General features: G+C 42.5%; 5 protein-coding genes across 10 annotated transcripts in view; 2 read left to right on the forward strand and 3 right to left on the reverse strand.

Annotated features, from left to right (window-relative positions):
- Window positions 1–3,116: 3,116 nt before the first annotated feature.
- Window positions 3,117–31,777, forward strand: ZC3H8 (zinc finger CCCH-type containing 8). 4 transcript variants are annotated; one of them, XM_041757277.1, is made up of 9 exons: window positions 3,117–3,273; window positions 7,754–7,850; window positions 12,396–12,630; window positions 13,652–13,785; window positions 15,398–15,520; window positions 16,531–16,642; window positions 17,857–17,966; window positions 18,907–18,956; window positions 31,212–31,777. In XM_041757277.1, the coding sequence occupies exons 1-8, from the start codon at window positions 3,125–3,127 to the stop codon at window positions 18,934–18,936; spliced, it is 990 nt and encodes a 329-aa protein (XP_041613211.1). In that variant the 5' UTR covers window positions 3,117–3,124; the 3' UTR covers window positions 18,937–18,956; window positions 31,212–31,777. The 4 variants fall into 4 exon arrangements, with proteins under 4 accessions (XP_041613211.1, XP_041613207.1, XP_041613210.1 ...); XM_041757273.1 differs by lacking the exon at window positions 31,212–31,777 and adding an exon at window positions 27,103–28,390; XM_041757276.1 differs by lacking the exon at window positions 31,212–31,777 and adding an exon at window positions 21,093–21,853.
- Window positions 31,778–45,390: 13,613 nt separating this feature from the next.
- Window positions 45,391–98,089, reverse strand: FBLN7 (fibulin 7). The gene is made up of 8 exons (XM_041754008.1): window positions 97,975–98,089; window positions 76,176–76,335; window positions 71,329–71,499; window positions 60,419–60,544; window positions 50,171–50,305; window positions 49,124–49,261; window positions 47,940–48,078; window positions 45,391–46,475 (listed from the first exon to the last, which is right to left on the reverse strand). The coding sequence occupies exons 1-8, from the start codon at window positions 98,050–98,052 to the stop codon at window positions 46,103–46,105; spliced, it is 1,320 nt and encodes a 439-aa protein (XP_041609942.1). The 5' UTR covers window positions 98,053–98,089; the 3' UTR covers window positions 45,391–46,102.
- A 10,715-nt stretch (window positions 98,090–108,804) lies between these two features.
- On the reverse strand, window positions 108,805–166,445 carry TMEM87B (transmembrane protein 87B). 2 transcript variants are annotated; one of them, XM_041755391.1, is made up of 19 exons: window positions 166,038–166,445; window positions 162,110–162,170; window positions 156,378–156,469; window positions 154,227–154,364; window positions 153,088–153,141; window positions 151,391–151,481; window positions 149,879–149,940; window positions 149,448–149,631; window positions 144,942–145,041; window positions 140,807–140,900; window positions 135,449–135,520; window positions 133,674–133,782; window positions 133,531–133,589; window positions 130,791–130,894; window positions 129,403–129,476; window positions 123,569–123,642; window positions 115,915–115,967; window positions 113,483–113,513; window positions 108,805–112,349 (listed from the first exon to the last, which is right to left on the reverse strand). In XM_041755391.1, the coding sequence occupies exons 1-19, from the start codon at window positions 166,194–166,196 to the stop codon at window positions 112,290–112,292; spliced, it is 1,671 nt and encodes a 556-aa protein (XP_041611325.1). In that variant the 5' UTR covers window positions 166,197–166,445; the 3' UTR covers window positions 108,805–112,289. The 2 variants fall into 2 exon arrangements, with proteins under 2 accessions (XP_041611325.1, XP_041611324.1); XM_041755390.1 differs by lacking the exon at window positions 135,449–135,520 and adding an exon at window positions 139,170–139,241 and having other exon boundaries at window positions 166,038–166,444.
- LOC121491039 (cytochrome c oxidase subunit 6B1-like) lies at window positions 131,262–132,949 on the forward strand. The gene has a single exon (XM_041755393.1). The coding sequence runs from the start codon at window positions 132,556–132,558 to the stop codon at window positions 132,814–132,816; it is 261 nt and encodes an 86-aa protein (XP_041611327.1). The 5' UTR covers window positions 131,262–132,555; the 3' UTR covers window positions 132,817–132,949.
- A 15,728-nt stretch (window positions 166,446–182,173) lies between the features above and the next one.
- Window positions 182,174–288,358, reverse strand: part of MERTK (MER proto-oncogene, tyrosine kinase) — a 113,195-nt gene continuing 7,010 nt past the window's right edge. For both annotated transcript variants that reach the window (XM_041754787.1, XM_041754788.1), the window contains exons 2-19: window positions 265,905–266,316; window positions 254,604–254,704; window positions 252,472–252,645; window positions 234,567–234,653; window positions 230,956–231,071; window positions 225,419–225,602; window positions 220,920–221,071; window positions 213,162–213,315; window positions 210,806–210,959; window positions 208,256–208,341; window positions 206,455–206,550; window positions 205,697–205,777; window positions 202,339–202,431; window positions 200,867–200,985; window positions 193,039–193,148; window positions 190,982–191,141; window positions 190,188–190,324; window positions 182,174–184,678 (exon numbers count right to left, since the gene is read on the reverse strand). In XM_041754787.1, coding sequence (XP_041610721.1) covers window positions 184,165–184,678; window positions 190,188–190,324; window positions 190,982–191,141; window positions 193,039–193,148; window positions 200,867–200,985; window positions 202,339–202,431; window positions 205,697–205,777; window positions 206,455–206,550; window positions 208,256–208,341; window positions 210,806–210,959; window positions 213,162–213,315; window positions 220,920–221,071; window positions 225,419–225,602; window positions 230,956–231,071; window positions 234,567–234,653; window positions 252,472–252,645; window positions 254,604–254,704; window positions 265,905–266,316 — 2,930 coding nt within the window. In that variant the 3' untranslated portion in view covers window positions 182,174–184,164. The remainder of the gene's footprint in view (window positions 184,679–190,187; window positions 190,325–190,981; window positions 191,142–193,038; window positions 193,149–200,866; window positions 200,986–202,338; window positions 202,432–205,696; window positions 205,778–206,454; window positions 206,551–208,255; window positions 208,342–210,805; window positions 210,960–213,161; window positions 213,316–220,919; window positions 221,072–225,418; window positions 225,603–230,955; window positions 231,072–234,566; window positions 234,654–252,471; window positions 252,646–254,603; window positions 254,705–265,904; window positions 266,317–288,358) is intronic.

Below are 288,358 nucleotides of genomic sequence, written 5' to 3' on the forward strand. Positions count from 1 at the left end.
AAACCTTGCCTGTGTTTTTAAATTTGGGGTCCAGCCTCATTTCTACCATTGCTGGGCCCAAAGACCCAAGTCCAGTTACATAAACATTTACCTTCTTATATTTTTGTGGATCAGGAATCCAGGAGCTACTTAGCTGGGTAGTTCTGTCCCAGAGTTAGGTGCTGGCAGACCAGCTTCCAAGGTGGCTCACTCACATGGCTGGCTTTTCACAGGCTGCAGGAGTGCTTTCTGACATGGTGACGGACTTTCCTTCGGGTTGACAATTGAAGAGAGGAAGGCAGAAACTGCAGTGGTTTTTACCACCTAGCCTCAGAAGTTGGGCAACATCTAACACCTAACACTGTATAGGCTAGAAGTCACTAGATCTAGTCCACATTTAAGGAAAAGGGAATAGGCTCCAGCTTTTGAAGGGAAAAGTGTTAAGGAATTTGTGAACACATTTTATTTATTTTTTTTAAATTTTTATTTATTTATGATAGTCACAGAGCGAGAGAGAGAGAGGCAGAGACACAGGCGGAGGGAGAAGCAGGCTCCATGCACCCGGAGCCTGATGTGGGATTCGATCCCGGGTCTCCAGGATCGCGCCCTGGGCCAAAGGCAGGCGCCAAACCGCTGCGCCACCCAGGGATCCCCCACATTTTATTTTTTAAAAAGATTATTTATTTATTTATTCATGAGAGACACAGAAAAAGAGGCAGAGACATAGGCAGAGGGAGAGCAGGCTCCCCATGGGGAGCCCTATATGGGACTCAATCCCAGGACCCTAGGATCACACCCTGAGCTGAAGGCAGATGCTCAACCACTGAATGACCCATGCATTCCTATATGAACACATTTTATTTATTTATTAATTTTAAGGATTTATTTATTTATTATAGACATAGAGAGAGAGACACACACACACACAGGAGGAGGGAGAAGCAGGCCCATGCTGGGAGCCTGACGTGGGACTCGATCCTGGGACTCCAGGATCACACCCTGGGCCAAAGGCAGACGCTAAACTGCTGAGGAGCCACCGAGGGATCCCTTATGAACACATTTTAAAAGTACCACACAATCTATTGATTTTTTTAAATTTCAGTAACATATTTTTAACTTCTAAAAGTAGCATATTTTTAACTTGGGGGGTACCTGGGTGGCTCAAGTGGTTAAGTGTCTGCCTTTGGCTCAGTTTGTGATCCTGGGGTCCTGGGATCGAGTCTCCTGTCAGGCTTTCCACAGGGAGCCTGCTTCTCCCTCTGCCTATGTCTCTGCCTCTCTCTCTGTGTCTCTCATGAATAAATAAATAAATATCAATCAATAAAAGCTCTACTTAGTTCTTTTTCAGCTCCTTAATGGCACTTTTTATAGTTTCCTTTTTATCAGGTTTTGCTATATAATAAACTTTAAAAACCTGGTGGCTTAAAACAACTACTTATTTAGCTTACAATGCTGGTCAGCAGTTTGGACTGGGATCATCTGGGAGATTCTTCAGTTGTCCACTGGGTTCCACTGTGTGTCTGTGGCCAGCTGTGTGTTGGCTTGGCTGCTTTTGCTTTTAGGGCCTTGCTGGCTGTTAACAGGATGTTGTTACTCTCTGCCATTTGTCTTATCCTCCACATGTCTCTCTCTTCTCTTCAGCAAGGTGGCCTGAGCTTGTTGTTCTGGAGAAGGCAGGAGTTCAAGACAAAGCAGACACACACATGGCCTCTTAGAGCCTTGGGTTGGCATTGGCAGGTCTTTTCTGCTGCATTCTATTAGCAAAAAGTAAGTTACAAATTCAACTTAAAGAGGAGATGAAATAAAAAGGAGTTGCACTTGACGGGAGCTGCAAAGTCATATTGCAAAGAATGTGGAAATGTAGGAAAATGTAGAGAATTGGGCCCATTTTAAAAATCAATCTGTAGGGGGCACGTGGGTGGTTCAGTGTCTGAGTGTCTGTGGCTCAGGTTGTGATTCCAGGGTTCTAGGATCCAGTCCTGTATCAGACTTCCCGCAAGAAGCCTGTTTCTCCCTCTATGTCTCTTCTTCTGTTTCTCATGAATAAATACAATCTTAAAAAAAAAAATCAATCTGTAAAAGCACTCCTATCGGTCTTAAGAGTTAACTTGCTTCAAGCTTATGTACTCCTTGCTTGCTGACCTAAGTCCCTTGGTCTATAGCAGAAACAGCCTACTTTCCTTGGGATTTGCTGGTGGTTCTCAAACACCATCTTCCCTGTCCAGCCAAAGCTGGAGGGTTTTAAAGAAGGCATGGGAAAAAGGGAGGGGGGCTACGTGCAGAAGCAGGTGTTCAGATGCTTACTTATATATTGAAAAGACACTGAATAGACTTACAGGCATTAGTGGTAGCTATTTTCAAAGGTAGTTAGGCCTTATCTTCTGGGAAAGTTTGGTGTTTCATGCCTCAAGGCCAGTGGTCTCCTGTAAATTTACCACATACTTAGCTTTTTTATAGTTTTTATCTGAAAAGGCTAGTAGCCGATGCCTTTGCAGGTCAGTTTTTCTTGCTTATGTTTGCTGCTTTTTTACATATTTTAATTTCTTTTCATGGGCTGGACATTTTATATGAAAATGTTATGTATGGTAATAATCTGAGTTGTATGACCTAGTATTTTCCTCCAAATGGGATAATACCTTAATCCCCAATTTTCCTCTCAGTTTTTAGTAACGATTTTTAATACAAAAAGGGACTGCCTATAATATAAACAAGAAAAAGTAAACTTCCCTTCAGTTGTCTGGGAAGTGGACCCTGATTCGTGCCGGGAATCAAGCAGTCCCTCCCCAATAGGAGCCAGTCAGGTCACTGGCCTAGCCTACTGTTTGAGGCTTCCTTTTCATTATTCCTGCAATTTCCAGTGTCCCATAGGCATTATAGTAAGGAAAACTCAACAACTCCGTTTCCCAAATATGTGCTCTATTTTCCTGCCTTGATACAATTCTCTCCCCTAATGAAAGTGAAAGAAGGAGAATCCCAAGGTCGCCGGTTAAAAACTCTAATAGATTGGATTATAGATCAAGAAGCGAACCAGGGAAAAAAAAAAAAAAAAAAAAAGCAATCAGACCGGCGCCTGCGCAGAGCCGCCGAGGAGCAAGAGGGCGTGCGCGGGGGCGGGGCGGCGCATGCGCGCCGCGACCTGTGGCCCATGCGCAGTGCCGGGTCCAACCTCCTCTCACGCGTTGGTTGTTACTCCAGCTGCCGGGCCCTCGCGAGGGTGATGGATTTTGAGAATCTTTTCTCCAAACCCCCCAACCCGGCTCTGGGTAAAAAACCGACCGCGGACTTTGATGAAAGGTGATTCCCTGTCTTTTCACGCTTTGATCTCAGGGGCCCCTCCGGGGTCTGCCTTTTGGTTCGCGAGGACCACGCCGCGGGGTCGCGGGAGGGCGAGCGCGTGGGGTCCGCCTGGCCGGCGAGGGGGGTCAGACGTGGAGAGGTCTCTTTGGGGCCGCAGGGATGGAAGCCGGAGATGGGGCTCTCCGTTCGTCAGCCGCCACGGCCAGAGGTACCAGGACCCTGCTGGAGGGGAGCAGCGGGGTCCCGGCGGCAATGCGGTGGGGCCGAGGGGGGCCCAGGATGTTCCCTTTTCTCTGCGCTTCTGACCGCGGTTAGAAACCTCCGTGTGTTCCCACTGTACTCGTCCCTCCACCAGACCGTCAGCTCCTAGCGCACAGGTTGCTCACTGACACATGCTAAACGCTTTTTTTTTTCTTTTCTTTTTTTCTTTTTGTGGAAAAAAATCGAAACCCTAAGTTCATGAAGCAACGAGGGTAAATAGTGAATGGTTTACCTTTAGTTCGTTGATTTGTATCAAAAAACCCGAAAGACCATAATAAAGCAGCAAACGCCATTGGGATGTAACATTTCCTATAGGTTGAGAAAGGAACTGACAGCACTGGCTAAATGGTGCTAGTTTATTGATGTGCTTAGAGACGTGTATAGTGCAGTGTGTTTACACCCAGATATTCATTTACTTTTTTTTTTCTGTTTGAAGTGCTAAAAACCAACTTCTAAACCTGTTTTTTCCCCCTAGTTTCCCTGAGCTGAAACCAAGACACACAGACAGCCTTTTCTTCCCTTTATTTCTCTCATTCTCAGCATATCCATCCCTTATTCTGGTTGATTTTTACCTCGCGATAGCACTCAAATATGTTCACTTCTCTCTGTCACAAATACTTTAAGTAAAATCACTATCTTAATTCAGGCTACTGTCAAGAGTTTTACTAAGGGCTTTACGTGAAATATGTCATTTATTCTTAACCTTGAAAATAAGATCTTGTCCTTGTTTTTGCAGATGAGAAAATTGAGGCACAGAGAGGATAGATTGCACAGTGTAAGTGGCAGAACTAGGATTAAGTTATCCATGTTTGTGTTTCTAAGCCAAAACAACTAAAATAAAATACGATCTGTAAATATTGAAAAGAGACAAACTACCTGCTACCTGCAGATTATATGATCACCTACAAAGGAAGTCAAGTGGAATCAGTTAAACTATTAAAATACATAAGAGAATTCAGCAAGGTGAATCATCACAAAAAAAGACAATAACTGTGTAAGGAAACAATAGCAGCTATCAATTTGGAAATGTGTTGGACCAAAGACTATTCACAAAAACTTTACTGAACTACATGAAAGACACTTCTGGATTTTTGCCAAAATGTTAGGTAAAGAATAGTATTGAAGTATGGAAAGCATCTGTGAACCATTCTTGTTCATATCCTTTGTCCGTTTTCCTCTTCATTAGTCTTTCTCTTTAAAATTTTAGGATCTCTAGTCTGCAGATATTTTGCATCCGATTTATTTGTCTTTTGACTCTGCTTATGGCATTATTTTCATTGCATAAAGGGTTTTTTTTTGTTTGTTTTAAATAAGGTCACATGAATAAATCTTTTATGGTTTTTGGATTTTTTTCCTAATAATTTTATGATGGGATTACTCATTTCTTGGGCACCTGCCATTTTCCTAGACCATGGGGCTATAGCAATAAATAAATAAAAGAGATAAACATCTCCCTGAGATTTATATTCTTCTGCTACAGACAATGCATAAATAGTATTTTAAGTGATGATAAATGCCATGGAGAAAAATGAAAGCTGGGTAGGGGGATAGGAAAGGTAGATATTTTATAGAAGGTAGTTAAAGAAAGCCTCAGTATATCACTAAGTAATATTTGAGTAGGGTGGTGAGGAAGGTTGATTTATAGCAGAATATAAAGGTTTTGAGGAGGAGTGAGCATGGTGTGATTAGGTGATGGGAGCAAAGTGGCTAGAATGACAGCTGGAGTGGACTTAGTGTGGCGGGACTTGAAGAGAAATAGGACTAGAGAAGTACCTGGGGATAAGGTCAGGGAGGCAGATCATGTAGGGGCTTGTAAGGTGTCATAAGAAGGACTTTGGCTTTCACCCTGAATAAGACAAAAGGCTATTTATTGGGAGGATTTCAACAGTGACATTTTAGCAGGGTCATTCTGATTGTGTTGAGAGTGGAATATAACAGGGCAAGGGTAGCTTGGATCATGGTATTAGTAGCAAGAAGCGACCAAATACGGATGTATTTTGAAGATAAACTTTATTTTCTCACAGATTGGTTGGGGAATATTAAAAGAAGAGTCTAAGTTGACTTCGAGGTTTTGGGTGATTAGAAAGGTGTCATTAGAAGGGTGAAGTTGCTGTTTAAAATAACAGGAGGATTAGGTCAAGAGTTCAGTTTGGGCTCTATTAAAAATATGTCAAGTCGCTATTCAGGTGGATATATTGGCTAGGAAGTTGGTCCTGCCTGCCTGAGCTCAAATCTCAGCTCTACTAGTTAACTAGGTGTGTGGCAAGTTTTATAAAGCTTTGTGTAATTCCGTTTTCTCATCTGTAAAATGGGCTTCTAAGCCCTAGTATATATGTTATAGGGCTGTTGCAATGTGGATAATATGCATAGAATCGCTTCTGGAACAGGGGAAGCATAATGCAAGTGTCAGCCGCTGCTGTTACTGCTCTTACAGTCATTATCGTCATGATTGCTTTGCCTCAGGAGATGTTGCTTCCTACTCTGTTAGATGATTTATTACTGCTAACTGGAGCAAAGAAGGTTTGCAACATTTGGTTTATTGGCTCTTGCAGTGATGGCTTCCATAGAGGCTCACAACTTGGTGCTTTATCTGATAGACGAAACTCAGGCTCTGTCTAGGGACAAATCAATGTTGAACTGGATGAAGCTGTGAAGCCTGAGCTCCTCCTGTAACTGCAAGAAAGCTCAAAGCCAACTATTCACATTCTTGTTCTGGTAGTGCATTCCATATGTAGGACGTTTTTTGAGAAAGTACACATTGCCTTCTTGACTTTATCTGGCATGTAACTCCTATCTTAAGCTTTTATTCAGTAGTCACTGCTTGCCCAGATACAAATGCTTTCAGCCCTCTGTATTTATGGTGTAAGCCATTATTTAGACTTACATATAAATTTCAGTGGCATCTTTGTTCACCAGTTTCTTTTTTTTTTTTTTTTTGTTCACCAGTTTCTTATATTTCCCGTATTCATCTTTCTTGGGTTCATTTTTCGTTTTGGTAGAGTATCCTCAAATCATTGTCTCAGACAATGTCTCTCTGCATGTTCAACTTCTCAATCCTTGCAAGTCTAGAAACACCTTTCTTTTTCATCTTCCTGCTTGAATATAAGTTAGGTCCTCTCCTGACCTTGAAAGGCACCTTGCATTCTACCTGAAATACTATTCTTCCCGTACGTTCCTTTGTTTGCTAACTTCTCTGTCTCTCTCTTTTTTTAAAGATTTTATTTATTTACTTGATAGAGTCAGAGTGTGCATGGGGGAAAGAGGGACAAGCAGACTCCCTGCTGAGCAGGGAGCCTGACACAGACTCCATCCCGGGACCCTGGGATTATGACTTGAGCTGAAGGCAGGTGCTTAATTGACTGAGCTACCCAGGTGCCTCACTAACTTTTTTTTAAAGTTTGTTTGTTTGTTTGAAGTAATCTCTGCACTCATTGTGGGGCTTGAACTCACAACCTGAGGATCAGGAGTGCACGCCCTATCTACTGAGCCAGCCAGGTGTCCCTATTTGCTAACCCTTACATATATTTTAAGCTTAGAAGACTTTGGCCCCCAAATCTAGGTTAAGAGTTCCCCATATATATGTACTATGGTATTCATACTATATTAAAATTTCTTTTTTTTTTTTAAAGATTTATTTCTTTATTCATGAGAGACACAGGCAGAAGGAGAAGCAGTCTCCTTGCAGGAAGCCCAATGTGGGACTCGATCCCGAATCCTGGGATCACACCTTAAGCTGAAGGCAGACGCTCAACCGCTGAGCCACCCAAGCATCCCTATATTAAAATTTCTGTATTTTTTTCCCTCCCAAGTACATAGGAAGTTCTCAGAAGGCAGGAACAAGGTCTTTTTCATCGTTGTATTCCAGGATTTAAAGCCTACAGCCTTGTATATGGTGGACACTCAATATTTGTTGAATGAATGGAACGATGAATGAATGGGTGGTTTATACAGCTCCTGATACTAGAACGTGAAGATTATGTAAACTAAAATTTCAGCTTTATGGTTTGCTTACAAACACAAGTTGACATGTACAGCCTATTATAAATTTGTACAATATTCCTTGGAGTATTTGGAGTAGAATTTGAATTTGGGACTTCTTTGAGGGCAAGTAGAAGATAAGCCAAAGCTGTGAATTTTAATGCTTTAATTTTAAAATGGTATGAACTATTTTCAGGTTGAAAAAACCATCTTGTGTCATTTGATGTTTTTGCTGCAGAATCGATGATGGAATAGATGATACAGAAGTTGAAGAAACACAAGAAGAGAAAATAAAATGGGAAGTAAAACTGGAATGTGAACGAATACCCAAAAAAGTAAGATTAAGTTGGCATATTGAAAAAACAGGAGTGAGTGTGAGAAATTTATCAGGGGTCCTATTTGTCCCCGTTTAGTCAGCATTGGAGACCTAGTTGCCTATATCAAGGAAACCTGAAAAGACTTGAGAAAATTTATCATTCAGAAGCTTCGGTCATTTAACATGAACTGTTTTAGTGTATTGCTTTTATTTTGGTTTTCCTTTTTTGTTTGTTTGTTTGCTTTTTTAAGATTTTATTTATTCATGAGAGACGAGCCCAGGCTCTACTCGCAAGTGCATAAAACATCAGTGTGTAGTATCATAGCTGATTAAAAAGAGAACACCTAGGTAGAGTCAAGAAACAGCATTACCCTCTGATGCCTCTTTTCTCAGTCATATTCCTTTGTTTCCTACTAGAGATAACTAGAGTTCTAACTTGCATGCTAATCACTTCCTTGCTCTTCTTTAGAGTTTTAGTTTTACTACTAATGCTGTCATCCTTAAAAATACAGATTTTCCTTGCCTGTTTTTACACTTTATAGGAAGAGAATAAATAGTATTGTATGTATTCTTTCTGTTATCTTTTCTCAACATTATAAGATTCATAGTTGTAGCATATACTTTTTTTATTTTCTGAGCTGCAACATATGCCAATATTGAATATACTAGATTTCATTGTTGGTAGACATTTGGTCTGATTTCCATTTTTGGAGGTTATGGGTAGTGCTACTGCATTCTTTCACATGTATCCTGTTGCACAGGTGCTCGTATTTACCTAGGACTAAAACTGCTGGGTCTTACAGTATAAGCATCTTTACCTTTACCTTAATGCCAAACTCTACTCCAAAGTAGTTCTACCAGTTTTTATTCCCAGGGGTAGCGTATGAGAGACTGTATTTCTGTGGCTTCACATTTGATATTGTCATCATCATGTTTTTTGCCATCTGGTGAAGTAGCTCATTGTAACTAAGCTTGCATTTTCTTGATTACTATTGGGATGGAGCCTCTTTTCATATGTTTGTCTCATTTGGGTTTTTTGTTGTTGTTGTTGCCCGTTCAAGTCTTTCTGTCTTCTTCTTATAATTATTAGTTTCTCTGTGATTGTTTTTTTCTTGATTTACAGTTCTTTATTTTGGATTGTAAGGGTTTTTTTTCCCCTTCATTGTGGATTATGTATTGCAAATACCTGCTTATTTTGTAGCTTTACATGATGGTATTTTTTAATTAAAAGTTCATAATTTTAGTGTATTCAAATTTATTAACCTTCTTTGTAGTTAGTGTTTTCTGTGTTTTACTTAAATATCCTGAGATAATAAAAATATTTTACTGTAGTCTCTTCTAAAAGATTGTTTTGTTTTTCACATTTAAATTTATAGTCATCCATATTTATTTTTGTATCTGTATACTGTGAGGTAGGGGTGACAAATTCTGTTTTACTTTTTTTTCCTGTTGTCATTCTCAGTTGTTCTGGCACCATTCATTGAGGAAAAAGAATCATTTTCCCCCCGCTGGTCTGTTGTAAAAAAATCAAATGTTCATGTTTGATGGGTTTGTTTCTGGGCTCTGTTTCTTCCTCTGGTTTATCTGTCTAGCCCTCCCCCAAGATCTCACCATGTTAATTATTGCAGCTTTATAATGAGTTTGGATGAGGGATCTCTTCTGGACAGCAGGGTAGAACTTCTATTGTAAGTTGAGCAGATAGAGTGTATTTCTGATGGGGCTTGCTCCCAAATGCCAGGATGTAGAGGACTTCACACTGTCGTCTTAGTACCCACATAAGAAGACTGAGCTTTTATCAGACATTTTATTCAATTTCTTTATTCTCTTTTTTGCCTGTTTGAAAGTATTCTAGTGAAGGACAGGGCAGAGAGAATTTGTTACAATAGCTCTATCTGTTTTTATGTAGAATTTTTTTTTTTTTAAATTTTATTCATTTATTCATGAGAGACACAGAAAGAGAGGCAGAGACACAGGCAGAGGGAGAAGCAGGCTCCATGCTGGGAGCCCAATGTGGGACTCGATCCCCGGACACCAGTACCACTCCCTGAGCCAAAGGCAGGTACTAAACGCTGAGCCACCCAGGGATTCCCTGTTTTTATGTAGAATTTTAATTCATCCTCATTTATAGTCCCATTCTCACACTCCAGCCGAAGCCCAGCCTCCCAGTTATAACTTTCTGTTTTTCAAAAATTTGCCAAGAATTTGTTAAACTTTTCTCAATTACTGATGAATGCACTTCATGTCCTCCCTACCCCCATTAATATTAGGGAGCTATTTTTACATTTTTGTATTTTTATTTGGTATCTCAGGAAGCCATACTACCTCAATAAATCATCCTGAATTAAAAATCATTTGCTTAGAAAAACCCTTTATTTAGACTTCTTCATTAAAGAGAAAAAGTTATAGTATATTTGTATACTTTGTAAGTTATATAGAGAACAACAAATATCAAAGCAATGAGTTTATAGCTAGTTGCATGAAGAAAAGTATTAAAGCAGTCATTTGTATTTTGTGTATTTCATTGCCCTCTGAAAAGTCATATCAATTAGTAATATTCATCTCTAAGTATAATAAAACAACATAGTTAATGATTATTCTGGTTTTGTTCATGTTGCCATGTCATTTCATCTCTTTATTATAAATAAATCAGACATGTTATCACCTGTTAAAGGGGGTCTGCTTTGGTACATAATTTTATGTGTAAGTGAGCACTAATCACTCATTTGGATCATTGTGTTATTTTGATTCAGATATACTGAATAGAATCTCATCTCTGTGTATTTGACTAAGCCATACTCTATGGGAGCTGTTGAGTAATTGAATGACTCTCCCTGTGCTCACTAAATAAAATTAAAGACCCAAACCATGGTAAACATAATAATTATCACAGGAGTTAGCCAGCTTTTTCATAAAGGACCAGATAGTGCATCTTACCGTCTTTGTGAGCCATACTGTCCCTGTCACAAATAAACAGGTGAAGATAACACAGAAGTGAATGAATGGGTATGACTGTGTTCCAGCAAAACTTTGTTTAACGAAAACAGGAGGCCAGGCTGACAGCTGCCAACCCCTGACCAGAAGTTATGTTTACAAGTTTGTTCTACGGTATTAGTTTTAAAAGGTACTCTTTCTTGAAAACTTGGAGACAGGGAACTTGATGGCGTGATATTGTTGGATTGGTTAATAGTCTTGTCAAGTGTAATGAAGATGAGGTAGGTGTACATTGGAGCCACCATCAGGTTAGGAAATTTTCTCCCTTTGATTCTTCACTCAGGGAGCAAATTCATTTTATAGGCCTTAGATCATTCCTCTGGTGGTATGACTCCTAGATTTGTGTTAACCATCAAAAGTAAGCCATGAAGTTGGACCACCTAGTATATTTTATAATAGAGGTTTTCTGGTTTATTTGGTTTGAGTCTGCTGCCTTCATCAGTTGTGTGAAAGTAGATTAGAGTCCAGGTCCCAAAGCATGCTCTGGGGCAGGATGATTGGCCAATTTAACGGTACATATGTCATCTCTTCCTAATATCAAAATAGGAGCCCTCTGGCACTTGGACTTTTTTTTTTAATAAATCTTTTAATTAAAATGTATCCCAGATACAAACTGTAATTAGTTACACAACTTGATGTACTTGTGTCACCAAGTGTAGACACCTATATCAGTACTTGAAAATTCTTGTACACAAAGTATTTTAAGTTGTCTGCTGTGTGTGCACCTGGTTGAGTGTCTGCCTTTGGCTCAGGTCGTGATCCCAGTGTCCTAGGATCAAGTACTTATAGGCTTCCCACAGGGAGCCTGCTTCTCCCTCTGCCTGTGTCTCTGCCTCTCTCTCTCTCTGTCTCTCATGAATAAATAAATAAAATCTTAAAAAAAAAAAAAAAAGTTGTCTGCTGTGATCATCTCAGGCTGACTCAGGGTCAACTGCCATACCTGGGTTCCTATTCCAGTGGGTGCCTATGTTTGATTACAACAACAGAGTTAGAAAACTTTCTGAAAGTAAACTTGCTTACAGAGAACTGGGCACTTCTTTGTTCCTTGTCATCAGTGTGCTGCCACCAATGCCGTGTGTTACAGGAAAAAGAATAGGCTTTGCTAGTTGTGATATATCTTAGTATAGCAGATTTTTCACTTGGGCCATTACTGTTTATTTGTTCTTTTATGAAATGACGAGTTATTGAATTAAACCATTTAAAAGCATAGTTGATGGAAAGGGAGAGATAAAATGTAAATTATAATACTGTAGTTCAATCAAATTATATCAAATAATTAAGATTTGGGGTTTACTCTTTTGATTCAGTAAAGTACATCTAGTGTACAAATTGAGAATCTTCCATCAAATTTTCTTCAAGGATGGATTTGTTGTGTTGGGTTTTGTTGTGTTTGTTTTAAATTCTGGAAAATTTTAAATATTTAAGAGTGGAAAGAATAGTATACAAATCTCTATATACCCATCACCCAACCTCAGCAATGATCAGTTCTTAGCCCGTCTTTATTTCTTCTTTTTAGCCAGATTGTTTTGTATCATGCCAGCTGTTTAAAATTGAAAATTTAATTTTTAATTAGTTTAGGCACTTTGGGAACTCTACAACATCACCAAAGAATTTGCAATATAGAAAATCAAGAAGTAAGGACTACGATGTGTATAGTGATAATGATATCTGCAGTCAGGAATCAGAAGATAATTTTGCTAAAGAGCTTCAGCAGTATATACAAGCTAAAGAGATGGCAAATGCTGCTCAATCCTTACCATGTTCTGAAGAATCAAGGAAGAAAGAAGGAGTGAAGGATACCCAGAAAGGTAAGGGTGAAACTATTTTGTCATTTAAAGTCTTTCTAGAGGGATCCCTGGGTGGCGCAGCGGTTTGGCGCCTGCCTTTGGCCCAGGGCGCGATCCTGGAGACCCGGGATCGAATCCCACGTCGGGCTCCCGGTGCATGGAGCCTGCTTCTCCCTCTGCCTATGTCTCTGCCTCTCTCTCTCTCTCTGTGACTATCATAAAAAAAAAAAAAAAAAAAAAAAAAAAATTAAAAAAAAAAAAAAGTCTTTCTAGAGAACCAATCACAGTTGTCCATATTTGGACTCGGATTTGAGGAGTGGAGGGGATTTTCTCCTGCATTTTATCTCATAGTAAGATCATGCTTTCCATGGATCTCTACATCAGATGCGAGTTTGCACAGATGCGAGTTTGCATGACCTGAAACTCCCTACCCCTCTCCTGGCCATTCAGTATACAAATGCTTAGTTTGTAGGAAGAGAGTATAGGGCAGTTATCAAAGGCTTTGAAAGGGAGAGTGGTAAATTCTTGGCCTCTGCATATATGAAGGACAAGATATACCTGTTTGGGGCACGCCTCAGTGACTTAGTGGTTGAACGTTTGCCTTTGGCTCAGAACGTGATCCTGGTCCCTGGTTTGACTCCCACATCGGGCTCCCTGCATGGAGCCTGCTTCTCCCTCTGCCTGTGTCTCTGCCTCTCTCTCTCTCTCTCTCTCTCTCTCTCTCTCATGAATAAATAAATCTGTATTAAAAAAAAAAAAAAAACTTGCACAAGAGAGGAAGAAAAAGGGAGAGAATCCTAAGCAGACTCTGCACCAAGCACAGAGCCTGACATGGGGCTTGTTCCCACAACCCTGAAATCATGACCTGAGCTGAAACCAAGAGTCAGACACCTAAGCCATTGAGTCACCCAGGCACCCCTGTAGAGGATATTTCTTAAGAATAAACTGCTATTGTGCTTTTATGTTCTCATAAACTGAAATTAAAGTATTAACACTTAGTGTTTACGATTTAAACACATCAAATTAACTTTCTTGTTTTTAGCTGTTAAACAAAAAAACAAAAACCTTAAAGCTGTTCAGAAAAATGGTAAACAGAAGAAAATGAAGCGAAAATGGGCTGGTGCTGGACAGAAAGGATCAAACATCTCACTGCGGAGCAGTGGCTCACTGGAAAAGGTACAAGAGTATAGACATGCAGAAAGACACCTACATGCTGCAGAATTTTTATCTTACACTTCAGGGACAAGCCATAAGACAAGGGTTCTCTGATGGTGAAAAATGTCCTCACTGTCTGTGGGTTCTCCGTGTCATCCCTTGTCACTGTTGCAGCTGCCTTCCTCTCGCTTGTTAGGTGCCAGCACCATTGTGAAGCCTTAGTGTTGTGCTTGTTTACCTGAATACATGCACACAAATCCCTTGATTTTGGAGTGTTGTACTGTCAGTGACTGGAAAAACATGGGAAGCAAGGAGAAGATAAAGTATCCAAGAGAACACTTCAAAAGTCACAGAGTCTTAACAGAGTTTCTAGTATTGCAGTCTCTGTGGAAATGAAACATGAATATTCCTGAGCTTTAGCCTTCCAAAACACCCCCAACCCTCCTGGTATTTTGATTTTGCTCTGTAGAAGGACCTCTTCTTTGGTCTGCAGATATATTCAGGATGGGACAATAAGTGACTACTGTGAACTCTGCCTTTCTCAGGGCTTCGAAACTAACCTTTTTTGTTATGCTTTGTCTAGAAGACAAGAGTTAGGGGTGGTAAAATATTAGAAAGTTCAAATATTAATAGACTGAAACATATTTATATAAAATCTTGCCTTGCTTCTGTATTTTACAAATGAGGAATTTGAAGCCCTGGGGGTTCAGACAACTGCTCAGAGTCACACAGGGCCAGGCCACAGCTGGAGCTTGCTTTCCCGACCCTGTCTGCAATCCTTTCATTTGGTTTACATTAACTCAAGTAATTTTTCAGCTGACAGCCCTTCTACATGAGGAACGAACTGTAAACATGTATGTTGGAGTTTAATAACATAGTTAAATAAAACCAAAGATTTACTCTGACACGTATTTATTAGACACGTAACTTTGATGGTGTTAAGTGGAAATTTGACATTATTACAGAGCAGATCACAAAAATGTAGTTAAGTCCCTTCTTTGCACACTGAATTTCTAAAACTGTATTCAGAAATTTGGTATGCGAAAGCTATAAATTGTACCACAAGTTAACAAGCTAAAAATGGTTTATGTTTCTGAAGAGCTAAAATGTATTATGCAATTCCCCTTTGGTTTTTTATATAAAAGTTGCCTTCTGTTTTTATATCTCTTTTGCCATCGTTGAGGTTATATTTGTTGTTACATTTTTTAATGTGAGCTGGTTATTATTCTCTGCTCTCACTCAGTGAGCATCTCCTTGAAATGAAAGATCACATTGCTTTTGGTTCACTTTATTGGTTTTAGTTTTGTCTCCATTGTTCTGAAGAGGCTTATTCCTAGACTGGTTTTTATCACAAGTAGTAGCACTTTCATTAAAAAATATTTTTTTATCCGATCTTTAAAAATAAGGGCAAAGTATAATAAAATATTCAAATTGCACAAACACAAATATTCAATGCTGGAATGCTATTGTAATTGGCAGAATATTTATTTTTCAGTTGATGTGCAAAAGTTCAAATCCTACAAATGAAGGCCAATTAAAAAGTTATAAAGGTAGTTAAAATAATTTTGTGCAATGGAATAAAATGTTTAAATTTCTATTTCTCACAATTAGTTCTTTGTTTTTGTTTTCAAAGGATGATAAACCTAAAGAGAAGCAGCAGCATGTGAGAATGAGTCAGGGATTCATCAACCAACATACGGTGGAACGCAAGGGGAAACAAATTTGTAAATATTTTCTTGAGCGGAAATGTATTAAGGTATAAAAATCTACGTAAGCAAAAGTATAATAAAATGTAAGGTATAGCAAAAATGTACTAAAGCTAACTTTTGTTTCCCTTAGATAGTCTAAAAGCATACCTATATATTTTTGTAATTGTTTCCTTTTGGGAAAGATTAAACTAGAAAACTGTATTGAAATATTCTTTTAGGTTTACTTTTTTTTTCTGATGGTTTATTCATGAAAGACACAGAAAGAGAAAGGCAGAGACATAGGCAGAGGGAGAAGCAGGCTCCAGGGAGGGAGCTCGATGTGGGACTCAATCCTGAGACCGCAGATCACACCCTGAGCCAGGGGCAGGTGCTCAACCGCTGAGCCACCGAGGTATCCCTTCTTTTATGTTTAAGAAGAGTTTTTTAAAAAATATTTTGTGTTAAAAATGTTTAGGACTTAACAGGATTTTAAGCAGTTAGGTGTGGTGTGGTTATAAGAGAGTTCTTTAAGAATTAGACTGTTGGGGATGCCTGGATAGCTCAGCAGTTAAGCGCCTGCCTTCAGCCCAGGGCGTGATCCTGGAGTCCTGGGATCGAATTCCACATTGGGCTCTCTGCATAGAGCCTACTTCTCCCTCTGTCTATGTCTCTGCCTCTCTCTCTCTCTGTGTCTTTCATGAATAAATAAAATCCCTTTAAAAAAATTAGACTATAGTTAAAAAAAAAAGTTTTATACTTTAATTTAATGCTTCTAAGACTTTCTGGGATCATTTGCTTATCTTAAGCTCAGTAGGAATTGAATGACTTGGGACGCCTGGGTAGCTCAGCAGTTGAGCGTCTGCCCTCGGCTCAGGGCATGGTTCTGGAGTCCCAGGATCGAGTCCCACATTGGGCTCCCTGCATGGAGCCTGCTTCTCTCTCTGCCTGTGTCTCTGCCTCTATGTCTCTATGTGTCTCTTTTGAATAAATAAATAAAATCTTAAAAAAAAAGAAAAAGGAATTGAATGACTTAATTGTGAGAAATAATGGCTTTTTGTTGGTCCTTCTTTTGGCCCAGGGAGACCAGTGTAAATTTGACCATGATGCAGAGATAGAGAAGAAAAAGGAGATGTGTAAATTTTATGTACAAGGATATTGTACCAGAGGTGAAAACTGTCTGTATTTGCATAATATCCTTTATCACAAGTTATAATAACTTTACTTTTTCTGAATATTTACATGAGCATTTTAAATATGTATAATTTTGAATGAAACTTGTGTTTTAGCTATGGTAAAATCATGTTATTCAAGCCCAACCCAGTATCAAAGTGGTTAAATTGTATAGATATTTTTTCCCCAAGAAAGAAAAGAGATTCTTTAGTAATTCTCTCAAATGAAGATCCTTCACCTAGTTAGTACAGCAGCAGGTTCATAAGACCTATTCAACCCCCAGAAAGACTGTCAGAATTTCTGCTGTGACATTAACTAAGTGTGTTTATATTCATATAAGCTGCTTTGTTGTTTCAGGTTTTTTTTTTTTTTTTTTTTAATGCTTTTACTTTTAAGTAATCTCTATACCCAACGTGGGACTTGAATTTTACAACCCAGAGATCAGGAGTTGCATGCTCTGCCAATTGAGCCAGCCAGGTGCCCTCATATAAGCTACTTTGTTTTTTGTTTTTTGTTTTTTGTTTTTTTAAAAAAAGGAATTGCATAGTTTGGGAGTACTTGTTTTCTCTATATTCTGTACTGAATGGAGGTTAACTGTCCCTTAATTTGGTAAATAACCCTAACTCTTTAGTACAAATGGTGCAGACATGTTGTAAAAACGTGGAACATAAACATTTTAGGGTAATAGCACCTTTGGGTATTACCAAAGTTGTTTTCCTTCAGTCATTCAATAGAAGGAATCTCAAATTCTAACTTGAGAGTTTTTTCCTAGAAAACAATATTGAAGTTGTTTAAATTGATCCTATTTTAAACAAGCCTAATATCTGAAGGATATAGATTTATAATATTTATCATTGTTACTGACTTTAATTCCCCCACCCCAAAAGAGTGGTTTAAAAATAATCTCATTTCTTTTTTTTTCAATAATCTAATTTCTTAAAGTATTTGAAGTACACATCCTTTTTTTATATCAATGAAACATACCTATGGTTTATTATAAAAATAGATATGAAGAAAATATCCTGTGATAGCCATTAAACTTGATTTATATAATTATCCTAAAATTAGATGTTTCATGTAATTCAATTAAGAATGTATTGTCTCATATTTTAAGAGAGATTTAGTGTTTCTTCTACTAGGAAAGGCCTTTATATAGTGAAAATAAAATCAGGAAATTAATAACAAATTATTTTAGTTGGATTAAAGTTGTTCTCCTCCTTAACACTTGGATTACATGAATATCCTTGCAAGTTTTACCATACAGGAACAAAATGTTATCAGGGTGAATATTGCAAGTTTTCCCATTCTCCACTGACTCCTGAAACACAGGAATTGTTGGCTAAAGTAAGTATAATTTTAACTTTTGTTTTTCTTTTTTAAAGAATATGTTTGAACTAAGGGTGAGAATTTGGAAACACACTGTTTTTTAAGGTTACTATATGGGACATATTAGGACTGACAATCTTAGAATTTATTTCCATTTAGAAAATTATTATTCACGTGTGTGTATTTTTTTGTTAAAGGAAAATTCATACTACTGTTGGTGAGAACATGCCAGTTTATACTTCTTACTTATATAAGTATATGTATATGTTGTATATTGTCACACTGTTTTGTACTTATTATAGAAGTATAAACTGGCATGTTCTCAAAACCTTCAATATATTTCAACTTTAGTAGCTTTGCTAACCAAAGGAAAACAAAGTAAGTAGGAAAACTTGTACTCCTGTTATACTCTTAGAAGGAATGCTAAGAATCATTGGGTCGTAAATATTTTAGAGTTACATCAAAACATAAGTAGTTATTTCACGAGTTTTCTTCAAATATGCTTTTAGTCAATAAGGAAAGATAAATTAAAAAATAATAGTCATTTACATACTCTCATTTCCTGTATGTTAGTTGGAATTAGTGTCTTCAAAATTAAATTGCAATATAAGTGAAAAGAAAAGATTATCTTAGAACCAAGCCATACCGTCCTGTGGCAGAGGGTTCTCTTGAGTGTATGTAAATATTAGAAAGTCAAAGATGCTTATTTTTGGATATTTTTAGGTTATAAAAATGAAGGCTTACCCTGGAACTAAAATCATACCAAATATTTTGGTACTAATATGAAATATATATGGAAAAAAGATAGATGTAAAAGTTATCTTTCAGGCTTACAGTAAATATTAGATGATTACTAGGATAAATAGTATTGGAATCACTAGACAATTACAAGAGCATTATGATGTAGCTGAATTAGACATTGATGCATAAAAATGATTGTGATTTTTTTTCATATTAGGTTTTGGATACTGAAAAGAAATCATCATGAAAATAAAAGGCATAAAAAAGGTAAAATTAGCATTTAGCGTGTTTCTTTTTTTCTCTCTGAAGCATCTCTAGAAATTGGCTTGGAAGCATAGGACTTTTCCATTTTCTAAAATAGAATCTTTTTCTTTCTCTTCTCTCACTAAAAAATTACAAAATTTTTGATACATATACATAGATATATATGTCCACCTTCTTGGACCTGCTTCTCTCTTTTGGTTTGTTACTATCTTTTGTATTTGATGTACTAACTAGTCTAGTTTTGCTTGTGTTTGGATTTTATTTTTTTTTTTAATTTTTTAATTTATTTATGATAGTCACACAGAGAGAGAGAGAGAGAGAGAGGCAGAGACATAGGCAGAGGGAGAAGCAGGCTCCATGCACCGGGAGCCCGACGTGGGATTCGATCCTGGGTCTCCAGGATCGTGCCCTGGGCCAAAGGCAGGCACCAAACCGCTGCGCCACCCAGGGATCCCCCGTGTTTGGATTTTATAAATATTCTGTGTATTTATTGGTGACTTGCTATTTTCACTCAACATTACATTTCTTTTTTGATGAGGTGGAGAAAGAGTCTGAGTGAGCAAGCAGGGGAAAGGGGTTGGGGGAGAGGGAAAAGAGCATCTCAAGCAGTCTCCATACCCAGTGTACAGCCCAGTGCAGGGCTTGATCTCACAATCTAGACACCTTTGTCAGAAATCAGTTGTCTATAAATATAAGAATTTCTAGACTTTCAGTTGTGTTCTGTTGCTTTCTATGTTTATCCTTGTATTTTATATGTTATGCTCTATATGTTGCTTGTTCAATGTGTTTATCTGTATATGTTGTCACACTGTCTTGTGATTACTATGGCTTTATACCAAGTTTTTTTTTTTTACTTTTATTTATTTTTAAAGAATTTATTTATTCACGAGAGACACAGAGAAAGGGAGAGGCAGAAACACAGGCAGAGGGAGAAGCAGGCTCCATGCAGCCCGACACGGAACCTGATCCCAGGACCCCAGGATCACACCCTAGGCTGAAGGCAGCGCTAAACCGCTAAGCCACCTGGGCTGCCCTGTGCTGGGATTTTGACAGAGATTTGCGTTGATATGTGGAGAATTGCCATGTTCTATGTTCTGTGAATATGGAATGTATCTCAATTTATTTAGATCTTTAGTTTCTCTCAGTTTTGTAGTTTTCAGTGTACAAGTATGTTGTTTACACTTCTTGTGTTAAGTTTACTTACACATATTTTTTCCTCTTTGATGCTCTTGATGAATGGAATGGTTTTTATTTTTTAATTAAAAAAATTTTTTTAAAGATTTTATTTATTTATTTGAGAGAGAGAGTGAGAGAGAGCAGGAGCTGGAGGCGGGGAGAGGGAGTAGCAGGCTCCCTGCTGAGCAGGGAGCCAGATGTGGGGCTCGATCCCAGGACCCTGGGATCATGACCTGAGCCAAAGGCAGCCGCTTAGCTGACTGGGCCACCAGGCGCCCTGAACGGAATGCTTTTGAAACTTCATTTTTGGATCATATATTCAGGTATAGAGAAATAGAACTGATTTTTGCGTTTTGATCTTGTTTCCTGAGACTTTGCTGTACTCATTTATTAGCTCTGTAGGTGTGTATGTATGTTCCTTAGGAATTTCTATATATTCTCTGAGAATAAAGATGGTTTTACTTCTTCCTTTCTAAACTGGATGCCTTTCTTTCTTTTGATTGAGTGATTTCACTGGCCAAAACCTCTTGTGCAATGTTACATAGAAGAAACAGCACACATCATTGACATTTCCTGGTATTGGGCAAAAACCATTCAGCCCTTCACCATTGTGTATGATTTTAGTTGTAGGTTTTTCAGAGATGCTCTTCATTGGTTTGAGGAAGTTCCCTTCTATTTTATTGAGAGCTTTTATTGTGGATGGGTGTTGGATTTTGTCAAATGTGTTTTCCTTATTTACTAAGATGCTCATATCATTTTCCCCCTTTATCCTATTAACATGATATAGTACATTATTATGACATATTCAGATGTTAAACCAGTCTTGCATTCTTGAGATAAATCCCACTTGGTTATGGCGAATAACCTGTTTTGAATATTTTTGGATTTGGTTTGCTAATATTTTATTAAGGATTTTTATTCTATTCCTATATAGCTTTCTTCTCTTATGATGTCTCTTTCTAGCTTTGCTGTGAGGGTACTGGCTTCTTCAAGTGAATTGAGAGATGTTCCTTCTTCCTTTATTTTCTGGAAGAGTTTTTGAAGGATTGGTATTATTTCTTCTTTAAATATGTGGTAGAATTTACCAGTGAAGACACCTGAGTCTGAGTTTTTAACAGAAGATTTTACATATTGATTCAGTTTCTTTCCTTTTAATGGGTTTATTCAGGGTTTGTTTGTTTTTTTTTTCCTTGAATCAGTTTTGGTAAGTTGTATTTTCCTGTTAATTTTGCTATTTCATCTAAGTTGTCTACTTTGGTGGCATAAATTTATCCATAATATTGTTTTATAATCCTTTTGAGTTCTATATCAAAAACATTTCTGTATCAAGAAGAGATTTCTGTGTCAACAATTTTGAGTTCTGTATCATAGTGATGTGTCCCCCTTTTGTTCCTCATTTTGGTACTTTTAAGTCTACTTTTTTTCTCTTGATCAGTGTAACTAAATGTCTGTTTTGTTGATCTTTCAAAGAACCAACTTGATTTCATTGATTGTTCTCTATTTTTTTATTGATATCTAATCAATTTTTAAAATTTCCTTCCTAAAAAAAATAAAAATAAAAAAAAAATAAAATTTCCTTCCTTTTGCTTACTCTGTGTTTAGTTTGTTCCTGTGTAGATTTTAGAGTCAGTTTCCCGAACCCCTCTCCCCCCCAGCAAAGCAAAACAAAAACAAATGCTTTGGGGTTTTTCTTGTTTTGTTTTGTTTTTAAAGATTTTATTTATTTATTCATGAGAGAGGCAGAGACACAGGCAGAGGGAGAAGCAGGCTCCATGCAGGGAGCCTAATGTGGGACTCGATCCTGGGACTCCAGGATCACGCCCTGAGCCGAAGGCAGGTGCCAAACCACTGAGCCACCCAGGGATCCCCATTTTGGGCTTTTTTTGATAGTATTTCTTTAGCTGTGTACATCAGTTTGGAAACAATTGAGAGCTTTTTGAAAGTGAGTTTTTCAGTCCATGAATATGTTGTCTATAGTCTTCAAATGTTTTTTTGATAAAGTTATCATTTGCCCCAGTGGGCCTACACATTTTTGTTAGATTTTTTTTTTTCTCAAATACTTAATAATTTTGGATGTTATTCTTACTCCTATTTTCAAAGTTGATTTTTCTGAATTGAATTAGCAACTTTGCTAATTTCTCTGTTAAATTAATGAGTAAATGTTTCTGGATTTTTCTGTAGACATATCTGCATATAGTGATTTTTATTCTTTTTGCAGTTCTTATTTATTCTTATTTTTATTGTTGACTAGGCCTTATAGTACAAGATTTAAAAAATATCAATTATATTGAAGTATACATTATATATAATGTACCCATTTTAAGCATACAGTTCAGTTCAGTTAAATATATTCACTTGTTTTGCATCCAATCTTCAGAACTTTTTCATCTTGCAAAACTGAAACTGTGAACCCATTATACAGTAACTACCCATTTCTTCCCTCCCCCAAGCCCTTGACAACCACCATTCTCCTTTATGTCTCTATGATTTGGATAATTCCAGGTACTTCGTGTAAGTGGAATCCTGGAGTACTTGTTTTTTTGTGACTGGCTTATTTCACTTAACATAATATCCTCAAGGTTCATTTACGTGGCATGTATCAGAATTTCCATCCTTTTTCAGGCTGAGTAATTCTCCATTATATGTAGCTACCACATTTTGCTTACTCATTCATCTGTTGATGGTTACTTGGGTTGCTTCCATGTTTTAACTACTGTGAATAATGCTATTATGAACATAATGTACATATATCTTTTTGAAAGCTCCTTTCATTTTTGGGTATATATGCAGAAGTGAAATTGTTCGGCCAAGTGATAATTCTGTTCTTAATTTTTTAAGGAACCACCATATTGTTTCCATAGTCGCTGTACCATTTTGCATTTCCACCAGAAATGCACAGAATTCCAATTTCTCCACATTCTCACCAAACTTGTTACTTTCTTTTTTTTTTTTTTTACAATTTTTTATTTATTTATGATAGGCACACAGTGAGAGAGAGAGGCAGAGACACAGGCAGAGGGAGAAGCAGGCTCCATGCACTGGGAGCCCGACGTGGGATTCGATCCCGGGTCTCCAGGATCGCGCCCTGGGCCAAAGGCAGGCGCCAAACCGCTGTGCCACCCAGGGATCCCTCTTTTTCTTTTTTTATTTGATAGTAGCCATTCTAATGGGTATGAGGTGGTAGCCATTTCATCATAGTTATAATTTGTGTTTTCCTAATAATTAGTGTTGTTGCACATTTTTCAAGTGCTTATTGGCCATTTGTGTATCATCTTTAGAGAAATTCAAAGGCTATTCAAGTCCTTTGCACTATTTTGAATAGGGTTTTGTTGTTGTTTTAGGGTGTTCTCTGTATATTCTGGATTTTATTCGCTTATATAGGACTTGCAAGTATTTTCTCCCATTCTATAGGTTGCCTTTTCATTCTGTTGACAGTGTCCTTTGATGCACAAGATTTTAAAATTTGCATGAAGTCCAGATTGTCTTTTTTTTTTTTTCCTTGTGCTGCCTATGCCTTAGGTCTCATATTTAAGAAGCCATTGCAGAACCCAGTGTTGTGAAACTTGTATCCCGTCTTTTCTTCTAATAGTTTTATAGTTCTAACTCTTTTTTTTTTAATGGTTTTATTTTTTTTTTTAATTTTTATTTATTTATGATAGTCATAGAGAGAGAGAGAGAGGCAGAGACACAGGCAGAGGGAGAAGCAGGCTCCATGCACCGGGAGCCCGACGTGGGATTCGATCCCGGGTCTCCAGGATCGCGCCCTGGGCCAAAGGCAGGCGCCAAACCGCTGCGCCACCCAGGGATCCCTATAGTTCTCTTAATTTAAGTTTCTGATGCATTTTGAGTTAATTTTTGTATGAGGTGTTTGGGAAAGATTCCATCTTCATTCTTTTGCATTTGGATATCCAGTTTTGCCAGCCCCCTTTTTTCTTTTTTAAAGATTTATTTATTTATTTATTCAGAGAGAGAGAGAGAGAGGCAGAGACACAGGCAGAGGAAGAAGCAGGCTCCATGCAGGAAGCCCGATGTGGGACTCGATCCCGGGTCTCCAGGATCACACCCCGGCTGCAGGCGGCACTAAACTGCTGTGCCACCGGGGCTGCCCTGCCAGCCCCATTTTTGAAAGGACTGTCATTTCCCCATTGAATGGTTTTGGCATCCTTGTGAAAAATTATTGACTATGTATGGAAAGGTTTATTTCTGAGCTCTGTTTCATTGGTCTTATATGTTGTCTTTATACCAGTACCATACCATTTAATTATTGTAGGTTTGTAATCAGTTTTGAAGTTCAGAAGTATAAGCCTCAACTTTGTTCTTTTTCAAAATTATTTGGCTCTTTGGGGCCTATTGAAATTCCATGTGAATTTTCAGATGGATTTTTGTTTCTGTAAAGAAGGTCATTGTGACTTTGATAGTGAATGCATTGAAGCTGTAGATCACTTTGGGCACTATTGATGACTTAACTATATTAAGTCTTTCCAATTCATGAACATACGATGTCTTTCTATTTATTTATGTCTTTATGTTCTTTCAGAAATGCTTTGTAGTTTTTATTGTACAAGTCTTTCACCATCTTGGTTAAGTTGACTCCTAAGAATTTTATTCTTTTCGAGGTATAGTAATGAATTATTTTATTAACTTCCTTTTCAGATTGTTTATTATTATTATTATTATATAGAAATGCAACTGATTCTTGTGTGTTGACTTTATATCCTTCTATTCTGTTGAATTCATTTATTCTAACTATTTTTGTGGAAGCTTTAAGATTTTCTATTTACAGGTCATAGATTTTACATATAGATTATAGATACATAGATGAATGGTTTTTTAAAATTTAAATTCAATTAATTAACATATAGTGTATTATTAGTTTCAGAAGTAGAGTTCTGTGTAGATGAATGTTTTCTTTACATGATAAAATATATTATACTTTAATAAGAAAGTGAGCATCATACTTAATTGGGAAACAGTGGGGGCATTTCCGCTAGAGGAGTTTGTCTAGTGGGACTGTCCGGTTTCTGAAAGTTAAATAGAATTCACCTCTGAAAACATCTGTATCTGGTGCCAGTTTCATTTAAGAATGTTCTTGGGTAACCCGGATGGCTCAGCGGTGTAGCGCCGCCTTCAGTCCAGGGCATGATCCTGGAGACCCAGGATCGAGTCCCACATCGGGTTCCCTGCATGGAGCCTGCTTTTCCCTCTGCCTGTGTCTCTACCTCTCTCTCTCTGTGTGTGTGTGTCTCTCATGAATAAATAAAATCTTAAAGAAAAAAAGAATATTCTTGATGAAAGTTAAAATTATTAATGTTGTTAAACCTCAATTCTTGAGTAAATGTCATGTCAATATTACCTATAGCAAAATGGGAACATGTATAAAGTATTCTCAAGGAAAAACATTTGTGTACTATTATCTTAATTACAAGCTGAATTAGCTGCATTTTTTCATGAGTACTCGAACAACTGAGGGCTCAGCAAAGTTTTTTTCAGATGTGGATGTTTGGCAGGTATTTTTTCACAGATGAATGAAGTGATCCCATTACTTCAAGGAAAATAATTGAAAATATTTGTTATCAATGATAAAATTCTGGCTTTTGAGTAAAAAATTACAATTTTGGAACATTTGATCTGCTTCTGTATGCTTGAAAGCTCTCCTATACTTTTTGGTAAGATTGGTTGGTAATATTAAAGACTGGTGATATTTTAAGATGTGTTTTAAATAATGTACAATTCAAACATTTGAGAGGTGTGCATAAATTAATAAGCTAATATTTTCCAAATAAGTAAGGCATGATGTTACAAAGTTATGCATGAGTTAAACATCCATCCAACCTATAATATAGATTAATGGGTTTTAATATAACAGTACAAAAAGTTCCTTCTTGTTGTTTCAGATTTTATATTGCAACTGGAAATTTAATTGCATTTGCTTTTAGTATTTATTTGCCCACCATTTCATTTTTTTAGTTTGTCTAAGTTTTAACCTTTCTTATGTGTAGTATATAGTTGGGATTTGTTCTATGAGCCAAACATAAAATCCTTTCCTACTTTTGATAGTGAATTAAGCCCATTCACATTTATTGAAATGACTGAATGTTTAGGTTAGCTTCTGTCATTTTATATTATAGTTACCACATTAATTATGTTACAAATATATGTTTTCCCTCTATGATGCATTTTTTTGTTCTTTTATAAATTTTGCTTTCTTCCTCTTTTTATTCTTTCTGTTCTTTTAACACTTTTTTAAAAAAGATTTTATTTATTCATGAGAGAGAGAGAGAGAGAGAGAGGCAGAGACATAGAGAGAGAAGCAGGCTCCATGCAGGGAGCCCGACATGGGATTTGATCCCAGGACCCCTCTATCACGACCTGAGCCAAAGGCACATGCTCAACCACTGAGCTACCCAGGCGTCCCTCCTTTTCCACTTTTATCCAATAACTCTTATTAAATTTCCATTAAAATTTCTCCTATCCTGTCTTAGAGTCTACATTTTTGACATGATCTCTTTTTTGTATCATTTTTGAGATCAGCCAGCTCTTGTTTCATTACTTGTATTCTTTTGTTCAGCTTTTTTTTTTTTTTTAAGATTTTATTTATTCAGAGAGAGAGAGAGAGGAGAGAGAGAGGCAGAGACACCGGCAGAGGGAGAAGCAGGCTCCATGCAGGGAGCCTGACGTGGGACTTGATGCCGGGTCTCCAGGATCATGCCCTGGGCTGAAGGCGGCACTAAACCGCTGAGCCCCACCCCCCACCCTCCCCCCTTGTCTGCCCTTTGGTTCAGTTTTTGTCTTAGGTTTTGAATTTCAAAATCAGGTGGTTTTTTCATATTCCTAAACAGAGATATTTAATTCAGTTTGGATTTCTGTGTTACAGTTCTCTGCTGGTGCATGGTTTTTTTTGAGGGAAGGGAGTAGGGGTGGCTAAGTTGGTAATGTTCACTAGCTGATGTGTTTTTGTTGTTTTTTTCTGTAGTTTTATATAGATGAAGAGTACTTATGACTACGCCTGTTCAAGACTTGGAGTGGTTTACAAGCATCCTCATTTAAAGCGCCCTCTTGTGTCGTTATCATGTTGTGCATCTTCTTTAATGGATGATGCGGATGGGACAGAATCTAGTGTAGAAGTGAGGGGATTAGTCCTCACCAAGTTGTTTCAGCCAGTGGAACAGGAGAGGAGCATACATGGCAGAGATGCTGGCTGGTAGGCAGATGTTGTGGTAGTAAATTGTAAAAGTCTTTTCTGATTGAGTTTTGCCAATAAAATAGGAAGCAAGATTAGGCTGAGTGAGGATGAAGAGATCTAGGAGATCGAAGAGAGAAAACTGTTAGGTTTCTCTAAGAAGACATTGGGATAATAGGTAGATGACTATATGGTTAGATCTTTTCATGTCATTAAATACATTTGCAACATATTTTTAATGGTTGCCCACAGTTTTGTTTTATGGCTTAAATTATGGATTTATGATATTTTTTTCGAAAACCACTTTCTTGTTGCTTCCAATTTCTTACTATTGTAAATAAAATGGAACAGTGTCTCTTGCTATACCATTCCTACACTTGGAGTTCTTAACTTTTTTGTTGTCAAGATATGGAAATGGTTATCTTTCTCATTGGTTCATAAACTAGTGAGATTGTACACTTGTGTAAAGTGTAAATTTTAGAAGTGTGATGATATCTTTAATAGTCAAAGGCAAAATTCTCCAACCATGAGGTTCTAATGAGGTTCTAAATATGTACTTTTATATAGTGGTACTAATTATTATTAGAATAATACTGTGAGACTGAAACTGTCATTATCATATTGTTGTATTGCTGGGAAAAATAATAGCATCACTAACTTGCTGTATACACAGAGTATATACCAAAGGTAGTGAATTCTTAGCCAAGTCCGTTTGAAAATATGAATCAGTTATTTTGCTTGTAACCTAGTCCTGCCAAAGCAAGAAAGGGAATTGCATGTACTTCAAGCAAAGGTTTATCAGACAAGACCTAGGAAAGGAAGAAATCAGGATAGACTCCTGATGCCCTTAGCATCTCTTCATGCCCCATTGCTGTCTCCTAGGTTGATTGGTTCACTTCCTGGTGGTGGCTAGGGTGGAGGGCAAGACAGTGCACTAAAAGCTGCTATTGGTGGAAGACACAGAGGAGAGGTTGAGTTGATACTTCAGAAGGATCCGTTAAAAAAGTCTTTAATAATTTTTTTTAAAATTTTTATTTATGATAGTCACAGAGAGAGAAAGAGAGAGAGGCAGAGACATAGGCAGAGGGAGAAGCAGGCTTCATGCACCGGAAGCCCGATGTGGGATTCGATCCCGGGTCTCCAGGATTGCGCCCTGAGCCAAAGGCAGGCGCCAAACCGCTGCGCCACCCAGGGATCCCAGGTCTTTAATAATTTAATGAAATTGTGCAAAGGAGTAATTATATTACCTGTAGAATTGATACTTTGTATCTTTTAAACATCACATAGAACTCAAAGGATTTCCAGATCCTGTCATACATAGCTCACCATTCTATTTTTATTTTTTTTTATTATTAATTAATTTATTTATGATAGAGAGAGAGAGAGGCAGAGACACAGGCAGAGGGAGAAGCAGGCTCCATGCACTGGGAGCCCGATGTGGGACTTGATCCCGGGTCTCCAGGATCGCGCCCTGGGCCAAAGGCAGGCGCCAAACCGCTGCGCCACCCAGGGATCCCCATAGTTCACCATTCTAGAAGGTCAGTTTTATAGCAAACCTGTATGTAAGCTAACATCAGTCAGCAATAAGCAACACTTGTGCACACTTACCATCTGTGGGCACAATGCTTTTTTAATACTGTTTAACTTTCTTGTATAAGCCATATTACTCTGTGAGGTGGATAATGGGATCAATGGTATAGAAAAGGGAATAAATAAGAACATTTATCTTCTATTTTTTCTGTTTCCATGAACCTTAAAAAGTCTTATATTTAATCTTCTATGACAGTCTACAGTTTATTTCCTTATAATGTTATCTCACATATACTTTAATACTGATGAGGTATAAATTTTTACCCATAAAGTTCATGTATAAGAAAAAAATAAGTTTATATTCTAAGTGGCAGGACTCATCATCTCACTTGTAAACTTAGAAGACCAATCAGAGGTTTGAGGGGCTGAGAAGTCAGAGAAGTTAAAAAAAAAACCTCTTCCTTTACAACTTCTATTTTAAAGAGGCAAACATATTTGTGTTCGTGAACTCTCTTAACTTCTGTTAAATCAAGTTGAGGAGAGACCCCTTCACACCTAAAGCTGCCATTAGGCTGTGGATGTCTTCTATCTGGGTGGTTATTGCACCCTCTTTCACACTTTCTGACCTTTCTGCTCTCTAGCTCACTCTCTTTTCCTCAGTTAGAGCCCATTTCCTAGTGTCCTGCTTCAGCCATGTCCCCACCCCGAGCAGTACTCAAATCAAGACCCATTTGTCCACCAGGTCTTCAGTGCCCTATGGTATGGCCATCTCAGCTATACCCATTTAGTTCCTGCTGTCATGTGCTCTTCGCTTCTCTTCTGGTTTCCTCCTGTGAGGTAAATATCCCTGACCCTTGATGCGGCTCAGGCAGGTACCTGGGTACTAAAACCATAATTGGTCAGAAAAAATTCTGGACCAGAACTATAAGACCGTTGTGATAGGAAAGTCTGTACGTGGATTTCTGCATCATTTAGCCAGCACAGTGATCTTGGCTATGTTAAATTTAGCTCTGCTTTTTTTTAGAGCCAAAACAAAAATGACAAACTGGCTATCTAACCTCTCTGCTTTTTTTTAGAGCCAAAACAAAAATGACAAACTGGCTATCTAACCTCTCATTATCAGAACGGAGGTGGGATGTAAAACCTCACCTCTCCTAATAATTCATGCAAACAGTTCTTACGTGGGTCTACTTCATGAGTAGAATGAACATAGTTGTAATTTCTAAGATTCTGTGTGACAGGTTTCCTATAACTTTTTTTGTGGTCAGTTACTAAAAGCCACAAGACAACAAAACTCATTTTTTTTTTTCAGTTGGTAAGATAATAGAAGTCGAGTGTACAGTCTTTTAGTGTTTCACCTTGATCTGGTTGTAGAACTTAAGGAATTCAGCCCCAGAGATGTTAAATGACTTGTCCTTTGTCTTAATAGGCTTCTTGACTACCAGCACAAGTGTGTCAATTCACTGACTGGTTTTGATAACCATCATGCAGTGATGCATGTCTGTTTGATAAGCATAACCATTGGAGGGTTACTTTCAAAGATTTCTTCTGAGCTATTGCTTGTTGAGGTCAAAATACTATGATATGATGATCTGGCCTGAGGAATATGGGGTTCATACTGCCAATTAGAAGCACAAATGCCACATTTGGGATTTAGTGAGATCAGAATATCTCAGGTTAAACACCTGCTGAATGCTAGGATCATACATAGGAAATCCTTTTCAATACCTGTTACAGTCCTGTAATAGGGAGTATTATAGCAATAGTGATTGCTATTGCTATTTACAGATAAGAAAACCATGTTTGTAAGAAGACGTTACCTGCCCTGAGTCTCCATAGCTTATATACTTAGTTGCATACCATTACACGTTTTCTCCCTTTCTTAACAGAATTTCAGTTTTGCTTATGTGTCCTTCTTTCCTCCATAATACCATCTGTGCTTTGTAGATGGTGGGCTCTGGCTTCAACCCTTAGGGTTGTATCAACAAGGATCTAAAGTTGTGGTTCTCAACCTTGGCTTCACATTTTAATCTTTCTAAAGAGAAACTTAAACAGTGATGCCTGGAGCCTACTCCCAGAAACCCTTGATTTTTTTTTGGCAGAGGGCAGAGTACAGGGAAGCCTGGGGTGTGGACATGAGATTTTTGGTAGATCCCAGGTGATTCTAAAGCATAGCCAAGGTTGAAAACCACTGGTCTCAACAACTAGGAAGTGCCATTCTTGCCAATAGCTGGTTTGGGCTTGAACTATAAATACATGTCCTCTGGTACACTTCTGGGAGAGTTAACATCTCTTAAGATACACAGGAGGTTAGACATTGCCATGTCTAAATATGACACCAAGAACTGAGGTTGCTGTCTTATGACCTCAAGGGGAACTAGCTAACCAGCCAAAGTGACAGAGAAGTTGGGAAGAAGCTGGGTCCTTGATGACAACTGAGCCATGGACTTCACCAGCCTTGCAAGATATCAACCTACAGATTTTGTTATACCACATGAATAACCTATTTTCTTTACTCTTTAAACCATTTTGATTTGAGTTCCCTGTTACCTACAGCCAAAGGCAAGCTAGTAAATGTGAGCCAAGAATCAAACCTCCATTTGTCTGCAAAAGTTCACATTTCTCTCCTGACCACCTTCTTCACCGAAGACTGTTTTCGATCTCTGCTCCTGTGGACAATACAGAGTAAGAAACAGGTGTGAGAGAGGAGGAAACGTGACAGTGGGCAGGGCTGTGTTCCCTCCCAGCATGGAACAGAAACTGGGAAGGAATAAATATATTTAAAGGAGGAAATGTACATGTTAGGTCAGGAGGGATAAGATGCCCAACTCACCTCAAAGTGGCGTCGATTCCTGTGAAATTTGTAACACTTTTCACATTATTTAAAAATAATATAAAATAGGGATCCCTGGGTGGCGCAGCGGTTTGGCGCCTGTCTTTGGCCCAGGGCGCGATCCTGGAGACCCGGGATCGAATCCCACATCGGGCTCCCGGTGCATGGAGCCTGCTTCTCCCTCTGCCTGTGTCTCTGCCCCTCTCTCTCTCTCTCTGTGACTATCATAAATTAAAAAAAATATATATATATATATATAAAATAGTAGACGTATTTTTCGTTGCTATGTGTCATTCTGGGATATGTCTTTATTTTCATAGTTAACATCTATGCATTTGGAATTTTACAGTTAATGGAATATCACATTTTACTCAGCAGGTTATTTTTTCTTACTGGTACATAATAAAGGGTAGATCTTGCCAAGAAGTTAGTGACATTTAGATTTGAATGTAATTTTGTAATTGAACTTATATATGTATATAGTCAAAAATTTAATATAAAATAAACTTCTGAAATTTATTTTGGATTAATAAATTATGAAAACATAAAAAGGTTTCTTAAATGAAGCAGAGTGGCTGGCTCTCTGTCTCCCAACTTCCCCTGCTCTCTTTGTGGTTGGCAGAACTCTAAGATGGCTCCCGAGATACTTTGCCCCTGGTGTACACGACCTGTTTAACCACTTCCTCCATAGGTATTACTCTATGATGGATTTCACTCCCATGATTATTTTACATTATGTGTCAGAGATGAAGTGGTTTTACTTCTGATGTAATTGAGGTCTTAAATCAGTCGGTTTGGAGTTTAATCAAAGGGGAGATGATCTCAAGTGGGCCTAAGCTATAATTGTATGAACCCTTAAAAGAGACTTGCTCCAGAGTTTAGAATGAAGCTTCTCCCACTGGCCTTGAAGAAATAAGTTGCCATGTTGTGACAGGGCCTTGTGTCTAGAGCCGAGGACAACCCTCAAATAATGTGGAAGAAGTGCCAATCACCTGAATGAACTAAGGACCGGTGTTCGGGCTCATTTTGTATATTCCCACCCCAGGCCTCTGAGGAGCTCAGATTCCTTCTAACTGGGAATATTAATTATAATCCAAGATGTAGGTGCTGGGTATGCTTAGTGCTATTGAGTCTGGTCAGATGAAGACAGGCCCTGAGAATATAGTGTAAACTGTCACACACTTCAAAAAGTGACAGCCTGGGGGGAATGGGGCTTCTGAGGAGCTCCGAATCTGTCCTACCCTCTCTGGTGATCACTAGGGTTAGGGTTCTGGTTTTCACAGTTACTGTAGTTGTGGGGCTGTTAATCTTCAAGGCTTCTGTGGAGCTGGGGAGAGAATGAGCTTAGGGCAAGTCATTGCCACAAGGCATTTTACCAAGATTCAGCTGTTTTTCTTGAGTACATTCTCTGTTGTAAGCCTTTAATTTCCAGAATTCTGAAAAAAATTGGTTTTGACTTTTTGCCATTTCTCTTGTGCCTTATATGGAATGGTGGATTTTTAGAGATCCTTAGTTTGCCATTCTGGAAGTAGAAACCCTGGTTCACTTTTAAGTATTGTTTGACATCATAATACCTTTTCTCCCCCCTCTTATCTGCGCTTTAGAAATATTTGTGACTGGTATGAAGACTGAACGTGTGCCAGTTTCTACTCTTTTTATTTCAGAATTCCCCCTTTTCCTGCCTTGCCATCCAGGGACTCATCTTTCTGGCAGGATACTCCTTGTTCCTGAGTTTTTAGGACCTTCACTCATGTTCCAAATTTTTAACTACCTTTTTTAGGAGTTCCGCAGAAGTGGTCTTATTTACCATTCACATAAGTAAGTCTTAGATAAATATAAATTTTATATCCTAGCTGAGTCCTATGCAAAAATACTTCAAATTTATTTGCCTCCATGTGTTGTTTGGCAGGTATATTTGTTACATAATAATATAAACTAGACTTTAATCTTGGACTTCCTGAACAAATTTGTGATTCAGCCCCATATCTGCTGACACACCAGCTCTTTTCAGCTTTCTGTATGCTGGCAGATTGCAAGCCAATTTAAACTTCCATGTGTAGCTGAACTCTGTTAGGTGAACCCGGAATCAACAGAAATGCTCCTTATTTCAGCCAAATGCACATAAAACAGTCATTTCAGTCCATGAAGAAGGAAAACCTGGTCCCAGTGAATTCCTGATTGTCTCAGAGCCTGAATGCCTGTCCTTGTGCTGCTGTGAAGGGTTCTATGTTCTCCCCAAGCTGGGGAGATGATGTGCGCAGCCACTCCGGAAACAGAAACCCGCCTGGCCTCCCCTGGCCCCTGCCACTCTGGCCTGCCAGCAGTTCTGCAGGGCTGTGTTCTTTGGGATGCACCTCCAACTAAATCTGTACGGGGTGGGGGTGGGGGTGACATGAAGAATGACTCTGACTTTTTAAATGGGGTTTGTAATCCCCCTTGCCCCATCTAGGGGCCAAAAGGCAAGACAGAGAAGAGGGTGCCCTATACCAAAAGGAGAGACACTGTTTGTGCCCATGGCCTCTGTTTTGTTAAATCTCAGAATACCATAGCTGTGACTAGGCCATGGTATGGGAGCTGCATGAAGGATTGTGAAACAGGCTCCTGGGCCCACCCTCCAATCAGCAAGGCTTCTTGTTCAGCCCCCAGGTCAAATCCCTGTATTGGAAAATAGGGGTGCTGGACGTCAGGCATGCCTGCAGGTGTTATTCCTCTTGTTGGCCTGCTCTCCCCTGAGGCCTGGCCCACATCTCTGTCATCAGGGCCCAGCTTTAAGGTATACCAGGCATGGCGCCCTTCATCCTCCACCCTTTCTGGGCTCAGCAGCCCTGGCACTCCTTGTCCTCAGTTGTCCTCCCTGATATTCTGGAAGCAACACAAGAGCATTCAATGTCTCTGTCTTATTCACGGCTGGATTCCCTGCAAGGATCAGGTGCATAGAAGACCCTCATTCAGTATTCATTAAATCATTATCAAAATTTATTTTTTTTAAGATTTTATTTAGTCATGAGAGACAGAGAGAGAGAGGCAGAGACACAGGCAGAGGGAGAAGCAGGTTCCATGCAGAGAGCCTAACGTGGGACTCCATCCAGGGTCTCCAGGATCACACCCTGGGCTGAAGGCGGCGCTAAACCACTGGGCCACCAGGGCTGCCCCTTATTTTTTATTTTTATTGAATTTTGTAAAGATTACTGAGTAATAGTACAAAGCTCCCAAAGAGGGAGGGGTCCCGAGCCCCCCCCCCAATTTTTTTTTTTTAAGACAGCACATGAGCAGGGGCTAAAGTGTCCTGAGCATGTGTAAGGTACGCTATGTTCAGTAGGTTAGATGTATTAGATGCACTTTTGACTCATGATATTTTCAACTTAGAATGGGCTTAGCCATCATAATTCACGGAAGGTCTGTATGTGACATTCACATAACATGTGACAGGCCTTTGAGGCTTTGCAATTTACCTAAATGCTACCCAGTCCCCTTTCTCATTTGCAGACTCAGGACTCTTAACCAGTGTTGTCCCCAATTATATGGTACACACTCATGGTTGAGCTCTGCACACCAGTGGATCCAGGGACTGTGGGTGGAGTCTGCTGGTTGCCCACATTGGAAATTGATGCTCATTGGTCTAAGACCACCTGGGACCCACTTGGAGTCAACTAGGACAGGTTTATTATTTACTGTAGTGAGAGAAAGCTTGCATTTCAGGGGGCTGGGGGCCCTCTCAATAGGAGAGAGTTAAAGGAAAAATGATTTGAGTTCTTGAGGCTAGAGTAAGTCATGGGATAGTCTTGGCAGGGATGGGTCAGATTTTGTCAACTAGAGAGCTGCTGGCAGAGTCACTGGTCTTGTCTGTGAGTGAGCAGGTGTTAGGAGTTTATACTTGGATGCTTTGTGACATGCATGCTATGAAGGGGTGCAGTTTATGGCTTGTGTAAGTCCTAGAGCACTGCATTTTATCAAGTTGTGGTTCTGTTTCAATTCCCTGGTTGGGAATTCCCTGGTTGCCACAGCCTGGCTGGCAGCAGAGCAGTTTTTCACCTTTTTTTTTTTTTTTTTTTAAGATTTTATTCATGAGAGACACACAGAGAGAGGCAGGGACATAGGGAGAGGGAGAAGCAGGCTCCCTGTTGGGAAACCTGTTGGGAAACCTGATGCACGATTCAATCCCAGCTCCCCAGGATCACGACCTGAGCCAACGGCAAATGCTCAACCACTGAACCACCCAGCCTTCCAGTTTTTCACTTTTTATCAAGGGGAGAGTGTGGCAAAAGAGAGCCATGAGAGGGAATGCTAGGCAGTCTTGCCGATCTGACCACTGCATCCCCTGCCAACAGTAAGAGGGGGAGCTGTGTGCAGTGGTGCCGGCGGAGACTGCCAGGGAGATGTCTCAGGTTTGGGAAGGCTCTGCCTGGCCTTGGAGGAGTTTCTGTGGAATTCCCATCTGTGTATGTTTCGCCTCACTTTTGATCTAGATTACAAATTGTATCTTCTGTTTGTATAAGAGGAAGAGTGGGGCGCCTGGGTGGCTTAGTTGGTTAAACATCTGACTGGATTTCGGCTCAGGTCATGATCTCAGGGTCCTGGGATTGAGCCCCATGTCAGGGTCCGAGTTCAATAACACAGGAGGACACATTGTTAGACTGAACATAACTTTTCACAGTTATGTTCACATAACACAGGAGGACACATTGTTAGACTGAACATAACTTTTCACAGTTATGTTCACATAACACAGGAGGACACATTGTTAGACTGAACATAACTTTTCACAGTTATGTTCACATAACACAGGAGGACACATTGTTAGACTGAACATAACTTTTCACAGTTATGTTCACATAACACAGGAGGACACATTGTTAGACTGAACATAACTTTTCACAGTTATGTTCACATAACACAGGAGGACACATTGTTAGACTGAACATAACTTTTCACAGTTATGTTCACATAACACAGGAGGACACATTGTTAGACTGAACATAACTTTTCACAGTTATGTTCACATAACACAGGAGGACACATTGTTAGACTGAACATAACTTTTCACAGTTATGTTCACATAACACAGGAGGACACATTGTTAGACTGAACATAACTTTTCACAGTTATGTTCCTGGACTCAATGACTCCCTTTATGAAATATGCTGATTGAGCCCTTTGTTTCAGCTGGTACTATGGAAAGAAATAGAATTCTATCATTACTAGTTATAACATTAGCCAATTTCTCTTTCAAAAAAAGAAAAGAAGGACACCATGTTTGAAAATCAGCCTCTGAAATGTCCCCAATGTGACTTTGTACTCATTGCAAATGGCCTTCTTTTTTTTTTTTTAAGGTATTTTTATTTATTTATTTATGATAGTCTCAGAGAGAGAGAGAGAGAGAGAGAAAGGCAGAGACACAGGCAGAGGGAGAAGCAGGCTCCATGCACCGGAAGCCCGACGTGGGATTCGATCCCGGGTCTCCAGAATCATGCCCTGGACCAAAGGCAGGCGCTAAACCGCTGCGCCACCCAGGGAACCCCTGCAAATGGCCTTCTTCTGGGACTCTAAATTTAGTTATGTTCACATAACACAGGAGGACACATTGTTAGACTGAACATAACTTTTCACAGTTATGTTCACATAACACAGGAGGACACATTGTTAGACTGAACATAACTTTTCACAGTTATGTTCACATAACACAGGAGGACACATTGTTAGACTGAACATAACTTTTCACAGTTATGTTCACATAACACAGGAGGACACATTGTTAGACTGAACATAACTTTTCACAGTTATGTTCACATAACACAGGAGGACACATTGTTAGACTGAACATAACTTTTCACAGTTATGTTCACATAACACAGGAGGACACATTGTTAGACTGAACATAACTTTTCACAGTTATGTTCACATAACACAGGAGGACACATTGTTAGACTGAACATAACTTTTCACAGTTATGTTCACATAACACAGGAGGACACATTGTTAGACTGAACATAACTTTTCACAGTTATGTTCACATAACACAGGAGGACACATTGTTAGACTGAACATAACTTTTCACACTGAGGGTTCTAAGGCAGGATCTTGCCCTGCCTCTTCCTAGCTTCTGGTGATAACTGGCAATCCTTGGCACTTCTTAGCTATGACAGCGTAAATCCAATCTCTGCATCTGTCTTCTCTTCTAAGGATACCAGTCATTGGGCTATGGTCCACCCTCATTTTCATTTAATTGCTTATATCTGTGAAAACCCTATTTCCAAGCAAGGTCACATTCACAAGTACGAGGTGTTAGACTGAACATAATTTTTCACAGTTATGTTCACATAACACAGGAGGACACATTGTTAGACTGAACATAACTTTTCACAGTTATGTTCACATAACACAGGAGGACACAGTTCAACCAACAACACAAAGCCTGTTCTCCAAGGTAGGAGTTTGGGGGCAGGGCTGGGGTTTGGCCTCTACAACCTCCCAATACTCTTCTGTGGTGCTGGGAAGCCTACCTCAACCTTTGAGACATACCATTCTAGCCCAGTTTTGCAATTTAAGATATAAGTCATGTGCATGTCTGTTTGTTGTAAAGCAGGTAGAAGGAGTCACATTTACTCCATTCTGAGTCCACAGCATAATCTCATCATCCAGTGATGGAGGGATTCTCTCTCATTTATTTTTTCCCTTTCTGCCCTGAAGCAGTAAGGATAGTTATGTTGGGGTGACAATCCTAAAAATCTCCATGGCTTAAAACCACAAGGATGACATTATGCTCATGCTGTTCATGCTGTAGGCCAGCAGTTCATTGCATCAGGCACCTGAGCTGAAAGGGCAGTCTCCATGTGAGTGGGGCCAGTCGCCATGCTGGAGGCTAGAGAACTCAGGGGTTCCATTGGCCCAGCTCAGTCTTTGGCCCTAAAGAGACGTGCACCCCCTCTTAGCCAGGACAGGTCCCACCCCCAGCCATAGGGGAAGGCCTACCACGACTCCAGAGACAGGAGAATAGGAAAGGTCTCCCCGAATTCACCAGTGCCTGCCATTAAGAATTTCCATCTATAAGAGGCCCTCACCCCTGTTTCCTTCCTGTTCCTCTTTCTAATATTCCCTTCCCAATCGACTGTCCCAGCCCTCCTCTTTCCAAACTGAATTAAAGCCAGGTTGTTTATAGCAGCCATGGGTGGCCCCCCTTAATGTATTCACATCAGTCCTCATGATGAAAGGCTTTTCAGTCATCAGTTGATGAACAAGTATTGAGCACCTTCTGTTAGCAGGCAGAGGCTGGGGCTGCGGTAGCAGGCATGCAGAAAAGTTGCCTGCTCTCATGGAGCCAGGAGTCAAGCCAGTTAGATCCAGGCTGTATTGGGCTTCAAACACCAAGAACTCCATCTCCAGCCCACTTACACCACAACCACGTTATCTCATATAACAGGAAGTCCACAGGTGGGAAAGCTTCGGACATCTTTAACTGGGTTCCCTTGGCTCTGCTTTCAGCCAGGAATCTTTTTCCTTAAACTCTCTTCTCTCATTGAGAGAAGCTTCCCACTTAAAATGTGATGACATTTCCTTCCATCCAGTGGAAAAGAAAGAGACCTTTCCAACCACATTTTAAGAAAGCCCCATTCCCTTCACTCTGCCTGGGACACTCCGTGGGACACAGCACTCACCTGGGCAATGCCCTGCATGGCTGGCTCCAGTCTGGGTATCAGATACTCATCTGTCAAGGGTGATGCACTGTGTTGCCTTGGAGCCTAGAGGGGAGTGGGGTGTGGTGGTCCCCTTCCCCTAAGACACAGGCTGGAATAAGTGGTGTATTTGTTGGCTAGGTCTGCCATAACAGTACCGAAGGCCAGGCGATATGACAACATGATTTTCTCACAGTTCTGGAGGCTAGAAGTCTGAGATCAAGGTGTCAGCAAGGTTGGTTTCTTCCGAAGCCTTGCTCCTTGACATGTGGATGTCTATCTTCTCTTCCCTCTATCCTCATATGGTCTTCCCTCTGTGTGTATCTCTTTCCTTATTTCTTTTTATAAAGACACCAGTCATACTGGGTCAGTGACCACCCTCATCACCTCATTTTAACTGAATCATCTCTTTAAAGACCCTGTCTCAAAATACAGTCCCATTTGGAAGTACTAGGGTTTAGGATTTCAACATAGTATTTTGGGGTGTGGGCAACAGAATTTAGCCCACATCAACGAGAGAAGGTGGCCTGAACAAAACAGGCTTCTTTCAGAAGGTAGAAAAGGAAAATGGATCTTGAATGGGCAACCAAAAGGGTCTGTGCTATGGGGAGAGACAGAAAAAAAGCCAGGTAACAAAAACAATTATTTCAGATAGTGAAAAATGCTTTTAAATAAGAAAAAGCAGCAGAGGAAAGCAATCCAGAGGGACTACAGAGGGTGAGCAGCATTAGCAAGGGCAGCTGGAACGGCCCCTCAAGAGGAAGGGATGTCTGAGCTACACCCAGTGAGGGCTAAGCGAGGAGCACTGCAGGGAGGAAGCAGCAAAGCCAAAAGGCCCTGAGGCAGGAATGAGCTTGGCAGAGTCAAAGGGCAGAAAGGAGGCAGTGCATTTGGGAACTTCATGAGCAGTGGTCCCAGAGGTCAGCAGGGGCCAGACCATTCAGGACTCTCGGGATTTGGGGTTACATTCTAGGATCCAGCTGCCTTTGGGGAGATACCACAATTATAATTGAACATGGAATGTGTTGAATTCCCACATGGCCAGGTAATCTCAGCGATACATCTGTAACCTAAAATCAGCACTGGAGTGAGAAAGGGTTGTCCGCCCCCCCCCCCCGCCCCCCTCCCCCTCCCCACACACACAGAGGGCAGTGTTCTTATCTCCAGCATCCAAGCTGCAACCCAGTCCGCCACCCTCTACTGTCCTGGCCAAAGGCGGGAATGAAGGAACCTGTAACATCTATCAACCCGTGGGAGGACTTGGCGAGGGGTGAGAAACAAACTTCCTCTGATGGCATTTGGTGGCTTGAGTAGGGAGGACAGATACATCCAAGAAGCAGAGAAACAGTCCCAGTCTTCAAGTTTCCCAGCCCAGGTCAGACATGTGAGTGAGTCAGTGACCCTCAGGTAACTGCAGCCCCGGCCCTGGGGTCCTCCTAGCTGAGGGAGGTGCCAACAGTGTGGAGGCAAATACAAACTCTGCTCTGTCTGAATTCCTGACCCACAGAATCCAAGAGTATAATACTATAATGGGATATGCTATACAGCAGTAATGACCAAAATACAAAATTAGGCTCCCCTTGCAAGTCCCCATGGTCTTGCTTCCTCTTTCCATGTCAACATCATTGTTCTCTGTGTATATGGATGGCTTTCCTTCGTGCCCATAAGCCAATGTGGTCATTCTAGGCCTTGCTTTACATCACTCCTTCATTCAAACACTAGAGATTTTGGGTCATATTTCCAAACACTGAGAGGTCAGATCTCCCTGTCACCACACACGATTACAGTGTTTGCAACATCTAGGCTTCCTAGATGATCTGTCTGCGTGGATTAGTGCGTGCATTTACTATACGCTGACACCCTCTTGTGCTGCTTTCATTTTCATAGCACTCATCCCTCTTTGAAATTATGTACTTTTCTTGATCTCATGTGTATTATCATCTCACTTGCTGAAACATAAGCTCCATGAGGTCAGGATCTCTGTCAATCTTGTCAACTGCTGTATCCTAGGCAACTAAAATAGTGCCTGCAACAGAGTAGACATTCAGGAATATTTATGGACCTTATAAATACCTGTAGATTTTCATATGTACAAGGTAAAAGTCATGACAGTCCATCTTCCCATCCCTGCAGTGTGGGTGTGGAAAAAGCTGAGGCAGTGGCTGGTGGCAGGTAACCCATTCAAGTCTGCTTCTTCACGTCTGTCCTTGGGACACATGCTCAGATTTCCAGTAAACCCATCAAGTTTACTATGTCTCTGCAGTCATATTTGTTCTAGGCTCATTTCCCCCTTTTTTTTGGCGGGGGGGTGGTGGCTACTGTTGGGGGTGCTACGTCTTAAAAGCCTGACTTTTAAAAGTTATCCAAAAACTTAGCTAACTTTCCATCTGTCATGAGTCTGCAATCCAGTTGGCTGGTCTCTTATCTTTCTGGTGACTGTTGACTGCTAGAAGTCTTGGACAGGCAGGTGGAGTAGTTGTAGAATAGCCCTACATTCAGTCTTCTATGTCCTTCCAAAGGAGGGTCTGGTATGTGTGCAGTAATGAGAATTAGGGACACCACTGGGGCCTTCTTTGACTCAGGAATAGGAACTCCCATACACTGTTGCAGACAGGAAGTGTAATTCTTATAGAGGAAAAATTGACCTCAGGTAAAAAGGCAAAAATACAAGAAGACAAATGCATATTGCTGCAATACGTTTAATAGCAAAGGATTGGAAACAACCCAAATGTCAATCAAGGGTGACTGGTTGAATAAACAATGGTATGTATGACCTCATAATGGAGCATTTAATAGGAGAACATTCTATCTTGTTCTATGGAATGATATTCAGTATATTGTTATGGGGAAAAGAAAGCAAGACCAAGGAAAGTGTGAAATACTGTGCTATCATTTATCATTTGTCTATATAGATATATATATTTTTTTAATAGAAGAATAAATCGAAAAAATATTATCTAAGGCAGAAGGAGGGGGAGGGGACTGGGTCACAATACAGATTTCTCTGAAAGTAGCTCATTTTGTGGATTTGACTTTGGAGCCATGTAAATAGTTTACATAATTATAAAAAAATTAAAAAAAAAAGCAATCTAAAATTTTAAGCAAAATAAAGTAACCATACCTGATTTAAGTTTGAAACATAACCACTATTCTAAGTTATTTTAAAATAGTAATTTGATGGGACATCCCTAATGGCAAAACCCTAAGGACAAAAAGAATTGCAAAAGAAAATTTTAACTGTTTTTAGTAACTATTTTTATGGCAGTTTGGGCATTGTTATTCTGAGGATTTAAAACAATATGCAGTTATTTTGGTGATTTTGAGAAAGAGGTTTTCAGAATGAGTAAAAGAAGAGCAGATGTAAAATCAGTAAGGTTACATTAAAAACCCTATACTCCTGAACTGAATTGGAAGTATCATTATAAACTCATAGTACATATTTCCTAGATCTGTCCACTAACACCAAGAAACAGTGACCAAACCACTACAGTGAGCACTCCTCACACCTAGACTTTGGTCTCTAATTATTATTGCCTACTAAGAGGAACCAGAGGCCCCTGGGAACCACTGGATGACTTCAGAGCGAGGGCATAAAATACAAAGATGAACCTGAAACATTTTGCCATACAAGATAACTACAAAACCATCAAAGACCACTAGGGTCATATCAAAAGGAATCAGCCAACTTAACACAGTTCCCAAGAGCCAAAAATAAGATAATTTCAGTAACAGTAAAGATTACAACTGCAATGGATTGAAACACACATGAAATATGTTTAAACCATAAGTTCATAATATACTCAAAGCAGAAAACAACTCTCACTGGAGAGCTTGGAAAGATGCCAGAAAATCACCATGGAAACTAAGGAAGGGGAAAAAAATCAAGAATTTATGCTGCCTTCCTATACAAACCAAACTTCAGACTAACCAAACAAAGAATTGATAAAAGAAGTTTCTCTTTATAAAGTATGCCAGCTAACAAGAAACAACAGCACAAGAATACTGTGCTGTGCATTAAATGGGAAGAATACTGTTTGCAACCCCTAAAGAAGTAGCGGGTCTATGCAGTAATCATGAATGGCTGCTACCATCAGAAAATTGAGGCAACTAGAGATTGTATGGCTCCCACCAGAAGTACCTGTCACCCCCAATAAAGTAGTCTTGCACAAATAAACACAACTGGACTCTGACTAAATCTCTCAATACAACTATATATATATATATATAAGAAACAGGACAGAGGAACCTGTTAAAAGACACTACAGAGATGCACTCGGGAAGACCCACACTGAGAAATTCTACAGGTCACACGATCCAATACCATCTTCTATCAAGTCTCCATGTTATTCCAGTATGTGCTAAAGGGTGAGAGCCATTGCTGCATTTAAAGGAGACTTGAGATGCATGTCCACAAATTACAGAGCATGGACCTAACTCAAACAAACAAAAACTCATGAGCCTCTCAGAAATTTGACAAATGTCTGAATATTTGAAGGTATTAAGGAATTGCTGATTTTTAAGCGTGATTGGTATTGAGGTTATGCTTTTTCAGAAGTCCCTGTGGTTTAGAGATAGATATATGCTGAAATACTTACCAATGAAATGATACGATGTCCAGGATCTGCTTCAAAAACATCGTGGTAGGGGAAAGTTGGCTGTATGTTAATTGTTGAATTAACAATTGTTAATTGTTGAAGCTGGTGGTTTCCACATGGTGTTCATCATACTATTCTACTTCTGTACGTGTTTGCAACTATGCATGGTAACAGTTTTACAATGCCAAAGATAGGAAGCTGTCTTACCTAGAGAGAGGTACAACTCCTAGCTTCTCTGGTAACTCCTCACTACTCTGGCCTAGTGCATACTACAGCTAGGAAAGGATAAGGGAGAAGTTGGTTTTCCAGAGGAAAGTGAGTAGTGGAAAGAGTGCAGAGACAAGGTATTGCCCAGGGAGGAAGAGCCCAGGCATCATCCACAAAATGGGGTCCCAAGCCATCAGGCATTCATATGTTGGTACAGTGGGGACAGGGCTGGGGTTGGGAATCCATAATTGGGAAGCAGCTTTGATGACAGCAGTCATGGTGATGTAAACCACTGTTTTAGACTGGGCCTACATGGCATCCAAGTCATCATCATACATCAGTCTAGGCAGGGCACGTGCTCTGTAGCTCCCAAATCACTCCTCACCTGCTGGGAGGTGAGAGGCTTGTCCCTCAAAACCAGTCCTGCTCTCGGAGGGAGGAATGCACTTCTGTGACACTGTACTTTCAGGATCATGGCCATGCCCTTGGACTGCCCTCCTTGGCATTCTGCACAGGGGACTGGATGGCATGCAAGGATCTAACCCCAGTCATAGCACCATTTGAAAACACAAGGCTGTGGCTAATATTGTGACTACAGTCTTGTGACAGTCCACAAAAGCAGATTTGCAGGCCCTCGTTCTGTTAGAGAGACTGCAGCCGGGCCCACGAGAGAAGAAACATGTCAAAAGCAACTCTTGACCGGGTCTCACTCTTTGACACAATAAGACAAGGTTAGGTTTTTCCTAGAAACCATCTTGGTATATGGCTTAATCACTAACTGGGCAACACACTTCCTCTGGCCCCATCTCACCAAGGCAAATACAATGAATTTTTAATTAAAATATCTGATGAAGTCTCGCCTAGATTAACATGTATTTGGCTCCTCCCAGTTCAGCTGGCTTTTTGGTTTTAACTTGAATGGTCTCCTCCACCCCACCCTATGTCCAAGCCAGTGCTTGTTTTCTTCAGTCACCTGGAGGGCACTGCCCCTTGGCTCCTACACCTGAAGTAGGAGGCCCTGGAATCAATGTAAATTCAAGCATTTTTGTAAGCTCGCCACACCCAGATGTTGCCTTCTCCCATTTGGCCAAGCCAAGTTTCTGTTGGTGGTGTAATCTCAAGGTTACCTCCATGTTTTCTTTCTTCTGCATTTATCCCAGTGGCTCCAGCCTAGATAGAAAGAGAGCCAGGTATCCCCTCCTAGAAGGAACTGGGCTAACTCCCATTCAGGGACAGGCCAGGTGGGCACGGAGGAGCAACTGACTTTATTTATTCAGTTGTAATACCAGGTTATGTTCTGAAATATGATTTCTCAAAAGGGAATTCATTCAGGCAGCACTTATGCTTTAATGTCGGTTCCTTGGTCTAGAAGAATCTATGTGCGGGTTCTAGGCCTTGCCATGGCTTTCTGTGAAAAGGATGGCAGGCATGTCACAGAGGGAATGCAAATGAGAACAGCATGCCAGGCTGTGGCAGGAGACCCACTCCCTATGCCCCATGTTGCAGGGGCATGATCCGGCCCTCAGCAGGCTAGAGCAGCTTCATAACGAGGCTTGACTAGTGATACAGAGGACTGACAGTCATTTCAGACACACACCGTAAGCATTTCCCTCCCCAGCTGGTTCAAACACACACTGCCATTTACCTAGCATTTTGAAAAACTGCCCATTTCCCTGTCGAAAAGACTTGAGAAGGTTCGTGCATAATCTACAGGAAGAGCTTAAAGCAGAAAAAAACCAAAACAAACCGTGATGGCAGCAGTTTGGGTCCTGTAGCTGCCATGTGTGCCACTCCGTGGAAGAGTGTCAGCACTGCCCTAGGAACCTGGGGGCACAGACGGGTGGGCAGGGACAAGGCAGGGTGGGGAGAGAGAGCTGTCGCTGGCAGGGCCCTCAGCTGAATCTTTGAGGAAGAGAAATGAGCCCAGATCTCTGCACTGCCGTGACCCCCCAGCTGCCCTAGAAGTCATAAGGGGACACAAAGATGGTGACCTTGGACACATGGTTGGCTTGGAAGGTGCGGTCCAGGTATTCCGACATGTCGACATCCACCTCTAGCGTCTGAGGCCCCTCCAGGGTCTGGACGAGGATCAGCTCCCCCGTCTGCCGGTCCGAGCGCTGCATCACGAAGTGTCCCCGGCTGTTCCCACCCACGATCCCAAACCGCAGGCTGTTGGGTCCAGGTCGGCCGGGGGCAGAGGCTGTAGCCATGCGGAAGAGCGTGATGGGTGTCTTCAGGTTGGAGGGCAGAGAAAGGTAATGGAAGGAGATGGTCTTGGGCAAGTGCCGGCAAGGTCTGCTGTCCATGGGGCAGGGGTTTCGCTCACACTGGCTGGAACAGAGAGGCCAAAAGTAGGGAGTCAGTCTTGGGGAGACTCAGGAGAGGTTGCTCTGCCCTGGCTTGTCTGCCCCATTGCCTTCTTGCAGAGGCCACTAGAGTGACCTTCTCCATCACCAGCCCCTCACCACAGGCACTCAAAGCTACTGGCCAGTGAGTGGGGCGGGCGGCAGGTGTGGCCAGGGAAGAAGTGCTCCCCCGACCCATTTGCATCTGTATGCATGTCCTCGTATATTTATTTATATATGCTGTTACTGTAGTTTTTACAGATACAGCCACGAAGATTAAGTAGTGATGCTGGTATTCAAACCAGGCACCCCTTCTATACATGCCAAGACCTCTCTCAGCAATGCTGGGACCCCAGCAGGTAGCCGGCAAAACTCTGGAATGTGGTGCTCTACAGGAGGTGAACTTTGCAAGCACCCAGTATTTATTCTTAAAGAGGAAACCTCGTCTTAACCATTTGGAATCAGGATCTTGTGGAAGTGCTTCTGATATTTTTCTACTTTATCCAACACACAGATATGATTTAGCATATTTAGTGACTCATATTATCACAGTTATGTAGGTCAAATATTGCACCTGGCTGATAATCGGGGTTGTCCCCATAGGCTATGACATACAGTCCCTTCACTGAGTGACTTCTGAGGAAGATCCTGCTGCCTCTGGTCTCAGTAAATAACTGCCACTGTTCAGTGCCACTGACCTTCTTGATGCTTCTATGCTGCCAGAAAGCAGCATAGATACTTCTTTCTAGCCCAGAAAGCAATTCAAATATCTGAACTTGTGAAGTTAATTCATTCTAAAGACAATGCTAAGGCTCTTGTGATCTCTTTCAGAAGAAAATAGAGGTATTTTGTGATAGTTGTTGTTATTCTCCTGAAAGGCCTGTCTCCCACCTTTTGAAAAAAAAAAAAAAAACACAAACCATTGGGTGCTTAGATTACTGGAACTCAAACCTCCTAAACCAGTGGAAAAGTAGATCAATAGAACACAAAGTGCACAGGACATGCAGTGTGACTGGAAATGCCCAGTTATTAGCCAAGTGAACATGAGGAAACAATCCTCTCCCAAATCGGTGTAATATCTACCTACCCTCCTGGTAACATCACCACAGCAGTCTTCTCTCCAGTGGCCACCCCCATGCCCAACAGTACTGCACCAAGGTGGCTATAATCCATCATCCTCCATGTCCATAGGGAACACTTGGAACATTACTCCTATGAGGGCAAACTGGGTTATTGCTGCACACAGCAGCATTGCATTAAATGCAACCACCAAAGGGAAATGGAAGTTCAGAGAAGCCGGACTTCCAGCTCCCTGCCTTCCATCTTTCCTTGGATATAACTGTATCTTCTCCTAAGAACCTCTGAATCTGGCCCAGCCAGGGGGGCCAACCATAGAGGCCTGGGTGAGGGACAAATGTGCCCAGTCGTGGGTGGCCCTAGCTATACTCACAATGGAGAAGTCTTCACGTAGCTCACATTGCCACTGCCCTCAGGGCATTCCGGGCTAACGCACTGGAAGCTTCCACCGGTGTTGATGCACATGGTCCCCCGGGGACACATGAGCTGTGGGCTCACACATTCATCAACATCTGAAATAAGGGAACCCAGTAAGGGTGAAGATCCCCTAAGGTCCCTTCCATCACATGACCACATGAAAAACCCAACAGGCACTGGAGTGTGGTGAGCTTTCCAAATACCCAATACTTATTTTTCAAACAGGAAACCCTGTCATCTTTAACTATTTGAAATCCAGACCTTGTGGAAGTGCTGCAGAACCGTGCAGGGGAGCCCCCCTCCCCGAGATCTTGTCTTTCCTCAGGGTAGACAGGTTACAGAGGTGCTAATAACACAGGAGTGTTACAGGTCACAATGCTTCACTCAGACCTGCCTCCTCCTCAGCCTAAATGCCCTAGAGTCTCCCCTCAATGGCTGTTATTAGGCCCCTTAAGAGTCAAATCTTGTGGAAAGGCTTTCTCCTCAGCCTCACCCCACCCCAAATGCAGATGTCTCCACTCTCCTTTGTAGGAGTTCTCTGCTGCTGCCTTCCCCTCAGCTGGAACCCAATCTGCACAAGCCTACCTGGACCTTCTTGAGCATTTGTGGGATGAATGGATAGAGGGAGGGATGGATGGAGATGGATGGAGGGATGGATGGAGAGATGGATGAATGGAAGGAGGAAGGGATGGAAGGATGGATGAAGGGATGAATGGATAGAAGGAGAGATGGATGGTTGGAGAGATGGAAGGGGGGATGGATGGAGGGAGGGAGGGATGAAGGAGAGATGGATGGAGGGTGGATGATTGGGGGATGGATGGAGGAATGGAAGAATGGATGGAGGAAAGGATGGATGAATGGATGGAGAGAGGGAGGGACGGAAGGAGGGATGGATGGAGGTGTGGATGAATGGGGGATGGATGGAAGGGTCTTCTCCAGTCCCAGGTTACCCACTTCTAGGATCCTTGCAGCAGAACCCCACTAGGACATCACTGGGAAGCCCCTCTCCTCTCACATTCCACATGGACGAGCCCTTGCCTTCTCTGTTCCTTCTTTCCCAGTGTTGGAGCCACTGTCTGGGACCAGCCAGGCTCTCCCTCGAGCCCTGCAGCCACCTGCCTCTACAGCAGCATCACTCACCCTCACAACTCTTCCCATCAGCCAGCATCCGGTACCCGCTGGGGCAGGCACAGCGATAGGAACCTGGGGTGTTCACACAGGTGTGCATGCAGAGCCGGGGGCGTCCCTCCTGCCCGTAGAGCTCACATTCATTCACATCTGGAGACAGAAGTGCCCGGTATGACCAGAAGCCACGAGGTGGACATCCAGTAACCATGACCCAGGATGGCTGTGCCTCAATTCTTCGAGGCGATGGCCACTGTGGCTTAGTGGCTGGGCCCAGTGCCCTGTCCCCAGCAGAGCACCCAGAAGAATGGCAAGCATACGCCTCTTTCTTCCCCAGCCAGGGGCCGAGAGGGCTGAAGGGAGGGGTGACAGGGACCTAGTAGTAGACCCCAGATGGGTTGCTCCGTGTAAGGCTGAAGACTAACGGGGGACCCTGCAGAGGTTGGCCGATCAGGTGGGCAGCCCAGAGTACCAGCCTGGGTCCCAGCCCCACTTGAAACTGGCCTCATCAACGAGGGTCTCGTTTCTGCTGCTGTAAAACGAGGCGGTTCGCACCCAACTGGCCAGTTCTCTGGGTTGGGCCCGTTTGGTGTGAGTTTTTCTCAGAGGCACTTTGGTATCAAGAGAGGTTGGCTGGAGTTGGCTGGAGTTGGCTGGAGTTGGCTGGAGTTGGCTGGGGCCACAAAGCGAAGTAGAGAGGGGGCCGGGGCGGAGTCCTCCTGCCGGGCACAGCGCAGGGGCCTTCCTGCCGCACCAGGACTCCAGCTCTCTGCGCCCACCCGCGGGATTGCGGCCGGGATGCGGCAGGGGGGCGCGAGGCCCTTCGACACGGGTGCGCGCCGTCTGGAGGGCCCCGCGGGCTCCTGACACGGGGCGCAGCCTGCGCTCCCCCGCGTTCTCCAGCCTGGACTTACCGCCTGTGGCGTAGAGCTGCCTAGACGGCGAGCTGGGCGGGGCTTTCGGAGACTCGCCCCCGCCCACCCCCGTGCGGGTGCCTCCCGGGCCCCGCCCCCGCCCCGGGCCCCGCCCCCGCCCCGCCCCGCCCCCAGAGCTCCCGCCTACCCTGGCAGACGCCGTCGCCCGCGGCGCCGCTCAGCTGGAATCCCGCCTCGCAGCTGCAGTGCTGCGCCCTCTCCACCTGCGCGCAGCGCGGCGCGCGGCTGAACGAGGGGTCGCCGGGCACGCCGTCGGGGGCCGCTGCGGGGAGAGGACACCCTCAGTGCACCTGCCGGGCTGGGGCCGGAGGAGAACCGAGACGGGGGCGCGGCCCCCCTCAGAGCTTACTCTGGAGTAGGGAAAGGAAAGACAAGTGAGCGACCGGACACCCGCAGGCGCCCAGGGCCACCCCGAGGAGCGGGCGCACGGGAGGGCGGGAGAAGCACCTGGCAGGAGCCCGCAGCCCGGCCGCGGCGCACAGAAGGACCCCAGTGCTCTGAAATCCACGCTTTCCCTTCCAAAGGCTGAACAAACGCCAAAATGCTAACAGTGATCCCCGGAGTTTAAAACCATGGAATGTAAAACACAACTTTTCTTTGGAGGGGGTGGGGTAGGGTGTCTTTTTTTGTTATTTTTATACTTTACTAAAATAGCTAAGCTTTTTGTTTTTAAACTAAGAACATCAATTTTCTTTTAAAAAGATTTTATTTTCCTAAAGATTTTATTTACGAACAGGGGAGGAGCAGAGGGAGAGGGAGAAGCAGACTCCCCACTGAGCAGGGCACCCCATGAGGCTCCAGGGGAGGACCCCAAGATCATGACCTGAGCTGAAGGCAGATATTTAGTGAACTGAGCCACCCAAGCATCCCTATTTATTTATTTGAGAGAGAGAGAGAAAGACTGAGCAGGAGGAGGGGCAGAGGGACAAGGAGACTCCTCACTGATCAGAGACACCGATTCCACTCCGGCTCCATCCTAGAACCCTGGGATCATGACCTGGGCCGGAGTCAGATGCTTAATCAACTGAGCCACCCAGGCACCCTAGGAACATCAATTTTCTAATCAGAAAAAAAAATTAGTTTTTGAAAGTATTCAAAGGATTTGGAGATCTCAAGCTTAGGGGAGATGGTAGAGGAATCAGTAGTGAAAGTAATGACACAGAAGAGGACACCAGAGGACATGTATTGTGTGACTCCACTGAGGCTAGGTTCTCAGAGTAGTCAAATTCATAGATTGGGAAAGCAGGAGGCTGGGAGAGGAGGAAATGGGGAATTATTGTTTCAAGGGCCAGGTGAAAAAGTGGAGGTGGATGGTTGCAGCAGAACAGGGTAAGCGCACTTAATGCCTCTGGCCAGTACACTTGAAATGGTTAAAGTGGTAAATTTTATGTATGTATATTCTATTATAATAGGGGGGAAATGGTGAATGGATTTAAAAAAGTATTTGGAGAGAGGCTCCCCTCAGAGCTGGGCAGACATGGGCAGAGCCGATGGGAAGGAAGGATCCAGGCTGGGAGACCAGGTGAGCAAGAACCCCGGCCTTTGCTGAGCTGTTCAAGGAGACCATGAGGACATAAGCTGGCTTCAGATGCACCTGCTCACTCCCTCTTCCCCTTCCCTGGGGAGATTCTTGTCATGGGGATATTTTATATATAAAGTGCCCCCCCCAGACCTGAGGAGCAACTGCCTAAGGTCCTGACAGCAGAAACCCTGACATGTAGGGCTTAGAACATTCAGAACCCAGTACCAGCTCACCTGGGTTGAAAGAAGGCCCATTTCTTTTTCCTTCCTGTTTGTAAGTAGGACGAGAGGCAGTGGGGCTGTCAAGAAGGCCCTGCCTCTGGTCTCTGTTTCCAGAGAGAGCAGCCACAGGGATAGGGGCAGGCTGGCAGGGAGCCTCTGGGCTCCTGGGGAGGGCAGCTTCTTTCTGAGAAAGCTCCCAGCAAGGCTGACTCAGCTGAATGGAACCAAGACAATTAAGCAGCAAATCTCTGGGGGCAGAATTTAAAACTGGCCTTGCACTGGGTCTGATGCAAGAATATCAAGTACTGACAAAGCTCCTATTTTCTGGACACTGCTGTTAACTACCAATTCCTCCTCCCCACACCAAGATTCCACATAGAAATCCAGACAACAAGACAGGACTTTGCCAGAGTTTTCTGGCAAAGAAAGAGGACATCTTTAGGATTTGATTTTTTTTATATAGGCAATGTTGGTTACAGCACAGTGTAAGACCCTTCATAGATTCCTTATTGGATTGTCTTGCCATCTGCAAAAACAGCCACTTCATAGCCTCTAGACCTGGCTAGGGATGTGTTGGGACTCAAGATGTGGATAATAAGCTCACCACCAGGGGGGCCTGGGGCTCAGTCAGTTTAGCGTCTGCCTTCCACTCAGTCCCTGATCTCGGGGTCCTGGGATGGAGCTCCACATTGGACTCCCTGCTCAGTGGGGAACCTGTTTCTCCCTCAGCCTGCTTATGCTCTCTCTCTCTCTCTCTCAAATAAATAGTAAAAATAAAATCTGTAAATAAAAAAAAAGCTCACCATCAGTCAAATATCTAGTTGCACAGCTCTGAGGGTTAGTTTCACTAACTACTGACTTTACAGGGTGTGAGGGAAGCATTTGAAATGAAGAGCCATTCTGTCAAACTGCAGAGAAAATGTGTAACAAGTGAAGGTGGAACAACAAAACCTCTTGGGCCAAATTCCCAGTTTGGGGTGCTTTCATATTGGGGGGGGGGGCAATCCCCCTACCTGCATTTTCTTCCATAAAAAGGACCAAAACTCTGCTTACACAAAAGAGCTAACTCCTATCCCAGATAACCATGTCAGGGAACCAGAGGAATTAAGAGTCGAAGAGCCCTCTCCCCAGGTGGGCAACCAAGGTGGGACACATCTGCATCTGGTGACCCACAACCAGGCTGCCCTCCCTCTGCAGCAGAACATCCTCCCACAGCCCCACAGCAGCCACATACCTGTCTGGGCCTGGTGCTGACAATGGCTCCCAGTCCTCCCTGGAGGACAGATGCATTTGTACTCATTGACTCCTTCTACACATGTTCCACCATTCTGACAAGGCTCGCTGGAGCATTCGCTGATGCCTAGGAAAGGAATAATTTTCAAATACATGTAGGTGGGTTCTAATTCTAAAAGGAACCCAAACCAGAGATGGGTTGGTTACCTGTCTTCACATGACAGGATGACTTCAGCTTTTGCTCGCCCACTCTGCCCTCACTGCTGCCCCGAGCAGCAAGAGCTGGGAGAGGGGCTGCTGGGCCTGAGCTGCAGCCCACCCACCATTCGGCAAGCCATGTACCCTTTGGCACACACTCTGCTCACCTGGAGCTCTGCCTGCAGGAGCTGGCCTGTCACCCAGCTATGCTCCATCAGACGCACTCTCTAATTTACAGGGTAGACGGCCACGTGTGCACCCCAGTCTGGGGTGCTTTCACATTAGGGGGCAATCCCTCTACCTTCATTTTCTTCCATAAAAAGGACCAAAACTTTGCTTACACAAAAGAGCTAACTTCCGTCCCAGATAACCACATCAGGGAACCAGAGGGGTCAAAGGGTAGAAAAGCCCTCTCCCCGAGTTCCTGACACATCTGCCTTTGAGTCAAGCCATACTGTCGCCCTCAACTCTGCCCTTAGCAGCCAGCACCCAGGAAGGGCAACTTTTTTAAAAAAGATTTTATTTATTTATTTATTTTGAGCACAAACGGGGGGAGGGGCAGAGGGAGAGAGAGAATCCCAAGTAGATGCCACACCCAGGACAGATCCCGACACAGGGCTCCATCCCACAACCCTGAGGATCATGACCTGAGCTGAAATCAAGAGTCAGATGCTTAGCTGACTGAGCCACCAGCCGCCCCGGGAAGAACACCCTTTGAATAAGAACCCAATTCAGGGGAGTTATAAGAGGGAGAGATGGTCCACCGCAGTTTTCAGAGAAGGGGAAAACGAAGTCTCTCCAAATCCCCACCCAGTAGCCCTCCTGTGCTCATTTCCTGTGCATCCAAGGAAGACTTCCTTTTGACTCTTGAATTTCCTCAATGGCAGAAAAGAGAAATATTCTCTGCTCATACACATAGCAGTCCTGTGGGAGAGCTATAGAGATATATATATACAAATTTAATAGATTTCTGTCTGTGTGGTAGGATTCCAGGCAATTTTTCTTTATTTACACTTTTTTTTTTGTACTCTTCTGTTTTACCATAATGAGCTTTTCCACAATAAATTTTCTAATCAGAAAAAAAAAAATTCTTTTAAAGCCTCAGGCCACATCTGCTTGCTAGGAATCCTTAGCCCAGTCTTAATGCACAGAGCACAGGCCCTTTCTACCAGAGAGAGATTTGTCAGTTCACTGAATTGACCACAGCATCTCAGGGAAGGAAATTGGAGACCTCGCCTTGTTGGCATACGAGCGTCCTTCCCTGCTGTATCTATCAAGAGGAAGAAAGGTGCTTTGCTCCTGATGAGAACAGCAGCCCTGCCGTGGGTGGGTTGGCAGGGACTTCGGCTTCCCTTCCTCCTCCTCACCGCTGGGATGTTAGATGGACTATTGTATGGTTGCTGTTTGTCGTGAAGGGACCCAGACCGTCCAGATGCTGCTTATCCCTGGGGACAGAGCCTTTTCAGCTTCTCAGCAACCTCAGCCTGCTTGTGCTCTCCCCATCCGTTCTGTTCGCAGATGACCGGGTTCCAGGAATGTGTCTGGAATGACACTGCACACAAATGCCACAGAGCTTGAAATTCCCGTTTCTGCCCATCATTCAGCCCCAACGCTCTTCACCAGCAGAGTCTGAGAGTGGGCAGACCACAGGCTGTGACGTGGTGGGCAGAGAGCCAACGAGTGCGACACTGGTAGCTTGCAGTCTGGCCCCAGGAGGAGCAGCTCCATTGTCTCTCCCCTCTGGGCCTCCAGTGGGACGGACGGGGTCCAGCTGCACCTGGGGGTGGTGGTAGTGGGGTGCGAGGGAGGGTCATCGGCCTGACAGAGAAATGCACAGGTGCCCCAGGACCCTGGGGTCCATCTCCCTGTCTGGATCTTGTTGTCCGGGCTTCTTATTTCTAGACGGGCTCCCCACAGACTCTTTCTTTCTTATCTTGGTGCACTGTTGGAGGCGTTCCATGGCCTGACGCCCAGGCCTGGTGCCCCATCTGCGTCCTGATTGAAGTCCAGTTGTCATCACGTTCACATCTGTCCCAGGCTGTGGCATTTAGTTCAGTGCAGGGTGACTTCAAAGCTGTAAAGAGGCTGCCAAGCCAAAAGCATGCAGGATAATTCTGTTTTAATCTACCGTTTAGCGAGCACTTACTTTTTCCCTGGAGCTAGGCTGTGTGTTTTACACGCACGATCTGCTTTTCCTCTTGTATTTCTAATCCTTTCCTGTGTTCTGTCATCTTGTTTCAGATTTTCCATTTCTCCAATCACCTCATTGCTGAAGCTTTCTAGTTTTTATTTATGCTGTCCTTTCATAGTTTTTATCTTTTTCAAATTTCTTTCAGCTTGTTTGGCAATATTAGGTAATAGTTTTCATCTGTTTCATGGCCATGTCTTTCTGGCATTTCCTCATTGTCTGTAGAGACTTTTTATTCTCTTTTTTTCTTATAATAGTTTGTATGGGATTTGACAAAAGTCCTTTTCTGCTCCTCATGTTTAGGGGAAACAACTTTTCCTATCTGGCTGGTCCAGCTTCCAGACTGTCTGCCTTGGGCTTCTTTCCTTTTTTTTTTTTTTTTTTTTAAGATTTTATTCATTCATGAGACACACAGAGAGAGGCAGAGACACACGCAGAGGGAGAAGCAGGCTCCCCACGGGGAGCCCGATACAGAACTCGATCCCTGAACTGGGATCACGCCCTGAGCCAAAGGCAGACGCTCAACCGCTGAGCCACCCAGGGGTCCCATGGTTCAGGATTTATCTTCTCTGCCCCTTTTGTGCTCCTCTCCTGCTTTTCCCTGGGCCATCTCTTTCATTTGCACCGACTTTCTTAGCTGGGCTCCATTTGGATCCACCTCCCAAGAGAATCTTCTCAACACGGGGCTTTGTCCTGGAAAGTTTTGAGAGTTCCTCTGGGCCAGCAGAGCGCTCCAGCAACTGAGACATCGTGTTGAAAAGCTGCGCCTTGCCCTTGCGAAAACTGGCCCAGGAAAGCCAGGACTGGCACAGATCCTAATAAGATTATTAGATTTCAAAGAAAAAAAAAATCCTTTGGGCATCCGGGCAAGAAGACCAAGATACTTATGGATGGCAGCAGCAGAACCAGCTGCAACAGAAGACATGGAGGCACATTTAACATACTCAGGGAAAGAAGATGTGAGATAGTTGATGTACAGCCAAATTGGCGTCCAGTGGGAAAGTGGTACACTCTCTGAAAGGACAAGAGCTCAGGGAATGGCCCCCAGTCCCTCTGTAGGAACAGGCTGGGGAAATGTCCACATGAGGACAGCAGTGAGGCTCCCCAAGGCACAGCATCACAAGGAGGGATGACAGCACGGCTTCCCGGCAGCAGCGTCTACTGCCAGGCCCAAACAAAACAAAAATTTCACTTGGATCTCATCAAGCCTCTGGAGTTAGCTACCAGTTTATAAGAAATTCAGAGACCAAAAGGGTACAAACTTCCAGTTGTAAGATAAGAAAGCCCTGGGGTTTTGATTGCAGCATGGTGACTGTAGCTAACACTGTTGGGTTGGTGTGTAGGGAAGTTAAGAGAGTAGATCCTAACAGTTCTCATCGCAAGGGAAAAACTATTTCTTTTCCTTTTTCTTTTTGCATGTCTATATGAGAGGATGGATGGTAACTAAACCTGGTGCAGTAATCATTTCACAGTAAATGTAGGTCAGGTCATTATGCTGCATACTTTACACTTAACACAGTGCTGGATCTCAATTGTATGTCAATAAAACTGGGGTGGGGGAGAAAGATATCAGAAGATCACGCTAAATGACCCCACAGGGATGAAGTTAGCAAAATCAAGGCTGTGGGAAAGAAACCAATTTCTTCAACAAACTATAAGGGATTGAAGTGGGGTGGCAGGAGGAAGGAAAAGGAGGGGAAGGAGGAGACAGTAAACTTCTATAAAAAGGCATAAGAGGGATCCCTGTGTGGCGCAGCGGTTTAGCGCCTGCCTTTGGCCCAGGGCGCGATCCTGGAGACCCGGAATCGAATCCCACGTCGGGCTCCCGGTGCATGGAGCCTGCTTCTCCCTCTGCCTGTGTCTCTGCCTCTCTCTCACTGTGTGCCTATCATAAATAAATAAAAAATTAAAAAAAAAAAAGAAGAAAAAAAAAGGCATAAGAGAAGGGTGCCTGGGTGGCTCAGTCATTTAAGCCTCTGACTCTTGATTTAGGCTCAGGTCATGATCTCAGGGTCGTGAGATCTAGCCCTTTGTTGGTCTCCACAAAGGAGACCCAAAGGTCTCCCAGCATGGAGCCTGCTTAAGACTCTCTCTCTGTTTCTCTGCCCCTCCCCCTTCTCTCCCTCTCTACTAAAAATAAGATAGAAATTAGAAAAAAACCCATAAACTTAAAAAAAAAGTGTAAGAGACATATCAACCAATGGTAGTGTGGCACTTAAATGAATTCTGGTTCAACCAAAGTGTTAAAACCACGTGAGACAACTGGAGAAATTTTTACCCTGATGAGATATTTGAAGATAATAAAGGAATTTGCTATATTTGAGTATGTACAGATCATGATACTATTTCTTTCCACTTTTGTGCAGTTGAAATTGTCCATAGTGAATACTGTTTTAAGATTGCTTGTTTTAGCATTATTTATGATTACGAAAACCTGGATATAGCAAAGGGATAGTTCAGTAAAGTGCAGAATAGCCCTTATAAGGAAGTGCTTCATAATCATTAAAGTTCTGTTTAGAAGGAAGAGTTAATGAAGATTTGCTTGTGTTAATATCTATACATAAGTGATGCTAAACTTGCATATACAGTCCTACATAAAAGTCTGCAAGGAAATTCACAGTTTTTTAAACATAATCCCTTATTCGTTCATTCGACCATTGGGTAAATTAGCCAGCTGGCCTCTTAGTAACTACTAAGTGGCTACTGTAGCAAAGGAAGCTGTCTACTCAAATCTTTTTTTTTTTTTTTTAAGATTTTTTAATTCATTCGTGAGAGACACAGCACATAGGCAGAGGGAGAAGCAGACTCCCTGCGGGGAGCCCGATGGGGAACTTGATCCCCGGACCCCAAGATCATGACCTGAGCTGAAGGCAGATATTTAGTGAACTGAGCCACCCAAGCATCCCTATTTATTTATTTGAGAGAGAGAGAGAAAGACTGAGCAGGAGGAGGGGCAGAGGGACAAGGAGACTCCTCACTGATCAGAGACACCGATTCCACTCCGGCTCCATCCTAGAACCCTGGGATCATGACCTGGGCCGGAGTCAGATGCTTAATCAACTGAGCCACCCAGGCACCCTAGGAACATCAATTTTCTAATCAGAAAAAAAAATTAGTTTTTGAAAGTATTCAAAGGATTTGGAGATCTCAAGCTTAGGGGAGATGGTAGAGGAATCAGTAGTGAAAGTAATGACACAGAAGAGGACACCAGAGGACATGTATTGTGTGACTCCACTGAGGCTAGGTTCTCAGAGTAGTCAAATTCATAGATTGGGAAAGCAGGAGGCTGGGAGAGGAGGAAATGGGGAATTATTGTTTCAAGGGCCAGGTGAAAAAGTGGAGGTGGATGGTTGCAGCAGAACAGGGTAAGCGCACTTAATGCCTCTGGCCAGTACACTTGAAATGGTTAAAGTGGTAAATTTTATGTATGTATATTCTATTATAATAGGGGGGAAATGGTGAATGGATTTAAAAAAGTATTTGGAGAGAGGCTCCCCTCAGAGCTGGGCAGACATGGGCAGAGCCGATGGGAAGGAAGGATCCAGGCTGGGAGACCAGGTGAGCAAGAACCCCGGCCTTTGCTGAGCTGTTCAAGGAGACCATGAGGACATAAGCTGGCTTCAGATGCACCTGCTCACTCCCTCTTCCCCTTCCCTGGGGAGATTCTTGTCATGGGGATATTTTATATATAAAGTGCCCCCCCCAGACCTGAGGAGCAACTGCCTAAGGTCCTGACAGCAGAAACCCTGACATGTAGGGCTTAGAACATTCAGAACCCAGTACCAGCTCACCTGGGTTGAAAGAAGGCCCATTTCTTTTTCCTTCCTGTTTGTAAGTAGGACGAGAGGCAGTGGGGCTGTCAAGAAGGCCCTGCCTCTGGTCTCTGTTTCCAGAGAGAGCAGCCACAGGGATAGGGGCAGGCTGGCAGGGAGCCTCTGGGCTCCTGGGGAGGGCAGCTTCTTTCTGAGAAAGCTCCCAGCAAGGCTGACTCAGCTGAATGGAACCAAGACAATTAAGCAGCAAATCTCTGGGGGCAGAATTTAAAACTGGCCTTGCACTGGGTCTGATGCAAGAATATCAAGTACTGACAAAGCTCCTATTTTCTGGACACTGCTGTTAACTACCAATTCCTCCTCCCCACACCAAGATTCCACATAGAAATCCAGACAACAAGACAGGACTTTGCCAGAGTTTTCTGGCAAAGAAAGAGGACATCTTTAGGATTTGATTTTTTTTATATAGGCAATGTTGGTTACAGCACAGTGTAAGACCCTTCATAGATTCCTTATTGGATTGTCTTGCCATCTGCAAAAACAGCCACTTCATAGCCTCTAGACCTGGCTAGGGATGTGTTGGGACTCAAGATGTGGATAATAAGCTCACCACCAGGGGGGCCTGGGGCTCAGTCAGTTTAGCGTCTGCCTTCCACTCAGTCCCTGATCTCGGGGTCCTGGGATGGAGCTCCACATTGGACTCCCTGCTCAGTGGGGAACCTGTTTCTCCCTCAGCCTGCTTATGCTCTCTCTCTCTCTCTCTCAAATAAATAGTAAAAATAAAATCTGTAAATAAAAAAAAAGCTCACCATCAGTCAAATATCTAGTTGCACAGCTCTGAGGGTTAGTTTCACTAACTACTGACTTTACAGGGTGTGAGGGAAGCATTTGAAATGAAGAGCCATTCTGTCAAACTGCAGAGAAAATGTGTAACAAGTGAAGGTGGAACAACAAAACCTCTTGGGCCAAATTCCCAGTTTGGGGTGCTTTCATATTGGGGGGGGGGGCAATCCCCCTACCTGCATTTTCTTCCATAAAAAGGACCAAAACTCTGCTTACACAAAAGAGCTAACTCCTATCCCAGATAACCATGTCAGGGAACCAGAGGAATTAAGAGTCGAAGAGCCCTCTCCCCAGGTGGGCAACCAAGGTGGGACACATCTGCATCTGGTGACCCACAACCAGGCTGCCCTCCCTCTGCAGCAGAACATCCTCCCACAGCCCCACAGCAGCCACATACCTGTCTGGGCCTGGTGCTGACAATGGCTCCCAGTCCTCCCTGGAGGACAGATGCATTTGTACTCATTGACTCCTTCTACACATGTTCCACCATTCTGACAAGGCTCGCTGGAGCATTCGCTGATGCCTAGGAAAGGAATAATTTTCAAATACATGTAGGTGGGTTCTAATTCTAAAAGGAACCCAAACCAGAGATGGGTTGGTTACCTGTCTTCACATGACAGGATGACTTCAGCTTTTGCTCGCCCACTCTGCCCTCACTGCTGCCCCGAGCAGCAAGAGCTGGGAGAGGGGCTGCTGGGCCTGAGCTGCAGCCCACCCACCATTCGGCAAGCCATGTACCCTTTGGCACACACTCTGCTCACCTGGAGCTCTGCCTGCAGGAGCTGGCCTGTCACCCAGCTATGCTCCATCAGACGCACTCTCTAATTTACAGGGTAGACGGCCACGTGTGCACCCCAGTCTGGGGTGCTTTCACATTAGGGGGCAATCCCTCTACCTTCATTTTCTTCCATAAAAAGGACCAAAACTTTGCTTACACAAAAGAGCTAACTTCCGTCCCAGATAACCACATCAGGGAACCAGAGGGGTCAAAGGGTAGAAAAGCCCTCTCCCCGAGTTCCTGACACATCTGCCTTTGAGTCAAGCCATACTGTCGCCCTCAACTCTGCCCTTAGCAGCCAGCACCCAGGAAGGGCAACTTTTTTAAAAAAGATTTTATTTATTTATTTATTTTGAGCACAAACGGGGGGAGGGGCAGAGGGAGAGAGAGAATCCCAAGTAGATGCCACACCCAGGACAGATCCCGACACAGGGCTCCATCCCACAACCCTGAGGATCATGACCTGAGCTGAAATCAAGAGTCAGATGCTTAGCTGACTGAGCCACCAGCCGCCCCGGGAAGAACACCCTTTGAATAAGAACCCAATTCAGGGGAGTTATAAGAGGGAGAGATGGTCCACCGCAGTTTTCAGAGAAGGGGAAAACGAAGTCTCTCCAAATCCCCACCCAGTAGCCCTCCTGTGCTCATTTCCTGTGCATCCAAGGAAGACTTCCTTTTGACTCTTGAATTTCCTCAATGGCAGAAAAGAGAAATATTCTCTGCTCATACACATAGCAGTCCTGTGGGAGAGCTATAGAGATATATATATACAAATTTAATAGATTTCTGTCTGTGTGGTAGGATTCCAGGCAATTTTTCTTTATTTACACTTTTTTTTTTGTACTCTTCTGTTTTACCATAATGAGCTTTTCCACAATAAATTTTCTAATCAGAAAAAAAAAAATTCTTTTAAAGCCTCAGGCCACATCTGCTTGCTAGGAATCCTTAGCCCAGTCTTAATGCACAGAGCACAGGCCCTTTCTACCAGAGAGAGATTTGTCAGTTCACTGAATTGACCACAGCATCTCAGGGAAGGAAATTGGAGACCTCGCCTTGTTGGCATACGAGCGTCCTTCCCTGCTGTATCTATCAAGAGGAAGAAAGGTGCTTTGCTCCTGATGAGAACAGCAGCCCTGCCGTGGGTGGGTTGGCAGGGACTTCGGCTTCCCTTCCTCCTCCTCACCGCTGGGATGTTAGATGGACTATTGTATGGTTGCTGTTTGTCGTGAAGGGACCCAGACCGTCCAGATGCTGCTTATCCCTGGGGACAGAGCCTTTTCAGCTTCTCAGCAACCTCAGCCTGCTTGTGCTCTCCCCATCCGTTCTGTTCGCAGATGACCGGGTTCCAGGAATGTGTCTGGAATGACACTGCACACAAATGCCACAGAGCTTGAAATTCCCGTTTCTGCCCATCATTCAGCCCCAACGCTCTTCACCAGCAGAGTCTGAGAGTGGGCAGACCACAGGCTGTGACGTGGTGGGCAGAGAGCCAACGAGTGCGACACTGGTAGCTTGCAGTCTGGCCCCAGGAGGAGCAGCTCCATTGTCTCTCCCCTCTGGGCCTCCAGTGGGACGGACGGGGTCCAGCTGCACCTGGGGGTGGTGGTAGTGGGGTGCGAGGGAGGGTCATCGGCCTGACAGAGAAATGCACAGGTGCCCCAGGACCCTGGGGTCCATCTCCCTGTCTGGATCTTGTTGTCCGGGCTTCTTATTTCTAGACGGGCTCCCCACAGACTCTTTCTTTCTTATCTTGGTGCACTGTTGGAGGCGTTCCATGGCCTGACGCCCAGGCCTGGTGCCCCATCTGCGTCCTGATTGAAGTCCAGTTGTCATCACGTTCACATCTGTCCCAGGCTGTGGCATTTAGTTCAGTGCAGGGTGACTTCAAAGCTGTAAAGAGGCTGCCAAGCCAAAAGCATGCAGGATAATTCTGTTTTAATCTACCGTTTAGCGAGCACTTACTTTTTCCCTGGAGCTAGGCTGTGTGTTTTACACGCACGATCTGCTTTTCCTCTTGTATTTCTAATCCTTTCCTGTGTTCTGTCATCTTGTTTCAGATTTTCCATTTCTCCAATCACCTCATTGCTGAAGCTTTCTAGTTTTTATTTATGCTGTCCTTTCATAGTTTTTATCTTTTTCAAATTTCTTTCAGCTTGTTTGGCAATATTAGGTAATAGTTTTCATCTGTTTCATGGCCATGTCTTTCTGGCATTTCCTCATTGTCTGTAGAGACTTTTTATTCTCTTTTTTTCTTATAATAGTTTGTATGGGATTTGACAAAAGTCCTTTTCTGCTCCTCATGTTTAGGGGAAACAACTTTTCCTATCTGGCTGGTCCAGCTTCCAGACTGTCTGCCTTGGGCTTCTTTCCTTTTTTTTTTTTTTTTTTTTTAAGATTTTATTCATTCATGAGACACACAGAGAGAGGCAGAGACACACGCAGAGGGAGAAGCAGGCTCCCCACGGGGAGCCCGATACAGAACTCGATCCCTGAACTGGGATCACGCCCTGAGCCAAAGGCAGACGCTCAACCGCTGAGCCACCCAGGGGTCCCATGGTTCAGGATTTATCTTCTCTGCCCCTTTTGTGCTCCTCTCCTGCTTTTCCCTGGGCCATCTCTTTCATTTGCACCGACTTTCTTAGCTGGGCTCCATTTGGATCCACCTCCCAAGAGAATCTTCTCAACACGGGGCTTTGTCCTGGAAAGTTTTGAGAGTTCCTCTGGGCCAGCAGAGCGCTCCAGCAACTGAGACATCGTGTTGAAAAGCTGCGCCTTGCCCTTGCGAAAACTGGCCCAGGAAAGCCAGGACTGGCACAGATCCTAATAAGATTATTAGATTTCAAAGAAAAAAAAAATCCTTTGGGCATCCGGGCAAGAAGACCAAGATACTTATGGATGGCAGCAGCAGAACCAGCTGCAACAGAAGACATGGAGGCACATTTAACATACTCAGGGAAAGAAGATGTGAGATAGTTGATGTACAGCCAAATTGGCGTCCAGTGGGAAAGTGGTACACTCTCTGAAAGGACAAGAGCTCAGGGAATGGCCCCCAGTCCCTCTGTAGGAACAGGCTGGGGAAATGTCCACATGAGGACAGCAGTGAGGCTCCCCAAGGCACAGCATCACAAGGAGGGATGACAGCACGGCTTCCCGGCAGCAGCGTCTACTGCCAGGCCCAAACAAAACAAAAATTTCACTTGGATCTCATCAAGCCTCTGGAGTTAGCTACCAGTTTATAAGAAATTCAGAGACCAAAAGGGTACAAACTTCCAGTTGTAAGATAAGAAAGCCCTGGGGTTTTGATTGCAGCATGGTGACTGTAGCTAACACTGTTGGGTTGGTGTGTAGGGAAGTTAAGAGAGTAGATCCTAACAGTTCTCATCGCAAGGGAAAAACTATTTCTTTTCCTTTTTCTTTTTGCATGTCTATATGAGAGGATGGATGGTAACTAAACCTGGTGCAGTAATCATTTCACAGTAAATGTAGGTCAGGTCATTATGCTGCATACTTTACACTTAACACAGTGCTGGATCTCAATTGTATGTCAATAAAACTGGGGTGGGGGAGAAAGATATCAGAAGATCACGCTAAATGACCCCACAGGGATGAAGTTAGCAAAATCAAGGCTGTGGGAAAGAAACCAATTTCTTCAACAAACTATAAGGGATTGAAGTGGGGTGGCAGGAGGAAGGAAAAGGAGGGGAAGGAGGAGACAGTAAACTTCTATAAAAAGGCATAAGAGGGATCCCTGTGTGGCGCAGCGGTTTAGCGCCTGCCTTTGGCCCAGGGCGCGATCCTGGAGACCCGGAATCGAATCCCACGTCGGGCTCCCGGTGCATGGAGCCTGCTTCTCCCTCTGCCTGTGTCTCTGCCTCTCTCTCACTGTGTGCCTATCATAAATAAATAAAAAATTAAAAAAAAAAAGAAGAAAAAAAAAGGCATAAGAGAAGGGTGCCTGGGTGGCTCAGTCATTTAAGCCTCTGACTCTTGATTTAGGCTCAGGTCATGATCTCAGGGTCGTGAGATCTAGCCCTTTGTTGGTCTCCACAAAGGAGACCCAAAGGTCTCCCAGCATGGAGCCTGCTTAAGACTCTCTCTCTGTTTCTCTGCCCCTCCCCCTTCTCTCCCTCTCTACTAAAAATAAGATAGAAATTAGAAAAAAACCCATAAACTTAAAAAAAAAGTGTAAGAGACATATCAACCAATGGTAGTGTGGCACTTAAATGAATTCTGGTTCAACCAAAGTGTTAAAACCACGTGAGACAACTGGAGAAATTTTTACCCTGATGAGATATTTGAAGATAATAAAGGAATTTGCTATATTTGAGTATGTACAGATCATGATACTATTTCTTTCCACTTTTGTGCAGTTGAAATTGTCCATAGTGAATACTGTTTTAAGATTGCTTGTTTTAGCATTATTTATGATTACGAAAACCTGGATATAGCAAAGGGATAGTTCAGTAAAGTGCAGAATAGCCCTTATAAGGAAGTGCTTCATAATCATTAAAGTTCTGTTTAGAAGGAAGAGTTAATGAAGATTTGCTTGTGTTAATATCTATACATAAGTGATGCTAAACTTGCATATACAGTCCTACATAAAAGTCTGCAAGGAAATTCACAGTTTTTTAAACATAATCCCTTATTCGTTCATTCGACCATTGGGTAAATTAGCCAGCTGGCCTCTTAGTAACTACTAAGTGGCTACTGTAGCAAAGGAAGCTGTCTACTCAAATCTTTTTTTTTTTTTTTTAAGATTTTTTAATTCATTCGTGAGAGACACAGCACATAGGCAGAGGGAGAAGCAGACTCCCTGCGGGGAGCCCGATGGGGAACTTGATCCCCGGACCCCCAGATCATGACCTGAGCCAAAGCAGACACTCAACCACTAAGCCACCCAGGTGCCCCCCACTTTTTTTTGGTAAATATTTTTATTTGAGATGATGTGAGAGCACGATCAGAGGGAGAGGGAGAAGCAAACTTACCGCTGAGCAGGGAGCCTGACGTGGGACTCGATCCCAGGACTCCAGGGCCACACCCTGGGCTGAAGGCAGGCACTCAACCACTGAGACCCCCAGGAGCCCCTACTCAAATCCTTTTTTAAAGATCTCTGAGAAAAGGCCTCATATGCAGCAGTTGAGTGAAGTGTGCTCTAATCTGACTGCAAAATACCCTTCCAAGCCCTTGATCCACTGCCACAGCCTTGCTTTTCCAGTATCCTGGGGGCTCGGGCCTCCATGGGCTTCTCCTGTCTCCTGGGCCCTCCCTCGCCATCTGACCTTTCAGTGCTCTTCAGGTCCTGAGCCACTGACTGTCTCTACTCTCCTCACCCTTGCTCTTAACCATGGTCTGTGAATTTCAATCCTGTCATTGTGCTAGTAACTTCCAAGTGTGTATCTCCCACCGTCCGCCTGTCCACCTGACTTCTCTGTCAGGAGAGCCAGCCTCAGGCACGTGGTATTTGGAGCCCCATTTGGCTGAATGAGAATGGGCCTTGGGCCCGGAAGCTTCCTTAACATGTGCTAAAGATCCCAAGCCGCTGCGGCCTCTGCACCTCTTGGGAGAGCTTCCTTTCCCTGGTTCATGCTCAACGAGTGTTCTTTGGTTCTGCTCACATGTGCATGTCAATGACCCTGAGCTTCCAAACATTCAGACTCCATGGGAAGGCGTTGGAGAGGGGTACACACCTAGGGATTGCCCGTGTCAGCTGCTGAGAGACACCTGCTGGCCACCCTGCACTGGCACCCACTACTGAGGCAGATCTTGCTCTGTCTCCTCCCTACATGAGCCACATGTTGTTCCGTCCGGTGCCTGACTGTGCTGTGTTTCCCTCGGTGGCTCCACTACTAAGATGCAGTGGCCAGAAGTGCCCAGCGTCCTCACTGGGATTGGTAACGGGGTGTTCTGCCCGAGGGTCTCCTGATGGTATTCTGATCAGTGACGCCCCCACAGGTTGCTTAAAAACAAACTTCCACTCGTTGCTCAGTCTGCATTATCTCTATAAATGACACCATGCACCCCAACATTCAAGCAGAGTCGGGGAGCCTTGACTTCTCTTCCATACAGATGGCCCACATGGGGTCGTGGTAAGTTCCATCAGTTCTGTCTCTAGGTTTGTTCTCAACCTCCTCTGTCATCTCTCTTCCCTGGACTTCAGCAGCTCCCACGTGGTCTCCCAACTCCATTCCTATCCCCTCTAGCGCACTTTCTACGCAGCAGCAACACACAAGTCCAATTACCACATCTATCCTACACCTGTTTATTGTGCTCTGACTACAACCCCGCCTCCTGCACGGCCTCCAGGGCTGCAAGGGCTGGCCTGTGTGTCCCCCCACTCTCCTTGCTCACGCTCAGCTCACACCTGCTCCAGGAGCAAGGCTCTATACCTTCTTTCTTTGTTTCCTCAAGCATGCCAAATTCTTCCCTTCCTGAGGGCTTCCTTGCACCTGTTATTCCCTCTTCTTGAAACAGCGTCTTCCCCTGCCACCCCACACCCTGCTCATCATGTGACTGGACCCCACACACCCTTCCGCATCTCTGCATACCCACAGCAGCCTCAGAAAGGCCCTCCTGTGTTCCCGCCCTCATCATGTTCTCAGCCCCTTCTTAGATCCCTTCAAGGCACTGACCACAAACCCCCATTTAACCTTTGTATTTGCCCATCTGTTTTGCTTGCTTCCACCTTCGCAGGTGAGCGCCTCCCCCCCAAGGTTGGCCAGTGTCTCTTAGATTCAGTGTGAATCTCTAGCAATCTTTTGTGCACTGCTCTTGCTCAATGAAAATTGGTTGAATGAATGAAAGGTTAAAATGAATGAATAAAGGTTAAAAGGGCTGGGGGAGAGGGGAAGAGGGGAAGAGGTGACTGCCCCAAACAATTCTTTTTTCCTAGCATGGAAATAAGGGGAAAAGTTATTTATTTCTCTCAAGTTTTTTCTTTGGTTACCAGTGTTGTCAAAGCAACAAGGCCTGTGGCTATGGTTCTCCCAGTGCAGAAAGCTTCAGATCTTAAAAACATACCCTTCCGAGAAAGAAAGGGAAAAAGGGAAATAATCCAGGGAGCCAAATGGCTGCTTTCCATTCTGGAGCTCTGGAGCCTACCTCTCTGCCCACAGGGCTTTCTAATGGCAGGATTATGTGCAATTTCCTTCCATGCCAAGTTGGGTTCATCACCTTCTTTCCAAGCAGCTGGCTGTGGATGGGGTGGGGGCAAGTATTACAGAGCTGCTAAATCTTTCACTGTCACTGACATTTTGGGTCTTGAAATGAATCCCCTGTGATTAAGATTCTTTTCTCTCTGTGGTCACAACACAATGACCACAGGATTGCGGATATGGAAAATGAAGCGGGTACATGTGTAGCTAAGATTCTAGGGCCATCTGAGGTGTGTGTGTGGTCACTGGATTGCTGAATCCCAGCCCATGTCCTGCCCACACTGTTAACACTGTTACAAGAGGTCACCAAACAACAGATTGAAGTTCTGCTTCTCCCTCTTGACAGGCTTGGGTGGCATCCCTTTGAGGCTCTTACTGGAGACAGCATCCATGAGTCAAATCAATTCCTGCCAGGGACAGAAGTGTCAACACGGGGACGAGCCACTAACCCAAGGAGACATCAGGTGCCATAGCTGGTTGAGCCCCTGGGCTGTGACATATCGGAGTCTTTTTGGCCCATCACAATCACAGGTTAACTCCCATGACTAGTTTACACTTAAAGAGATGAAAAATATCCATCTGGGGTCTCCATGTGGAATGGCCACAGCCTCGTTCCCTGAGCCAATCTTTCCCGGGTTTTAGGTAGTTAATGTGGTCCCAGTAGAAGTCCAGCGTGAGCAGTGCCAAGCAATCCTGAGGATTGGGGTTGGGGGGGTGTCAGGGAAGAAGGACAAATAGTCAGGAAGGAGGCTGAGGGAGAGGGGAGACAAAGAATGCATGGCAAATCTGGAATAAGGTGGTAAGTTCAAGGGTGCGAGTCAGGAAGTGCACCATGTTGGACAATGAAGAAGGCCAGCAGGCTTGCCAGCCACACTTGGCATTGGTCCTCCAGGGAAAGTCTGATCTCTACATCTCAGGAAAGTAGACCTCTCAGTGGGGCAGGGTGGCCCGATCTTTGTAAGGGCTAGCCTGGCCTTCCCAAAATGTCAGTGCAGGTGAATGTGAGCACGTGCAGGTAAGTCTCACCTGGTCAGGGCTGACACACGCCCGGATGTGGCTCTACCTTTGGCTTGCCGCAGGCAGCATTCTGATTGGTGAGGGCCCAGAATGCATCCATGCTTCAAAACTTTCAATATCTTCTCCCTCTGGCAGTGGCCAAGAACCAGTAGGGTGGTGTTTCTCAAAATTGAGTTAACGTCAGAATCACATTAAAAATGTAGTTTTCAAAAAAAAAGTAAAAAATAAAAATAAAAATGTAGTTTTCCAAAGTCTCATCTCTAAAGCTCTCACCCAACTCTGTAGGTCTTTTGAGGCCTCAGAGTCTGCCTTTTACCACGCTTTCTCGGTGACTATAGAGCACCTGACAGTTTGAGAACCACAGCACATAAATCATGGTACAGTAGGACGCTCTTTTACACAGAGAGGTCCTGCTGCAGGGAGACAGAGTGACCTGACACATGCAAGCTCAAGAGGGAAGCTGGCCGATGTGCCCAGAATCCTCAGGGGAGGCATCCTAGCCAGCTGCTAAGGTGGAGCTGGGCTGTGGGGAGCACTATGGGGTTCTACCCTTGTTAAGCTGCTATGTATTCCTTTGCTCAAGCCGTTCCTTGTAACTATGGTCCTGACCCTCTGGTGTTTCTTACTCATTTGCCTAAAAACACATTCTTTCAGCTATCTCCTCTGATGATCTCATCTTTTCATTGAAACCACATCATGCTCACTGTAAATGCCTATCACTACTGACATCAGAATACGTGGACAATACCTGAGCAAGACAGAAAACGCATGGGCAAAATATGTTGAGCAGCATGGCAGTGCTTAGTTCAAAGGAAGTGAGCATGCAGCCAGCTGCCCCCAACTCCAAACCCAGAGATAGCCCTGGAGACAGAGGGGAAATCAAAGGACCTTGCCAGCACCATTTATGGTGGTGGGGAGTTGACCACCATCCGTGCAGCCATGGCTGGGGGAATCCCATGGAGGGTGATGCAGCCATTGGAGCACCTGTGTGCTGCAAGAAAGAAATAACAAATTGAGTCTGTAACTCAATCTGTAAATTACAAATGAAGACATCCAAAGCAATGACATAAGATGTCATTCTGTTCCCACCTCTGCTGCCATAGTTTGTCACCCATAAGGTGCTTACCCTAGATGGAGATTTTTCAGGGTTGGGGTAAATCCAGATACTGGCATTCCCCCATTGTGTTTGCCAGTTACATAGTTGATGGTTTTTGGCTGGTTCCCAGCTAGGTCTGAGAGCTGGTACCTGCAATCAACCTTCAAACCATTGTTTTTCCCAGGAGATGGGAAATGGAAGTCTTAAATCCATGAATGGGGTTCTGGTTGCCCTGGGCTCTGCATGTCAACCCACACAAGCTGTCTCTGGAGAGTTTGGTGGAGGGGGGGGGCAGAGGGAGAGAGGGACTCTTAAGCAGGCTCCATTGCCCAGCATGGAGCCCAACAAAGAGCTGGGTCTCACGACCCTGAGATCATGACCTGAGCCAAAATCAAGAGTCAGACGCATAAGTGAGTGAGCCACCCAGGTGCCCTGAGATGATATATTTCCTAATGTTCCATTGTATTTTCAAGTATTCAAATCCTCTCTACACTGCTCTTGAGAACAGACTTATTTATGTAACATGTGCATTTCTCTTTCAACTCTTGGGCTAAAATCATGGGCATTCTGCCCCTATAGACATCCTATGAGCCCTGCTCTAAAAATGACTGGTATCCATGACTTGATGAAGATCCATGACTTGACCATAAACTTTTGAAAAACCTCTTCTGATAGAGAATGCCAAGTCTGATTTTCCTCTACATTAAGAAAGTACTGCTATTGAGCTGAGCAGAGAGAAAGGGAACGCTTTCGTGCCTGCCCCTCATGCAGGCTCTCTCCTGGAGCCTGTCTACCCCAAGTCCCAAAGCAGACACAAAAGACACCTGGGCATTTCCTTAACCCTACTGGTCATCAACGGTCTTGCAAACTACAGCCCCAGGACATCGGTAAGAGCCCATCACCAGATCCCAGAGCAGAGTGAGGTGTTGAGGAGCACAGACTCTGGGGTCAGCGTGTCTGGGAATTAATCAGTTTAGCCTGTTCCCCAGCTGGGTAGTCTGGGGCAAGTTCTCCCACCTCTCCCTGCCTCAATTTCCCGATGTGCAAAACAAGACTAAACTGGTGAGAGGGTTTGGCAGAGCTCATGCTGACCAGCCCAGGCCTGGCATGGAGGTAAGTCATTTGGCATGTGCGCCACTATTTTGCAGCTGAGGAATGGTGGAGGCATCAGGCAAAAAGTGTCCTGCGGAATGACCCTTCTATCCAGCAGACTGCTGCTGGGCTGCGACGGGTCCAGCGAGGGAGATGAGAAGAAGGGTCTGTACCTTGACAGTGGGGCTGCTCCCCTGACCAGGTGCCGTTGGAAAGACACACCACGCTGCTGGGCCCAACCAGCTGGAACCCAGGGTTGCAGGTAAAATGGACTTCATGATCCACTAAGTACTTGCTTCCAAACTTTCTGCCATCGGGAGGGGCGTTCAGAGCAGGGCAGGACACTGTAAGGACAAAACGAAGGCCCACAGTCACTTAACATCTCTCTGTTACAAGGCTTCTCATCTTGAAGTACTCCTGTGTTGAGTGTCTCCTCTAGGCTATGCTCAGCGCTGGACATTTTCTTTCTTAAGATTTATTTGTTTATTTAAGAGAGAGAGAGAGAGAGATTGAGGGAGGGTGGCACAGAAGGAAGGAAAGTCTCAAGCAGACTCCCTGCTGAGCGCAGAGCCTGATTTGGGGGCCGATCCCGTGATCCTGAGACCATGACCTGAGCCAAAACCACAAGTCGGACACTCAACTGACTGCACCACCCAGATGCCCCAGTGCTGCACATTTTTAATGCTATGTCTCATTGAATCCTCAAAGTACTCATTGAATCCTCAAAGTACATCCATTGCATGGACGATACATGCCCACTAGTGAAAGCTGAGCTGGCGCCTCAGAGACACCAAGGATTGAATATAGAGCCGGGCAGCGTGGGAGGGTCAGAGCTGGGACAACCCCTACCCCTCACCCTCACCACTAGGTGCGGCTGGCCCACCCACTCCGGCCTCCCAGGAGCTCCAGATACCCTGGGTTTCTTAGGCTTTCTGAACAGGCCATGGTCGGGCCCACTTCTAGGACTTGGCTTTTGTTCTCTTCTCAGCCTGGAATGTTCTTTCCCCAGAACATCCCCTCTCTGGTTCCTTCTCACTCTTCAGGTCTTGACTCAAACGCCACCACCTCCCAGAGTATTCTCTGGCCACCTAGCTTAACTAAAACCTCCCCAGGCACTCTCTACCCCATAAGCTGACTTTGCTTTCTTCTTAGTATGTGTAATTGTTGGAGTTGTCTTCTTGACGTATTTGTTGTCAGTGTTCTTCCTCCAAACACAGCTCGAGAAGGCAGGGACTTTACCTGGCCTTATACCCTTGATGTGGCCCCAGCTCCAGCCCAGTGCCTGGCACACAGTGAGTGCCCAATACATAATTCTTGAATGAACGAATGAATGAAAAATTGTTAAAAAAAAAAAGAAAAATTGTTTACTGAGTGGCTTATCATGTGTCAGGCACTATATCAGGTGCTTGGAATAATTAGTAACCAAGACAGACAAAACACAGCTCTTGGGAAGTCCCCTTCTAACAGGTGTGACCATCAATAACCAAGATCCATAAGCAGATGGCAGAGGGTGATAAGAAGTGGTAAGTGTCATGTAGGGAGTGTCATGTAAAGATAGGGAGTTAGTTTGGGAATACCAGGGGAGGGGCCCAATCTTGAATGTGGTGATCAGGGTAGGCCTCATTGGGGCAGAGTTGAAGAAATGAAGGCATAACTATGCAGACATCTGGGAAAGACAGAGGGAATGAGCTGGTGCAAAGGCCTGTGGTGGGACTGTGCCTGGCAGGTCTGAGGACTGTCAAGGGGAGCACAGTGGCTGCAGTCGAGGGGAAAACAGTCGGGGAGGAAGTCAGAGAGGCATCAGGGAGTCAGAGAGGGTTTGAGCCGAGGCATGAAGTGGCCGACTTCCATGCTGACAGCACCAGCTGGCTGCAGCCTGAGCGTGAGGTGTCTGGTATGAGGCAGGAAGGAGGAGGCACAAGCCTGAGATGAAGCCTGGTGTGGACCAGGGCAGGAACTGGGAGCAGAGACAGGCGGCTTAGATGCTGGCTGTGCTATGAAGGCAGAACCAAGTGGATTTCCCAAACATGTGCTGTGGGCTGTGGGGACACAGAGAAGCTCTCCACTCCTCCTCTACCTGTGGCTGGGTAGTCTCCTGTGGCCAGCATTTGTTGAGTGAAAGTGCCAAAGGTGGGACAGGTTGGATTTAGATTTTGTTTAGTTAGAAATTCAGAGCCACTCCTAAAACGCTTTATTTTTTTTTTTAAGATTTTTATTATTTATTCATAGAGACACACAGAGAGAGAGGCAGAGACACAGGCAGAGGGAGAAGCAGGCTCCATGCAGAGAGCCCGACGTGGGACTCGATCCAGGGTCTCCAGGACCACGCCCTGGGCTGCAGGCGGCGCTAAACCGCTGCGCCACTGGGGCTGCCCCCTAAAACGCTTTAAAATAAGTTCCAAGTGTCATTTGTGAAAATGCTCTTGGGGTTTTAGACAGATGGGAAAGAAGGTGCTGGTTCAGCTATGCTGGCTCTGCCCACACAGCTCAGGCCCTGACGAGCCTCCCTATTCCAGAAGACAGCAGGCAGGCCGCTGTGGCTCTGCCCACATATCCCACCCGCGTCCTGCATGCAGCAGCCACGGCAGGCTAGTCTGGACAGACAGGAGACAGCCCCTCTGAGCACTCACGGTGCCTCCTGGTTGTTGGGAGACCATCACTATACCCCTTTCCTTTAGTAAGCCTTCAACGTGGCACCCAGTGTTAATCACTTTGTGAGCTGGAAGCCACAGTGAGCTCACATCGCAGTGCATGGGTGCTCCCAGATTGCAAATAAATGCCTTTATAGCTCTCTTAAAATATCAACTTACTTTATTGTGCTGAAAGGGATTGCAGATGCTTTAGGGGAAAGGAGTAGGGTCTCTTGGGGATAAGAAATCTTTAAAATCCTCCAAAAGAAAAACCTACCTGCTGGGACAACTCACAGGTGAATCATGCCTGAGTCAACACAGCAGAATCTGGCACACACACACACAGTAGGTGCTCAGTAAATGTCAGTGAAATTAATAAACGGGTAAAGACCAACTGCAAATCCATTTCCAGTCACTTCTCATATGGGAGCCAAAGGCCTCTGTCCTGTGGAAGAACGTGCCCCTTTGGCTGACTCATGTTGAGCACAACGTGGTGAGGCTACAGAGCCACAGGGAAGCTTCCTGCAGCTTCTGGAATGAGGTTACTAGATAAGCTGTGAGATATGCAGTGGAGTAATCCTAAAGATTTGGGAACACGAATGGAACGAGGCTGCCTGGATAAGCCCTGATGCTTACTAGGTGTGTTGTTCCCCAGAAAGAGATGCTGGGAAGATAGGAGGGCAAGTCTTCAAAGCCAGAAAGAAGAAGGCCAAGAGTTCTCCAGGACCAAAAGTTATTCTTCCTGACTCCTAGCAAATGCCCTTAAAAAAAAAAAAAAAAAAGAGAGAGAAAAGACAATTTCCCTACAACCTGCAAGCTTCTGGCTTCCTCCAGGTACAGACCCAGCTCCCCAGACCCTGCCCTGTGGCAAGGGTCCTGACAGCTGCTTGCCTCCACGTCCAGCACACAGGAAAGACCAAACATACCATGGCCGTATCTAAAAAGAGAATTGGCCACTTTAAAAAATCGTGTAGGTTTCAAGGAAGAAAGACCCTACATCTGGCAATGAGAGGATCAGTAATGTAACCATAGCTACCTGTCCGTCTGTTCTAGTGGACAGAGGCCTCCAACACAACACAGAGGCAGGGCTGTTTTATGAATGATCCCTTGCAAGTTCTTTTTGGAAGCTCCCAGGGACCATAGGAACTATGATCCTATGAAAGCAGAAAAGCTCTGTGCTGTTGAGCCTCTAGCAGGAAAAAATAAAAATAAGAGTCAGATCTGGTACATAGGACTGCTACCTCACTTCTGGTGGCCTCCATTTCCTCATCTAGAACACAAAAGAAGGATGCCCCGCCTGCCTCTCAGGGTCTGGCTGTGGTGACCCCCCCTGAAGGCAGGGGCCTCACGGTGCCTTGGAAAGCATGAGGACCTTGGCAGGCAGGTCTAGCTCTGCACCTGTATAGCCAAGGAAAACAACCACAGACTCAGTGCTGGGGAGGCTCTGGATCTGCTACCACACTCTCTGAAAATGTAGGAAATCCAATGCCTTTCCCAGGAAACTTATCTCACACAACAGAGAGGGCCCTTACTAAGTGTGTCTCAAGTGAGTAAATGACATCAGATGTGCCACAGGTTCATGACTTAGAGCAAACATGATGAGTGCCCCCCGACCCCTACCACCCTGAGGAGCGGCCAAAAGAAATCCACTGGAAACCCATCCAATGGCTCCACAGTGAAAGCTCTTACTGGGACCACCAGGGAAACAACCAGGGTCAGTTAGAGTCTTACGTTCTGGGGAGGGAGTCTGCGGGGCCACTGGAACCTCATTGAATGGGACTTGCCCTCAGCAGCATCCCCCACCGCACCCACCACCAATGGGCGACTCACGTCAGAGGACTAGCTATCATGCCTGAAAAACTGGAGCCAGTGTTGTTTCATGGATCGTAGAGGGCATGGCACACTGGTGTGGGATGTTGATGGAGGGGAGGTCAAGTGTGTATTTGGGGACTGAACTCTCTGTGCTTTCCATCCAGGTTTGCTGTGAACTTAAAACTGTTAGGGAAAAAAAAGGAACCACCTGGAGTCTACCTGGGTGAGGACAGGGCAGGGGAAAGTAGGTCATGCTCTAAAAGCCCTGCCTTTGGACAGTTCTACAAGGATGACAGGTGGATGAGGGAGTTACCAAGCCTAGAATGAACAAGTCTGAGAGGAAGTGGGTGACATTCAGATGATAGAGAGGAGAGCCCACAGATGCTTTTTTGACATACTCACTGCGTTGTGCTCCCTACCAACCAGGCTGTGAAAATGGGCCCCTTGCGGGAGGCAGGGAAAGGCCTGGGGACCTCCCTCAGGACAGGATGAGGCATGCAGGTGGGATGGGCAGGGAACCCACAGGGGAAGGGCCTGGGTGTGCTGCGGCCCCAGTGGTACAGATGGGGGGACCTTACCTGGGGGGGCGCCTGGGCCCACTCTGTTCACGGAGCTGTGCAGTGCGGCCAGCCGGCTCTTCATGTTGCGGATGCCCTCGGTGAAGCGGGTCTCCTGGCCCTTGAGCACCTGCTGCAGCTGGCGGATGGCCGCAAGGAGCTGCTGTTTGTTGAAACAGTTCTGCGGGGGAGAGAGAATCGGTGTCACCATCGCAGCGGCCACCTCGGTGCCACACTCTCACTCTCAGCTTCTGAGAGGTCACCTGTAGGTCCTACCCAGGCCTCTAGGCCCCAAATGGCAAGGCCGCTCCCTAAGCACAACATGAGCGAGGGTGGCCTCACAAGACTCCCCGACATCTGGTGCTGAGCTGGGTCACCAGGCGGAGGCCTCGAGCACACAGATCACAGCGCCAGTCGCTTCTTGACAAAAACAAAACTCCTGCTTTTTGGAGCAAAGGGCAGAACTGATGATTCTAAACAATCGGGTGGTTGAGCAGTTATTTCAACGCCAAGGGCCTTACAGTCAGTAGTCTGTTCCTTCAAAGGACTCCCTCATTCTTCACTCTGAATCAATGCTCTGAAATCTGGGCTTGGTGACCTTGTTCTTTCTTTCTCCTATGAACATTGTTGAAAACAGATAGATGACAAAATGTATAAAACAGGCAAAACAGGAACACTCAATGCTTCCTGTACCTTTTTAAAAATGCACCAAGGCAAAGATGAAAGAAACTCAGTAGAGTTAAAGAGTTCAGTGAAAGTCAACACCCAGTTCTATGGTCTCTAAAAAGCTTAAGAAACAGAAAAAGGTGGCACGTGTTTATCATGATAAACTGTCTCACTTCAAGCAACACCCAGCATCACACTTAGGGATAAACATCTCAAGCTTTCCAGTCTCAGTTACCTTCGAGAGCCATCACATAAAAAGGAGTAAAGGAGGGGGTGAACACAGTAGGCCCTTGGCCTTGGGGGCCATCCCCTGGGAGCTGTGTGTTACCTCGGCATAGCCTTGTCTAACCTGACTCGCGTGACCTGCACAGAACAAAGGAGAGCATCAAGGAGATAATGAAGGTTATCTCCAGGGAGTGGCTTATGGATCATTTTTTAATTTTATTTTTTTGTACCTAATTTTTATTTTATTTTTTTTTGTACAATGAGTACTGGTTTTTATAATTTAAAAAATTTTTCAAAAAGGCAGCAGGGCAGCTGGAAGTCATGTGGCCGCCGCAGGCTGGTTGGCTTCCAGCCTCGCCAGTGGAGCGCTGCCGCCACGGTGGAGACAGAGCCACGGCCGCTGCTCCTGGGGAGGCTGCCAGGCCGCTGCACCTTGGGGATTTCACCAAACAGATGACTCACTGGCCTGGTTCAATGGATGCTTTTGACACAGCTGAATCCCCAGTTGCCCCTGGAACTCGTTAATCCATGGGGGCTCCTTGGCCTCCACCCTACTATGGCCTGACTGGGCCTAGCCCCAAATGCAACTGCTGGGAAGGGAAGTTTTGTTTGTTTTCCTTCTTTCTCCCCCATTGTGGTCCTTCCCATGCAGGTTCTGGGGTCCCCGGGCAGTGACCTCCTGCAATCCCCCACCTGCCCAGCACCGCACAGCCATCTCACCCAGACCTGATTCCCCACAACACATCCACTCCCTTCTAGTATAAGCTGCTGCTGTTTATACGCTCAATCTCAGCCCAAAGGCCTAGACATGATTAGGAGCTGCTTTTATAGATGGCTGCATGACTTGTGTGTAATTTGCATTCGTGAAGTTCCTCACAGTTTACAAAGCTAATTCTGATTCAGAGACTACTTGGTAGCAACCCTATGAAGGCCTGGGACTGCCTCTCTTTCATAGACGAAAATATACAGGCTGGGGGGGCCTGGGTGGCTCAGTCGGGTAAGTGTCTGCCATCCACCCAGGTCATGATCCCAGCGTCCTGGGAGTGAGCCCCGCATAGGGCTCCCAGCTCACTGAAGAGTCAGCTTCTCCCTCTCCTGCTGCAGCTCTCCTCCTTCCTGTGCTATTCTCTCTCTCTCTCTAGCTCCATCTCTTTCTGTCAAATAAATAAATAAAATCTTAAAAAAAAAAAAAAGGAAAAGAAAACATATAGGCTGAAAGTCAAGCAACATTCCGTAAATCATGCAGCTTAAGAGTGATAGAACCAAAATGGGAAGCCTGGTGACCTCCATCCTAGAGTCACCAGCCCCAAGTCCCAGGCCCCTTGACTGCATGTGTCCCAGTGGACTCTCATGCCCTGTCTCATCTGTTCTTCACACATCACTGTGTGGTGAATGGTCTGATCGATGAATTTGTACTAGCAATTGATAACTCTATGACCCAAGCAAAATATCCCACAGGAGTGCAATTCAGACTCTTGTGCAAGTTTCGGGTGAGGGAGTAGGGTGGTGGGGGTGGAGGTGGGGACGGAGTGGAGGAAACATCCCTGAGCTCATTGAGCCAGGTGAGCAGCTGCCCTGCTTTTGTACAGGTGTCCAGGGTCTTGACAGCTGGGAGAGGGTTCGCTGGGCCACAGCTGCTCTAGGGGACATGGAAGGGCTACATTTTGAAGTAGGGGAGAGGAGAGCAATGCCAAGGGGATTGGTGCCATGAGGGTGGTGCCATGGGGCTCCAGTAAGTAGAGAAAGAAGGTCAGAGTATGTGGCGGAAAAGAGGCCTTGGTTCTGCTTGGTCACTGAGCCACCAAGTATGTCTAACTGGCTCCTGGGTCCAAGCACAGCTGTCTTCTGCTTCTAGTGGCACTTTCTGGAGCCCTTCCCAGCACCTGCACAGTGGACAATAGGCACCAGCCTCTCAAGGCTCATTATGGATGAGATGTGCTCACCTGGCCGGGCACAATGGAAAAACCTTCAAGACCAAGCACAGTGGGGCTGCATCCCAGGTCGGGAGGGCGATGGCAGGGCTTCAGGCAGACTTGCAGAGGGAAAGTCTCAAAACCCTGGCCCATCCCTGCCTTCCATTTCACTGGGGTGAAGCTGACAGAACAAAGAAGGTATAAGAAAGAACTCTGTAAGCCCAGAAGTAAACCCATACACTTACGGTCAATCAATTTATGACGAAGGAGGTAAGAACACCCAATGGGAAAAGAACAGTCTCTTCAATAAATGAGTTGTTGGGAAAACTGGACAGCCACATGCAAAAGAATGAAACTGGACCTCTATCTGATACCATACACAAGAACTCACTCAAACTGGATTAAAGACTTGAACGTAAGACCTGAAACCATAAAACTCCTAGAAGACAACAGCGGGAATAAGCTCCTTGACATCATTTTTGGCAATGATTTTTTGGATTTGACGCCAAAAGCAAAGGCAACAAAAGGGAAAATAAACAAGCAGGACTACATTAAACTAAAAAAGCTCCAGCACAGCAAAGAAAACCACCAACAAGATGAAAAGGCAACCTACAGAATGGGAGAAAATGTTTGCAAATTATATATCTGATAAGGGATTAATATCCAAAATATGTAAAAAAAAAACTCATTTAATTCTATAGAAAAAAAAGAAAACTAATTAAAAATGGGCAGAGGAACTGAATAGATATTTTTCCAAAAAAGACATACAAATGGCCAACAGGCACATAAAAAGATGCACAACATCACTTTTCATCAGGGAAATGCAAATCAAAACCACAATGAGCCCACCTCACACCTGTTAGAAGGCTAGCATCAAAAGGACAAGAAATAACAAGTGTTGGAGAAGATGTGGAGAAAAGGGAACCTTCATGCACTGTTGGAGGGAATGAAAATTGGTGTAGCCACTGTGGAAAACAGTATGAAGATCCCTTAAAAAACTTAAAAATGAAACTATCATATGATCCAGCAATTCTACTTCTGGGCATATATTCAAGGGAAACAAAACCATTCTCTCGGAAAGTCATCAGCACCTTCATATTTGTTGCAGCATTATTCACATTAGCTTGGAAGTAACCTCATGCCCACCAATGGATAAAAAGTTTTCAAAAATGTGGTATACATAAACAGTGCAATATTACTCTGACATAAAAAGAAGAAAATCTTTCTATTTGAGACAATATGCGTAGACCTTCAAATAAGTCAGACCCAGAAAGACAGATGCTACATGAACTCACTTATATGTAAAATCTAAAATACCAAACCCAAAGCTATAGCAAACAGATTGGCAGTTGCCTGAGTTGAGGGGTTGGTGCGTGGAGGAAATGCATGAAGAAGGTCAAAAGGAACAAAATACCAGTTATAAGATAAATAAGTTCTGGGGATGTGATGTACAGCATAGTGGCTCTAGTTAACAGCATGTATTGTACATTTGAAAGTTGCTAAGAGAGTAGATCTTAAAATTTCCCATTACAAGAGAAAAACTACTTGTAACTATGTGAGCTAATGTCAACTAATTGTACTGTGGTGATTGTTTCGCAACATATACATATATATGTCAATATATATGTATACAAATATGTATATGTATATCAATATATATGTCAATTATATCTCAATAAAACTGGAAAAAAATAAAAGAAATAAAGTTCCTAAGATTAAAAAAAGAAAGAAAGAAAGAAAGATCCTTGTGATCTTGGTAAGCCAGCATGCCGGGGTCAGGGCCAGGGTGCCAGGGAAAGCATAGAATTATTGCCTTTTGACATGAGGTTTGATGAGCCTGTATGGCAGTTGCTACTAATACGGGATCCTTCTTGATCCCAAAGTGCTCGAAATGGATCCTTTGAGAGCCATGCTCAGAATGTGTCACCTGGAGTGGGACTTTGGCACAGGCATTAACTGGGTTCATCTGCAGAGCTGGGTGCTGAAGCTGGAGTCCTCACAGACCAAGTCAGGTGCTCAAGAGGTCTGCGTTATGGGAACAAAACGGGTCATTGGATGGGACTAAGGAGGTACGTGCTTCCCCTTTCCAAACTGAGAAAGCTTCAGCCTCTTGCTTGATCATAAAAATAAAGCATTACTCCCTGCCAAGCAATTCAAAATCCTGAAAACACATCAAAACAAAGAACAAGTCCCATGACCAAAGACAACCACTGTTAACTTTTTGTTTGTTTTTAGCTTTTGGATTAGACACAAAGGCACACACAGACAAGTATCATCTTGCAGACCCTGGACCACAGAATGCAGGTTCTAGATTGCTCTTTCTTCTCCACACTGGAGCGTGGCATCGTTTCCCTGTCAACAAGCACAGCAACTTGTAGGACCCTGGGCCTCCACTTCACTTCTGGCCCCCGTGCTCCTTTCCGTCTGGGGAACGGGCTCCAATTGTCAGCCCCCCTCCCCTCCCACACCCACTACCCTCCCCTGACCGGGCCACTGAGGAGCAGTGGCCTGGAAACGAGTCATTTCCTCTCTGTAAACGTGGCCCTTGGCAAGGTCAGCCTGAGGGGGAAGCAGGCCCAACCCCCAGGGTCCCCAACCTACACCGCAGCCTGGCCCCGCCACAGCGAAGGCTGGCTTGGGGTCACCCCTACCCAGCTCATAGTCCCAGACCCCAACTGTAAACCCACGGCAGGCCCCACGTGCCCTTTCACAGCCAATCTGCCATTCCGGTGGGAAGGCGCACAGCAGCCACGCGGGCGAGGTCAAGGTCAAATCCGGATGGGGCTGGCGAGGTGAGCGCTCCTGCAGGGAGGGATGGGCAGACCCCGGAGGCTGAAGAGGGAAGTTCCTTTTTAATATTTTTCTTGAAAAGATCCCCTCCACTGGTCTAAGTTTCCATCCCTTCTAAACCTGGCCCCGCGCCTGGCTTATGCCACTGACAATAAATAACGAAAAATAGTTTCCATTTCTTGGAGTTAATAACCTGCTTTGAAATGGAACCAGGAAGAGACATGCGGTGAACCTCTTCCATCTTTGAGGGGAAAACACCAGGATTTACGGTGTCTGTGATCAAACCCCTCAAAGGGGCAGGCACCTCATGTCACCCAGTGCGGATGGCAGTGTTTGCAGAGAGGACGTGAGCCAGTGAAAGAAGTAGCAGCAGAAGTCACCCCACCTAGCTGCTCCCCAGCGGGGTGGAGGTGGCATAGATGGTTCTGGAACACATGGGCCAGTACCGAGAGCTGGGAGGGTAGAGGCACTGGTCCAAAGGCTCTTGGAGGTAATGCAGCCACAGAACTATGCTCCACACATCCTGCCACCCCCGGGAAAATCTTGCCCACCTTCCCCCCAACCCATTCTCTCACAGTATTTACTCTGGAGGATCTAACGGACACTCCTCAGAACTTACGACACTCCCCTTTCTCTGAGACTAACCAGTGTCCTGGTAGAGTGGGCCCCCAGAGCCATTTTATACCTCAAGACCCTACCTGCTGGGCTGGCCAGGGATGGACAAAGACAAAGACGTTATGCGCCCCCTACCTCAGCTCACCCTGTCACCATGCCAGAACCCAGTAGGGCTGCCACCCCTGTCACTACATCCAGGCCTTCTGGCCACTTGGGTTCAATTTATAAATGAAATTCAAGCCTCAGAGCCAGCTCTCAAGGCACCTAAGGGCATGGGTGAAACTCCAGGGGTGTGCACGATTCAGGGGGGGTGGTCCTTGAAGCTTTTGTTCTCACGTGACCTGGCTTGATGGTCTTTCTTACAGTGGCAGTCTTTATACAGTGACAATTCCCGAGAGCCACCTCGGTGACAGTAGTGCCTCGAGACCCCTTCAGGTGGCCACGGATGACCCCTCAGACTTCAGAGGGGCTGTCTCTTGAGCTGGTTTCTTCTAAGCCACAGCTATGTGTCATGTCAGCATTTTGTTAATGGGAACACAGATGTTTTGATGCCTTTAGGTCTAGGAAAGGACAGAGCACACTTGCCAAATGTGTGCCTGCTAGCCAAGGCTTGAAGCCCTCCGCGTCTGAGTCATGTCGGATTTGTGCATGTTTTTTTTCTCCAGAAGTTATTTTAATTTTAGACCAAGTCAGAAGCGAGTTAGAACTCCTTCAACTTCATCCCAGTGACCTCTACCCAGGACTCAGGAAGCGGAAAGAAAGTGGATGCTTCTGGGGGGAATTGAGAGAAGTTGCCTGGGGATTTGACTGAGGCCCTTGTATTAATCGGGGTTCTCTAGAGAAACAGAACCAGCAGAATGCATGTTGTATACGTACACATCCTATTGAGAGAGACAGAGGATGAGAGGCAGGTTTATTTTAAGGAACTGGCTCATGCAATTATGGGGGCTGAGAAGTCAAAATCTGCAAAGCATGTGGCAGGCTGAAGACCCAGGGAAGAGCTGATGTAGCTTGAATCCAAAGGCAGTTTGGAAACAGACTTCCCTCCATTTTGGGGGATCCTGGTCCTTTGGATGGGGCCCACCCACATTATGAAAGGCAATCTGCTGTACTAATCACATCTTAAAAAAAAATACCTTCACAGCAAAATCTAGATTCTAGGTGTTTGACCAAATATTTGTGTGCCATGGCCTAGTCAAGTGTACACATAAAATTAGCCACCACAGTCCGTCAGCTAGAGTCTCTTTTTGGGGCTCTGGACCCCTGCGCTACTCAGGGCAATTGGGTTTTCTATGCTAGCTGTCCCTAATTCTGTATTTACACCCCAATCCCCCTTTTTGTGTATCTTTTACAATGACCACATGGGCGATGACAACAGAGGGAGCCTAGACCCAGCTATGTCACCAAGTAACTTGTTAGATGCTCACAACAACGCCAGAATGTGGACACATTATTATGCCCACTTTATAGGTAAGGCTTGGCTACGGTGACACATCCAGAATTTAAAGCCCAGCATGCTTTCTCCAGACCCTAATGTGATGGGATGGCAGGGTCTACTTTAGAGAGGGATCCATGGAGTGCCACCTCTGGCCATCTCCTGACTGCTCTCAGTTTAAACCCAGCCCCCTGCTGGCCTTGACGGCCACCATCCGGACACCCTCCCAGCCCACCTCTACCCTGGCTGATTTGCACGTGTGAGAGCAGAAAACAAGTTGTGGACAACTTGGAATCCTCATCACTGAGCATAGGATCTGCGTTCGCAATAGATGAACCAACAAACCACCTCACAGATGAACAAGGAGTGAGGAAATAAGTGTGCGGCCGGGACAATCGTGTTCATCTCACTGCCCAGACCCACCTTACTCTTTCACCGGCTTGCTGCCCAGCTAACTTTTGTCCAGTCACTACCTTCACCTACAGACCTGGTTGTGCCTTACCAGCATCGGAATTATCTTTAGCACACATAATGCCCAGCCCAGCGGAGAGCTCAGTTCCCACACATGCACATGCATGCGCGTGTGCGCGCACACACACACACACACACAGAGTTGTGTTGCACAACCAGGTGCAGTCTCCTGCTGGAGCCCACCTGGTATGCAGGCCTCCCCTCCCCTCTCTCCACTACTTGAGGACCTCAGAACCTCAGAAATGGGGCATGTTATGCAAAATTTAACAGAGTGCGTCTTTTCATTCATTCATGTATTTACGATTCTGCAGATATCTACCGAGTCCCCTACTTCAAGTCAGGTGCTGCTGCAGAACACGGAACCATCCTTATCTCAGTTAGTCCTCCTTGCAGCCCTATTAGGCAGGTACCATTATCTCAATTTTACAGCTAGAGAAACTGAGGCTAAAGGACACTCAGTTGGTGGATGGTGTGACCACCTTGTGTGCCACACTGCATCTAGCCCACCCATTCAGAAAGCATGTCCTGCCTCTTTCTTCAGCCTATGGGAACCAGGGTAGGGGTCTCAGCGAAGTCTCCCCATCTGCTGGTGGCCCCTCTCAGTTCCCCAGGCTGTCCCCTGACACACACATAGACCCTTCCAGGAACGTTCACACTGGGCTGTTGGTTGTTCAGTGTGTGGCACACATGTGTATGCATGTTCACACATGACCCAAGATTTAGGTCATGAGAACTGACATCTGGGTTTTACTGGAAAACGGTGTCTCCTGTGGTTGACTTTGAAAGATGGGGAGGAGAGAGGGCTGAGGAGGGAGGGCCTGATCCCCGTGGACAGCCTGCGCAAAGCTAAGGCACGTATAAAATGGCTGCTTTGAGCTTGGGCATGGTGGGAGACTCGGAGGCTTGGGAGTCATTATTCTAAGAGTAATAACTAGCCTGGATGATGGTGAAGGCTAAATGAAAGGTGTGCTATGTCTCCGGATCTTCCTACACTCTCTAGCCAACAGTCCCAAGTGTTTCTGGGTGGGTGGGCACTGGCCCACGGCATTGTCCCACCCACTCTCCCCATGTCCTCACCCTCCCCCCTAGGATTCCTGCTTCCCAAAGTCAGAGGTCGGGGCCAGACGGCATCACTTCCTTGCTTAAGTGTCACCAATGGCTCCCCACCTGTGGGAATAAGGCCGACTCCTCACCACCGCGCTGAGAGCGTATTCCTTTCCTATTGCTGCTGTAACAAATCAACATAAACTTGACAGCTTAAAACAATGTACATTTATTATCTTACAGTTCTGTAGATCAGGAGTCCAACATGGCTCTCACTGGGTTGAAATCAGGGTGAGATTCCCAGGTTTCGGGGGTAAGAACATACACATCTTTGGGGGCTATTACTCTGCCTACAGAGCTGTGTGTGATCAAGACCTGCCACTGCCAACTGTGCCCAGGTTGAGCGCCCTCCTCTATCCAGTGAACTCCAGTATTTGGACCGCCTCTGTGTTTCTCCACACACACTATAGCAAGTTTGTTTCTACCTCAGGGCCTTGGCACTGGCTATTTCCTCTGCTCAGAAAATCTGCTCCTAGTCCTCAGAAGTCAGGTCCTGAGAAGTCCCCTTACCTGCTTACTTAGCGTACAGTAGCCTCCTGGTCTTCCTTCAAAACAGCACCTCACTTCAGTTGTCTGCCTTTGGAAACTTTTCACATTTATCTTGGTTTTCTCTCCCTGCTTGGTAAGCTACGTGACAGCAGGGCCTATGCCCGCCTCGGCTTCCCCTCCCCTACCACATACTGAGCATTTACTATGAACCCGTTCTTTGAATGTCGTGCATTTTCTCCTTAATACAATCCTACGAGATGTGTATGTCTATTTTCACTGTTCACCGGCGGAAACTGATTCATTAAAGGCAGGAACTTGCCCAGGGCATTCAGACAGGAAGAGTGGGAGCCCAGACACCCACCAGGTACTGTGAGTTTTTTCCACTTGCTATACTGCCTCGGGCCCTGCTGCCTCCCCAGGCCCAGAACAGTACCGGACCTGGCAGCAGGATGAGCTCTCAGGACATAGTTGTTGAATGAGCACATTATCTTGTTAGATTCCCTTCTTGGAGAGTACAGTCTTGAATCATGCAATCAGACAAAAAGCCTAAATCACAGGAGCCCCTGAGGTGATAACTAACATGTTTAGCTGATTCTAACTTGTTTGTTTGTTTTCTCACTACAGTGTAAATGACTGGTATTTCTCTGGAAACAGCTTTGTTTCTTTTTTTGCCTCTGAAACTACAGATACCCCTTCCTGCCCCAGAACTCTGTGGTGCTTTCCCTTCCTTCAGAAAAGCTGGGAAGCATCGATGCCCTCAGCTCCCTGGACAGTGCGCCCAGTTACAGGTGATGCTCTCTGACCTCAGCCCCTCCTGCAGAGATGGGGGACACAGCCCCAGTGGGCAGAGGAAAGGGTTCCTCCTGGGCTTGGAGGGTGCCCTCCCCTTCTGTTGAGGGTCTAGAGGTACTTTAATCTCCAGCATGAAGAGAAATGTCTGAGTCACTGGACAATCCAGAGGGCCAAGTGGGGCCAACACTCAGCTTGGGGACTTTTAGGTGCCCTGAACTGCCACCAGCCTCTCCCCTAGCCTCTTCAGTCTTTGATGTAAAGAGTTGTCATATCTCAATCTTACTTGGAAACCCAACCCTGGGATGAGTGCCTTGGGCCCTGCTTCCCATTTAGGTGCTTTTCCCCAGGGAGAGCCTGGTGCCCAGACTGTCAGAGGGGCACACGTTTTCCTACATATGGGGAAAATAAATGATTACTTTCTTGAGGTATAGATTTTACTTATGGAAATGGGTTGATTTGGGTTTTATCAAAGTACAGGGAATTTATTTTTGTTTCATGGAAATGTAATGGCCTAATCATAGGCCCTAGGCAGTTACTGAAAAGCATGGAAGACTCTGGTGGAGGGTATGAAAGGATGTAGAAAGTTCTACCCACCCAGGGAGTCTACCCTGATGTCCCCAGGACCCTAGGGCTGCATAAGCCTTGGGAAGGTTGGCAGCAGTCCATTAGCCTTGCCACTGTCCCTAGGGACCAAGGGAATGACCGGCGGCACATCCAGGCTTATATCAACAATCAAGTGATGGCCATCCCTCCTGGGACATCAGGAGCATGGGCAGCTGGCTGGAGGCAGGACTGGGTGGGCATGGAGAATGGGCTGGTGCCCAGACAGTGATGGGAGCAGTTCCACAGACCAAGATGGTTTGATCTCCCTGGAATCAAACCATGGTGGTGTCAGTGAGGACGGATCCTCTGGTGTGAGCAGGCCTTGCAGGACACTGGTTCCCAACTGAAAGACTCTAGACGACCCAAGAAAGCATGGTGCCGCTGGTCACATTGTCCTCCTTTCCTAGCAGGCCACATCTGTTCACTTTGTCAGTCCCCACTGCCCAAGGCTGGAGCCAGAAACTACCCTCGGGGAACAAAGGGGCCTCCACTCTTCTCTGTAATTAAGTTCCAGATAGGATTTGAGTCCCTTTCCTGAAGGTGCCAGGAAGAGGAGGAGATGGTTAGAGAAGGCTCGAGATGCCCAGGAAAGCCCTTCTCTCCCCTGTCCTCACAGACTGCATGCATTTGTCTGGACGCAAGTGCCTGTGCAGAGTACACCTCTGGGTTACTGTGAGGGAAAGTCTGCAGAAACAGCCATAGTCCCCCCACCCCCGCTCCAGGCATCCACAGCATCTGCAAGGAGACTGTGCCACTCTTCCCATAAGGAAATCTGTTTTCCCACCTCTCGGGGCTATGCTGGCCTTATGACTTGCTTGTGACTGGCTTTGGCCAACAGAATGTAGTGGAAGTGATATACCAGTTCCAAGGCTGGATCTAGATGAACCATGTTGTCTAGTTTCGGTGTCTGATGTTTTGACACGTGGGGCCTTGCTGGCTTGGCAGAGACTGCCCCTCTCAGGACTAGCCAATTCCTAGAGGTAGCAAAAACAGCTCAACACCCTGCACCCACCTGCCAGCACACCTTTGACATGCAAGCCAACCTGTCCAGAACCATTCCCCCTGCCTTATCTGGCTCTAACACCCCCTGATCCCCAATATTTTCCCTCTTTCTCCAGTAACCCTGGGGTCAGGCACCAGGTAAGCTGGGGCAGCCCTACACCTCAATCCTGCTAAAATGAGTCAAACTAGTCAGTCCCAACTTGGTTAGCCCCCTGACCCTGTCTCACCCATTCCTTCCCTCAGAAACCCCAGGAAAGGCTTTCTAGAAGTTCCCTTCTGTCTCTCTGCCTGCTGTTCTCTCCTGAGGCCTCCTAAGGTCTGGCATGCCCCATCTGCTTGGGAACTGTTTTCAATAGCGGTTGTCTCCTGATCTGCTGGCATCACCATACTTGGATAAACCTCAAATCCCAGCTTCATTCTGGAACAGGGTCTCCAGAAGTCCTGTGCATTGTGCTCAGTCAGCTTCAGCCCTCAACCACTACACCATGTGAAAAGGCCACACTAGCCTGCTGGAGGATAAGAGGCTGTGTGGGGCAGAGCAGAGACCAACAAATGAGCCCCCCTAGACCAACTTGCCCCAACTAACCTGGCAGTTGCCCACAGATGAAGGGGGTCCCAGCCCAGAGGGGCCGAGTCTGGAGCAGATCTACAGAACAGCCCAGCTGAGGCTAGCTCCAATTGCCATCCTGGCTTGTCAAATTCAGCTCCAGGGCAGCTCTTTAAAACCAAAAGCAGGATCCTGGTCTGTTTGGATCCTTGGGCCCTGGGAGGCACACCAAGTCCTTGTTCCATGAAATACAGGTCCATTCTCTCCCACCCGTCTACTCTCCCATCTGAAAGTTGAGCGTTCCTAGGAAACCTTTTGTAAGCCAGGGCGGCGTAAAGCAAAGATGCAATTACAATTCATCTATATGGAAATTTTTTTTGAGCTTTCCCAGACGGAGCAAAGATGCTCCCGGACCCCAGGCAAAGCTCTGGCGGCCGGAGGCGAGAAGCCGAGTGCAGTTCCCGGGGAAGGCGCTGGGTGGCGCCACTCTCGCTGCGCCCGCGCCCGCTACCCCGGCTCGCTGCAAAACCAACGCCGAGCGCTCATTTTTGCTTTTCGCCTTTTTCAAAAACAGCGAAAATCCTCTTCGGATTTCCTCCCGATAGTGAAAACAGGTCACTCCTAGAAGCGAAGTGGCGCAACGCAGACTCTCAAAGAGTGGGGGACACCTGTGCCCCTATTTTAGGTCTGGATGCTCACGTGTGCGCGTCGCTCCAGCCCATCCCCAGGATCGCGTGCAGACTCCCCTGATGCCGCGCGGTGTCCTTCCCCCCCGAGCTCCTGCGGGAGCAGGGAGCAGGGAGCAGGGAGCAGCGAGCCGTCCCAGCGTCGGCCCGAGGCGGGCCCAGGCGGTGCACCCGCAGCCTGGGTGCTTACCCCCGGCCTGGATAAGCTGACCCCGCTCTGCCGCGGGCGGAGGAGCGCTCGGGCTCGCCGCCGCACCTCGCCTGGTCGTCTCCGCCTGGAACCCCCTCCGCCAGCCCACCCCCCCCGGGGAGTCCGTAGGGACAGTGGATGGGGCAGCTGCGTCCCTCGCTTCCCCCCTGGCCCCGCTGCCCACGCGCGGCAGGCGCCCACCGACAGCCTGGGGTAAAGGTGCTCCCGGGACTGCTCTAACCGGTCGGCGTGGAAGGGGGCAATATCTACAGTGAGCCAGTGACTTGGGAATGCCCAACGATAGCAGATTAAAACAGCATTTTCCTGGGGACGCGTGCAAAAACACAAGGGAGTAAGCCAAGAAAGAGGAAGAGGTATGATCTATAAAACATAGACTCCGGCTCCGAGGAGGAGGCAGCCAAAGTCAGGGTCAGCCCGGCTGGAGAGTACAGGCTCCAAGGGAAAGCAGCCCTGACATAACCTGGAATAGGAAAGAGCTTCTGGAAATCACCGTGCTTAGGTATCTGACTGAGGGCAAAGGGGGAAAAACTTCAGGATGGCCAAAGGGTTGCACAAGAAACAAAGTTAATCATAGTAGACCATTTGGCTCAGCTGTTAACAAAGGGACAGAGTATCTGTCTGTCATTACAGGAGATCCCTTGTTTAGAAATGTGGAGTCACCTCCAGGGCATTCAAAAACAACTGCCTCAAGACGCAGAGGACTGCAGATCGATTCCCCCCCCCCAAAAGCCACAAACTACCAAAACTCACCCAAAGAAGAAAACTAACCTAAGTAGTTCTGTATCTGTCAAAGAAACTGAATTCATAGCTAAAAACCTTTTAGAAAAGAAGTCTCCAGGCCCACGTGATTTCATTGGTAAATTCTACCAAATATTTCAAGAACTGACACAAATCCTACACAATCTCTTCCGGAAAACAGAAGACAAGGGAACACTTCACTCACTTTATGAAGCCAGCCCTACCCTGGTAACAGGAGCCCGCAAAGACAGGGCCAGGGGTCAGCAAACTTATCTGTAGAGGGCCAGAGAGTATTTTCTTTCTTGAAGCCCATATGGTTTCTGTTGCCACCTCTCAACTCTGCAGTTGTAGGGCAGAAAGCAGCTGCAGAAATATGTAAATGAATAGATGTCACCAGATTTGACCAGCAGTGGGCTGGATGTGGCCCAGGGGCCATAGTTTGCTGACTCCTACTATACACCAATATCCCTCATGAAAACAGACAAAAATTCTCACCCAATATTAGCAGAAATATAGAGAATCCAGAATTTCCAGAATCCAGAGAGAGAGAGAGAGAGAGAGAGAGAGGAATAAAACTACAACCAATTAGGATTATCTGGGACTGCAAGGCTGCTTTCAAAATCAGAAAATCAATCAAGGTAATCCACCTTTTTAACAAATTGAAGAAAACCCCTTGGATCATATCAGTTGAAGCAGAAAAAAGCATGTGACAAAATTCAACATCCATTTGTAATACTCTGTCAAACTACGATTTGAAGGAAATCTTAATTTGACAAATGGCATCTACAAAAACCTATAGGTAGCATCACACTTAAAAAAAATACAGACTGAATGCTTTCTTCCTAAGTTCTAGAACAAGGCAAGGATGTTCCACTTCCCTATTCAACATAGTCCTGGAGGTTTCAGTGTAATAGGGCTAAGTAAATAAACCAATGACACATAAATTAGAAAGGAAGGAATAAAACTGCCCATATTCACTGATGACACAATTGTTTATGTAAAAAAAATCTGAGAGAATCAACAACAACAACAAAAACCCTTTAATAAGCGATTTCCACAATGTCACAGGATACAGGGTCAACATAGAAAAAGTCCATTAGGGCAGCCTGGGGGGCTCAGCGGTTTAGCTCCGCCTTCCGCCCAGGGCGTGATCCTGGAGACCAGGGATCAAGTCCTACATCGGGCTCCCTGCGTGGAGCCTGCTTCTCCCTCTGCCTGTGTCTCTGCCTCTCTCTCCTTGTCTCTCATGAATAAATAAAATAAAATCTTTAAAAAAAAAAAAGAAAAAGTCCATTAGATTTCCATATACTAGGAATATATCACTGAAAATGAAAATTTAACAAAGCAATACCATTTAAAGGTTCCAAAAATGGGGGATCCCTGGGTGGCACAGCGGTTTGGCGCCTGCCTTTGGCCCAGGGCGCGATCCTGGAGACCCGGGATCGAATCCCACATCGGGCTCCCGGTGCATGGAGCCTGCTTCTCCCTCTGCCTGTGTCTCTGCCTCTCTCTCTCTCTCTCTCTCTGTGACTATCATAAATAAATAAAAATTAAAAAAGGTTCCAAGAATGAAATACTTAGGCATAAATCTGACAAAGCATATTTATGTTGAAAATTTTTAAATGCTGATGAAAGAAATTGAAGATCTAGATAAATGGATGGACATATTGGGGCACCTGGGTGGCTCAGTCCGTTAAGTGTCTGCCTTCAGCTTGGGTCATAATCCTTGTCCTGGGATGGAGCCCACACTGGGCTTCCTGCTCAGTGGGGAGCCTCCTTCCCCCCCTCTCCCGCTCCTCCTGCTTGTGCTTTCTCTCTCTCTGTCAAATAGATAAATAAAATCTTAAAAAAAAAAGACATATTATGTTCACGAATTGGAAGACTGTATTGTTAAGATGCCAATTCACCCCTAATCAATCAATAGCATTAATGTAATCCCAATCAAAATTCCAATAGGAAAAAGAAAAAAAAAATTCCAATAGGATTTCTTGTCTACAAGAAATAGACAAGCTAATTCTAAAATTTTAATGGAAAGGCAAAGAAACTAGGATAGTCAAAACAATTTTGGAAAAGAATAACAAAATCTTAAAATCTCCCTGATTTGAATCTTACTATAGAATTACAGTAATCAAGATAGTGTGTGACTGGCAGAAATAGTCCCATACCTGTGTGATGAGTTGATTTTTGTTAAAGTTGCTGAGATAATTCAAAGGTGATTCAAGCATTTTCTCAACGAGCAATATTAGAACAATTGGAAATCTACATGCCAAAAAGTGATCCCCAATATAAAACTCAAACTGTGTGAACATTAACTCCAATGGATCAGGGATCTAAATGTAAAAATGCAGAACTATAAAAAAAAAAACAATTAGAAGAAAACACAGAAGAGAAATTTCAGGACCTGAGGTTGGGCAGAGTTCTCAGACTTGACACCAGAGGCATGATCCATAAAAATAAAAAACCGATCAGTTTAGATTCATCGAAGTTTAAAATGTCTGCTCTGGGGTGGACATTAAGATAAGCTACAGACTGAGAGAAAATATTTGCAGTTCACTTATCTGAAAATGACTTGTAATGAGAATATACAAAGAACACTCAAAACTGAACCATAAGAAATTAATTCATTTTTAAAATAGGCAGACACTTTACCTGTAGACTACTCATGGCAAATAAAGACATGAAAAGATTTTCAATATTATAGTCATTGGGGAAATGGAAATAAAACCCACAGTGAGACGCCACTGCATACCTATCAGAATGACTTGGAAACAAACTAACCAACTTGACAATATTAAGTGGTGAGGATGACAGTGTCTTTTTATACATTGCTGGTAGGAATGTAAAATGATACAACTAAAATGGAATACAGTTTGATAGTTTCTTACAAAGTTAATGATACATTTGCCATATGACCCTACAATCTCACTCCCACATATTTGCCCAAGAGAAATGAGTATTTCTCTTGGGAATCATTTATAATAGCAGCTCCATTCATAATTGCCAAAAGTCGAAATGACACCATAGGTGTCATTCAGTTCAGTGGGTGAACCGACGCACAGACTGTGGTACATCTGCACAACGGGATATGACTCAGTCATAGTATTAGTAAAAACAACTATGCAGACCCAGAACAACACAGAAGAATCTTAAATGCATTATGCTAAATTTTAAAAAGCCAGACTCAAAAGGCTATGCATTTGTTGATTCCATTTACAGGACATTGTGGAGAAGACAAAACTATACAGTGATGAAGGACAGACTGGTTCTGGGGTAGTGGAACAGTATCCCGACTGTGGTGGGGGTTACCACATATGGAATATAGTTTCATGGAAAAAAAATCATGGAAATGTATACCAAAAACTTTTTTTTGCATTAAACTGTAAAAACTAAATGGGAGACCGTAACCAAAAGAATGAACTTCTAACAGTGGAACTAGGAACCCTGTGACATCTGTTCACAAGAAGTTTTCGGGAAGGGGAAGCCTTCTGAATAACCCCATAGGCAAGAAGGATGCTGAGACCCTGCCCTCCTTGTTCACCTAGGGCTGTTGTGGGGACAAGAGGTGCAGGGGTTTGTTACACATTTTCCGTTCCTGTCTCCCCCAACAGAACTGTTTCTCTTCCAGTGGAAAGACCACAGAGTATGTAGCAGTTTTAAGATAGGGCCCCCACTTGTGGGATCCCCACATTGCTAAGCCTGCCGTCCCTCCCCATGACCACCTGCTCCCATCCAGCTAATCACAAAAACCCTTCAAAGTGACTCAAGTCAGGTGTGCTGACAAGAGGGACAGAAGTGGAAAGCCATGGAGGGCCACAGGAGAGGGGATGATACTGTCCATCCCCAAGAGATCACTGCTCCAGACCCTTGTAGACATCAGCCTCCCCTTACCCGGTAACACACACACACACACACATACACACACACTCACTCATACTCACACAAAGACACACATAGATATGCATGCACATACACAGGCCACAGTAAACACAACCGCTCCTTCACACAGACATGTATGTCTTCACGGGCACACAGATATGCACACACATACTCACAAACACACACCCATTGTATTTCCTGTGGGTTTTCACCTGACAGAACAAAGTAAGCACATTTCCTGGGAAACAGAGGAACCCTGCCCGGACAGCACTGTGCAGCACTGCCAGCAAGCATGGTCATGTACCCTGTCCATCTCCTGTGTGGCAGCACATAGTCCCATGGGTGCCATTCATTCTCCAGACATGAGCTGAGTCTCCACCAGCCGGCAGGTCTTATTGTCGGGTCCAAGAGCCCCAGAGTCAGACTGTGTTCAGATCAAGTCAGCTCCAGGGATGCTATATCACCTTGGGTCCTCCTGAGTCCAATCCTTTGCCCACTCTGAACTCCCCTGCTCTTGGCCCTCTCCTAGGTCTGCCACTTTTAACTCAGAAAGACCAGGTTTCACTGGGTCTCATACATGTGCTTGATTAAAATCACTAGGGACAATTTTTTAAAAATCCTGATGCCTGACCCCCGGCCCAGACAAGTTGAAGCAGATTTTCTGGGATGTGGCTGGCACTGAGATTTCTAGAAGCTTCCCAGGTGACCTGATGTGCAGCTAAGGTTTACCCAGAGGCTGCCCAGCTTGGTCCTGCTCAGAGCAGCACCAGTGTGACTATACTCCATTCATTCTGCTGAACTCCTGCGATGTGTGGTCCCTGGTTAAAAATCCCAGATATGATCCCTAGACCTGAGGCCTGTAGTGAAGACAGACAATAAACTCAAAATGTAAAAACAAAAACAAACAAACAAAAAACCCTCAAAATCTACCAAAAGGAACCACTACCAACGTGATCAGTCTTATTCCAGAGCCCTTCATAGGACTACAATAGGAAGCACAAAGGCAAGGAGGAGATCCATTTAGCATGGTGTTGGGAAGGCCTCTGCTTATTTGAGCAGGACCAAGAGATGAGAAGAAGCCAGGTAAGGAGAGTTCCTGGGGCCTTCTTTATGGTTTACCTGTCAGGCTCCCCCAGGCAGGGGTTGGGAGCAGAGACCCCTCAAACACAAAGACTTTGTGTGAAGGACAGTTTCACTAGCATTTTTAAACCATGCTTCTCTGGACAATCCCTTTTGCTCCTGATTTCCCCCTCACAAAGCCCAGGGAGGCAGGGATTGGACCCAGATCCCCCAGGACCAGAGCCTGAGAGGGCTCACTCTTCTGCCTCTGTATAGCCACAGACATCTGAGAACTGCCAGGGTCTCACCTGTTTTACGGTAATCTGGAGATTACCTAAAAAGGCCCCAGAAGGTGAGACCGCGGCAGAGCAGGTGCCTCAGCATCTCCTTGTGCATCCTGTCCATCCTCTGACGGCTGGGACTGGATGCGCCCACCTATGCTTCTGGCCTTCCGCTCTGGGCCTGATGTTTTGTTCTGTTTTGTATTCTGCAAAGTGGGTGGGAGAAACTTTGCTCTCTTGGTGGGTCCACTGTGGCCTTGAACTAGCCTCTGCTGCCTGGTTGCCGAGTGGCTTCCTGCAGTTGCCTGCTTTTTTTTTAAAGATTTGGGAACCTGGGATCCCTGGGTGGCGCAGCGGTTTGGCGCCTGCCTTTGGCCCAGGGCGCGATCCTGGAGACCCCGGATCAAATCCCACATCGGGCTCCCAGTGCATGGAGCCTGCTTCTCCCTCTGCCTGTGTCTCTGCCCCCCCCTCTCTCTCTCTCTCTGTGACTATCATAAATAAATAAAAATAAAAAAAATAAAAAAAATAAAAAGATTTGGGAACCCTGGGTGGCACAGCGGTTTAGCGCCTGCCTTGGCCCAGGGCGCGATCCTGGAGACCTGGGATCGAGTCCCATGTCGGGCTCCCTCTGTTATGTCTCTGCCTCTCTCTCTCTCTCTGTGTGACTATCATAAATAAATAAAAATTAAAAAAAAAAAAAAGATTTGCGAGACAGCATGCACCTGTGTGCAAGGGAGGAGGGGCAGAGGGAGAAGGAGAGAGAATCTTAAGCAGACTCAGTGCTGAGCAGGAGACTCACCCGAGGCTGATCTCACCGCCCTGAGATCAAGACCCTGAGATGGCTACCTGAGCAGAAACCAAGGGTGTGACGCTTTGCCAGCTGTGCCCCCTTCCCCATCAACTGCCACTTGTGCACTTCCACTACCCACCTCTGGTCTGAACTGCAGTCTCCCGGCCTGGAATCCCTTCCCGCACCCCAGGGACTCCCAGGTGACCAAGAGGGTGCCTGCCTGGTTCAGGAATTTAGACAGTAAAGGCGTGTCGATGGGAAAGGAGAAAGGTTTGGAACCCAAGGAGACCGACTGAATTTCCTCTACTCCTTCTTGGCTGTGGGACCTTAAGTCACAGTCTCCCTGGGCCTTAGGTACCCCCCTCTGCAAAATGGGGATGACCGACAGTGGTCCGCACCGCACAGGGCTGAGAATTAAGAGCTTGGAAGATGGTTAGCAAAGAGCCGGGCAGTCATCAGGCTTTCAGTAGGCGGTAGGCGCGTGCAGGCTTTGCTGCGGCCCCCGTTACTGTAACTGCCCGGACGCCCGCCACGGGCCGGGGCCGGGGCGGGGGGTGGGGGGCTCCCGGGAGGGTGCTCCCAGGGGGGTGCTCCAGGGGGGTGCTCCCAGGGGGATGCTCCCAGGGGGGATGCTCCCAGGGTGGGGGTGCTCCCAGGGGGGATGCTCCCAGGGTGGGGGTGCTGCCAGGGGGGATGCTCCCAGGGTGGGGGTGCTCCCGGGGGGGTGCTCCAGGGGGGTGCTCCCAGGGGGATGCCCCCAGGGTGGGGGTGCTCCCAGGGGGGATGTTCCCAGGGTGGGGGTGCTCCCAGGGGGGATGCTCCCAGGGTGGGGGTGCTCCCGGGGGGGTGCTCCAGGGGGGTGCTCCCAGGGGGGATGCTCCCAGGGTGGGGTCCTCCGGGGGGTGCTCCCGGGGGGGTGCTCCCAGGGGGGTGCTCCCGGGGTGGGGGTGCTCCCAGGGGGGTGCTCCCGGGGGGGGTGCTCCGGGGGGGTGTGCTCCGGGGGGGGCTCCCGCGGCCCGAGCGCGGCCGGCGGTTGCTGGCGCGGAATTCAGCAATTCGGGTTCCGCGGTCCGCCGCGGAGGACGCCGTGTTCATCTGCTTTCTTATCTTCCCTTTAACCACCGGTTCTTACCGGTTAGTGAGAGCGACGGTGGCCAAGTGCAGAGATCCCGAGCGGCAAGGAGGGAAGAGGCGGCGCGGCGCCCGCCGGGTGGGAAGGGAGAGGCGGCCCCGCGCTCGGGTCGCTGAGCCACGGGGACGCGGCGGCTCCGAGCCCCCGAGGCCGCGCGCCTAGGCGGGTCGGCGGTGCTGCGAGCGAGGCTTCGGTTGGGAACCGGAATGTGGGGGCGGGAGGCCGGGGACACCGCCGACCAGCGGGTGGCCGGGAGCCCCCGGCCCGGCAGAGCCGCACGTCGGGGCATCCCGGGGCGCCCGCCCCGCAGCCGCGGCCCGAGGCGGGGCCCTCCCCGGGGACGCGAGGGGGCCCCCGAGAGCCGCCGGCCCAGGTGAGCGGCGGGCACCGACCTGGGAAGCCCGCGACGCGGGGCTGGCGAGCAGCAGCAGCAGCAGCAGCAGGAGCGCGCGGGGGCGGCCGGGCACCATCTTGCCGGGGGAGCCGCTCGCCGGGCCGGGGAGACGCCGCGGGGCCGGGGCCGGGCCGGGCCGGGCCGGGCCGGGGCGGGGGGAGCGCGGGCGGGGGGAGCGCGGGCGCCGAGCCGGGTCCAGGTGCGTCCGCAGCCGCCCGCACGAGCCCGCGCGGCCAGGCGGGGAGGCGCCAGCCCCGGGGCCGGGGAGGGGACGGGAGGGAGGGGGGGAGGGAGGGGGAGGGGGAGGGGGAGGGGGGCGGCCCGGCCAGGAATGCGCCTGGGAGCGCGCCCAGCCCGCGCTGCTCCCCGAGGAGGCCGGGCGCCGCGCCGAGGAACCGGGCATCGGTCCGGAGGGCCTCGCGGGCAGGGCGGCCGGGCCGACAGGGAGACGTGGGCGCGCGGCCCGCTCCGCAGGGGACCCGACCGCCCGGCCGCGGGGCACCTGGGCTGCGGTCGCGGGGCACCTGGGCTGCCGTCGTGGGGCACCTGGGCTGCCGTCGCGGGGGCACCTGGGCTGCGGTCGCGGGGCACCTGGGCTGCGGTCGCGGGGCACCTGGGCTGCCGTCGTGGGGCACCTGGGCTGCCGTCCCGGGGGCACCTGGGCTGCCGTCGTGGGGCACCTGGGCTGCCGTCCCGGGGGCACCTGGGCTGCCGTCGTGGGGGCACCTGGGCTGCCGTCGTGGGGCACCTGGGCTGCCGTCCCGGGGGCACCTGGGCTGCCGTCGTGGGGGCACCTGGGCTGCCGTCGCGGGGGCACCTGGGCTGCCGTCGCGGAGCACCTGGGCTGCGGTCGCGGGGCACCTGGGCTGCGGTCCCGGGGGCACCTGGGCTGCCGTCGCGGGGCACCTGGGCTGCCGTCGTGGGGGCACCTGGGCTGCCGTCGCGGAGCACCTGGGCTGCCGTCGCGGGGCACCTGGGCTGCGGTCGTGGGGGCACCTGGGCTGCGGTCGCGGGGGCACCTGGGCTGCCGTCGTGGGGGCACCTGGGCTGCCGTCGCGGGGCACCTGGGCTGCGGTCGCGGGGCACCTGGGCTGCGGCCGTGGGGGCACCTGGGCTGCGGTCGTGGGGGCACCTGGGCTGCCGTCCCGGGAGCACCTGGGCTGCCGTCGTGGGGGCACCTGGGCTGCCGTCCCGGGAGCACCTGGGCTGCCGTCGTGGGGGCACCTGGGCTGCCGTCGTGGGGGCACCTGGGCTGCCGTCGCGGGGGGCGCGGGGGCGCGGGGGCTCCCGAGGCTCCGCTGAAGTCGGTGCGAAACCCTCCGGGGAGGGCACCGCCCCGGGGCGGCGGGAGGCACCGGACGGCCTCAGCCCCCAGCTCCTGGAAAACACTATCAAGTTCTTCCCGGAGGAATGTTTGCGGGAGGCCACACTGCAGATGTTTATTTTTATTTTTTAAAATATTTTATTTATTTATTCATGAGAAACACAGAGAGAAGGCGGAGGCACAGGCGGAGGCAGAAGCAGGCTCCTCGCAGGGAGCCCGATGCGGGACTCGATCCCAGAAGTCCGGGATCACGCCCTGGACCAAAGGCAGATGCTCAGCCGCTGAGCCCCCCGGGCGCCCCCACTGCAGATGTTTATGGTGCACACCAGGTCTGGCCAGTTTTTCCTCCCCGCATTTCACTTAGCAGAGCCCACTCAGAGCTCAAGGACCGGAGCTCAGAAGACCGTCATGTCAGACCAAGAGTTCCGCTGGAAGGCAGCAGGGGAAGTTGGAGTCCCTGGAAAAGTGAGGGTGTGGTGTGGGCTGGCCACCTGAGCACTCGTTATCCAGGAAATTCGCCTGTGCTTCTCCCTCCACCTCCTGTCGCAGGACGCAGAGCAGCGCCGTGTAATCTTATTCTGCATTCCTGGAGACCCAGGAAACATTGCTTCTCCCTGTCCAAGTGCAGGGACTGGGCAGCAGTGGCTCAGTCCCAGGAAGCCTGTGGAAATTATGGTTTTCTGCCTCATTCTGTCTTTTGCTCTTGATGCCAAAGCCAGTGCGCCCCCCCCCTCCCCATCCCCTTTCATTTGCCCTTCTCTCTCCCTCCCACTAGTGAAAGATTTGGTTCCATGTTTAACACAAGGTGTTTTATCCCACCTTGTGTTTACGTGGTGACCTCCCTTGGAGGGCCCAGACTTCTTGGCCATCTTCTGGCTGCGCACTGGGAACCAGACTTTGGCAGATCTGAGGAAGCTTCTGTTTTCCTCTCTTGCCCTCTCTGTGCATTCATGAAGCTGAATCTGGGCATGATTGAATGACTTGCCCAAGGTATGTAAACCCCAGACTCAGGCTCCCTCCAGAGCTGTGCTGTTTCCAGCAAAGGCTACCACCTTCCACCTCACCACATTTCACTTAAGTACATGAGCAGAGGATTTCAGGAATTTTAGTTATAGAATTTGTCTCATCTTTTTCCTTTCCTTCCTTCCTTCCTTCCTTTGTCCCTCTCTCCCTTCCTTTTCTTTCTTTTTATATTTTTTAAGCATTTCTAAATTTCTTTTTTTTTTAATTTTTATTTATTTATGATAGTCACACAGAGAGAGAAAGAGAGAGAGAGAGAGGCAGAGACATAGGCAGAGGGAGAAGCAGGCTCCATGCACCGGGAGCCCAAAGTGGGACTCGATCCCGGGTCCCCAGGATCACGCCCTGGGCCAAAGGCAGGCGCTAAACTGCTGCGCCACCCAGGGATCCCCAGCATTTCTAAATTTCAACAGGGATTTTATTCCCCTATCTACTGGTTTGTTTGTTGCCCTGGTCCTATGGCAGCCTTTCCACTTGGAGCTCTGGTGTCTGCTCTGAATTAAACTTCTAAGGTCCTACTGCCCCAGCAGTACTGCCTCTTCTCTCTGTCCTCAATCCCTCTGGACCTGCAGTGGTCAAGGCAGCCCCCCTGCAGCCCAGGACCTGTTAGGGCTGTCTGAAAGCAGACTGAAAATAAGCCAAGTTATTCAGGGCTCCAAAAACCAACCTTTGACTTAAAACGAATTGGGTCTGTCCTCTATATTAGTTCTTCTGTTTCTTCTATCTTTAGTTTTTAAGAGAATATTCCAGGATGTCAGGGATTGGTGGTGGTGGTGGAGGGTCTATACATCTAAAGAAAATATTTTTAGGGCAGTCTGGGTGGCTCAGCGGTTTAGTGCCGCCTTCAGCCCAGGGTGTGATTCTGAAGACCCGGGATCGAGTCCCACATCAGGCTCCCTGCATGGAGCCTGCTTCTCCTTCTGCCTGTGTCTCTGCCTCTCTCTCTTTCCCTCTGTCTCTCATGAATGAATAAATAAAATCTTAAAAAAAAAAGAAAAATAAAATATTTTTAAAGTTTTTTAACAGAATCAGGGCAGCCCTGGTGGCTCAGCGGTTTAGCGCCGCCTTCAGCCCAGGGTCTGATCCTGGAGAGCCGGGATCCAGTCCCACATCAGGCTTCCTGCACGGAGCCTGCTTCTCCCTCTGCCTGTGATTCTGCCTCTCTCTCTGCCTCTCTCTGATGAATAAATAAAGTCCTTAATAAAGTTTTTTGACAGAATCAATGACCATCTCGTGGATCAGTGCTTTTGCTGATACAACTGTGCTCCTTGTGTAATGTGGAAATGCAAAATGAGGCAGGAAGATTTGCTGTAGAATTCTGCTTAACACCCAATCAGAAGCAGCACCCAGCCTGCAACAACCATTCCAAAGCAGTCCTGTAGGGTTCTCTGGGTCCCCTGTGGTGTTCCACACCATGTTGTTTACCCTATGAGGATTCATATGCTTATTTTGCCTGTTGGCTCATTCAGGCTGCTTTAAACTCCTGTTCCCAGTGCCCACATTCACCCTACAGCTGTGATTGCAAATGTCATCAGCCCCCACCAAACACCTACAAAGGATCCTAGGAACAAGGCCCAGAATGTTAGCCTGACCCAGGGTAACATGGTAGGGACAGAGGTGGGGGGTGATCTAGTCAGCTCACTCATTACACAAATCTTATTTTCAGTGTCAACTTGGGGCATAGTCCTGTGTGAACTACATCAAGGAAGTGAGCCAAAAGTTTGTTCTTTGAAATGATGACACAGAGAGGGGTTACAAACCAAAAATACATTTATACCTTCCTTTGTAATTACCTACATAATTACCTTTACTGGTACCACTGATGGCTTCATGTGTATTCAAGTTATTGTTTAGTGTTATTTCATTTCAGCCTGAAGGTCTCTCTTTAGTATTTCTTGTAGGGCAGGACTGCTAGCAAAGAATTCTGGTTTTCTTTCTCTGGGAGTGTCTTTATTTTTCCTTCATTTCTGATGGGTAGTTTGCCTGAATATTGAATTTTTGGTTGACAGAGTCTTGTTGTTGTTGTTTTTTCCTTTCAGTACTTCGGATATGTCATCCATTGCCTTCCTGCCCCCATGTTTTCTGAAGAAAAAACAGCTTTTAATCATATTGAGTATCCTTTGTATGTGATCAGTCGCTTCTCTCGTGTTGCTTTCAAAATTCTGTATCTTTTGACAGTTTATGATATATTTCAGTATGGATCTGTATGAGTTTATACCACATGGAGTTTGTTGATCTTCCTGGATGCATAAATTAATGTTTTGTTGTTGTTGTTTTTTACCAAACTGGGGAGTTTTCAGCTTTTATTTCTTCAAATATTCTTTCTCCCTCTTTCCTACTCTTTTCTCTTTCAGATTTTTCCATTGTGCATATATTGATATGTTTGATGATAATCCACAGGCCTCTGAGGCTCTGTTCATTTTTTTTTTTTTTTCTATTTACTTGCTCTTCCCCAGACTGAAAAATCTCAATTGACCTATATTCAAGTTCACGGATTCTTTACTCTGCCTGCTTAAAACTGCTATTGAGCCTCTAGTAAATTTTTCATTTCTCAATGAAAGTTACTGTACTTCTCAACAGAAAAGTGTTTCTATTTACTTTCTATTTGGCTATTTTTTAAAAAGATTTTATTTATTTATTAGAGAAAGAACACAAGCAGGGGAGGGGCAGAGGCAGAGGAGAAGCAGGCTCCTGGCTGAGCAGGGAGCCCGATGTGGGGCTTAATCCCAGGACCCCACAGTCATGACCTGAACTGAAGACAGATGCTTAACTGACTGAGCCACCCAGTGCCCCATTTGGCTCATTTTTATAATTGTTATTTCTGTACTGATATTCTGTATTTGGTGAGCTGTTATTCTCATACTTTATTTAGTTCTTTTGATATGGTTTCCTTTAGGTCATTGAACATATTTAAAATAGCTGACTTAGAGTGCTTGTCTAGTAAGTGCAACATCTGGTCTTTCTCAAGAACATTTTATATATATATATTTAAAGGTTTTTATTTATTCATTTGACAGGGAGAGAGAGAACACAAGCAAGAGGAGTGGCAGGGAGAGGGAGACGAAGGAGGACCCTGGGATCATGACCTGAGCCAAAGGCAGACACTTAACCAACTGAGCCACATAAGGAGCCACTCAAGAACATTTTATATAAGGATTCCTAGGTGGCTTAGTGGTTGAGTGTCTGCTTTTGGCTCAGGGTTTGATTCCAGAGTCCCAGGATCCAGTCCCGCATCGGGCTCCTTGCATGGAGCTGGCTTCTCCCTCTGCCCGTGTCTCTGCCTCTCTGTGCGTTTCTCATGAATAAATAAATAACCAAAAAAAAAAATCTTAAAAAAAAAAAAAGAGCATTTTACATAGATTGCTTTTTTTCCCACCCTTGTTTCTTTGCTTTTGTCATTTTTTGGTGAAAACTGGACATTTTAAATAAGGTAGCGACTCTGGAAATCAGATTTTTCCCTCTCCCCAGGGTTTTTTGTTGTTCCTGCTTTTTGTAATGTTTGTTTAGTGACTTCTCTGAACTAATTCTGTAACATCCGTATCTTTTGTAATACATGGCCACTGAAGTCTCCACTCAGTTATCTGGTGGTCAGCTAATCCTTGGACAGAATTTTCCTTAAATTCTTGGAACCAACAAATCTCCCGGTCTTGGATGGTGAGACACATCTTCAATGCTCAGACAGCCGGTTGACAACTCTGTGTTGGCCTTCACTTTCTGCTTATACTGTGCTGTGCAGAGCCCTACATGTGCACGTGGCCTTTAGGATTCTCAGAAATGCATTGGAGTTTTTCTCTTTAGTTTTACTTTTTGAGGCTTTTGGTTAGTCTATTATTTGCTCCCATTGTTATTTGTTGCCTTGGGCAGCTACAACATTAAAACACTTGACTGCAAATGTTTTTTAACAAACACCCCCAAGAAAAAACCTTTTAACACTGGGCAAGCTCTGGTCCAGGTCAAATGAAGACAAGCCTTTCTAGCAGTGAATTCCAAGGAACTAGACCCATCAATGAACACCAATTCTTTGGTAATGAGATTTTGAAATATCTCTGGCTCCATTCTGCTCCTTGCAGTACTGGGTGTGTGGGCCCTTAATTTTGAAGGCCACTACTGAGCTGGGGAACAAAGCAGGGGAATAGGAGAGATGGAAGGAAAGCTTGGTGTTCCTCCTGAAATTCAGGCATTTTTTTCTTGAGTAAATATTCCTTAGGTTGTTGCAAGACTGGTTAATTTCCAGAGTTCTGAAAGTTAGTCCTGAAAGTTTTTATGAATTTTTCATTGTTTTTATGAAGGGACAAACTCCCAGAAGTCCTTAGTCCCTCATTATCTTTGATGTCACTCCCACATCATTCTCTTAAGCAGGGGGTTTACTGCTTGGGGTCAAGTCAAACTTTATCTCCTATGTTAGCAGAAATCTCCAGTTCTACTTTCTTAGCTTTGGATAGGTTGCCTGGAGTCTGTCCCATACATGCATCATACAGGGTGAGCCAGTGATTTGGGAGGTTTATACACAGAATATGGTGCTTACCTTCTCTGTGTTTCTCTCTTTCAGTAATTATCTTACTTTCCAGCTGCTGTTCTTCTAACCTCTGTCTTCTTCCAATTCAGCAAGGAAAAGATCAGGGTTGTTGTTGTTGTTGTTGTTTTTAAGATTTATTTATTTTTTTATGAGACACACACACACACAGAGGCAGTGACATAGGCAGAGGGAGAAGCAGGCTCCTCGTTGGAAGCCCGACATGGACTCGATCCTGGATCCCCAGACCATGCCCTGAGCAGAATGCAGCCACTCAACCGCTGAGCCACCCAGGCATCCCAAAGATCAGGGTTTGTATCTGGGTTTAATCTCTATACCTAGCAAGAACTGTAGCCTGCTATCAGAGTAAAAGCAAAAAAAAAAAGGGGGGGGGGCAGAAATCACCCAGTGCAGTTTGCTTCCCCAATGTTGAGTCCCTTCCTATGCCTCTTGTTTGTGTGTCTTCAATGTCTTCATGTAGTTCTCATTTAAGTTTTGTCTAGAGTTGTTATGTGTAGGGAAGTTTGGCCCAGTAGAAGATACTTCTCCATAATCAGAACTTGACATCCACAAATGCATTTTACAATAATACAACTATTTATCTATTTTTAATTAAAAAGATTTTATTGGGATCCCTGGGTGGCTTAGCGGTTTAGTGCCTGCCTTCAGCCCAAGGCGTGATCCTGGAGTCCCGGGATCGAGTCCCGCATCAGGCTCCCTGCATGGAGCTTGCTTCTCCCTCTGCCTGTGTCTCTGCCTGCCTCTCTCTCTCTCTCTCTGTCTCTCATGAGTAAATAAATAAAAAATCTTTAAAAAAAAAGATTTTATTTATTTCAGAGAGAGAGTGACAGGCATGACTCAGGGGAAGGGCAAAGGGAGAGAGTAGCAGACTCTTCACTGAGCAGGGAGCCTGAATGAGACCATGACCTGGCTTAACCCACTGAGCCACCCAGGAACCCCTACAATTCATTTTTTAAAAAGTAAACCCCCAAAGGGCTCTCAGGTCATGATCCTAGGGTTCTGGGATCGAACTCCACATGGGGCTCCCTGTTCAGTGGGGCAGAGGCGCTGCTTCTGCTTCTCCTCCCTCTGTCTTTCCCCCTGCTCTGGCTCATGCTCTCCTTCTTAAATAAAAATTAAAAAAAAAAAAAAAGATGTAAAATTTCATAGTGAAAGGGCAGCTTGTTCATTCCCTTAACAGAAATGTCTAATAATTCTTTGGAAGCAGGTACATTAATGGCCAAACTTACTTTTTTAATAAAAGGAAAGATAAAGTTTATGGAATATTTTCTTTTCGGTGATGCTAAAAATAAAGTAGACACTGGCAGTAACTCTCTGGACTCGACTATGCACCAAATTAAGCTGTAGAGAATCCGAATGACAGTTTTTATCGTAGCGACACAGTTTGGAGGCTAGAATGAAAGACAGCAGTCATATAAAATGATGTAGCAAGGGATAACCAAAGCCTTATCAACGGTATTTCAAGTTTTGATATGCAGTTCATCCCTCCCATGGCACTAGACTCCCTCTCACCCCAAGGATCCAGAGGTCAGAAAACCAAGTAGAGGATACAGGTTTCAATTTTAGCCTGAGGGATCTGGAGCCAAAGAAGATTTGCTGGCTCCCCATTTTCTCACCTGTAAATGATCTCAGAGGCCCGGTCCAGCTTCCAAGTTCTAATTCTGAGAGAACAGGAAGTGCACCAAAATGGTAACTTTTTCAAAAAAAATTTTTTTTTTAAAATTTCACTTCTATGTTTGTTTAGTGGCCTTTGGTAAGTAAATTAAAGAAAATTTTAAAGGCAAGAATTAGAGGTCAGAACTCTTCAGAGAAACTACTTTGGCACCATCTGCTGGATAGCTTTTAAGTTTTCCTGTACATAAACTTCCTTTGCAGTTTCTTATTACTTTTCCACCATGATTTAAAGAATATACTGTCAAAATTATTTACATCTGAATTCAGTACCATACCAGCTTATGTTAACAGGAATTTAGCTGTAAATCCACTATTACTTAAGGGGCATAACTTGTCCTGTGAGACTTCCATCGCAACATATGTAAATAAATCTTAGAATGTGAATTTCATATGGAGGAGTTGATTTCAGATAGGTCTCAGCAGCCTCCCAGACAATCGCTGATGCATTTTTTTTTTTTAAACTTCACTGTGTTGTGAAGCCTTGAGTACCAAGCACTTTAGATACACGAACTTAATCCTCTAACAAGCAACCATGTCTCCTCTCTGCCCAGAATTTTGTAGAAATCTTTCAAGGGTGCTTCCCATCAGTATTATACTAGCTTTCCATTTGTCAGAAGGGTGACTTTGGGCAAGTTATTTAGTCATGCTGAATCCTTTTTTCTCATTTATAAACTCACTGGCTATACCTACACCTCACTGGCTACAGAAACTACAATGGTTAGCAGAGTCGGCCACTCTGTGAGCATTCCCAACCTTTCTAAACTATCAGTGTTGTTATTACAACAAGCTTCCTTTCCCTCGTGGGAATACCCATCTTGGCCACTCCCAAAGCTGGGAGAATTTCTAAGAATGTTCTCCATGTTCCATCTACTTGGGGCAGGATGGATTTTATTTATTAATGGATTGTGTTCTGAGACCATGCACTTTTGGACTATCACTTTTTAGATATTTATTTCTCCATATTTTACCTTCGAAAATAGAAGTTTTTGTCTCCCTTGTCCACTGCACCCAAATAATCTGTGGCAGAAGCCACTAGCTGTCCCCCAAATCCATCCTCTCCTTCATAGGGTAAAATAGCATGGCTCTTATTGCCCAGATGACTGACAGTTAGTGTGGCCACGTGACTGTCTGCCCATGGAATATGCTTAGAAGTAATGAACACCACTGCCGGGCTTTGCTCCACAAAACTTGAGGCTGTCCTTTCTCCTTCTGTGGCTACATGTAGATGATAGTCTCTAGGAACTAGGGGGCCCACAAGACAGAAAGAAACTTTGGGTCCCTGAGGGATGTGGGGAGGTAGGTTACCCTGCCCACCTCTATACCATCCCAGAACTGTTACATAAGGAAGAAATAAACTTTTTGTCTTAACCTTCTGAGATGTTGAATCACATTGTGACCACAGCTTAACTCAATCTAAACATTAACCATTTCCACTCAATCCTTTCTCTACTTTGTGTTTTCACGGACAGGAGTTCACAACAGTGACTCTGTGCCTTATTTCTTGTATTTTCTATGTTATTATGAATGCTTCATAATTTAATGGTTGTAATATCCCATAAACTAGCTGGCTAGACAATAATTCACTTACTATTCTATTGTTGACATTTAGTTGGTTTCTAATTCTACTGTAAGTAATGTTATAATAAACATTTTTATGTAGAATCATTATTCTAGTTTGAATCATTTTTTAAAACATCACCAGAATTGGCAGCAATCAAAGGTTATAGACACATTGTTGAACTTCATTTCACAAAGACTGAATCAAGCACATTACTATCATTAATGAGTGTTTTCATTCCATCAGACTTTGCATGCAAATGGATTTTACAAATGTGTTAGTATAAACCTGTTAATTTAATTTTTAAAATTCCCCTCTTGTATTTTGCATTGAAAAAAAAAAAAAGATTTTATATATTTATTGAGAGAGAGAGAGAGAACACAAGTGGTGGGAGGAGCCGAGGGACAGGGGGAGAAAAGGACTCTCAAGTGGATTCCCTGCTAAGCGCAAAGCCCAACTCGGGGCTTGATCTCATGACCCTGACTGAGATCATGACCTGAGCCAAAACCAAGAGTTGGACATTTAACCGACTGACCACCTAGGCGCCCCATATTTTGGATTTCCTTGTTCACTACTGAGGTTGAACACTTTTCTGTATCTGTTAATTACTTGCATCTTCTTTTTTAAGATTTTTGTTTATGGCCTGCCATCTACTTGGGTCTACATTTCCGGCAGCTGTATATAATCTAGCACTAAAAGATATTAGAATCAATCATCCAGAATTTCTGAAAGCATTTTATTAAAAGTCAGAACAAATATTAAGGCACAAAAATACATCAACTTTTCAAACAAAAATATTCAAAAGTTTTGTCCTACATTCAAAGCAACTTCTTCCAAATTATACAATAATTTAACCCGTTTAAATAGAAAAATATAACTTCTCAAACCCCTACGTTTTCTCCTCAAATACATGAATGATTTCCTAGTTCTAGAGAAGTTTCTTAATGCAGTACTGAGCTTCTATATATATTGTACATTTCCTTAAAATCCTACTTCTGTCACTTATATACATTTGATATGTTTAGAACTTTAACCAATATGTTAAACTTCTGTCTTCTAAGTATAAGGCTTGGGGTTTTGTATTGCTTATTGCATGCTGTTGATCATAAAAAGATATATTAAGAAAACCAGTGATTTTTAAATCTAGCATAACATTTCTCCACTTTACACTAGTTAAGTATAGCTTAGTGCAATGGACTTATACCTTTTATTTCTTTAAAGTAAATTCTACCCCCAACATGGGGCTCGAACTCATGACCCCAAGTTCAGAAGCCACATGTTTTACTGAATGAGCCAGGCAGGCACCTCAAACCCCCTTTTTTTAAAAATAGGAGAAAAATCAATCTATATGTACATTTTTTATACTTTCAGTCTTGACATTATAGTAGTGCAAACATACTGTATCACAGAGGAAAAGCTGGTTTTCTCTATAGGATAAGAAAAATTTTTAAATGATCTCTTTACAGGAAAAGTAAAGGAGTATCATCTCTGTCTTAAAAAATGCACATATTCATCTATTTTTTCCTTATTTCTGAAATAAATTAACAATCCTTTTTTTTTAAATTAACAATCCTTTAAAGCAGATATTTAAACATTAATCTAATTCAAATCATGAAAATTCCCTTGTAAACAAATTCCACACATCACATAAATCCAACATGATTTGCATAAGAACACTTTAGCATTTTGTCTAGAAATACATAAAACTGAACTCTTATGCTCAGTTCCCTTCATTTAGAGTAAGAACCGTCTTGATGGCATCCCAAGAATAAACTGATCTGATAGCCTCAAAAGCTCGGATGACCAGTTTCTGGACACTTCATGCAGAAGCTGGGATAATGAGCTGTACAGTGGCCCTGGGTATCACTTCTCCCCAGCGTCCTTCACAGATGAACTACAGCTACAGCCCTAGGGCACCCCTCCTGTTTATATGAGGGAGCTAAGAGGACCCTCCACAGGAATACTCAATTCAGGTCAAGAGACATCAACTGATGACACAAGTATCACTGAAAGTGATAGATAATGCATATGCCCTTTGAAAAACAACATTTCTGATGAGGTTATCAGGAGGGAATCCTACTTTCTCTAGAAGATGAGAAAAGTTTGCATTTCAGCCTGTAGCTGAGCTATACACATCATATCCTTTATCTTTACAGCTGCAGAAAAAGGTGTTCTCACACCTGCTACTGAGGTTATACAAGAGGCAGTCTCCCTTCTGCTCACCATCAACTCCCCACTCCTGCTCCACTCTATTTGTAGCTCCTACAGGCTGGAAGGCTGGTACCCTATATTTCAAAATTCAGCTGGAGCCATATGATGAGCTAGAGGTCTGCCTCAAAGTCTGGGAATGGGATTAGATAAAAAAATGTTAGGAATGAGAAGGCAGGGTTGCCTCCAGCTCTGAAACTACTGAGCCCAGGGTAAGACATACCAAAACCAGAATGGATATAAATGCTGGGAAATGTAGTGGGTGGGGACCTATTATTGCAGAAGAAATGGAAGGGAAGGGCAACCCTGGTGGCTTAGCGGTTTAGCGTCGCTTGCAGCCCAGGGTGTGATCCTGGAGACCTGGTATCGAGTCCCATGTCAGGCTCCCTGCATGTAGCCTGCTTCTCCCTCTGCCTGTGTCTCTGCCTCTCTCTCTCTCTCTCTGTGTCTCTATGAATATATAAATAAAATCTTAAAAAAAAAGAAAAAGAAGAAATGGAAGGAAAGAATGGAACCTGTACTAACTGACACTCTTTTCCTAGGGAGGATGCCCCAAACTGTTCCATGTTCCCTACTGAAAATAAATTTGAAAGTATCTTTCAAGGCACATTACTACTAGAAATTTTTTTTGTTAACTCCTATGACATGAGTAAATGAGAAATAAATTGAAAAGGTAGGCTCTTGAAAGAAAATGTTTTATGGCTTCACGATGAAAATTAATGGTTATATTTAAGTGTTGGTACCGGTTAAGACTTTAAATGCTTCTCAATCAAAATTCTCTGAAGTCATTCTCAATTCACAAGGTTAGAACACCTTCAAAGAAAGATATATAAGATTCTAACTTTTATTCCTATTCTTAATGTTCACTAGCCCTTTATCTTTGGTCACGAAAGCAGCAAAACATTCACATTTCCATCATACTACATTCAACTACCTTTCAAGTTTTGACTGTTCTGCACCTAAAATAATATTAAAACAAAAAATTTTCAAATCATATATTACATATGTAATGTAACAAAATGATGTGTAAAACATGGTTCAAGGTTAAGAAATTAATTACAAGATTAATAGAGATGTACTATGCAGGTAAATATATGTTTCATTATGAAACCAGATAAGCTAAGATTATGTAAAGGATGTTCTAGTGTCTGCAAAGTTCACTGGTAATGAGCCCCCCAGCCGCCTGGAGAGGAACTGCTCTGGGGAGCCATGCAGTGACCCCCAGACATATTCGGCAGCAGCACGTGTACTTACAGCCTGAGTGAGGGGACAATGGCAGAGCATATCCTTGGAAGTGACCATCATGGCCTCTTTCCTGTGTACTAGTATTCCCCTGAGCTCAGACAGAGAGGACCTAGCTCTGTGATTTGATGTACATGGTGATATTTACAAACAAGGACTTTGTGCAGACCCGTATGTATATGTATACACACACACACACACACACACACACACACACCTAACCATACAAACGTGCTTATGTTCTAAGGCTAACCAAGTTTTACTTAATTTCAAATTACTTCAGTATAAAAGTCAAAGAAAATTCTTACTGCATCTAGTAACTCTAAACCCACGAAATGGAAACGCTGCTTTACCATACAGGAGAACCACATCATCTACCTTAAAGGTAGTTGAGGAATTGTAGGAGTGTTTATGTAAAAAATATTTTTAAATCTGGAACTGTTATATTTTCCAGTGAGAAGAGAAAACCCAAATCCACATCCCTGCCACCTCTTAGCTAAGGGCATCTGGGGATATTTCTTTATCATAATACTTAGATTATTTCCAAATCCAGGCAATATGATGGACATTAAGCTCACATTCCAGAGTAGCTTAAAATAGTCACCAAACCCTCCTACCACCTGAATTGTTGTAATACACAGATTTCCAAGATAATGCAATAAAACCTTGTTGCACTATATCAAAACAAAGCTCTTTTTCAGTCTTGAGGAAGTCTTTTCACCGTTAAGTAGGTTTAATTTATATGGGTTCCAATCACATTATCTTTTCTGAAGAGAACATTTTTTCTGCCATTTCAGATCTGGTCATGATTTCCTTTAAAAAAAAAAAAAAGGGATGATATGCTTCCAGATGTCGATGCTCCTTCCAGAACATAACAAAATTCCCTAATCTTTCAATAGTCACAATTTTGTGGGGAACTAATATATTCCACGATACATACAGAAATTATTAGATATAGAAAAAAAACACTGGATAAGCCACACTTCCTGGTGATGTATGGTTGACAGTCATTGACAAGTTCAGAAAACCTGAACATCCTGCTAGCTGGAAAACATCTGGAGTTCAGAATTACCAGTGAGAAGCAGGTAGGGGGTTAACATGGATTTCCTAGGCACCTGCCTCACTTTATACAACTCATGTATTTTGAAATTATAAAATTATTTATGACATGAATCCTCTAAATGCCCCCCTTTAAAAGTAATTTTTCATAGTGTATCTTTCTGTAGAGTTCTAAATCCTGAAGTTCAACTGCTTTATAGTCAGGTGCATGTCTACTGCAGCTTCCTTGAAACCTCCCGCCACTGTCAGATCAACCTGCTGTGGTTGCTCACCTCTTACCTTCAAGTCTACAGAGCTGCAGTTTCTCTCCTATTCCATAGCTATCACCTAAATCACACCTGAGCTACCTCTCATTTCCCTCTACTGTTTCTTCCTGTAAGGTCATGTTCCCTACATCCACTCTTTAATTCTTACAATTCAGACTTCCCATCTTCGGCCATCCTTCAATGTCCAGATGATCCATAACTCATTTTTCTCCCCCAAACCTTCCCAAATTTATATCCTCTAAATCCTATCTCCTGCTTAGTAAATGAAAATGAGATAGAAACTCTACTTAATTCCTCAGCAAAACAGCTCAAGTGTAAGACATTAATTCAGACAAAATGCCATCTCAAAGTATTCTAAACTCTTATCAACATATAAGATGTTGGAAAATCATAGTCCTGAAACTTCATAAAACAATTCTCCCTTCCTTCACACCAACAAGTGTTTATCTCACTGTTGTTTTAAATGAGGATCGAGCTCCTTTATACTTTACTGACAAATCAGTGCAGTCTTCCAACCTGCTCAATTTGTAATCATTTTACAAAGTTCCAGAATTTCTTCCTGAAATACATTTTTACTCTGTGAAAACAACACTAAGAAAATAAGCAAAAAATATGTTTTACCTCATCTGAATCCACTAACACTGGAAGAGCTCTGAAACAAAACATAAACAGATTAATAATGTTCTTAAAAGACTAGTGTATGTACTAAAGCTGAATATATGCATATCCTGTGATCTACAAATTCTCATTCCTGGGTGGACACAGCCAACAGAAATAAACACCTAGGTTCACCAGCAAACATAGAGAGGAATTTTCATATTGTTCTTAATAGCCCCCAAACTGAAAATAAACCAAATAGGTGAACTGTAGTATATTCAGGCAATGGAATACTATACAGCAAAGAAAATGAATGGCTTGTCAAGGGATACATTTTTTAAACTGATACAAGTAATCTACCATTAGAGACATGGAAACAGCAGCACATTTTGGAAAGTGGTCTTGTGATCTGGGAGGAAAGCAAAGAGATTTCTAGGGCCCTGGCGATGTTCTCTCTCTCTTTTTTTTTTTTTTTTTTTTTTTACCTGAGTGCTAGTTATACAAATGTGCTCCTATTGAAAATTTATTGGAGCTTAGGATTCTACACCTTCCAGTGTGTGTGCTATACTTTAAAAATTTTTCAGTTAAAAACTGAATGTAAAAATAATAACTTCAAAATGTAAACAACAACAACAAAAAAACAAAATGTAAACAAGGCAAGATAAAAAATTCTGGAGGCAAATATGTTGGAAGAATATCAATGAATACAGCATACAAATGAATAATTCCAAACATAACTGACACCTAACTACATATTTGTTTTTTAAGCCACTATTTTTTACTTTATACAGCTGGACAAGTACCTGAGTAGTGATGTACTATCTAACCGACGTTGCGTGTTTTTGTGAGAACTTAACAGGGATGAAAAAGCCTGACTCTAGTAATCATTTCATTATGCATATGTAGAGCAAATCATCATGTACACTTTATATATATACTAAAAAAAAAAGAGAGATGAATAAACATATTATAAAAGGTGCTATTTATGGAATCAAGTATTTGTTTAATTCCCATATCATTATTACTACTGACTGGAGGTCTACCAGTGAAGGTACTGGAGAGAGAGTTATACAATATAACCTTTGCTTGGGAAAGATAATATGGGTAAAAAGAAAAGCCGAGTGTATAGCCTCAATGTGTGATGATCGCCCTCACTGAGAGGGAGAGCCTAAAGGAAAAGTCTATGTAGCTCTCTGCAACATGCAAGTCCCATTACTGTGAGACTTCCAGGATGCCATTTATAGAGTAGCCTATGGTGGAGGTAGAAGCAAGGACCGAGAGACAAGCCAGGTGTGAGAAAAGGACCAGGTTAGGTTGTTGGTAATACTACTATTAAGGAAAATCCAGGGGAGAAGATTGCTTTAGGGGAAACATGAACCAGAACTCAGTTGTCAGAAGCCAACCGTTGGGTGCTCAGCACTGTGTTTGGAGAAGAACACTAGCGATCTTAAAAACAGTTCCTTGGTGAGGTTAATGACTATTTAAAACTTATTAATATGTATTCAGTGCATTGAAGAGGGAGGTGAACTCTGCTGCGTCCTTTATAGCTTATCAGAGGTAAGAAAAAGTTATAATGTCTATCTCATGATAGACTTCATCACATGGTAATTCATGATTTTTTTCAAATTGTCCAATGCAGGCAAACAGAATTTCATACTAGACAGGAACTGCTTAAACAGGAAGTAAATGAGAGCACAGAAAGGAAAAAAAAGCATATGAAAAGGTTATCATATCTGGCTATCCCACTGTTTGTTTTCTGTTGTGGAAATAGCTACATGGAATTCTCACGTCAAACAGAACCTTCATCTTGATTAGCTCAAAGTCCCTGAGGGGCTTTATCTGCACTCTGTTTTTCCTATGCTCATGTTTGTCCTCCAAAGGCTTCCCCAGCATGTATGGTATTGTGGTTCCATGTGTTTGAAAAAAATGTTTTACATATGTTTGAACTTTCTCATAATACAAAGTTGAAACAAAATAAAATGATTCTAATCCTGAAAAACTCAGATCGGGAAAGTTGGAGTTGGTTATAGGCCACAAGTATTAAAGTAGTTGCTGTACAGGGAAAAATGGAGGAGAAACAAAAAAGGCAGGGCTGTGTTTTCTTTGTAGTTTGACAGGAAATCAGTCATTCGCTAGTGATGGGGGCCTATAAAAACATATGGAGGTGGGGATCCCTGGGTGGCTCAGCAGTTCAGCGCCTGCCTTCGGCCTACGGCATGATCCTGGAGTCCCGGGATCAAGTCCCGCGTTGCGCTCCCTGCATGGGGCCTGCTTCTCCTTCTCCCTCTGCCTGTCTCTCTCTCTCTCTCTCTCTCTCTCATGAATAAATAAATAAACATTTAAAAAACCCAACATATAGAGGTACAACATTCGAAAAGCACATGACAAAGTACGAAAATTATCTCTTCATACGATATGCTAAATTTTAGACTCAAACGTTAACAGAGGATATTTACACATCTGTGAATGAAGAGGGAATATTTTCTTCCACCCACTTCAAATCTTCATCCTGTAGAAGTAAATATTTATATATTAGCATTTGCTTAGTATCTCCTGAAAGTAGAATGTTAAAATACAATGCATATAAATTTATTTTTTTGCATATAAATTCAAACATTTAAATTCAAATGCACGATTCTTTTCATTTCTTCATATCTTAAGAAGTTGGCACTTAATGCCACACAGAAACTATGCCAGAATTTCCTTAAATAGCAAACAAACTAAAATTTGGATTTCAAAATTTTGTACTTCTTCCTGGTTTTTGTTAGATTCATAGGTATTACTTTGTGTCCCGAAAAACCACAGTAGAAACAGTTGAGGGACACCTGGGTGGCTCAGTGGTTGAGCCTCTGCCTTCAGGTCAGGGCGTGATCCCGGGGTTCTGGGATCGAGTCCTGTAAAGGGCTCCCTGAATGCAGCCTGCTTCTTCCTCTGCCTGTGTCTCTCATGAATAAATGAATAAAATCTTAAAAAAAAAAAAAAAGAAAAGAAAAGAAAAAAAGAACACATTTGATTCATAAGACAGAGAATAGCAAGAATATTGATTTTTATTCTTATTTTTTGCTCCCAGCATTCATTATACCTAATTTGTTCAAGTTTATATATCATGAGTTTGTAATTTTTCAATAGAAAAAGATGACAGTAACAATATTCTAATTTTACAAAAGCTTATTTATTTCTGTTGCTTATATTTATGCTCATCTCTTCAGAGACAAGAAAAGGAAAGCAGGTCAGTCATGGTATCTGTTTTTTTTTTGTTTTGTTTTTTTTTAAATTTTTATTTATTTACGATAGTCACAGAGAGAGAGAGAGAGAGAGGCAGAGACACAGGCGGAGGGAGAAGCAGGCTCCACGCACTGGGAGCCCGACGTGGGATTCAATCCCGGGTCTCCAGGATCGCGCCCTGGGCCAAAGGCAGGCGCCAAACCGCTGCACCACCCAGGGATCCCGGTATCTGTTTTTTAATAGAACTTGCTTTTGGTTATCTCACTGAGAGAAAGAAAAATAAAGGGTATACTAATTATTTTGATTTACAAAATAAATCAAATGTTTCTTTGTGATCTACCTGGCTCATGGAATACTCTGGTTCTAGTATTAATCACATTTTGCTCACCTACAGAGACAAAGTGACAGAACCAGTATTAACAAGAACCCCAATTCTCTGAGTGAGTCTCAAGAAGAATTAGGTTATGAGTTTGGGCTTCTGGTCAAGAGATGACTGCCCGTAATTTAAGGAAATGAAAAAGTATACCCTTGATATGTTTGTAAGCATTGAGTTTTATTTTATTATTTTTTTAAAAATATATATATATTTTTAATTTTTCTTTATTTATGATAGTCACACAGAGAGAGGGAGAGAGGCAGAGACACAGGCAGAGGGAGAGGCAGGCTCCATGCAGGGAGCCCGACGTGGGACTTGATCCCGGATCTCCAGGATCACACCCTGAGCTGAAGGTGGTGCTCAACTGCTGAGCCACCCCAGGCTGCCCCGCATTGAGTTTTAAAATAAAGTGAGACATATTCCTAAAACAAAAGGAAAATATCTTAATGAATTTAAAGTTTAACAGCTCTAACATCAGATAATTAAAACTGATATAATTTTTTAAAATGTTTGAATCACCATAAAACTATTCAAAGAACACATTTTAAAGAATTATTACCAAAAATAAAAATGAAAAAATTTACCAAAACCAAAAGATCAAACTGTTCTCATAGATCATCTGACCTATTAGAACTTGTAACCATAAATTTTATACTCTATTCATCACAACATAATACAATTATAAGAAAGCAGAATATAAAATTATGATAGGCACTTCTACTATGCCTAATTAATATGCATAAAATATTTAAAAACTCCTCTCTACTATTTTACCATATTATTCAAGCTTGCACAGTTCTATAACAAATGCTAATTTTGTTAATTGCATAGGCAATACATAAAGTCCTTTCTTATTAGATAACAAATGTTATCTGAAATGGCTTCAAAAATCACTTTTTTTGAATCACTTTCAAAAATCACTTTAATACAAGCTTCTACTATGTCAAAGCTTCTCAATCTTTAATGTGTGTATGAGTCATCTGTGGGATCCTGTTAAAAAGCAGATTCAGGGGCAGCCTGGGTGGCACAGTGGTTTAGCGCTGCCTTCAGTGCAGGGCTTGATCCTGGAGACCTGGGATCAAGTCCCACATCAGGCTCCCTGCATGGAGCCTGCTTCTCCCTCTGCCTGTGTCTCTGCCTCTCTGTGTCTCTCATGAATGAATAAATAAAATTAAAAAAAAAAAAACAAAAACAAAAAACAAAAACCAGATTCAGATTCTGTAGGTCTGAGGTGGGCCTGAGCCTATATGTCTAACAAACCCCTGGGTAATAGTCATGCTGCTGGTCCAAGAGCCACACCCGAGAAACCAGGATCTACAACAATTACAGTCATCAGACTTAACTAGTATCACTGCTTGGTAATATTGATTTTCATACAAAAACAGTAGAAAATGTTTTCCTGACAGTCAATGAATGTGACACAGACTCTATCAAATATATACTATACTCACAAAATTATCAGAAGTAGCAGGTTTAGCTGTTCCATTGGAAACCGTTTTAGAGACTCTTAATTTTATTCCTTCAGCTATAATGAGAAACATTATGGAGATAAATACATAAAATTATAAAATATTATTTTCCTTCACAATCTCACATTTAATAACCCAATAAAGATTTATATATGTTTATATAGAGAGAGATTTACGTATATACTAATTACTTATATATGTATATATTTAAAGGAGAGTTAATAGCAGGAGCTTCCGCAGGGTGCTGGCTTTAACATACCACTTGGAAATATAGAAGGGATGGCAAAAATTAATAGATTTCACAAATGTTTGCAATAACAACCAGGTTTTCAAGATGCTAGTCTGAATTCCAATTTAGAGGAGTTTAAACCAACAAGCAAACATACCTACATATTTCCTTAAACAGTTTCAATACATTTTAAAGTTTACAGATTTAAAAAATTATTCAATTTGCAGTATCATATTCAAGAATAAAACACATCTTTGGCTATGACTTTACTTCTCCGATGTGTACTTGTGGAATGTGCCTATGGTAAAAATAAGATAGGAAAGAGTAGGATTGGGATACTTGGGTGGTCAGTGGTTGAGCGGCTGCCTTCATTCAGCTCAGGGTGATCCTGGGGTCCTGGGATCAAATCCCGCATTGGGCTCCCCGCAGGAAGCCAGATTCTCCCTCTTCCTCTGTCTATGTTTCTGCCTCTCTCTCTGTGTCTCTCATGAATAAATAAAATCTTTAAAAAATTTTTAAAAATAAAATAAAATTAAAAAAAAAAAAAAGGTAAGAGAAGGATTTTTGCCTTTCCTATTTGACCAAGGCTCTCCTTTTTGCCAGCAGTTTTAGAGCAGAGGTTAAGAGCATGAGTCCCGGAGCTAGACTGTCTGGCTCTCCCTATGCAACCCTGGGCAAAGCAGTTAACTTTCTGTAACTCAGCTTCCCCAACTACACAATGGGGATAATACTGATATCTACCTTATAGAGTTCTGATGAGCATTAAACCAGTTAGTGTATATAAGGTCCCTGATATGTAATCTATATTCCATAAGTATTCACTTTAGTTATTACAATAATTTGCAAATTGTCCTTCTCTAAAAACAAGGACAATTGGTACGTTATGATCATAAGTTGATATAATAAATGAAAATGAGTTTCCTCAATCAAAAAATATTTCCACGGGGCATTTAAAATTCCAACATTTGAGATTTATTCTCTTAGTGGGAGAATAAAATCACTGAGAATAAAATCAGTGAAAAATACACTGATTTTTCAAAATTGAGGCACAATATATATAATAAAATACACAAATTTTAAGTATATAGTCTAAGAGACTTTACAAACATACACACTTGTGTAACTACCATCTCAATCAAGACATTTAACATTTCCATCATCACAGACGGTTCTTTAAATTCCTTTATGGTCAATCCTAAACATACCAGAAGCAACCATTGTTGTAATTTACATAATCACCATAGCTTAGTTCTTCCTGTTTTGGAACTTCATAATAGAACCATAATCCATGGACTCAATATTCCTTTGGAATTGGCTGCTTTCACTTAACATAAAGGTTTTGAGATTTATTTATGTTGTAGAGTTTTGGTTACTTTGGTTTGATACCGAACAGAATTGTGTGGGTATACTACAAATACTTTACCCATTCATCTGTTGATGGACATTGGGTTATATCCAGTTTTAAACTACAAAGAATAAAGCTACTGAAAGTAATAGTGTACATTAGTGTCTTTCTGTGAAAGTCTGCTTTCATTTCTATCATTTTTTCTGGGTAAGTATCTTAGGGTGGAATGGCTAAGTTGTATGGTAGGTATATGCTTACCTTTTAAAGAACCACATTGTTTTTCAAAGAAGTCTTACTACTTTACATTCCTTCTAGTACTGTGAGTGATCTAGCCATTCCACATCCTCTCCAACATTTCATGCTGTCAGTCTTTTAAATTTTAATCATTCTAGTGGATAAGTGGTGGTATATCACTATGGTTTTAATTTTCATTTCCCTGATGACCAATTATACCGAATACCTTTTCATGTGCTGATTGGTTATTCCTTTGCCTTCTTTGGTAAGGCCTATTCAAGTATTTTTTTGTTTTTTTACAAATTATAATTTATTGATTTAAAGGAATTTTACTTATATCCTGGATACAAGTCCTTTCTCAGATATATGCACTGAGGATCTTTTATTCCAGTCTAGGGCTAGATATAAGTCAGATACATGTACAGAGAATCTTTTTTCTATTCTAAGCCTGGCCTTTCATTTTCTTAAGTTTCTCTTGATAAAAATTTAATTTTGGTGAAGTCTAATTTACCAGTTTTTAAAATTTTATGGTAACTGCTTCTTATGTCCCAAGAAATTGTCTGACCCAAGGTTATAAAGATATTTTGTTTTCCTTTAGAAGAGTTATAATTCTTTTGTTTCTGTGGGGGTTTTTTGGGGGGAAGGGGCTGAAGGAGAAGGAGACAGAGAATCTTAAGCAAGCTCCACACCCAGTGTGGAGCCCAGTGTAGGGCTCGATCTCACAACTCTGAGATCATGACCTAAACTGAAATTAAGAGTTGGATGCTTAACCGCCTGAGCCACCGAGGCACCCCCAGAAGAATTATATATTTTCCCCCCAGAAGAATTATAGTTTAAATTTTCCATCTAGGTTTGTGGTCCATCTTGAATTAATTATTATTGTGATATCTGTGGCAGGAGTCCAGCTGACTTTTCCTCCATGTGTTTATCTAGTTATTCTAGCACTCTTTATTGAAAATAGTATTCGGGGGCAGCTCGAGTGGCACAGTGGTTTAGCACTGCCTTCAGCCCAGGGCTTGATCCTGGAGACCCGGGATCGAGTCCCACGTCGGACTCCCTGCATGGAGCCTGCTTCTCCCTCTGCCTGTGTCCCTGCCTCTCTCTCTGTCTCTCTCTCTCTCTGTCTCTCATGAATAAATGAATAAAATCTTAAAAAAAAAAAAAAAAAGAAAAGAAAAAAAGAACACATTTGATTCATAAGACAGAGAATAGCAAGAATATTGATTTTTATTCTTATTTTTTGCTCCCAGCATTCATTATACCTAATTTGTTCAAGTTTATATATCATGAGTTTGTAATTTTTCAATAGAAAAAGATGACAGTAACAATATTCTAATTTTACAAAAGCTTATTTATTTCTGTTGCTTATATTTATGCTCATCTCTTCAGAGACAAGAAAAGGAAAGCAGGTCAGTCATGGTATCTGTTTTTTTTTTGTTTTTTTTTTTTTTTTAATTTTTATTTATTTACGATAGTCACAGAGAGAGAGAGAGAGAGAGGCAGAGACACAGGCGGAGGGAGAAGCAGGCTCCACGCACTGGGAGCCCGACGTGGGATTCAATCCCGGGTCTCCAGGATCGCGCCCTGGGCCAAAGGCAGGCGCCAAACCGCTGCACCACCCAGGGATCCCGGTATCTGTTTTTTAATAGAACTTGCTTTTGGTTATCTCACTGAGAGAAAGAAAAATAAAGGGTATACTAATTATTTTGATTTACAAAATAAATCAAATGTTTCTTTGTGATCTACCTGGCTCATGGAATACTCTGGTTCTAGTATTAATCACATTTTGCTCACCTACAGAGACAAAGTGACAGAACCAGTATTAACAAGAACCCCAATTCTCTGAGTGAGTCTCAAGAAGAATTAGGTTATGAGTTTGGGCTTCTGGTCAAGAGATGACTGCCCGTAATTTAAGGAAATGAAAAAGTATACCCTTGATATGTTTGTAAGCATTGAGTTTTATTTTATTATTTTTTTAAAAATATATATATATTTTTAATTTTTCTTTATTTATGATAGTCACACAGAGAGAGGGAGAGAGGCAGAGACACAGGCAGAGGGAGAGGCAGGCTCCATGCAGGGAGCCCGACGTGGGACTTGATCCCGGATCTCCAGGATCACACCCTGAGCTGAAGGTGGTGCTCAACTGCTGAGCCACCCCAGGCTGCCCCGCATTGAGTTTTAAAATAAAGTGAGACATATTCCTAAAACAAAAGGAAAATATCTTAATGAATTTAAAGTTTAACAGCTCTAACATCAGATAATTAAAACTGATATAATTTTTTAAAATGTTTGAATCACCATAAAACTATTCAAAGAACACATTTTAAAGAATTATTACCAAAAATAAAAATGAAAAAATTTACCAAAACCAAAAGATCAAACTGTTCTCATAGATCATCTGACCTATTAGAACTTGTAACCATAAATTTTATACTCTATTCATCACAACATAATACAATTATAAGAAAGCAGAATATAAAATTATGATAGGCACTTCTACTATGCCTAATTAATATGCATAAAATATTTAAAAACTCCTCTCTACTATTTTACCATATTATTCAAGCTTGCACAGTTCTATAACAAATGCTAATTTTGTTAATTGCATAGGCAATACATAAAGTCCTTTCTTATTAGATAACAAATGTTATCTGAAATGGCTTCAAAAATCACTTTTTTTGAATCACTTTCAAAAATCACTTTAATACAAGCTTCTACTATGTCAAAGCTTCTCAATCTTTAATGTGTGTATGAGTCATCTGTGGGATCCTGTTAAAAAGCAGATTCAGGGGCAGCCTGGGTGGCACAGTGGTTTAGCGCTGCCTTCAGTGCAGGGCTTGATCCTGGAGACCTGGGATCAAGTCCCACATCAGGCTCCCTGCATGGAGCCTGCTTCTCCCTCTGCCTGTGTCTCTGCCTCTCTGTGTCTCTCATGAATGAATAAATAAAATTAAAAAAAAAAAACAAAAACAAAAAACAAAAACCAGATTCAGATTCTGTAGGTCTGAGGTGGGCCTGAGCCTATATGTCTAACAAACCCCTGGGTAATAGTCATGCTGCTGGTCCAAGAGCCACACCCGAGAAACCAGGATCTACAACAATTACAGTCATCAGACTTAACTAGTATCACTGCTTGGTAATATTGATTTTCATACAAAAACAGTAGAAAATGTTTTCCTGACAGTCAATGAATGTGACACAGACTCTATCAAATATATACTATACTCACAAAATTATCAGAAGTAGCAGGTTTAGCTGTTCCATTGGAAACCGTTTTAGAGACTCTTAATTTTATTCCTTCAGCTATAATGAGAAACATTATGGAGATAAATACATAAAATTATAAAATATTATTTTCCTTCACAATCTCACATTTAATAACCCAATAAAGATTTATATATGTTTATATAGAGAGAGATTTACGTATATACTAATTACTTATATATGTATATATTTAAAGGAGAGTTAATAGCAGGAGCTTCCGCAGGGTGCTGGCTTTAACATACCACTTGGAAATATAGAAGGGATGGCAAAAATTAATAGATTTCACAAATGTTTGCAATAACAACCAGGTTTTCAAGATGCTAGTCTGAATTCCAATTTAGAGGAGTTTAAACCAACAAGCAAACATACCTACATATTTCCTTAAACAGTTTCAATACATTTTAAAGTTTACAGATTTAAAAAATTATTCAATTTGCAGTATCATATTCAAGAATAAAACACATCTTTGGCTATGACTTTACTTCTCCGATGTGTACTTGTGGAATGTGCCTATGGTAAAAATAAGATAGGAAAGAGTAGGATTGGGATACTTGGGTGGTCAGTGGTTGAGCGGCTGCCTTCATTCAGCTCAGGGTGATCCTGGGGTCCTGGGATCAAATCCCGCATTGGGCTCCCCGCAGGAAGCCAGATTCTCCCTCTTCCTCTGTCTATGTTTCTGCCTCTCTCTCTGTGTCTCTCATGAATAAATAAAATCTTTAAAAAATTTTTAAAAATAAAATAAAATTAAAAAAAAAAAAAAGGTAAGAGAAGGATTTTTGCCTTTCCTATTTGACCAAGGCTCTCCTTTTTGCCAGCAGTTTTAGAGCAGAGGTTAAGAGCATGAGTCCCGGAGCTAGACTGTCTGGCTCTCCCTATGCAACCCTGGGCAAAGCAGTTAACTTTCTGTAACTCAGCTTCCCCAACTACACAATGGGGATAATACTGATATCTACCTTATAGAGTTCTGATGAGCATTAAACCAGTTAGTGTATATAAGGTCCCTGATATGTAATCTATATTCCATAAGTATTCACTTTAGTTATTACAATAATTTGCAAATTGTCCTTCTCTAAAAACAAGGACAATTGGTACGTTATGATCATAAGTTGATATAATAAATGAAAATGAGTTTCCTCAATCAAAAAATATTTCCACGGGGCATTTAAAATTCCAACATTTGAGATTTATTCTCTTAGTGGGAGAATAAAATCACTGAGAATAAAATCAGTGAAAAATACACTGATTTTTCAAAATTGAGGCACAATATATATAATAAAATACACAAATTTTAAGTATATAGTCTAAGAGACTTTACAAACATACACACTTGTGTAACTACCATCTCAATCAAGACATTTAACATTTCCATCATCACAGACGGTTCTTTAAATTCCTTTATGGTCAATCCTAAACATACCAGAAGCAACCATTGTTGTAATTTACATAATCACCATAGCTTAGTTCTTCCTGTTTTGGAACTTCATAATAGAACCATAATCCATGGACTCAATATTCCTTTGGAATTGGCTGCTTTCACTTAACATAAAGGTTTTGAGATTTATTTATGTTGTAGAGTTTTGGTTACTTTGGTTTGATACCGAACAGAATTGTGTGGGTATACTACAAATACTTTACCCATTCATCTGTTGATGGACATTGGGTTATATCCAGTTTTAAACTACAAAGAATAAAGCTACTGAAAGTAATAGTGTACATTAGTGTCTTTCTGTGAAAGTCTGCTTTCATTTCTATCATTTTTTCTGGGTAAGTATCTTAGGGTGGAATGGCTAAGTTGTATGGTAGGTATATGCTTACCTTTTAAAGAACCACGTTGTTTTTCAAAGAAGTCTTACTACTTTACATTCCTTCTAGTACTGTGAGTGATCTAGCCATTCCACATCCTCTCCAACATTTCATGCTGTCAGTCTTTTAAATTTTAATCATTCTAGTGGATAAGTGGTGGTATATCACTATGGTTTTAATTTTCATTTCCCTGATGACCAATTATACCGAATACCTTTTCATGTGCTGATTGGTTATTCCTTTGCCTTCTTTGGTAAGGCCTATTCAAGTATTTTTTTGTTTTTTTACAAATTATAATTTATTGATTTAAAGGAATTTTACTTATATCCTGGATACAAGTCCTTTCTCAGATATATGCACTGAGGATCTTTTATTCCAGTCTAGGGCTAGATATAAGTCAGATACATGTACAGAGAATCTTTTTTCTATTCTAAGCCTGGCCTTTCATTTTCTTAAGTTTCTCTTGATAAAAATTTAATTTTGGTGAAGTCTAATTTACCAGTTTTTAAAATTTTATGGTAACTGCTTCTTATGTCCCAAGAAATTGTCTGACCCAAGGTTATAAAGATATTTTGTTTTCCTTTAGAAGAGTTATAATTCTTTTGTTTCTGTGGGGGTTTTTTGGGGGGAAGGGGCTGAAGGAGAAGGAGACAGAGAATCTTAAGCAAGCTCCACACCCAGTGTGGAGCCCAGTGTAGGGCTCGATCTCACAACTCTGAGATCATGACCTAAACTGAAATTAAGAGTTGGATGCTTAACCGCCTGAGCCACCTAGGCACCCCCAGAAGAATTATATATTTTCCCCCCAGAAGAATTATAGTTTAAATTTTCCATCTAGGTTTGTGGTCCATCTTGAATTAATTATTATTGTGATATCTGTGGCAGGAGTCCAGCTGACTTTTCCTCCATGTGTTTATCTAGTTATTCTAGCACTCTTTATTGAAAATAGTATTCGGGGGCAGCTCGAGTGGCACAGTGGTTTAGCACTGCCTTCAGCCCAGGGCTTGATCCTGGAGACCCGGGATCGAGTCCCACGTCGGACTCCCTGCATGGAGCCTGCTTCTCCCTCTGCCTGTGTCCCTGCCTCTCTCTCTCTCTGTCTCTCATGAATAAATAAATAAAATCTTAAAAAAAAAAAAAGAAAATAGTATTCTATCCTCATATAACATCTTGGTGCCTTTCTCAAAAATCAGTTGACAAATGAGATTTCCAGCTTGGAGCTACTTCAATTATTGCAATCCTGGGCAGCCCGGGTGGCTCAGCGGTTTAGCGCCACCTTCAGGCCGGGGCGTGATCCTGGAGTCCTGGGATGGAGTCCCACGTCAGGTTCCCTGCATGGAGCCTGCTTCTCCTTCTGCCTGTCTCTGCCTCTCTCTCTCTCTCTCTCTCTCTCTGTGTCTCTTATGAATAAATAAATAAAAATATTTTAAAAAATAATTATTGCATCCCTTTATTATTATTATTAATTTATTTGTTACTTATTTGAGGGAGGGGAGTGGCAAAGGGAGAGGGAGAATCTCAAGTAGGTTCCATGCCCAGCACAGGGCCTGATGTGGGGGCTCAATCCTACAACCCTGAGATCAAGAGTCAGATGCTTAACTGATTGGGCCATCCAGGTACTCCTATTGCATTCCTTTTTAAAACAAAAATTTTAGGGATGCCTGGGTGGCTCAGTGGTTGAACGTCTGCCTTTGGCTCAGGGAGTGATCCTGGAGTCCTGGGATTGACTCCCACTTTGGGCTTCCTGCATGGAGCCTGCTTCTCCCTCTGCCTGTGTCTCTGCCTCTCTCTGTGTCTCTCATGAACAAATGAATAAAATTAAAAATAAACAAAATAAAATAAAATACATTTTAGTAACCTATTACATAGAATCAATTTGGTACTTCCAAAAAGTACCTTCTTCAAAATGTTGTTGCTTAAAGTTATAACAACAACAACAAAATCAACTGACGATACAGGTGTGGACTTATTTCTGGACTCTATTTTGATACACTGATAGGTTTCTGTAATCTTCTGCAAATACCACCCTACCTTGATTAGTATAACTTAAAATTTTTATAGACTTGAAATTAATGTAAGTCCATTAATTTTGTTTTATTGAGATAATTCCCACACTGTAAAATGTACCATCTTGAAGTGTACAAATTCAGTGGATTTCAGGATAGTCACAGAATTATATATCATCACCTCTAATTTCAGAAGAATTTCATCACCCTAAAAAGAAACCCCACACCCATCAGTAGTCACTCACTACTTACTCCTTCCCCAACACCTGGCAATCACCAATATACTTTCTGTCTCTATGGATTTACCTTTTGTGGACTTTTCAGCTAAACACAGTCATACAATTCGTGATCTTTATGATTGGCTTCTTTCATTTAGCATACATGTTTTCAAGATTTTTCCCTGTTGTAACTACAAAAATGTTTGGGCTCTTCTAGGTTCTTTGCTTTTCCACATATATTTTATTTTATTTTTTTAAGATTTTATTTATTTATTTACTTATTAAAGATATTATTTATTTATTTCCACATACATTTTAAAATCAGGTTAACTGGAGCGCCTGGGTGGCACAGTCAGTTGAGTGTCCCCCTCTTGATTTCAGCTCAGGTCATGATCTCAGGGTACAGAAATTGAGCTCTGCGTCAGACAGACTCAGCACTCAGTAGGGAGTCTGCTTAAGATTCTTTTCTCCCTCTGCCCTTTCCTTCTGTGCTCTTTCTCTAAAATAAATAAATAAAATCTCTAAAAATATAATAAAATCAGGTTAACCATTTGTACTTTTTGAAGGTCAGTTAGAATTATTTTTTAATTTTTAATTTAATTTTATTAATTTTATTTATTTTTAAAGATTTTATTTATTTATTCATGAGAGACAGGAAGAGAGGCAGAGCCACAGGCAGAGGGAGAAGCAGATTCCACGAAGGGAGCCCGATGTGGAACTCGATCCTGGGACTCCAGGATCACACCCTGGGCTGAAGGCAGGCGCTAAACAACTGAGCCACCCAGGCATCCCTTATTTAATTTTTTGAAGATTTTATTTATTTATTCGTGAGAGAGAGAGAGAGAGAGAGAAAGGCAGAGACATAGGCAGAGAGAGAAGCAGGCTCCATGCAGGGAGCCTGATGAGGGACTCCATCCTGGGACTCCAGGATCATGCCCTGAGCCAAAGGCAGACGCTTAACCACTGAGCCACCCAGGCATCCCAGAACTATTTTTCTTTTAATATTTATTCATTTACTCATGAGAGACACAGAGAGAGAGGCAAAGACATAGGTGGAGGGAGAAGAAGGCTACCCATGGGGAGTCCAATGCGGGACTTGATCGCAGGACCCCGGGATCACGCCCTGAGCCAAACTGAGCTCACTCAGGTGCCCCCAAGGTCAGTTAGAATTATGATTGGGATTGTACTGATTCTACTTACCGGTTTGTGGAACTGACTGCTTAATAATATTGAGAGTTACAATTATAAACATGTATGGTTCTACACACTTATTTTCAGCAACTAAATGATGTACTGACATTGCCTTAACGTTAATTAAAGTATTACGGTAAAATTAATAAAATGATAAAATGCAATGTAGAAATTAGTTGAAAGATTAAACTAGCACTAAAACTGTAATTAGAAATGCTTTGCGAATGATCAGGAAATTATAAGGATGTGTAATTCTAAAGAGCAAAAAGAGGTGATTCACGGAAATTTAGCAATCATCATTAAAATGATTATTAGGAGTTAAGAACAATACACACTAAATTATTAATGTGAAACAGTATACGTACTTTAATACTTAGGCCTTAAAAGCAAACAGGTAACAAAGGCTTAAAGTACATTATGATCTTAAAATTTTCATTACTGACTTTTCATGATCATCTAGCATAATAGGGGTTTTGTAGATAGGGTTTTAAAATTATTTTAACAGGAAAAAAATGTATCTGACCTTGCATCACAAGTAAAGGTACAATACAGTGGCCACTTGACAAAAACATATCACTCACTTAAATTTTCAGATGGTACCATGAATTCTTCTATTTCATCATCAGAATCATCTATTAACGGCATGAAGGCATATCTACATCAGAAACAAGGAGGAGTATTTTTACTAACACATTTAAGCTTTCAGTTTTCAGTTCATATCTAAAAGCATAATTGCATACAAAAATATTTATGTTTTAAACATTTCTTAAAAATTCAAATAACAAAAATTTAATTACTCTCAAATTAGGAAAGATTATTAGTGATGAAACAAACTAGAGCTTCCAAACCCTGCTGGTAAAAGCATAACTGGGTAAGATCTTTCTGGAAAGCAGTTCTGCAATGTTCAGGGAAGGGAACTTCCTGCTCTACTTTCTTCTCCATGTCAGGTTTACCCTCCCTGCCCACTACTTTTTAACTTACCCACTAACAAAATTGCTAATCTGGTGAAAATAAAGCATAATGACTGAGCCACATTTGCTAGGTCCAACAGCATTCAGAAAGCATTGCTGATACTAACAATAATCCCAGAAACAAAGTGCCTAATAATTAGGGATTGGTTCTATAAATTAGGCTACATTCATATTATGGAATGCCAAAGAACCATTAAAAATAATGTGATAGATCAAGGGGTGCCTGCTTAGCTCAGTTTGCAGAGCATGCAATTCTCAGTTTCAGGGTCATGAGTTCAAGTCCCACATGGAGTCTACTTTAAAAAAAAAATGTGGCAGATCTATACAAGATGATATGGAAAGATACGTCGTGGACAAGGTGCAGAACAGTGTATACATGTATGTATGTATGTATAATTATGACATACTTTTAAAAAGAGAGAGAGAAACACACACACGGGTATATACATTTTCTTTTTTTCCTAGAAGGGCATACAAGAAACTTCATGGCCCCTTCCTTGCGAAAGAGTGAGGCAAGGGGCAGGTGGAGCTTCCCCATCATATGCCATCAATGGTTTACCTGAACCCACTATTCAATCTCTTCATGGTTTTGGTCCCACCCTTCCTTTCCAGCTTTATTTCCCTCCGATGTAAGTAGGTATTAACCAAGATGCATGCCTTAATGACCCCCAAAATATACCATGGCTTCCCCCACTATCTCAGAAAATGTACATCTTTCACAGCTCAATCTTCCACTGTTCTGCTCATGTCCTCGAGGCAGAACATAAATTCTGCCTTTCAAGGAGTCTTCCTCATCCCTCTTTGGTCTTCCTCCTGGACTTCCAAGTTTATATACCTTTTATTTCACTGTCTTGCATTATGTCTGTCTCCCTACTTGACTGTATACTCCTTTAAAGGCGAGGCCTACTCCCTCAGTTTTTATTAATGCATTTTTATTTGAACACAATAGCAGTGATCAACAAATGCTTGCCAAACTTGAATTTTCCCATGTTAGGTACCTCTGATTATTTGCTGATGGTCTCCACAAAAACATGATTACAATAAGGATAAGTGAAAAAAGGAAGCTCCAAAATGCATCATCAACCCAGCGTTCCATCCAATCCTGTAACAAGGACAATTCAAACATGAAATGTTAATTTTCTGATCAACATCAATAGATTTCCCATTCAAATAGCGTACAAGGGATCTCTGGGTGGCGCAGCGGTTTGGCGCCTGCCTTTGGCCCAGGGCGCAATCCTGGAGACCCGGGATCGAATCCCACGTCGGGCTCCCGGTGCATGGAGCCTGCTTCTCCCTCTGCCTGTGTCTCTGCCTCTCTCTCTCTCTCTGTGTGACTATCGTAAATAAATTTAAAACAAACAAACAAACAAACAAACAAAAAAACCAAATAGCGTACAATGACAGGGATACCTGGGTGGTTCAGCAACTGAGCATCTGCCTTTAGCTCCAGGAGTGATTCTGGAGTCCCGGGATCGAGTACCTGGGAAGCCTGCTTCTCCCTCTCCCTTTGCCTAGGTCTCTCACTCTCTCTGTGTCTCTTATGAATAAAATCTTTAAAAAATATAGTGTACAATGATAAATACTAATGAAATCTTTCCTACCAGTTCATCTTTGAAATAAGTATATGTTTTTTTAAGAAAATAAAAACTAAGAAACACTATCTTTATCAAATTATTAACATGAATGCCTACTTCAGCCTTACAACTAATCAGATAAATAAAACTCTAACACAAATTATATACTACAGTATCATAAGGAATTAGCATCATAAAGGGGCTTTCAAGGTCATTCGATCTATTTTCTAAATGAGAACAGTCATGAGGCAGGTTAAAAGAAGAATCAGAAGCAAGTTCACAATGGGTATTTTGACATCCATATCGTATTAGAATTTCTGATGTTGAATATCTCAATGTAGTATTTTTTCTTTTTTTTTTTAAAAGATTTTATTTATTTATTCATGATAGACGGAGAGAGAGAGGCAGAGACACAGGCAGAGGGAAAAGCAGGTTCTATGCTGGGAGCCCGACGCAGGACTCAATCCCGGGACCCCAGGATCGCGCCTGGGCCAAAGGCAGGCACTAAACCACTGAGCCACCCAGGGATCCCCTGTAGTATTTTTTCTAATAGGTTACCTTGCTTTCAATGAGACAGGAGATTTTATTTATTGTTTGAAATGTTTCAAAAAGGGCTATTTAACATGATGAATGTGCCTTTCCATAAAATTTTAGGGTCAACAGAAAGATTTAGAAAACAAAAATAAAAATCCAAAAGATACACTTAGAACTCCAAGTGAAAAACCCTAAAGTGAGGGGAGGAGAAAAAAGAAATTCCAGAAAGTTCAGTTTCTTCTCTCACTAAATTATCCCTAAGGCAGAAATCTAGGATGCTCAGAGGACTGTTTGTAATGTTTATTTAGAACTAGAAACTAGCTTAAATCCAGAAGCCCCAATGAGGGCTTTTAATTTTTTTTTTTTTGAAGGCCTTTTAAATTTTAAGTCTAAGAAACATTATCTTCTACCTAGAGAACCCACGGAGAGTATCTCCTGAATGTTCATAATGAATGTACCATCCCATAAGCATGTCAGACTAAAGGTTTACAGTACCATTTAGATACAAAACAACCCAATTTCATGATATGCAAGATTTCCTGTTACCTTAAGTTATATAGAAAGATAATATTTTTTCAAAATATATAAAGGGGGTCTTTGCTGAGGATCACACTAAGCTGCAAGGTGCTGCAGGGGTGTCTTTAGAGTCAGCACCATGGGAGAAGACATCAAGTCCAAAATCAAGGACTACCAGATTGCCCCTTTTGACAGCCGCTTCCCCAACCAGAACCAGACTAGGAACTGCTGGCACAACTACCTGGACTTCCACCGCTGTGAGAAGGCAATGACTGCTAAAGGGGGTGATGTCTCCATGTGCAAATGGTACCGGCATGTGTACAAGTCCCTCTGCCCCATATCCTGGGTGTTGGCCTGGGATGACCTCTGGGCAGAAGGCACATTTCCTGGGAAGATCTGAACTGGCTCCACCCACCTCTCCTCTGTCCTCCATCCTTCTCTCAGGGTGGTGAAGGGGGACCTGGGTACATGGTGATCCCCACCCTGGGATCCTGAATCATGGCTTAGCTAATAATAAATACTCGTTGGAAAAGTGTAAGACTGCATATGTGTAAAAGAACTGGGTGATCGGGCAAGAAGCTGGGATGGGAATTAATACCTTGACCAAAAAGAGGGACTTCAGGGGGATTGTTTTTTTCTGTTTTGCTTTGTTTTATGTTACTAAATTGACCACCTTCTTTATACCAGACAATATAGTGAGTGATTATAGCCTCAGGCCCCTGTATGTGCAAAAATTTATCTGTATGTTCCCCTTTATCATCTATACAATTTCAAAAAACTTTTCTTATGTAATTTTGAACCACATGGAAATAGTGTAATAAAAATTGTGTACCCATCAAAAAATGTATATATATATATATATATATATATATATATATATATATATATATATAAAGGGAAGAGCATAATTTGAAAAGCAGATTTAGGAGGAACTTTTTCAGATTCACTTAAAGGAGGCAAAAGTTCTTATAATTCTATGTAAAATAATTCAAACTAAGCTGAAAATCTCCACTTAAATTGCCTCTGTTTACAAACACAAACTACATTCTTCAAAATTACCCAAACTGGTATAATTAAAAATGAAAAACTATTTAAATAGGAAGGTTATACTTACTGATTGACATTTTGCAATTCTAAATGTCTTAGTTGTCCATACCATAAACACTATAGAAGCTGAAACACATCAAAAGAGTCATCTTTAAAGGAACATGCAATACTGAAATAATTTATTATAATGTAAAAAATTAAATAGCTTACCCAGTACGGCAAAGATCAGAGTATTTGTAAAGTGCCTGTATAAAGAAAATTTCACTGTGTTCTTTCTTAGCCTTAGAGTCTTCATTGTTTGTGCCAAACTTATAAATATGTGCAAAAAAAGTTAAGGAAAAACATTTTAAATAGTAATAAACAGTTAAAAAACAAAGAATCATCCACATTTCTAAAATTAGTACTGCTATAGTTCCTATAAAAACACAGAAAATATTATTTAAGCCAATACTGTATGATCATGATATTGATTTTTATCACAGATTTTGCTTTACCATTTACCATGGTAAATAAATAAACTTTGAGGAAGACAACAAGCAAGAACCTCTATGATGTTCTCCTTCAATGTCAAGCTCCCAAAACATAGGGCAGAGCAGTATATACACTAAACAACGAGCCCACCTTAGGTCAGACACGTACAGATCATATTAGGACATGCTCTTTGGCTTTTGCCTTTGTCTCTGTTTCTTACTTTGTTCTTTCTAGTCTACTCTCCTTTTATCCTCTCAATGACCATAATTAAGACTTAGGTCATCTATCAATTCCATTGTATGAACTGAAAAATGAAATATGTCAAATAAAACAAATTGGGACTTAGGCCAGGAGAGACTTCATTCAAAAGGTTATTGCAGATGAGGCTTATTACAATGGGGAGAATGTTCTAACTCTAAGATCTGCAAGAGTCCCACAAGTCAGGCCAGACAGGGCTTTGTTTTTATAGGGAGGGGAAAACAAGACTGGAAAGCAGATGTGGGGAAGTGGGTGGCGTGACTAGACAGCTGCTCTGGGAATGACTTTCCCTGAGGTGTGCAGATTCTCAAGAGGGGCACTGAGGAGGACTGTGCTGGATGAAGCTCAGGGACCTGGGGAAGGAGACGGCTGGTGGTCTGGTTAGATTGGTGTCTGAGTCCAAGCTGGTGTTCTGGTCAGAATGGTCAGGAGAGTCTGTGTCTGGCAAGGCCAGACATAGGTAACAAGGGGGCATCTGGGAGTCTCGTGAAAGTCCTATTGGGAAGGGAGGTCCTTTGTAGTAAGCCTTTTCCACAGAAGATGAAAGGGTAGGGGTTTTCTTAACCATGGCTGTTTTCTATGAGCACAGGGATCAGGTAAAGCTCAACATTGTCAAGTATGAAGAAGCAAAAAGGGGCTTCTCTACTGACTCCTCAGCAGTGAAGCTGGGATTCAAGCCAGAGTTCTCTCTTTGTAAAAGGGGTGCTTCCTCTGGAGCACATCACCACATTTTGTTCGTGATCCATATGCTGAAAATAGCAGAGTGGAGCAAAAGAACTGAAGTGGCAAATTTTGTATTTATGCCTATTTTAAATTCCAAATACTTCACAAATCAGAACCTTCACGGAAGCACTCAAATTATCAAAACTGCTATTCAGTCCTCTTAAATGACCAGTGAATTGCAAAAGAAGATCAATTTCTAAAATAACACAATTCAACCAATTAAGGTTACTGTCAGAATTTATAAAAAAGCATTATCAAGACAAATATTTTAAATTCTTGACTAAAATGAATTTTCTATGTTAAAAATATGGTCTCATTTAATAATTCAATAGTATTTCTTAGAAGCCAAGGAATAAAAAGATCAAACGTAAATTCAAAACTGCCTAAACCTCCACTTACCAAGACATTATTAAATTTAAGTAAAGCTTAGATCATTTCTTCCATTAAAGGAAAGTGGTTACAAAAGCAAACAGGCTTGGTTATCCTGAAGTGAGAAGCAACGTGAACATGTTGCTGCAGTAGGAAAAGGATATCCACCAGCACAAGCCAGAGTCAAGAAGAGAGAGAGGGAGGCTGGCCAGAAGCACAAGATCAGAATCATTTGCCTGCAGCAAAACAGCAAAAAATTAAAAACAAGCAGAAAAAAAAAGAGGAAGAGGGCTTCATGAGAAAAGCTACGGCTCTGAATTTTTCAAGCTATTTTTTTTTTTTTTTTTTAGAATCATTTTCTTACAGGATAGTTTTGTTAGGTTCATCAAAGCAAAGGAAGCAGGGTCATTATGCAAGCACTCAATGCTGTATGTAGACCTGCTTCTTTTGCTTGCCATTTGTAATCCTTTAAGAAATCTACTCTTCCTGTAAAGAAAATGCAGATTTTTCATCTCCGTAAAGAGAACTGCCAAATAGCTATTTAAAAGCAAACAGGAAATTCAAGTTCAAGCGGAAATCAATACTAAATTTTCTTTCTCTCACCATGAAACACTAACCAAGATAATTTTAATTTCTGGACTTCCTTATGACTTTTATTTCAAACACCTTTATTAAAAATATTAATCATTAAGCAAACTAAATCTTCTGGCTGTTTTCCTTATCTCTCCACTCCAATTTGGTTCCCTACATGTTGGAATGGACCAAAGTCAACATTCTCCGTACAGATGATAAATTGCTCTCATTCAAATCCAGATGAAAATGGGCCTTTAGAACTGCTTATCTTTGGAATTTTCTGCCAAGTAGCATGCATTACTGTTTTTCCCAGTGAACACCTTGTGGATGGTGAACAGGAAATCTTTGAAATACAAATCTATAAATTACCAGGAAAAAAGACAATACAGATTTTTAAAAAATGCAATGTCTATAGTTTAGTTAATTGACTGAAGAAAATACTTGCTCACTTATGAAAGGCTCCAAGCATATATAATCGTAGAGACCATTCCATATTAAGCAGGTATCTTAAGCTCACTTTCTAAATAGGCAATGACAGAAGAGAAGAATCTGGAGCTGGTAATGCTGAGACTAACAGCTAGGCTCACCTTCACTGCAATTCTGCCTATACTGATGCCAGGTATGTTCATCCTGCCTGCCCATTCTCCTCAGGTCAGCTGAGCTTCAATAACAAGGGATGTGGCTGCAGCGGAACAAGAACCACAGCCCCTGGGGATGAGCACTCACGGCCAGAGCACTGGTTGTGGGCAGAACTGAGGAATGTAGTTCACCTTCTGAACAGTTCAATATCTTTTCACGTGGAAAATATAAAAATTACACTATAGGAAAATTGGTATCATTCTCTGAAAAGATGTAGTTTTTTTTCAACAAACTTGGATTCAAACAGATGTATGACAGATTATTTTTAAGCACGTTCAGTCAGAAACAACTCTTTAAATGAGGTATTATTTCTTAACTAGATACTCTTCAGACAGTAGGGAATCCATGGATATAACTTTGGAGGTTTTTAAATGCCCCACCGCAGGCAAAACTTCTATGAGATTTGTTTATAATTTTCTGAAAAGAGGTTCCCCAGCTTTTATTTGACTTTCAAAGATTATCTTCGGTCCCAGTACCCAAACAAGGGTAAGAATCATTGCTTTAGAGAGTAAGGAGAGTAAATACAAGGTTTTTTGTTTTGTTTTTAACGTGGAACCGTACTAAAAATTCACAAACGGAGTTTAAAGAACAGACAGACTGGGTTTATAAGAAACCACCTACAGGGGCCTCAGAAAAGGCCCTGTTTGTTAGCATGCCTGCACAGGAAGAACACAGGCAGACTCAAGCCCTCTGGCTTTCCTGTGAGAAACAATGATGAGAAAATGGAAAGAAATTACAAGGAAATGAAAGAACATTTAATATTAAAAGCTAAAAGACAAGTACTGAAGACAGTGGAAACAAAAAAACTTGGTAAAAAGAAAATCTATAGAAAAAAATTTCAGGTAGGATGTAAATGCAGAAGAAAAAGATAAAAATAATGTTCTAGGATATGCATAACACTGCATTCTGCTCTGAGCAGGTCACAATTTCTTTAGAGTTCCTCCCATTTCCACGAAGCATATTAGAGGGCTCTGCCTTGGAATTAAAAAGGATGGAATTTTTCAGACTCCACTGGAGTCACTGAAGCAGTGAGGAGTCCTCAAGGATGGGTTACCATGCTTCTAAAACTTCTACTGTAATACGGCTTCTGCCCCACCAATGTCACTGAACCTGCTCTCCTGCTGTCTCATTATGACCGCTGGAATGACCACACAGGTGCACCTTGCCAATTCATCTCGCCAATTCCTCTCTCTGTAGTACTGTACACTGTTGACCACCCCTCCTTACCAAAGCTCACCCAGTCTTCACTCCAGGACAATTTCTGGGTATTTCTACCTCCCTTCACCCTGGTGTTCCTTTCATGCACATTTCTACCCTACTAAGCACCATCCTGGTCCTTTCCTCTCTCACTGGTCTACATGTTCTTGGGTTGCTTCCAAGGGTTGTAACCTCTCTCATGAAGATGACCTACAACCTTTATCATCACTTCCAATTCCTTTTATAAACCCAGACTGGGATTTCCAACTGTACTTAACACTAATGCCCTAGGCAGCTCAAACTTCACCAATCATGGCCCCTTCCCTAAATTCATTGCTTTGGGGATGGCAACACTGTCCCCAGCAACCCAAATGAGACATGCAGTACCTCTCTGGAGCACTCTTCCTTCTTTTCCCACCCATTGCTACTAAGTCTATCATCTGGAGTCTTTGCCCTATTTTTAATTCTCACCATCTCTTTTTTGAACCACACTGCAAATGACTCTTTACTAGACTTTCTACCCCTAGGCTCTAGACTCTCCTTTTCCAGGTAATTTTTATATTTATAAGATTTTAAATAATTTCAACCCCTAACATGGCATATGAACTTACAACCCTGAGATCAAGAGTTGCATGCTCTTCCGACTGAGGCAGCCAGGTGCCCCTTCCAGGTCATTTTTAAATGTCATTCACGAGTTCTTTCTAACATAGATTTCATCATGCTACTCACCCGTGTGGCTTTGATTCCCTTCTCCTTTCTCCCCACAGAAGGAACTTGAGACTCTTGAGCATGTCATTCTATCTTTTCCTTCCTTCTGTGATTCTCCCACACATGTCCAAGCTATTCTGGAAAATTCCACCACTGCTCCCATATTTTCACGGTTCCAACTATTTGTTTCCAGTTCTTCCCAGGATGCCTTTTCCTCAATTCTCTCCCACATGTCCAAGCTATTCTGGGACATTACACCAATGCCCCCATATTTTCATGCTTCCAACTATATGTTTCCAATTCTTCCCAGGATGCCTTTTCCCCAATTCTTTGCCCAGTTAATCTCATCTGTCCTCCAAGTCACAATTTAATGTCCATCTCTGTGATGTCTTTCCTTATTTCTGTGCTAGAATTACTTTTTCTTCCCTGTTAGCATAGCACCTCTTTAAGATGGCAATTACTATTGCTATATTGTTCCTAGTTATATATTTGTCTTCCCTACCAGAATATGAATTTCTTAATGCAGGGACAATACCTTTATCTTCTCTGCCTCCTCAGTATGGGGTACATACTGAGCACTTAAGTTTGCTGAAGAGAAAAAATAAAGATATTCTTTGGGGAACTGTTGCGTTTTCACCTTCAACTAAATTCCTATATTGAGATTAAAAATAATGTATACCTATATTTCTATTACTACTATTATTACAAACTGAAAGTAATCAGATTTTAATGATACAACAAAGTACTTAAGGACATAATAAAGGATATGAACCATACAAAAATGGAGTCAATAACTGCCAAAATAATGTCACCAAAAATAACAGCTAAATGGTTAGAACCCTGAAAGATAAAAACGGAGGGAAATCTGAATATAAATGTTTCATTATACTATAGAAATTATTACATGAAAAAGAAAAACAATTTAGCTCATCTCATCACTTTACAAAAGCCACATAAAAATTTTATTCCTTTCTTTTTAAATTTTATTCCTAATAAAATTGTGTTTAAGCATATGGAAATTTTTGTTTTGGCAGCAACAGATGTTAGCTTGTCATCTACCTGGTTCAATGATAATGTAAAATTGTATTACAGAATGGCAAATAAAACATGTCATGTCTCCAGACCTACTTAGGTCAACCGTTTCAATCTCTCCCATCTCCACACCAAATCTACTGCCAAGAGCTACTAATGAAATGGATTCCTGATCTTTCCTACTACCTGTGAAGGGACATAGAAAGAAAAAAAAAAGGGGGGGGGGGACCATGGAAGGGTAAAAACAAACCATAGATGAAATACTTTAATCAAAAGTTGACAAAAAATCATATTTAAAAGTTATATCTAAGATGTTGGCTATGCAAAATTTAAAAGAAATACAATGTATATACTACATCTTATGTGCGATATTTATCTTCTTTCTTTCTACCAAAGACTAGTTCCTGTAAATTATATATATAAATGCAAAGCTTTTCACTACTCTGTAGAAGTAAAAATAAATGTACCTTTCAAAGAGTCAAAGATGAATAGAGCAGGTGTATCTATTATAGAAGGCAGATGTATCAAAGATAATAGAAAAAAAGAAGAATGAGGTTTTTAACAAACTGGACAAATGGCCTGCTTCAAAATAAAAAATACATGAAATAAACTTATATGGCAACATAAGATCATTCACTCTGTGCAGTGATCTGATTTACACAACTAGTTCAAAAGACACTTTAGGTAAAAATAACTACGTTCTTTGAATCAAGTAAGGTGCTGCTTAATCACTCAGTCACCAACCATATTACTAAGAAAAACCAAGAGCTAGAAACCTAGGGGTTTTCTCCGATATCTATGTTCTGCCTCTTTCTAAAGAGTAAAGCACTGCTGCCCACATTACCCAAGTCATTTCCCCCTAGATACTACCTTTTTGTGATTCTTCCAAGAATGGAGTCTGCTGAATCCCCAAACATTGAGTCCATGAGAGTCAGAGACTACTTATAATCAAATGAAACTTAAGAGTGATGAGATGTAATGTCTGCATGTGTAAAGGGTACAGTTAATTCCGTTCACTTCCACGTGTTCAGACCAAGGGTTAAGGAAGAAATGAATGTGTTCTGACTGCATAATGACAAAGATAAACTTCTTGATAAAGAATAACCAGGCGGGTTTTTGAGATGGAGCTAATTCCTAGGATGACATCAAGCCATGCCTTCATAATCGATCATGTTTTAAGAGGTACTCTGTCTGGACTTTTACTACTTTAAGGAAGTATTTAAAAAGGGAAATAGTCCAATAGGGAAAAAAAGCTCAAATTAGGCCTTTTTCATAAATGTTTTATCTTTAAAAATGTATCTCAGGAGATATAAAGTAATCTTATTTCATAGCAACAACAAAAAGGGATGGAAATGGAATTGTGTGGTTTTTACCCCAATAACTCTCATCACGCCTTCAATAGCTGCAAAGATAAAGTAGAGAATTCCCAGTCCGACCACTCGGTGCATGACTGTTCCTAAACGGGGCCTAGAATGAGGGAGAGGAAACAGAAAAAAATAATAATAAAAGAAAGAAAAGCACCAGTAAATAAAATGCATTTGAATACAGTAAATGGCTCTATTTTCAACACAGAGAAATCATTATCGAATTGAATCAGCCCCTCTCCCCCCCAATCCAGCCACTGCTTCCTTGGTTTTAAGAAATAGTTTATTTCCTCTGAACAGGGCAAAACAGGCTCAGGAGAAACAGGCCTCCTTCTCTAGGACTAGATGCTGTACTGATACCCATAAAGCAACATGTTGAGGCTACCCAGGTGCCAGAGGATTAACATAACTCAGGAATTCACTTGCAAAGGACAGAAGAGTAGCCTGAGGAAACCTAGGAGGCTCAGTGGCAACTTGTGTCACTGGCAGGAACAGTAACTTAATTCTTTCATGAACATTAATTAAAAACTGTTCGGGGATACTTTTTTTTTTTTTTAAAGAGATAATTCACTGATCTTCTGATTTAGGCAGAAAAAGAACAGGAGTATTAGGATATTGAATTCTATTCCCTTTCTTCTCTCAATACCCAAAAGAAGAGTGCTATCACACTGTAGTTTCCCTTCTTTACACTGAAAAGAATTAAAGTAACATTTTGATTCTTTAAAAATATCAATGATTTTGGAAAATGCAAAGACGGTGATTTCTGTGATAAGTAATTTGAAAACAGAACTAAAATTTCATGAAATTTGCAAATCACATAGCACAAACGTTTTAGCTCAAAAACCTCTTGCCAGAGCAATTAGAAGAAAAAAACTGATTTTGGAAAAATACGTAATGTAGTCACTTTAAAACAAACTCTAACTAAAAATTAAACTAATATCCACAGCTTATATTTAAGACTCTGTATCTAATATAGTTCATCTAAATTCTGACTCGTTATAGCCCCCTAACTAGAGTCTTTCAACAGCCAGAACTATGAGCGCTCTAAGTTCGTAACTAGAACTGTGGGGTACAAGCTTCCATATGAGGACTCTGTGGTCTGTATACTGTATTAAGGCCAAAAACAAACAAACCTACAAAAACCCCAAAAGCACTTAAGAAGGAATCTCAATAAATACCCAATGGAAAAAAGGTTTTCTGGCTAAAATCTTGCTAACTACACCAATCTCAAGCTCACAAGTATATGGGTATGCATTCAGTGCATATTTACTACATGCCTACTATGTACTGGGGGACTGTGCTGGGGCCTTAAGCAGAAGGGCACAAGACAGGCTAAGCTCTTACTCTACGGAAGTCATATCCAAGTGGAGGAGAGAGGCAGCAAATCCTAACATATGCATCAAATGGCACTATACAAGGGGTGAGGGTCAGAGTGAACGAAGGTGTGCACCACACTGGGCATCTTGACAGCACTAGCCTCCCTGGGAGAGGATGGTGAGCAGAGATGAGAGTGAGAAAGCAAACCATGCCTGGATCTGCGGGAATATACTTACAGGCAGAGGCCTTTACTGCACTGAGAGGAAATGTCTATTGTGTTTTAAGAAATAGCAACAGGACAAAGCAGAGGGTTCAAAAGGGAGAATGGTAGGAGGTAAGGTCAGCTATCTGAAAAACCACAGAAGGGAATTAGAGTTTCACTGAGTGAGATGAACAGAAATGTAAGGAGATAAGAGTTGTGTTTAAAAAGGATCATCTTGGCTGCTGCTGTGTCTGAAAAGGCCGAGAGGAGACCAGGGCAGATGCAAGAAACCAGTTAGGAGGGTACTGAAGTCATCTAGGGAGAGAAGATGGTGGTTGGACCCAGGGTGGTGGCTGTGGAAAGGAGGGGTGGGTTCACTGTGGATGATGTGTCCTGATTTTAGAGCCAAGAAACTGGATAAGCGTGCCCAGGGATGCGAGTCACTGGAATGGAGGTCTGGGGCCTGAGCCTGGGGCACTTCAGTGCTGGAGCTAAGGAAGATAAAGAGAGTCTAGCAGGGGGCACTGGGGAGGAGCAGCCAGGGGCTCTAAGACTCAAGCTGCCACAGGACCCTGGCACCAAGGCTGAACAAAGCCATGTGGTTTGGCAACAGAAGTCCAGGTGATTGACAAGAGCAGTCTCAATGGAGGATGGAGACAAAACCAGGGTATGTTCAGAAGAAAATGAGGGAAGTTGAAGTGGCAAGTACAGACAATGCATCTCAGAAATGATGCTGCACAGGAATGAAGAGAAATGAAGGAGAAACAGTGGAGATGGTTGGCTGGAATTGAGGGAGGTATGCTTTGGAAGATGACTGAACCAACAACATGCTGATGGCAGTGGTGCAGGAAAGCTGATGACACCACAGGAAACAGAACCTACGGACAGGTGGGAGGTAACAGGATCCAGGACTGAGGCCAGGGGAAGGACTTTACCACGTGTCCTTCAAGAGGAGGAAAAGAGCTGTATGTGGTCCAGATATGGGGGGAATGGTACAGACTTGGTGGCAGAAATGCACTGGAATTCCCCTCTAATGGCTTCCATTTCCTCAGTGAGAAAAGAAACAAGACTGGCTAAGACAGATGTGGGTAGGGAGTCTGAGGCTAGAGGGGAGGGGAGGGGGGATAATGGTCTTCTGCAGAGTGGGAAAGGGACCATCAATTGGCAAGAGGATCTAGAAACAGCCAGGGGCACACAGGGTGCACCTGAAGTGAGAGGAGTCTGCAGTATGGTCGGGTGTTCTTCTCAGACAGATTCTGTGGCTTGGGTATGAGCCTGAAGTGGACAGAAAGATGGATTTATTGAGGGAGGCTGACGAAGAGAAAGGCAGAGGGCTTCAGGTATATGCAGACTTTCAGCATCCTGCAGGATGGATTGAAGGTGACAGTATCAAAAGGTCAGAGGCCACACCAGGGTCAAAGAATGGAACAGGCCGATCTATTAGGAAAAGTAAACAGGAAACAAGGTGACAGTTGAAAAGTGGATTGCTTAACATTTACAATGATAAAGAGGGCACAGTTCAATATAATAATAAAGTCTAGAAAGTGGCAGTAAGAATCAGTAATGGAGGGGGACAGGTGAGAGCAGTGGAGGTGGGGAGGTGAGATCAGGTTACTCATAGGATCACACACAGAGATACTGAAATCACAAGGAATTCTGACACATGAAGCACTGAGAAAGACAGTGAAGCAAATACTTGGGAGAGTTAAGGGCTGAGGGGAGAAATCTGGAACTTGAAAGGCAATTGCAGTGAAAAGATATAGCAGGTGATCCAATCTGAAAGCTTGAGCTTCTAGAAATTAGAGAATCTTAAGAATAAAGAACAATGGTACCAAAAAAAGGGTACCATAAAGAGGACAAGCTCTTCTATGTTCATTCTTACTAACTCTCAGGATTGAGACATAAAAGATGGGCCTGAGAGAGTCTGGAAGGAGTAGGTTCCTCATTGGACGGCCAGGTTGTAGTCTGAAATCTGCTAACCTGGTGTTTAGTCCTTTTCCCCTTAAAATACTCCAATACAATTGTAAAAGCGTAACCTGGGGCACCAGTCAGTTGAGTGATTCTTGATCTCAGCTCAGGTCTTGATCTCGGGGTTGTGAGTTCAAGCCCCTCACTGGGGGGAACAACAAAAGAATAACTATGTGTCTAGGAAATAGAAAATGGTTTGAACTTTAAGAATCATTTAAAATTTTCCTATCCTTAAGGTGGATTACTTATTCATCTAACTATAAAAAGCTACTGGAATTCAAATTCAAGATCTTTATTTTTTTTTAAGATTTTATTTATGAGAGACACAGAGAGAGGCAGAGACATACGCAGAGGGGGAAGCAGGCTCCCTGCAAGAAGCTCAATGTGGGACTCAATCCCAGACCCCAGGATCACGCCCTGAGCTGAAGGCAGACGCTCAACCACTAAGGCACCCAGGCATCCCTCAAGATCTTTATTTGAGGACAGGGTAAAGTGGTCAGTACATGGAAATCCCTTAAAAACACCTTCTTGCAGGTATTTTCATATAGGATTTGTGTTATAATACTGAGGAGTGTCCAGTTTCACAGAGCTCCTAATGTAGAAGGGAGGAGTAACCAGATTGGAGGCACAGTATCTTTCCAACACACCAATACTTACTTCACAATGCCATAGCCCAAGCTCACAATGATCACAAGGAGACGAGCCAATGTCCTCTTAACCGCAGATATCAACTCTGCAAATATCAGTAAACCTTGGGCTGATGGGAGGAAAGATAAGAAATCATTCTGTGTACATCTAGAGGCTTGTCATCAAAATTCTAGATATGTACTGTGTATAACTATATTTGGACCTCAGATGAATTAACTCTATTTGCTTCAAAGGTCATCTAATCCAACTGATGTTTGAACACCTCAGTAAATGGGAATTCATAACCTCCTGGAGAATTCATTCCATATTTGCTAGCTCTATTAGATACAACTTGCTTATTACATCAATCTAAAAGCTGTCTCCCTCAATTTCCCTCTGTTCTTGTTCTTCCCCTTGAGGCTACAAAGAACTATATACCTCATTCTCTCCTGCAAATATTTGAAAACCATAAGGTCCTCTAGGACCTTTTCTCCAGGATGCCTTCATTATTTATTTGTTTATGCTCCTACTGTGTGGCTCTAAGAGGAAAAGAGACACCATGTTCACTTCCTTCATGAAGATTATACTCTGGTTAAGACAAGTAGATAGACAGACCTCAGCATGGTGAGTGCTAGAGGCAACATAGTATCTCCTAGGACTGTGAGGAAGCCAACCTAATCTACATTTGAGGGAGGTGCAAGTGGATGTAGAAAAGCTGTTCAGAGAAAGTAATATCTAAGTCAGGATTTGAAGGAAGGCCTAGTAAAAATGAACTATTTTGGGGAAATAAAGAGGAAAGCAAAATTAATGGTATATGAAAAGGCATGAAGGAGGAAAAGTAAAATACACTGTAGGATGTCAAAGGTCAGTATGTCTGCAGCACAGTGTAATGAGGGATGTGAAAAAAGAGGTGGTGAGAGGTAGGGACAATCACGTTAAGGTTTTCAGACCATGTTACAAGTCTGGATTTTATGCTAAGGGCAGTGGGAAGTAAATGACAGTAAACAAGGGAGTAAAAAAGGAATTGGCAAACTACAGCCCATAGGCCAAATCTGGCCCTATATCTACCTTTGTTAATAAGGTTTTATTTGAACACAGCCACGCCCATTTGTTTACATCTTCATGTGGCTGCTTTTGTGTTATAATAGCAGAGATGACTAGTAGTAAGAGACTGGTGTATGGCTTGTAAAGCCAAAAATATTTACTATATGGCCTTTGCAAAAGAAGTTTGCTGATTCTTAGAGTAAAACTGACAGCTTTATTTTATGAAGACTGTTCTACCTAATGGTTTGGAAAGGAACTAGGCTACAGGCAAGGAAAATGCTCAGGAGGCTATTGTAGAAACCCAGGTAAGAGAGGAGAGCACAGTCCTAGCAGTGAAGATAGAGAAAACCAGAAAGACATTCAGAAACCAGTAGTGAATCCACCTACTTATTCTTGTTTTCAGTTCCAACTTATCCATAAGAAATCATAAGAGACCTTGTCAAATGCCTTGTAGACAGATGTGGAACTAGAGGGAGAGGAAGAGGGTGGCAAGAGGATGGAGCCAAGGTCTAATGGAGGAAGGGCCATCCATTGACAGGAGCATTAGGTTTGGACAGAAGTGAGTCGAGTACAAAGGCAGAAAAGGTGAGTTCCTTTTCTGCCATACAGAGACTAAGAAGTCTGCAGGACATTCAGAAGATGTTTAGCAGGTGACCAGCTACTAGGACTGCAGCTCAGGACAGACATACGGCCAGGAGATTAAGCTTTAGGAGGAAAACAATGGATGAGCTCCCCAAGACAGCATGCAGAGTGTGAAGAGGTATAGGATGACAAACTTTTAAGGGTGGTATGTTTTCAAATTCCTCCATGAGCTGCTCTGGACTTTTTCCCTCTTGGAGGAAAGTGAATACAACCTTCCTGGTAAAGTTGGACTGCAAAGTAGGACTCAACGTCTTCACTGCTCACCCTCCTATTGTAACCTAAGGTTGTAGGAGCTTGTGGGAGGCAACCACTCTATAATTGCCTATGTTGAGTTTACTCTTCATCAGCTTCAACCTTTAAATCCTTTAAAAAAGTTTCCCACTTGTATTTTTGCAACTTGTACTTCAACCTCAAGTTCAACGTCTTGCCTATTAAGTTTCACCTTTCCATTCAAGATATCAAAACTCTTCGCATTCCTTCAAGTACCGAGGTTAGAAAGGTCCATCTAAAATTATTCTCTATACCTCCAGTATTAACAATTCTGCCAATGTCACATCATCCACAAAATTTTAGCAAATGCTCTCTATATATGCAGAGGTCTGCAATAAATGTCAGGTGAATAGTAAGAATAAACCAGCAACAAGGTTTGAAACCTGTGAGACAGATGTCCTTCAAAACCTCCTTCTAAACCAGTGATTCTCAATCCTAGATGCACACTAGAATCACATGGGAAGCCTCTGAACAGAACCAATTCTTACAGGGCACCTGGGTGGGTCAGTGGTTGAGCGTCTGCTTTTGGTTCAGGTTGTGATCCTGAGGTCCTGGGATCAAGTTCCACATTAGGTTCCCCGCAGGGAGCCTGCTTCTCCCTCTGCCTATGTCTCTGCCTCTCTCTATATCTCTCATGAAGAAATAAAAAAATCTTAAAAACAAACAAAAAACCAAACCTATTCTTAGGCCTATGCCAACCATAATCTTTGACACTGATACTATTTTAAATTTCTTTAGTGATGCTTATATGCAGCCAGGAATGAGAACCATTCTCCAGACCAGGGCTGTCCAGTAGAAGTTTCTGGAATGGTGGAAATGTTCTATATCTTTGCTGTCTAATAAAGTAATCACTGGCCACATGTGACTACTGAGCATTTGAAATGCAGGACAACTAAGGAAGTGAGCTGCCAAATTAATTCTACTTAAACAGCCAGATGTGGTTTTTAGCTACAACTGGACAACATAGCTCTATACTGACAAGACTGATGGTGGTTATGTGCATGAGCCCTTTAGACATGGTTGCACAACCACTTTTCAGTTCACATTTCTCCACCTTGTCCACAAAAAATCACAGTTGTCAAATACCTTGAAGAAGTCCAGAAATACTAAGTTTAGAAGCACAAAAGAAGTCAATATGCCATGACCTATACTTAAGGTCCCCATGCTGGGTCCTAACAATCACCATTTCCTGTCTCTGCAATCTTCTTCTAAAATCTACCCTTCTAGGATCAGTGCTAAGCAAGAAAAAGCCTGGGTTACAGACTTCTCACTTGGGATAATCAGAAACAGCAGCAGCCATGCCGTCTTCTGGCACCTCTCTTTTTCACAGGACTCCTCAAAGTCACTGGCAGCAACATGGGGTTTCTCTTCCAATGCCTCATGTCATCTCAGACAGAGGGCTTCAAGTCCTGAAGATGGCACGTGGCCTCTCATCCCTTCATGTATTTCATGTATCCCTTCTGCTGCTCCTCACCAATGTTTAGGCCACCCTCCACCTTCCCTCAACAAGAAATGACCACCACTAAAAGCAAAGGAGCTGATCTGCCTTACTTGACATTCAAGAATGCTTTCCTCCCCAGCCATGAGCAGCAGCCTCTCCTTCATTATTTGGTTTAGAGCATACACATACACACACATGCAAATATCACTAAAACCTCTTATAGAGTAATAATACCTCTCATATGTCTCCCTGGATATTTGTCCTTTCTTTCTTCTCTTGTACATATCCTTTTATTGTGGGAAATTACAAACGTTCCCCAACACAGAGATAGGGATATAGTCAACTCCTATTTACCCAATACTCAACTTCAAAAATTATCAACATTATGCCAAATCTATATTCTAATTCTTTTTTTTCTAGAGTATTACAAAAATAACAGACACAACCATACCCTATGAAAATCTGCACAAAGATCACGTTAACAGATCACTCAGAAGCACACTTATAAACACTTTCAATCCTTTCGAGTTACCTCCCTTTCCAAAGCTTTGGTTAGGAGATTGTACCTTTACTTCTCTACTTCTGGCCGTTTTGCATGCCACCTTCTAGAAATCTGGGGCACACATGTGAGGATGCCCAACTTCTTGCCCTCCCTGATTCACACATTTCTGTGTATAAACTATGAGGGGCTTCTGATGGCCCACATGCAGTTCTCTGTGAGAGTGAAGACACAGAGAACGCCAGAAGGTTGCAGGCACCATCCATCCTCGCACTACTGATTTTACTCCCTGCGGTCAAATGTCCCTTCTTTTCTGGAGCAGAAAGGAGAAGAAAGACTATGGGGAGAACACAGAGAAATATGTTAGAAGGATTAGCAGCACCTAATATGTGGAACTTCTGTTGTTTTAAGTCAGTCACTGGAATGGGAATTTACTTTTCCCAGAAGGAAAGTGAAGGAAAGCAGGGGAACAGAAAATGAGGACGATATATCCGCTAGCCTAGACTGGAGCCCCACTCTGACATTCCCTTCTTGGCTCTCATCCTCTTCATCTCTAATGCAACTATTCCCAAACCACTGCTCTGCTCACAAATGCTAGGGACCTCCTGCACTGTACTGTACTTATAGAGTCACAGCTTACTTGATAGCCCAGTGCTGCTGATGTTTTGATATTCAGTATAAAAAACTGCTTTTTCCAGCATTCCCAGGAAAATAACAGCTGCAATCCAGAACTGAATTCTTAATATATCTTTCCAATAACAGGCAGACCACGTCAGCCAGAGTACGCCATATAAAATATAAACGATACACATCACCATGTAAAACTGTAGGAAGAAGAGCAATTTTAAGTCAGTTAAGGCCTGTGATCATTTGAAAATGGACATTTCTTCTTTCAAGTATCTAATCTTTTACTTTGCTGTCACTCTGGAACTAGAAATAGAGAGTATGTCAAATCATTAGCTACTAAAAGATACCCACCACTGAGCTCTTTAAATTGTTAAATTTTCCAATTAGGATATGAAGTTCATTTTTTTTAAAAAAAAAAAGGAAAAAATGATGGGAGGTACTTACAATCATCAAAGGCCAATCTGATGCAGAAATATATCCATGAGGCCCAATCATAGAAAGAGAAACTGGTAAGGATGTGGATAAAGAAATTGAAGAATTAGTCTTTTCTTATATTTTTAAATGTAAGCTCATTTTCCAGAAGGTTCCAAGAACACAAATCAAGTTAACAAATGCTGTTTACCTAGCATACATAAGATATTATATAATTACCAGTCATTGGGCATGTAATCTCACCAAGATACCTTTACTTGTATACATGCTGTTGTCAAAAGTGGGCCAAATCTGATCTTATGCAGATAGCAGAGTAGTACTGGCCTTTGACTGGCTCCATGTTAAGTCACTGACCTCACTGAGGACTCTCTTCCTTAATGTAACTTGGGATAAATTACTGAATTCAAGCTCCCAGTCTGGGTTGTTGTCCAGGACAACAACAATAAACAGAGTACCAAATACAGGACAAGACTTATAGGTCTCAGTAACTGCTTCAGGTACTAACTAGTGGGGCCTTAAAACTGCCTGCTGGCATTAGGTGAAAAGACACAATACCTGGGAAGGTGGGGGGGGGACCCACAAGTCTAGGTAGCAGAATGGCCTCAAGGTGTCTGGCTCTCTTATTTGGCTCTCTTATCTGGCCCATTATATCATCTCTGGGAAGAGGCCCTACTTCCCACTCTTCCAGACCAGCCACCGTCACCAGCTTCCCCTGTGGTACGCCAGTCCTGTGCCTCCTCTGAAGCAACGCCTATGTCACCTCAATACTTTCTACCTACCCACTGGACTGGGCAACTCTCAAAGGCAAAGCTTGGCTTCACTTCTGTATCCCTAGTGGGTGAATCAGAGCAGTTTGCAAATCCCTAGGCACTTCACACGCTGTTTGACTACTATTGGTCCAGTAGACACTCACTCTGGAAAATGACAGCCAAAGCAATTCTAAGAGCTGTGAAAACATTCGTTCCCTTAAAAATTGCTTATTGTAAGCCCACTCTTGTACTGAGCACTAAGAACTATATAGCTTAATGAGACACAGAGGGCCTACCTTGGGGGTCACGGGGTGGGCAGGTTGCTCACAAACTCATAGAAGCCACAGTTGCCAGATAGGCTACTTCTACTCCCAAGCTACAGATGCTTTAAAATTTAAAAATTTTAAACCCCTGATAATGGCCATTTTCATGAGACAGAATGTAATCTACTTCAAATACAATTAAAATGTTATCTACCTACTTCTATATTAGAAATTTTTTTTTAAATTTTTTTTAACTTTATATCTTGCTATAGTTTGAAATTTTAAAAATTTATCTTAATTTTAAATTTCCAATCTATTAAAAAACAAATATTAGAGTTAAGATAAGCATAAAGTTTTAAGTCCCCCCCCAGATACACAGATCACTTATTTTTGAGTAACAGAAATTCATTTTTGAATGAGGTATTTTAATAGAAACTGTAGATTTGGATCAATAACAAAAATATAGAACACAGTAAAAGCAGACAACAAACATGCATGCAGTTAAACTATACCATTCAAATTCCATCTTGCATCTGTTTTTTCTGTTTTAATAGAAACAATAAATATGTGAAACCCATCTCTCTGTGTTCTGGCTACAACATCCTGAAACAGGAAAAAAATTTTTTTTAATTTTAAATTTTAAAAACTGCTACATAAGCTATAGTTAAACAATTGTTAACCACATTTTAAAACAACTTTTAGGGCACGCCTGGGTAGCTCAGCGGTTGGGGGACTGCCTTCGGCTCAGGGCATGATCCAGTCAGAGGACTGAGTCCCGCCTTGGGCTCCCTGCGAGGAGCCTGGTTCTCTCTGTGCCAATATCTCTGCCTCTCTCTGTGTCTCTCATGAATAAATAAATAAAATCTTTAATAAAAAGAATAAAACAGCTTTTAGCAACTAAATTGAGTTACTTTCCACTGTTTTAAAACAATGAAAAGGAATGGTAAGCAATGGAAGGATAGTAGACAATAGGATTTCTCCCATTCTTTTTTCTCCATGAGGACGTCCTCTCAGACCCAAAACAACAGAGAAGGAAAAAAGCTTTTTCTACTGTTCAATTTTTCCTCTTTCAATATTTCTAAAGAATCTCCCTTAAATGTGACCATTCTATGTTTTACTCAATATCACCATTCAAATATTTCTAATATTACTCTTCCCATATTTTAAACTAATTATCAAGCATACAGTTGTTAAATGTGGGTATTTTAAAAAATTGAACTGGGGTAGTAAGAAGTCAGATAATATTGTTAGAAAGATTGTACAGTTTCAGGACATAGGTTCAATTACTTAAACTCCTTAAGATCTGTTACTAGCCGTCCTGCTGGGAAATGAAATTGCCCATGTAAATGCCTATGAATGCTGCAATGTTCCACATAACTGCATTAAACTTTTCACCTTCATCCTTCCAGAATATTTCCTATTCCTTCTCTTTCATTTCCTACTCCTCTACTTGCAACAGAGTCCGTGCACAGCAAAGAGTTTGTCTTGTGCAGAGTGGAATGCCTTCCTACTATGAAACTACTCTTTAAGATCATTAGAAAACTTAGGGAACGTGAAGAGTCACAGCAAAAAAGCAAACATTAAGCCCTCCTAAACCTGCCTTCAGTCCGAACACATAACCGCTTCAACCCTCTCCACCTCTTCATCTTCTGACTTTTAGGAATTTCTCCAAATACCACCCTCCCTCGGTGCTACATTCATGGTTTCTATTTCTTTACATCCTTTTTTTTTTTTTTTTTTTAAGATTTTATTTATTTATTCATGAGAGACACACAGAGAGAGGCAGACATAGGCAGAGAGAGAAGGAGGCTCCATACAGGGAGCCCAATGTGGGACTCGATTCTGAGACTCCGGGATCATGCCCTGGGCCGAAGGCGCTCAACCACTGGGCCACCCAGGCGTCCCTCTTTACATCCTTAATGATGATCCAGACCAGCCCACTGCTGTGCTAGGCATTTGAAAGAAAGGCTGCATAGAAGCTAACCTTAAATTACAACCTCAAAGGAATTTTTAAACAAAGTCAGAAATAAGTATACACAAAATTCATATAGACACACATAAAAAAATATACTATTTGAAATAATGCTTTTTTTCTTCCCTGCTTCTAATCACACTACTGTATACCGCTCTCCAAGTATCTATCACAAATTCTTTTCAGACTTACTGGAACTTGTATACATTTGATTCAAAGACAAATAAAATGACTTACCGTTGATCTTTCCTGGTTCGAAACATTTTTGGTATTTGTAACTGGTTCTTTATTCTGGAAAAAAAAATACAATAATCCCATTTTATATTGCTGCATTTCTATGGGGAAACTTTTAACAATTAAGAAAAAAGTTGTTATGAAAAAGGTAAAGAACCAGAGAACCCATCTCTTTGTAGCCCAACAAAATCCTGGTTTTGAAAAATTACTTTTTAAATCAGGATAGTAGTTACCTTTGATGGTGAAGGTATTAGGAACTAAAAGGAGGGTCTAGCTGCTAAAATATTCTGTACTCGTTCTGTGTCTAAATTGACATGTTCAGGTTCTAAAAATCATCAAGCCATACACTTCTGATATGCACACTTTATTATACTTCAATACAAATTTTTTAAGTCCTTTTATTTTTACTGAAGACATATTTTCATTTCAGAATCTACAAACAAAAACATAAGTTACAATGACCTGTAGCCTCACAACCCTGCTATTAACATTTCAGAAATCAAATCTTCCAGGCCAGGAGGGAGTAAGTGCATAAGGGAGGAGAGAGTGTTCAAGTAGGTTAGATGCTTAAGCTGGCAGACCTTTAGTACTGGAAACCTTGACTAGCTGTTCTGATGGAATGATGGGGGGCAAAGGTCCCACTGGAGTAGATAGAAGAGAGAATAACAGAGGAACTGACAGCAGATCAAGAAAGGATAATGAAAAGTTCTTTTTTAAGGGTGTTGCTATAAAGGGTACAATGAAATAAACCATGGTGCTAGGATCTTCCTTGTTAGGTACTACCACACCTAAACTAACACCTAAATTAAACTGCTCCTAAAATTAACAAATAAAGTATTTTCTCTATCAAAATGTTGATAAAATAGAATACTTGCATTCACTGGGAGTAAAGCTTTTTTTTTAAAAGATTTATTTATTTATTCATGACAGACATAGAGAGAGAGAGAGAGAGAGAGAGAGAGAGGCAGAGACACAGGCAGAGGGAGAAGCAGGCTCCATGCCGGCAGCCTGACGCGGAACTCGATCCTGGGACTCCAGGATCGCGCCCTGGGCCAAAGGCAGGCGCTAAACTGCTGAGCGACCCAGGGATCCCACTGGGAGTAAAGTTAATTCCATTTTTACATGGCAAGACAGATACTCACATTCAGCGATGGAAACACCTGTAAGTCACTGTTGCAGTCTAAGTTTTCATATTTTGTTGTCCAACATTCAATATTCTTGAAATAATGGCCGCATAAGTCTTCATCAACACTAAGATCATGTTTTTGTGATAGCTCCTCCTACCCAAGGTAAAATTCTATGTTATAATTTATTTCCACATTTCTTATTCAAGAAGATCAGTAAAACTTAGAACCTAAATAATATCAAAGATTTATTCAGTTTGGAGGGAAAACATGCAGAGAAGAATACTGAAAAGAAAAATGTTTTGGATATAATTTTAGGTATAACGAGGTAATAAACAAATGTTAAGCCATTCCAAGGTGCTTAGATACAGCAACACATAATACAAGGATAGTCTTACAGGACAGGACGAAAAGTGACTAAGGTGTTACTACAGGAATTGGTTCACTGAGAAATAAAGAAATACTCTGTCCTGAGGCTACTTTCATTTTATCCCATGTATAAAAGATTTTACAGAGAAACAAAAGCAGCATTAACTACAAAGAAAGTTAAACCAAGGATGGATGAATAAAAGCAGGCTCCCAATGGCCTAGCTTCTAGCCATCAAGAAAAGGTTAAGTTGGCTTCTACTGGCCAAATAGTAGACAATGTGAACAAAGTAAGTAAAAAATAGTAATTGATTATAACCCATGCAACAAAGCAAAAACCAGTAAGTCCATGCTAATGATTGCTCAGTTGACTGATTGACAGGTAAGATAAGAGGAAAAGAAAGAGCTCATCCTGATGGCAAAATGTTAACAAAGCAGAAGAAAAAAATGGAATTAGAAAATCACCATTTAGCAATCATCAAAGCAATAAGTGATTCATCAGGCAAGAATCAAAGGATATTAAAACAAGGACTGATGAAAAATCAGGATATTCATATACAAATATGAAAATATTTCTTCACAAATTATTGTTAACAAGGAGAAAAGCAGCAACTTTATAGTTACTTTATAGTGGAGAAACCTGGTAGAAACTTCCTTAACTAATTGATCTTAAAGTTAACACTTTATGTCCCAAAAATAGGACAAACCAGAACTCTTCGGTATGCCTGCCAAAAGCATAACCTGAATCTGAGCATGAGGAAGTATTAGAAATACTGGAAACTGATTGGTATTTTATAATAAATGGCTTGTACACTTCAAATATGTCAATGTCAGGAAAGACCAAAAACAAAACAAAACAAAAGCTGCAGAAATGCAGTGTGATCTTGGATTGGATCTTGTACTAGGAAAAGAACAATAAAAACAAACTGCTAAAAAGGATGTTTTGGGGACACTGGCCAAACTTTAATAAGATCTGTTTATTAGTTAATAGTTTTGTATCATTGTTAAAATTTCTAAATTTCATCACTGTGCTGTGTAACCTAAGTATCTTTGCTCTTAGGAAATACACACCAAAGTATTTAGTGTGAAGGGGTAAAATATTTAGGGATAGAGTCACAAAAGCAGTATTTGAGGAAAATGGCACCTTTCATCCCAAATGGAAAGACAATGCAGATTAAGGTATGGAAACCCACGTGTCATTCAAGCTAGGCGCCCATAGGAAATGGCCGGGAGCAACCATGTGGAGAATGGTCAAGTGAAGCACCTTTCCAAGGAACGTGTGAGCCCAATGGACATGCCAGGGGTAGGAGAAAGCCTACCCTGGCCTCTTTCCTCATCTCACATGCTCCCCCTCCTTTCCCTGGGGGCCTCCTTTCCTTTCACCTCTCGGAATCTGCTTCTACTCACTAAAGCTGCTCGGCCTCCCTAAAGTTCTAGATACCCTATAACCAACTTTTGACTGAAGTAAACCTTTTACATTTCTTCCTTAAACTATGTTCATTTTTGTTTGTATGTGACCCACAACCCCTTTATTGATTCATATATGTCTGATTTAAATATTTACTAATATTTTTCATAAGATGAAAGAAAACTAAAAGATGTTTCCTTTTCAGAAAGCATATACTTTGATATAATAAAAGCATTTCTTGCCTAAGTCCCAAATTAATCTGTTTTAAAACTTTTTAAACTTTTAAAACTACAATTTATATTTCTGGCCTCCTCACTTGATGAGCTAATAAATCTTTATACTCATAATTTTTCCTTCAAAGCTTTATATACATTAAAAATTTGCATTTTACTTACCTCCAGCTTAGAATATTCATTTTGACAGGTATGATACTTCAAATGCCACTCTATGGTAAACTTCACAGGCCCAGAACAAGTGAACGACTTAACTGTTTAGATAAAGAAAGTCTCATTTATTTTTTTATTTTTTAAATTTTTTAAAAAGATTTTATTTATTTATTCATAACAGACAGAGAGAGGCAGAGACACAGGCAGAGGGAGAGAAGCAGGCTCCATGCAGGGAGCCCGACGCAGGACTCGATCCCAGGTCTCCAGGATCACACCCCAGGCCGAAGATGGCGCCAAACTGCTGGGCCACCGGGGCTGCCCAGAAAGTCTCATTTTATAGTAATCACATATATATACTCCAATATAAGCTTAAGGTTTCGAGAATGCAATTTAAAATAGGCTACTTTAATGAAACATTGAGTAGATTATCTAATTTCTCCCAAAACTCACTGCAAAATGAGGTAAATTCATTATTATAGTTAACTAAAAGTTGCTTAATACACATTTAATTTCTATGTTAAACCTAGAGTTAAAATCAACTGAATAACCGAATATGCTGCCACTGCTTACTGTAAAGTCACTCTACACTGTTCTCTTCACTGACTTATTTATTCAAAAAGTACTGAGTGAGCATTCCTTATGTGTCAGAGACATAATGATAAACTAAAACAATCCCTGTCCTTGATATAAGAGGTACTGGGGAGGAGAGGGTTAATAATTAAATAGGCACCTTTGCTAGAATAAGGGCCTGAGAACAGGGGGTCAAGGGAGCCCTGGGCAGGGCACCTAACATGGTCCAGGAGACCATGAGGAAGGGTACCAACAGGCTTACTGGAGAAGGAGACTAACATGAAGAGCAGAATTCGCTAGGTGAAGAGGACAGTGGAACAGTATATGCAAATGTGCAGGCCAAGGTAAGTGAAAGCAGGCATGCGTATGAGCACCTGAAAATGGTCTGCTATGGTCAGAACAAACATTTGGTGAAAGGAGAAGAGCTGAAGCTGGAGAAGAGCCCTGGGGAAAAGTCACAGAGCGTAATATGCTCAGCTAAGGAGTTTTCCTTTATTTTGAATATTATAAAACACTGCCATATATTTCAGGTAGGAGGGTAACATGATCAGACAGACTGAAAAGGATTAAGTTTAGAATTAGAAAAAGCTCTTTTGGGAGTGTCATCACAACATGGCGGCTGGCTTCCCCCAGAGTAGGTCATCAGAGAGAGAGAGAAAGACAGCGAGCAAGCATGCACAAAGAAGAAGCCACAGTATCTTTTACGTTCCAGTTTTGGAAGTGATATGCCATTAATTCTGCTATATTCTCTTGGTCAGACCAACCTTGACATAATATGGTAGGGGACTATATAAAGTCATGAAGACCAGGAGGCAGGGATCACTGTGAGCTATCTCAAAGACTGGTAACCAGAGGGAATCTAAACTGAGCACTGAGACTGAAGTTCAAGAGTCTAAGACTGGTAGACTTTCTGGGGCAGAATACCCAAGAGTTGGGAGCTACACAGAGAAAAAGTTAACAAAATCTGGAGAGGGATGCCATTGAGCCTGCCCTGCATGGCAGACAGTGCCTGCATACAAAGAAGCCCAATGATTCTCAGAGTTCACATAGGGCTGGGAACTAGTTGAGTTTCAGCTAGACAAAATGGAAATGCCTCATTAAATATACCGTGCATTCAGGAGAAATGTAGTAGGGTCAGACCTTAAAAGTGGTGCTAAGTTAGCCCTCAGTAAAGGCTACTCCAGATCCTCCCTAAAAGAAATTAAACATAAAATTGGAAAGGATCAAACTGACCTAAAAGAAACTTAACTGTCTGCCAGAACAAGGTTGTTAAAGGAATACAACATTTGAGCACTTAAGAATGTACGTAACATTCATGATACTCATCATCCAAACAAAAACACTAGCTATAAAAAGCAGAAAAAACTGAGTCATAATCATGATAGATTAGTCATTACGAAGAGGTAGAAATGACAAAGATGATTAGCAGAGAATATTAAAACAGCTGCTATAAATATTTTCCATATGCTCAAAGATGTAAAGGAAAAAATGAAAATACTGAGGGAAAGAAGAGATTTTAAAAAAGGAACCAAACTTCTAGAGATTAAAAAAATACAATATCCAAGTAAAAACTTTGAGTAGATTATCTAATTCCTCCCAAAACTCACTGCAAAATGAGGTAAATTCATTATTATAGTTAACTAAAAGTTGCTTAATACATTCATTTAATTTCTATGTTACTGTATGAGATTAATAGCAGATTAAATACTGGAATAGATCACTGAACTTGAAGACAAAGCAATAGAAAGATCCAAAATGTAGCGCAAAAAGAGACTGAAAAAATTTAACAAAGTCTCAGTGACCTGTGAGACAATTATCAAGCAGTCTAATATAGGTGCAAATGGAGTCCCAGAAAAGCAGGACAGAGCTGGTAACAGTGTCTAAATCCATGCTTGGAACACCTGGGTGGCTCATCGGTTAGCGCCTGCCTGTGGCTCAGGGTGTGATCCTGGGGTCCTGGGATTGAGTCTCACAGTGGGCCTTTGGCTTGGGTCATGATCCTGGTGTCCTGGGATTGACACCTGCATCAGGCTCCCTGCGAGGAGCCTGCTTCCCCCTCTGCCTGTGTCTCTGCCTCTCTCCATGTGTCTCTTATGAATAAAAAAATAAAATCTTTAAAAAAAAATCCATGATCAATGTAAGAGATGAGATTTCTTTCAGTGTAGATATACAGTTGTTCATTTATTGAAAAGATCAGGATCACTTATTGAAAAGACTATCTTCTCTCTAAAGAATTACCTTGGCACCTTTATTGAAAATCAATTGACCTTATTATGTAGGTGTCTTTCTGGGCTCTCTGATCTGTCTCATTATTCTGTATGTCTACTCTTATATGGTACCACAGTTAGGATTATTGTACCTTTATGTAAGTTTTAAAATCAGATAGTAAAAGTCTTTCAACTTCGTTCTTTTTAAAAATTGCTTTGTGTATTCTAGGCTCTTTGTATTTGCTATAAATTTTAGAAATAGCCAATTTCTACATTAAAGTCAGCTTGGATTTTGATTGAAGTTAACTGAATTTATAGACCAATCTGGGGAAAACTGACAGTATAATGTTAGTTACAGATTTAAAAAAATATATATTTTATTTATTTATTCATGCGAGACACACAGAGAGAGGCAGAGACCTAGGCAGATGGAGAAGCAGGCTCCCTACAGGGAGCCTGATGCAGGTGTCAATCCCAGGACACCAGGATCATGACCTGAGCCAAAGGCAGACATTCAACCACTTGAGCCACTCAGGTGCCCCAGTTATAGATTTTTCATAGATGCCTTTACCAACATTTTTTTTTTTTTAAAGATTTTATTTATTTATTCATGAGAGACACAGAGAGAGAGAGGCAGAGACACAGGCAGAGGGAGAAGTAGGCTCCATACAGGGAGCCCAATGTGGGACTCAATTCTGGGACTCCAGGATCATACCCTGGGCCAAAGGCAGGCACTCAACCATTAAGCCACCCAGGCATCCTGATGCCTTTACCAACTTGAGGAAGTCTCCTTCTATTTCTAGTTTTCTAAGGGTTTTTCTTAGGAATAGGTGCTGAGTTTTTTCAAATGCTTTTCTGTCATATCAAGATGATTATATAGTATATTTCTTTTATTCTGTTTATACAGTGTATTACTTTGAGAAATCTTCAGCAGTGACTCCACAAGACTACATCCTGAATGGGGTAGCAAAAGAGGGGTCACTGAAGGGAAAGCCAGATAGATGCCTGATCCACCAAAGAGCATGGACACATATCCAAGGGGCTAATTATTAGCTTTGCAGGCACTAAAATCTGGTTCTGTGAAAACAGAGACTCAGTCTCACTCCTTCACCACACCATCAATGTAGACATATAATCTAGAATGCGCACTTACTCATTTAAAATGAACAGTAATTGAAAAGTGGTTGTGTATTGATTGATTAACTCTCTCCCTTCAGCATGCTTTCCCAAATACCCAAAGGTGATAAAGATTGCTTGATGAGCATGGCACCAGAATGAGGTGGCTCAGATGGATGCTGCCTCTATATCTGGCAGTGATATGTCATATCTACAGTCATAGTTCAAGATTTCTCTCCCATCGGTGCTGCTAGACATTTACTTTACCCTGACTAAGCCTTCATATTTTTTTATGCTTTTGTTCCTAACTCCCTTCTGCTGCCTCATTCTTTCTTCAGATGTTAATACCACTGTCTTTTTTTTTTTTTTTTTTTTAAGATTTTATTTATTTGAGAGAGAAGGCAAGTGAGACACAGCACAAACCAGGGGAACTGGCAGAGGGAGAGGGAGAAGCAGGTTCCCCACTGAGCAGGGAGCCCAACTCGGAGCTCAATCCCAGGACCCAGAAATCATGACCCAAGCCAAAGGCAAAAACTTAATTGACTGAGCCACCCAGGTGCACCACTGTCTTGAGTGTGGTCTACTCTTAGCTGATTGCAAACACTACATATTGATTTTTTAAATCAAATTATGTGTTTCACGGTCCATATCATTTTCCCCCATGTAACTTTCTTGCTGTACCTCCTAGATCTTACTTGTCTAGACAATGAGATTTGAATTCATTAAAGCAAATAGATGCCAATTTTTTTTTCCTTGCCTACTTTGGACTTTAATTTCCTCTTGCCAAGTTATCACCACTGATGATCTGATATAAATGAGCTGCTTTGAACCACCTCTGCTTTCTAGCTGATGGCTGGCCAATTTCCTCAGCAAATACCCACATATGACAGAATCACCCAACAAATTATTTGAACGTGGTGTAACAGAGAAAAGGGGCATGGCTTTGGATCCCCAGGAAGCCAATTTGTTCTATGCAACAAAAAACTACTCCTTATCCCAAAACTAACCCTTGCAATCAATTTACCTAGTTAAGTTATTGGATACACTAAGAGGAGTTAGACCACAGTAAATGTGATTTGCTATAAACCCATTAAAAATATTGAAAACCTCAATTTGTAGGACTCAGTAGTTCTTACACATCAGTATTTACAGAGAAAACATAGTCCCTAACAAATATGTTCACTTTCATAAGCACTAAAATCCTAATTAAAATGCTAGTGCCTAGTAATTTTTATTGTATTCTATGATCATGGGTATATTTATAAAAGTTTCAAGGGCATAAGGACTTTAGCACATCATGACATTTCATATATAAAAGGAATATAGGGCAGCCCCAGTGGCGCAGCGGTTTGGCGCCACCTGCAGCCTGGGGTGTGATCCTGGAGACCCGGAATCGAGTCCCACATCGGGTTCCCTGCATGGAGCCTGCTTCTCCCTCTGCCTGTGTCTCTGCCTCTCTCTCTGTGTGTCTATGAATGGATAAATAAAAATCTTTAAAAAAATAAATAAATAAATAAAAGGAATATATTTAAGCTGGGATTCAGAGTCAAATTTCACAGAAGTCAGAAGTCAAACACTTTTTTTTTGCTGAAGCCTACTTTATTACACTTTATAATATTTAAAGAATGATTCATATTACATTTTTTGAGACAGGATCAGAAAAATCTATTCTTGAAAATAACCAAGACTTGACTGAAACAAAAGAATTCCTGAAAATGTTAGAACCACTTAAAAACAAAATATTTGTCTAGTTTAAAATGTTATATTAATATATCAGTTTATGTTATATAAGATTAGTCATTTATAATATACTGTTATATTAGTATTATATTAGTTTATTGTACTTACCAGAAAACTTGATTTCAGTAGAGTTAAACATAGTTTTTCTAAATATCAAAGGTCCTGATTTCTAAAAGGAAGCACAAGGAAATATATAAAGATCTAACTTAAATTTTTTTTTTCTATTTAGAGTATAGTTTTACCTTGAAAATATGTAGTTGTAACCCTTGCACTCTGTGACCAGAGTGATTTTTTTTTAATTTTTTTTTTTTTTAAATTTATGATAGTCACACACAGAGAGAGAGGCAGAGACACAGGCAGAGGGAGAAGCAGGCTCCATGCACTGGGAGCCCGACATGGGATTCGATCCCGGGTCTCCAGGATCGTGCCCCGGGCCAAAGGCAGGCGCCAAACCGCTGCGCCACCCAGGGATCCCGATTTTTTTTTTTTTTTTTTATATATATAAACCCGGTCATATCATCCACTTGCTCAAAATTTTGTCCCACATATCTACTCTCTAAGAGGCTCCTGAATGCCTTTGCTTCTAGTGTCTCGGCCGGGGATCAGCAACACTGGACGTGCTGCTGCCACGTACCATTTTTCGTTATTGCTGCTCAGCCAGGGGACCTATCTCTCTCAGTATTTTTAATAAAACAACCATCACTGTCCCTAAATTGTTATGGTTCTTCATTATGTACTTTTAACAGACCAATTCTTATTGCTGGTCACAGGTCTCTGCATGATCAAGTCCTGCCCACCTCTCAGCATCTTTCTCTAGGTGCTTTAAAAGCAGAAAACGCCTTCCAGCTCTCAGGACTTCAGTAGTCAACCTGCAAACTTACTTAAAAACCCTTCCGTGTCCTCTTTCTTCACTTTGTTAATGACTGCTTAACGCTTCTCAGCCCAGCTCAAGAGCCTCAGGAAGTCAGGCCCTCCCTTACATGGTCTCTAGGTCTCATCTTTCACAACCCTTGCCACAATTAAAATGAAATAATCTATTACTTAATTATTTAATGTCTGCCCTCACCAAGAATAAAAATGCTGTGAGAAGGGATTGTGTTCAATAAATGAGTGGTTAAGAATGAAAAGCACAGAGTACAGGCAACTCTTTCTTGATTGATAACCTGCTACCCTAACACAGTTCCAACAATAACAACAAATTTCTCAGCCAAGGCCCCCCATCTCTCTGAGCCCCAGATCCACATACCCAACAACCTTAAGGTCACGTCCACTAGGATGTCCACCAAATATTCCACACTAACCTGTCCTAAAGCAGACACACTCCTCTCTGCTCCTTCCCAACTCTTTCCATACTATACATGTTGGTTGGGGGTGATGCCATCTTTAGTCACGCCAGCCTTGGCATCATTCAGTCTCTGAGCTCCATTGCCCAATCCCCAAGGCACACCCACTTTATCTCACAAACATTTCCCAAATTTAGTTCTTCCTCTCCATCCCTGTCACCACTGCTCCAATTCTGGCTCTCAACATTTTCTGCCCCCTGCTCTGCAGTAACTTAATTCTGCCACTAGATCTGAACCTATAACTCATCCTGAGTTCACAGCCACAGTGATTGGTACTGACATCTAAAATCCTTCAATGGCTCTCCCTCATTCATACACAGAATTAGTTATCAGTGGCCTAAGCCAACCTACAAAATGAGGTTTGTTTGGCCCACGTGGGAACTTTAAAAAAATTTTTTAATTAGTTGACATGATAAAAATATGGATTCTGGCTTTCACTTTTTAAAAAAAAGGGAGATTCAGCAATTCTGTGTCTACATTGCCATATAAGATCCACTAGCTGGGGGGAGCCCAGGTGGCTCAGCAGTTTAGCGCCACCTTCAGTCCAGGGTGTGATCCTGGAGACCAGGGATCGAGTCCCATGTCAGGCTCCCTGCATGGAGCCTGCTTCTCCCTCTGCTTGTGTCTCTGCCTCTCTATCTCTCTGTGTGTCTCTCATGAATAAATAAATAAAATCTTAAAAAAAAAAAAAAAAAAAAGATCCACTAGCTGGAACCAAATGGCAGCCACCTCTTCTGAAGGAGCACATAATCTATAGGCCATGGCTCTCCAGCACCTCCTGACTCTAGTTCACTTCACTCACTGATACCAATGGCCTCAGACCCTGTAGGTCCTGGAATTTAGACCCCCGGCCACAGGTTCAGGGACAAGCTGTGGGAGGCTTACGGTAGCCTAAGTCCCCTCTAAGACTCCTACCAGAACCTCACTCAGCAGAAATATTAAGAATTTCCTGCTTTGCTGCTTCTCTAGTCCCTCTTTCTTCATCCAGGTAACATCTACTCATCTTTCAAGACCCAACCAGACATCAACTCTAGAAAGCAGAGTTAGGTGACCCTCTTAGTGCTCCACTAACATCCCAAGAATGCTGCCATGTATTCAACTACTATTCATGAATCTGTTGTCCCTACTATTATATAAGCTTCTTGAGAGAAGAGGCTGTTGTCTTAATTCATCTTTGCAACAGGAATGGTCAATCTAGCACATTATGTGCAGTAGGTACTCAAACTGTTTGTTGATCTTTATAATCAAAAGAAGCATTTCTTGATACATCTGTAGTACAAATAAATGAAAACCTCCTTCTCCTTTCTTATTCTTAAGGACAAATTCTAACAGCTTGAAATGAGGGGAGAGATCAGTGTAGTCTCTGCAAAAAAGGGCTTTATGGCTACTGACCTGAAAGGGGGACCCAAGGAAAAATTTACCTTCCTTATACAGGAAGCAGTTATTCTTTCTCCAGGGCCTCTGGCGTTTCATCATCCAAAGTATACTTGGCAAAGATCCTTACAGATATGGTCAAGTAGTTTAACAATCCGTACAGAGCTCATTCACTTCTAATATTGTTTACTCTTAGTTTATGATACTGCCATTCACTAAAGCAGCAGCATGAAACCACAAGTGTGGTTCTCAGAAATTCAATAATAGAGAAGTGCATGCTATATCACTGACGCATAGAATGGGACACCAAAACCCAGAAGAATCCTAGAAGAAATGGTAGCGCTGGGTCTTAAAAATTCAGAATGAGTCCGTATTTTCCTTCCTGTATAGCTTCTACGTTGTAGGAAGTTATCTGCAGCCTCCGGTACTAAATTTTTCTCCTTAAGTCAAAATATAAGTTTTGCTCTTAGAACTCAAACGTCATTTTAATGCATGGAAAATATTCATCTCAAAACACAGCTGGATGAATGATCTGACTAGAAAAGCAGGAGATAAGGCCTCTTCCCGATTTCCCGTTCCTCTTTAACAAGACTTTCCAAAATTCAACTCTGCATCGCTCCTACATCATCTCATGTAACTATCGGATGCCAAGTTCTCAAATGGCTTGTCCTAGGAGGGAAGTTTACACACCCTCGTGCCTCCAAGACTAGCCTCTCAAACACTCCTTAATCACGTGTCCCACCTCATCTCCACACACACATTCCCGCAGCTGTGACAGGGGCCCTAGAGAAATTCAGGAACCCCAGAAGAGCCAACGAGGGGGGGTGGTGGCAGATTTCCTCCCCATTTAAAGGAAAAAGAAAAAAAAAAGTGGCACATGCGCTTTAAGTGTATGCTGAGAGTGAAGCCTGGGAAAGTCCTTTCTGTGGCCTCACGGGTGTGGCCCTGCGGCTGCACCCGAGCCCCGAGGTAAGGTCAAACGGCCGGGACGCCGGCCCGACCGAGCGCCAAGGGGTCGAGCCAGGGGGCGTCAAGGCGCCGCGACGGGCCAGCACTTGGGGAAAGGCGATTCTGGAATTTAGAACGGTACCGGCGCTCGGAAGGGAGAGCCGTCCCCACGCACGAGCTTGGGAGGGCGAGCTGTCCCGCCGCCCAGGTCGGGCCGGAGGGGGCTCTCCTCGTCGCTGGCAGGTGCCCCGGCCAGGCCCGGCGAAGACCAGATGAACAAGTCCGGGGCCAGGCCCGGGGGTCCGAGCGAGCTCCGCGCGGACCCTGAGGGCCCGGGACGCGCCACGCCTCGGTCTCCACACTCCACTTACGTCGTCGACCGTCGCTGCCCAGAGCCCGAGCTCCGGGACGGCGCTCACAACCGCCGGGGCCCAGCACGAGAGGCAGAGGGCGACGTGAAGCAGCGGAGCCGCGGCAGGAAGGCGGCGGCCGGACACGAGCCGGGCCCCGATGCGGCAGGCGGCGGCCATCTTGACGCGGAAGCCGCACCTGGCGCTCCAAGGCGCCCGCCACGCCCCGCGTCCGCACCTGGTGCAGCTCCGCCTCCGGGAGGCGGGTTCGCGTCGGGTGACGGGGCTCACGCGGGGAGGTGGACCGGAGGTTTCGGCTTGGGCGAGGAGGTGCGGCTCGGGCCCCACAAGCGGGGTTCAGGCCCGGGCCCGGGCGTGGAGCTAAAGAAGCCAGAGCGCGGCTCGGAGGGGTGGGCGGGTCAGAGCGTAGAGGCGGGCCTCGAGGCTGGGCCGGAGCGGGAGGGAGGGGCGGGGCCAGGCTGGGGGCGGGCCGGGAGGGGGAGGCGGGCTCGGGGCGGGGCCTCCGGAGTGGGAGGGGCGGGCCGGGAGGCGGGGCCAGCCTGACGCGGAAAACTCAGGTCCCAGATTGCTCAGTGCCTGTGGTTCCATGCTTAGAGGAGAGTATGGGATGGTTTTGTGTGAAAGTTCTGCTCTTATTAAACTCAACAGCAAAGAAACAAACAATCCAATCATGAAATGGGCAAAAGACATGAACAGAAATCTCACAGAGGAAGACATAGACATGGCCACAAGCACATGAGAAAATGCTCTGCATCACTTGCCATCAGGGAAATACAACTCAAAACCACAATGAGACACCACCTCACACCAGGGAGAATGGGGAAAATTAACAAAGCAGGAGACCACAAATGTTGGAGAGGATGTGGAGAAAAGGGAACCCTCTTACACTGTTGGTGGGAATGTGAACTGGTGCAGCCACTCTGGACAACTGTGTGGAGGTTCCTCAAAGAGTTAAAAATAGATCTGCCCTACGACCCAGCAACTGCACTGCTGGGGATTTACCCCAAAGATTCAGATGCAATGAAACGCCGGGACACCTGCATCCCGATGTTTCTAGCAGCAATGTCCACAATAGCCAAACTGTGGAAGGAGCCTCGATGTCCATCGAAAGATGAATGGATAAAGAAGATGTGGTCTATGTATACAATGGAATATTACTCAGCCATTAGAAATGACAAATACCCACCATTTACTTCAACCTGGATGGAACTGGAGGGTATGATGCTGAGTGAGGTAAGTCAATTGGAGAAGGACAAACATTATATGGTCTCATTCATTTGGGGAATATAAAAAATAGTGAAAGGGAATAAAGGGGAAAGGAGAATAAATGAGTGGGAAATATCAGAAAGGGAAACAGAACATGAGAGACTCCTAACTCTGGGAAACGAACTAGGGGTGGTGGAAGGAGACGTGGGTGGGGGGTGGGGGTGACTGGGTGAGGGGGGCACTTGACGGGATGAGCCCTGGGTGTTATTCTGTATGTTGGCAAATTGAACACCAATAAAAAATAAATTTATAAATAAATTTTTTTAAAAAGTTCTGCTCCTTGTATCTCACTTTCTTGCATCCTCTGCACGTGCCCCTACCCCAGTTTTCCCATCGATTGTTCTCTAAATTCGTGGACGGTGGTCTGGAAAGTACTTTGAGATTAGGGCCCCTTGAACCCAAGGCATTGTGTTGTAAGCATAACGTCGGTACACAGCAATTTTCAGACAAATAAAGCCGCCTGAGTACTTAAAGCTAAAAGGGGCAGGGCTTACATCCGTCTTATTGTGTACTTCGCCCAGCATTTTCGTCTTTGAAAGCTTGCTGTCAAAGAGAACTACTTTTTTTAAAATTTTTAAAAAAGATTTTATTTATTTATCATGAGAAACAGAGAGAGAGAGAGGCAGAGACACAGGCAGAGGGAGAAGCAGGCTCCATGCAGGGAGTCTGACGTGGGACTTGATCCCGGGGCTCCAGGATCACGCCCTGAGCTGCAGGTGGCGCTAAACCGCTGCGCCATCGGGGCTGCCCAAACAGAACTACTTTATTATCAAATGTAAGTAACGTCCAGAGGAAGAATGTAGTCTTGGATTAATATGGTTATAACGTAAAATAGGATTGATTTATAGTCACGAGGCTCTCTCTGCCTTATCAGTCACCCTAGTCACTTATTCAACTAGTAATTACCGAGGGTTTAGTCCAGAGTTTGAGTTGAGGCTCATCTGTGTATATAAAAATGAAGACTGAATAGTTCCTTTTCACAAGAAACTTGTGATTATATATAGATATTTTTTATTGTGTCAAATTTATCGTTTACTAGTGCTTCATATAGGCCCCTTATACAACCATCAAAATTCAAAAGCCCTGAGAGATAGGTTTCTGGAACACTGGCCAATCCTCATCAGTAGGTGGCAGTAACAGTTCGAAGATATTTTCTATAAACTCGTGTGAACAATAACTGTCTTCATAATAAAGAGTTTTCAACTTCCAACTTCAGTTGATGATGTTATATTTACCTCTAATTTAAAATAATTAAAACCAAAAAAAAAACAAAAAAATAAAAAATAAAAAATAAAATAATTAAAACCTTAATTCAACCAACAAATATTGTGTGCCTCAGTTCTGAATGTTGTACATTTGTACAGATTGCCGGTAATGGACTTAGCAAGGATTTTACATTATTTTTTTAAAGATATTATTTATTCATGAGAGACACACAGAGAGAGGCAGAGACACAGGGAGAGGAAGAAGCGGGCTCCCTTCAGGGAGCCGGATGTACCTGAGGGTCTCACCCTGAGCCATGGGGGCAGAAGCTCAACCACTGAGCCACCCAGGAGTCCCAGGATTTTACATTATTAAAGTACAAATACTTTTGTCATTTAGGTTTTGTGGCTATACTATTAAAACCTAGTTTCCAAGGCAGATTAGAACTACTCTCATTAACTCCGCAAATTGAGTATTGGTATCTCCTGCATCGAAGGCACTGCATGGATAGGGATAAAAACAATGCAGCATACTTCCTGCCATCACTGTGAGGATATAAAAATGTAAAAAGATGTGTACATGTAAAAAAGCCAATTATACAAGGCAGAACAAGTAAAGCCTTGAAGCATGGATATCAAGAGTGTATGGGGGTAATTAGATTATTTTTTTTCAAGAGTCCTTTATCTTAAAGATTTTTTTAATTTATTCATGAGAGACACAGAGAGAGAGAGACAGAGACATAGGCAGAGGGAGAAGCGGGCTCTCCAAGGGGAGCCTGATGTGGGACTTGATCCCAGGCCTCCAGGATCACAACCTGAGCCAAAGGCAGATGCTCAACCACTGAACCACACAGGCATCCCAAGAATCCTTTATCTTTTAGAGATTTCCTTCATTTGAGTTTGCCCAGAAGCAGTCCCCAAAATAAAGATTTGAGTAGAAGTAGATCATTTGATACAGGAAACACCAATAGGGGCATGTTATGGGCTGAATTTTTCCCCAAAAATTCATATGCTAAAGTCTTAATTCCCAATACCAACAGAATGTGACTGTATTTGGAAATGGGGCATTAAAATAAGTCATTAAGGTAAAAATGAGGTTGTATAGCTGGGCCCTACTCCAGTATGACTGGTATCTTTATAAGAAGAGGAGATTAGAACATGCACACACACCCATGAATACACACACACCCCATGTGAAGACATAGGGAGAAGACAGTCATCTGAAAGCCAAGGAGAGAGGTTCAGAAGAAACCAACCCTGCTGACATTTGAACTCTGACACTTTAATGTCAGACTTCTAGCTTCTAGAATCATGAGAAAATAAATTATGTTAGGTCACCCAGTCTGGTACTTTGTTATGGCAGTCCCGGAAAACTGATTCAGAGAGTAAGCAAATGTGACAGAAAGGGGATACAGATGATAAAGGGGGCATTATCACATCGGCTACTCCTGTGGGCAAAAGGAATGTAATTCCATTGAGAAACTTACGAGAAAAGTGTGAAGCCCATGCCTCAGAATCATCTCACACAAGGGAATAAGGAGCTGAGATATTTATTTCTTCATGTCCATTTGTCCTTGGTTAGGGTCTGTCCCTGGGAGAGCACCAATGACACTGGCAGTTCTAGCCTGCTGCGAGCAGGGCACAGTAGTTCTCCCCCACTTTTAAGGAAAGCCGTTAAGCAAAAAGATGAAGACCATGAGAGCTAGAGTCAGGTCAGGCACACTGAAGTGAAAGGACAGGAGAAATACGGGCAGGACACTGACGCTGATATAACAGCGTAAGTTTGCACAATGTCTGGTATTTGCTTTCAGATAATACCAGAGTGAGAGAAGTGAGTGGGGACACAGAAAAAACAAGATTGGCCATGAGTTGATCATTTTCTAAAATTTGGAGATGGGTACATGGGCATTTACATGACTATCCTGCCTACTTTTGTGTAAATTGCACATTTTCCATAATAAAAAATTTGGAGAAAGTACGTTAGAGACACCTGCTAGATGAAGCAGTAGGGACCAAATTTATCCTCCCACTTAAAACAACAATAAGCAGGCCATATATATGAAACAGCAGTTTTCAAGACACCAGACATCAGGCAATGGACAATGATCTCTAAAGGGGAGGGGAGAGGGAGATGGGTCTTATGATTGGTCCAGCTTATTAGCTTGAGAAAGTTTCCAGGCCAAAATATAGGGAGGAGAAACCAAAGCACAGCCTGGCAGATTATCAGAGTTTAGAAGACTAATCTGGGATCCAATGTGAGTGACACAGCTAGTTTGTAGGACTGAGTTTGTAGAGGAGGAAGCTATACAAGGGAATCTTGAGATCTGGAGATGGTCCTCCTCAAATCTTCAGCAAGAACCGATCAGTCTCTACATATGAAAAACCAGCCTGAGGCCAAAAAAAGATTCACCAAAAAGAATAAGAAGGAACAGTACCAGAAGAGGCTGGGGAAAGGGCCTAGTCTGATCAGCTAACCTAGGAAATGTCATAATTTATAGGGAATTGTCTAGAAGACTCAAAAGTTTTTTGCCCCAATGGTGGAGACTAATTAATCCTAGATTAAGCAAAGCTCTTGAGTCCAATTAACAAATCTTAAGAGCAAGACTCAAAAGGTCAAATAGTTTCCAAGTGACTGTGTCCTAGAACAGAGCCCAATATATTTATAGGTATATAAAAAAATCTCCAGCACCTTAGAAGGTCAAATCACAATGTCTGTCATCCAATTAAAGATCACCAGGTAGGCAAAGAATCAGGAAAAAATAAGACATTAAGAGGAGAAATTTTTTTTAAAAGACAGAGAAGGAACATCTTACAAAGAAACGAAGAGATAATAACAAATTTCATATCAAACAATACAAACAAGAAGACAACGGAGAAACTGTTTAAAAAGTATTGAAAGAAAAAAATCTTTCAATCTAGAAATCAATACTCAGCAGAAATATCTTTCAAAAACAAATGAGAAATAGTCATTTTCAGATCTATAAAAGCTTAAGGAATTCTTCATGAGAAGATCAGCTTGAGAAGAAATAACCAGATGATGATTCCAGATGGAAGACTGGATTTACACAAAGGAATAAAGAGTAGTGGAAATGATAACAACATGTAAATATATAAGATATTTTCTTATTGAAATACCATTAACGGATATTTTACTATTTAAAGAAACATAATAACACTATTTTGGGGTTTATCACACATGTGAAATAAAAACCATGCAACAATAGTATAAAGCCTAGGAGGGGAGAAATGGAAGTACATTATTTTTTTTTTTTCATTGGAAGTACATTATTAATTGCCTTTTATACTCTACTTTAAATGATATATCTCCTGAACAGAGACTGTGATAAGTTAAGCACACAGCTATAAATCTTGAGATAATCGCCAGAAGAACAAAAATTGATGGGAAATAAAATGGATTCATTAAACTATTTGATTATTCCAAAAGAAGACAGAAAAAGAAGATAAAGGCAATAAAGGATAGGACAAATACGAAACAAAAGGCAAGATGGTTGCCTGAATCCCAACCATATCAATAATCATTGATATTCATTAAACTATTAAATGTTTAATTCATTAAACTATTTGATTATTCCAAAAGAAGACAGAAAAAGAAGATAAAGGCAATAAAGGATAGGACAAATACGAAACAAAAGGCAAGATGGTTGCCTGAATCCCAACCATATCAATAATCATATCAGATGCCATGCTCTAATTATCTTAATTAAAAGGAAGTTATGTCAGATTGATTAAAAAAATAACTATATCTTGCCTAAATGAAAGTCACATTATTTAAAAAAATTTTTAAATTGATACTCAATGAATTAACATTAAGAGTATTAGCTTCAAAAGTAGATTTCAGCAATTCATCAGTCTTATATAACACCCAGTGAACATTATATGACCTTCCCTCATTACTGTTCATCACCCAGTTACCCCGTCCCCCTACTCCTCTCCCCTCCATCAACCCTGTTTATTTTCTATGATTAAGAGTCTCTTAGGGATCCCTGAATGGCTCAGCGGTTTAGCGCCTTTCTTCAGCCCAAGGTGTGATCCTGGGGTCCCGGAATTGAGTCCCACATTGGGTTCCCTGCATGGAGCCTGCTTCTCCCTCTAACTGTGTCTCTGCCTCTCTTTCTCTGTGTCTCTCATGAATAAATAAATAAAAATATTTTTAAAAAGAGTCTCTTATGATTTGTCTCCCTCTCTGGTTTCACTCATTTTATTTTTCCTTTCCTTCTCCTATAATCCTGTTTTGTTTCTTAAAGTCCACATATGAGTGATATCATATAATTCTTTCTCTGACTTATTTTGCTTAGCATAATATCCTCTAGTTCCATCCACGTCATTGCAAATGGCAAGCTCTCATTTTTTTTGATGGCTGAGCCATATTCCATTGAATATGTATATCATATCTACTTTATCCATTCATCTGTCTAGACTCTTTCCATAGTTACTATGGATATTGCTGCTATAAACATTGGATCATTACATTTGTATCTTTGGGATGAATACCCAGTACTGCAATTGCTGGGTCATAGGGTAGCTCTTTTTTCAACTTTTTTTTTTAATTTTTAAAAAAAATTTTATTTATTTATGATAGTCACACACAGAGAGAGAGAGAGAGAGAGAGGCAGAGACACAGGCAGAGGGAGAAGCAGGCTCCACGCACCGGGAGCCCAACGTGGGATTCGATCCCGGGTCTCCAGGATCGCTCCCCGGGCCAAAGGCAGGCGCTAAACCGCTGCACCACCCAGGGATCCCTTTTTTCAACTTTTTGAGGAGCCTCCATTCTGTATCCCAGAGTGGTGGCAGCAGCTTGCATTCTCACCAACAATGGAAGAGGGTTCCCCTTTCTCCACATCCTTGTCAACATCTTCCTTTCCTGACTTCTTCATTTTAGCCATTCTGACTGCTGTGAGGTAGTAACTTATTGTGGTTTTGATTTAGATTTCCCTGATGGCAAGTGATGCTGAGCATTTTTTCATGTGTCTGTTGGCCATTTGTATATCTTCTTTAAATAACAGTCTGTTCATGTCTTTTGCCCATTTCCTGGTTGGATTATTCTTTGGGTGTTGAGTTTGATAAGTTCTTCATAGATTGCCCTTTATCTGATAAGACATTTGCAAGTATCTTCTCCCATTTTGCCAGTTGTCTTTTGGTTTTGTTGACTCTTTGCTTTGCAAAAGCTTTTTATCTTGATGAAGTCCCAATAGTTCAGTTTTGCCTTTGTTTCCCTTGCCTTTGGAGGCATGTCTAGCAAGAATTTGCTGTGGCCGAGGTCACAGAGGTTGCTACCTTTGTTCTCCTCTAGGATTTTGATGGGTTTTTGTCTCCCATTTAGGTCTTTCATCCATTTTCGTTGGAATGAAAACGGCCCAGTTTCATTCTTTTGCATGTGGCTGTCCAACTTTTCCAACACCATTTGTTGAAGAGACTGTCCTTTTTCCATTGGATAGTCTTTCCTGCTTGTCAAAGATTAGTTGCTCATAGAGTAGAAGGTCCATTTATCGGTTCTCTATTCTGTTCCATTGATCTATGTGTCAGTTTTTGTACCAGTACCATACTGTCTGGATAATTACAGCTTTCTAATAGAGCTTGAAGTCTGGAATTGTGGTAGCCACCAGCTTTGGTTTTTGTTTTCAACATTCCTTTGACTATTTGGGGTCTTTTCTGGTTTCATACAAATTTTAGGATTGTTTGTTTTAGCTCTGTGAAAAAAGTTGATGGCATTTTGATAGGAATTGCATTGAATGTATAGATTGCTTTAGATAGCATAGACATCTTAACAATATTTGTTCTTTCAATCCATGAGCATGGGACATTTTTCCATTTCTTTGTGTCTTCTTCAATTTCTTTCATGAGTGTTCTATAGTTTTCTGAGTACAGATCCTTCTGGCTCTTTGGTTAGCTTTATTCCTAGGTATCTTATGGTTTTGGGTGCAATTGTAAGTGAGATCTACTCCTTAATTTCTCTTTCTTCTGTCTCATTGTTAGTGTAGAGAAATGCAACTGATTTCTGTGCATTGGTTTTGTATCCTGCCATGTTGCTGAATTCCTGTATGAGTTCTAGCAATTTTGGGATGGAGTCTTTTGGGTTTTCCATATAGAATATCATGTCATCTGTGAAGAGTTAGAGTTTGGTTTCTTAGCCAATTTGAATGCCTTTTATTTCTTTTTGTTGTCTGATTTCTGAGGCTAAGACTTCTAGTACTATGTTGAAGAGTGGTGGGACTGTACATCCTTGTCATGTTCCTGACCTTAGGAGAAAAGCTCTCAGGTTTTCCCCACTGAGAATGATATTCATTGTGGGCTTTTTACATATGGCTTTTAAGATATTGAGGTATGTTTCCTCTATTCCTACATTGTGAGGAGTTTTAATCAAGAAACAATGTTATACTTTGTGAAATGCTTCTTCTGCATCTATTCAGAGGATCATATCGTTCTTTTCTTTTATTAATGTGGTATATCACACTGATTGATTTGCAGATGTTGAACTACCCTTGCAGCCCAGGAATAAATCCCACTTGGTGGTGGTGGTGAATAATCCTTTTAATGTACTGTTGGATCCTATTGGCATGTCTTGGTGAGAAGTTTTGCATCTATGTTTATCAGGGATATTGGTCTGTAATTCTTTTTGGTGAGGCCTCTGTCTGGTTTTGGGATCAGGGTAATGCTGGCCTCATAGAAAGAGTTTGGAAGTTTTCCTTCCATTTCTATTTTTTTAAACAGTTTCAGAAGAATAGGTATTAATTCTTCTTCAAATGTTTGGTAGAATTCCCCCTGGGAAGCCATCTAGCCCTGGAATCTTGTTTGTTGGGAGATTTTTTAAGAAGATTTTTTATTCATTTATTCATGAGAGACACACAGAGGGTGAGGCAGAGACATAGGCAGAGGGAGAAGCAGGCTCCGTATAGGGACCCCGATGTGGGACTTGATCCCTGGACTCCAGGATCACGCCCTGAGCCAAAGGCAGACGGTCAACTGCTGAGCCACCAGGCATCCCTGTTGGGAGATTTTCGATGACTGCTTTAATTTTCTTGCTGGTTATGGGTCTGTTCAGGTTTTCTATTTCTTCCTGTTTCAATTTTATTAGTTTGTATGTCTCTAGGAATGCGTCCATTTCTTCCAGATTGCCTAATTTGTTGGCATATAGTTGCTCATATGCCAACAGATTAGGCATGTAGTTCTTACAGTTGTTTGTATTTCTTCGATATTGGTTGTGACCTCTCTTCTTTCATTCATAATTTTATTTATTTGAGCCCTCCTCTTTTCTTTTTGATAAGTCTGGCCAGGGGTTTATCGAACTTATTAATTCTTTCAAAGAATAAGCTTCTAGTTTTGTCGGTCTGTTCTACTGTTCTTTTGGTTTCTCTTTCATTGATTCCTGCTCTAAGCTTTATTAACTCCCTTCTTCTGCTGGGTTTAGGCTTTATTTGCTGTTTTTTCTCCAGCTCCTTTAGATGTAAGGTTAGGTGGTGTATTTGAGATTTTTCTTGGTTCTTGAGAAAGGCTTGTATTGCTATATACTTCCCTCGTAGGACCACCTTTGCTGCCTCCCAAAAGTTTTGAGCAGTTGTGTTTTCATTTTCATTTGTTTCCATGAATTTAAAAAATTCTTCTTTAATATCCTGGTTGACCCATTCTTTCTTTAATAGGATGCTCTTTAACCTGCATGTATTAGAATTCTTTCCAAATTTCCTCTTGTGATTGAGTTCAAGTTTCAAAACATTGTGGTCTGAAAATATGAGGGAATGATCCCAATATTTTGGTACCAGTTAAGGCCTAATTTGTGACCCAGTATGTGGTCTATTCTGGAGAATGTTCCTTGTGCACTTGAGAAGAATGTGAATTTTATTTCTTTAGGATAGAATGCTCTGAATATATCTGTGAAGTCCATCTGGTCAATGTGTCATTCAAAGCCCTTGTTTCCTTGTTGATCTTCTGCTTAGATGTTCTGTCCATTGCAGTGAGTGGGGTGTTAAAATTGCCTGCTATTATTGTATTATTATCAATGCATTTCTTTAATTCTATGATTAATTGGTTTATATAATTGGCTGCTCCCATATTAGGGGCATAAATATATACAATTGTTAGATCTTGTTATTTGATAGACCCTTTAATTATGATATAGTGGCCTTCCTCATCTCTTATTACAGTCTTTGGATTAAAATCTAATTTGTCTGATATAAGGATTGCCACCCCAGCCTTCTTTGGATGTCCATTAGAATGATAAATGGTTTTCCAACCCCTCACTTTCAATCTGGAGGTATCTTCAGTCTAAAATGAGTCTCCTGAAACAGACAGCGTCTCAATGGGTCTTGTTTTTTTATCCAACCTGATATCCTGTGTCTTTCGATTTGGGAATTTAGCCCATTTACATTCAGAGTAACTACTGACAGATATAAATTTAGTGCCATTGTATTACTTGTAAAGTCACTATTTCTGTGTATTGTCTCTCTTCCTTTCTGGTCTATGCTACTTTTGGGCTCTCTCTTCACCTAAAGGATCCTCTTTTTTTTTTTTTTTTTAAAGATTTTATTTATTTATTCATGAGAGACACAGGTAGAGAAAGAGGCAGAGACACAGGTAGAGGGAGAAGCAGGCTCCATGCAGGGAACCCGACGCGGTACTTGAGCCCAGGACCCCAGGATCATGCCCTAGGCCAAAGGCAGGCACTAAATCACTGAGTCACCCAGGGATCCCAAGGATCCTCTTTAATATTTCTTGCAGGGCTAGTTTAGTGATCACAAATTCTTTTAGTTTCTGGAAGCTTTTTATCTCTCCTTCTATTTTGAATGACAGCCTTGCTGGATAAAGTACTCTTGGCTGCATGATTTTCTCATTTAGCACTCTGAATATATCATGTCAGTCCTTACTGGCTGGTCAGGTCTCTGTGGATAGGTCTGCTGCCAGTCTAATGTTCCTACCCTTGTAGGTTACAGACTTCTTGTCCCTAGTTGCTTTCAGGATATTCTCTTTGTCTCTGAGATTTGTTAGCTTCACTATTATAGGTCACAGTGTTGACCTATTTTTATTGATTTTGAGGGGGGGTTCTCTGTGCCTCCTGGGCTTGAATGCCTGTTTCCATCCCCAGACTAGGGAAGTTCTCAGCTATAATTTGCTCCAATATACCTTCTTCCCCTCTCTCTGTTATCTCTTTTAGGATTCCAATTATTCTAATATTATTTTGTTTAACGGTGTCACCTATCCTTTATATTCTTCCTTTGTGATCTAATAGTTGTGTATCTTTTTCTCAGCTTCTTTATTCTCCATCGTATTGTCTACTATATCACTAATTCTCTCTTCTGCCTCATTTATCCTAGATGTTAGAGCCTCCATTTTTTATTTCATCTCATTAATAGCCTTTTTAATTTTGACTTGATTAGATTTTAGTCTTTTGTTTCTCCAGAAAGGGAATCTCTAGTGTCTTCTATGCTTTTTTTCAAGCCCAACTAGTATCTTTATAATTGTTATTTTGAACTCTAGTTCTGACATCTTATATCCATAGTGATTAGGTCCCTGGCAGTCAGCACTGCCTCTTGTCCTCTTTTTTGAGGTGAATATTTCCATCTTGTCTTTCTTGCAGAAAGTGCTTGCTTTTCTATTTGTAGAATTGCAGCAATTCTTTTCTTAGATCTCCGGTTGAGTTCACAGGTATTCAGAATGATTTGATAGCTATCTAGAAGGTGTTCAGAATGATTTGATAGGGACCAGACAAAACTAAAGTCTCCTACCTGGAAGGTACTTTGTATTTTATTATTTTTTAAATATTTTATTTATTTATTTATGAGAGATACAGAGATACAGAGAGAAAGGCAGAGACATAGGCAGAGGGAGAAGCAGGCTCCCCGTGGGTAGCCTGATGTGGGACTCAATCCCAGAACCCCAGGATCACGACCTGAGCCAAAGGCAGACACTCAACCAGAGTCACCCAGCTGCCCCTGGAAAGCACTTTATTATTATTATTATTATTATTATTATTATTATTATTATTAATTATTCTATTTTTAAAGATTTTATTTATTTATTCATGAGAGACACACAGAAAGAGAGGCAGAGACATAGGCAGAGAGAGAAGCAGGCTCCATGCAGGGCGCCTGATGTGGGACTGGATCCTGAGACTCCAGAATCACACCCTGGGCCAAAGGCAGATGCTCAACTGCTGAGCCACCCAGGTGTTCCGCAAATTTTTTTAAAGAGTTTATTTATTTATTCATGAGAGACACAGAGAGAGAGGCAGAGACATAGGCAGAGGGAGAAGTAGGCTCCATGCAGGAAACCCACTGTGGGACTCGATCCCGGAACTCTGGGATCACGCCCTGAGCCAAAGGCAGATGTTCAACTGGTAAGCCATCCAGATGTCCCATGGCATCAGCAAATTTAAAGATCAGAAATATTCTAATGTGATGTACAGGAAGAAAAAGATTTAGAGAACTACAGATTTGTGTGACAAGAAATTATTTTCTATCTTTGGAGAAATTATGTTAAAAGAGCCAATCAGGACTCATGGAGTTAAGGCAGCAGTCCACATTCCTTTGAACTACTCAGATCATTGTGGCATAATGGAATTTTGGTTTTGAAACTCCAATGGGTGGCCTTTTAATTTTAAATTTTACTGGGCAGGGCCTTAGAGCCTGCTTCCAGGGAAAGCACTTGCTCTCTAGTCCTGATGTTTGTTAGAATCTAAACATCAGCTCTGCAGGCTTGGCTTCAACAAAATGTGCAAGTCAGAGCATTCTGAGGAATATTCTTTTTAAAAGAAAGTATTCATTTGAAGCCCTGTGTTCCCTCCTCTGGACTGTTATTAAAGACAGCAAGGCTGTTCTTTGCAAATCCCAGAGTTCAGAAAAGAGCCTTCTTCTCAGTGAATATTAGTAAATGGATAAATTGATTATATGTGTCCTCATAGGACTGTTGTTTAAAAACACTGCCTTGTTTAGAATTTATAACTCTGCAGTCTCAATAAATCCACTACTTAATTTAATATTCGTGTGTCTTAAGAAGTAGGAAGGGTTAATATATAGAACAATCAAGTTGCTCTTTCAAATATCTATATATGGAATCTCATTTTAATAGAACACATTGTACATGAAAATATTCTGAAGTGTAGTGTGGTCTTTGGGTTACAGCTTTTAGAAATAATCATTACATTTCTTTAAAAAGTTTTTGTTTGTTTTAAAGATTTTATTTATTTGAAAGAAAGAGAACATGTGGGGTGGACTGGGGAGTTGGAGAGGAACAGAGGGTGAGGGGGAGGATCAGCAGACTCTGCACTGAGCTCGGAGCCAAACACGGGGCTTGATCCCAGGACCCTGAGATCATGACATGAGCTGAAACCAAGAGTCCAATGCTTAAACGACTGAGTCACCCAGGTGCCCCTCATTATATTTAAAATACAATTAATTTAGGTAATTTAGACATGCTTACATTAAAAAGAAGGGCAGTTTTATCTCTGTTCTGGGAGCTTTTTAAGAGAAGGTAAAATCGACATATAGAAACATCATGTAATCAATCCTGAAATGTTCATTAAAGAAAACAAAACTTCCCTTTTTTCCATTTGTCATCCAAGGTAACTAAATGTCTTTAGAGAAGTTAAGTTGCTGTCATAGCTGGTTTATTTTTGGGTCATTTATTTTCCCACTGACTCAGCAGAAGTTCCCACTTGTTTTTGCCATTGACCAGGAGAAGTCAAAAAGGTCTTAACTTTCATGAGTCAGGATTAGTCTGGCCACAGTCAATCTGATTTGCAAGATAAGAAACTGTGGTTTGGCCTGTTTCCTGAGCAGCAACTTCTGCTTGGTCTGGGGTCATGGAGGCAAAGGGAGAGTTTCCCCATCCCTGGACGGCACTTGGACCCACCTCAGGTCCCCGAATCTTGTTGACACGGCCAGTGCTTGCCGTCACCCATTTATGTAGATGGATGAGCACTGAGGCTCGTAAGAACCAAACTCCAGGATGAGATGGATAAGAGAGGAACCTCTGGGCATCAGGGCATAGGGAGTTGCCTGCCTCTGAGCCCAAGAGCCATCTGCGTCGAGGGATGATGGCCCAGCTCCTTTTACTCTGCCAACTTCCTCACCTGTGTGTATCCCTGGCAATGATGAAATTCTTTTATTTTTGAGTGAGTTTGTGTTATTTTGGGGGGAGCTAATAACAAATCAGGGAAAGTATTTCTAATATGACAAATGGTGAGTTTGTACTGCATAAAAAATGAAACCAGGAGAAGCTTGTAATCGGGAAAGGCCTCTACTAAGTACAAACAAAACTCTTTCAAAGACCTTGCCTCCTCCCCTTCCTACGGAACCACCCAGGGGGTTGCAGGAGAGGGGATTGCTATATTTACTGTACATTTATGGAAACTTGGGCTCCTGGGGAGCCGAGTGACCTGCCCAGACTGCCCAAGGAGTGCTCACAAGACTGGTTCCTGTCCAGCCTCTGCCCTTGGCTGTGTGACCCAGCTCATGAGGCTCTGATCTTCACTTCTCCTTTCTACTTAGGAAAGGAAGGGAAGAAATGGAAGGAGGGAGTGGGGTGGGGTGGGCAAGAAAAACCCTCACGATGCAGAGCTCGTCCCAACCTGTAGGTCATGAGTATTTCTGGTATTTGTTATTTCTCTTGCCCTCTTGGCCTCCCCAGCCCTGTCCCAGCCGGCTGAAGACAATGACCCAGTTTGTTTGTTTTCTCTCCCCCGTTTTTTGCCCATAAGGGCCACCTTACAAAAGCAATTTGAATTTTTACAAAAGAGAATTAAAAAGGCTATTTTTCAGTTCATGCTCAGGAGATGGTATGAGTTTCCCAATGATTGGGTCCTCTGAAAGTTAGTTCTTTCAGAACTTCTAAACATTCGAATGTGGCTAAAAAGAACCACCGTGGTTCCAAAGTTCTCAGTGAGGAGATCTGAAGTGTCTGAATAATGACAGTGCAGCTTCATTTACCTCTTGAGAAAAGAAAGCAGGGGAGGGAAGGCGCTGCCCCGGCATTCCATTTAATCAAGAGCCCAGTGCATTATGATGGGTTGGAGACCAAGTGAGTTTCTCTACTGTGTTGATGTCTCTAGAAAAGCCAGAAGCCTCAGCAAGCTTACTTCTCCATGCTCTTCTGTAGCAGAACCGGTCCAGGCTGCTCAGCCCTCTTCAGGCCACATGGCACATACTGAGCCAACTGGGCAGGATTTGGGGGGCTGTGGGCATTCAATGAGCTATTTATTATCTGTTTATACTGTACAGTTAAAGCCAGAAATATAAAGCACAAAGTATATTAATTTAGATATTTCATATTAAATTTATATGGAACTTCTGAATAACAGGTTTTTCAATGCTTTTTTTTTTTTTTAAAGATTTTATTTATTTGACAGAGAGCGCACAAGTAGGCAGAGCCGCAGACAGGGAGAGGGAGAAGCAGGTTCCCTGCCAAACAGAGCCTGATGCAGGGCTTGATCCTAGGACCCTGGGATCATGATCTTAGCGGAAGGCAGATGCTTAATGGACCGAGCAATCTAGGTGCCCCAAATAACAGTTTTTCAATTTGCTTATTTATCTTATGGATGTGAACATACTTTTCTATATTGGGTTTTCTTGCTTGAACTAGCTGGTCAGTGCCTGACCAAGAATTTAATGATGAACTATTCACATTCTTGATAGTCTCCATCAATAAGAAACTTTGCACAAGTAGGTGATATAAAATTTTTTATTCACTTTTTTAAACAACCATTCCAAAATTTCTAACAGTAGAAATTATCTTTATAGGTTCTAACAGCCTTTTTGTGTTTTTTTTTTTTTTTTTTTTTGCTTTTCACTGATAAAATGTTAAAATGTGATGCTGGCATTTTCTACAACAGTGCAAATCCTTTTCAAACCCTCAGAACTTTTTTCACTATTTTAAAAATATTTTTAAAGATTTTATTTATTTATTTGAGAGGGAGAGAGAGTGCACACACATGTGTATGCAAGACAGCATGAGCAGATAGGAGGGGCAGAGGGCGAGGGAGAAGCAGGCTCCCCATTGAGCATGAGCTTGATGTGGGACTTGATCCCAGGACCCTAGGTTCATGATCTGAGCCGAAGGCAGATGCTTAACCAACGAGCCACCCAGGAGCCCCAGAACTTTCTTGTATGGAGCATTTCACGGTAACAGTGAAGTTGGCTCATGTTGGAGACTGGAGCTTCTAGTTGGCAGCCAGCCAGGACTAGGACCCAGGCTTGGAAGCCTCACCTCTGGGCTCAGTAAACACGCTGATCTTCATAAGCTATGGTAGTCTGAGTGAGGCTGCTCGCCAAGTGAGGAGCAAGAGGCCCAAGGGATCAATGCTTACACTGCATCAGTCTACTGCTTTCATCAGCAGAGTAAGTTAGGGTGTCTCTGCCTTAGCCTGCCCATTTGTGAAGTGGAGATAATAGTAGCAGTACTTACCTGCTGGGGTTGTTACTGGGATGAAATGAGTACTGTGCATAGTCACATAGTAAGTATTTCCTATGTGTTTATTAGATAAAATTAAAAGGTTGAGAGGCTCTGGAGCAAACCCCAAATCACAAGCAGAGCCAGCCAGAATTAGATTACTTGGTTCTGAAATTCTGGCTGCACCTTTCTCTAGCTGTGGGCTACAGCAGGTTACTCAAAGTCTCCAGCCTCGGTTTCCTGGCCCATATGTGATGATGGCATTAGTACCCATGGTAATGATATACAAATTAAATAGGGCAGTTCAGGGAAAGTGCTTGAAGCATAGCAAGTGCTCAAGAACAATGGCTGTCAAGACGCGGCAGAGCCTGGATGTGAACTCAGAGGTGCTGAGTTGTAAGCAAGGGTGTACCATGCCCACTACCCATGTCTATCTCCTGCAAGTTGTGACTCCCACGCAGAGAAGCATTCCACCTGCCAGACTGTCTTCTACAAGTTATTTTAAATCTATCCACCCAGATCGTACTTTTCAATATTTTTTGTTCTTCATCTTTAGATTCTGGAGTGCTTTTTTTCCATATCTCTTCTAGAAAAATGCTAAGATTGGTCAAAACAATTGTATCGAGGGCCAGGCAATAAGGGAATTCATTTGCAAAGGTACAGAGGCTGCTGGTCAGTGACCACTATCTTTCCAAGTAAGTACAACCCATCCTTTCTCCTTCATATTTTATTAGGAAGTCATATCAAAGAATTGGTCAGTTATAAAACTTTAAATATTAAATAAATCATTCTTATCAAATAGATGATTCATGTAACATTATCAGATCTTTCATAAGACCAGAAGCAAAGTCAAATATAGCATTTCATTTTGCAAATTATTTTTACACTTAATAGTCATGAAAAAAGAAAAGAACTTAAAAAAATAACACTGACTCTGTGCAAATGTTAATATCAGGGAACAGCTGTAGAGATGAGGCCATTAAAGCTGAAATTTTAGGTCTGCAAGGTAAGCAAGTGAAATAAGTCACGTTTTATTAAAATAGATCTTTGTCTCTTCCCAGCATATACATATATATGTATTTTCTCTTTAAATAAATATATATTATGTATTTTTAATGATGACTTACTTGACAACATTCACCTGGTGCTTTAGGGCCATGGCACTTGACTGGTAAGGAAGACAAGTTCCAAACACATGGAGTGTATAGGGATTCTCCTAAAGCAGAAGAATTTTCTTGAGTTGCGAGTGTCTCTCTTGGCGCTCCTCATATGAGGACTTCTGAGTCTTCTGAGGAGTCGTCGGCAAATAGAAGTCCATCTGGTGACGGGCTCCCCAAGGGCAGCGTGCTTGATTGGGACCAGGAGACTCCATTCTTCACAAGTCTGTCCTCTGGTAAAACACAGTTCTTTCCCGTCGTGCCTGTTGCTGGAGCAGCAGAAGCCAGGTCTCCCCATTCCTCATTGCCCCCGTTCAGGATGTACCTCTCCTCGTGAGCTCTGTTCTCGTGAACCTCTGCCGTGACCACACTGACGGCAGCGCTGGGAGCACAAGAACCGATGATAGAGTCCACATCGATGTTCATGTCTAGCTGAGCAAGTGCGGGGCCCTCTCCAGGGTCCTCACAGCTCTCGGGAAACTGTGTGTTGATGTAAATGACATCAGCTTTGTCCTGAACTTCAGGCAAACTTTCCAAGAACTTTTCTAGCTGCAGCCTCAACACTGAAAAGGTAGGTCGGTCCAAGGGCTCAGCTCTCCAGCAAGAATACATGATTTCATACCTACAAGAATAACAGAGGAGTGAGTTATTTTCTGGCCCAGCATCCAGGGTCCTTAGCGCAATCTGTACCTTGTATTCACCTATTCTTGGGCTCTGTCCCATTTTAATCCACAGGAATTTTACTTCTGGGGAATTACTGAGGTTTTCCTTGTGGATAATATTTGTTTAAATTTTATGAATGTCCCACAGGCAGGTGATAGCATTCTCTGGCTCCAGGAATATAGAACATATGTGGCAGTTATATCTAACTTTTTTTTAAAGGTTTTATTTATTTATTCATGAGACACACACACACACACACACACACACACACACACACAGAGGCAGAGACACAGGCAGAGGGAGAAGCAGGCTCCATGCAGGGAGCCCAATGTGGGACTCGATCCTGGGTCTCCAGGATCATGACCTGGGCCAAAGGCAGATGCTCAACCACTGAGCCACCCAGGTGCCCCGTGTATGTCACTACATTTAATCTCAATAGCTCTATCATTGTTACTTTGCAATATAAATGAGAGTGGACTCAGGGATGTCACAGATGCCATGGCTGTGTGGGCAGTATGTGAACCAGCCTCCGACTGGACAACTCTTACTCCCAGGGGCTCATGACCCCCTCTGCTGTGTTTCGTATAGATAACTCTCTCTTCTGGGTAGCTTCTTCATCCCAAGTGTCTAATATAATTAAGAATTACAATGGAGGGACATTTACATGAATGCAATAAAACAAAGAGATGACTGAATTATGAACTACTGGCCAGAGATGGAGAGTAAATTATACTATTCTTTTATTTTGATTCTTTCTTGTTTTGAGAAATTGATATTCATGTCGCTGATAAGAAAACAACCCAAATTTAAATCATCTCACACACGTAGTAGACGCAATTTTATGAACATAAATATGCGATTCCCGTGTTTACAGTGAACATGTGATGTAGATACTTTGGCTAACTGTAGTAGCAGGTGGTACTTCACACACATACAGATCTCATCTATGTAGAGATATAATGATATCTTTTCACTTGTTTACTCTTGCAGTCTCTATGGACACTTGTGGATGCTTCTGGGAGGTGGAGATCTGCAAAGCACTCTGTCTACCAAAGAGCCAGCCAGGAACAGAAGACGTTGAGATAGCAGTAGGGGCATATTCCCTTCTCTGATAATCCTGATTCTCACTTGGACATCAGGCTTCAGAGTGCTTTTTACTCTCCCTGGTTTTACCTTCAACAGATGGCCACTTAGACTTGACAAATAGTTTTTGTTTCCATTTTCAAAGTTTTTATGGTATAAATCAATTTGCATGACTTCCTTTTTCTCCCCCACAAAGTCTAGTTTGTTGGTACTCTGAAATGAGCTTTGAGGAATTCTGTCCTTACAGATACACTCTCTTTTCCATTTCTTCATCAAGGTGCTGTGTTATTTAACTTACTATCAATTTTTCCAGGTCTTAGGAGAAAGCATTTGAATAATCTATTATTTTTTTAGCAAAAAAAAAAAAGTGGAAATATCACTTTGAAACTTTTTTTTTCACTTGCAGTACTTTGTGATGTACTTAAAAATATGAACATGGCTTTTACAGACATGTGAGCATGTAGTTGTCTAAGCTGCTCCCCCAAAGGGTGATGCCATAGTAGCAGGCCAAGGAGAGGAACAAGAAGGCCTTTGCCTGGAGAGTAATGGGGGGCTGTGAGGTTTAGTAATTTCAATTTTATGGGTGGAAAGAAAAAAAAAAGGTTTGGAAGTTCCTTTGTAAATGGTCATTTTTATTTTTCTGTTGAGATTTTTATAAAAGAGATAGTCCTATCAGTTGCCACGGGCTGAAGGCAGGGGAGAATGAGGAGTTGTTTCATGGGTATAGATTTTCAGTTTCATGTGATGATAAGAGTCCTGGAGATGGATAGTAATGATGGTTGGACAACAAAGTGAATACACTTAGCACTACTGAACTGTATACTTAAAAATGGTTTTGTTATGTGTATTTTACCACTACTTAACAAAGGAGTTTAAAAAGATGCAATCATACAAATTTACAAAATTTATAAGTGTATGAATTCACCCATATTTGTCAAGCACCTGCTTTGTCCCTGGCTCTGAAGATGGCTGGGCACAGTGCTTCAAGTCTATTCAGGGAAGTGATGCTTGAAAGGTAGGCATCACATGAGCTGCACATGTCTCTACAGGCTGAGCCAGAGTCTGATCCTCGCTGTGCCACTCAGCCACCAGTGACTCCCATCTCCCTCCTGCTCAGGTCCTTGGCTGCCTCAGGTAGAAGAGGAGGGATGGATCAGTAAGTAAAGCAGGGTTTCTGAGAGGGAGAAGGTGGGTGTGACCTGGGGTCCTTGGAGCAGATGAGCAGCAGATATATGAGTCAGGACTGCCTCTTCACCTGCTGTCATTCCAGGCCCTGGGAAGCACAATGAAAGAACCTGGGAGGTTGGTGTTGGGGTGGTCAGGTGTGTGAGGCATGAGGGCAGTGCTGTGACAGTGGCCGGAGAGGCTCGGGCAGTGAGAGCCCTTGAGTGTGGGTGGCCACAGCTTCAGGGCCACTGACATGGACAACATTCTGGCAAGTGCCAGCTGTGTGGAGGGCTAATGAGCCTCAGTCATCTGACGCTGCTCGATCAGCAGCAGCTCTGTGGAGAAGAAATGCATTCCCATTCACAGATGGGACTACTGAGGCTCGGAAGGAGAGAGACTCCTTGATGTTGCGTGGTCAGTGGCAGCTTCAAGTCTGTCCAACACCACAGCCCCCATTCCTATCCTTGACCTCTACCTGCTTCTGTAAGAATCATAATCTCTGACCTTTTCTTTCCATTCACTATCCTATGGCCATCACGAGAAGGATCTGTATAGATAGTAGCTTGCTCCATCAGCATGCCCTAGCACACAGGTACCATTATCTCCATTTTATAGACAACAAAACTAAGAGGATGATATGTGGCCCCAGGACAAGAGCAAAGCTGTGACCTAAAGCAAGGAGCGCCTAGCACCACCGTCCACATTCTTAACCATTCAGCCAGCCTACCTGCCACAGGTCAGATCTCAATGGGTTTGGTTTTTATCCTATGGAAAGATTATGTTTAGGGTATCCCATGAATAGGCTAATTTCAGAAAGATCACTTTGGCTGCCAGCCAAAGGATGTATTAGGAGCCTGGGGGTAAGGAGAATAGTAGGCCCATACTATTCCATGGGAAACAAGGATGACCCTGACCAGCTTAGGTATACTGTGATGTCACTGTTTCCATATGTGTGCCATTGTGCCACTGTTTCCACATACGTGATGAGGAAGTGGAAGCAGATGGCCCCAGGCCCTGTCCAGCCCTGGGCTTTCATGGTTTGAAGGCATTAGGGGTAGGAACGGAGGGGAGGGGGCTCTGAAGGACATCTGATGGCTGATAGGACTCAGCAGGATAAAGGAAGAGCATGCTGGCTCCCAGGTGTCACACTGGGAGATGAGGGGAATCAGCAGAGGTGCCATGAACCATAGAGGTCAGCTGGTAGGAGATGTTCTGAGGGCTGCAGCCAGGACATCATGAGCTCAGCTAAGGCAATGTCCCACGTAGGAGATAAGGACATCACACAGAGTGGCCTCTTGGGTGATGGGGAGCAGGGCCTGCAGCCTGGTCAGTCACAGGTAGGGGTGATCCTCAGAAGGCAGGCTCGGAGAGCAAGCACAGAGTGTACTCTGCTATTTACATTGTTATAGTTCTTAGAATTGAGTTTGAAAGGACCAAGGGGCAACTAAACATAAGAATGAACTCATCTCAACTACAGTTAGACCACAAACATGGAGGGGAAGCTTAGGAGTATCTGTTTCATTTTTTTAGAAAAATGCAGATATGCAAATACAGAGGCCTCTTTGGGAGATTTTGCTCTCTAGCATCCAGATGCCAGAGGGTTCCTGGGAAGAGGGTCTGGCTCACCAGAACCCTTGCAAGCCTGCAACGTGGGGACCATGGACCCATCTGCTTTGCCTGACTTCCCTGACACGCAGAGTCTACTACTCCTTCACCTAAAAGTTCTCACCGACTCAGCATTCCCTGTTTGGGTCTATGTGAAATGTTTCAAAACCACCATGTGACACAGCTTAGACCTTGCTAAGACCCCAGATAATCACTGCAAATACCAACTTCTTCTGGAGCACAAGAGAAGCTAAGAAATAACTGGCAACAAAACTGTTTATTCAATATTATTTGGTTGAAACTGCTCCCTCATTTTCAGAAGCAAACATTTCATTAATGTGGTCTCTTTTAAAACTACCATAAAACCCCAAATCTAATTTAATTATGATTTCATGATATTTCTAAAGGACTTATGTTTTTTTGTGTCTTTTGTCAATGTTATATATTTACAGCCACAACAACCATCACCACCACCACCGGGCAGGGTGAGGCTCTGATCAATAAAGTTTCCTTGTGGGGACCCCCTGGGCATCTGTGAAAAAAAATAAATAAAGTTTCCTTCTGTTTGGCTTGGACGGGATTTGGGAGGCCTGCATGCAGACTGACCTGGGCCTTTTCACTTGTGTAGAAGCAGGGCCAGTGTGTGTGTGTGTGTGTGTGTGTGTGTGTGTGTATGTGTGTGAGGGTGTCCCACATATGCCTTCTCAACCAGTGCCCCATCATGGTGTTCCATGACAGTCGTGCAGGCTCACTGTTCTGAAACATTCTTGCTAAATATGGTGAAAATGCCCTCTCTAAGTCCACCACCCCTGTGATGTTGGGAAGAAACTCACCATTAGGAAGGTTCAAATCACCAAGCTAGAGGTAGTGCCCCATGAAATTATTTGCAAAATAATTGTGTTTGGTGTTTGGAGAGATCAATCCATAATAATGCTACCAATGACTGATACATTATGGACATCCTGCAGGCTGAGCATTCCACTCATTCTCTTCTTTAACTTTTTTCCCCAATCCCTCTCTAAAGAATAGATGACTCTACTTGTGTGTGTGTGTGTGTGGCTAATAATGAGGCATGGATAGTTCAAGTCAGTTGTGATTGCCCACACATGTGGCTGGTTAGGAGGCAGCAGCCTGCCTAGCTGCAAGTCTCAGGCTTTTTTCTAGACTGCCCACCCTTAAGAGAGAGGGCCTGCTGGGACAGGTGTGCAGTGTGGTCCTGCACACTTGGAGCTGGGGGCTCTCACGCCTGGCTAAGCACACAGTCTCCCAGGGGAAGTTTTAAAATACACATCTAGGCCCACTTTGTACCAACAGAGTCACAATCTCTGCACAGGGATGAGGAATCAGTTATGTAATCATTCAAGTCCCTCATGTAGGATAAAGCCTACATATTTGTCTATAGGACAGATCTCCCAGAGGTGCTTCTGGAACTTGAGAACACATGAAGGCTCACTGGAGATGTACACACACCATCTGCCACACCAAGCTTCTGGCCTGGGACGTCTGCATGCCATCTTCCACTTACTGGCTAAGAATGACCCCTCCCACTGAGCTGAGGCCGTGTGTCCCCAGGTTTGTGCAGAGCACCCAGTGACATGGAGAAGCTCACTCACAGTTCATCCAGGCAGTCCTCGGGCTGCTTCAGCCTGTGGCCATGGAGAAGATAGTCATACATTTCGTGGTTCTGGACTCCAGGGTATGGAGTCATTCCGCGTGTTGCTATTTCCCACATGGTTACGCCAAAGGCCCACTGAGAACAAAGCAACAACAAGTTAGGATGCAAGCCTTTTCAGAAAGCCTGAATGGACTTTTTCATTTAGAAAGGTCATTTCCTTAAAGCCCGATGATGGTGCACAAAGCTGACAATTATGCCTGACACATGCTGCTTTCCCAATGCGGCAATAAGAGGGGTCAGAGAGCCACGCTTCCCTGGTTATATTGAGGCTGTTCCCGGGAATCTGACCAAGGTGGATACAGCCTTCTCTCTGTGTGTCAATGCTCTTTGTAATGCTCCCTTCCCTCCTGCTGTCGAGTGTCTTCTTTTCCCCAATCTCTGCAGCACCTTTTATATAGTGTCTTGGTTACAAAGAGTCATTGGATGAACTCATTAAATTTAATGTGAATGTCTTAGTTGTAGGCAACAAGTCACTATATTGTAGCCCCCCCAAAAATATGGGGATAAATTAAAGGCCTATGCAAAAAACAGATCTTCTGAATGTCAAGCTACTTTACCAGACTCTAGTGTTCTACCTGAATTAAAGAATCTGGTGATAAATAAAGGGTGTGAACATGCTCCCAATTCTCAGTTTATCAGAGTAAAATGTCTTGCAATACCAGCTTAAGTCCCTTCTTCCTATGCGCCTTCATCTTTGCAATGTAGGGCTCCGAATCAAAGCTCTGCACATACCACATCACTTTTACTTGTGTAGACTCTGTCCGCAAGACTCTCTATGGCGATCCATTTCACAGGCATCTTAGCAATGCGGCCTTGGCGGTAGTAATCACCACTGTAAATCTTCTTAGAGAGGCCAAAATCCGCAACACAGACAGTCATATCATCTCGTAACCTACAGAGAGCAAGTTCATGTCCTCAGAGACCTTAGAGGCAAAGCCTAAATCACAGGTCTGGATGAGACACAACTAGAAACATTCAGGCTAAGTAACCAAAAAAGAGAGACCCCATCAGCCTGTGAGGGTTCTGCTTTGGGACCAATGGCAGATCAAGTGACAGAGCATTATAACCTTGCACTCTGTGGTCTGTGTGGGGACCTAGAGCAGCAAGGGCACCTTTGCAAAGAGAGTGGAGCCTCCTGGAGGGAACAGATGCTACAAAGGAGGAGAAGAACAGTGGCCCAAATCTAGGGACCGCTGGTGGACTCATCTAGCACCCAGTAGCCTTCCTGCCTGGTGTCTGGAAGTAGCACTGGCTCCTGCCAGTTTAGGGGAGGTGGAGAAATATAAGCCACAAGAGGGGGACCCTGGATTTCCTGTTAAGATAGCCAGGTGGTGCTTGAGCAATGAACTGGAAAATGAAAGGGATACAATTGTAATTATAGCCCAAGCTGTTAAAGCAGGTATCTAGACAAGAAGAAGGAGAAAGGAGGAGAAATGAGTGGTCTGGAGGTGGGATGACTGCTTTGTTCCTGTCTGGCTGACCCTGGCTTTTAAAACTGAAAATTCGGGCAGCCCTGGTGGCCCAGCGGTTTAGCATCGCCTTCAGCCCAGGATGTGATCCTAGAGACCTGGGATCGGGTACCACGTCCAGCTCCCCACATGGAGCCTGCTTCTCCCTCTGCCTGTGTCTCTGACTCTCTCTCTCTGTGTCTGTCGTGAATAAATAAATAAAATCTTAAAAAAAATAAAATAAAACTTAAAAGTCTCCCCTCTTGGGAAATCCCTCAGTTCCAGGCAGAGTTGATGGTTGGTCACCCTACCTGATGGGAAAAACATGAAGGAAATATTAAGGGCAAAGGGAGGTTTTCATGATTCTCCCTCAGAGTTTTTAAAAACGAGGTACAAGTAGTAGGAGGCCTGTGGGGAGCTAGGCAAGGAGTTGGGGGGCAGCCCTATGGTCACATATCCAACAAAGAAAAATGAGTAACAGCAATACATTTAAGGAACACTCTCTCTTCTTGCAAATAATAAACTTAAAATAAAGAACTAGTTATTGTTTTTAAAGATGTACTGCTGATAATGGTCCTGCTGGAGCGGGGGGCGGGCTTGAGTTCAGAGTTTTTGTAGAAGTCCTTGTTTCTCTGCTACAAAAGGAAAGCTTCTGTGCAGTTTTTCTTTTTTCTTTTCTCCTTTCTTTCCTTTTTCTTTCTTTCCTTTCTTTTCTTTCTTTCTTTCTTTCTTTCGATTTTCTTTATTTATTTAAGAGAGAGAGTCAGCAAGAGAGACAATATAAGCAGGGGCAGCGGCAGAGGCAGAGGGAAAAGCAGGCTCTACACTGAACAGGGAACCCGATGCGGGGCTCAATCCTAGGATCCCGGGATCATGACCCAAGCTACTGACTGAGCCACCCAGGCATCTCCGTGCAGTTTCATACTGCACGCTCATAAGGCAGGACCATGAAGCCAGACAGACAAAACCTTTATGATTTTCCTTACTGTCTCCATGATTAGCTGACCTTCATATAACTTTGGTCCAAAGCTAGCCGATGGCAAAGGGGAAGGATCACAAAGGTCATACCCAGCTCTCTAAGCTGAGAGAGTGAAAATTAAAAAAGAATCATAGGGGAAAGTTTTGGAAGCAACCAGGCTCGTGGAGGCATAAGTTGTGAAAAGACCCAGTCATACAAGAGAGCCATAGAAACCCCATCTTCAGAGCCAGTCACATGCTCCCCTCACAAACCTGCCTCTCCTGCATATTCTGACAGCAACAGGCCACCCCCCATTCCTACCTGGCCCCCAGATATTTAACACAATGAGGTCTCAACCCCTCCTAGGTTGGGCCAGGACTCACATGCAATTTCGAGCAGCTAAATCTCGATGAAGAAAATTCCTGTTGCTCAGATACTCCATTCCCTGGGCAATGTCCACCATGAACTTCAGTAGTATCTGCACAGGAATATGCTGGGGAGGGGAAGGAGAAACAAGAAGACAAAATATTTTTTAGAAGTTAAACTTGGAGAGTTATTTCCATCTGAGGGGAGAAACAGTGCTTTTGTTTTGTTCTGGGGTTTTTGTTTTTTACTTTTTGTATCTGTGTGTTTGTATTTCTTAAAATTTGGGCCCTAAAATAAGGAAACAAACCTTTCATTTCCATATCATTCATCTCACAAATAAGTTTTTAGAAAAGGAATAAAAAAAAGACATAAAACTTCTTGGCAAATTTCATATCCTCCCTGTCTTTAAAAATATTGATGGTGAGTAAACATTCTTTTTTCCAAGTTATGAGGTCAAATGGCATCCTCTGTGTCCTTCAGAGTGGCAGCAGGACACAGCATCTGTGCCAGGCAAAGAGGGGAAAAGAGGAGTGGTCTGCCTTCAGTGGGGAGGGCAGAAAGCCCACTCAGCCCACTCCAAGTATGCATGCATATGCAATAATCTTACTTTGAAAATGCTTGCAAATATACTTTTCTTTCAGACAGAAATTAGGACAGTCTTGCCCCTTATCACAGGACCAAAGGACCACAAGGAAGTATTCAGGAATTTTCATTTTTGTTTCTCTAGAGCCCTCCTGTAAGGGTCAACAGCCTATGCTGTAAAAATCAGACCAGATGACTATGTTAGAGAACCTGCCCTCGTGGAATTGAAGATGAGGCTGATGACTGATGAAGAACTCTGTGTTGTAACTAAACATTTTAGCACAAGAAGGGCCTTGAGGAAAGGGTTTACCACAAGTTTCTATCAGTCATGAGCAAGTGCATCCATGACAAATTTTCCCCAAGGCATTAGATTTGTCATGGCTTATTCTTTATGGAACATGAGTTTTCCAAAGTGGTATTCATGAAGACACTGAATTTTTCATGATCTGTATTTCCCAGCTAAGATATGTGTTCATTAGATACTGTCTGTATAACAAAACACTTTAATTATCCTTTACCTTTACATACTGGAGTTGTTAAAAGACAAGTAAACAAAAAATGTAAACAAATCATGCAGGAAATTCTTATGCCTCTGTTCTGTATATTTGAGGCATTTGATTTTCTAGGTGATAGTTTCCAGGAAAGGATTTGGGTCCTAAGGAATATAAAACTCTGCTGACATTGTGAAGGTGTAGTGCATTTTAGGTACTATTCATTTGTGTTATTTTTTCCTAGAACATTTATGTTATTCTTGCAGACTGTGACCAAAAGTAATTTAAAAGATAACTATGTGGTAAGAACTAAGAAATGAATTCAACAAGGTTACAGGATACAAGATTGAGATACAAAGATTAATTGTATTTCTATACACTAGCAATGTTCAATCCAAAAATAAAATTAAGGAAATAATTTCATATAGAAAGAATTAAAAATAAAACGCTTAGGAATAAATTAACAGGAGAAGTGCAAAACTGATACTCTGACAATTATGAAACACTGAAATTAAAGTAGATCTAAATAAATGGAAAGACATCCTGTGTTCATGGATCAGAAGATGTAATATTGTTATGATAGCAAAATTCCTCACATTGATCTACAAATTTAACATAAGCCCTATCAGGATCCCAGCTGGCTTCTTTGTAGAAAATTGACAAGCTGATCCTAAAATTCATATGAAAACTCAAGAACTCAGAATATCCAGAGCAAGCCTGAATAAGATGACTAAAGTTGGAAGCCTCACATTTACTAATTTCAAAATTTACTAGAAAGCAACTATAAACAAGGTAATATGGTACTAGCATGAGGATACTAACACATACATCAATGAAACAGAATTAAGAGTCTAGAAATAAACCCATAAATATATGGTCAAATGTCTTTGAACAGAGTGCCAAGGTCATCCAGTGGGGGAAATAATGCGACAGGTGAGTGGGATATGCAAGAGAATGACACTAGACCCCAGGGCAACCCTGGTGGCTTAGCGATTTAACGCCGCTTGCAGCCCGGGGTGTGATCCTGGAGACCCGGGATCAAGTTCTGGGTCAGGCTCCCTGCGTGGAGCCTGATTCTCCCTCTGCCTGTGTCTCTGCCTCTCTCTCTCTCTCTCTCTCTGTGTCTCTATGAATAAATAAATAAAATCTTAAAAAAAAAAAAAGAAACTGGACCCCAACCTGAGATCATATACAAAATTAACTCAAAATGGATCAAAGACCTAATGTAAGATCTCAAGTATAAAATTCTTAGAATTATTCATAAAAGCCAAAAAGTGGAAACAACCTAAAATTCCATCAACAGAGCAATAGATAAATGTAATATATTATTACATCATATATCTATACATAATATATCATATTATACATATTATACATATATTATACATAATATATCATACATCATATATCTATACATATATCTATACATAATATATCTATACAATGGAGTATTATTTGGTTTTAAAAAGGAATGAAGGGATCCCTGGGTGGCGCAGCAGTTTAGCGCCTGCCTTTGGCCCAGGGCACGATCCTGGAGACCCGGGATCGAATCCCACGTCGGGCTCCCTGCATGGAGCCTGCTTCTCCCTCTGCCTGTGTTTCTGCCTCTCTCTCTCTCTCTCTCTCTGTGACTATCATGAATAAATAAATAAAATCTTTAAAAAAAATAAAAAAAGGAATGAAGTATTGGTAGAAGCTACAATGTGGATGAACCTCGAAACACGCTCAGTGAGAAGCCAGATACAAAAGACCACAAATTATGATCCCATTGATCTGAAATATCCCAAATAGATAACTAGAGAAATAGAAAGCTGGTTGCTTAAACTGAGGGTTGCTGGAGGGGAGGGGGTTGGGGGGAAGGGATAACTGGGTGATGGGCATTAAGGAGGGCACATGAAGTGATGAGTGTTGGATGTTTTATGCAACTAATGAATCACTGAACTTTACCTCTGAAACTAATAATATACTATGTGGTAATTAATTGAATTTAAATAAAAATAAAAAAATACCAAAAAATTAAATAAAAAAAAAAAAGAAAGCAGGTTGCTTATAGTTGGGAACAAGGCAGGGAGGAGAGATTGGGAAGTGATTGCTAGAGGGTATGGGACTTTTTGTTAGGTGATGAAAATATAATTTACTGTGGTGATGGGTGCAAACCTCTGAGCATAGTAAACACCACTGAGTTGTACAGTTTAAACAGCAGAACTGTATGGTGTTTGAATTACATCTCAGTAAAGATGCTATGAAAAAAAGAATTACTGTTCCAGAAAAAGAGAAAGAGAGAGAAGAGGAAAGAGAGAAGACAGGCTTTTCTCTTTTTGGCTCTGGAGGCTGGTGGTGAGGATGTCATACCTGGAGGAGGTGCCACTGTCAGGACATGTGAAGGGGCAGCTGTAGCTGAAAAAGCACAATGGTGGAACAGTTGTGGACATGTGATGATTCTCTTGAGGGCACAACTTTCCTACCTCTGGCCTTCACCATGTGAAATCCTCCTGCTTCCTGCTAGCATGGCCTGAGACTATGTCTCAGTTATGTAAATATGCTTCCCCAGCAGGGCCTGAATGCTGGGCCCGGGGTACCACTCTGTCTTCATTGGGAATAGCACTTCTGGAGGTGTGCAGGGCAGACAGGAAGATGACAGGACAGGACCCCGGTTTTCATGGGGTGGACACACCAAAGGGAAGCAGGCTGTAATAACATATGCATCAAGCAGAGAGGTAAGAGTAACCTGCTCCAGAACCTCAGCAAAGAAATTAATTCTCATGGAAAAAATGTTTTTAAAGATTTTATTTATTTGAGAGAGCGAGAATGTGAGCTGGAGGGAGAGACAGAGGGAGAAAGGATCTGAAGCAGACTCTGTGCTGAGTGCAGAGATCGATGTGGGGCTCTATCTCACAACCATGAGATCATGACCTGAACTGAAGCCAAGAATTGGCTGCTTAACCAGCTGAACCACCCAGGTGCCCCTGGAAAAATTTAAAAAATATTCTATGCTGTCATTGTGGCTGTCCTCAAAAGAGGGGTAGGGATAATACGGCAAATTAAAAGAAGCACACAGCCAAAATCAGAATGAGCAAAGACCTAGTGATCTGAGAGCACACATGTGTTTTAGGAAAAGGAGGTTGAAAAAAAAAAAAGGAAAAGGAGGTTGCCTCATGCAAAAGCAAAGTGGCAGAGAGAATGGGGTGATAAAGCAGAAAAGATAAGTTAGGGTCACCTTTTGGGTGGCTTCTTTTGCATGTAATATAAAACCCAACTCATATGCTCAAATGAAGCTATAGTAATCAAGACAAGGTGGTGGGGCAACGAATGGGCACACAGTTTAACAGAACAGAACAGAGAACTCAGAAACAGACTCACACTTACATAGGCAATTCACTTCTGACAAAGATGCGAAAGCAATTCAGTGGATTAATGATAGTCTTTTCACAAATTATATTGGTCATTCAGATGCAAAAAAAAGCAAACCTTAAACTAAATTTCACACCTTACATAAAAATTCATTCAAAATGTATCACAGATTTACATGTAACATGTGAAATCACAAAATTTTTAGAAGATAACATAGGAGAAAATTTTTTTACCTGGGTTTAGGCAAAGAGTTCTTAGACATGACCGTGAAAACACGATCCACGAAAGAAAAAACTGATGAACTGCACTTAGCAAAAGTTAAGTATTTTTACTCATGTTATGAGAGTACAAAGACAAAAAGAAAGAAAGAAAGAAAGAAAGAAAGAAAGAAAGAAAGAAAGAAAAAAGAAAACACAAAACAAGCTATGAACTAGGAGAAAAATCTTTGCAAACTGCATATCCGACAGAGGTATTATAACTGAAATACTTTTTTTTTTTTGAGATGGAGAGAGAGAAAGAGGCAGAGACACAGACAGAGGGAGAAGCAGGCTCCATGCAGGGAACTCGATGTGGGACTCGATCCCAGTTCTCCAGGATCAGGCCCTGGGCTGAAGGCGGTGCTAAACCGCTGAGCCACCCAGGCTGCCCCTATAACTGAAATACTTAAAGAGCTCTTAAAGCTCAACAGTAAGAAAAACAACCCAATTAAAAAAAGATTTTAATAGACACTCACCAAGGAGGATATAAAGATGGCAAATAAACACAAAACAAATTGCTTGACATCATTAATCATTAGAGAAACATAAATAAAAGCCATGATGAGGTATCACTACCCACCTATCACAGCAGCTAATAACCAAATCAAACCAAACCAAAAAACTACTGATTATATCAAGTGCTAACAAGAATGCAGAGCAAATGAATCTCTCATACACTGCTGGTGGGAATGTACAATAGTATAGCCACTCTGGATGATAGTTTAGAAGTGTCTTATATAATTAAACATATACTTTCCAAATGACCTAGTATCCTACTTCTTGGTTTTTACACTAGAAAAATAAGTTATGTTCACTCAAAAACCTGTACATGATTTTTTATAACAGCTTCATTCATCCTTGCCAAAAATTGGAAACAACCCATGTGTCCCTCAACAGATGAATGGATAAGGAAACTGGTACACCTCCACACAATAGAAGATACATAGCAATCAAACAAGGAATGAGCTATTGATACAGACAACAACTTAAATGGATCTCAAAGGCATAATGCTTAGTAAAGGGAGCCAAAAAGTCACAAGCTATATGAATCCATTCATATAACATTCTTAAAAACACAAAATTATAGTAATGGAGAACAGGTCAGTGGTCACCTGGAGTTAGTCATGGGGACAAGGCATGACTACAAAGGCGTAGCAGGAGGAGGTGTTTTTGGGTGATGAAACTGTTCTGTATCCTGACTGTGATGATGTGTTAACATTCATAGAACAGTACATCATAAAGGGAAAAGGAGTCAATAATATTGTATGATAATTTTAAAAAGATTTTTATAAATATTATAAATGGCCTCTATCTCTTCCACAGTGATTCAAGAAAAAAGTCCCAATTAAGAAGCTCCTCTATTTATGAAGGGGTCCAAATGAGGAAGGAGAGTTGAACAAGTAAAAACAGATGATTGTTGGCCATCAAACAGTCCTGCACATTTTTATGTTTTACTATAGAATCCACTCCTCTGCAACACGAAATTCCCATCCCTCCAAAAATTATTGGAAAAATCATACCACATACCAGAGAATTAAATGAGAGTGAAATTGCCCACCAATGTGAAACAAAATCCATTCAAGAGGATGCCATGCCGTGCAGCCATTCACAGATAACTGTCTGGAGGCTGCCCTGCTGGGGAGGGGTGCACATGGGATGGGGCCATCAGAGAAGCGCTGAAGGCAACGGCTCTGCAGCATGGGGGCCAGTCCTGCTTCCACCATTGCCTGATCTGTGCCTCGGTTTCCTCACCTGAGACTCTATCAGTAAGTACTTTCTCTGGTTGTTGTGCCATTACTGCACTACTGTATGCAAAATACAGGCTGGTGTCCATTAGATGCTTGAGAAATCCTAGCATTGAGGATGGCCTGTAGGTAGATGCATACCTGTTGGGCATCAGCCTGTGAAACACATAGGCATGGAATGAACAGTTGGAATGTTAATGTCTGAAGATGCCAATGATTGTGCTAAGATGTTGGTTGGATATTGTAGGATTTTTTTCTTTTTCTTTTCCAGGCTTCTTACAATATTATTATCTTTCTTTTGGGTGGAAAAAGGGAAGAAACACATTCAGCCATGTTGAGTCCCCCACTTTGGATTAGGCCCTCCACCTCAGTGATTTTATAATAGCTCTGAGATGTGGCTACCATTTCCTAACTCTAGTTAGTAACTGTGTGGGTGGAAGACTTAAAAGAAGTCAGGAGGAAGAGAACAAAAATCTGAGCACAAGACCAAGGGGAACTGAAAAAAGAAAGATCACTTATGTCTTCCTTGGAAGAACCAAACAAATAGAAGAAAAAGGAAAGGAAAGCAAAAACATAACCTTCCACATCCATAACGCACAGGGTCAGCAGGACATAGGAAAGAAGGTTCCAGAATAGGTTTACCCTAAATTTGGTCTCAAGCTTTTGTTTTTGTTTTCAAGTGCCTTGTCAAATATAATATATGGCTGTTCTTGCAAATTTGCCTGTCTCTTGGGATAAGGACTTGCTCCCTTAAGTCCCATAGTCACCATTCTTGTGGCCCCTGGTCGGTCACCTGGTGGGACCTGTGGCCAAATGTCGGTGGGCATGGCGCTTTAGCCTAAGCTCCTGCTTCTGTTGGGTTTCCCTGTGCTGTAGGACTCAGGCAGCATTTGCCCTGTGGGGACACCACCCTTCTTAGGGGCACTGTTGAAAAAGCATGCCGGCCCCCCCAATTCACATGCTTTCTGATTCTGAGGACAGAAGGGCTCTTGATAAATGGAAAGGTGGATGGAATACATTCATGCTCAGTGTCCAGAAAAACAGCTCAGTGCAACTTCCCTCTGGGAATCAAACGGATCCTGCTTCTAGTGATTTCAGAGTGAACGAGCTGGAAAGAGGAGACTTCAAAAGAAAGAGGCCACTCTGTTTGCATGTGGGCCTGTCCCCTGCCCTCATTGCCATGAGGCTTGAGCCATGAGATTGTGCACCCAGCTGCCCAGCCAGCTTCTTCCTCCCTATGAGAAGGGCCTGCTGTGAGGACAGATACCACATTTCAGTCCCCAGGGTGCACAATGAGCATTGAACAAAGGCCACATCCTCTCCCTCCCTCCTTTATTTTCAAGGTTAGAGGCTGATATTTCCCAGGCCCTGTCACGGCAGCCCAAGGCCCAGTTCAGAGGCAATACACGGGGTAATTACCTTGGGTCCTGTGTCTAGTCGGGAATAGAGTAAGTAGGTATGCAGATCCCCATACTTCATGAAGGGTAAAATCACCATGGGCTTTGGGATGCCTTGAGAGCTCAGTTCTATACACACACCTGAAATTAAAACCAGAGAAAGTTACAAAGAGCCCTTGTTACCAGTAACCAGAAAAGCACTGCAGGAGCACTGGCCAAATTGAAACCATGTGCTCTTGAGGTAATAGTTAAAAAAATAAATAAACATGGGGCGCCTGGGTGGCTCAGTTGGTTATAAGTTTGACTCTTGATCTTGGCTCAGGTCTTGATCTCCGGGTCATGAGTTCAGGTCCTGTCTTAGGCTCCATGCTGGGCACGGAGTCTACTTAAAAAAAATAATAAGGAGAGAAAGAAAAGAAATATCCGTAACTCACACAAACTGAGTATTAGAATATGGAACACATGCTTGGTCCACTTCTTGATATTTTTTTTCTTTCAGATTAGTGCCAATCTTTGCATGAGAGTTCTCAAACATTAATCTGTAACAAATGTGGCCATCTTTTGTTGCACTGAGCCTAAGTGAGGGGTAGTGACTACAATAAAATTCAAGGGCAAACTAGTTCTGTGGGATAGGTAAAATTCACATCTCTAATTTTTTTTATGTCTCTAAATTTTAAGTTATACACAGGAAACACCATTTATCATGGAAACCTAGTACGAGGGCCTGTCACCTAATGTCAGGCTTGCAAAGCTCTTGCACATCACGGCCCATTAATCGCAAAGCATGATGGTTCTCAGAGTCTGCAAAAATCAATACCTACATAGGAGTAACAGTGGTTTCCTTGAAATGATATTGTATCCAAGCATTATTTTTCACTTCTCCCTGCAGCTTTGACCATAATAAAACTTTGAAAGTTCCCCAAAGAATTTAGAATTTTTAGGTTGCTCTTCTGTCTTGGCATAGTGGCACTCACACAGCAATCTGATAGCTACAGGGCCACAAAACTAAATTCTATTATACCATGTCCCATGAAACCAGCAGTATAGGTCCTAGGAAATCGGTACTTGAAAATATATTAATAAATTGTTTCTCAGAGATGATCTATGGAATTTGTCTACTTTGACAGCTTTATCGCACTGGTATTTGATTCATGGATAACCTTAAATCAATAAAAATTGTAACATAATTTAGCATAAGCTTTTGTCTTGGCTTGGAGTAACATGGGGGCCCTGTTTTACCCCATAGTCACCTAGAATTCTGTGGATGCTAAGTGTTCTTGAGCCCTTGGAGTGTCCAGATAATGCAAGCCTATTTCTACCATCAGCCTCAGAAAATATAACTGTAGTAAGTCTTTGGGGTAAAAAACTCAATATTATCAATTCCTGTGGGTTATACAAAGTATAACCTTATCTGCCCCAGAGACTCTTCCTTTGGTACGGAGTGGATTAGCCAGACCCTGCTATCCCCCCAATCCCACACTTCTCTGAAGTTACCTAGGAGTCGGATGACATTTGGGTGGTTGAAGTCTTTCATGCATGCTGCCTCACTGAGAAACTCCTCAATCTCTCGCTGAGAAAAGTTGTCCACTAAAAGAAAAGATGGAAAATGGTAGGCACCAATAATTTACTCAGTGAAAGGGAAAGGTAAGAGCAATTTTGTTTTCTAAAAGTAAAATCAGGAAAAGGCAAAACTACAGCAACAGGAAACAGACAGGTGGGCGGGGAGGAATGGACAGGTGGCACACAGATGTTAGGGCAGTGGAACTTCTGTATGATACTGTGATGGTGCATATGGGATGCTGTACTTGTTAAAACCTGTAGAAGGTTCAGTACACGGTGAATGTTAAATGTAACTTATAGACTTCAGTTAATAATGTATCACATAGGTACATCATTTAGAAAAAATCCACCACACTGAGGTACTTGGGTGGCTCAGTGGTTGAGCATCTCCCTTTGACTCAGGACGTGATCCCAGGGTTCTGGGATTGAGTCTTGCATCAGGCTCCCTGCAGGGAGCCTGCTTCTCCCTCTGCCTATATCACTGCCTCTCTCTGTCTCTCATGAATAAATAAATAAAATCTTTAAAATAAAAATCCACCACACTGATGAAAGACTTTAAAGATAGTGAAGACTGTGAAGAGAAAGGGTGGAGCTCTGTATTTTCTGCCCAATTTTTCTATAAGCCTAAAACTCCACTAAAAATTAAAGTATAATAGTTAAAAAAAAAAAACCCAACAACCCTGAGAGTCAAATGCAACTGATCTGTTGCAATTATTTTTGCCTCAAAAAAGGGAAAGAACACATGCTTTTCTCTATCTTGCAAGGCTGGTTGCTCAATCATGCCTTGTGAACTGGACAGACTTTCCCAACTTCCACACCATACCATTTTGGGGATTAAGCCAACTTGAGAGAGATACCTAAAATCCTGTATTATGTTAAGTGACATAAACCACATGAGGTAAGTACTGTGTGATTCCACTTTTCTGAGGGACTTAGGGTAGTTAAATTCACAGAGACAGAAAGGAGGATGGTGGTAGCCAGGGGCAAGCGGGGGCAGGGGAGATGGGAAGTTGTTGAATGCATCTGGAGTTTAAGTTTTGCAAGATGAAAAAAGTTCTGGAGGTGGATGGTGGTGATGGTTGCACAACAAGGTGAATGTCCTTAATGCCACTGGACTGTACTCTTAAAAATGGTTAGGATGGTACATTTTATATGTATTTTCCTACAATTAAAAACAAAGAAAAACAAACATAAAGCCAGGCATGCCTTAGGGAATTTGCTTTAACCTAGTAAGTTTTCACTGAAATCACGGTGAGTGCATCTATAGTGTCCATACATTCTGTGGGCTTTGTATACATTCACCTTTCTATTAAAACAAATTTAAGAAAAAGAAAAAAAAACAATTATATAGACCTGCAAAATGGCCTGCTACCTTTGTCCTCACCTATTATTTTTGCTAAGACAACTAGGTGTGTGGAAACTGCCTGCAAACTCCTCCCATCCTCTGCACTCCTTCCCCGACCCCTCCCAGAGTGACCAACAGGCCAGGCAAACGTGCACCAGCCAGGGATGCAGAGGCCAGAGACAACTCTTTCAATCTTTGATAATGAGCACAGATGCAATTCATATGCAAGTTATTCTAATTCAGCCAAAGAAGAGCATAGCCAAAGCCAGAGAGGAAACAGATTTCAGGCCTAGCCCCCTTACAAGGTTCCCTAAACCTTCCACTCAGTAATTGGGGACAATGGAAGGAGACTTTACGTGGACCAGATTCAAATAAAATAATGCAAGGGGCAGGAATGACGCTGGATGTGGCTCAGCACCCAGACTTGGCTCTGTACCAGCTTCAGCTCCGGTGACTAACTGCAGGTGTCTTGGTTTCCAGGGAATAATACTTGAATCTACTTCCTAGTCACACTGATTTCCTCTTCCTGTTTTCCTGATGAAATGTAGGAATGACTATGATGTCCTTTGGCACACAGGGAGTATTACATAAGTATTGGCCATTATATAGACATAGAAAGCTTTGGAAAACAGAAGGCACCATCCCCTGTGACTGGTTGGTTATTAAGGTTCCTTTTTGTCACTGAATTAAAATTTCAGCCTCCAGTTCTGTTTAAAAAGTCTCACTACATCCTTGTAATTTAATTTATGTTTCAATGCCCAGGAAATAATGAATTTAAATTTTAGGAAGAAACCAATTTTACTCCTTAATCAGAAATAATATCGGATATATACAGGGGGTAAATGAGGAAGCAATGTTAAAGACATTAACAAATGAAGCACCAAATAATCTCTATATATGAATTGTGAAGATACGTAAAATGCCAAACAATCACGGTCTATTCTGTGGGTGCCCAGCTGGACACCTGAAGAATAAAGCTTACACAGTCCTGCATCCCCAGGCCCTGGAAATGTACTTCCTAGGGAAAAGCATGAGGGCAATTGCTGTCATGTTCCGTCACTGCAGCCTGGTCAATGCATGGTGATAAAAAAGTCCACCACAACCTTCTGCCTTTTAAGCTATTTGACCTCCGAGCCTAGGTCCCTTATCTAGATAACTGCACAGAGTGCCCTAACAAGCATCTGTCTTTGTCAAGACTGTAATTCATTCTTCATACTGTCACCAAAGTGAACTTTCTAGAATGTGATCTGCTTTTATTCCTCACTTGCTTTAGACTCTTACTGGTGCTCTCCTGCTCACGGGATAAAAACAGATACAGATTCTTGGTGATGACTTATAAGGCCTGGCTGCAGGCTCTCTTCTCAGCTTGCTTGGAGGTGGCAGCTTGAGATCACTGCTCTTCACATGCCCTTGACCCATCAGTATGTCTTCTCTCTTGGAGAAATATACCTTCCAGGCAGCCCACAGCTTCCTGGGGACTACGCAATCATCCTCAAGTGAGGAAGTGATCCCACCGAGTTGGGCAGATCAGCCAAACCAACCCTGGGGGGGTCAGAGTCTGCCACCAGGTTGGCCCTGTCTCAGAAATTCATGCTTTACTTTGGAGTCATTTGCTCTATTAGATGAGAGTGAGGGGAAGAGGGAGACAGTCCAGAGAGAGAGAGAGAGAGAGAGAGTAAGAGAGAGAGAGAGAGAGAGAGAGAGAGAAAGATACAGTGAGGAAGGTGTGGTATAGATAACAAATATAACTGCCTTGAGTATAAGAATATATGAAGAGCTCCTAATGGTCACTTTCCCTCTGTGACCGTAGTGTTCTGGATGTGGCCCTCTGACACATCAGTGACTGAGATCATGACACAGGAACCCCAGCATTGGCCTTACAGGGTACAAGGTCACTGAAGCAACTGCCCATACCCACTGGAAGGTATTTCATCAGTGATAACTCACACTTCATGGTCTTCACGGCCACTTTCTGGGAGGTCCCATCTTGCTCCTTTAGATTTCCTTCCATCACAGACCCAAACTCTCCTGGAAAGTAAGACATCATCTATATAGATTGTGCGGAATTTTCCCCCACCACAGAAACGCTACAGTTTCCAGCTGCTGTTTTTATGTGGCCTGAGAGTGACCCATACATGGCAGCGGGGCAGAGCCTGCTGGGGCCACCCACACTGGCAAACCAGGAACACAAGCCATGCACTAGCTTCCTGCTTGTCACAAGCTTGGTTGGCTCATGCTCGGCTTAGCTTGTTATTTTATTAGGAATTATAGCCAATCCAAGACACAGAACAACATGGAACATGTTATTGACATTTATAAAGTAGAAATACTATTATCATTCATCCTACCATCAGTTTGACAAATTAAATATGTATCTTTACTTTTGTTCCTATTTAATAATTAGGAAAGGGCCCAAAACAGTAAACTTAAGAACTAGAGATAGAGTATATAAGAAACCAACCAATAAATCGCATGTTTTTCAATGAAGGAAGGGAATTAATATTTTTTAAGGGCCTATTGCATGTGCAAGGCACTGTAGAGGCCCTTTTCATATGCCAAATCTGAGTTTCAAAAACCAGTATTTACATATTTACTTTTTCATTTTAATAAGTTATAAAATAGAACTGTTTGTCTTGTAACTTAAAGTCACAAGATGGTATTTTACATAATAAATACACATTTAAAAAATACTGTAAACTACATACCTTCACCCAGGATTTTTCCAAGAATTAATAGATTCCTGTCAATCACAACATCTTCTAGTTTATTTTGCAGTTCCTCGCTGACTCCCAAGCTACGCACTATAAAGGAGTGAAAGTATGTATAAGAGCTGTCAGTATGCTCCCTTTCATTTGAATAGAATTAAAATTATATATACAGGTCTATGAAAGAATTAAACATTTTCTTCATTTTGTACCCGTGGCTCTCCCCACAAAAAGCCTATGATAAATTATCACAATTCTACTCTGATTAAAATGAGTAAAATGGATTCTTCAGTGCAAGATTAATTTCTGAAGGATTATTAAAATCAGAACCATGTTTCTCTTCCCACTATGCAGCAGCAGCAGCCAGCAAGCAGATTCCTGCAGGTTGGCAGAGTGGGGGCTTAGGGGGAGGTTGCCTTGATTTAAAGGAGGAAGAAAGATAGTCAAGGAGGCACTTTCTGGTGGAGTATTTGCTATTTTGTCCCTAACTATAATATAAAAAAGAGCCATGGGGTTACCTCCCCTGTCCCATGCCAGCAAAGGAGCCATAGAAACTATAGGAAACATTGAAAGAACTAGCTATTGTTCTACCTATAGTATATGGAACCTCATTATAATGATATAACAAGTGCGAAATTGGGCACCTGGGTGGCTCAGTAGGTTAAAGCATCTGTCTTCTGCTCAGGTTGTGATCTCGGGATCCTGGGACTGAGCCCTGCAATGGGTCTCCTGCTCAGCAGGGAATCTGCTTCTTCCTCTCCCCTGCTTGTGCTCTCTATCTCAAATAAATAAAATCTTTTAAAAAAGTGCTAAATTGAGGACTCAGGAGGGGAAGTGGAAAATAAGATCTTCTATCTATAAGGTATCAGTATGCAGGACCAACAGTAAGTGTTACCAAGAAGAGGAATTAACCATCAATAACTCTTTGGCAAATGATTCAGTTTGCTCCATAGTTAAGGCATGAACAAAGCCTTTGAAAGAAAAAAATGTAGGTAATTAGGAAAGACACATTAGCTCTCAGAAAAAAAATTTCACCCAAATGGTTCTCTAATAAAGGAAAGAAATTGGTCTCAATGAAGAATCTTTTTTTAAATATAAGAACAGATATCTAAAAGTCAAAACTTGTAAACTAGAAAAGTAAAAAAAAAAAAAACAAAAAAAAACCATTCTACCTCAAACGAGTTTTTGTTTTCATAGCACCTAGTATTCTATCATAGTTATATTTGTTTTTTGTTGTTGTTTTGTTTTTGGCAAACATCCAGAAGCTTGAATTTGATAAATATTTGGACATACTTTTTACACTATTTCTTTATTAATCAAGAACACAGCTGTCTGTTTATTCTCACTGTTCACATTAGAAGGCTCCAGTTTGATTCCTCAAAACTCAAACCATAATTGTTATAAAGTATGCTGGCAAATTGTTCTGAGTTGGTTGCCACAAAAAAGCAGGAAATAAGTTCAGAGATTATGTCAATTGCTTTGCTGTTTTCTTTAAATCTCTGACCTCTAACCACATCTTCTGCTATCACTGTGATGAGTTCCTGTTTGCGGTGTTAGGAGTCTTGAACCCTGGCCACTTCACCTCAGGGCCTGCTCTAGATTTCCAGTAAACCAGCCACCAGGGAAGCACATGGTTAGGTATGACTATCTACTTGCTGGTTTCTGAAGACTTTTTGCATGTTAAAAATAACCATTCTTTGACTCCTTTGGCTTTTGTTAGAAACCTGTCAATTAACTTGTTCTTTCTTTGCTCTTAACTACTTTAGCTTTTATCAGAAAAGGGAAATGAAAGTTAACTTACAGGTAAGTTCAATGGCTCGCCGACAGAAGGACTTCTTTGCTATATAATTGACAACTAATTCGGAGTCCTCCTCTGTGAAGGCGTTCCTGGGTGAATAAAAATAAAGACATCTCATATTATTAAAAAAGGGCTCCCTGAACAGGTGCTGATTCTACAAGGATGTCACCAAGCCACTGTCTGTTCAAACGCCTCTTTTATGACAAAGGCATTTCCCATTGGGAGAAATAGTTTTCTTTCCCTAGCTCTATTTCAGGCTTACTTGGTGAAATCAAAACAACTCTGTCCAAGTACTATCAAAAACACAGAATAGGGGCATCTGAGTGGCTTAGTCAGTCAAGTATCTGCCTTCGGTTAAGTCATCTTGGAGTCCTGGGATGGAGCCCCACATGGGGCTCCTTGCTCAGTTGAGGAGCCTGCTTCTCCCTCTCCCTCTGCCCCTTCTCCTGTTCATGCACTTCATCTCTTAAATGAATAAATAAATCTTAAAAAAAAAAAAAGAAACAGAACAACTGAGAAGTTCCCAATGGCCAAAGCTGTAACAGTCTGAGCAATAAAATAAACTAGTATTGGATTATAATCCAAAGTATAAAATGAATATCCATGAGTCCATACTGCTATGTTATGATTGAATGCATAAATGAGGTGTAGAGACAGTTCTTCTTTTGTAGAAGAACCCTAAATATTTTATGTGGATACTATGCCCTTCAAGGGTGAAGGAAGTGGAACTCCTCATCCTGGTAAGTGTGGGCTATGCATGTTGACTTGTTTCCAAAGAGTACACTAAGGAAAGGGAGAAAAATAACTATGTCCTATTTAAGTGACAGAACTGATGCCAGAACCCAGCATCATATCTTCTAGTCTAGTGCCTCCCCTCTGTATGCCAGGCTCCCTGCCACCACAGGGTTTTTGCATGTACTGCTCTTTCTGGCTATAATCCTCTTCCCTTTGTCTTTCACATGATGAATACCTGCCCCTTTTTAGATGTTAGTTCAGATCACTTCTGCAGGGAAACCTTTTTTGACTTTCTTAATGCAGTCAAATTCTCCCATCATATACTCTCACATTTCCCTTTATAAAATAAAGCATTTAACAGTTGCCATTTTATATTTATTTGTGATTACTGCTTGATTCTCCGTTAACTGTAAGCACTCAGAAGGCAGGAGCAGTGCTTGCTTTGGTTCAGTCTTGTACCCAGGCTATCACCTAGGGGGCCTTCAATACATTTTACTGAGCTATCTTACAACTTTTGCAAAGGTTCTCTGTACCTGTTTCACAGTGAGCCACACCTTGACTCTGGGGTGCATTTCAGTCAACTCTATGTTCAGGATTTAGATCAGATTTTGTCATTTCTTTAAAACAGTCAGAATCTACATACTAAGATATAATAATGATAAGGATAGAGTTAGTAAGTACTGAAGGTACCCAACCCTTAAGACTAGGATGGGCACAAATAAAGGGTAGTCTACCCTCCACTCTCAAGCCCCCCTCCATGGCAATGGAAAGTCCTGGAATGGAACATTATAGTAGCATTCCTAAGATGTAGCAATGAACAAAAGTTGCTCAGCTCCCTCCAAAACAGAGTCACTCACTTTCCCTCACTCTGTCCCATTCTAGGCTGTCAACAACCTGCCTTTTACAGAATTCTTCCTCTGTCCCATGAGTGGTAAACTGGATTTCGTGGAAATTCAAATTCACTACAGAGGCACTGGAGTAGAAAACTGAGTCAGAAACAAATTTGCACACATACCCTTCTTTTCCTAGCTTGCCTTCACGTGCCTGCCCATTTTTGTTGATACTGGACTACTGCTATAAAAGTCAGATGTATAGAAAATCAGAACAAGAACTTCTTTTACACTTGAGTGTGAAAATATAAAGTTTTTCTCTATTAGAAAACTAACTGATCACTACAGAAAATGTATAAAATATAGCAAAAAAAGAAAACGTAGAATCGTCCACACTTATCCAGAATTGCTGATGCTTTGGTGAACTTCTTTCCAGCCTTTTTATCTATACATGTTTGGTTTTTTAAAAACAGATTTTATTTATTTATTTGAAAGAGAGAGAGAGAGAGAGAGAGAGAGACAGCACAAGCAAGGGAGAGGGTCAGAGGGAGAAGCAGACTCCCCGCTGAGCAGGGAGCTTCACATGGGCTCAATCCCAGGACCCTGGGATCATGACCTGAGCTGAAGGCAGCCGCCTGACTGACTGAGCCACCCAGGTACCTCATTTCATCTGTTTTTTTAAAAAAGAATTAGCATTATTTTGAAGTCTTCCAACTAAAATCCTCATTTTATGGCAAGTAAGTTTGAATACTGAAGGCCTATTAATGCTCTCCTCCATAAATGAGCCCCTTTTAAGACCAGCTTTCACCACTGGCTGCCTCTGTAGGACTGGCCTAGGCAAGGAAACTGCCTGCCCCCAGGATGGACATAAGACAGGGGACCCAGCTGGGCACAACATGAGGAGCTGAGCCAGCAGGAGAGGCATTATGAGTTGGCATAACAAGCACATGATAACCCTAGGCAAAACATTTGAAGCTGGGACACTTACCCAAACTTTGTCTCCTGGATTCTTTTTCTGATGACCAGAGAAATGTATAAAACTAACCCAATCAAAACAAATCCACAAAAGCAGCCAAGGATGATGAGCACAGGATCTGTATTGCCAGGTGCTGGGGTTGACGAGGGGGCAAAATCTACCCAGCCTAGTAAAATACCAACAGAATCAATAATTGAAAACATTTCTTTGAGATCTAGAATACATAAGACACGTTGGCTTGTAATAGGGAAAGAAGACAGTCAAAAGCTCTAGAACTTAGTCCTTTTATATTTTGTGATCAACATATGCAGGCAGTCCTCACTCTGATGGTGCAAGCAGGGACCATGCACAGTGATTCTAATAATCACTGGGTGACTCTCTTCGCATCAGTTATGAAAGTGTAAGGAATTGAAAAACATGGTAAAACTCATATTTACTCATATTTAATTTAAGACACTAGAAATATTGAGAATAAAAAATTGCATTTCTCTGTAAAATACTGATCCAGAGTGATTTGAATAGTACTTATCTTCTTCTGGTCACATAACTTATGATATACCAAGAATATATTTTCTATGCCCTGGAGAATTCTCATACTCCTTTCTGGGTTTGGATTCATTCCCAACATTTTACCCTTTATGTTTTCAACGTTGTGTTTTCAATGTTGTGAGAGTTCCTCTATATGAAGATTTTTGCTAGTTTAACTTCCTCGGGGACGTCTTCTTTCTGGCATAGCCACTTCGCTCACATTGTAAAGTCACCTTCACCGTGTTCCCTGGCTGCAGAGCTAGTCAGTCAAATGGCAGCAGTGTTTGACTGCTGGTCAGTTGTGTCTTCCGTAACTCCACATTCAATTCAAATTTCACTTCAACACTTACACTCTTCCTTTCTTTCCTGCACTTTCTTTGCTGCACTTTATCTTTGTTCACGGACTCTCTCTTTCAGTAACTTATTTTTATAAAGTCTTGTGTGGTGTGCTCCTGGGAGATAAGGAGGCAACATGGCTAGAGGTCTTACTAGATGCCTCTGAATAAGTTATTCAAATCACATGCATCTAGTAAGAGCAGTATCCAGCCACTGAGAGAATTTGAAACAACTGATAAGACTAGCCATGATCACAATGTGCATCTGTTATTTATTTACATAGTGGTTTGTGGACTAGACAGCTAGAGGCGAAGTTTATACTTCACACAATTACTCACAGATAATACATGATGGTAACTCAAGTTTGGACCACGTGATTGGGAAACTAGTGTTATTTAACCAAATTGTGGTAGCTGAAATGTAGGTATGTTGGAATCATGCAAAGCAAGGATTGCCGGAATAGCCCAGCTTTGTAGAATGTTTGAGTTTGTTATGTATAAAGGTGAAAGCTCTGTCTTCTTAAAGTCTGATTTTTTTTTTTAACCTGTGCCCTTAGAAGCAGAATCGTATCACCTCTGAATTTCTACCAGGTAGACACACCTTGCTTGCCACCACCAGTTACTACTACCACACAGCCCATGGTCTGCAGGAACTGTAAAATGGTTCCATTTCAGCATGTTTGAAGGTCACTAAAACACACAGACAGGCACTCAATGGCTCACTCCCAAGTGCTGTCTGGTACAGGTACAAAGATCATATTTGGCAAGAACTTGTAAATACAAAAATCACATCAATAGAGATGCCTGTGCATGGAGTTTATGACAGCAGTTTAATGGGGGAGTGAGAGTCAGAAAAGGTGGATCCATTGGACTACAGAAGCAAGTACAGTGTTTGGGGCCACAGGGGCACCATGGTGGCACCTTGCCAGAGGACACTCCAACAACCCACAGAAGGCAGCACACAGGCTTGACCACTTAGCTCAGTGAGCCCAATGCCGTGTAAGGACAGCTTTGGTAGGCAATGATTCATGTTCTGTACCAATTGATCACGAAAGACATCACCAAAGCTTGAGTGATTTGTCGTAACTTAATCCCATCAGTAGTAATGCTAGTGGGAGGACTCACAGGTCTCAGTGCTCTGGGGAGTGGTATATGAGAAAACTATCTTTATCACTGCAAAAATTTCCTTCGGTCTTTGTATATCATTCTTTTTTTTTTTTTTTAAGATTTTTTAATTTATTCATGATAGACATAGAGAGAGAGAGAGGCAGAGACACATGCAGAGGGAGGAGCAGGCTCCATGCAGGGAGCCCGACATGGTACTCGATCCCGTGTCTCCAGGATCATGCCCTGGGCTGAAGGCGGCTCTAAACCTCTGAGCCACTCGGGCTCCCCTTTGTTTATCATTCTTAACACCAGATGCCCCCGCCAACGGGTCACTGTTGCAATCAGAGCACCGCCCAGACTGACACAGTCTATCAGCTGATAAGGAGCCTGGCTCTCACCGTGTGCGGGGATGAACATTTTCACTGGGTCACTGAACGGCCCGACACCCCCTTTGGTGATGGCAGCAATCCTCACTGTGCATGTCGCGTTGTGGACTTGAACAGAAATTTGAGCACGGCTGCCATTCTGGCCAACTTCTTCAGACAGCTCTTTCTGGGGACAGAAGAGGAAGGAAGGGAGATGAAATTCTGAGGCGCCAAGGGGACGTCGCCTGCTTGCCCACAATTCTTCTGAGGGAAGTCGTCCCACCCACATCCCAGGGAGCAGCAGCTGTGGTTCCACCGCATCCCTTCCTTACTCAGGCCATAGTTAACAGAACCAAAAGGTGGGCAGGGATGCAGAATGAGCTTACAGCAACCTCAGGCCTTGGGGCCTGGGCCAACTAAGTCTATGAGGGCATGGCACTAAGAATGGTCAGTAAAGAATCCCCTGGAAGGGAAGAGCATGCAGCATAGGCAGCTGGATGGCAAGAGTTAGGCTTAGGGTTAATGCCCCCCCTAGAGATCTCTGCCCTCAGAACCACCACAGTATAAAGCCCAAGAGCCACACTGTACCTTGACATTGACCGCCTGCCAACTTCCCTGGAACCCACAGGCATGGGCTCCTGTTCCTTGCAATGATAAAAGTTTTGACTAAAATCTACTTTGAGGAGGACACTGATACTGTTTTTTTTTTTTCCCTCCTGTGTGATACATGCACAATTTTCTCAATTTCCAAAAATCTGGTTTCACTTTTACTTATTTTGGTTTATAACCACTGCCATGAAACATGTGCCATTAAAACATAGGGGAAATGATTTTTGGAAAAAGCAACAACAACAATAACAACAACAGCACAAGAAACCCCAAAACCAGGCTTGAGTGCTTATATAACACTTTCCCCTTTGCTTCCAAACCTCAACCATGCTGTCCTATGGTGTAAGAAACTAATTTTAAGTTGGGGGCTGGCTTTTCAAATGGGAACTGGAGGGCTGGTGAAGGTTGAAATGAGGCCCCCCAGGAACATGTCTTTAATCTCTGCATTTTGACAATCTGATTTCACAGAAACAGAGAGAAGTGTCATACGGTATGGGTGTGGATCACAATGAGGAGGGGCCTGGTTCAGGTGGCAACTTTATTTCCTGGTCACCTTGTCTCCTGTTGATCACTTCTAACAGTGGTGCAGGGTGCGATCAGCTCAGCCCTTAGGGAGAAGGCAGTCCCATCATTAATGACCAAGAGGGTACCTGGGTCAGCCGCCAAGAGATTTTCTAAATCTAGACAAGCAGTGATCATCAGGACTCAGAAATAACCTCAGTCAAGGGATAAAAGGGGAAAACAGGGCTTTATAATTTCTTGGTTTTTCTATGCCACTGGGCTGCATGCCAAGGAGATCTGTCATTGATTTTTTTTTTTATTAAGTCAACAAACAATAATTAAGATTTTTCTATATATTTGGGCAATATCTTTTTTTTTTTTTTTAGAAATACAGCATTTTATTTATGGCAAACCCAGTTTTGACTATGAGTTTGTTGGCATTCTCTATTTAATTTGGAGGGGACGAATCAAGTAGAGCCATTCCATGGTCCAAATGAGAGCTCTGCAGTGAGTCCAGCTGGCAGCTGAGAAATAACATGTCTACTACACAGTTTACTACCTAAAAGCTCCTGATAGTGCAAAAGATGTCATGCCTGGTGAGGGCCACTGAGCCTGCTTCCAGCTTCATGCTTTTCAACTGCCAGGATTCAAATATAAGACATCATTTGTGAGAGTTATCTCAAGATTAAAGGACATGCATAATTGCGAAAGAATTAAATCCCTAGAAGAAGAGGTACTCTAAAACAAAATTGTCCTTTGGGAAATAAATTTAACAGTAGTTGATAATATCTATTCACATAGGTCCTATAACTTACTATGAAAACTCAGAGAAGGAACTCTGAAATTTCTACCTCTCATTCCTTAAGTTCATTAACAATGGTATCATCATGGTTGCTGGTGTCATCACTCTGAATCTTGAAGTACGGAAATTATGTCAGCCACTGCTTATAGCTAATATGTTTTGGAAATACATAAAAAATTTTCCCATTTGAGGGCTGGAGCTATAATGCTGAAGTAGTGATTAGAAAGATGGATGATAAATATTATAGTAGAGGTGTAATCATTTTCTCTAAGAATATCCTTAAATGATTATTTATTTATTTATTTATTTATTTTTAAAGATTTTATGTATTTATTCATGAGAGACACAGAGAGAAAGAGAGGCACAGACACAGGCAGAGGGAGAGGCAGGCTTCATGCAGGGAGCCCGATGGGGGACTCGATCCCGGGTCTCCAGGATCACACCCTGGGCTGAAGGCAGGTGCCAAACCACGGAGCCACCTGGGCTGCCCCTTAAATGATAGTTTAAAAATGATTCCTGTTTTTATTTATGTATTTATTTTTGAGAGAGAGAGAGAGACTACATGAGTGCTCAAGTAAGATGGGGCGGGGGGGGGGAGGGTTGGGAGCAGAGCGAGAGAGAATCTCAAGCAGGTTCCACACCCAGCGTGAAGCCTGACATGAGACTTGATCTCATGGATCACACCCCAGGCTGAAGGCGGTGCTAAACCCTGGGCCACTGGGGCTGCCCCCAAATATTGATTTTGATTTTTGTCAAATTTTGAAAATTTGACAAAGAAATCCATTTAAAACCAGACACAAGGGGATCCCTGGGTGGCTCAGTGGTTTGGCGCCTGCCTTTGGCCCAGGGCGCGATCCTGAAGTCCCGGGATCGAGTCCCACGTCGGGCTCCCGGCATGGAGCCTGCTTTTCCCTCTGCCTGTGTCTCTGCCTCTCTCTGTCTCTCTATCATGAATAAATAAATAAAATCTTTAAAAAATAAAAAATAAAATAAAAAAAATAAAACCAGACACATGTAGGAGCCACTCCTATGTGTATTATCTCTCTTGATGTCAGGGTGCCAAGCACAGAAGGTGTGGCCATTTCCCTAGCATGAGGTGGTCAGGTCCTGGGGCACACGCCATGGGCTAACTACGTCTTTCTCATTCTGTGAGCTTTTCATCTTCACCAACAAAGGCCTGGAACCTCAAGGACTTAAAAATCTAAGAGCCTTTTCAGGTAATAATCAGATTTATAATACGACATCTGATTACAACTTTACCTACCCAGAAAACAGGTGGACCGTGCTTGCTGTGGAAAGTAATAGCACATCTCTGGAGACACAATTTCTTTCTCCTATTAAGAGGTACTAGAGTTAGGGCAACTGCAGAGGTATTGGTTTCCAGTTATCCAAAGACTTTAATATCTCCAACCAACTCTGTAAGAATTCACAGCTCTGTAATTCATAACTCTAATTTAGAATAAGGCCCAGGCCCATCCTATTGCCTCAAAGAATGGTGACATTCATGGGAAAACACTGTGAGATAAAAGTTTCTGTCATCCTACAACAACAAAGGTGACTTGCTTAGCAGGCTTCACATTCACAGGGGTTTGTGCAAAACTTGCATCTTACTCTTCAAACATGCCCTGTTCCTATTTCTTTTTGCTAAGAGGCCACAGAGTAGAATTTAAGCAAGAGACACTGTATTATGAAGAAAGCCAAGGGCATCTGGGAAGGAGTAGTGGGCTCTGAAAAGCACCGGCTCTCAAGTCAGTCCAGCATGGGTTCTTACCCCATTGCTACCAATTCTAAGCTTTGTGTCTCTGAGTAAGTTAATGAACATCTCTGAGCTTGTTTCCTCAAGAAAACATTGAAAGTAATAATATCTTTCTCACAGTGTTTTCTTAAGGTTTAAATGAATTCCTATATGTACATCAGTTAGTGCACGGTCTGGCACACAGTAAGTAATCAGTGGTGGTTATTATTATTCCTATACCACCTATAAAGTGCTCTATGTGGATCACCTTTCCCTTTCTGTGGTCCCTCTTACAGAAGTGACCTTGCAGTATCTTTCAAGTCTTGATACATGAGAGAAAATGATCAAGGTTGTCTAGTTCCCCAAACCAAGAAGTTTATTTGACTGATTAAGAGAATTTATCTCCACTGTAGGTTTCTCCTCTAGACCAAATATCCCATCCTTGATCATTCCTTGGGTTTCAGAAGTGTTCCAGACCCCTGGCTGGCCTATTCCATGAGAACCTCACTTAGTCTTCATACCTGAATGTGACAGAAGCTCAAATCCTCTGTGAGTGACAGGGAGCAACGAGAAAAGGAAGAGGCAGCAGGCACATGCCAGAATCCAGGCATGCATCTTGTCAGGAGGCAGTGGTCTAGGCCTGAGGAAGGAATCCTTGCATGTGCTGTGGCTTTTCTAGGTCTTTTAAGAGGTTACTTCTATATGTTGTGTTGTCTCTAGACCCGTAATAATCTTCTATGAAACTTTCTTCTGATCTAACATCTCTACCCTTTCCAAACACAATTAAGCCAGCATTAGAGCCACAATCCCATAATAATGAGCTTTGTAAGAATAACACATATAAAAATGAGCCTCTGTTTAACATATGGGCAATTCAGGGTCAAAATTAAACAGCCTTATTTACCAAAAAATGTCAAAGAGACTTAAACTTGCCAGTATATACTGTGGATCTTCCAGAAAGGGGTATACTATACAATATTTTACAAACTTACTTGCTTGCTGAATTCTTTTCTCATGAAAGGTCTACAGACAACTTATAGGAGTGGGAATGGATGGGAAATACTACTCCAGACTCATCAAAAAGCTGTCCCATCACAGAGAGAAACTCTCCAGCTGGCATGGATATCAGTCAGGTCCATGTATCAAGTCCAGCATCATAAATGCCTAGAAAACAAGGTCCTCTGCTCGGATGGTACAAAGATGAGCAAGACATGGCCCCAACCTTAAGGAGAATAGATTGCACTTGATCCTGACTTTTGGATCTTGAGCTTGGGTTTGGAATGCAAGGGATATAAAGAAAAATGGAACAATAAAAGGTCAAGATATAGTAAATGTGCATACAGTAAATATCAGGAGTTTCCTAGTTTGAAAGTGACATACGGGGGAGATAATAACCCACCCAAAGATAACTTCCAAGAAAGCTCTGAAACTGCATACAAAAAACCGCCTTTGTTAGAGTAACACCTGGGAATATCCTCCAAAAATATCCAATTCATTGCCTTGCACAGAGAAGATATACCTTTAGTTTCAGTTTTCTAAAAATGGAAATGAGAGGACAATTCTGAGATGAAGTTGTGTTTAACTCTTGCCCTCCTGAAATGGAGGGAGACAGAGGTGACGGGTACAGAGGTCATTTCAAACCTCACTTCGGGCAGGGGCTTTAGGGTTCTCCCAGGCTTGGCTTTTCTTGAGTGTTTTTATTTACCTCCAGTTGTGGCCCAGGAACTTGAATCTTAGCTGCCCCAGAGAATGTTATCCTAAGTAAAGTGAGCCACTGAGTCCTTTGTTGTCACGAGACCATCATGATGCACAAAGTATAGCAAGCAATGCAAATGAGGTTCTCAGTGGGGTGATCCAGCATCTCTGAGGAGGTAATGACTGGAAAGGTCACAGTCCTGACTGTAGCAGTATTGTTCTCACCGCACAGGGGACTGTTCTGAACAAAGGGCGACCAGAAGGCGCAGTGCAGCAGGGCGCGGGTGGCATTTAGCGCGTGAGGTGCTCCTCACCCTTGCCCCTCAACGCGCCTCAGCTCCAGAGATCCCTGCCAAACAAGTGGCTTTCACCCACGCTAGAAGGAGACGTCAAGGATACTTTTTTTTTTAATTTTGAACTTTTTTAATGCACGAAAAGAACATCTCAGAAACAGAACAGATACTGACTTATTAATGATGAAGCACTATATAAAGAAGCCCCCTCCCCACTTAGTAAATAGGAATATAATGCAAACAGATGTGAAAGGAGGTGAAAACTTTAGGATTCAATGCAAATCCTAAAGTTGTATACGACATTCATATATGGCTTCTTATCTCATAGCAATAGTATTTTCATAATGATGTATATGACATTCATACTTACTGGTAAGATGCTTTAGACTCAAAAGTTAAACAAAAATGGTGGAGAGGTAGTTTTGCCAATGCAAGGTGAGAAAAAAGGCTTTACTTTGCTTTTTTTCCCTTAAACATCTGTAACCATTTCACTTTGTTCTAATTTTCTTCTGAATTAGCCAAGACGACAATGATGCTTTTAGAAGCCAATTCCAAAACTCTCTAATAATGGATTCCCCCAACTACAGGATGACCTGCAGCTCTTTAAACAAACTGGTTTTTTTTTTTGTTTTGTTTTTTGTTTTTTTTTTTTAGACCTCTCAAGTGCCTGCTGATAATACTGTCTTCTGCCAACCAGAGAAAAATAAAATCCTATTGAACCCAAATACAATTAATGGACCTTCATGGACAGTTCACAGTTTAGCATTGTGAAAGGAGCTTTTCTCTGAGAGAAGCATTTGATCCCCCTGATTCAGCCAGTGTAGAGATACAGTTAATCAAATAAGCACTCTGCACAGTGGCCTTGGGACAAAAGACCAAGAAATAAGAGGCTTCTCTGGTAGCTGCAACACTCCTAAGCAGGGACTGGACTTGTACAAACAACATTCTGTTATCACTCTGAGGCATAAAAAATCATGGACTTCAAGCCCTCTTCTTTTTCCTTTACTTCCATCACCTACTGCTTCCAAGAATCTGCTTCCTGAGAGGTAAACTGAGTCAGGAGAAGGAAGAGAAGAAATCCCAACTGCCCTTTAGGGAAAGAGCAGTTTCAGTAAAAGTTGGATGACATGAGGTGGAAAATGACTGAAATGAAGCTTGAACATCATCGGCGGGGGCAGCTGTTGGCTCTGTCCCTCTCTCCTGCCAAGTATCTGCACTACTTTTCACGTGGTGCCCTCCACAAATGCCACGAGGATGCTAAAATCTGATCTATCTGCAGGGCTAGGATGATCAGGAAAAAGTCTGCTTTGCGTGATGGCGGTCTGCCTTTCCAAGGATGCCCTGTGTCACAAAGAAGTCAGTGTCATCTCAACTCTCTTCCTTTCCCAAGTGGAAAGGGAACCTGTCTGGGAGCTGCCTCCCCACCCACATGCAGGCATCATCCCTACTCCTGTGGAGCTGCATTAAGGTAACCTGTTGCTGGTTTACCCCTGTCCTCTGGAGGCTGGTTACCTCTTGCCATTCTCTATGAGGCTGGGGTTCTTCCCTGACTTTCTTCTTCAGAAAAGCATCCTCTGGAGTTTCCAAGGGGTTATGAATGGCTGGACTGCTAAGCTGTATAGCTTCTTGACCTTCCACTATGGTTATCTGTGTAGTTCTCAACTATCTTCCTACAAGAGCCCAAGTTCCCAGAAGTCACGAATCAAGTGATAATGGAAATGGGTCCTAAACATATTTATGGAATACATATATGAATGGATGAGTGAGTCAGGAAGAAAAGCCCCAAAGCTTCTCTGGAATTTTTTTTTTTAAAGATTTTATTTATTTATTCTTGAGAGATAGAAGGAGAGACAGAGCCAAAGACACAGGCAGAGACAGAGCCAGAGACACAGGCAGAGGGAGAAGCAGGCTCCATGCACCGGGAGCCCGACATGGGATTCGATCCCGGGTCTCCAGGATCGCGCCCTGGGCCAAAGGCAGGCGCCAAACCGCTGCGCCACCCAGGGATCCCTTCTCTGGAATTTTTTTAACTATTCAGGAAAAGGTGCCTCATTCAATAAAACCCGATCTTCTCACAACAAAACAAAAGCTTCTACAACAGTATTAAATGAGCAAATCCTAGGAGACCAGTGAACTCCTTCAGAGTTCAGACTTACGGAAGTGTCTGCACTCTGCCACATGTGAGATATCCGGTAGCCCACCAGCTCCCCATCCTGCCGCTTGATTGGAGGCTTGATCCATCTGACATCCACCTTATGACTAGATTCATTCAGAGACACAGTGACATTCGAAGGTGCTACTGATGGGGCTATAAGAGAAAGAAGAGAGAAAGATGAGGAACCACAGAGCAAAGTATGTAGAGGTATATTCTCTTCTCAGTTTCTGAATGTTTGGTTTTTGAACATTCTGTGGAAAGCATTCAAATGAGACTGAATTTAATAGCAGATTTTCACCCTCTTTTCAGTTAAGGAGCATTGAAATACTACATGAATTTTTATTATTTTTTTAAATTAATTAATTTATTTATGAGAAAAAGAGAGAATGCATGAGAACAAGCGTGGGGAAGGGCAAGAGAGAGTCCTGAAGCAGATTCAGTGCGTAGCATGGAGCTCAACTAGGGGCTCGATCCCAGGACCCTGAGATGATGACCTGAGCTCAAACCAAGAGTCAGCCGCTTAACTGACTGCACCACCCGGGCACCCCTGAAATAGTACCTGAGTTTTTAAAACATAAGCACTTTCCAAACTAAAATCACAAAGACAAGGAAAGGCAGGAAAGGAGGTGGATGGCACTCATAGACTCCTCCTGGAGAAGCAAAGCAGACAGAACTTGAACAGGTTCTCCAGTAGTAACCTGTGGGGTGGAAGATCAACCAGACTGACTGGATATCAGTTCTGTGTCACGGGAGATGTATAAGGCAGGGAACAGTGCAGAGCTCAGAAGGAAGCCATCACTTCAAAGTCCAAAGGCAGGTTACTGATGATCCGTAAATAAATTTTAAAAAATGTATATATATATATATATATATATATATATATATATATACACACACACACACACATACATACATATACATATATATACATATATAGATATATCTTATATATATGTAAGATATCTCATTATTGAAGACCAGAGGATCAAATGGTAATTACTGGATGTCAAAATGTAAAATTTAACTCTGGTTTTCACTCTCTATTTTTTTTAAATATATATTTTTTAAAGATTTTACTTATTTATTCATAAGAGACAGAGAGAGAGAAAGAGAGAGAGAGGCAGAGACACAGGCAGAGGGAGAAGCAGGCCCCATGCAGGAAGCCTGACGTGGGACTCGATCCCAGGTCTCCAGAATTACACCCTGAGCTGAAGGCAGGCGCCAAACTGCTGAGTCACCCAGAGTCTGGTTTATAGTTAAGTTCTGCTTATGTCACATACCCATTTACATCAGAATGTCTATTATCTCTCACAAGGATAAAAGTTACAGCACTTTGAAAAAAATGTATGTATGTATCATATATATGGACAAAATAATTTGGCAAACAGGTCAAGTTCACTACTAGATAGTTTTTTGGGAGTGAGGAGCTTGACTGTATCTACTAAAATTGAAAATAATATGGGGGCTTCTGGGTGGCTCAATTGGTTAAGTGTCTGACTCTTGGTTTCAGCTCAGGTCATGATCTTAGGGTTGTGAGATCGAGCCCCAGGATGGGCTCTGTGCTCAGTGCAGAGTTGGCTTATGATTCTCTCCCTTCCCCTTTCCCTGCCCTTCTGCTTCTTCCCCTGCTCACATACTCTCTCTCTCTTTCAAGTAAATAAACAAATAAATAATCTTAAAAAAAGAAAAAACCTGAAAACAATATGCTCTTTGACCAAGTATTTTATTTCCAGGAATTTAATCTAGAACATTCTCCTGTAGGTAGTATTACATTTACTGAAGCATAAAAAAGAATAAAAGTAATGCTCAGTCAATAAATATGATATAATAAATTTCAATAGACTTTCCAATGGAATACTTACTACCTAGCCACCGAAAAGAATTAGGTAGTTCATGTGTATTGACATAAAAAAATATCTGATGGAGGGAAAAATCAAATTGCAAAAAGGTATGAACAATAATCTTATTTTAGAAATAAAATGTTTTATATATATATAGAAAGAATAAAAACAATTGCAATAATATATATACCAAACCATTGTCTATACTTGTATTTAGGAGAGAATAAGTTATATATTTCTGATATGCCCAAAAAGATAACAAAAGAGTACTCTAACCTTCATTTCTGTTTAGGAAATGTCATATAACTAAAGTTGTGCTATGAACGGAGTCATATAGCTTCAAATCTGTTGTAGAATGGGGCACCTGGGTGGCTCAGTGGTTGAGTGTCTACCTTTGGCTCAGGGCGTGATCTCGGGGTCCTGGGATAGAGCCCCACATCAGGCTCCCTGCATGGAGCCTGCTTCTCCCTCTGCCTGTGTCTCTGCCTCTCTCACTGTATCTCTCATGCATGAATAAATAAAATCTTAAAAAAAATCTGTTGTAGAATTTATGGGTAAAGATGGCCAACTCAACATGTCTTTATGTCTGCTCTTCCTGAAATCTCTCTATGGTGACAGTAAGTAATTTAAAACAGTATAAATTCATAAGGGAAAGCAGAGCTAATTAATAGTGGAGAAGAAATGTCAACATATACTGAAAAGCTGAAAAAGATGAAGAAGGTATAATTAATTCAGCAACCTGTTCTCCCCAAAGGATCATGGAGAGGCTCAGAAACTGTGGGCCAGGTACTAAAACTGGAAGATTGAAGGTCTGACCAGGAAGTAGCTAGTCCTCAAGATCCCTCTAACCTATTTCCACACACCTGCCAGGTACTCCCTTATTACCCCCCTGGAAACAGGATGTTGCTTTATTCTCCGAATTGAAAAGCCTCTGGACTTGGGACACTGTCAGGATGAAGACACAATGAGAGGCCAGACAGACAACTGGAGAAATAAGTGGGAGTCTGTACACTGAATGAGGAAGACTCTGTCTCACCCCTCCTCCTCAGCTGGCACCTACAGCATCAGCAGCCATGTTTCCTAAGGCAGGAAATAGGACACTTCTTGGCTAGACAAAGTGAGTGGTCCCAGAGGACAGAAAACCAATATTGACACTTAAGGGTGTCCAAACCAAATAAAAAGATATAAATAAGTTAAAAATAAGGAGAAATCAAAGATATATTACATATTCAAAAATAAGGCTAAAATGGCTATATTAATATGAAAGTAGATCTCACAGAAAAAGAATACTACCAAAGATAAAGAGAGCAATCTCATAATGGGAAGGTGGTCAATTATTAGGAGAGCACAGTAAAATTAAACATTTATGCACAAAATAACAGACCTCCAAAAGGTTTGAAGCAAAACTGGCTACAACATCAAAAAAAATGGATAAAAAAAAGAAAGAAATGGATAAACCCAAAATTATAACTGCAGATTTCAATGCCTCTCTAAATAATTGATAGAAACAGGCAGAAAAGCAGTAAGAATATAATTTGAAAAAGACTATCAGCCAACTCAACCAACTTGACATTTATTGAATACTCCATATCATAAGACAATACCTTTCTCTCCAAGTGAACATCATACATTTGTCAGGAAAGACCATGTTCTGGGCCATAATTTAAAAGTATTCAAGTGATACAGAATATGTTCTTGGGCACCAATAGAATGAAATAAGAAATCAGGAATACAAAGACTTCTGGAAAACCCCCAAATATTTGGGATCTAACTTACATAACTTAATAATTAATTGGGTCAAAGAAGTAAGAAAAGTATTTTTGAACTGAATGAACATGAAACACAGCATATAAAAATTGTCCTCAAAGGCTTTTCTTTATCATTTGAGAGAAGAAGATACTTTACAATTTTGGCACTAGAAGTGTCATTTTGTGCAAGGCTTATGCCCTGAAGATTTCTGATCCTGTTCTGTGTCGCCACCCACCTCCCATCTGTATTAAAGCCAGAGCACTGACTAGGTGAAGCCAGAGTTAAGGGCAGAAAGACGTTCTAGCAATCTAAAGCTCTAAACTGGGGAAGAATAGAAACTGTGGATTTGAATTGAACAGAAATACAGTATTCATTCCAATATTCATAGACGATAATAAAAATCTCAGAAATCTAAGAAAGCACACAGAAAATTCTTTAAAGTTTAAAGACATAAGTAAAATTTGCTATGAATAAGATAGCATAGAGAGAACCTACTTCATAGGGCTTCTGAGGATCTAATAAAACAATCCATGCAAAGCACCTAATGTGGTGCCTGGCATGTGATATTTGGTAAACATTAACCACCTTCATGTTCATTATTTCTTGAATTTGATGCTGCCATTAATAATTTTTATATGATTATATTTTAGTTTAAAATAATAGATGCCATAAAATGTGTTGCTATTATCTTCCTCTGTAAAATATTATATATTCATAGTAAGGGTAAGCTTTGTCACTAAATAGAACAAAATCTCTTCTTCTCCATTTTCATCAGCTACCTCAATAAAATTCTCCTCCAGAAACAAAGACCAAACAAAGCAGACTTTAAACTCTAAATGAGGCCACTGGGAAGGATTTGTTTAATCACATGCCATTAGGGGCAATATTTATTCTGAACTCCAGGAATTACCTCCTTCAGTTGTGCTGGCCAGAATCCAAGGGCTCATTGCAGACCAGCCAATTTCATTCATGCAGGACACACCAATGCTGTAATTAGCCAGAGCTTGCAGCTGCTCAATTTGATACAGATGTGGTGAAGCAGAGGTGTTAAAAACCATGACAGAGCCATTACTCAGCGGATCAACTTCCTTGACCTAAGTGAGGAGTAAAAATGTGGACCAGGCATTAGTAAGGTGGTGGGAATGCCAGACATGGGGCACTTATGTATTCAGTGCACATGGCTCTTCTCCACTGAGGGGAAGTACCTGCTTCCTTTCGGGCCCCACCAGCATTACAGTGTGTTACTCATGTTATTGGAGCAGCCACCAATGACTTGAGCAAAATACCTAAAATAAGTGTTCTTGCCATGGGAGGTAAAAGAGCAAAGGATGATCTTTATTATGTGATAATTATGGTAGTAGTCCTCTCTTTCTCAGAACCACCTCAATTCTTGATTTCTTCTCTCAGCTGTTTTACAGAATATGCACCAAAGACAACCAACATTCTTTGTGGGGGCAAACCTAAAATATTTACTATCTGGCCCTTTGAAGAGATCATTTCCCAAATCCTACTTCAGGGGATTGGATATGGGATTTCTGTTTTTATTCTGCATTTCTTTTCATTATGCAACCTGATGAACTCTGCTCTTGCCTTAAGGTAAATTCTACACGTCCTTTTTTTTTTTTTTAACCCTGACTCCCACACAATATAAATTCAAGTCCAAAAACATATAGAGAAAATGCACATTTTCTGAAATTATTTGGTGGGCGGAGATAGGGAAGAGTTATTTGCACCTCACCCAACCAACTTTTCTCCAAATCTTATTAAAACATCTCAGCTCTTTCCTCTGAGTTCTTTTTCATCTTTCCCTCTGTAATCTCTACCAATTTCTCCATATACGACTCTTCACAAGCAAAAATCTAGACCGAGGCCAAACTTCTACCTTTTTCCTTAAGCATACCTCTTGTTTGGGAATGGGGATAAAACTGCATATTTTTCAAAATTTCTACGATATGTAGTATTTGTAAAGTCAGAAAAGAGAAAGTGATATTGAATAAAACACAAGTAACCAAAAGTAACTGAGGAAAAAAAAATCTTGAACCCTGTGTGTATTACTAATAATAATGGGCTTACGGTCATGGGGTGTGGATACACAATGCTGTTATTTCAGGATATACGTGTTGAAATTTAGGCCAAGGGGCCACAAATAACATTTTGGAATTCTGAATCCCCTAGTAGATACCATGATGGTGACGTGGGGGCCAAGTCAAGTCTCACCTCTGACTCAGACCTGCAGGCTCCACTGGGTGACAACAAAGTACCAGCTGGCCTGAGGAGCCACCAGAGGAGAAACAAAGAGTTACGTGCTTATCTTGGTGGTGGCTATTGGCAGAACTGACTTTTTGTTTCTTCACTTCAGAGTATGTACCTACTTCCTGGTGACCAACCTCTGAAACTAAGGTGGAGGAAACCTTTGGCTCTCCACCCCTGCCCTGTTTCCGGAGCAATATGTGGAGCATTTCCAGGCACAGGAACACTCTGAGAACACACTGCTGAAAGAAGACAGGGTTTCTATAACAGTACTTCTCTGTTGGTCCTGAGGGAAAAAAGGGCATGAAATAGCAAGAAGTACTTGGGAGAGTTAAAAATAGAAATGGAGTATGCAGCCCAAAAATGGGTGAAGAAAGGAACTAACATCAGGACCAAGGGGAAGTGAGAGGGTGTGTCCTGTTAGTGCGTGGATCTGAATCTTGTCCAAGACATTCATTTGTTACCAAGTCAGAGTTTAAAACTGTAGTGGACTGGGGATATGTGCCACAAAACTGTGCTTGGTTCCTTCAGAAGTGGGAATACATTGTTAATCTGCAAAATATAAAAATGTAACTTCTAGAACTACTCCTGACTAACCCTGCTAGGACTGGTCAGAGAAAACAGGGTAGCCAGTTATATTTGAATTTCAGATAAACAATAAATAATTACATGTACAGGTATGTCACAAAATTACTCCTATAATTTAACTTGTAAAATAACTATATTTTTATGGGTGAAGGAAGGCTGAGCTAGCTAGTGGGACAGAGACAGAATAATCATGTCTGGCACCACAGGATCCAAGGTGGACAAGGAAGGCCTGCAATTTGGCAGTCACTGGATGATTTTTCACTCAGCCCAAAGCTAAGGGGAAAAGAGAGAAAGCAGGTGATGCTTCTGTGAAATCTTCTACCGTCAGGAATGATCTGATATTTTCAGACCTTCCTACCATCCTGCTCTACCTCATCTCCACCCTGAGACCTACTCTCTCAATGTGGGGATAGTACTCATCCTCACAGTCTCCCTGAAGACAACAATACTTAGGTGGGCAGGAGCCTCTTGTTTTCTTGGACTCTTTATACAGCTCAGCAGCAGTTTTAAAAAGGGCTGGCTCATGCTTCAATTATATCTATCTATCCATCCATCCATCCATCCATCCACCTATCTACCTACCTACCTATCTATCAATAAGCCCTGGTTGCTCCTAACAACAGAGTCCTGGAATACATGGAGGTAAACCTGATGAGATTGAAAGGAGAAACAGACAATTCAAAAACTATAGTTGAGACCTTAATTTCCCACTTTCAATAACAGATAAAACCACTTAGCAGAAGATCAACAAGGAAACAAGAAGTGAGCAAGACTCTAAACTAACTAAATCTATCAGACATATAAAATATTCTACCCTAACCACAGCTGAATATACCTTCCCCTCAAGTCATATGAAACATTCTCCAGGGCAGAACAAATGCTAGCCCATAAAACAAGCCGTAGTAAATTTAAAAGGATGAAAATCATATTAAGTATATCCTCCAAACACTATAGAACACTAGAAATAAGCAAAGGAAGAAAACTTGAGAGATTTACATATGTAAAAAATTAAACAACATATTCCTGAATAACCAATAGGGGAAAACAAATCACAAGGAAAAGAACAAAAAAATTTTAGATGAATGAGGAAAAAGCCCCCAAATATCAAAACCTATGTGATGTAGCTAATACACTGCTTAGAAGGCAATGTATAGTATAAATGCTTATATTAAAGAAGAAACTTCCTTTTTTTAAAAAAGATTTATTTATTTATTTATGATAGAGAGAGACAGAAAGAGAGAAATAGAGGCAGAGACACAGGAGGAAGGAGAAGCAGACTCCATGCTGGGAGCCTGACATGGGACTCGATCCCGGGACTCCAGGATTGCTCCCTGGGCCAAAGGCAGGTGCTAAACCACTGAGCCACCCTTGGATCCCCTAAAGAAGAAATTTCAAATGAATTACCCAGACTTCTACCTTATGATACTAAAAAAATAAATAAATAAAAAGCAAACTAAGCCAAAGCAAACAGAAGAAAGGAAGGGAAGACTGAAATTATTAAAATCTGGAATGAAAGTGGGGACATCACTACTAACTTCAAAGAAAAAAAAAGCTTATAATGGAATAATATAAGCAATTGTATACCAACAAATTAGGTAACCCGAAGGAAATGGACACATTCCTAGAAATAAACTAAAAAAACTGACTCAAGAAGACATTAAAAATCTAAGTAGAGCTGTACCAAGTAAAAAGATTAAGGTAGTATTCAAAAAACTCCACAGGGACACCTGGGTAGCTCAGTGGTTGAGGGTCTGCCTTCAGCTCAGGGCATGATCCCAGGGTCTGGGATTGAGTCTCACTTTGGACTCCCTGCGAGGAGGCTGCTTTTCCCTCTGCTTATGTCTCTGTCTCTCTCTCTCTGTGTCTCTTGTGAATGGATAAATAAAATCTTAAAACAACAACAACAACAAAAACTCTCCACAAGGAAAAGCTTGGGACCTGATAGCTTCACTGGTGATTTCTACCAAATATTTAAAGAATTAACATCAATCTTCCACAAACTCTTCCAAGAAATAGAAGAGAAGGGAAGACCTCCCAACTGATTCTATAAGGCCAGGATCATCCTGATACCAAAACCAGAAACAGCTAACACAAGAAAACTATAGCCCAATAGCTTTTATGAATATAGACACAATTAGACAATGGTGATTGCTACACACCTCTGTGGATATACCAATAAACATTACACACTTTGTTTTTTTAAAGTTTACTTAAGTAATCTCTACCCAAATGTGGGGCTCACACTTACGACCCTGAGATCAAGAGTCGCATGCTCTTCTGACTGAGCCAGTCAGGCACCCCAACATTATACAGTTTAAATGGGTAAGTATTATGGTCTATGAAATATATCTCAAAAAAAGCTGCCAAAAAAAATGATATCCCTGGTAAGGACTTTGTTAGACTTACCAGTCCTTGAGAGGTTTACAAATAAAGTTGGGCAAGAATTAAGTAAAGTTAGAGTTGGTGGGGTGAGGGTGGAGGCTATTTGGGGAATAAAATAGAACGTTTTCATTTTTCAGGGAAGGAACAGCTGTTAGACAAGAGTGGGAGGCAATAAAAACAGAGAAGCTCATTCCATTTGCTATTAAAAACATCTGGTTGTCAACATATAAAATTCTTTAGAAGTCACTGCTTCAAGTTGAGCTGGCATGAGTGGCCTGTGTCAGGTTAATATGTTTTCAGCTAGTAAGACCAGACATATATGAAACTAAGAACAATTTCTGACCCTACTGTATGACAACATACAAGGCAGACTGCGTTCATGTTTTCAGTGGATAATCTACACATGTTCAACTGTTCCCATAAGCAATGTCTTTTCTGAGACATGGAAGAGCAGATGGTTCTGAGCATTGCTTTTGGCATCAGAGCATTTTGAGTTTGAATTCTGGTTTTACCACTCAAGGACTCTGTGAGCGCTCTGAGTTGGTGTCGGTTTTCAGTAAGATGATGTCAGCAAAGTCCCTGGCCATTGTGAGCACTCAGTAAATGGTACTGTTACTGCTACCCTTTCTATTTTAATGAAATTAACACTCAAAGCAGAGCCTACATCACAGCAAGGTACCATTTTAGGATGGCTAGCCTATATTTCTTATAGCATAATGTCATACCAGTTTTAGATAGTGGTTAAAAAGGGGAAAGACTTTGCAAGCCTATAATGCCCAGGTTGTCCTGGGATCCATGGGCCAAGGTGCTATGTTCGACAGCAAAAATGACCTACCTCATGCTTGCCTGGGCTTCATGGCCTCCAGCCCAGGAGAAGCCAGGTTGAGGAATACTTGGTTTTCCTGAACTCCTGATCACAAGCTAGTCCTAATTTAGGGATGTGTTTTTATACCTTAAAAATTAATTCTCTCTTGTCTCATGATGTTCTATCCTAGAAACCTGTTTCCCTTCTGGTTGGACCCTGGACCATGAGCAAAAAGGAAGCAGCATCCCAGGGCAAACACCGTAAAATGGGGTATGCATGGTGGACACTCAGTGGAGAGAAGTCAGTGGACTTCTAAACAGAGGTGTGGAAAGCCTTGGCACGCATCCTCAGGAGGACCTGAAAAACCAGGTAGGACCTCAGAGCACCAGACAGCCACTTCTCTCTTCATCCTGGAGGTTTACCTGAATGCTGCAACTCCTTAACGGGGAGTATCCATCAAAACCCGGGACCCAGGAGATCAGCACACTGTGTGCCGTGCTGTTGTAGACACTGACTTCAGTTGGTGGGGAGGGAATTACTATATAAAAACAAAGACACACATACAAACACAGTTATAAACTACAGGTGGCCACAGCTACCGAACACACACAGTATCAAACCTGTTTCCATTTCTTAAGATTAGGAAAATTCAACTCAAGTTTTAAAAAGAAGCCACATTGTCTGAGATTAATCATATTAGCTTATAGATAGGTTTTCCGGTGATAGGATGGTTGTGTCTGGACCAGAGGAGGGGAACACTGACCTGCTTTCCTGCCTACTGATGAAGTGAGACCTTAGAGGGAAAAGGATACAGAGACATCTATTTCCTTCACTGAGTTCGTGTTCACTACCCTACTGTATACAGGCATGTTGCCAGGTGCCAGGATTCTACATGGAGACAAAGAATCATGGCCCTACTCCTGTGCAACTCCTGGTTGAGGAGGGGAGCCCCCCATAACCTGAGGATGAGAGAGCCCGTGCTGAGAAGAGAGGGGTGCTATGGGAGCACGAGTGTGCATGTGTGGTAGATGTAGGGAAGTTTTCCAGGCCAAGGAAATGGGAGAGTCAGTTCAAGCCAAAGAACCAACTGCATCTGCTGGGAGGGTAGGCAGGTAATACCATACAGTGTGCAATGACCCTGGCCACATGTGGGACATGAACAGGTATTTTCACTAGAATCTAAGAAGGGTCTGAAGTTTGAGGATCTTGTTTTATGCTAAATTTAATTCTTTTATTTATTTATTTGATAGAGAAAGAGAGAGCACACAAGCAGCGGATAGTGGTAGGCAGAAGCAGAGGACAAAGCAGGGAGCCCAATGCGGGACTCGATCCCAGGACCCTGGGATCATGACCTGAGCTGAAGGCAGGTATTTAACTGACTGAGCCACCCAGGCACCCCCTAAATATAATTCTTAATTAATGGTCATCATCACATTTATAAGCAAAAATGATGACTACTGTTTTCGAATGCTTACTATGGGCCAGCACATTATGGATTTCGCTGTGCTTCATTATCACTAGAACCCTGTCAGAGGTAGTCTCACGATCCTCATTTATGGATGAGGATACTGAAAATCAGAGAAGTTAAAAACTTGCCAAAGATCACAGAGCTTATTAGCAGAACAGGAACTTGAACTCAGGTCTATGTGAGCTTGGAGTGTGTGTCCCTCAGTAGAACACTGGAGGCTGGTTACAGGAGGCAGCAAGCACATTGGTGTGAGCACCAGCTGGTGAGTCTGGTTCCTGTCTGGCCAGCCATGTGGCCAGGCCACATTAAATGCCTTTTCCAAACTTTTTCTTTTTCTCTTAGTGGGGATAGTAATAGCACTGCTCCATGGGGCTGGGTAAGATTGAGAAGGTATACATGCGGGAGGGTTAGGGAAGGGGTGCTGATGTGAAGCAATGACAGAGTGGGAAGAAGATCAGAGGAAGGAGAGCTGGGACCATGTGAAGTGTCCTGGGTACCATATTCAGGAGTTTCTGTTTACTAGAAGACAAACAGCTTGGTGAGTGGGGAAGAATCAGCATTTTCTTTGACTCACTTCCCTAAATAGATTATTTGTAGAACTGTCCTAAAATGCCTACCTTAAAGATCATAATTTGGCACATATATTACAGTTAATAAGAGATTGGAAGAAGGGAGTCTTGGTTGCTTTGACATAAATTTTTAAATAAATGAAAACCAAAAACATAAGTTTTAGAGGATTAAAAAAAAAAAAGCTAAGACTGTGTAAAGCATAAAATTTTAAAGTGTCTCTTGGTTTATAGATATTTAAATCTTAAGGTGTTTATACTTTATGAAAATGTCTTTATCAATTTATGCCTACTCATGAATTCCTGAAATTCCCAACATTTCTTTTGAAAATTGTAATAATGAGAATTATAATGAGGAAGGAAGTTATACAGTTCCTCCAGGAGTAAGTTTCAGCTTGCTCTTTTTTCTTTTTTTTTTTTCGAATAAACTTTTAGAAAATGCCCCCTCATCACCTTCATCTAGTTGATTTGCTGAAATGAAACAATGGCACTTTTGACTTATTTATTTATTTTTTAATAGTTGGCTCCATGCCCCGTGTGGAGCCCAGTGTGGGCCATGAACTCATGACCCATGAGATCAAGACCTGAGCTGAGATCAGGTTGGATACTTAATTGACTGGGCCACCTACACATCCCCATCAACATCTTTATAAAGTATAACTCTTTTATGATAAGAGTCCCCCACTGCATATTTCTTAACTTTTAACTCATTATTAAACACATCCTGCTTTTCCCTGGTGTTGTTTCCCCAAGATTAAGACCAAAAGGAATACAGACTCAATATTTGCTTCTCCGTATTTAAATTAAGAACAAATGGGGCGCCTGGGTGGCTCAGGTCATGATCCCAGGGTTCTGGGATCTAGCCCTGTGTTGGGCTCCCTGCTGAGCAGGGAGTCTGCTTCTGCTTCTCCCTCTGTCCACCCCCTGCCCCATCCCCCTCTTGCTATCTCTCTCACTCTTTCTCTTAAACAAACAAACAAACAAACAGAATCTTAAAAAAAGAAAGTAAATTAAAAACAAATACTAGGGCAGCCCCGATGATGCAGCAGTTTAGCGCTGCCTGCACCCTGGGGTGTGATCCTGGAGACCCAGGATCAAGTCCCACATCAGGCTTCCTGTATGGAGCCTGCTTCTCCCTCTGCCTGTCTCTCTGCCTCTCTCTCTCTCTCTCTCTCTGTCTCTATGAATAAATAAACAAAAAAAATCGATTAAAAAATAAAAACAAATACTAAAACATAAAATTTGCTTGAGTTTCTATGACAAAGGGTAAGAAAGATGATTTGAAAAGAAATAAAAGGACAGTATTTACTCTCAAGTTTCAGTTTTTTTTTTTTTTTTTTTTTAAGTTTCAGGTTTAAATAACTGATTCCATGGAAGGAGGAGGAGGAGGAGGAGGAGGCAGGCGACTGAATTGGAATGCCTCCACTAGCATGGGGACCTTCAAACACAAATCTTCCATTATGCTATATCCCAGCTCAGGCAATAAGATCAGGGGGGACGAGGCACAGGAGCTCTGGGCTCTCCCTCCCTTCTGCCCCTCTCAGGACAGCAGCTAGGGAAGACTCGCACCCCCATTCCTTTAATCGATGCCCTAAGTCACCCCCACCCCTGGGAGCTCTTCAAGGGGGTAACAGGAACTAGTTCAAGGTGGGAGAGGGAAAGGTGAAAACCGGGGCTAAGAAGATCAAGGGTAGACATCTTAGCCTATTCTCAGACTAAGCAGAACTAAACGAGCTAATGTTTATCAAAGACTTATGCACCAGGCACGGTTATGAGTGCTTTTACTTGTATTATCTCATTTAAACCTCAAAAGGAAGTAGATTCTGTAATTATCCCTATTTTGTACTGAAGCCAAGGAGGTTAAGTGACTTGTCGAAGGTCACAAAGGAAGTCAGTGGGGAAGACAGGGCTCAAGCCCAGGTACCTGGCTGCAGGGCTCATGCTGCATCCCCTGACCAGCTCCCAGGATGTGCTTGAGGGACTTGACTTTGATATTTACCTTTGATGTTGATCTGCACACCCTTGGACACGGTCAGCCCTTTGTCATTGTGGGCTTCACAGCTAAAGACTGCTGTCTCGGTCAGACCTGGAAAGGAAGGGACTCGTGAGACCAGCCACCGAGAAACAGGCTGCAGGGCACCAGACTCCTATGGTTGTCTTAACATTCTTTTACTTTTTGGTTCATTGCTTCAACCCATAAACGCAAAGTTAATATTTAAAGTGTGCTGGTGGTTGAAACAAACCTGGGATTAAACCTTAGCCACCAGGAGCAAGTCAACTGTGGGCCTCAGAGGCAGCTGTTTTTCTTTTAAATGCTTTATTTTTCCCAGATGGTGAGCTGTTAGATGACAAAGCAGTAATATTTAGACTTAAATTTTTGCAAGGAGGTATAGGAATCTCTGGCCCCAATATCAAGAAGAGTGCTTTTTGAAGCTCACCTGGATGATCCCCTACTGCTTAGCCACACAGTACATATGATACTGCACACTAATGACATTTCAGGACACCAGACATAGTGGGATAAAAGTCACAGTGCTTAACCATTTCAGATGGTCTGTTGTAATGAATCCCTTTTTAAATTTATTTTTTAATTTTTAAAAATTTTTAAGATTATTTATTCATGAGAGACACACACAGAGAAAGGCAGAGACATAGGCAGAGGGAGAAGCAAGTTCCCCTCAAGGAGCCTGATGTAGGACTTGATCCCGGGACCCTGGGATCACCACCTGAGCCAAAGGCAGATGCTCAACCACTGAGCCACCTGGGTGCCCCAAATACCTTTCTTAATAGTAAAAATTAGTCTGTTCATAAATAAGTATTACATAAACACAAGACATTATGATTACTTGAAGAGAAGATGGTAGTGTTGAATGAAAAAAAATTCTATAATATCAGAGGTTTGAAGACAACTTAGAAATTTTAAAAAGTAGTTGATTTATTAATTTTAAATAGAAAGATGAGGTAATCCAGATATTGGTTTCTAAGACTACTTGCCAATAAAAGGAAATGGAAGTCTGGAGAAATGGTTGATTCTCAGATTGGAGCAGGAAACATATAAGATGAGCCTGGAATAAAATTTAATACAAACGCCATGTAACACACAGACACACACACACACACACACACACACACACACACACACACACACAGTGATGGGGGGATGACAGAGAAACAGAAATCAACTAAAAGGACTCCTAATAGCCAAAGCTGGAACAATTTGATCAAGAAAATAAACAAAGTAGCATTGGATTGTAACCTGAAGTATAAAATAAATATTTACAAGTCTATATTGATACAAATAAATGATTAAATAATGGGGAAGAAAAGACAAATCTCTCATGTAGAAGAGTTCCAAATAATTTATGTGGATTCTCTGTCCTGAAGGAGGAGGACCATAACTCCCAACCCCTTAAGCATGGGCTGCACATAGTGACTTCCTTCCAAAAAAGGATAATACAAAAAGGAAATAAAAGCAAAACTTTATTTTTTTTAAACTTGAGAGTTGAGAAAATGATAAACAGTACCTTGGCCATATGACCAAGGTCAATACCACTAAGTTACGTTGACAGAATGTATCCTTGATATGGTGTAATGAAAGTGGCCCTCCCCCCTGGCAGTCTTCCTCACCAAAACATACACCCCAAGTTTATGCAGGAGAAAAATATCAGATAGTTCAGACTGTGGGACGTTCTACAAGAAACCTGACCAGTATTCCTCAAATCTGTCAAGACCATTAAAAACAAGTTAAATTTGAGAAATTGTTACAACCAAGAGGAGCCTAAAGAGACAAGACAACTAAATACTGGATGAAATCATAGAATACAAGGGTATTAGCTAAAAACTAAGGAGATCTGAGTCAATATAGACTTGAGTCAATAATAATGTATCAGTATTAGTTCATTAATTATAACAAATATATCACACTAATATAAGATGTTAATAATAGGAGAGCGTGGGAGTGGAGTTTATGGGAAAACTCTGTATTATCTCCATGACATCTAAAATCTAAAACTATTCTAAAATTTAAAAACAGATATTTTCTTTTTTTTCTTTTTTTTTTTTTTTTCAAAGCACAGCCATATATACCATCTAGTAGAATCTGGAAAGTTCTCTGTGTCTTGTGGCACAGAATTCACATCATGAACTGGAGAAAGAAAAAATTCTTGAAAATGTATCTCCATTTGCTTCTTGCCTGAAAACCTTACTTTGTTTTCTTCTATCCATTATCCATTTACTTGTATAAGAAAATTTCGACCTGATAATTTTAATATTCAAAGCTTGTCACTAACAGTAATTAAATATTTGAAAAAATAAGGAGGAACAAGCTGCTGGGGGCAGACCAGCCCTAGGTTGGGCCAAATGGCCAGAGAACCATGTCTGGGAGAAGTTCTAGGAAGAAATGTGAACCTGATCCCTTTTATGTTGGCACTTCTCTTGAGGTTTAGAAGTGCACAGAAATATCAGTGCCGGTGGACTTTTGCTCCTTTCCATCCAGATGGAAGTTAAGTTAGGCACCTGAGTTCTGCTAACTAGACACGGTCTCTCAAGAAAAAAAACAAAGCTATGTATCTCTGTCCTACAATTCTCTGGTGACTTTTTACTTCTCTAAAATAATGTTCTATCAAAATAAGACAGACACTTCAGGTATTTTAATTTTCTGAGGTAAGAAGTATTTCCCTCAGATTGGAAGAAAATCCTAAGTGGATGGCTTCGATTCTCTTGACAATTCCAAGAGCTAAGAAACTAAAATTTCAGGTAGGAGCCATGACTTTTCACATTTTTGGTCACTTCCTTTTGAGTGACAGATGAAACTGTTAATAGTTTGTGTGATGGTTTAAAAAATTTTTATTTCACTGAAGAGGAATATTTATGTCAAACTCATTAACCACATGTATAAAAGGACATCCTTTAATACCCTGCCTTCGGGGTCTTTGTATCTTCTGCTTATATTCCTCACAAATAACTTTGAAAAATATATGGAGCTCTCATACATTTTTGAGGTTTGCATCTTAAATGTTTTATAATTTAAACAGTTGCAAAGAAAGTAATTTCCGGTACTCTGACATTTTAAAGTAAAATTCCCTTAAAGGTACCTATGTAGCATACCCATTTAGGGATGGGAGACCCTAAATCACCCACAATGATTGTGGGTGAGAAACAATTTTCTCCCAGCAGCCAGAAGTTTCCATCATGATTTTCTATTTCTCCTGCAGAATTTTATCCAAATGGCACTAAGTATTTGGGTTTAGAAGTCATGATTAATCACCTTACAACACTTCTTGGCAATCAAAATACACATATGTGTTAAAATTGGGGAAAAATATCTTCTAGATTGATTATTCTCAAAACTATTAGGGTACAACTCATCAGGACAATATATAGAATTATTATTATTTTTTAAAGTAGGCTCTCCTGATGTGGGGCTTGAACATATGACCCTGAGATCAAGACCTAAGCTGAGATCAACAGTTGGATACTTAATTGACTGAGCCACTCAGGCACCCCAACCACATATATAATTCTTAAACATAAATAGAAGAATTTTACTGGAAGGGCAACTCCTTTGTTGAACAAAATTTGGAATTTTCTATGTAGTGATCTGGAAATTTCTTAACCTGAGCCAATGCACTATAGCAGTCACTTTCCAAGTGAGATTTGGAAACTCCTGGGGATCTCAGAGGCCCTTTTAGGAGTCCTAATGATGAAAACTATTTTTGAAAAAAAAAAAAGAAAGAAAAGAAAACTATTTTTGTAATAATAATAATAATAATAATAATAATAATAACACTAACAATAATAAGATGTTATTTGTCCTTTCTACTTTCTTTCTTTCAGGAACATGTGATGGAATGTTCCAAAAGAATTTTCCAGAGGGGGCAGCCCCGGTGGCGTAGCGGTTTAGCGCTGCCTGCAGCCCGGGGCGTGATCCTGGAGAACCGGGATCGAGTCCCGCATCGGGCTCCCTGCATGGTGCCTGCTTCTCCCTCTGCCTGTGTCTCTGCCTCTCTCTCTCTAGCTGTGTCTCTGTGAATAAATAAATAAAAATCTTTAAAAAAAAAAAAAAGAATTTTCCAGAGGCTGTATGTTGTGTGATGATGTCATTAGCTCTATCAGTAAGAGAGGATGTGCTTGTATATTTTTATGCTTTGAAAGTTTTATTTTAGTTTCTGAATTAGAAACCAGAAACTACTACCACTAGGTAGAACTCACATAAACAAAACCTTTTTGGTTCTCAATAATTTCTAACATTGTAAAGGGATGTTGAGACCAAAGCATTTGAGAACTGATGCCCTATAGTGACTCCAGATAAGTCAGGGAGAGGTCTTTCTTCTTTTGCAAAGTGAGGGAGAGATGACTGGGAAGCTGCAGTTGGAAAAGAAGCACCGACATAGCATTTGGATTTCAGGAACTTTGTCAGGCCAGATTTTACAAAAGAAGCCAGACATCCCAGATGAGAATCAAGACCTCATCCCTCTAAACCACTGCTTGGTGCCCATGCTGCCGACTATTGTTTCACAGTCCAACCTGTGACACTTTGGTTTTCATACTTAAGAATCACTTTTAACCTTCTAGGTCATAAGCTCTCAAATAAGATGCCCATTTCACCAGGCTCCATGAATGTGCAAAACTTGGCTCATATTTAGAAAAATAGGCTTTGGCTCAGAAAATACAGTTGCTTTACAATTTGTATTTTTTATATAGTCGAGCTAAACATAGTTATTTGACTTCAGTGACTCTTGTCAAAACTCTTGGGAAACACTTGAGTACAGAATACAGATCACATTCCAAACTGGTCAGGAGGGGAAAAAAAACAAGAAGATGGATTCATTTCATAAACTCCTTTGACAAGCTATAGATCCCTAAGTAAGACAATTGGGGTCCACTGTTATTTAGAGCTGCAAGGTTTATCAACGCCCAAAGTGAAACCACGTATCAGGAACATGATGTTAAGGTTAAGTGGGAAGTTGCTTTTCCTTTTTGTGTTTCTTTTCAAAGTGCACACAAAGTCAGGAAAACAATCTCTAGCAAATTCTCTGGCACAAGAAATCCACATTAATACAGAATGGCCCAGAAGGAGCTAAATCACGTATTACAGCAGTTCTTCCTGGGCACTGAGGTGGTTATTGCCCACAGGCCAAACAGATGCCAGCAGCAAGAAGTTTTCAAATCAAAGTTAAATTTCTCAAAAAGTAGGTGGGCCAGAACTTTTGAAGGCAAAATACAATTTTCTTTGATTAATGTACTCAGTTATATATACTTCCACTGTCTAATGGCACTAGCTTCCCAGCTAAAGACTCATGCGCAAGCCTGGGTTGAATACAGCATGTGGTGGGAAAGACTGTTTCCTCTCACTTTCCTCTTCTCTGTCTGGATGAATAATAACCAGACTGGAATAGACCTTGAAGTTTTATAGCCTGGGCCCTTGTGGCTTTCCAGGGGAAAAAAAATCATCCACCCCCTTAGGTCCCCACCCTACTACCCACTCTCTGCTCTAGCACCTAAGCCTCCAGTCTTTCTGAGCCATGTCCTCTTCCAGTGGGCCACCCCCTTTAACTCTGTGACATCTCACCTAACTCACATCATGATGGTTCATGCCCCTCTTGCTTGGTCTGCTGGTTTAAAAAAAGACAGCCTCTGACACAAGGTCTGAAAGATATTTTAAAGAACATTCAGTAACAGGATGTTCCCTTGAGGGAAAAACAGTCAGAATTGCTAAGAAAGCAACTTCTAAGAGCACCAGTTGGGCCAATTCTTTGAGTTCTGGATAAGCAACCCTTTCTTTTCTTTTTCTCTTTTTCCTAGAGCAAAATAGGCAAAGCAATGGAAACACAACCTGCATAATGGAAGTTGCTTATTAACTTGGAGCACACTATTTGCCCTGAATTCATTCATTCAACACATATTTACTGAGTACTTACTAGGTGTCAGGTATTTTCCTAGGCACTTGGGGTATATCCATAAAGAAAAGAGATCCTTGCCCTTACAGAGCTCGAATTCTCAGAGGGAAGTAGGTAGGAAATAATAACCTATACAAATAAGTAAGCTTCATACTCTATTAGAAGGTGATTAGGGCTATGGAAAAACAGAAAAGGATCAGAGGGCCAAGGGTGGGTGGGGAAGTGGGCTGTGATTTTAAATATTCAGGTCAGAGGTGGCTTAGGGAAATGTCCTCAGAGGAATGACTCTGAGTAAGGGAATGGGCTAAATGCCGGGGTGGGGTGTGGGGGTAGAGGTTGTTCTGGGCAAAGGGAACAGGCCTTTGCTTTGTCTTCTATGTGGGATGGGAAACCTGGAGCATTGAGCAGAAGATCAACATGATCTAACTTGTGTTTTATCAGGATCATTGCAGGGGCCACATAAAGACTAAACCTTAAATAAGTAGATCCCTTACTAGTTCCAAATTTTTTCCTAATCTGAAAATGGGCATTAAAAATGCCTAACTACATCACAGCTTGCTATGAAGTTCAAGATCAATCTTTACAGAAAGCATTGTGAAAATTATAAACTGACTTGTATCAATTCTAGTCATTGTTAGTGTTGTTATTACAATGAATATTATTAATTCTATCCAACTAACTAAAACATAAAGCTAGCTTAGCTATTTTCTAGGTGTGGATTTAAAAATAAAATGAGTATTTTTAAAAAATAAAAACCAGGGGCGTCGGAGTGGCTCAGTCGGTTAAGGGTCTGACTCTTAATTTTGGCTCAGGTCATGATCTCAGGGTTGTGGGACTGTTGGACTCTGCTCAGCGTGAAGCCTGTTTGAAATTCTCTTTCTCTCTCTTCCTCTGCTCTTACCCCTGCTTGCATGCCTGTGCATGTGCGTGCACACATATTTGCACTCTCTCAAGTAAGTAAATAAGGGCAGCCCTGGTGGCTCGGTGGTTTAGCGCCACCTTCGTCCCAGGGCATGATCCTGGAGACCCGGGATCAAGTCCCATGTCAGGCTCCCTGCATGCAGCCTGCTTCTCCCTCTGCCTGTGTCTCGGCCTCTCTCTCTTTCTCTGTGTCTCTCATGAATAAATAAATAAAATCTTTAAAAACATTTTTAAAAAGTAAGGAAATAAAGTCTTGAATAAAAACTAGAAAGATCAACATAAGCCCACCACTCTTGATAGAAAGGCAGCTCAAAACTGACAATGAGATAGTAACTACTGCATATAAAAACATAAAAATTTTGTAATAAGTAACATTTGAATTATTCCTATAGGTTGCTCCTGTACTAAGGGCCTTCCACTCATTATTTCACTGAATCCTCATAAATGTTCTATGAGGTACATGCTGTTATTATCCCTATTTTCTACTAGGTAGTTGAGTAACTTGCCTAGGGACACACAACAATGAAGTAGTATTAGTGTGCATGTCATAACTAGGGATCTCAACCACTAAACTACCACCATTAAATACCATATAGCAAAATCTTTTGCAGTTTGGATCTTTATTTTGGAATTTGGTTTTGCTCAAGACAAAGCACTTTTTAAAAACAAAACTTTGGGGACATCTGAGTGGCTCAGCGGTTGAGTGTCTGCCTTTGGCTCAGGGCATGATTCCAGGGCCCTAGGATCAAGTACCATATCAGGTTCCCTGTGAGGAGCCTGGTTCTCCCTCTTCCTATGTCTCTGCCTCTTTCATGAATATATAAATAAAATATTTTTAAAAATAAAAATAAAAACAAGACTTTGTGTGGCACAGGGTAGCTCAGTCGGTTGAGCCTCCAACACTTGATTTCGACGTGGGTTGTGATCTCAGGGTGGTGGGATCAGGCTCTGTATTGGGCTTTGGGCTCAGTGTAGCATCTGCTTGTCCCTCTCTCTCTCTCCCTCTGCTCCTCTCTTTGCTCATGTACACACTCTCTCTCAAATAAATAAGTAAAATCTTTTAAAAAATAAATAAAAACAAAATTTTGTTTTCGAATAATTTTTAATTTATAAGAAATTGCAAATAGTACAGAGTTCTTGTCACCCTTCACCAGCTTCCTTTAATGATAAGATCTTACATAATCATAGTACAATGACCAAAACTATGAACATGACATTAGTACAATACTATTTAAACTCAAGTATAGACCATATTCAGATTTTACCAATTTTTGTTCTGTTTAATTTTGGGGTGTGTGTGTGGGGAGGGTGGTATACAGCTCTATGAAATTTTATTACAAGTACAGATTTATACTACTTCAGCACCAAACAAACAAAAAAAAAAACCCCAAACTCCCTCGTGTTTTAGAAACATCCTATCCAAGCTAATCCCTGATTAATCATTATAACTTTGTCATTAAAAAAAAAATAACTTTGTCATTTTGAGGATGTCATATAAATGGAATCATACCGCATATAACCTTTGGATTGGCTTTGTTGACTCAGAATGATGCCCTTTAGACAAAGTACTTCTAGCTCATGTCTCTTAAAGACAGAGGGAAAAAAACCCAACTGGTATCAAGAAGAAAAAAAGCATATGGCCTTCCTGTTCACAAATGTGCTTGCTCAAAGCAAGCATCAACAATCAGGACCTTTTAAACCACGTCCCTACTTAGCACTCTCTTGGTAGAGGGATTAGAAAAGTTTACTTCGGAATGCCTAGGTAGCTTAGTGGTTGAGCTGAGCCTTTAGCTCAGGGCGTGATCCCGGGGTCCGGGGAATCAAGTCCTGTATCGGGCTCCCTGCGAGAGGAGCCTGCTTCTCCCTCCCTCTGCTTATATCTCTGTCTGTCTCTCTGTGTCTCTCATGAATAAATAAATAAAATCTTAAAAAAAAAAGAAGAAAAGTTTACTTCAGGGTTAATTTCAAGACAGAATGGCCCCTCCTTGCAAATACGCACAGTTTTACATCAGCATGTGAAGCACAGACCCTGTCCCTGGCATTTCTGGTCAGAATGGCACCTAGTTCCTCAAACATGAACTTTTAAGATGGGCTCAGGTTATCACTAAACATCCTCAAAATGAAACACAGATGTAAATAAGAATGATGTTTTATGGTTGTTTTATAATGTTACAGAATTCAGGTGCTTTGGAATAGTCCACAGATAGCTGACTTGATCTAACTTGGTGTGTCCAGCACCAGCCCTGTGTCAGAAACCTACACTGTTGGCCCTTCCTCCATGGACTTCCTTAAGCCCTCTGTCTACAGAATGGGTGTAAGAAAAATGCTGTATTAATTTCACAGAACTGGTTAGAAATACAAATAAGAAGAGATGAGAAGAAGTTTACATCCAAAAGCAATTATGAAAATACAAGTTACTTCATTGTCACTATGTTCCTTTGTACCAGTGAAAGGATCTCTGACTCTGTGTCTGTTTATAATTCGTTTGTTCATTAGTTCATTCATTCATTCACACAGTTCTCATGTACCAGGCATTGTCCTGGGTGATAGGGCTAAGGTAATTAATAACTAATATGTAATAATCACACTGATCAATAATTCAGGGTGGGGAGTCAGTAGATGGTTGTGCTTCCATGTGGTGGGGAAGTACAAGCATTATGGAAGAGGCACTGCGGATACATAGACAAGGAAGGGGTGTCCAGAAAGGTTTTTAGAAAAGAAATACGTAGAGGTACAAAGATGTCCACATGAGTAACAATACCAACCAAAATAAAACAACCTACATGCTCATCAGCAAGGGAGTGGTTAAATAAATTACAGTTCACTCATGCAATGAGGCAATTATCATAAATAGTCAGACGCCCACGAGTACCTATATGGAAAGATCTACATGTCTTGGCCATCTATGTGTATATTATGTACATATGAGTATATTTAAAGGAGAAGGGCCTAGAAGAAAGTGAACCAGTGGCAGGGTAAGTGGCCTTCTCCCCTGAGTGAAAATCCTAGGGAACTAAAGGAAGGGGCCTCTCTGGGATCTGGACGACTTCTGAAAACTGGAGGCCGAGTGTGGGAGCAGGACCAGGACCAGGACAAGGAGAATCAGCACTTTCCAAACTTGGTGGAGAACTAGGTGCATGACCCCAGTGCTGGGCTCACCAGGGGCCTAGTGACGTAGCATCCCTTCAACCCCATCTTTCCCTGGAAGACGGGAAAAGCTCGACCCCCCCTGAACTCACAGCTTGGGGACTGAGCACTTTCTTGGGCTATCTTTGTGTCTCACGTGTTTCTTGTATATTAAAGAAAGTGGTTTTAAATGATGAAAAAAAAATTTTTTTTTTGCATATCAGAAATGCTTTTTTATTTTTATCTGAAAACAACTTAAATTTTTAGACAAATGATTTTAGTACATAAATTTGATTTGTTTTTATACAGAATATAAAGCTTTCCCTCATTGATCTTCCACGTGAAGGGTATTACAAACCTGAAGGGAGATACTTTCTGCACACAAGTATGTATCTTACACATAGGGTACTGGAAACCAATGGTGTAGTGCTTCTACACATAAATTAGGTCAAGTGACATCACATATTAAAAAGGAGCATTGTGTGTGACAACTACGTAGGGAGTGAATGTGTGGAGATTCAAGGACGTTTGCCCATTTTGCTTTGGTATGTTGTTATGGTTTGAATGTTTTACAATGAAAATGTGTTCACATATTATTTTTATTATAACAAAAAGTCTGAAATTGGGGCCCCTGGGTAGCTCAAGCAGTTAAGCGTCTGATGATTTTGGCTCAGGTCATGATTTCAAGGTCATGAGATGGAGCCCGCATCTGGCTCCGTATTCAGTGTGGAATCTACTTGAGAGTCTCTCTTTCCCTCTTCCTCTGCACCCCCACCCTTGGCCTGCACGTGCTTGCATGCTCTCTCTCTTTCAAATAGTAAACACATAAATGAACAAAATAGAGCAGCTATAAACTGCTCTATTTCTATTTTACTTCTATCTTCTCCTACCAAAGGAAAAAAAATCTTCAAATTAAAAAAGGTAAAATAAAAATTGTAATGAACTTGCAACCCCAAATAGGTTATGGTTGTGATACTATATAATCATTTAGAAATAAATCAGGTCTCCAATCTGAGACAAATTATACTTAGCCTTGGGTATGAAAAGAATTAGCAGATCTTTTCTTTCTTTTTTTTTTTTTTTTAAGATTTTATTTATTTATTCATGAGAGACACAGAGAGAGAGAGAGGCAGAGACACAGGCATTTGGAGAAGCAGGCTCCATGCAGGGATCCTGATGCGGGACTCGATCCCAGGACTCCAGGATCACGCCCTGGCCCTAAGGCAAGCACTGAACTGCTGAGCCACCCAGGGATCCCCGAATTTGCAGATCTTATCACAGAAACACACTTCTACCTTCTAAGAAAACATGCAATAGAGGAATAGTTCTAGATGAACAAAGATTGACAGATTTTTGTCCCTATTTTCCTAAAGAAAAATGGCACTGATCCTGGTAGTACAGAATCATTGAGAGAGAAATCCACCATAAAACTTCAGAGAGGGCTATCAAACTCGTGCCTGTAAGAATGCAGGAAATTGTCACATCTGGTTTTTTGGCTCACCTACAAGTCTGGTCTGATTTCAAAATGAATTCCAAGCTGATTTCCAGACTTTCTGTAATAGCTACTTGCCTGATATGGTGATAACATCTCAGAAGAAAGAGAAGTAAATAGGAGGAAAATAAAACCAAGCATATTTACTAGTGGTTGAACAACAGCCAAGAAAGTTGATTTAATGAACTGATGTCAACTCAGAGTCTGCCTTTATCAACATGCCACTGGACTCTGCCCTCAGAGTGGAATCCAGATTTTTATCAACAACTTGGACGAGACACAAAAGGCAGCTGGCATAAAGCAGGGGGCGGGGGTGATTTGTTAACCGAAGGAAAAGACTGAGGTCCCAGATGGCCCCAGTGGACTGGGACAATTGTTTAAATTTTTATAAGGATAAATGGTAGGCTGAACTTCCAAAAATAATTAAATATACAAGAAACAGGAGAAGAACTCTGATTTTGCAGTAATTGAGAAGAAAAAAGACCGAAGGATTTCAGTTAAGTTCAATCTCAACATTAATCAATACATTAACCTTCATCAAAAAAAGTAATGCAAACTGCATTACCAGAAATATTGTGTATGGGACGCCTGGGTGGCTCAGCGGTTTGGCGCCTGCCTTTGGCCCAGGGCGCAATCCTGGAGACCCGGGATCGAATCCCACGTCGGTGCATGGAGCCTGCTTCTCCCTCTGCCTGTGTCTCTGCCTCTCTCTCTCTCTCTGTGTGTGTGACTATCATAAATAACTAAAAAAAAAAAAAAAAAGAAAAAAAGAAATATTGTGTACAAAACACTATTTTGCAGCTTCCACTGAACTTTATGCATGTCTTTTCAAAATAACATCAATGCTACTAAACTCTTTCAGAAAATAGAGGAGGTAGGTATACTTCCTAACTAGTTTTATGAGATTAACAATACCCTGATACCAAAAACTGACATCCCAAAAACAAAATTATAGACCATTGCCTTCATGAGCATTGTTGTACAATAAAGAATTTAGTTTTTGTCCCTTATAATTTCCTGGGTGACAGGGGTAGCTTTGTTAGGTTTATGACGTGACTCACAATGGGCTCCTAGAAAACCTCAGGATGAAGACTGGTCATCAGAATGACCAGCCATGTGATGAGAGGGGTTGAGGGGGTCTGGAGACTGTGTTCAATCACACGGTCAATGATTTAATCAATTATGCCTATGCAAGGAAACATCAATAAAAAGTCTGCACCCCAAAGCTCAGTGGAATGTCCTTTTCCTGGATGTGCCAAGAGGGTGACACACCCTAATTCAAAGAGGAAAGGGCAGGGAAGCTCTGCATGCAGGATCCTCCCAGACATCACCCTAGCTATACCCTTTGTAATAAAACTGTAATCGTTAAGCATAGCACTCTCCTGAGTTCTGTGAATTGGTCTAGCAAATTATCAAACTGGAGGGGTTCATGGGAAGCTCCAAATTTATAGCTAGTCAGTAAGAAGTGCAGGTGGCCTGGGGAGCCCCCAGGCTTTTGAGGCTTGTGGTTGGCATCTGAAGTGAGCCTTGTGGCAGACTTGGGCAGTTTACTTATCAGAACTGAATTTCAGTATACCCGGTTGGTGTTACTCTAGTCTGGCAGTGAAACAGAATAAAGGTAAATGCAAAAATCCTTAATTAAGTATTAGCAAATTGAATCCACCACAATACATCATGACCAAGTAGAGTTTATACCAAGAATGCAACACTGGTTTAACATTTAAAAAATCAAATCAAAGTAATTTGCCATATTAGGAGAATAATGAAGAAAAACTATATAATTATATGATAAAAAGAATAAAATTTTTGGCAAACTGAGAATACAAGGAAACTTCTTTAACCTAATGAAGGGCACTGACCAAAACCTAGTTTATGTCATAGTTGGTGACTAGGACAGAGACATCAACTCTCCCCACTTTTATTCAGCATTGTGCTAGAGTCTTGGCCAGTAAAATAAGGAAAGGGACAGAAATAAAAAGATAAGAGCTGGACAAGTAGAAGTAAAACTGTCTTGATTTGCAGGTGACACTGTCTACAGAAAAAAATCTAAGGAATCTACAAAGCAACAACAAAAAAACTCTCTTAGAACTAAGACATTAACAAGGTTGTTGGATATAAGATCAACATACAAAAATTCATTTATTTCCTATATACTAATAGTAAACAATTGGGAAATGAATTCCAATGTGCTACTTACCAGCATCAACAACATAAAATATAAAAAAATAACTTTAATAAGTGACATATAAGACCTCTACATCAAGAACTATAAAAAAATTGCTGAGAGAAATTAATGAAGACCTAAGTAAATGGACAGAGTATATTCTTGGATTGGAAATCTCAATATTATTAAGATGTGATCTCCCCCTAAATTGACCTATAAATTTAATACAATTGTAAACAAAATCACAAAAGACTCTTTGCAAAAGTTGTTAAGCTGATTCTAAGATTTTTATGAGAATAGGCAAAAGACTCAAAGTGCTACTTCAATGAAGAGGATATAGGATTGGTCTATAAGCACAAGAAAAAATTGCTAACATCTTTTCTTTTTTTTAAAGATTTTTTCATTTTAAAAAAATAAAAAAAATAAAATAAAAAGATTTTTTCATTTATTTGAGAGAGAGAGACAGCACAACAGCGGGGAAGGGCAGAAGGAGAAGGAGAAGCAGACTCTCTAGAGACAGCACAACAGTGGGGAAGGGCAGAGGAGAGGAGAAGCAGACTCTCTGCTGAACAGGGAATCCAACAAGGGGCTCAATCCCAAAACCCTGAAATTATGACCTGAGCCAAAGTTAGACACTTGACTGACTGAGCCACCCAGGTACCCCACTAAAACCTTTTCTAAATCTAAATTAATTAGACATTAGAGGACTGAAATGTAAATTTAAAATTTACCATTGCACATCCACTAGAATGTCTAAAATGAAAAAAAGCTAACCATATCAAATGTTGGCAAGGACATGGATAGAGCAACTGGAACACTCATCCAGTGTTGCCAGGAATATAACTTGGTACAACTTTAGAACACAGTTTGGTGGTTTCCTTAAAAGTTAAACATATGCCTAGTATATGATCCCATAGTTCTTCTCCCAGGTATTATCCAGGACAAAATAAAATTATATGGCTCCCAAAAGACTTACACACAAGTATCTGTAAGTCATTTATTATAACCAACAGTCATAACCATCCCAAATGTTCACCACACAAAAGAACAAAATGTAGCATATCAACACCATACAGCCCTGTTGATAATAACAACATACTACTCATACATCAACGTGGATGAATCCCAAAAACATCATATTGAGGGAAAGAAACCTGACACAAAAGAATATACACTTTATGATTCCACTCATTTAACATTAAAGAACTAGCACACTAATCTGTGATGACAGACATCAGAATACCACTGCCTATGAGAGATGGGGACTGATGGGAAGGGAGTATGAAGGTAATGGCAATGTTCCGCCATGACTGAAGTGTCTACATTGACATGCGTGTCTACATTTATCAAAACTCACTGAGTCATGCATTTAAGTTCTATGCACTTGCTGTATGTCCATTTTATCTCAATGAAAATAAAGTTTTCTTTACGAGACTCAGCCAACATCCTAGAAAGGGTGGGGTATATTTTTCAAATTGACTTTGTTTGGGTTTTTCAATTTATTTATTTATATTTAAAAAAATTTTTAATTTAAATTTTAGGTAGCTAACATACAGTGCAATATTGGTAGAATTCAGTGATTCATCCCTTACATACAAAGCCCAGTGCTCATCATAACAAGTTAGTACCCTCTCTAATGCCCACCACCTATCTAACCCATTCCCTACCCACCTCCTTTCATTAATCCTGAATTTGTTCTCTATCATTAAGGGTCTCTTATGGCTTGTTTCCCTTTCTCCTTTTTTCCTCTTCCTTATGGTCCCATATGTTCATCTGTTTTCTTTCTTAAATTCTACATATGAGTGAGATCAAATGGTATTTGTCTTTCTCTGACTTATTTCACTTAGTGTAATACACACCAGCTCCATTCATGTCATTCGATGGCTGAGTAATATTCCATTGTGTATACAACATCTTCTTTATCCATTCATCAGTTGATGGACATTTGGGCTCTCTCCATAGTTGATAATGCGAGAGAAGGTAATTGCAAATGACATATCTGATAAAGTGCTAGTATCCAAAATCTACAAAGAACTTATCAACCTCAACACCCAAAAAACAAATATCCCAGTTAAGAAATGGGCAGAAGACATGAAGAAATATTTTTCAAAAAAAGGCATCCAGATGGCACATGAAAAGATGTTAAACATCATTCATTCATCATCAAGGAAATAAAATCAAAACCATGATGAGATACCATCTCACACCTGTCAGGATGGCTAAAATTAACAACACAAGAAACAACAGGTGTTGGCGAGGATGCAGAGAAAGTGGAGCCCTCTTGCACTGTTGGTGGGAATGCAAACTGGTACAGCCACTCTGGAAAAAAGTATGGAGGTTCCTCAAATTGACTTTGAACTAAGAAGTAGCTTGATTATCAACTCTTTGGAGAAACTCAGAGCCAATTCAGATGGAAGCAGAGAAAAAACCATAGTATTCCTCGTGGTGTCAAGAGTTGGAAAAGTGATTCAGAGATAAATCCAAGGAGCTGGCATTTACTTGCTGCTCCATTCTCACCATGAATATTCATTGAGTGCTACTATGAATCAGACACTGCCTTGGGACAGACAAAGTCCTTGTCCTTGCTGAGTATAAAGTCTCTGAGAAGACAGACAAGGAAGCTAGACAAATAAATGGGGGGAGGATAGACTGTGACGGGTGCAGTGATGGAGTCCACAAGAACCCATGACTGGGGGTCAATAAAGAGGTGGGGAGGACCTAAAATAGTTGAATGACCAGGCAAGGTTTCCTGGAAGAATCTCAGTTGTATTATGGGACAAAGGGCAGGCGGAAGAATACTGTAGGCAGACAGAAGAAAGAATGCAAAGGTCCTGAGGCAGGAAGGAGGGCCACGTGTGTGAGGAAATGACAGACAATCCGGATGACCAGTGCTTAATAATTAGGGAGGAGAAGGTGAGGTGGGGTGGGGTGGGGTTGGAGAGTTGGACAGCGGCCAGAGCAAGCAGGGCCGATGGACAGGGGCAAGAATGACTCTGAATGACTGTCTATGACAATGGGGAGCCACCAAGGATGATGGATTCAAGTGAGGACAAGGGTGGAACCAGAGACCAGTTAGGGAGCTACTGCACTAGTGTTGGTAAGAGCTGGCAGTGATGTGGAGCAGGGTGCTGCAGCACGAATGGAGAAAAAAACAGACTGAGGACACATGGTAGAAGGAGGGACAGAACTTGCTGATGCATTTGACATGAGAAATGAGAAAGAGGAAGGATGGGCCAATGGTGATATTTGCTAAGATGGGGAATTCTGGGGCAAAACAAGTCTCGTGGGGGAGGTGGATCAAGAGTTTCATTTTAAGATGCCTATGTACCAGCAAGTGAAAATGCCAAGGAGACAGTTGGGGACATGAGCCTGAGGCTCAGAAGAAAGGGCTGGGCCAGAGATATAAAGCTCAAGACCACATCACACAGGCAGTATTGAAGCCAGGGACACAGAGAACTCTCCCGGGGGGGGCGGTGGGGGAGTGTCTCAGAGTGAAAAGAAGTGGGTCCAAGGATGAGGCTGTCAAGGGCAGAGGAGGAGCAGTGGAGTGGGAAGGAAGCCAGGAAGACTGTTTCCAGAAGTTCACCCCTGTGCTCACAGTACCTAGAACAGCCTCTGGCATACAGCACTCCCTCGCCACACATTAGGTTTATGGACAGCCTCCGGCATACAGCACTCCCTCGCCACACATTAGGTTTATGAATGCATGAAGAAAGGAAGGATTTAGGGGTTGGTACCTCTTCCAGATGTTGCCAAAAGCCGCCATGAGAGAAACCAAAGGGGAGCCCGTGGGCATTAGAAGCATGGGAAACAGCAAGGCCTTGATTCCAAGAGCACTGCCAGGGGAGTGCTGGGAACGAGGCCAGGGTGCTTCCATTCAGATGAGAATCTAGATGACTCCTCACTGTCAGTGTGTCCACAATCCCAAAATGACTCAATTGTCCCACAGCTCCCGTGACTGGTACAGTTCCTTGCTATAAAACCTCATATCAGTGGCTCCTGAAGCGCAAGACAGGCCAGGCCAGCCAAGCCCCGGCTGTGACAGGAGATGTGAGCAGGGCTCCCGCTGCCAGGGCTCAGGCATTCCCGCCACTCTGCTCACTTAACCACAGACACCCCAACCCTGGCTTGTGAACTCTCACTCCCGAGATTCCCACCACCTCCCTCTCTACGTCCCCTGTCTCTAACCTCAGTGACACTTGTGTCTCATTGTCTTCTACTGCACCAGCAGTGGTCACCACACATTTGAGCCCTTCCACTATTCAAGAGAAAACAATAAAGAAATCACACAACTCGGACTCACCAGGAACAGTTAGAACAGAGGGGGATCTTTCCGGCTGTTCATTCACTCGGCTGCTGTTCTGAACCCAGAAAATGTTGACGGGCTCAGGAGGGCCCACAGCCTGACAGGTGAGGTTGAAGGCTGTGTTTCTCGTGACATTCAGGCTCTCGGGCTGTCTAGTAAAGTGAGGAAGTCCTGTAAAGAAAGAGTTTGGTGAAAGAATGTCTTAGATCTGCAAGCAAAGGCAAAGCCCCAAGGGGAATGGAGACTGTTCTGGAACTTGGCAAGAGATTTCTTTATATACCACCTCAGGTCTGAAATGGCTGGTTTTCACCTTCTGAAAGTTGGCTAAGAAAGAAGAGAAGCTTATTTTATTCTACCCAACTAGAATAAAAGTATCCTGGCTTTCTAGGATACTTTCCCAAAGGGGTTGTAATGGTGATTCAGAACTGGTTTTACCAGAAAGGAGACCTGGTGGTGTTGAAATTAGGTGTTACTCAAACTCCTGGGACAGGCTGGCACGTTTTCAGTATTCCTTACCAAAATACACACCATAAAAACAAAGCCACGTAATAGGTCCGCCTATTTTTGAGGCTAATCTACTGGGTGTGGCACTTTAAGATGAGTGATAATGAATTGTAAAATCTGTACACTTGTGCAGGGCTGGATACTTTGCAAAGTGCCTTCTCCTGAGATCGATGTAGACACAGTTATGAAATTATATTCCTAAAATCTTCGATTGTCATTCAAAATTGAGGCCATAAGGGAACTTCAGAAGTATCTCAGAGAAAGACAGTCCATACTCATTTGGAGCATGTGCCAAAAAATTAACAGGTCAAGCTAACTGTCCTCAGGGATTTAAACTGTATTCTTTCGGGGTTGAGAACTCACAGATCTGGTCCCAGAAGGAATGATGCGGGTGTGGCAAAATGGAATTCTTTTTTCCTGCTTCGAAGTTCTGTGAAGCTCCTTTTGGACCTAACGTGTTTCTGCCCTGGACATTTTGCTGGCATTCTGACAAGTTAAATGTCCTCTCAATATTTTTCCAAGATTAACAGCAAACATAGGAACACCCCTGGGCTGATGTTTATGTAACTCTGAGGAGGCATTAACTGTCCAGCCTGGCATGGGCGTAGAGCAAAGCTCTAAAGGAGACTCCTCTGAGGGGGGCCTCCCTCCCTCAAGCCTCCTGCAGCATTAGGGGGTATGAGGATTAGGTTTGTAAAAAAAAAAAAAAGTGGGTAGCAGAGCACCCTTTCAGTGGGAGATGGTTCCAGATGAACTTCCTTGAAAAGCCAATGACCTGCTCTAAAGCCTGTGGTGAGAAGGGTCAGGAGAAAGTAGAAAAGAAAGGTGTTTGGATGCTTCTGCTGGTAGGAGTATCTCAGAAATCTGAGATTCAGGGGCCGTGGAGGAAGCCAGTGAGTTGGTGAGGAATGACCGCCTGTGGTGATAATAGAGGTGCCTCCTCCCTGAAGCCTTCCTTGCCAGACCCTGCCATTGCAGAACCAGGCATGCACAACCAGAGACCCGGTCCTCAGGACCTGAGCTTACCTAGGCATCAGCTCACAGTCCCCACTGCACTTCACATTCCTTGAGGGCGGAGACCACCTTCTCCTAGTCCATGTCTCACTTCTTACCCCCACCGAGCCCATCTCATGTCACGTCATGGAACTGCATTGAACCATGTACCTGACAAACCCTAGAGCCCACACGAGTCCCAGATCGAGCTGCTGACCCAGTTCAGGAATATGGCTCACAAAAAAAAAAAAAAAAAGGAATATGGCTCACCCTCCTAGGCAAATCACCACTAGACCAGGTGACTGGTATCTGATGCCAGCACTGAGAAATGGATGATGGAATACATTTTGCTTCTAAACAAAAGTCTCCAGATCTCTAGACTGCAAATAACCTGAGGACAAGAAAATCCATAATCTCAGCCTTTTTGCTGAGGATAGAGCTAAAACTTCAAGAACTGAATTCAGGTCATTCATTTATTATTTCCTAAAGTGTAAAAAGAGGATCACCTTGTAAAATGTCAGTGCTTACAAATTTGCAAAGTCTGCATATAGAATTATAAATGGGCACACCAAATTCTACAGTTTTATATGCAAAGCAATTAATACAGGCCACACTGTGGCCTCTGGACTTACCTTGCACCTCGATGTAGATGGGGTCAGACACAATCTCTTCATTGTTTATTTTCATCTTACAGATATATGACCCATTGTCTGAACGCTGTACGCTGGTTATGCTTCAAAGAAAACATACAAAGATATTTACCCTTTGAGCTCCTGTTACAGGAATAACGCTTTTCAACTTCTTTGTCATATGTTGTATTGAATCGTGGGTGTCAACATGGCTAGATCATGATACCTAGATTTTTGGTCAAACATTACTCTAGATGTTTCTGTGAAAGTATTTTTCAGGTATGATTCACATTTAAATCAGTAGACTCTTGAGTAAAGATGACACTTCATAACATGGGTGGGCCTCATCCAGTCAACTGAAGGACTTATGAGCAAAGACCAAGGTCCTCCAAGGAAGAGGGAATCCTGCCTCCAAGCTGCCTTCAGACTCAAGACCGCAATACCAACTTTTCCCTGGGTCTCTACCTGACGCCCTGCATGTTTCAGATTTGCAGGCACCGACAGTCACATTAACCAATTCCTTAAAATAACTTTCTCTTGTTCCCTCTTTTGTTGTTTCTCTGAAGAATCATGACTAATGTATACACTGTCACTTCTTGCCTTAAATGGTAGGCTCTATACCTAGGTTCTCTATACTGGGATATTGCCCTATAGAGGCATTTTGCAAGTTTGTAGGGTTATTTTAAGTGGGCACAAAAACTAGGGACCACTGTGGCTTTTAGGAGTGAAGGGCCACTTTTAGGTACCAGGGGCAACTGTTTCATATCCCAGATGACTTTCTGAGTCTAGAACCAAGTTCCATTTACATACACACAAAGAATTTTGTCTGATTTTGATACCCACCTAATTTCCTAGGGCTGCCATTATCTGAGAATGGGGGCCACCCTTCCTTTGTCCTGTTTGGAACTTGGCCAAGACTCAGATCACTGACAGCACGTCTCCACCTGCAGCTGCCATATGCATGGGGGCATGCCAGGATGCAAGTTTAAGATTTTATTTATTTATTTGAGAGAGAGCCTGAGTGGAGGCAGGGGCAGAGGGAGAGGGAGAAGCAGATTCCCTGTGGATTGCAGAGCCTGATAATGCTGCTGCTGCAGAGCTGGATCTCAGGACCCAAGATCATGACCTAAGCCCAAGTCAGACACTTAGCTGACTGAGCCACCCAGGTGCCCCTCCCAGTGTACTTTATTATCTCTCTTAGAGTGGGCAGGCCCGGCATTTACACGTTCATGTTCATATTATTTTATTATAGATCACTTTTCTTTTGTTGTCCTTTTTTAAAAAAAGATTTTATTTATTTATTCATGTTAGACATGGGGGGGCGGGCAGAGACACAGGCAGAGAGGGAGAAGCAGGCTCCACCCCGGGAGCCTGACATAGGACTTGATCCCGGGACCCCAGGATCATGTCCTGGGCCAAAGGCAGGCGCTAAACCACCGAGCCATCCAGGGATCCCCATCTTGTTGTCCTTATACTACAGTTTGAACACTATATGTTGTAAAGTATCTGCTATAGACAGGCAGCCTTGGCTCTGAGATCTTGAGAATCCTGCTTTCCACCCTTCCAACATGTTCATAAACGGGAAGTTCCATACTACCTGTCCTTAGCTGGGAGTGGGAAGGGGTGAGGAAACGAGGAACTCTTTGAAATGTTTTCAGACACTCTCAAGAGAGGTCCTCTTCACTGGCCCAAAGGCACTGATTTCTTCTACTCTACTCATCAGACAGAGCAAAGGTCATGGCAAGAGAAAAAAAGTAAAAGAAGAAAACCATGGAGGGGTCCATCTTCCTTTTTAGCAGCTTGCTCCCTGATACAACTTATTTATCCTAAAGCAAAATAAAAACCCATCCCTCAAGCTGTCAAGGGCTGAAGCTTAATGCTTAGAAGAGACTAGGAAGCTGGCAAGGTGGGAGGGGATGCCATCCTTGCCCATGGGCCCCGCGGGCAACAGGGAGCAGCTGCCAGGAGAAACACAGCACAGTGGTACCAAGAGCCAATCTGCCACAACGAGGCACCTAGGCCTTGAGGCTGAACACACGTTTTTAGAACAAGGAACATTTTAAATTACAACTTCTCCCTCAACATGCCATTTTGCAGCTTCCTTTTAGCTTCTGATTAGCAGAGTAGCTAAAATACATGTCAAGAATGGTGTCAATCAGTGGTACCAGGGTGGCTCAGTTGGTTGTGTTTGCCTTCAGCTCAGGTCATGATCTAAGGATCCTGGGATGGAGTCCCCTTGCCAGGCTCCCTGCTCAGCAGGGAGTCTGCTTCTCCCTCTCCCTCTGCCACTTCCTTTACTTGTGCTTTTTATCTCTCAAATAAATAAACTAAATCTTAAAAAAAAAAAAAGAAAAAGAAAAAGAATGGTGTCAATCAGAACTAGGGGAACCAGAGCTGTTTAGGTTAACATTACCTCCTTATTTTTTCTAAGACCGAAAAACGTGACTCTCACTTGTCACCTGAATTTCCTGATATGCCAATCTGATTAGCACCCCACTGACTTAGAATACTCTGTCTTCCTCTTTCCCCTCATTCATGTGTAGGAGTGACATAATTTTGGAATTGCACCTGATGGATGAATGTTGGGTTTGGGAAAGACTCAAGGTCAAAGAAAGGTCAGATACTCTCCACGCTTTAGGACAAGGACTGAAGGTCACAACATCTAGAGGTCACCAGGAAAACATGGGAAGAGACCTCAAAGGGCAAATATCTCCAAATAAGGATCTAGCTGACCCTCTTCTGATGAATCTCCCTGGATGTCATGATGGCAGGAAGAAAGAATGAGAGAAGCATGTGTCTAGAATGGTGTCCTATCCATCAGGAGTATCAGCTAGTGGCTGAATAGTACACCCTGTTCTTGGTAGCTCCTGAAGATTCTGCATGGCTGACCAGTCTAGGCTTTTCTGCAGTTCCAAAAAATACTAAGGTCATGGCTACTGAAGACGGGAGGTCCTTTCCACAGATCTCAAAAGTTCATTGTAGAAGAGGAGTTATTTTTTTGAGGCAAGACTCAGTGGCTGGACTTATGATGAGATCTGATAGGCTGAGGATTGCTGTGCCTTTGAAGATCTGGCTCTGGCACAGGGTCTGGGACTCTGGTATTGCAACAGGCTGGCCACATGACTTAGAGAGCCAGGGATCAGAGTGAAAGTGAAGGCCACAGAGGTCCCTCTGTGCAGGGCAGAGCCCCAGGAAAGCAGCCCATGGATGCATGGTACAACTGCACAGAGGGCCCAAGGAACTGAGAAACCATCAGGCCTAAGTAACAGCTTAGCAGCACAGCCGGGGCTGTAGCAATTAGATGCAAAAGGCACAAAAACCCTAGGAGTTCCTTAAGCCAACCACGCCAGGAGTAGAAAAGGAGAGTGCAAAGGAAACATGATCAAAACGGTCTTTAGTCACTCATATCAGGAAGAGGTCAGCAATCATCTGGGGAGAAAGGCTATGTGCCTGCCTTAATCATCAAGTCCAGATCCATCTTACTTATAGCACAAGAAAGATTTTCCACAAATAATTCTATTTGTTACTTCCCAGACATGCAAGTTAAAGCTGGCATGCTGAAGGCTGGGCGTGGGGTGAGCTGGAGACAGAAGAGGTTGTCCTCAAGTTCCTCCCTCTCCCTAAAGGAAACAGCAGGCCTAGTCCCTGGAGGTTCACCAGCAAAGGCCCTAAGCTCAGAATAGCAATCTAGGCATTCCAATAACTGAGTAAGAGGAGTTCCAGAAAGAACACAGGAAGGGGAGCATAACTGAACAAAATGCCCCAGAGCTGGAGATCTAGGACTTTCCTTCTAGGACCCTTAGGTGGGCAGCACAGTGGGAGAAAAAAGACCCAGTAAGGGGCTTCACCAGGGAATGTCACAACTCCAAGATAACGTGGAGATCCCAGAAGCTTCCAGAGAGAAGGAAAGCAGCACCACACATGATCAGAACAGCACCATGCTTCTCAAGAACAAATCTAAGGGTGAAAAGGAGGTCTGTCAATCACTTCCAAACCACAACAGGAAATTATTTTCCTGTTGAATTCCATATCCAGCCAAACTACCTCAAGGTGAGCGCAGAAAAAATAATGGCATTTTCAGACATGCAAATTCCATGCTGATGGTGGGTGGGCTCCATGCCAAAGTGACCACCAAAAGGCAGGGTTGGGGGCCAGGCATGTGGAACCCAGGCTCCTGGAGCAAAGAGGTGCCATGAAGGCCCCCAGCACGAGAGCAAAGATGACTGAGCTGTACCCTGTAGCTGGGGAGCAAGCGTGCCCAGACTTGAGCTATCCTGGGACAGGCATCTCCCAGGAAAAAAATCAGTCCTGATTTCAGAATATCACTCTGTGAGGAGATGCTTTTAGAAAATTAAGATGCTTTTTAGAAAATTAAGCAGACTAACAAATGAGGAAGCTATTAAATTGAAGAAAATCCAAAAGCAGCAGAAGAAGAAGTAAGATGTAAGCGCAGCCTTCTACATGACTCAGCTGAAAACAGCATTTACACAGCCACAAAAAACATTGGATCCTGGGTATTGATTTAACCAGAGCTTTAACATTTTATTAGATGAACTCTGGGGCCAGGCACACATGAGCGCACTCACACACACACACGACTCATATGGATTGAATATCTCCGACAGATACCCAAGAAGTGAATAACCACAGCTCCTTGCTGGGGAAGGGCTGGATGATGGAGTGGAAGAGGATTTTTGAACAGTTGGAATATTTTACCCTGTGTATGCATCGCTTTAAAGAAGGTATAACAATCGTGTCAGATTTGGGTCAAATACAAACATCTGAACCAGGGAGAACCAAAGCCACTGTAGGGACTCAGCCACCGCGTCTAGACAGGAACCACCTGGACAGAGCCGCAGGGCCGCAGCTGTAAAACCAGTCACAGTAGCGCAGCCCTCGCTGGGTTAGCCCCAGGACGGGCGGCAGACACACTCAGCCTCCCCGTCCCGCAGACCTAGCCCAGCTCCACTGCCGCACTCAGAATGGCTCTTTGGGAACAGCTATGTTCTACAGCCTTCTTAAAAGAAAGACAAAAGGCACAAATACTGCACAATTCCCCTTATAGGAGGTACCTAGATAAGTCAACATTACAAAGTAGAATAGAGGTCACTAAAGGTCAGGGGGAAAAGGGGATGAGGAGTTAGTGTTCAATGGGCAAGGAGTTTCCCTTTGGGAGGATGAGAACCTTCTGGGAATGGATGGTGGTGAGGGCTGTACAATCATGTGAATAGACTTAACGCTGCGGAACTGCACACCCAGAAAGGGTTAAAATAGTACATTTTGGGCAGCCTGGGTGGCTCAGCGGTTTAGTGTCGCCTTCAGCCCAGGGCGTGATCCTGGAGTCCCTGTCCTGTGTCTCTGCCTCTCTCTCTCTCTCTCCTCTCTATGTTTCTCATGAATAAATAAAGTCTTTAAAAAATTTTTTTAAATAGTACATTTTATCCTCTGCACATTTTACCACAATAAAAAAATTAAAAATGAAAAAATGTATTTAGAGAACTATAAGTTTTAGAAAGCAATAAAGTCCTTCCAGCTTTAGCTACTGACAATCAAGCTAGAATTTAATTCCCAATGGGGAATCCCGAGGCTACACAGAAAACATATCAAATCCTTTCCCTTTGCCACAAATTACGCCAATAAATTAAATCTGCAGAGTCCGGCAGCCTACAGGAACAGCGGCTTTTGTTTCTGTTTGAGAGTTGTTCTCCCCAGTCTTTTGGTCTGATGGCTGGTGCCTGCCTGGAATGCTTTATCTGACCAGCGAGTGTTTCCACCTACATCTGTTCCTTATGTCCTGTGCCAGACCGTAGAGCTAACTGTGTATCCCCAAAATTACAACCCTCTTTTAGAGACTCCAGGGAAAGGCCCCTGTTCATGCAGCATCCCAGGATCTGGATGAATGGATGAGCTATAGTTTTAAGTTGGTATCTGGTGCAAATGAGGCACAATACCAGTTGGAGAGCCAAGCGGATGGTCCAGCCCAGTGACTTAAGTCCTGCAAAGGAGAACAACTATAAGCTCTGAAGATGCAGCCTAAGCTGCACACCATCCAGGACTAGGTCAGGAATGTGGGGTAGGAGGCAGGGTGGAGGTGCAATTTTCAGTATCAATCACAATTTTCAGTATCAAGCCATCAATTAAGAATACTCTAATCTGGGCAGCCTCAGTGGCTCAGAGGTTTAGTGCCACCTTCAGCCCAGGGTGTGATCCTGGGGACCTGGGATGGAGTCCCATGTCAGGCTCTCTGCATGGAGCCTGCTTCTCCCTCTGGCTGTGTCTCTGCCTCTCTCTCTCTGTGTCTCTCATGAATAAATAAATAAATAAAATCTTAAAAAAAAAAAAAAGAATACTCCAACCTATTAGCTTAGCAGACATGGAGCGTTTCCTATACCTATAATAGATGTCCAAGTGAAAGAGGAAAAAATGTGAATTATTAGCATAGAATGGACCCAGCTCGAGAGGGCATCTGGACTTGAAGTACCATATCAGTTACTTCTTCCCTTGTACACACCGATCAATGTTGGCATTTGAAAATAATTTTGAAGGTTTTCCCTTTACAGGGATGCCTGGGTGGCTCAGTGACTGACTGCCTGCCTTTGGCTCAGTGGTTGAACATCTGCCTTTGGCTCAGGTCTCAATTCCGGGGTCCTGGGATTGAGTCCTGCATCAGGCTCCCCCTACGGAGCCTGCTTCTCCCTCTGCCTATGTCTCTGCCTCTCTCTCTCTGTATTTCTCATGAATAAATAAATAAAAATATTTTTTAAAAGTTTTCCCTTTACAATATCATTTACATTCTTCCATATTTGCTTCTGTTTTACAATAGCAGGTTACAGAGGCATCTAGCAGCCATTAAAATATTTTGAAGACTTTTCATAAAACAGGAAAACATTCTTAATGTTAAGTGAACGAAACAAGATATGTAATCATCTGTGTCATAAAATGGCAATTTCATTTCAGGAATATGCAATTTATATGTGCTTGGAAAAGCTTTCTCGGGGTTGTGGACCACAGTTTTTCTACAGGTATTTGGTATTTTCTAAGTATTTAACAAAGTACATATATCACTATAAAAATAACTTTAAAATATATACATAGAGGAATCAAGACCAAGCAGTTTCTAAAATCTTTCAGAAACACTCTCACTCATGATATTAAATCTCCTTCAGCCTTTCCCAAGTAGGTGGGACTTGTACTTGAATGAACATGAACTTCTATCATTTCCACCCTCACCCTCAGTTTATTATTATTATTTTTAAAGATTTCATTTATTTATTCATGACAGAGAGAGAGAGAGAGAGAGAGAGAGAGAGAAACAGGCAGAGGGAGAAGCAGGCTCCGTGCTGGGAGCCTGACGTGGGACTCAATCCCAGGTCTCCAGGATCAGACCCCGGGCTGAAGGCAGCTCTAAATCGCTGGGCCACCGGGGCTGCCTTATTTTTTTTTTTTTAAGATTTTATTTATTTATTTATTCATGAGAGACTCAGAGAGAGAAAGGCAGAGACATAGGTAAAGGGAAAAGCAGGTTCCCCATGGAGCAGGGAGCCTAATTCAGGACTCAATCCCAGGACCCCAGGATCACTACCTGAGCCAAAGGTAGATGCTCCACCACTGAGCAACCCAGATGCCCCATCCCCAGTTTAAATAAGCTGAAATTTGACTGAAAGATGAGTTGGCTCCTGGGTGGCAAAAATGTCCCCTCAGTCCTGATGCCAGGTTTTCTCCCCTAAATCAATAATTCAAGGCCAAATCTATAATCTGAAGAAGAGACCACCTTAACATATGAACCCTCTCTTAGCACTTCCGCACCTGACCTTTGGTTCTCCCTTCCACTTTTATCCCACAGGCACATGCAGGAGGATACAGACCAGCTCTACCCTCCTTGTCTCAATGTCCCGACATTCATGCAGTAAGTAATTCATCCAGTAAGTAATACCTGCAAATGCCCGCAAATACCATCACAAGCAAGGCTGTCCATTTTTAACACTGGTGGGCAGTTGCCTGTGTTGTGATTTGGGAAAAAAAAAATCTCTACTCCTTAGGTCTAAAATGATGTCACCGGTGAATGCGAAAGAAAGAAAGCTTTCCCTAGTGTAAATTACTTCATCACAGTCTTTTCTTCCTTTGGAAGGGAGAGGGCAACATGATAGTGTTGGACCACCATGGAAAAGAGGGGGTGGAAGCAATGGAAGCAGTAAGAGAGGAGAGCTCTGGGGATCCCTGGGTGGCGCAGCGGTTTGGCGCCTGCCTTTGGCCCAGGGCGCGATCCTGGAGACGCGGGATCGAATCCCACGCCGGGCTCCCGGTACATGGAGCCTGCTTTTCCTGTGTCTCTGCCTCTCTCTCTCTCTCTCTGTGTGTGACTATCATAAATAAATAAAAATTAAAAAAAAAAAAAAAGAGAGGAGAGCTCCACTGCATTAAGGATGCACATGTCCTAACTTACACCTTCAACCAGAACCAGGTCTTGTTTTAGGGTCAGAGACCAGACAATTGACCAATGCTTGTTTTCAGAACAGGGGGTTTGGGAGTTTAAGTGTGAGGTCTGATATAGAAGAGGAAATGTGGAAGCAAGAAAGACTGAGAAAGTTAAATCACATCCACAATCTTGGCAGTCTCCACCAACTCACAGCTGCTTCATATTTAAAGGATGCATGCTGAAACAAACCGGTGTGGGGGCCTCAAACTGGAGACCCCATCATTTTCAAAATTCATGTAAATTCTAGCCTTTCTTATAATAATACCTCATACAAAAATGGTCCTGTGACCTAGCTCCAAATACCTTGTGTTTCTCTCCATAATTGCTCTGATTCCTGCCAATATGCACACATTGGCATTTTGTACACTCCCTTAAATACACGTAGTCCATACTGGTATTATTAATGGCAACTCCAACAAAATTGAAGGCTAATGAATTCCTGATTAAATTCCATATATTAAAAGCCTAGAGTTTTTGACTCTTCACTGTTCCTGGGAACCAGAGTAGATTTGTTTTAGGACCCACGAGATGTGGGAAGAAAGGACACTGCAGGTGTGCAGATCAAGCCCCCTGCTTAAGGGTGACAGCTTACTCCCTAGTGATCCTGGTCATAGTCAGCCTACTCATAGGAACCTCAGGGTCCTCATCTAAGAGATATCAAATGTAGAGTCTTTACTCTCCTGTTAAGAAATTACCGAAATATGTATAATCTTGATTAAGTCACTACAATTTACTTCACTGAATCACCATATAGCTCCTGGGTCACCTGAACATGACTTTAATACAGTTGAAGAATATTATAATGGTGGACTTGTCTCCAAAGCTACTCCATTCAGCAGAGTGTCCAGAGTGTTTCTAAGAATTCAGAGCACTAAATTTGCTTTATCGCTTAGTTTAGAGATCAAGTAAGAATTTTTTCCCCTTCAGAATGAGTTTTGAAAATGAAGCTGGATCCATGAAAAAATATAGTTTATTTTTCTAAAGTTCTAAAAATAGGATCCAGGTCATATTCTGAACTCTGAAGACATATATCCAAGATACAACACTATCTACTCTAAGTTTAAAAACTCTCCAATTTAGGTTCTTTGAAATCATCTCATGGGCCCTAGAATACACTTGAAGCTGTGGGTCATCCAACCTAAACCCACCTGGGGCAAGAGGGGCAGCTCACCCATGGTCTCACTGCTGGCCAGTGGCAGGATCCCTGTTCAGGATTCCTAGCCCAGAGAGACAGACAGCAAGGCAGTGCTTTCCTCATAATGATACCTGATGAGACCAATGTGCCAGCTTTCTGTCTGTCTCTTTAGACCTTTACACTGCTCCTTGGTTATTATTAAATGGTGGTCTTCTCTCATCAGAAGCTGTGTTTATAGCACGGTAATACCTCTGTGGTTTGTAGCTGATGCAGAAAAGAATGTAGTCCAATCTCCTGAGTGGTCTCAGCCACTGGCTGAGAATGGCAGCCTGAGAGACCCAGCCAGAGTTTAAACCAATCAATGGAAAATGTGAAAGCTGTGTTCTTTGCTTTGATGCTAACCAAGCCCACACTTTGGAAAAAAAATATCAAAAAAACCACGTGCATCTTGTGGAAGTGTGGACACACTAAACTCTAACTGGAGTTGTAAGCCTTGTGGTATCTCTGAGGCAGTTTTCTGAAAAGGAAACATAAAATGATTCACCAAAAGACATGACACTGTCTGGGACTGTACCAAATATCAGGCCAGAGAAAGTGCTTTATCGCTTAGTAGCGACCAAAGAGGGCTCCACTTGGGAAGGCATTTGCTCCAATGGCATGGCCTTGACCTCATTTTGAGCTTTTAATGAACACAGGCTCACTGAACTCTATGGTTGTACATTCAAGGAGGCTCTGACTCAAACACAAACAAACCGAAAAAACCCAAACCCCTCCTGGCTAAAGAGGAGAGGAATAAAAAAGGGACGGGGGAGAAGCAGCAGCAGGCTCACTGTCTACTGGACTCTGAAAATACAATGACTCAATCCCAGGGACAATGGATTCTTCCAGCTATGCATGCTGACTTGGCTTAGCCCTGTCACCCCCGTAGCACATTCAGCTGGCCCCTGCCACAACAAAGTACAACATGGAGACAGGGACCCAATTGGCTGAAGGTTTGTCTCCTTTCCCCAGACTTTGGACTCTACATCTCTTGCCCACCCCAACAGGTATGAGGGCTATCTCAGCACCATGATCTGCAGAAGCTGGGGGTGCTGGGGGGGACAAGTGGGCGAGGGGGGATAAAGCAAATGAAAGGGATGGGGATGTTTTCAAAACTCCATGCCCATGGGGTGATTTAGATATCTCCTCACACCAGGTAAGAAACACTGTTCCTACTCACTGGGAGGGCTCTTGAGTAAAGCGAGCCTGATATGACTTGTAGGTCGGGTGGCAAATAATTCCCCAGAACCCATCTGATAATCAACAGTCCCAGGGGGGCCAAGATCAGAGTAAAAGAGATCAACAATATAGTCAGCTATTAATCTACACTCTAAATGCACCAGGGCAGTTGCTAACACCGAAAACAAACGAACAAAAAAGCCTCTGTCTTTTAACTTATGAGGTTTTTGCTTTTGAATCAGCAATAACATAACAACAATAAGAAAAGGAAGAGGGGAACCCTGGGTGGTTCAGTGGTTTGGTGCCTGCCTTCGGCCCAGGGCGTGATCCTGGAGTCCCGAGATTGAGTCCCATGTTGGGCTTCCTGCATGGAGCCTGCTTCTCCCTCTGCCTGTGTCTCTGCCTCTCTCTCTCTGTGTCTCTCATGAATAAATAAATAAAATCTTAAAAAAGAAAAGGAAGAAAGAGCACGTACCTGAAGGAAGCAATTATTGCTGTAACTTCGTCATCCGGATAAAACTGAGTAATTGCATGATGTGCCCCAAGCAACTCCTTCCCATCTTTCCACCAGGAAATAACTGCAATGTCCTGGTACATGTTAGGTATATTGATGGAGCAATTAAATTTGACATCTTTATGTTCAGAAAGTATTATGTGGCCAATCGTATGATTAAATGCAAGAGGCGGTAGGAGCTTTGATCCAGCAGAAGTCACTCCAGGATGAGCTGCATTTTCTATATGGGCTCGTCCAGGCTGGGCTGGTGAAAACAAGGCAGGCTCCACCTGGTACCCACTGGTGTGAGGAAGGGAAAATGATGTGCGGTCAGCTTGCAGGCCTCCTGGCAATGGCAGGTCAGGCATGGTTTCTTCTCTCACTTCTGCAACTGCTGCAAAACAGAATGACGGACTTTTAGCCTTTTAAATAATGGAGTTTTCCAGTAGGTTCCCAATCTCTAGGGTCACGATGAGAGAGAAATGGGGTATCCTCAGTGTCCTGTGTGAAACATATTTAACATACATGTCTGGATGTATATTCTCATTCACAAGTTCATTCATCTGTCCACTTACCTTCTAAATAATGTTTAAGAAATATAACTCCCCCCATCAAAAATCTTTCTTTTTTAATTTTCTTTTTCTTTTTTTTTTTTAGAGAGAGAAAGTGTGTGAACACTAGCAGGGGTGGGAGTAGGGGTGGAGGGAGAGGGAGAAAATCTCAAGGAGCCCAACATGGGGCTCCACTTCACAAGCCTGAGATCATGACCTGAGCTGAAATCAAGTCAGAAACTTAAACGACTGAGCCACCCAGGTGCCCCCTTAAAAGTTGTTTTCTTTTTTTTTTTTATTGAGATATAATTGACATGTTATATTAGTTTCAGGTATACAAATAATGATTTGATATTTGTATACATTGCAAAACGATGATCATAATAATCTAGTTAGCTAGTTAACTACCATCACAACACATAGTCACAAAAATTTTTTTCTTGTGATGATAACTTTAAAGACCTACTCTCTTAGGTAGAGAGTATACAATATGGTATTTTTTTCTTACAATACAGTACTGTTAACTATAGTCACCATACTGTACATTACAAGTCAGGACTTATTTATTTTAAAACTGGAATTTTCACCTTCGACTACTTTCACCCATTTTTTAAAATTGTGAGTCATTTGAAGTCCTTCATCCCCAACTCAACAGCATGTCAGGAAGATGACAGCACCTGAGATCACTATTCTCGCTGTGTTCTCAGTCACAGACTATGCCACAAATTTGGCCAGTGGCCTTGCAAAGGCTGCTACTGGTCATAAAGACAGGAGTTTACAATTCTTGCACCTCAACATGACCCATCTCTAGGTATGGGGGAAAAGAATCATATCACCAACTACAGAATAACTTGGAGCTTCCAGTTAAATGCTAGCCTGCTGAAATAGACCTGGAAATGTTGATTTCATCTGACCCACAAATATTTCTAAAAGTATTGGCCCACAATAGTTGTACTTCTGGTTTTTTAAATAGTACTTCTGGAGCATACATTCTATGCGGGTTGTTATGTATTCAAACGCGCCGGCCACAAGTGGTTGAGACAGGCAGAGGGAGGGAGGGAGGAGAAACACAGGCCTGGCGTTTTGTGGGTAAGTGACTGGGGGTACCAAGAGGTGCCCATCTCAACTCAACAGTTGTGCCTCTGCCACACTCAGGATGTCACACCCTCCCGAGCTCCTGAGTATGTGTGTGCAAGGAGTGGGGGGGTGTGTGTGTGTGTGTGTCTCTGTTTAGGGTTGTGCCAGATATAGCAAATAAGAATACAGGACACCCAGTTAAGCTTGAATTTCAGATGAACAACAAATAATTTTTAGCATAAGTAGTCCACTAAGCACTTATTTGGCCAATGGATATATAAGCAGGAGATTTGAAAGCAGAAGGAAGGATCTGAGAATTTGTTTGCCTGACTTCCTGCCAAGTCACGCTGGGCTGCACATCTTCCTCAATTGAAGGTCATAGCTTCTATTAGGGAGTCTTCTCCATGTGACTCTTTCATGCCAGGTTGGCTCTCAAGGTTGATGCATTTGAGAACTGCCTCCAGGGTGAATGCCAGGTTGGAAAAGAAGATATTTCACTATAAGAAACTGGAGAAAGCTTGCTTCAAGGTCTCTATGGTTGTGGGAGAGCAGGGGCCCTCTGCATACTTTGGGGGAGGCTATGTGGGTCAGCCACAGGCTGGCCATGAGCCCAGCCATCCAGTCAGATGAGTGTGCTGTGATGGGGAGTGCTCATTTATTCCAGGAAATGGAGGTCAGGGTGACTCTGCAGAGAGGGGCCTCTGCCTCTCCTGTCACCCCCATGCCAGCCAAATCTTATGCCCAAGTGTGAACCTGTGCTCTTAGCAGGGAACGGTGAAGCTCTGCCTGGGTCCCATCCAGTTCCATCATCTTCCTCTGAATCTGGGGATACTTCCTGTGGTTATGAATGCTCTGGTTGTTTTATTTCATGCCTTCAGACCCTCCACAAGAACGCTCTTTTTCTTGAGGCTTCGAAGCACTTAAAATTCACCTTGCCTCTCAAATCACCTATAGTCCTTATTCATTGACATCCATGGGACTGGAAGTCAGGGGTATGTCCAGGTAACTTTGTTTTTCTTTAAATATAAGGCAAATAAGTGGAGTGGGAGAAGCAAATAATTCTTTGGTTTCTTTAATTTACTTAACGACATTTAAAATGCCAAATTATAAAGGTAACCCAAGTTGGTAGTGGAAAATTCAAATATTTATAGAAGCACAGGAAATATAAAATGGAAACCTGTTTTGTAACCTGAACTCTGCAAAATAACCTTTGATTACAGTCGGGTATGATCTTCAGTTTTCGGTGAGCCAAGCTGCTGACTGAAGAAACTAAAGGCAAGGCCACCCACTCGGATGATGTCAGGAGCAGCAAACCCACCCTGTAATCACCATGGATGGCTGTAAAGATAGCTAAACTCTGCGAGTTGAACTGCCAGGGGTTGGCACAATGATTCATTTCCCAATGGTATTTACACAGCACCTCCTGGGTCTAAGATTTGCTGTGATAGTCTGATGGGGTACAGAAAGGCACTTGCCCCAGAAAAGGAGCAGCAGAGAGTTCCAAGAGTTAAAGGGGGAAATGGAACACAGCTCACTGGGGTGGGGGGCTGTACTGACAGGGTCCGGGAGGCCCTGCCCTGGTCCCTCCCCCCTCAACTACTTAGCCCTCCTACATTAGGTGCTGGGGCCCTCCCTTTTGTAACATCTGTGATTCCTCATCCAGTTCTTTCTCTTCTATTGGATCGAGAGTCCCAAGAGGTCTCGTATCCACACCATAGCCAGTTCATAGAAGACGCTCAAAATAAGTGTGTGAATGAATCAGTAAAGGCATGAATTAGAGGAGGGGCGTGTGGACAGGGTTTCAAGGAGCAGGGGTGGTGGGCCCTAGTAGATAAATAATAAATAATAATAATAATAAAAGAGAAAGAGGAGGCCCTAATATTTTTGGAACATGAATGTAGCTGTAGGGCGGCGCTCCTGTGCTAGGACCAAAGTGACAGAGCAAGGGGATACAGGCTGACAGCGGAGAGCCCTGAATCCTGGCTGAGACAGCAGGGATTCCTGGAAGGTTTCTGAGCACGGGAGGGAGGAGATCAGAGCCATACTTGACACTTGACAACCGCCCCCCCCCTTCCCGCCCCGCACTGACATCCGGCTGAGCCAGAGCAAGATGAGCAGGAAGGAGGAGGCCAGGAGGTGGGAAACCGCCAGGAAGATAGCAGAGACCTAACCAGCAGAGTGACTAGGAAGCAGGATACATGGGGGAGAGGCGAGGGGCTGACCTCGCCATCGTCATGGTCCCATGGCAGAAAGGTTGATCTGACACGAAGTATTTAGGAAAGATGTAGTCTCAGAACACAGGAAAGTTCTCCAGAGTGGTCACAATTCTGGTTGTTGCTAAAACACAGGCCAGGAGGCTGCTTCCAGTTCAGTTTTCTTGCAGGAAAAGTGGGGATGGCAATTATGTGCCCCCATAGGGTTGCCGTTAGCAAGAAAGGACGTATTACCAGGTCTGGGTCAGTACAGTAACTGTTAGCTATTCATTCTTTCTTCTTTCTTTCTTTCTCTCTTTCTTTCCTTCTCTCTCTCTCTCTCTCTTTTTGTAAGATTTTACCCATCCATTTATTTGAGAGAGAGAGAGGAGAGCACAAGTGGGGGAGGAGCAGAGGCAGAGGGAGAAGCAGACTCTCCGCTGAGCAGGAAGCCCAACATGGGGCTTCATCCCAGGACCCCAAGATGACGACCTGAACCAAAAGCAAGAGTCAGACACTCAACAGACTGAGCCACCCAGATGCCCCTGTTTCTTTATTATTTTCTCATTTTACTGTGAATCAGTAAAAACCTGTCACAGTCTAATACCTGAGAGCAGCTGATTTATGAGGGTTGATACCAAGGGCTGAATAACTCATGGATGGTGAGGCCGGTGAGGTTCCCACTGCACAAGTGTGGTGGGGGTTGAGGGGGATGGACTGCCATTCACACAGGAGTCCGTGTAGACGGTACTTCAGAATTCTACAGTGCATACAGGGGGTCCTGAGTGATTATGGACAATGTGAAAAAAGGCAAAATAAAAACCATTCCCAGGTTTGGACCCCAGGGCCTGGGCAATGACCATTCAGAGATTACATTTTAAGCTGCTAACTTTTCACTGTTTGACTACTTCCATGTACAATGGAAACCCCTCCCTCTGTTTTTCCTTGCAGAAGTGGACGGCTTTAAAATTATTTGGGGGGAGTTATGGCAGGAGGAGCAGACCAGGCCAACAAGGGTTGCTTGTACAACAAACCTTCTCGTTCTCCCTAACATGCTAGAACTCATCTTTATGATGGCAAAAGGCTTGTTGGATGGAGAAACACTGGAGACAATGTTCAATCAGTGTGAAAGATGTATTAAGGCTGAGGGAGACTAAATGGGAATTTAATACCCTCTATACAGCACACCCGGATAAGAGGGCTGCTTCGGGCTGTAATTTGGGTGGAATTCACAAGAAACTTGACCCTCCCCTTCACTCCTTTCAAGGTTGTTTCCTTCTGTGGAGTGGATAAGCCACTAAAGTGAGAAGTCAAACCTTAAACAAGTAACTGCTACTAAGCAGCCTTGGATAAATGGCCTCCCACCCAGGTGGGAGAGTAGCTGTCCAGCTGTTCCCGCAGCTGCATCTGCCAACCCCAGGGGCCCAGTCCCACCCAGCCACCCAGCCCTGCAGCTGCAGGATGGAGCATTCCCTGCGCATTCTTAATCACCACCAGCCCTTGACCAGACTCCAACATCAGTTTCATAGACGGAGTGTGGCTCCTGTCATCGACCTCCAGTGCTAAGCACAGGGATGGGCTTATGGGACATGATTTGCAAATATTTATTCATCTGGAAAATAAATTGGTTGGATATACAGTCCATTGTTTCATGCAGGTTTGCCTTATATTTCTGAACAAATTTGTAGCTTCCTCAAAAGTTGGAGGTGACATCCTCTGAGCCCAGCAGGATGGATGCATGACGTGGATTTAACGTGCAGTATGTTCATAAATGGGTGTGATATGGGCAGAGTTCGGAAGGGTGAGCAGGGGAGAGAGCGGGGAGTGGGACAGAGGTGGGATGTTGACATGCCTCTGAAGCAGCACCTCCTACCAACCACACACAGCCACAGTGGGCCAGACATTTAGGGACCTTAGTCTGTTAGACTCAAAATTGGTCAGTTGGGGAATGCTAGTGAACAGGCGACTTTCTGTGTGATCAACTAGCACATCCCATCTTTAAATCCACGAATAGTGGCTGAGTGCTTGCTAAGTGTGTATGATGGCAGGTGGGCTAGTGATTAAGCCATGGTTGCCCAGGAAAGTCCCTTGCTGCCTGAGACATGACCTCAGAAAAGCTCTTTAACCTCTCTGATCCCCTTCAAGGATAAGAGTGCCTTAGTGGTAGGACATGATCAGATGTACAGGGTCTGCCAGCACATTCTACTGATTTTGGTAGATGCATCTGAACACAGGCCTGTTGGCCACCTAAAGTAGGGTTTCTGAAGCCAGGCCTAGGCCTTGTAGGAATAAGTACTGGGACTGATCAGAGAGGTCTTAGTCAATGCATGGGGAATAGCAACATTGGAGCAACATAATTGCCCCCGTGAATGAGAAGAGAAAATAAATTTTTGGTTTGTGATGGCCAGAAGGCTCTGGGCTCTAAGGTATCTTTGTCTGGCTGAGTGGCCTCCCTTTCATAACATGAGCTTCTTTCCTTTTCTCAAACCTTGGAACCACAGCCCAAGGTGGATAAAAGAAGCAGAAGCTGCTACTATTGCAGGTCCGGGGGTACTGGGTGGAATGCCAGCACTGAGCAGCATCCTGGGCCCTGGAGGGCCTCCAAGCCATGGGAGGAGGACTGGGCAGGGGGGCAGTGCTACAGGAGGAAGAGTGTGGGTTGGCGAGCCCTATTTAATTCAACCCTGCCTTGGGTGTCAGGTGCCATCAATCTGCTCTACAATCCTGGGTGCCTGGAAAGGGAGAGCAGAAATGCCTTGGCCTGAGCGTTGGAATAAGGGCAGGACTGAAGTGCCAGCCTGTGGGACCCACTGCCCTGCTCTTTCTACTCTTCCTCAAACAACAAAACAGAGGAGTCAAGCGAGCTCTTTGAAGCTCAGCCTCAGAATTGGGAGGCCCAGGGGAGGATGCAAGAGTGAGGGTTAGCCTTGAACTCCTCTTGGTTCTTTGCTTCCCACCTGCAAAGCATATGTAGCCCTAGGGAAGCAGCAACAAACAGAGGGGAGAATGCCCTTTGCCCAAGAGCTAAGGGTCTCCTTTCGACCTGTCTGCTGTGGGCTTTACTATCAAGTGGTCCCCCTGCAGTTGGAGGTAAGGCCTCCTTCAGGGGTGGGTTTGCAGTTTACAAGAAGGCTTTTGGAGCCCATATCCCCTCCCTTCCCCTGCAGTGCCCTGTGTCCCCCTTCCAAGAGAAAGGGCTGTACCAGGACTGCCTCCCTTCCCCCATCCCCATCATTCTGGCTGCTATTTGAATCATGGCCTGGGCAGCTTCCCTGTCATCTAGTTTAAGGGCTCTCCTTCTTTATCCCTAAGGCTGGCAGAGGCCAAACCCAGAACAAACAGAAACTTGTGGCTTTAGTTTTTGTTTCATTTTATGTAAACATGAAGGTTTCTCAATTGATAAAGAAGTAGCAACAATACTTAATAAGAGAAGAATTTAAAACCTTTACTCTGAGATCACTTGACTCAATTGTCCCCAGATTGTAAATGGTAAACATTAACTTCCCTCGAGTGAATGCACACCACCACTTGAGAAAAGTGACACAGAAAAAAGGACCATTCATGGGATGAAACTGACTCCTGAACAGTCCCGTTTGTACCAACGGTAACAAAGCCCTGCTAGCAGAAACCAAGTAGCTGACCGGGATAGAATGGGCCTGGCAGGAGCTTTGGGAAGCAAGGGGAATGTATGGTCTGGCTGCTTCTGCATGGACGGGTCACAGCTGTCGCATGGCGGCAGAAAAGAGGGAGTGCAGCAAAACCCCGCTGACATGCCTGCACAGAGGGAAGAAACCAAAGTCAGGTATAAAACATGGTTGTTGGTAGATCAGATTTTCCACATGCCCCCAACGAGGCATAGGGTTGCCAGCTAAAAAACAAGATGTTCCCGTTACACTTGAATTTCAGATAAGTAACAACTGTGCCAGTACACAGGGATATACTCAGTCAAATATACATCACAGTATCCATTTTAGCCCAAACCAGGGGCAGCCACAGTGCCAGGAGTCAATTCATTGTTGCCCTCCCACAGGCTGGCCTCCTGGGATGGGTCTGGAGGGGCAAACAGGGACCCTAGCACATCAAGCTATTCAACTTCTCTGAGCCCTGAGGGTGTAAAGGGGCTCAGACCTTTAAGCAACAATGATGATAATAACCAGGATCACTTCCCCACTTCCCCTGGTATTTTTTTTGGCTTAAGACAAAAAAGCAGGGATGCCTGGGTGGCTCAGTCGCTCAGGGCATGATCCCAGGGGGCCCCACATCAGGCTGCCTGCTCTGTGCGGAGCCTGCTTCTCCCTCTCCCTGCAGCTCCCCCTGCCTCTGTATGTGCTCTCTGTCAAATAAATAAATAATGTCTTTAAAAGAAAAAAAGGCAGAACCTACCTGTGCCTTTCCCCCTTGCGCACACATTTCAGCAGTGAAGTCCCAAGGCCCTCATGAAATCCTTCAGCCTGTACACTACTTTGTGACTTGGGCATTTAACTTTTTCTTGTTAAAGTTAACAAGAAAAACAAGTCCTTTGCAAAAGAAGCTTCCCAAGCAGACGGCAACCCTTAAGTTTTTTCTGTAAAGGAACACCAATTCAGCCAGAAAAGAGTTCCAGAATCTGACTGTGATTCTTCATCATCATCTTCTAACTCTCCAACATGCCTTCAAAACTAGCAGATATCAGACTCTCCAAGATAGGTGTTAAATGGCTTTTTTTTTTTTAACACCATGGCTACTTTTCACCCAAAGCTGCACCCAAGTTTATTGGTCAGGGGTGCAATTTGGGTATCAGGACTTAAAAAAAAACATATCTTCTAGCAATTCTAATGCATAGCCAGGGTTAGACCACCTGGTCTAGGGAATGAATCCAGTAGCCCAAATTGCCTTGGGTAAGGGAGCTCTTGAGAGTCCAGCCTAAGAATCCCCACCCAGAAGGCTCAGGTTCGAATGCCTGTGGTTTGGGAGCACGATAAGTGTAAGAACTCTGGAGTCAAAAAAGGAAGGTTTATCTCCACCCAGCTCAGCCACTCAGGTCAGAAGACCTTGTACAAGTCACTGGTCCAAGTGAGACTCAGTCTCCTTGTTTGTAAAGTAACAAACAACCTTACATAAGTAACAAACAACCAACAACCAAACATAACACCTCCTTCTTTCAGAGATAATAGAATGCTGCACATAAAACTCCATGCAGTGCCTGGCATGTACAGACATGCAATAAATGGCACGTAAGATTTTCATAACAGAAACACCTGATCTGTCTTGTTTCAAAGGTGCAACTAGTCATGTCTGGACCATCAATGCTGAACATATGGGACCAATTATGCTGACTTAGACCATTCAACCTCTTGCAGTGAAATATGAATATATGTTTACTTAACTAAGGGTTTTCCTTCTCTTTCCCCTTTGGCAGCACATCAAGTGTTACAGAAACACTGAAAGAACACTTTCTGGCCAGAGTAGAGCAGTTTGCCCTGGGGTGTCTGGGGTTGGTTCTCCCCAAGGGCCAGATGTGGCTTTCGGGAGATCTAGGAGAGACTCTCAGTCTCCAAGTTTAATTCCTCCATCATATCACTCCCAACACATACATTTCAGCCCACCAATACCTGAATGCCTACTAATAAAAAGCCTTTATCGGGGCGCATGGATGGCTTAGTCAGCTGAGTGTCAGACTTTTGACTTTTGGCTAGGGTGGTGATCTGGGGGAGAGGGAGTGGGATCAGCCCCATGTTGGGCTCAGCAGAAGCTTGGATTCTACCTGGGATTCTCTCTCTTCGTCTCCCCCGGCCCCTCCTCCCACTTGCACACACGTGTTCTCTCTCTCAAATAAATAAATAACATCTTTAAAAAAAATAAAAAGCCATTCTTCTAAAGAAAAAATTACTTCCTTTTAAAATGTGACTATTTCTGGAACATCAAACATCTAACAAGAATAGTTTGCCAAAGTCTTTTCTAAAGGCAGTGGGCAGAGAATGCTGTCCAAAAACATATACTTTTCCCTATACTTCCTACTGAGTACAGTAAAAACAACAGAAACAAACATTAAACAAACAAACAACAACTACTCTGAAAAGTGGAGAGAAGGCATCTGAACTGGGGACTTCAGGATGCTAGGCACCATCATGATGAATTACCTGGGTTTTCCTTCGGCTCCATATGTCTCAATTTGGAAATGTTACCAGGCAAAGACCACTACTAAAAACAAAACAAACACCAACACAAAACCCCAACAAAAACCCATTTTTCCCCAGTCAAAAGACCAAGAAAGGGAGAGTCCATCAAGACAAAAGGCTTTTAGACAATAAACTATTTTCCTCCAGGTAAACCACCCAGAAAAAAATATGGTCCCACCTCCACCCATGCCAGCAAAGGTCAAGTGGGGAGCCTAGACCTCCACCCTTATTGGGTTGAAAAGAGGTGCCACAACTATTCCATCGGGTGGTATCAGAGAGGGCCAAGTAGAAAGCTGGGCCTCACTGGATTATGTTAGTAAAAACCATGTGGGAAGCCTGGATTTCCACTCCTATCCGGCATTAACGAGGCATCCCTCCCCATCCCCACTGGGGTGGTATCAGAGAAGGCCCAGTAGAGAGTTGGGCTATTCACTGATGCCAGCAAGGCATCTCTCCTCTTCCCCTAAGATCAGTGGAGGTAAAGTGGGGAACAGTTAGGAAGTAATAAGGCCTCTCCCAGATAGGAGGTATCAGTGCAAACCTAATGGACAGCCAGAACTCCCATCCCACCTCTGACCAGCAGTAGCTCACACTCAGATGACAATGGAGGCTGAAGGGAAAACAGAATTCTACCCCCAGCAGGCAGTGAAGAGGCAACATAGTTCCCCAGCCAGCCAGAACAGTCCAGAGGAAATCCAGTATAATAAATGATACAAAATAAGAGCCAGAGTCTCATAACACAATACCCCATAGGTCAGGTTTCAATAAAAAATTTGATCTCAAACTGAAGGAAATACCAACACCAAGTGAAAAAGAATTATCTGAAAAAGTTTTTTTTTTTTTTTTTTAAGATTTGTATTTATTTATTCATGAAAGATATGGAGAAAGAGAGGCAGAGACACAGGCAGAGGGAGAAGCAGGAGTCCAATGTGGGACTCAATCCTGGATCCTGGGATCACAACCTGAGCCGAAGGCAGACACCCAACCACTGAGCCACCCAGGTGTCCCTGAAAAAGGCTTTAAAAAAAGAATCATAAAAATATTTCAATGAGCAAGTATGAACATGAAACACATGAAAAAATGGAAAGCCACAGCAAAGAAATATAAAGTCACAGTAAAGAAATCAAATATATAGATTTTTTAAAATGCAACTTTTTGAACTTTAAAATACAATAACCAAAATAAAAAACTCAATGGGTAGGCTCAATAACAGAAGGGAGGGGTTTTTGTTAAAGAAGAAAAAAGAGAATCAGTGAATTGGAAGACAGAACCATAAAAAATTATCCAAACTGAACAACAGAGAGAAAAGAGACTAAGAAAAAAATGAACAGATTCTGGAACCTATGGGACTATTACCAAAGATCTAACATTTGTATCAACAGAGTCCCAAAAGGAGAGAAGAAAGAAGAGAGCAAGATTGAAAAAGCACTTGAAGAAATAATGCTGAAAACTTCCTAAACCTGAGAAAAATATAAATTTACAAATCAAACATCTGAGTGAACCTAACATAGGATAAACCCAAAAAATATCCACACCAAGATACATCATAGTCAAACTTCTGAATAGTAAAAACAAAGAAGACTTTTTTTCAAAGCATTGAGAGAGAGAGATGATGCCTGACCTAGAGGGGAAAAACAATCCAAATGGCAGTATACTTCACATCAGGAACCATGGAGGACAGAAGGAAGTGGCACATTGCATAAGTGCTAAAAGAAAAGAACTCTCAACTTAGAATTTGTCAGAAATGAGGGGGAAACCAAAATATTCCAGATGAAAGAAAAGTAAGAATTTGTCATCAGCAGACATACTCTTAAAAAATAGCTAGAGAAAATTCTCTGAACAGAAGGAAAACAATAAAAGAAGGAAACCTGAATCATTGGAAGGGAGGGAAAAACACAGAAAGCAAAAATATTGGTTAATACAATAGACTTTCCTCCTCTTGAGTTTTCTAAATTATGCCTGATAGTTGAAGAAAAATTAGAACACCATCTGCTATTCTGCTATAGTTCTATATATGAAGAAGAAATATTTAAGATAATTATGTTTTAAACAGAGTAGTAAAGAAACTTAAAAGGAGATAGGGATTTTATAATTACCTTGAACTGGTGAAACAGCAATGCCTAATAATATCAATATCAATAATTATGTTAAATGTAAAAGATCTAAGTATATTAAAAGGCCAAGATTGGCACAGTTGATTAAAAAATTACCCAGGGGTGCCGGGTGGCTCAGTCAGCTAAGCATCTACCTTCAGCTTGGGTCATGATTTTAGGGTCCTGGGATAGAACCCTGCATTGGGCTCCCTGCTCAGTGGGGAGTTTGCTTCTCCCTTGCCCTCTGCCCCTCCTCTCCCAGCTTGTTCTCTCTCTCTCTCTCTCTCTCTCTCTTTCTAATAAATGGATAAAATTTTTTGAAAAACCACATTACTCAGCTGTCTGCTGTTTATAAGAAATCCATGGCAAGTATAATGATACAGGCAAGTTGAATGCAGAAGACAGTAAATGATACATCATGCAACCATTAATCAAAAGAAAGCAGGATAGCTACACTGATATCAGATAAAGTAGAATTCAAAGCAAATTACCAGAGACAGAAAGGCAAATTATATAATGATAAAAGACTCAATCTACCAAGACATAGCAGTCTTTTTTTTTTTTTTTTTTTTTTAAATTTTTATTTATTTATGATAGTCACAGAGAGAGAGAGAGAGAGGCAGAGACACAGGCAGAGGGAGAAGCAGGCTCCATGCACCGGGAGCCTGATGTGGGATTCGATCCCGGGTCTCCAGGATCGCGCCCTGGGCCAAAGGCAGGCGCCAAACCGCTGCGCCACCCAGGGATCCCAAGACATAGCAGTCTTAAACGAATGTGTACCAAAGCAAAGAGCTGCAAAATATGTGAAGCAAAAACTGATATAACTGAAAGGAGAAATAAATCAATACTTGTAGTTGGAGATTTCACCACCTCTCTTTCTCTCCAGAGAAATGAAGCAAAAAAATACAGCTATAGAAGAACTTGGTGACACTGCCAGTGGAAAGAATCTAGTCCACATTTATAGAACATTCCACCCAACAACACCAGAATCCACATTCTTTCCAAATGACGATGGGATATAAACCAAGATAAACCATACCCTGGGCCATAAAGCAACTCTCAATAAATTTAAAAGAATTAAAATCACACAGTTTGTGTTCTCTGACCACAATGGAAATAATTAGAAATAACAAAAAAGTAATAGGAAATTCTGCAAATACTTGCAAACTAAACTTCTATATAATTCCTGGATCAAAGAGGATGTCTCAAGGGAAATAAAAAAAATATATAGAACTGAATGAAAATGAAGATATATCAAAAGTTGTGTGACATAATACAGTGCTGAGGGGAAAATTTATTCAGTAACCTAAGCTCAGAACACAGACAAAGGAGAGCAAAACAAAAAATAATATATTTATAAGAAATGAAATTGCAAAAAAGAAAAGCAACAGAGAAAATCAGTGAAACAAAGAACTGGTTTAAAAAAACCAATGAAGGGGATCCCTGGGTGGCTCAGCGGTTTAGCACCTGCCTTTGGCCCGGGGCATGATCCTGGAGTCCCAGTATCATGAGTCCCACATCAGGCTCTCAGCATGGAGCCTGCTTCTCCCTCCTCCTGTGTCTCTGTCTCTGTCTCTGTCTCTGTCTCTGTCTCTCTCTGTGTGTCTATCATAAATAAATAAATAAACAAATCTTTAAAAAAAAAAAGACCAATGAAATTGACAAATCTCTAGCAAGACTACAAAGAAAAAAAGACACAAATCAGTAATATCAGGAATGAAACATGAAATATTACTATTCACTGTACAGATATCAAAAGGGTAATAATTAAATGCTATGAAGAACTCTACACACAATTTCGACAGTATAAAGGAAATGGACTAAATCCACGAAAGAAACAAACTACTACAACTCATCCAATATGAAACAGATAATTTGAATATACCTATAACTATAAAGAATATTAAATTCATAGTCTAAAAAATTCCCCCCAAAACAAATTTCCAGGCCCAAATGGTTTCACTGGATAATTACACCAAATGTATAGTATCTTCCAGAAACTAGAAGAGGAGAGGACAAAAGCCAATATATTTTACAAAACTGGTGTTGTCCTGATACCAAAACTAGAAAACAAACACAGTACAGAAAAAAAGTAGAGATCAATTTCCTTCATGAATATAGATGCAAAAGCTCCTTAACAAAATATCAGCAAATGGAATTCAGAATATATAAAGAGAATTATATACCAAGATCAAGTGGAATTTATTCCATGGATAGAAAGTTGGTTCAATATATGAAAATCAATCAATGTCATCCACCATATTAACAGGCTAAAGAAAAAAACAGTCATATAATCAGATCAATCATTTAACAAAGTCCAACAACCATCCACAGTTTTTAAGAAAATAGGAAGAGAAGAGAGCTTGCTCAACTTGAGCATCTACAAAAAACCAATAGCTATCATTTTATTTTGTGGTAAAAAAAAGGTTCATTCTTTTCCTCTTAGATTAAAAACAAAGCAAAAATGTCTGCTTTCCCCATTCTTAATTTGTTTTTAAGTAGATTCCATGCTCAGCATGGAACCCAACACAAGGCTAGAACTCACCACCCTGAAATCAAGCCCTGAGCTGAGATCAAGAGTTGGATGCTTAACCAAATGAGCCATCCAGGTGTTCCTGTATTCCACAGTCTTAGTCAACATAGTACTCAAAGTTCTAGCCAATTCAGTAAAGCAAGAAAAAGAAATAAAAAAGCATCAGAAAGGAAGAAATAAAACAGTCACTATTTACAGATACGACAGTCTACATAGCAAATTCCACAGAATCCATAAAAAATATCCTTAGAACTAATAACCGATTTCATCAAGGTCACAGAATACAAGATAAATATACAAAAGTTATTTTATTTCTATATACTAAGTCATGAATATATAAACATCAAAATTAAAAATATAATACCATTTATAATCACTCCCAAATAATGAAATACTTAGGTAAAAATCTAACAAAGCACATACAGAAATCATATCCTGAAAACTACAAAGCACTGATAGGCTAAATAAAAGAAGATCTAAATAAATGGAGTATGAATCGATTCTCCTCAAAGTGATATACAGATTGTAGTATAATAAAAATACATTTAACTGGTCCTTGTCCCCAGTTCCTGGCACAGAGCTCCTAAAATCCCCAGAATTGCCCCAGAGTGAGGGCAGCCTGGGTGGCTCAGTGGTTTAGTGCCTGCCTTTAGCCCAGGGCGTGATCCTGGAGACCCGGGACTGAGTCCCACATCGGGCTCCCTGCATGGAACCTGCTTCTCGCTCTGCCTGTGTCTCTGCCTCTCACTCTCTCTGTGTCTCTCATGAATAAATAAAATCTTAAAAAAAAAAAAATTTCCTGAGTGAGAGCACCTTTGTAACACGTCTGAGCTCATGCTAATGAGATGACTTAGGTTGGGGCCTCTGAATGCTTCAGGATGGAGCTGGTCATCAGAAAAACATGGGATTTAGAGGGTTAGAATATTCTGACCCACACCCAACCTCAAGGTAGGAGGGAGGGGCTGGAAATTGAGTTTAGTCACTAATGGCCAATGATTTAAAAAACAATCATGCGGGGATCCCTGGGTGGCGCAGTGGTTTGGCACTTGCCTTTGGCCCAGGGCGCGATCCTGGAGACCCGGGATCGAATCCCACATCGGGCTCCCGGTGCATGGAGCCTGCTTCTCCCTCTGCCTGTGTCTCTGCCTCTCTCTCTCTCTCTCTCTCTCTCTCTCTGTGACTATCATAAATAAATAAAAATTTAAAAAAAAAACAACAATCATGCTCATGTAATAAAACCCTATGTAAAAATCCCAAACAAGGTTTGGGGACCTTCTGAGTTAGTAAACACATCAATGTGCTGGGAGGGTGGTACACCCAAAGAAGGCATGGAGGCTCTGAACCTCTTCCCCTACATATCTCTTTCATTTGGCTATTCCTGAGAGGTATCATTTATAATAAAGCTGTAATTGTAAGAATAGTGCTTTCCTGGTCTAGTGAACTACCAAACCTGAAGGGGAAAGGATGGCATGGGCACCCCTGAATTTGTGGTCAGCTGGACAGAAGTGTGGGTAGTCTGGACACTTGATTTGAGCTGGTGTGTGAAGTGCATAGCAGTCTTATGAAATTGAACCCCTAACCTGTGAGGTCTACACTAACTCTAGGTAGTTAGTATCAGAACTGAATTGAATTGTAGATGCCCAGCTGAGGTCGGAGAATGGAGAATTTGCTGTTGTCGAAACTATATATTTGATGTCAGAGAAAAAGCACATACAGATTTAACATACAATTTCCTAAAATACTAGGAAGATTTTTTTGTAGATAAAAACAATATACTTCTAAAATTTGTGTGGAAAAGCAAAGGATCTAGAATAGCTAAAACAATTTTGAAAAAAGAAGAATAAAATAGGAAGAATCAGTCTCCCCAGTTTTGAAACTTATTACATAGCGCAATAATCAAACTGGATAGTATTGGCAGAGGTACAGACAGATCATTGGAACAGAAGGGAACTAGAAACAGATCCACACTTTTTGGCAAAAGTCAAAAGCAATTCAATGAAGGAAAGATAGCTTTTTAAACAAATGATGCTAAAACAAGTGGATATTCTAAGACAAAAAAAATTAAACTTGACCTAAGTCTTACACTTTATTCAAAAATTAACTAAACATGGGTTACAGATATAAATATAAATGTAAAACTATAAAACTTTTAGGAAAAAAAAGAAAATCTTCAATATCTAGAGCTAGGCAAAGAGTCTTGCCACTGAAAAGTATGATTCATAAAAAGAAAATTTGATTGATTGAATTTCATCAAAACTAAAAATGTCTGCTTTACAAAAGACCCCATTAAGAAGGAAAAAACCCCAAAAACCACAGACTTGGAGAAGTTATTTGCAAACCACCTATCTGACAAAGCACTAGTATCTAGATTATTAAAGAACCCTCAAAACTCAGTAAGAAACCAACAACCCAATTAGAAAAGGGCAAAAACATGAAGAAATGTTTCACCAAAGAGTATATATGGATGACAAATATGCACATGAAAATGTGTTCAACACCGTAAACCATCAGGGAAATTCAAATTAAAACCACAGTGTGGTATCACTTCATACCTGTCAGGATGGCTACGATGAACAACAGTGGTATCACCAAATGCTGTCAGGAATGCGTAATCTCAAGGGCCCACACAAGTAGAAAAGGAGGCAGAAGAACTAGTGTCAGTGTTAAAATGCCAGAAGGACACAATCCATGCTTGCTGGCTTTGAGATGGAGAAAGGGGCCAGGAGTCAAGGACTATGGATGGCCTCTAAAGTTAGAAACGGCAACGACACAGACTCTCCCTACAAGTCGCAGAAAGAAGGATGCCCGCTGTCACCCTGATTTGATTTTTTAATGATTTTATTTATTTATTCATGAGAGACAGAGAGGCAGAGACATAGGTGGAGGGAGAAGCAGACTCCCTGTGGGAAGCCCGATGTGGGCCTTGATCCCAGGACCCCAGGATCACGACTGAGCCAAAGGCAGACACTCAGCCACTGAACCACTCAGGAGCCCTGTCACCCTGATTTTAGCCCCAGTGAAACCCATGTCAGACTTCCGACTTACTGAACTGTAAGACAGGATATTTTGTTGTTTTGAGCAACTAAATTGGTGGTAATTTGTCATGGCAGCAAATGGAAAATACAGTATTATTCCATTTATATAGCATTTTTGAAATGACAAAGTTACAGAAATGGAAAACCGATTAGTGATTGCCAGGGGTTAAGGAGGTGAGAGGGCAGAGGGATAGGAGTAGGCTCTGAAAGGGCACCATGAGGGAACCCTGTGTTGGTGGAGGTATCCATGTCAGTATCTGGCTGCCATACTGTACTACAGTTTCCTAAGATATTACCCTTTGGCGGAAACTAGGGGAAAGGTACACAGGGGCTTCTCCATATTATTTATTAGAAACAGCATGAGAATCTAAAATTATCTCAGAAGTGTTATCTTAGGGCAGCCCGGGTGGCTCAGCAGTTTGGTGCCGCCTTCAGCCCAGGGCGTGATCCTGGAGACCCAGGATTGAGTCCCACGTCCGGCTCCCTGCATGGAGCCTGCTTCTCCCTCTGCCTCTGTGTCTCTGCCTGTGTGTGTGTGTGTGTGTGTGTGTGTGTGTATTCTCATGAATGAATAAATAAGTCCTTTTTTTTTTAAAGTGTTATTTTAAAAATCCAACTATGTTTAAGGCAAAAGCCATAGCATCTGTATTATTTGCCTGCACTCACACTCTGCCAGCCTTTCTACCTGCACGATCTTCTCTGATCCTAGGCAGGGAGTATCATTGCGCCTAGTTCTAGTGAGGAGCCTGAGGCTCACAGGTGCTAAGCAACTTGCACAGATCATCACAGGCGGGAAGGAATGAAGGGACTCCTCCCAGTCACACTCACCCTCGCCTCTCCAGTCACATTCAGGCCCTAGCTCCTAAGCCTCTACTTGAGGTTAGTTCTGAGGGCTGGCAGAACGGGGCTCCAGTGTGCTTTGTGTCAGGCAAGGGGCGGGTAGGACATTCAGGGGGGCGGCTCTGGGTGGTGAGGCTGGAAGGCCAGTGGGTGCTGCTTAGATGGTCTAGCCTGCTTTGCACACTGCCTACAACCAGTCCTGAGCAGCATTACCAGACCTATCTAGAGTATACTTGAGGTATGCCTCAGATGAGATCTTGCATGGCAATAATGTACCTAGAAGATGTACAGTATGAACGCTTTTCTCTACTCTAATGTCAGTTTGGCAATTTTTGATGAGGCTGAAATTGCAATACAACCTACAACTTAGCAATTCTACCCTTAAAGACTCATACATGTCCACCCACAGTGAGACACACATGCAAGTTGATGGCCATCTTAACTTGAGTAGTGGTTTTGACACCTATTTGTCAAAACTCATCAAACTCGACCCTTAAAATCTGTGCATTTTATTATAGCAAATAAATCTCTATAAGGGAAAGATTACAAACAAGAATGCTCATGGCAATGATGTGGGAAACAAAGGCAAAAGAAAAAATATTTCCTCACTACTTACAGCCTACTGACAAGTCCTTAAAACAAGCAGAGGGACCTTCCTCAGGGAGCTCAGCTGCCTGATGTTGACGCTTTGGCAAAAGGCAATCTTGGCTTGACATTGTCCTGACTCCCCCAGGATCCTTTGAGTCTACTTTATGAAAATTCCTTTGGAAACTTCTTTGTCTCTACCCCAAGATATATGTTGTCAGTCATCCTGCAAGCATACCACCCACTGACATACATCCGAAGGGTCTCATGACTGAGGTTTTCAGTAAACAGTAATACATGACCCTTTCCTAACAATAGCTAGCCTCCTTAAGGTCCTGGAAACCTAGTTTCCAAAATACCTGGGAGGCCTGTGCTGTCCCTAACCCCCTCCCAACTTGAAAGTGCACAATCACTCCTCATGATTCCAGTGCAGCTCCAGTGGCGCAATCGGTTAGCGCGCGGTACTTATATGATTCCAGTGCACTCTTTCTGTTCCCAGGTCCCGTCCTCATGCTTTAATAAAACCACCTTTTTGCACTAAAGACGTCTCAAGAATTCTTTCTCAACTGTACTGCAAACCTCAACATTTCTACATCAGCAAAACTGCCTGTAACAGAAAAATTTAGAAAACTCTAAGTGCCCAATAAAAGGAGACCAGATAAATAAACTACAGTACATCCACATATTTGCCTATGAAGATAAATAAACTAGGGCAACACGGTTCAACCCAGACGAGCCTAGCAAACTTAACACAGAATGAGAGAGCAAGCTGAAAGCAAACACACTATTTACATAAAATTTTATCACATGTGTATAGCAGCAGCTGTAGCATCCTGCTCAATGCTCAGTCCCCCTTTTCCTACAAATGGGACCTGATCTCATTCAGGGAGCAACCTGCCTTGTTACCACATTTGATTGGTCACTCTTCCCTGCAGCCTGGGATTGATGAAGTTTTGGAATATAGGTGAGGTCCAGAGCCAATGACCAAGAAAGAATTCTTGAGATGTCTTTGGTGCAAAATGGAGGTTTTATTAAAGTACGGGGACAGGACCCATGGGCAGGAAGAGCGGCTGCCCCGGGCCTGTGAGGGGTGGCTGATTATATACCTAGGAGTTGGGAAGGGTTTGAGGACAGTGTACTTGCTAAGGAATTTTGGAAACAAGTTTTCCAGGACCTTGAGGGGGCTAGGTATTGTTGGGAAAGGTCACTTATTACCGTCTAATAAAACCTGAGTCATGACCCTTCAGATGTGTATCGGTGGGCCATGTGCTTGGAGGATGATTGCCAACACATATCTTGGGGGGTTAGAGATAAAGGGAAATGTCTAAAGGAATATGTTAAAGTAGACTTACCAGATCCTGGGGGCCGGGCTAAGATTGCCTTCTGCCCTTAGCAAAGCATGAACATCGAGGGAGTTGAATCTGTAGAGGAATGTCACTCTCCCTGTTTCAAGGACTTGCCAATGTGCTATCCCAAGCTCGTACCTTGTCCTTAGCTAGCCCTGTGTTCCCCCATCAGTATGGCCAGGGGAACCCAAGCAGAAGATTCAGACACATTGCATTGGTAGAGTGTAACAAGAGATGTGCACGGAATGACTCAGACTCCTCCTGGTCAGGGCTGCACCCTAAAGATTGGTTCCATAGGTCCTAGGTGGGGCCTGGGCTTCTGTATTTTGAAAAAGCTTCCTAGCAGACTTTTTCCTTGGCCTCCTAGCCACAATGCTTAGGAGATTTACATCCTATAACTCACATTATAAAATATTGTGATTGTAATATAAAATTACATCATATATGAATAGACTTTTAAAAATGATAAAATTCAAAAAAAAAATAAAAATAAAATAAAAATGATAAAATTCCCCCTGAATGCTGGGATTTCTGCTGTGCACCCTGGGAGACCGTGCTCTACTCTGCCCAGCCCAGAAAGACTACATAAGCATCCCCAGGTCTTCCAGAATCCGAGAGTCCATGCTCCCTGCAGATTGGACAGTAAGAAGCCATAATTTGTTTGGGCAGGTCTCAGAAACACACATTTGTGTAGCTGGAAGGGCTATTTCATGGAGGCACAAATGGCCCAGGCGGCAGGGAACGGCAGCTGCCCACAGTAAAGAACCCAATGGCATGACTCATTTTTAAGAAAGATGCCTTAGTGCCTCTGGCCTGTTTCTAGGCTGATGCCTGAGGACACCCACAGCCAGAGTCTGGTGCATAGCTGGGAGGCTCACACTCGAGCTAAGGGAGTGTGTCTGGAACTGCAGTGAGAAAGCGTTCCATCATGCCTCTCCCCTTCAGACAGAATCTGTTTTCTGCCCAGAAGGTGCCCCAGAATCACCTATCCACCCTTCCATCTGATCTGGAGTGGTGGGGATCTGGAGTTTCAGAAAGGTGGAACACCATATCCCAGGTATCCCTGCAAGTTAATACCAAAGCTGGGATGAGAACTTATATCTCTGGACTCCCAAAGTGGTTATATTTTTCAACTAATGCTTAAGATGCAATGCTAAAATCTAATGAGCTGCCTCTTTTCCGTGCTCCAAAACTTTCAAAGAACATTGTTTTCATCAACAAATCTTCAAATCCTGAGCCAGAATTGTAAAAAGGCTTAAGGGCTGGTTTCACTTCCTGTGTGGAGGCAGCCTGCCATGGACTGCAACAAGTGGAAAACCAGCCCCCAAAACAGGCGGCACTTGGGATCCCATGAATATTTATCACCTCACTGTGCATTCACTAAGCAGGGCAGGGATAGAAAACAACTTTCAGCAAGTTTGAGTCCATGTTCTAATATTCTCCATTAAGACAGCTTGTTCCAACTTGTAAAAAAAAAAATCATTTTCAAAAACCATAATGAGGCCAGTCTACTGTTAGTAGCTTGAACAAGCCCTAAAGCTTAAAATAACAAAACAATCGCTTCTCCAAGATAAACAAGGCTTTCCTTTGTGTGTCTAATGAGAGGCAAGAACACAGCTAAAGCAGACTCTAAGATGTTTACTGTTCTGAATGCTGAGGTAACCGGAGCTCCCCCGGCCCCCGCCCCCAGAAGAGCAGATTATACAAAAAGGGATCTGTCCCAGAGCATTTGCCTGATTGTCAAATGCCAACCTGAGACCTAGGTCCTAAGGGTGGGCCCCCTCCTGAGCGAGCTACGGTAGGGTGCTAACACCATGATGATCAGATCTGGCTGGGGCTCTGGCTCACCCCACAGACGCCAGACAGTATCTTTGAAGGAAGAGACTGAAAAATATCCAGAAGACACCATTAATGACTGGGTATAAGGAGACATAGGAGCATAGAATTTGCTTCCATGAAAGTCTATAAATTGAGAAGAAATGAAATGGGTTTTCTCCAAGCATAAGTCTCTCAAACATTCTTAGTT

This window comes from Vulpes lagopus, chromosome 5 (genome assembly GCF_018345385.1).
Source record: "Vulpes lagopus strain Blue_001 chromosome 5, ASM1834538v1, whole genome shotgun sequence".
Lineage (NCBI taxonomy): Eukaryota > Metazoa > Chordata > Mammalia > Carnivora > Canidae > Vulpes > Vulpes lagopus.

Excerpts from the sequence above, each read along its gene's own strand:
- ZC3H8 (XM_041757277.1), top strand. The coding sequence starts at position 3,125 with ATGCGCAGTGCCGGGTCCAACCTCCTCTCACGCGTTGGTTGTTACTCC. Across the intron at positions 3,274-7,753 it reads ACCGCGGACTTTGATGAAAG|AATCGATGATGGAATAGATG; the intron begins GTGATTCCCTGT and ends TTTTTGCTGCAG. Across the intron at positions 13,786-15,397 it reads GCAGTGGCTCACTGGAAAAG|GATGATAAACCTAAAGAGAA; the intron begins GTACAAGAGTAT and ends TTGTTTTCAAAG.
- TMEM87B (XM_041755391.1), bottom strand. The coding sequence starts at position 166,196 with ATGGCCGCCGCCTGCCGCATCGGGGCCCGGCTCGTGTCCGGCCGCCGC. Across the intron at positions 130,895-133,530 it reads GAATTGCAAAATGTCAATCA|GATTGGATGGAACGCTGGGT; the intron begins GTAAGTATAACC and ends TCCTTGTTACAG. Across the intron at positions 129,477-130,790 it reads CCATCAGCAAATAATCAGAG|ATATGCCTTCATGCCGTTAA; the intron begins GTACCTAACATG and ends TTTCTGATGTAG.
- FBLN7 (XM_041754008.1), bottom strand. The coding sequence starts at position 98,052 with ATGGTGCCCGGCCGCCCCCGCGCGCTCCTGCTGCTGCTGCTGCTGCTG. Across the intron at positions 71,500-76,175 it reads GGGCCCAGGCGCCCCCCCAG|TGTCCTGCCCTGCTCTGAAC; the intron begins GTAAGGTCCCCC and ends TTGTCCTTACAG. Across the intron at positions 49,262-50,170 it reads GGGCGACGGCGTCTGCCAGG|ATGTGAATGAATGTGAGCTC; the intron begins GTAGGCGGGAGC and ends TTCTGTCTCCAG.
- LOC121491039 (XM_041755393.1), top strand. The coding sequence starts at position 132,556 with ATGGGAGAAGACATCAAGTCCAAAATCAAGGACTACCAGATTGCCCCT.